General features: G+C 39.1%; 5 protein-coding genes across 18 annotated transcripts; 2 read left to right on the top strand and 3 right to left on the bottom strand.

Annotated features, from left to right (window-relative positions):
* Nucleotides 1–20993: 20993 nt before the first annotated feature.
* On the top strand, nt 20994–82264 carry TRPM5 (transient receptor potential cation channel subfamily M member 5). 2 transcript variants are annotated; one of them, XM_039350740.1, is made up of 26 exons: nt 20994–21175; nt 35371–35441; nt 36145–36295; nt 37675–37855; nt 40046–40212; nt 40397–40568; nt 41415–41479; nt 42128–42319; nt 43213–43315; nt 44629–44747; nt 46069–46416; nt 48095–48226; nt 51037–51160; nt 54536–54681; nt 57603–57715; nt 62295–62375; nt 65801–66056; nt 71168–71286; nt 72719–72851; nt 73747–73921; nt 75116–75284; nt 77084–77262; nt 78246–78378; nt 79885–79957; nt 80485–80575; nt 81886–82264. In XM_039350740.1, the coding sequence occupies exons 2-26, from the start codon at nt 35371–35373 to the stop codon at nt 81966–81968; spliced, it is 3576 nt and encodes a 1191-aa protein (XP_039206674.1). In that variant the 5' UTR covers nt 20994–21175; the 3' UTR covers nt 81969–82264. The 2 variants fall into 2 exon arrangements, with proteins under 2 accessions (XP_039206674.1, XP_039206675.1); XM_039350741.1 differs by lacking the exon at nt 79885–79957.
* A 2330-nt stretch (nt 82265–84594) lies between these two features.
* Nucleotides 84595–89819, bottom strand: TSSC4 (tumor suppressing subtransferable candidate 4). Of its 12 annotated transcripts, none has more exons than XM_039350727.1 (4): nt 89682–89819; nt 88284–88391; nt 87665–87735; nt 84595–86465 (listed from the first exon to the last, which is right to left on the bottom strand). In XM_039350727.1, the coding sequence occupies exon 4, from the start codon at nt 86373–86375 to the stop codon at nt 85338–85340; it is 1038 nt and encodes a 345-aa protein (XP_039206661.1). In that variant the 5' UTR covers nt 86376–86465; nt 87665–87735; nt 88284–88391; nt 89682–89819; the 3' UTR covers nt 84595–85337. The 12 variants fall into 12 exon arrangements, with proteins under 12 accessions (XP_039206661.1, XP_039206668.1, XP_039206662.1 ...); XM_039350734.1 differs by having other exon boundaries at nt 87665–87728; XM_039350728.1 differs by having other exon boundaries at nt 89652–89730.
* A 5801-nt stretch (nt 89820–95620) lies between these two features.
* Nucleotides 95621–172931, bottom strand: CD81 (CD81 molecule). Of its 2 annotated transcripts, XM_039350724.1 has the most exons (8): nt 172372–172740; nt 136638–136752; nt 122914–123011; nt 121416–121490; nt 114529–114639; nt 110872–110946; nt 101792–101881; nt 95621–100107 (listed from the first exon to the last, which is right to left on the bottom strand). In XM_039350724.1, the coding sequence occupies exons 1-8, from the start codon at nt 172435–172437 to the stop codon at nt 100045–100047; spliced, it is 693 nt and encodes a 230-aa protein (XP_039206658.1). In that variant the 5' UTR covers nt 172438–172740; the 3' UTR covers nt 95621–100044. The 2 variants fall into 2 exon arrangements, with proteins under 2 accessions (XP_039206658.1, XP_039206659.1); XM_039350725.1 differs by lacking the exon at nt 121416–121490 and having other exon boundaries at nt 172372–172931.
* A 22764-nt stretch (nt 172932–195695) lies between these two features.
* Nucleotides 195696–234169, bottom strand: TSPAN32 (tetraspanin 32). Its single transcript, XM_039350722.1, has 8 exons — nt 234052–234169; nt 231406–231523; nt 221175–221272; nt 212964–213038; nt 204076–204177; nt 201543–201635; nt 198965–199048; nt 195696–196307 (listed from the first exon to the last, which is right to left on the bottom strand). The coding sequence occupies exons 1-8, from the start codon at nt 234115–234117 to the stop codon at nt 196197–196199; spliced, it is 747 nt and encodes a 248-aa protein (XP_039206656.1). The 5' UTR covers nt 234118–234169; the 3' UTR covers nt 195696–196196.
* A 20751-nt stretch (nt 234170–254920) lies between these two features.
* Nucleotides 254921–257856, top strand: ASCL2 (achaete-scute family bHLH transcription factor 2). Its single transcript, XM_039350723.1, has 2 exons — nt 254921–256498; nt 257652–257856. Exon 1 carries the CDS (start codon nt 255746–255748, stop codon nt 256487–256489), a length of 744 nt encoding a protein of 247 aa, XP_039206657.1. The 5' UTR covers nt 254921–255745; the 3' UTR covers nt 256490–256498; nt 257652–257856.
* Nucleotides 257857–264465: the final 6609 nt, after the last annotated feature.

Raw genomic sequence — 264465 nt, 5'->3', positions numbered from 1 at the left:
AATGACAGATTTCTGAAAGTGGAAGGACAACATGAGGCATTTAGTTTCCATGATCCCCACTACATTTTTTGAGCATTTCCTATATCGTGTTGTTCAAACTTGACAATGTTAAAATGTGTGGATTTCAACCCTCAGACTCTTAACATTGCCAAGGTTGAAAAAGAAGCTACTACTTGAATAAGCAGCAAAACATTTCAAACCAAAAAGTAAAGAAGCCCATTTGCCGTGACTCAATTTCCAGACAGCTCAACCTAGATGACTAAGAATCTTTATCCTATACTGTTTCAGAAGATATGTCAATTTGCAAAAAGTTGTCTCTTCCCCTCAAGCCTGGCCCATCACAGATATTAGGAAAATAAATTCTTATCAAAAATGCATAGAAGTGAGCTTCCGGTACGAGGCGACGGCGGTGGCGGCTACTTTGTAGCCGTCCAGCTGGGAAGGTGTCAGAACCGCGGAGCGCAGCGTCTATCAGCTGGTCCGCGGCTCGGAATTCCCTTCCCGGGCAAAGGGAAGGGACAGAGAATGCAGGAGTAGAGGTAGAACCCCTGCACTCCCTCTGGATTTTTCTCCTAGAGGGGGTGAATGGAGCGTTCCCTCGGAGCTCCTGCTGATCTCCGCCTCCCAGCTGTTTTTGCTTCCTAGGAAGCAAAAGAAACCGCTGCTTCTATCTCCGTGCCTATAGTGTATTGGTGAGTAGTTTTTTTATTATAACAGACAGAGTGGTTTAAAGGATTTTTTTATATAGTTTAGGCTTTTAATTTCTTTTTATTTAGCTTTGATTATTTCTCCTTTGTTCTTTTTATTAGTTTGGACAAAGGAATTAAGATGGCGCTTTGAAAGTGTCGGAGTTTTTTTTCCTTGCCTTTTGTTCCATTTTTCTTTTTTCTTTTTAAGGACTGGATTTTGCTTTTGCCTTTGGTATTGAATTTCTTTTTCTGATTTCTTTTTTGGTTTTTTCTCTCTGGATTTCTAAGGATTATAGTGTTTTTGCTGTCTCTTTTAAAAGAAGGAAAAACTTTTTTTCTCTTTCCCCCTCCCTTCTTTTTTTGGGGGAAAGGGAAGTGAGAACTGGGTTATTTAAAATGGCTTCAAAGAGACAGCCGCCTTCTACAATATCCAAGGTGGTTTCTTCTCCTATAACCTCTACTGCACAACCACAAAAACAATCTAAACATGCACCACCGGCTCAGCCACCACCCTCCCCTCCTCTGCCAGGATTTTCAGCACAAGAGGCTAGAGGCATAATGGGAGATGCTGTAGCTCAACTGAGAGAGGAAATAAAGCAATTTGTTATACAGATTAAATCAGACATTAAATCTGACTTTAAAGAAGAGATAAGTGGGATAAAGGATCAAATGGAAGATAATAACAACATTTTGCGACAAGATATACTTGCAGCAGTCTCAGGCCTGTCCACGGTGGTGGTGAAGCTGGATGCAAGACTGGAGGAAGTCGAAGATAAAGTTGATTCTTTTGATGACAAAATCCAAGATGTGGAAAGGAAGGTGGAGACTTCACAAGAAGATATTTTGATGTTTCAGTACAGACAGATGGAGTATGCCTTGAGGATCAGAGGCCTTAAGGAAGATAAGAATCAAGATTTGATGGAGGTGGTCCTTACTGATTTAGCTGTGGTTCTGAATATGGATAAAGGAGAATTGCGTGGAGAAGTGGAAAAAATTTATAGACTTAACTCTTGGATTGCTAAGCAGAAGAATTTGCCTAGAGATGTGGTGATTTATTTTACAAAGAAGTCTCTGCGTAATGAGATTATACAAGCCTTTTATAATAAGAGATTCCAGATTGCTGCCCAAGATGTCATTATCTTAAAGGAAATCCCATCAAAAATTCTAAGAAGCAGGAAAGATTTTGCTTTTCTAGCTAATGAGCTTAAAGCTAGACTGATGCCATTTAGATGGGAAATCCCGATGGGTATTGTTTTGAGCCATGCGGGGACACGTTACAGATTGAATACGGTTGATAAAGCTAGAGAGTTTTATAACACGGTCCTGGGTGCAGGCTCAATTTTACCTGTTCAGAAATCTTTGAGTGGTAAAGAGGCGGAGCAGCAATCCGAGGCATTAGGTTTGGTTTCCGCTGGGATGCTGCAAGCTGAATGGCAACGCCAAACGGAGGTTAAAGAACAGAGAATGACTCGTGCAGCTTATAGACGTAAAGAGAAGGAGCAACATAAGAAAGAGGCTAAAGAAACTTCTTCTGAAAGTGCATCATCGCCGGTGGGAGGAGCAAGACCCAAGAGTTATGCAACACATGCAGCAATGGCAGATCTTGAAGGTGTCTTCTCCAGGCTGCGGACCAAGAGTGCTGGCAAAGTTTCTGACCTGGAATGTTAACGGATTGAATTCTCCTCAGAAAAGGAAAAAAATCTTTTATTATTTGAAGCAACACAACAATGATGTTATCTGCTTACAGGAAACTCATATTTTACTTAAGGATCAGAAATATTTAGTTAATGCTCATCTGGGATCTCACTTTGTATCTTCTGCTCCTGGGAAAAAGGGGGGAGTTGTTATTTATGTTAAACAAATTCTACCAGCTTGTCTGGTGGAATCAGATCCCCAGGGAAGATATGTGATGCTTGAACTTGGTTTATATGGTAAGAAAGTACTTATAGTGGGACTTTATGCACCAAATCAGCAACAGGAACAATTTTATAAGTTGTTACATCAAAAAATAACATTGCTGGACTATAAATCCGTGGTTTTAATGGGTGATTGGAATGGTGTCTTAGATATACAAAGGGATAAGAAAGGTTCTTCTCCTTTTTTTAAACAAGCAAAATTACCCAAAGCCTTTTTTGATATGAAGGAGGACTGGGAATTAAGGGACTATTGGCGGAAATGTAACCAAGAGGAGAGAGATTTCACTTTTTTTTCTGATAGACACCAATCCTTTTCAAGAATTGACTTTTTTTTATTACAACGGACTTGTACAATAGAGTAAAGAATGTAAAGATTTTTCCTAGATCATTGACGGATCATAGCCCAGTTTGGCTGGAGTTGACTCAAGAAAAAGAGGAGAGAAGATCCTGGAGAGTGAATGAAAATTTGTTTAGACAAGAGAAGAATGTTCAAAAGTTAAAGGAGTGTTTAAAGGATTATTTTGTTTTGAATATGTATAAGGGGACTTCAATCTCAATGGTATGGGATGCAGGTAAAGCATTTATGCGTGGTGTTTTGATAAAAATGAATAATTGTTATAAGCGAAAGCAGACTCAGAAACGTAAAGAAATGGAAGATGAAATTAAATCAAAAGAGAAGTCCTTGATTTTAAATCCTTCTGATGAAAGTATTAAAGAATCTTTAAAGTTATTAAGGTCACAATTTAATATGTTGTTAGCAGATCAAGCTGCAACTAACTTGTTGTTTATGAAACAAAATACATTTTGTAATGCCAATAAGCCAGGGAGGTGGTTGGCTTATCAATTAAGAAAGAAACAGAGACAGAGAATAATAGAGAAAATAAACTACAAGGGTAAAATAGTTTCTCAGAAGGAATGGATCAAGAAATCTTTTTTGGACTATTACCAAAAGTTATATAAATCTACTAATGTGCAGATTTTAGATATAAATAAATATTTAAGTGAGGTTAATTTCCCTAGATTGACAGAGGATCAGAAACATCAAATTAATGGGATAATTACTAAGGAGGAAATTGTGTCAGCAATTCAACAATTGAAATCAGGGAAAGCACCGGGTACGGATGGGTTAACAGCTGTTTATTATAAAGCTTTAATGAAGGAGATGATCCAACCATTAGGTGATCTTTTTAATGGTATTTTACAGGGTTCAGAGATCCCTCCTTCATGGCGTAGTGCCTTTATATCATTGATTCCAAAGGAAGATCAAGATCTTACTTTACCAAAGAATTATAGGCCCATATCTCTTTTAAATGTGGATTATAAGATATTTGTTAAAATTTTGGTAAATAGGTTTATGAGGGTTGTGCCTTATCTTGTGCATAAAGATCAATCTGGGTTTATAACTGGAAGGTATATGAAAAATAATGTTAGACAAATTATTAATGTATTAGAATATTTAGATAAGAACAACCAAGTCTCTGCAGGGCTGATATTTTTAGATGCCGAAAAAGCATTCGATCAATTGAATTGGCATTTTATGTTAAGAGTAATGGAAGAGATGAATTTTGGTGAAAATATATTACAAGCCCTTACGGTAATATATCAAAAACAAACGGCGCAACTTATTGTTAATGGAGGTTTGTCAGAGGTTTTTACAATAGAGAAAGGTATTAGGCAGGGGTGTCCATTATCACCACTGTTGTTTGTTTTAACATTGGAAATATTGTTGATTAAAATTCGAGAGTCGCAGGAAATTAAAGGAATAGAAGTTAACAAAAAAGAATATAAGTTAAGAGCCTTTGCGGATGACTTGGTTGTTACTTTGTCGCAACCTGTTCATTCTGCAGTAAAACTATTACAGTTGATTTATTATTATGGTTTGGTCTCGGGTTTTAAGATTAATGTTAATAAGACAAAAATTCTACCTAAAAATATGACTAGTCAGGAGAAGCAGACCTTGGCTATCTCGACGGGTTTTGAAATTGTTAATAAGGTAAAATATTTGGGGGTGATGTTATCTGTTTCTAATGCAAAATTATTTAAAAATAATTACGAAAAGTTGTGGGTTAGGGTACAGAATGATTTGAAGAATTGGGAGAAGTTGCAATTATCCCTCATGGGAAGAATTGCAGTGATAAAAATGAATATTCTACCCAAGTTTCTCTTTTTGTTTCAGATGCTACCGATTTTGAAGAATGAGATTAATTTAAGTGAATGGCAGAAAGGCCTTAATAAATTTATTTGGGCAGGGAAAAAGCCATGGGTTAAGTTTAAAATTATGCAAGACTTTCGTGAGAGGGGTGGACTCAAGGTACCGAATTTGAAATTATATTATGATGCGGTGGTTTTAACACTAATTAGTGATTGGTTAAATTTGACAAATTCTGAGATACTACATCTAGAGGGATGGGGTTTACTTTTTGGATGGCATGCCTATTTAATATTTAATAAAAAGATGGACTGGGTTTTTAAATCTCATATTTTAAGAATTTCTTTACTTAGGACTTGGAGAAAATATTATAAAAGTGATTTTAAAGTACCATTATGGGCTATACCTTGGCATGCGATAGAAGGAATAAAAAGAGGTGCTAAAATGGACATGGTGTCTTATAGACAGTTGCTTAGGTGGGAGGGACAAAACTGGCAGTTAAAATCACGGGAAGAGTTAACACAAGAAAATATTATTTACTCTTGGTTCCAATACAGGCAACTAGCAGATAGATGGAAGGTGGATTGTAAGGTGGGTTTTCTTAGAGAAGATGAAAATTTTATTAAGCAAGTGAAGGATCAAAGACAAACCCACATTAAGAGAATTTATGGGGTTTTAGTTGAATTGGATTCAGAAACGGAACTAATTAAAGATTGTATGATCAGATGGGCGCAGAATTTTGGTGAGCCAGTTCCATTGGACACCTGGGAAACTATTTGGGTTAGAAATGTCAAATTTACACAAGCACAGAATTTAAGGGAGAATTTCTATAAAATGTTTTATAGATGGCACCTTGATCCACAAAAAATGTCTTTTATGTACCCTGACCTACAACCTAAATGTTGGAGATGCGGGTGTACGGATGCTACTTATTACCATATTTGGTGGTCATGCAGAGAGATAAAAGCATTTTGGATTAAGATATGGTGGAATATCCAGAGAATTTTTAAAAGGAGGGTAAAATTTACTCCGCAATTATTTTTGTTGGGTATAGTTACTGATTGTGATACAAAGGAGGTTATATTGATGTTAAATTTGATTACAGCCGCGAGGCTGTTAGTTGGACAATATTGGAAGAAGGAATCTTTGCCTACACTGCAGGAATGGTTTTTTAAAGTGTCTAATTTGGCGGAAATGGCAAAGATTTCGGCTTTTTTAAAGCAACAAACGCAAGAGAAATTTCTTGCTGTTTGGGATAAATGGATAAAATTTAAAATGGATATTAAAAAATATTATATAGCTTTTTCTTAATTTTTATTTATATATATATATATATATATATATATATATATATATATATTAAAATATAATTTTTCTAATTGTTTTTTTAATTAAGCCTATATTCTGCTCTGGGAAGCTCGGGGGGAGGAAGGGTGGGTGCTTGGGGGAGGTTGGGGAAGGGAGGGTTTGTTGTGTAATGTTTAGTTTTTTCTTTGTATATGTTTTTTGTCTTTGTATTGTTTTGTTTTTTTTCTTTCTTTGTAAAATTTATAAAACTTTTAATAAAAAAAAAATGCATAGAAGTGCAGAGATAGGAAAGCTACCAACCAATATAGCAACACTGAAGAATGTTTGAGAAATAAAGAGATATTAAACACTATGGGATGCACCTATCCTGAAATCTCCATGTTTTGCCATCAGTATAGGCTGGTCATCATCCTAAGAATTTGGAGATTAAGAAATTGCCTTATGTTGAACGGCCCATTGAGCCTGAAGCGAAGTATTGTCAGCATTGATGGCCAGGGATTTTATAGTTCTTGAAACAGAAGATTTAAAGAAATCAAAGGCTGAACCTGGGGTCTTTTCATTATAAAGAACATTTTATTGCCGTGCTCCAGTCATTCTCATAGGTGTGTCTCTTGGTCCCAGTTCTTCCCTACAACTCCGTTTCCGCAGCTATTTTACTTACATATAGTTTGTTCTGTCTCATGAAATTATGTGGGAACGTTACGCAGGAGGACATGACTTGCCATAGATGAAAGAATGTAAACTCACACACACATATAAATCATCATGTCTTTTGACTGCACTTTATGAACACATTTATCCAAAAGTAAGACTAACCAGGTGGCAACACTTAATCCACTTTAGCCAATCTTAAAAAGCTAAGAGAGTCAGACCAGGTTAGTATTTGAACGGGGTATGGTTTTATGGTTACACTGGGTAGATGCTCCCTAAATGATAGGAATATTTAACTTAACTACAAAAAAAGAAGCCATGCAGATTTAAATCCCTCTAACTGAGCAATCCCCATTGGCATGCTTCAAAATGCTTCTAGGGACCCTAAAAGTTGAATCTGATGGTCTCCTCATTCCTATTTTTGCACCTCCACAACCCTATTTTCTTTAAACTTAAGTGAGTGTGTAAGAACCTTTCATAGATCTGTCCTCTGCAAAATTGTCTAATTCCCTTTCAAAGCTATTTTCACTACGTGTATCACCTTGTCTATGACAGTTTGCCAGAAACTCTAAAAATTCTTATAGCTGCAGATTTCTCCAGCCAGCAAGGGTTAGGTTAGGGTCAAGAAAAGATTGGGCATCCATTTATCTGGAATGGTATAAGAAGTCCTGTCTTAGGTACAGGGTTGGACTAGAAGACCTCAAAAGTCTCTTTCAGCCCCATGATTCTATGATTCTATCTTAGAGTTAATTTCTGATATACAGCATATTGTCTGTAGCAGTATTTTTCTGAACTTTTAAGGTGGGGAGTCCAGAACTGTAACAGAATTTTAAATGATTTATGGATTTGTGAGCCTGGAAACATTTTCAGTTCTACTATGATAAGTTTTAGCAAAGCATTTCTTTTTTTCATGACTATCATACACTTCACTGTGTCCTTAGTCTTATATAATGCCAAAGCACAGAGTGATTTATTTTCTTCTGTGATGTGTGCAGACACACCCAGTTGGATTTAAAATTATGTGCAAATCAGAACACTGTGACTTGTTCAGCAAATCATAGCTTAAAATCGTAGTTTTAAATGTATACATGGTTAAGAAATTTTCCCCACAAACAAATTTATTTACCAATGATTTACAAAAATCATTGGCACCAGTTTTTCATGATAATGTTCATTCAACCAGCTGAAAGAGTTCTTTAAAGTTGTCACTATCCAAAATAATTTGATGCCAGCTGTTTATTGTTTCTCTGCTCATCCCAGTCCCTTTACCATTTACAGTCATTACTCATCCTGCCATTGTAAACTAACACAATAAAGGCAAAGGAAGAGGATTGGTTTACTCTAAATGTCCCTGTGACCGGCCTTTCATCCAATACTGAAGCAGACATTATATTTCAGCTCAAACAATGCAATCCATAAACATCAAGTAAAAACGGTTTATATGTTAAAATTACTGACAGGGAATGGTGCTCTGAAAATAATGAATTTTCCAGCAGGACCAATCATTGCATCCCATGAAGCAGCTGTGAAAAATGCACCTTTGTGTAGAGGGGCAAGTCTGGGAAATTGATAGGATAGGGAATACAGAAGTTCCCAAAAATGTAAGGAGTTACATTGATTGGGTGCAGCAAGAAGGGATCTGATAAAAGTAACTTTAGTTCCATAATAAATAGAGTACCCAATTGACTCGGCTTACGACCATGATTGAACTCAACATTTCTGTTATTAAGTGAGAAGTTTGTTAAGTGAGTTTTGCCCCATTTTATGACCTTTCTTGCCACAGCTGTTAAGTGAATTACTGCAGTTGATAAATTAGCAACCCATTTGTTAAGTGAATCTGGCCTTCCCATTTGCTTTGCTTGTGACAAAGTCACAAAAAGTGATCACAGGACCTTGGGACACAGCAACGGTCATAAAAACGAACCAGTTGCCAAGCATCTGAATTTTGATCTCACGATCATGGGGAAGCTGCAAAGGTCATAACTGTGAAAAACGGTATAAGTCGCATTTTTCAACGCTGTTGTAACTTTGAATGGTCACTAAATGAACTGTTGTAAGTCGAGGACTACCTACATCTATCTGGAATGAAAAAATGTCCAAGAGTAGACTACGAGGAGCATTTTGTATCATCCTGTGTAATCCAAGGAGCTGCTGCCTTGCTTCTTTTTCTGCTCCTCCCTCCTTGATACGCTGCCTCCTCTGCCATCTGTATTCTCTCTTTCTAGCATTGAAGCTGGGGACAGCAATCTCTTTCCTAGCCAGATCTTAGGAACTTAATCCCTATCTCAGAGTCGGGAGAATTTCCATAGGTCATATCAGTCGGTAGTTGTCTTTGAAACCATGGCCTAAAATATACACAACTCATCTCTCACCTTTCCTTCTTTGTATATGGCCCGCGAGGACATAGATATCTTCTTCCCTGAGCAGGAGGCTCCCACTCCAGCTGACTCTGAGCCTTATCTCTTATAAACACCAGTTTATTATTTGGCAGCCCTGGAAATAGGCACAGGCTCATATCCCAACTCGCTTTGCTCTCCCTTGGGTCTTTCTTGTCTTTAGTAGGCGCCATTCCAGATGCAAGAATCATTTTCCTTTCCTTCTTCTTCATGCACCGAGCAAAACATAATTTTATAGCCAATCGGCTTTCTTTAAAGGTTGCCCATGGATGTATGTTGCCACCGATTTGTTTTTGTTTTCTTCCTAGTTTAGCGTATTGTCCATTTTCAATAGTTGCCTAATACATGTGGTGCACCTTTAAGGCTTCTTCTCCAGCAGATGTCCCTCACAGCATTTCACTCTGGTTTGCCATTAAATAAACTTTTTACCCTACCTGACTATAACATCATCCCTACTTCGATATCATACATTTCTTGGTCTCGTCAACATCCCGGCTGCTTTCAGCATATTTCTTCTTCTCCAGCCTGCATGTCACAACAACCAGATACTTTGAGGCAGCTATAGAAGCAGCAAGATAAGGAAGGTGTTGAGTTGCTGGAGTAATCTCTTTGTTGGGAGACTCATCCCCTGGCAACGACAGAAAGGGCTAATGTTAATGGGGGGCATAGCCAGAGTTTTTTAAAAAATGCATAGGTGATTCATTCTCTCTCTAAAACAGTGACAACTTTAGGATATGTAGATTTCAGCTCCCAGAATTCAAGTTCAACTTTAGAATTAGGGGATTCTGAGAGTTGAAGTCAATAGATCTCAAAATTGCTAAGTTTGAGAAACATGGCTTCAAACGATTACTTTTATCCACTTTTCCATCATGTGCAATAGGAAAGAGAGAGTGACTTTCCCAGATGTATGAATTAATTAATTTCAGTGTGCTTTAAAAATTAGTCTCAGGTCTCTGACATTAGATGGAGGGCAGCTAAAAACCTGATGGTTGCTAATGCCTTATCACTGGTATGCATTGATTGATAGCAGAAGATGACGTCTTGGCTTTTATGAGTAAAGCAAATGTTCTGTCTTTGTATTATACCTCTGAACCTCTTTAAAATAGGAAAAATCTTTTTTTTTCTTTTTTCTTTTAATGGTAGACTCCATATTCTCTTTCTTTCTGGCCTACTTGAAATATTAAAAGTGAATGCTGTGCAGTAATAGTTTAAGTCTGGACACAAAATTAGAGTAAGGAGTAATTTATACTTGCTGATGTTTTTGTCTAATTAAAGAGCCTAGCATCTCTCCTGGTATATAAAGCATGCAATCAGTACAGTATGGAAATATCCTTCTGATAGCTGAGTCACTGCTCTAACCAAACCATCCAGTGTACATTTTAAATTGGCCAATTCACAAGCAGGGCAGGGCAAATACTCATTTCGTAAAGCACCAGAACTATTGCTAAATATCAGTGTCAGCCATTAACCAATAAGAATATTCAAAGTCAGTTCTGTATTATCGTTTGTGCAATTCCCATTTCCATTCAGAACTTGGGCTACTGGGGAGAAAAACAAAAGATAATCTAGAGTTGATTTGGAACATCCTCATTGGTTAATGTAAGACATTTAATGAAGGCTGACTCTGATGGAGATAGAGTGAGGCAGATTTTACTGTAAATGACATGGAGTTGACACAAGGCACAAAAACAAAGAGACAGAATTCAAAAAAGTTAGGAAGGGAGAACATTTATAGCACAACTATCACTTTACTGTTCCAGAAATGAGACAATTGAAAGTGGATCTTCTCCCAAGGATTCATGGTGTTCTAGGATTTCATAAGATGACCTAGGAACCAGAACTGGTGGGAATGTAATTCACAAATGAATGTCAGGGTGCGTCTATCAAAACCAATGGCAGATGTTTTTACACCTATGTAGATACAGGCAGTGATGAAAATATTATGCTTGGTTAAGTGCCATTGAGGTCACAGCTCTAAAATAATGTAGCAATAAAAGAGGGAGATTCTCCTTGTACCCCCTAATCTAGATAGAGAAGATACTTTGCTAACAAAAGATCTGGATAGATATAAACAAGAAAGTCTCTGGTGACATCCTCGACTTCCTTTTGGGCAACTTCTCCCCACTGTGTCAGGCCTCAGCAAAGAGCATTTCCCATTCTTTAATTTGACATAAATAACTCTCCCTTCTTTCCCTTGTTTAGAGTGAGACAATGTTTTGGTGCTTGAAGGCCATATTTGGGCAGGTGGGAATTACAGTGGGTGGGCTGAGGATAGAAAGTGAGGCTGCATTCATGTGGGCAAAGCTTAGCTGTTCTGCTCTTTTCTGGTATTTGGGGGAGATTTTCTTGTTTTTAATTTTCTTGTTATTTTAAGTTAAAAGTGCACATTCTTCTCACTTCATAATGTTGGGACACTGAAATTCAGCCTGTGCAACTGGATATGGTTCTGGGGGCTGCAAAAACACAGGAGGGAGTGGGAGCCAAATACAGCCTTGGGACGAACTCGTTTAAGGTATTTAATCCAAAGGTAACTCATCAACAGCTTTTTCAGTCATAAGAAAGTTAGCTAGAACTACTGTTCTAATCTTGATTCATTCATAAAATTCCCACTGATAACGGCAAAATAGAACCTTCTCTTGGCATACCCTGATTCTTTGGCAAGGTCTAGGATTTCCCAGGACAGCACTTAGATAGGAATGCACCTGAGATCAGGAGCTTCCCCCCCCCAATGCTGGGAACCATACATTTACAAACTTAAGTTCGGCAATATCAAAGAATTTATATTGCACAACACAGAATAACTGGGTCAACAATTCCATCGCCTCTTGTTTGTCATTCAGCCTGTGGTCTATTTTAATATAATTGGACCAGATTACCTTACAGATGTTTCATTCCTTTATTGTCCTGTATATAAGAATGATTCATGACACCATCAAATGCAATGACAATGGAAGACATGCTGCCAACAATTCATGTTCTGTACCTAATCTTGCATTGCTACTTTATTGTTTATAGTCTACATTTCTGAAACCTCACCCTCACTATAAATGTTTCATTTCCTTGAATTTCTCACCCATGCTATCGATAACATTTTAGGGCAAGCTAACCCTGAGATCATTTGAAGGAATTTCCAGGTGATCGTTAGCACAAATGAATTATCCACCCAGCTGCCTGGACATCATGTTAGAATAATAACTTTGACTAATGAGAGAAGGAAGTAGCTAGGAGATGCATTCCAGAGGCGAGGAAGGGTGGGGCAAAATAAGGAGAGCAACAAGAACTCTTAAACAAGGTAAGGTGACAAAATTAAAGAAATTTGGCCAGGTATGACTTAAAATTGCTGCATGGAATTTAGAAATGCAGTGTCAAGATTTCTACAGAGAGGAGGAGAGGAGGAGAGAAAGAAGAGGGAAGTGGGGAAGGATTAGAGAGGGTGGACGCAGCCTGAGGGGAATGGCAGGCGGTACCAATGGTTAGGAATTTAATTGTATTTTGTATGAATAAATGGAAAATAAAAACCTTTTTAATTAAAAAAAAAAGATTTGTACAGGGGACCTAGTTCTGGGTAATGAATACAGAAGGATTGGAAAGTGAAGAGGAAAGAAGTCTGGTGTCATTGTCTTGTTTCTCTCTTGAACCCCTCTTAACAAGTAGTCTCCTAGCTACCAAGTTTTCTCCTGAACTGCAGCTGGATCAGCCATTAAATTTCATTATAAGTAATGGCTGTGATGAGGATATTTTCAATATGCTATTTAAAAATTTACTTGAACTTCAGAAACTGTTTTCAAGTTATCAACTGTGCTTGAAATATGCTAATACAGGAGTACAGACAACAGGGATTGCTTCAACTTCAGCAAGCTTCAACTGCTGAATTGCCACTAAATTTGACCAGTCCTAACTAAACATGCTCTGCTCTAGGTACATTCCCTTGGGAGTAAACCATTCATTGCAGTAGAATGTATGCAGTCTAACCTGGATTAGACTCTTAACGTAACAACGTGTTCCTAGTAACCTACTTTATAATTAGGGCCTAGGATTGCCAAGGAAGCAGGACAAAAGCATCCAACAGTGCTTTATCTAATCAGCTTGCTTTATTAGAAATCATTTTCAGGGCTGTTGCAGTCCGATATAGGATATTGCATAAAGAGGAAAACTAAAAGAGATCCTAACTTGGCACTAATACTCTATGCCAGTGTTTCTCAACCTTGACAATTTTAAGGCATGTGGACTTCAACTCCCAGAATTCCACAGCCAGCAATGCTGGGAGTTGAAGTCCACATGCCTTAAAATTGTCAAGGTTGAGAAACACTGCTCTATGCAGTGTGATATTGCACTGAAGAGCAGCCAGAACCAATTCCCCAAAATGGCTATTCCACTGCCAGTGCTTTTCCACTGAATATGCCTCCTTCCAATTTGACAAAAGAATGCACAGAACTACTAATAAAAACAGGTAGTCCTTGACTTACAACCACAGCTGAGCCCAAAATTTCTGTTTCCAAATAAAACATTTGTTAAGTGAGTTTTGCCTCATTTTACGACTTTTCTTGTCACAGTTGTTAAGTGAATCTGGCTTCCCCATTGACCTCCAATTGTCAGAAGGTCACAAAATGGGATCACATGACCCCAGGACACAGCAGCTGTCATAAATATGGGTCAGTTGCCAAGCGTCTGAATTTTGATCACATGACTGTGAGAATCCTGAAGTGGTCATAAGTGTGAATAACAGCCATAAGTCACTTTTTTCAGTGCTGTTGTATGGGGATTGTTGCCTAATGTATCCTAGCTAAGGATAGAGAAATACGTTGAAGCAGGGTCATATGAGAAAGACACCTAGTAGAAGACACCAAGGAGACTTGTGCACTGTCAAAATCAGGAACTTGAGAGGTGAGTGGGAAAGCAAGCAAAAACCTCAATGTAAGTTCATAAAAGAGACACAGGCTACAAGGAACCATCCAGCAGTAATCCAAACAGGCAAGAACATATGAAGCAAAGTGCATAGGATCTGGATTGTCACAATATTGCTTCAAAGACAGTCAATGCTAGATTAAGCCTCTTGGGTTAGAGTTGTTATAGAAACTCTCACGTGGGCTCTGCTTTCTTTTGGAGCACCATTTGGGCTTACTCCTAAACTGAACAACTTATTATTTAATAAATAACAATTTAAACTATTTTGCAAGGGGCTTGCCTTAGGTTGCAATCTCAAGCCTCTGAATTCTAGGAAGTCCCAGGGATGGGATAGGATCTTCCTCTTAATGGCAATGAAACCAACAAGCAAGCAGCAGGTAGATTATATCTAAAGCTTCCACATTAATATGATTTTAAAAATGAAGTCATCACTTTTTAGGCTGAGCACAATTCCCGCTGATTTACATGGATGTGTAAAGTTTTCTTGCCATGATGTTGAAATGGGAATCAAAGTCTTTCTATAAGATATTTGCTCAAATGGACCTCAATAATGAAAATAAACTTTGTTATGTACAGAGATGATACCATTTCAAATCAGCAGAATTTTAATATACTCTGACATCATTATTCAGAGGATCCATCTGACCAAAGATTAGTATGGACACTGAATCATACAGTATTTGGAGACAAATTACACATGGCAATGTGTCTGTAAGTAATCTCTATGAATATTTATATATGATATAAAATGCATCATAAAAGTGTATATTTCATTGCTGCTATTGTATATCAAAAGCACAAGGATTTTCTGAGCGCACATACATTGAAGTTCTTGCTGCATTTCACAGCAATGAATGTTTGCATCTATACATTTATTCGTAGGTAGGGAAGTCATGAGAAAAGAAATCTGTTAACATCAATAAGGACTTGGACAAAGGAAATGCCAAAATGATAATAGGAAACTAAATGAAAAATTGTGAACCTCCCAATGCAAATAGAATAGGGGCAAAAACAAACAAACCCGGGAAGGGATAAAACTACAGAAACATAGAGCAGAAGTACTTGAATATCTTCAACTAGAAATCCAAGTGGCCTTAATCTAGTAATATACACACTAGATTTTATGGATCAGACAAAATACTTCTACCAACAATATGGGAACTCCAGCAAGGAAGCGCAAGTCTGTTGCTGTAGGAAGTTTCCCTCATAATATAGCAATAAGAAGTTAAATAAAGTTAAATTGAATTCTGCTTCTGGGCAGCAGTAGCATTAGCTGTGGGATCATGGTAGGTAGCAGAAAAAGTTTCAGAAATGATCTTCAGATAATCACCCTGGAGGGAAGCCAGCTTCATTTTAAGATGGGGAGGGAAATATTTTGGTGGCAAAGGAACATTAGGAATATTTGGGAAGCTGGGAGCTGTAAATGGGTAAGGACTACGTTATACTTATGGGTGGTTTGGGATGATATCATCATCAGTGTTGTCATTGTCATCATCATCATCTCTGATATATCTATTTAATGGCTGAAGCTTCCTCTCTGCCCTAATTCTCAATGGTGGGAAAGTGTGTTATCAAGAGTTCAGCTGCCATGATCAGAAGGTGGCTTTGAGGACTGCAGAAAGGGATGCAAGGTCTGCTCTGAAAGAGTGCTAAAAGGTGACAGGCCACCTCATGGTCCAACTTCCTGCACTCTCTAATGCAAGCAGTCTGCTTGATGTGGGAAAGTTGCGTCCTCTGCTTGATATTATTTGTTTCCAGAGAAAACAGAAGAAAGAGCCGTTTGTCTAGAAAGGAAGGAGGGAGAGGTTCCACCTCCCGGGTGCAGTTGGGTAGAAATAGGATCTTTCTTTTTTAAAAAAAAACAAAAACAGGAACTATTTGCTCTCATTTCTGTCTTATAAAGCTGCAGGAAGTGGTCTTGCGTTTGCAGTTTGCCCTCTGCACAGTTTGCCAAATCCTGCACCTCTGCCGCAGCTTTGTGCTGCAACTGCTATTACGGCTGTTCTTGAGATGCAAGCATGGCAAGACTGAAGAGATGGAGCAGCAGTCTTCAGAGGGAAAAGGGACACAAGGGAGGATGAAGGGGAGGGTTAGATTTGGAGTCAGGCTCCTCAAATTCTGTGCTTCTAAATACAATATTGTCAATGTGTCCAAGAGTCCTACGAAAGAATAAACAGACTAGCAATCCACTTGGATGAAAATATTTGGTTTATAAGATTAATTATTTCCATTGTTTTCAGGTATTCATTGTTCGTATTCACAAAACAATATGAAGCCTGTAGAGAGAGAAGCTCCCACTTCTTTGCTAGCCTTACTTCAAGTGCTGACTCAGACTCAAAGACTGTGTAGTCTGGGCTGTATTATGTAGCTTGCTTCCCTTGTCCTCTGCATAATTGCAATTATGATTGCTACACTCTACGTTGAGTAAAAATGTGGTGGGTTAGCATATTTTGGGAATCCAGGTATAGTCCTAGCACTGTGGTGACGAACTAATGACACGCGTGCCACAGGTGGCACTCAGAGCCCTCTCTGTGGACACGCGTGCCCTCACCCAGTCCTAGGCCTTCAGCTGGGTATTATAAAACCTTTTCACTTTAGGTCTCCGACGTCGTGTGCAAAAAAAAAAAAAGGTTCAATCAATTTCAACTTCTCGCAGAAAAAAAAAAGATCTCGCAAAGTTGGAATTGATTGATTGAACTTTTTAGTCCCACCCAGTCTGCCGTTACCACCATAGCCATGCCCACTCAATGGGCCACGCCCACCCGGCACCCAATGACACATAAGTGGGTTTTGGGTTGCAGTTTGGGCAGTCGGTCTCTAAAAGGTTTGCCATCACTGTTCTAGCACATCATGTGAACCAACCTATTATGGCAAGTTACGATTTATTTCTTTGGGTCTAGTATGTTGGTAAATACAGAATTTGTGTTTGTTCCTCTAGATGTAGAGTCTGAACCGAGATATCATATAGCCTAACTGGCTGTCTGGCAAATTTATTCTGTACAGACTGCTATTATTACTTGCTATAATTCAAAGATCAAAACATGATCCATGTCCATCCTTTTTCTGTAGAAAAAAAGTCCAGGGTCCCACTCAGCAAAATGCAGACGTGGCCTTTCAAGGACATATCACATTTTAACAGGTAAAATGCAACCACTTCAATAACTCCTTGTCTTCCTCCCCACTGCCCAGAAGACCATTAGCCAGAGATGATGCACCACTGGATGAAAATATAGAACAGTATAATTAGTTTTGACCATTCAATTGTTAGAATTCCTAGCCAGGGAAAATATACTAGTTATAACTTCTTCCTTTTATAATCACACATGTTATTTAAGAAGAGTACCCCAAATCATTATTAAAGTGGTATGTCTTAATAGCGGATAACTTTGAATACCTGAAAAAAAGCAACACAGGTATTTAATATGGACTGAAATCCTCATACTTTTTAATAGTTTGAGGATCAGGATCAGGATGCTGAATTATAATAGCCTTCCTAATTTTGTCGTATAAACCAAGAATATCTGTTTAATATTTAGTGTTAGGCATAAAAAAGCCAATTTTGGTTAAGGCATCAAGCTAGAAATTTGGAAAGACCATGAGTACTGGCACGAAGCCAGATGGGTGACTTTGAACCAGTCACTCTGTTTCAGCCCTAGGAAAGAGAGAATGGCAAACCACTTCTAAAATCTTGCCAAGAAGACCTCAGGGAGTTATTCTGGTGGCCTCTAGGAGTCAAAACACTGAAGGCAGTGATGACACTAAAAATGAAATAAAATAAAATAAAATAAAATAAAGTTCTATAATTCACCTTTTCAAAATAACTTGCTAATCAAAGTTAGTACTCCCAAAATAGCTGTCATATAAATTACAAACTTCATGAAGCAAAGGTTAGATTTATAGGATTTAAAATCATGCCTTTAAACAATATGCTGACATTATCAAACATATATTACTTGTTCCTTTTATCGAATAAGCACGGCTATATTTAGCAAACTAGATTTCATTTTTTAAAAAGAGTTTTTTTGCCCACCAGTAAATTCTATAAAGATGTCTTTGAATGCATTCAGTGTGGTGTATCTGTACAACATTCAAATAAATGACTTGTGGATTAATAAAAATTTGCAGAACCTACCTGTGCAAATTTATCTTCCATTAGGCAAAACCACTTCGTATTATGAGATTTTATCACTACCAGAGGGCAAAATGGGGGGGAGTCAATATGGAGATGAAAAAGCTGTTATTGTCCTAATTCCAAAATATTCTGCATTTGAGAAAGAAATAACCATTTACTGTTGATTAAAACCTAATATCTTTTCTATTGATGCTTTAATATTCAAAGATAGCTTCATCGAAGAAATAGGGAGAATTCACTATCCCATTTAGGATATATTTAATTTTGTAATGTTTGAAGCTCATTAGAAAAAGAAGTTATTATGCAATGTTGAACAAGTGATGAATTTTGAACATAGTGGGCTCTTTTACACATGTTGCTAAATAACATTCTTGGGGATCCCTCTAGTGGCTAAAGTGGAAGAATAAAAATTCACTGTTTCGTAGGGCACAATCCATTGTTTTACATAAAAAGAAAACAAAATGCTTGACTCATTTATGATGTTAGCTTCAGAGAATGTTTACAAAGTTTTACCCTAACAATTTATACACAGGTTTGCTAGTTTATACATACAGTTTAGAATTAATTACTAATCAGAAACATGTGTCTTTTATATTTGTTAATTTTGGCTATTACTTAAGATGCACAGAAACTCTATATATAATAGAGGCTTTTTTTAAAAAAAAAAAACAACGCAGTATATAGAGAGATTAAGTGGTTACCCACACAGCTCTTTACTGCAGAGATGCAAGGACACAGCCAGAAATGAATTACACTGCAACGGTAGCCAAAAACAAAAAACAAAAAAACAACCCTCCCATAAAGAGGTTATATTCGTACCTTTTGCAGTTCCAAGAAGTGTATAGAATAAAATACCCTAATTTGGGAATATTCACCCTCGGCAACTTTTAAGACTGCGGACTTCATCTCCCAGAATTCCCCAGCCAGCACAGCTAGAAGTTGAAATGCACAAATCTTAAAGTTGTGACGGTTGGACACCCCTACTCTAGACGGAGTCATAAAGGAACCCACCTAAACAATGAGATGGGCAGCATCTAGATTTGACAAATAAATACTAAATATATAAGTAAACTTTTTCCCTAGGGGGGGAAATAGATTATAGAGGAAGTTTAGTATCTTATATAACAAAAAGAAAATTGATGGCTGAGAAAGTAGGAAGGTTACTGCCATTCTTGTCAGGAAAACTGCAGGGACCAGTTCAGGCAGTTGCCAAGAGTCAACACTGCCTTTGCAGGTACACATACACAATTGTTTCCAACATTTTTAAGAGCTCTGTTTTTATTTTTAAAAATCTATTTTACCTACAGACACAAAAGAACTATTTTTTCTGCAACATTCATATTTATAGGCAAAATTTAAAACATAACATGCCAAAAAACGGATCACTGTAGGTATAAAAGGATATACATCATAAACAACTGTGCTGAACTATAGTACACTTTTGTAAAGATCTTCTCTATGCTTTTCTTTAAGGCTTAGGAAATATAAGGCAATTCAAGATAAAGTGGGGTATTTGGGCTGTATATGATATCTGAATACAGTTTAAAGCTGGCTATGATTAAATTAATCCCTTCTGCTTACACAAAAACTGTATATACATATTTAGGCAGAACTTTCCCCACAAAAAAACAGCACTTTGGCAACAAATGTGAAATTTCCATTGCAAAGAACATAGGATTGCTGGCAAAGAAGGATGTCTCACGTTGTTTTTCCTTCCACAATGGCAAATTCAGTGTATATCTGTCCCCTTCTTTCACTATCCCAACCCTAGGAAGGAACACGTTTGCTCAACCACACCATGCAAAGAAGACATGAAAATGATAGTTTAGCCATCAGAAAAGAGATTTGCCTAAATGTCAGAAGCATCAACCAGTTTTTATGGATGTGGAAGCAATCGTCATATTGATGTTGTGTGGATAGTCCTTGTTTGGCAGCTGTCTTGTTTAGTGATGATCCACAATGGTAATGAAAAAGCAACTTTGCAACCAATTCTCACATTCATCATCTTCACAGATCTGTAAAGCAAAGGAAAGCTAAAATGAGATCGTAAGAACAGTTGTGATTTCACTCAGTCACCACTTCACTAAATGACCAAGTTGTCGGTCCCAACTGTGGTCACTAAATGATACTCCAAATATCCATATGACTGCAGCTAATGGCTTACATGGTGACTCCAGACTGGTTCAGAAACAGTGACAATGAAAAGGAAAAATAAGTGAAGCAGGTACAGTCGAAAGGTATATTTTTGGTATCCTCTGTGTGGACCACTCTATCTCAGAAACAAGGTAGGCAAGTTTCCTATTTCAGAAGAATAAAGAAAGGAGCAAACCCCAGAATATATCCTATATAGTAGGGAAGAGGCACGTATGTATAGGTATGATCCTGATCCACACCAGCCTGGCAGACCCATATCTGGATCCTTAAATCTCATATACTTCTGCCCTTGAGTTTCAGCTCTCTGGCTTATTTGGGCAAACAACTCTCAAGTCCCATAACCTGCCCTTTCCATCTCCTGCCACTCCTTGGAAAATCAGTCTTTTACCTTTTGTCAAATTTAAAACTACAGTTCAGAAGCAATTTTTTGAGGATTTTGAGCGCTGAACTCAAAAGCTTGGAGGGTTGCCTATGGCGTGAGAACTCAGGTTATCACTCTTCAAAGCACTAGCAATTCAACTGCTTTTGATAATTGGCAGTGAAACAGCTAATGGTAGTTCTTTGCCCCCTAAGTGTTTTTGGTTACCAGAAAGAAAGATTTGCCTATTTTTATTTTTATTTTGCATGTTCATTTATTTGTTTGTTCTCTGTACACCTTGAAACCAGCTATTTGATTAGATTCCTTTGCCACAGGGGCAGAGGCGGGCTATTTCTATCACCATCCCTGCCACAAGATCCAGAAGCAAAGCAAATTTGAGTAAAGCAAGAACAGCCCCACCCCTTCATAAGAGGAAAAGAAGAAAACAGGTATGTTTTAATTATTCTGTGCAGCTGCGGCATTGCAAATCATGGCTACTGAAAAAGATTGTTAACAGGTAAGACAATTAATATTTTTAACGATTTTTTTTCTGTCTTCAAGTTGGTGTTGACTCTAGTGCCTATTCAAGTTCCTGCAATTTTCGTGGTAAGGTTTTACAGGACCGCTTTGCCTTTGCTTCCTTCTTAGGGCTGAGAGGAAGTGATGGGTTGAAGGTCAGCCAACTGACTTTGTTCCTTAGGGCAGGAGCAGAACTTATGGCTTCTAGCTTAACCACAACACCAAACTGGCTCTCCAGTTTAAATATGCAGAAATTAATTAGTTTTTTTTTTTTTTAGCAGTAGGGAAGCCTTTTAGGGAAGGGGCAAGGACTGACTAAAGCAACATTGTCGGTCAAAACAAAAGTTCTGTTTTTTTCTATATGCATCACACCCTGAAGGCACATAGCATGTAGTGTGAGGCCATGACTCTGCCTTCATCATTACAATAATAGTAGCAAAACCTCACAGACGTACATAGCTTCTTATTCTTATATTTAAGAAATGTCTCATCATTTGAGCAATTTTAATAAATTTACCAACCTCACATTTACCCCTTTTATAACTATTCATAACATCTCTATTTTGATTCTATCTATGTGTTTGCCAAGAGCCCATAATGACTTGATAGCACATAATCAGTCAATCAATTAGTCATTCAATTGTTGCATCTTGCTATAGAAATGTATCAATACTTAATACTATTCTGTCAGTCATAACTAATAAAAGGTACTAGACTTGGAATATATCCAACCTTTTGTGATATTGCTTTTAACTATGTAGATATATAATGAAAGCAGCACTCTTCATAGACATTACATTATAAATAATCTATGACCTATGTTTCAATATTATCTGTGATGATCCGTGACCTATATTTCAATATTATCTATGATGGTGAGGGACTAATTTTATGTATGTATGTATGTATGTATTATTTATTTATTATGCCTAATACTCATCCAATGGCATTATAGAATAATGCTAAAGTTGCAACAGATACCTGACCAATCACTAAAAACATAGACCTAAACTAGTAAATGAGGTCAGTTACTTAATGTCCATCCATGTTTCTCCCCAAATGCTTTTCTAAAATAAATTTGTTAATTTTGATGTGTGGATTATTTTTCCCCGCATTGCTTTGGCTACTTAATTAATACATCTAGATTTCAGAATATTACCTCATTTGGTTTTACTGTGCTTTGAATTGAATTCCAAACAAAGATCATTTGCTTTACCTGGAACAGCTGACATCCTGTGATATACCTTTAATACCATCAAATAACAACGTCTTCCTATACCTGATCCTTGGGAAAGACTCGATAGGTGGATAAAAATGTCCAATCCAATTTGAACATCAGGCTGGCTGTGCGACAGACATAATAGCAATAGCAATAGCACTTAGACTTATATACCGCTTCACAGTGTTTTACAGCCCTCTCTAAGTATTTTTATAGAGTCAGCCTATTGCCCCCAACAATCTGAGTCCTCATTTTACCAACCTCAGAAGGATGAAAGGCTGAGTCATCCTTGAGCCGGTGAGACTCAAACTGCTGAACTGCAATAGTAATATCCAGTCCATGGCTTCACGACAGATGGTTATTCATGTCTACATTTTAAATATTCATTTTGAATGTTAACTATACTTCATTTAGCAATCTAATCTATTAACATGTTATGGACATCAGCCAACTAGAGTTTACTACAACAGTCAACTATATTAAAATTAATGAACATTTATTGAAGTGGCAACAACTAAATCTGTTCAGCATATTTCTGAAGCATTTCTATCTTACTTTTGAAGAAGGGGGCTTTGAGATTGCAATTTCCAAACCTGTTACTGTGAATCACCTTTACGACAAGTTTAACTGAAGAAAATAATAGGTCCTTGCTAACTAAAAATAGTAGCCTCTCAGGTATGGACATCAGACTTAGAAAAACCACACATTATGATTAAAAGTTATATAGGACAAGGGATAAAATGGCAGTATGTATAGTCATGTTAAACAGGCCCAGTGGCTTAGCATATTGTGTGAATATAGTCATATTGTCTCAGTTTGTTCCTCTTTTGATATTTCCTGGTATCAAGAAAAATTTTTAAAAATGCAGAAGGTTTAGACCAATGGTGCTGAAACTAATCTATCATGAGAAATACTAGATAATTAATAGGTAATTTTTTTTTGCTTGTTTGGTAACTACTAGTCAGAATCCTTAATGGGTTTACATTGTAATTTTGATGAAAATGTAATATTCAAACGTCATGCAACATTCAGAGTAATGCATTTCTACCAGATAGATAAGATATTAATGTTTTAATAAGCTACATTAAAAACTGATATTGGAACAGTGACTGGAAAATGAAGTAAGAGATAACGATAGTGAGGTACGAGATAAAGTTTAAACCAAAAGCCTTCAAATTGTTTCTAATGCCTGAAGAAAATAGTCAAAATTAAATGTTTCCAATTTTAATATTAAGGTAACATAATCTGATTACATACAAGACAGAACAACAGGCATTAGAACAATTTCTATTAAAAATCTCTTATTTTTTATTCTCCTGTCTTCTCATTCTTAATAAAAGAAATTGTGCACAATTTAGATAATTTACTTCTTTGAAATAACATCTGGAGTTGGGTTATTTTAAAAAGTGGTTCATAGTAGTTTACTTTGTCCTGGATATTTAAAGTTCATTTAATAGGAAAGTAATGCAAATGAATAGAAACCCAAATAACCTCAACAAATATGGGTCAATGTAATTGCACCATGGAATTAAAGTGCAATAACCTACTAACTGTTGCAAACTAGTCTAACAAGCTGGCATCAACTGGAAAACAGAACAACTCACACCGCCTACATGTGAGAACATGACTCAACATAAGCAGACCCAATCATGACCTCAATCAGTCTTCATGTGATCTGCTCATTATTATTTTGAAATAGGCCATTTGGCAATACCGATCATGTAAATAGTAAATATAAATAATAATAAATCCAATTTTGTTATCTCTCCTTATGTGAGATACCTTGTTGTTTTCATTTAATCTCCAGTTGGAGTTGGGGAGAGACCTAACCGTTTTATTTATTTCTTACAAATGTATTATATGTTCTTTATTCTAAATATTATAGAGGACTGTTGTGCCCTGTGTATATTTAGCTCAATAGTAGCAGTCAATACACAATGGCTGGCCTTGGTTCAGAGAGAGGATAGAGGCTTCCATTTTGAATGAGTACAAGTTCATATAGGCTGAAACTAGCCAGCTCCCTTTATTAGAGTTACAGAGAAGTTTATAGAATTACTCCTTCAATTTATTCTCGGCACAGGATATAAAACTAATCTCCAATTGAAAAAATATGGGACTTTAAATACAGCCAACCTTATTTTTTCAATACTTTTTCAAACTTTCTAACAAATATCGAAGATAGGTAAAAAATGAAATCAGCCTTAAATATTGCCCTTTTTCAGAACTCAGCCTGAACAATCCTATGTCTTGTCCATAAAGGAATTAGGTTGGCACAAATTGTTTGGTTGTAGTTGACAGAATGGGAGGTCAATGCCAGTTAGCTCCTAAATCCTAAATGAAATAAGAATTCTTCTGGCATTCCAGTGCAAGTACCAAGCCTGATCTCCACCCTCCCATCACTTCTCAAAAGCTCCATATGAAGAACAGCTATTTTCAAAATTAATGTTTAACTACATTCCTTTGCCCTTCTTTGGAAACTCTGTACTCTGAATCTTGAGAGAGGACTATTCATTCTCACTTAGAATTCTGGAAGCAGTCAGTGGGCCATCAGCAGTTTGGCTGTGCTCTCTCAGCAGTGATGGACAAGCAGAACATTTTCTGATGCTCCTGAAGTATTAAGGACAGTAAGGACCAGCCAAGCCCTCACTGGCCTTGTCCATCTGTTTCACTTGGGAAAAATGTGGGCATGATTTTTTAAAAAATATTTTGTATTTGCATGCCTAGGTGTGGAGTATAAATATCCAAATGCAAATACGTGGCCTCGTCATTTCTAAGAGCAGCAACTCAATACCGTATATAAAAGGTTGCTATTTGACTATGATTGTTTTAGCACAACAATGTGGTTAGATCTTGAACTCTGCAGCACAAAAGAAGTATGTGGCAGTGTGGGTCACCTGACTAAATGTCAAAAGAGTAAGGAAACTGAAATTAGAGAGGATGTAGAAGTTGGACAATTACAGAATACAGAACTAGAGACATTTATATAACTAAAAAATAATGTCTGTTGCCTTGTGCAATCATGCTGGGTTTAGACATTTTAACTTTCTCTTTCCCTCTTTTTATCTCCCAAGAATAAGGTTTTTTTCTATCACACTTCTCTTCAGGATTTCACTTGTATATATTTTTCCTTCTCAGACCTCTTTATTCCTGTTTTTCCGTTATTAGCCACACTCTCTGAATTTTTAAATACTTCCACATTTGGTCTTATTCAAGTTCCTTCCTTGTTCTTCTCAGCAGCATCCCATTCTCCTCTTATTGGATCTTGCAGCAGGATTTTCTTTTTGATGATTTAACATTTGCTTTATACACATAGGGCTTGTATGTTTGTAAGCACACACACCCCCATGCTATTGTGTCCCTTTCCTGTGTAATTAAATTACAGAAGACTTTGTGATAATGCCTTAGAAAAGCTAATCACAGACTGTCACCCAGAGAACATGGCCATCAAGTCAGACTCAGTTCAAGGGAAACTCAACTTTAGGTTGAGAGCCTTACTGGTAACAAGCACAAAGCTGAATTTTCTCTAGAAGAACTGTTTGTCATTGTGGATCCAGGGAGGTATTGTGGTTTGCCAAACTCTTCGCAGTCTTGGCCAGTTTCACAACAATGATGGCTTCTAAATAGCATTGCAATAAAAAGTGTTATACTCCAGGTAGTCCTTGACTTACGACCACAGTTGACCCAAAATTTCTGTTGCCAAGCAAGACAGTTGTTAAATGAGTTTTGCCCCATTTTATGAACTTTCTTGTCAAGGCTGTTAAATGAATCAGTGCAGTTGCAACAATAATACAGACAACTTGCATGTGCAAAGTTTGCCAGCTGGGTGTTTTGGCGTGCTCAGCAGCAATTCCTATTGGCTTTCGAAAGCCAATAGTGGGAGTAGCACAGCTCATGCAAAAGTTGAAAAAAAAACCCATCAAAAAAAGGTGCCGCCGTTCTGAGCGTTCTATGAGGGGAAAAAAAGCCCTGCAGATTAGTCTTCAAATATCGAAAAGGAGGACATGAAGGAGGACACTTTTTGAGGGAGGACAGAACTTACAAAAGGAGGACAGTCCTCTCTAAAGGAGGACGGTTGGTCACCTTAACACTGACTCTTTTGAATAAAACAACAACCACCTGTTCTATGGGGCCTAACTAATGGATAATAATGATAGCATGAATTTTGCCTGTAGTTCATTAACTTCTATAAAATACTTTCACTTGGGATGTTTGAAAAATGGATGTGAGAACAGGAAGAGAGAGCTAAATACAATAAACCTAGAGTACTATAGAGCTATATTTCATAAGCAAGTCTGAAGAGGAAGTATATACAAATGAAATACTCTTTTGCATAAAGAAGAAAGACTGTGTACATTGAGATGACACACCTTGTTTGGGCAGCTTCCTCTGCTTTGTTTTTAAAATGGGGGAAAATCGTTGAAATCTGAGTCCTTTTGTATAGCAGAGCTTACAGTAAAAGCTGATTATACAGCAGATAAAGATACAGATATATATTACAGATATAAATATATATTGACATTGCACTTACTGAAGTTGATTGTCATGGCTTGGTTGATTGGCATGATCAGAAGGACACAGTTAATAACTTTCACAGCTAAGGGCCCCATTCCGGAAAGTGTAGAAGACACTGCAGATCATTGTGTGTGTGTGTGTGTGTGTGTGTGTGTCATGTAGAATGAATTAAATTTTAGCTATTGTTATTCGATTGTATATAGCCCTTTATTCTTTTCTATCTATCTGAGTGTTGGAATGTAATTATGGAAAAGGGCTCAGAAATTTGTTCATCCATCAGAAAGCTAAGTCTCTGAAAACAGAAAAGAACCACATTTGGTGTGATAAGAGAAACCAACAATAACAACAACAATAAAAAAGCTCAGGTTCAAAAGTGAGATGGGTCTGTGGAGGAAAGAAATCCTGAAAAAAAAATCCCAATGCATGTCTATGGGCTCAGAGAGTTGCTGATTGTTAGAAGTCCTATCAGCCAACTTTATCTATCCCTTGCAGGAAATTTTCAGCTATTGGTTCCCCAGCTTCCTGCTTCAAATCTCCAATAGGAAAATGCCCATTCTTTGATTCAGTGATGTCCATATATGTGGAAGGAGAGTCAAAAAGGCCAAGATAGTGATGGAGTTTTACTAGAAATAATAATAATAATAATAATAATAATAATAATAATAATAATAATAATGATAATAATAATAATGAGACCAAACTGGCCTACAAGAAAGACCAAATGAAGAACAGAATAGAGGCATGGGAAGACAAAGCACTACATGGCCAATACATGAAAAAAATAGCTGGGAAAGCAGATAATAATAAAACCTGGCAATGGCTAAGAGCAGTAAAATTGAAGAAAGAGACCAAGGGACTAATTCTGGCTGCACAAGACCAAGCCTTAAGGACAAATGCATACAAAGTCAAAATTGAGAAGACAGCAACAGACAGTAAGTGCCGCCTATGCAAAGAAACTGAAGAAACAGTGGACCACGTGGTAAGCTGTTGCAAGAAGATTGCACAGACTGATTACAAGCAGCGGCATGACAAAGTAGCAACAATGGTGCATTGGAAGATCTGCCAAAAATATCATTTGCCTTTAAGCAAAAACTGGTGGGATCATAAAATAGAGAAAGTCATAGAAAATGATAAAATTAAACTGCTCTGGGACTTCAGAATTCAAACAGACAAGCACCTGCAACATAACACCCCAGACTTAACAATTGTCGATAAGAAAGACAAAAAGTCTGGATAGTGGACGTGGCAGTGCCTGGAGACAGCAGAATAGACGAGAAAGAACTGGAGAAGATAACAAAATACAAAGACCTACAAATAGAAATAGAAAGACTGTGCCAAATGCAAGCTAAGGTAGTACCAATAGTCATAGGCGCCTTGGGTGCAATCCCAAAACAACTGGAGCACCACTTGAACACCATTGGCATTGACAAATTCGATATTAGTCAATTGCAAAAGGCAGCCTTATTAGGAACTGCTTCCATCCTGCGACGATATCTGTAATACCATCAAACATCCACATCTGCCTATCCCAGGTCCTGGGTAAGGCCTCGATAGGTAGACAAAATGCCAAATCCAGTCTGAACATCTGGCTGACTGTGCGATGATCGATAATAATAATAATAATAATAATAATGTTGGAAGGGACCTTGGAGATCATCTAGTCCAACCTCCTGCTCAGGCAGGAAACCTTATACCATTTCAGACAAATGGCTGTCCAGTCTCTTCTTAAAAACTTCCAGTGTTTGAAGAATAGCTTGACTCCGTCTTCTTTGTGGCCACCCCTGAGATATTGGAAAACTGCTAGTCCTTCTCTTTATTAAACTAAACATACCCAATTCCAGCAACTGTTCCTTATATGTTTTAGCCTCCAATCCCCTAATCATCTTTGTTGCTCTTCTCTGTACTCTTTCTAGAGTCTCAACATCTTTTTTACATTGTAGTGACCAAAACTGGATGCAATATTCCAAGTGTGGCCTTACCAAGGCATTGTAAAGTGGTATTAATACTTCATGTGTTCTTGATTCTATCCCTCTGTTAATGCAGCCTAGCACTATCTTGGCTTTTTTGGCAGCTGCAGCACACTGCTGACTCATATTTAAGTGATTGTCCACTAGGACACCGAGATCCCGCTCACAGTTACTACTATTGAGCAAGGTACCACCTATACTATACCTGTACATTTGGTTTTTCTTGCCTAAATGTAGAACCTTACTTTTTTCACCATTGAATTTTGATAGTGTCCAGTGTTCAAGTTTGCCCAGATCCTCCTGTATCTTAAGCCTGTCTTCTGGAGTGTTGGCTATTCCTGCCAGCTTGGTGTCATCTGCAAATTTGATGAGTTCCCCATCTATCCCCTCATCAAATCGTTGATGAAGATGTTGAAGAGTACTGGATCTAGAACAGAGCCCTGGAACATCCCACTACCCACTTCCTTCCATTTAGATGGAGGTAAGTGTGTAGTGGCTGTGAAAGCTCAGACTTAAACTGGCTCTGAAAGCTCAGACTTAGACATCTCAGAAGATCTGTCATTATGAGTTTCCACTTCTGTGAATCTCCAACTTTCTGCACATTTGACTTGGTTACTAGTTTGCTTCTTTAACAGTTTAGCCATGACATGATTCCACATATTCAATGAAAATGAAAGCTCTTTGCATGTATTATTTCTTAAATTAGTCACACATTTTCTCTAATAACTTAAAAAAGATTAACTATATTAAAGTTTGAATTATACACATATTAAGTCAATCATTAATTCCACTCACTCACTCTCATCAAAGGTTGCTCATTCAAAGTTTTTCCGATTGTGAGAATAGAAAGGATCCTACAGTAATTTCCAGCAACCTGGCGGCCCAAAAAACTTTTCGGGTCTTATGTGCAAGTGAAATACAATACTTTTCTAGGAACTGAAATTCATAGACTTGGCCAGCAGACATTTTTCAAAATATTTGAAAGCTTTATGATTTTCAAGTGCATTTCATGAAGCATGATGGTTAGAAGTTAGTGACACTAGGTGGAAGGAAAGAGAAAAAAATGGGGCTGTCCTGTTCCTGGCTATATTTTTAGATAACAAGAAGGAGAGCTTCCAGATATTCAAATGTTATCTTACCAGGTACAGAATGGTACAGAAAAAGAAATAAGCAAATTTTGACCGTCTCCCATTTCTAGTAATAGAAATTCCAGCTTTTTTCCATCCTATCAGAAACAGAATTCTTGGCTGGTGGAAAATAGGAAAGAAAACAGTTAGGCTGTCTTGAGGCTCCTTTTCCATGACACGCTAATTTTCTCATTCTCAACCCACCACAGAGGTAATTTAATTTGTTTTTTAGGTGTGTTTAGTTTTAATGGGTATTATCCCTCTTCCCTTGCCATAGGTCTTGCCTGATGAACAGCACACAACTGCTTGTTGACCATGTAGTTGATTTTTATGGTCAGGGGCTGGGACCTGGCAAGCTCCCCTTAAGCCATTTTAGGCTGTTGTGGGCATGTTTCCTTCTCTCCAGTACATTGTTTTCTAGAGGTCAGTTTGTTTTTGGCATTGGGACAATCTGGTTCTTAACTTATTAATACTCCTGTACTAAAAGGCCATCTCTTCACACATCTACCACTCCACAGACATGTAAGCAAGTCTAAAGGCTTCCAGGGCTGCAGAGAAGTAAAAGAAGCAGGAAGATATGTCTTTCCCCACCAGATCTCCTGATACACTCTATGGCAGGGGCCTTCAAATTTGGCCCTTTTATGACTTGTGGACTTCAACTCCCAGAATTCTGCAGCCAGGCACACTGGCTGAGGAATTCTGGGAGTTGAAGTCCACAAGTCATAAAAGGGCCAAGTTTGAAGACCCCTGTTCTATGGGATAGAAGATCTGGATGATTATTCCCTCCCTTCTCTGTGACAATGACAGCTGATCCTAAGGTTGGGAGGGCTGGATAGGATATCAAGATAAGGGCAGCGAATAAACTTTCTATCGAGTCTCTGATCTCACAGTGTTGGAACCATGGGATAGGGGACCTGGCAAGAAAGTTAGTTGCTTTTGGTTAGTGGCTGTTAGTCTTAGAAGTGGCTCACAAGTTCTGTTTGACTGATGTAAGAAGCAGGGGTGACTGCCCAGCACCCATAGGGTATTGGGAGACACAAATATGGGTTCAGTGTTCTTTTTATGTATGAAAATAGTTTTAAAAGCAACTCACAGCAGAGTAACAAAAGGAAGTCAGGAGCTCTCTCACTGCACTTCACAGACTCTCCCCCTACAAGCAGTTGTTTTTAGAAGTATTTTTGAAGATACATTTAATGCCCATCTGAATATTACCTAACAATATTACCTAATGAAGTGGGATCTCTCCCACGTTACTTCACTGTTGTACTGGTGCTTGACAGTTGCTCCTTGGATTGACAGTCAGGTGTGCTGAACTCTTAGCTTTATGACTACATGGATCAGCTGTAAGCCCAGTGTTTGATCCACAGGGTGATGGGGAGGTACAATTGTAATAACTATTCTGTCCTGAGTTTAGCAGTATTCCAGAATAGCACTCGACCCTGCCCAATAATGCTAAAACTATGCTGAGTATGTTCTGGGCTTTTTTTCCTCATAGAACGCCCAGAACGGAGCTCCAGCACCTTTTTTGGATGGAACCTTGTAGGGTAGGCAAGGCGGGTTGTATGACGTGTGTGAGTTATGGAACCTTTTTTTTTTTAGAAAAAAAGTACTGAGTATGTTTGAACAAAGCATATGCAAAAAAAAAAAAAAAAAAACCTAGGGCAATTTTTGAGAGATGGCTATCCTCACCTGCATAGCCATTCATGATAAGATAAGATATAAGATATAAGATATAAGATAAGATAACCTTTATTGTCATTTTTTTTACTGTGGGCACAATGGCACACATCAAAAATGAAATTTAGTTGCTCGTTCTCAAAGTGAAACACATAGATGACAAACACCTAAACATACTATATACAACATATGTATAGACCTACACCCCTACATATACATAACAAATAAATATTAAACACTGTCCATCTTGAATATATAACGGAAGGAGGAAGCTTGAGAGTTCACAAGCTTAATGCTATATGGAATGAAACTGTGGCTGAATCTGGATGTTTTGGTTCGGATACTACGAAACCTCCTCCCTGAAGGTAACAAGGAAAACAGGTCATGAAGAGGATGTGTAGTGTCCCAGATGATCTTACGGACCCTGCTCAAGCAATGCTTCTGTGCTATGTCCTGGATGGGAGGGAGGGAACTGCCAATGATCTTTTCGGCCATTTTCACCACTCTCTGCACTGCTTTCCTGTCTGAAGCAGTGATGCTCCCAAACCAGACTGTGATGCTGTATGACAGGATGCTCTCGATCATCCATCTGTAAAAAGTGGTAACGACAGGACAAGGAAAATGTGCTTTTCTCATGTGATGCAGAAAATACAGGCGCTGCTGTGCCTGCTTCACCAGTATCTCACTGTTGAGTGACCAAGCCAGCCTATTCGTTAGCTGCACACCCAGGAATTTGCTAACGAGTAGGCTGGCTTGGTCGCTCGACAGCGAGACACTGGTGAAGCGGGCAAGCAGCACCTGTATTTTCTGCATCTCATGAGAAAAGCACATCTTCCTTCTCCTATCCTTACACTTTCTACATCAAAATTCTATCTATCTGTCTTGCCCCATCCTACCTTAAAGAGAGTTGATATTTTTCCCACTTTAGTGGAAGGGCATACAAAGCCATGAGAACCCACCAATCACTTTCTTTAACTTCTTCTGTATTAAAATTGTAAGAACAACAAAATTCACTGGCCTTGTTAACTGAGGCAAAATAGGATTTAGCAATCAAGGCAGTACAATTTATATTGGGCATCTTTTTTTTTTGCTGACTCGGGGAAAGGGGAAATAAACACAAATGCAGCCATGAGGAAAAACATTTTTTTAATATAAATTAAATAGAAAGTAATTTACTTTCCATTTATAGACTTATTATCAGTACCTTACCAGGTGCTGTTCTGTGCTGCCACCTATTATCTGCTCTTGAATACTGCAATACACCAAATGAAAAGTGAAAACAACAGTGTTAATATTGGGATTGCTCATGTGAGCTGCATCTTCTCACAAAACTGTGGGGGGTTTTTGAGTGGAAAATAGGTATTTGTAGAATATGATCTATATTGTGAACTATACTATACATATAATTTATAGAGCTATAGATTTTGCTTCAGATATAAGATGTTAAATCAACATTTAGATTCAGGTCTAGAGGACAATGGTTTTCCCTTCCCCCTAAGTCAGTGTTTCTCAACCTTGACAATTTTAAGGCACAAGTGGACTTCAACTCCCAGAATTCCACAGCCAGCATTGCTGGCTGTGGAATTCTGGGAGTTGAAGTCCACGTGCCTTAAAATTGTCAAGGTTGAGAAACACTGCCCTAAGTCAACGTGCTAACATTAACATTGCTTAGTAAATGTTAACATATTCACTTAGTGGAAAATCCTGCTTCATTTTTTTGCTTTGATTTTAGCTTGTATCTCACTGTGTTCGTTTGTGATTTGCTTTGCTTTGAATGATATGGTTATCACCAAAGCCTAGTCAGATCATGGGTGAACTATAGGGCAAGGATTATGTTATGCCTCTCAACAGCTATCAGTTTAAGAGAAAAAAACAACACAAGAACAAGGCAAAGCTTTTTCAAAGGCCTACTTATAAACTTGCCTGCCAAGAACAGTAGTGTCATTTTACTTACATCTTTCAGAAATGTTTAACAAGTTATTTGGTCATGTGTATTTATGTAATCTCTAGTTCCATAAATCAGAAACACTGTTGATTTATTTCTCCCTTGAAAGGAAAAATGTTGATACAATCTACAAAAATAAAATAAAATAAGGATCCATTAGTTTGTGTTTAAATAAAGCTTGTGATTAAAATCCATCATGATTTTGTGTCATCTATCATTTGTGCAGAATGCCAGGTTATTCCTATTTTATCTTTAAGTAAAACTCATTGCAATACCTTACTCTTACCTAAACATGTTAGAATATACCTAAAGATGAGATTATCCATCTCTCTGCCTTAAATTGCAGTTCCACCCTTCCTACTTTTCAGAGCAGTAAAAAGTTCCAGGGGGCTTACTCATTTGGAAGGCAATCATTGGAAGCTTAAGGTGTTTAGGTTATTTGACACATAAATAATTTAAAGGCATAACTTAAAAGGTCTCCAGAAGACAGTAAAATCCATTGCCTTGGTGTTGGAATTTCAGAGTCTCGATAGATGGTCACACTATTTGAATGTGTTTACAATAAATCCTCATAATAAGAATTAGTCATCTTTGGCTTCTTCTAGCCTTCTTGGTTCATTTATCTACAATTTACTTTTAAACCCACCCACCCCTATGTGGCTGGGATTTATCCATATAGTTTTGGCTTCCTTTCCTTTCTTCTGTTCAGACCTTCAGTTTTACAAAATACCATTATAATTCTTAACCATATTATAAGCACATATGGTCCAAAGAAAGAGATGTTGAGGAGTGGGAGATGAAGAGATGAAAGAATGAAAGTTAGATCAAATTAAGCTGATGCTTATGGAGCAACATTCATGCATATAGTTTAAGTGAACTGAAGAGTTGATCAAACAGCTGACATTGTGAAGGCTAAAGAAAAGCAGCCAGATCCCTCCTTCTCAGGGGATTGGATCCAAATAGTCTTTTACAAGACAGAGCTATGAAATTAATGGGACTTAAAAGAAGATACAGCAGTGTTAAAAGTACTTCATCATGATTTCAGGGCATTTACATTCGGTTTAGTATGACTGAGCCAGGATTCAATGTATTAATGTATCTGGGTTCTCATGCACATAAATAAGAACAGGATGGGAGTTTTAATTCAGCATTTTAATTGTTATAAGCCTAAATTAGTAAGCCAATGACTTTTCAGAAATTACAGAACCATCACTCATTGAGTGCCAGTGAGAATATTGAAGATATAGTTCAGTGACATTTGGAGTGCCACACATGATGTACATGATTATGTATGTATGTTTGCATGCATGCATGTCTATATGTATGTATGTATGTATGGACAAATAGATAAATTATAGACACAGAGAGAGAGATTTAGGAGTTGACAGACAGATTTAGGAATTCCCAATTACATATGCATGAGACTGTACATAGTACTTTTTCACTTTGGAAATATGTTTAACAAAAAGTGGATTAAAATTGCTATAATTAAATAATTGGAAAGTTTCTCTACTTCTTATTTTAGTATAATGAATACACATTAGATCTCCAAACCTTTTTGAGTGTGTGGGGGGGAAGCTTTGAGAACCTGCATGGAGGGGGAATTTACTGCACGGAGAGGGAACTTCTTCTGTTTCAGGTGTCCATTTCCCTGGTATCCAGATACTTTTTATAGTGTGAAATTATAATTGCCAAAATATCTTATGCTGCTACAACTTGATTTTTTTTCTTTTCCATTTTCCTTAGATGTTTGTTCTACAAAGCTTTAAAAGAAGAGAAAGTATCTCAGATGAACAGTTGGTCTTGAGGAATAAAGTGTAAGTTTTTTTGTAATGATTTGAGAGACTATATTAGAAAAAAAACACACTATAGTTCTGCACATATCAGTACATACATCTATCTTGCAATTCACTTTCAGAAACACTGCAGTAAACAAAATACAGAAAAAGACTGTAGGGGTCTGGAAGAAAGAAATTGTGTTACCATGCACATTTTAGAAGTACCCCATCCCTATTATCTTAAACTTATTTTTCCTTTTTTCTGACAATAATCACATAACAAACTAGTCAGAAATAAATTTCACACACACCCATTTTAACTTCATTTATTCTTCTTACTTTTCAATTTCCAATCTTCTGTACACTGTGGTTGTCACCAAATGGATCAATAGCTATCAAGCTCTGCTGCACATCATGGATTTGGTTAACTGAGAATTTCTCATAATGCTTGACAAGAGAAAAAGAAAGTAGACTGGGTTACTAGCCTACAACGTGTGTCACTTGTAGCATTCTCTACTTCTGATAAAGTCAATATCATTTAATTTTGCCAAATTTCAGCCAAGCTCAATAGTACGCTAAGCACACCTACACTATCCTATGCAAGCTTGGATCAATAATCTAGATTCTAGAAACTATTGTTATGTTCCTACAATTACATTCATTAAAAAAAATACCACTGTATTGAAAAAGTTCAGTTACAATTTGTTATAAAGATGAGTCATTCAACCCATTCTTTTTTCAGAGAATCAAGTCAGGACAATATTTCTACAGCACTCCAGAAGGAGAATACACAGAATAAAATGTATAGTAACAAAGAAAAAGAAAGTAGAAGGGAATTACCATGTTGTATGGGAGAAATTGACTTCTTGACTACTGGAAAGAAACAGGGAAAGGTACTATAAAACCTCTCAGCATGATCAGTATTCAGTAGAATATTATTGCTATTCTATATTGTCACTGAATCATTCTAAAAGAGACCCTTAAACAATAATTTGTGTCAATGCTCATGATTTAAGCTCATTCGGGGTGCTCTTGTTCATGGAAGAGACTGAGATCCAGTAGCAATGTCACAAAAGAAAGGGAATATCAAATCATTTTGCAGGAAATTATTTTCTTAGACGATGGACCTATGTGGATACTTATGAAAAAAACAATATGCTATTTGATGTTTACAGATACAGCAAGTGGAGTGCCTTCTTTAATCCAGTGTTTGATTCAGCATGTGTTGGATCAGCTCCTGGAATTCCCAGCCAGTGTGATCTCAGACTTTGGCCTTGCAGTTTGGGAAATCTGGGAACTCAAAAGACAACATAACTGGAAGCCATCATAGTGGTTTCCATAGAGTGTGCCTTTTTTCCCCCAAGGGGTAGATAATGCATGAAGTAGATACACAGTACTGTTGCTCCTGAGTTCTTCTTACTTAAAATAGTGGGGTTTTTTTAGTCTCGCAGTAATGATAACAAAATATAAGAAGCTAAGCCCATAACAAATGCCCATAATCCACTAGTTACAATGATACCGGTTGTCTGCATTTCCTGTGTCGGATGAGGAGAGCACATCTTTCTCCTTCTGTCCTAGCCACTTTTTACAGAGGCACGATTGAAAGCATTTTAACAAACTGCATCACTGTCTGGTTTGATGGCAGCAGTGCCTCAGATAGAAAGTCCATACAGAGAATGGTAAAGACAGCCGAGAAGATCATAGGAAATTCGCTCCCTGGTATTCAGGATGCTGCTTATAAGTGCTATGTGCTTAGAGCTCAAAGCATTGTTAGACTCCCCACATGCCCACTTTATGGTCTGTTTCTGTTGCTCCCCTCTGGGAGGAGGTTTTGAAGTATTTCTAGCAGGACTACCCAATTCTGCAATAGTTTTGTTCTCTATGCCATCCATCTGGTAAACTCGCAAGATTCGTTTTTCTTGTCATGCACATGTATACATAACCTGAACTAGACTGTTGTTTCTCTGTGTCATATAATATATGTGGGTATATGCATAATTCTGTATTTATTTATTTATTTTTGTCATATTTATGTAGTATATATTGGAGGTGGTGACCCTTTGAGAGCTGTATGCAATGAAATTTCATGTTAATGTATGCCAATTAGTGTACATTCAAAGTAACAATAAAGTTATTATTCTGTTCTGTTCTGTTCTAGTCTAGCCTAGCCTAGCCTAGTCTAATCTAGTCTAGTCTAGACAGAAACTGGTTTATGGTTTATACAATCCTATTGTTTTTCATGTGTTTTTTCATGTTATTGTCTTGATTATAGTTTCTTAAGGTTCCATGTGCCATCCATCCTGGAGTTATATTTGACCTCATGAGTAACAAGTGGAACCTTCTTGCTCCCAATCTGGTTGTCTCTTTTGTTGGAGAAGAAGAATACTTTCAGATGAAACCTTGGTTACGTGATACACTAAGGAAAGGATTGGTTAAGGCTGCCCAAAGCACAGGTTTGTTTTTTTTTCCTGAAAAAAAGAGCATTTTTTTAATGATCTTGTTCAAGAGGACTCTAAAGCAGTGGTTCATAACCTTTTTGAACAAATCGCCCCCTTGAGCAAATGAAGAAGTAGTCATTGCCCCCCTCCCCCAACATAACCTCTCAATCACAATATAGGAAATAATTCTTCAATTTATGCAGGACATATCGATGCAAATAATTTATTTCCAGTCTTTTTCCCTTATCTGAACTGTGTGAAAAATTTTGGTGCCACCCGTCATTTTATTCCCAAACTTCGTGATACATGTATTTCATTATTATCTTATTTATTCAAGACACTTAAATGTAATGACCACTGAAAACAAAATTCAATTACAAGAAAATGAAATGCCCAAAAAGAAAAACAGTAACATTTAATGATTGAATTACAAGTGAAATTTAAGACGCAAAAAGAAATATAAAAAGGGCATAAGAACAAACCGCAATGCAGGAACTAAGAATTTCAAGACGAAAACTCTGAAACTAAATTAAGATTTGAGGAAAGTATATATAGTCATGTGCACTGTAAAAAGGATTAAAAAGACACAAAGAAAATATAATATCGAACTGGAGTGCATGCTAAAAAAGTACAATACAAAGACACACACAAAATGTTTTATAGAGCACAACAAAAATTTGAAAACGAAGCCGAAAACTCAAACTGGAATGTGAAATCCAAAGCATTCCCCCCTCCATCACTGCCCATTCTGGCCAATGGCGCATCACTGTATGGGTAGAGGCTCCTGTGCAACATGCATGAAGATAAGCAATGTACGGCATATGTACGGCATTCTGTACTGAAGCTAGCTGGAGGAACATTTGAAAACACAATTCAATCCACTAATAGCGAGCAATCTGATGTTTTTGTATGACAAATATACAGTGATTCACTGTACGAAAAAGTCTCAAAAGTGTCCCCCAAACTTCTCGCTCCATCACCCCCATATCGCTCCCTTTTCATTCCTTCGCCCCCGCATCACCCCTTTTCATTCCATCGCCCCTCTGAAAAATGAAATCGCCCCCTGGGGAGCAATATCACCCAGGTTAGGAACCACTGCTCTAAAGGATCAAATCTCTGAAAGACTTTACATATTAAAATATACTGAGAACCTTCAAACTTTTCGATTCTTGTTGATTCAATTTGCTAAATTTTCTGAGAAAATTCAAACCTATTAGATTATGGCACTTAAAAAGCTTATAATTTCTTTTTAAAATAGCATGGAAGGATCCATGGAAGGGAAATGAACATGAATCCTACAACTTTTCACTCACAGCTATTTGTTCCAGGCTTGAATACACACACACACAGGGAGAGGGAGAGGGAGAGGGAGAGGGAGAGGGAGAGGGAGGGAGGGAGAGAGAGAGAGAGAGAGAGAGAGAGAGAGAGAGAGAGAGAGAGAGAGAGAGAGAGAGAGAGAGAGAGAGAGAAGAATAAAATAGAATACCTAGAAACAAGCAGCTCATTTTGAGGTTCCCAGGCTTTGCTGATCTCTACATCTTGGCCAGGTTTTAAAATTTAATTTTGATTGATTGACACATCTGTACCTCTGAGAGCATTTTCTCTCCTTACATAACCTTTTGCAGGTATAAAGCAAGGTTCAGAAAAACAATACAGTTGTTTTTCTGAACCTTGCTTTGGTTTGAATTAAACTGGTCTATCCATAGAATTTATTTATTTATTTATTTTTAAAATTTATAAGCTGCCCCACTCCCGGAGGACTCTGGGCGGCTAACAATAAAAACACATAAAACATAACAAAACAAACAGTACAAGAACAGTCATCCAGGGGTCAGATTTTATAAACCCCAGGCCTGCCGGAAAAGCCAGGTCTTAACCAGCTTACGGAAAACCAACGGGGTGGGAGCGGTCCTAATCTCCGGGGGGAGCTGGTTCCACGAGGTGGGCGCCATCACAGAGAAAGCCCTCCTCCGCGGCCCTGCCAAATGGCACTGCTTGGCTGACAGGACCTGAAGGAGGCCCAGCCTGTGGGATCTAACCGGACGAAGGGAACTATGAAGTAGTAGGCAGTCTCGCAAATGATCCCGGTTAGATGAAGCTCTGCCCTAAACTCCAGATTTAATTCCTGAACCTGGATTAGGTAATGTTACATGTTTTAGTTCTTAAGTTTATCTAATATCAAGGTTGAAAAATGAATCATTTCAGGTGCCTGGATTTTTACAAGTGCTTTGCACGTTGGAATAACAAAACACATCGGGCAAGCAGTTCAAGACCACATGTTGACAAGTACTTCATCTACAGTAAAAGTAGTTGCAATAGGAATAACTTCCCTGGAGAAAATTCAGCATAGAGATCTTCTGGATAATGTCAAGGTGCCCTTTTTTCACTGGTAAAAGTATGGATACCTAAGACCATGTAATGTTCTGGAACCTTGCTAAGTAGACTTTGATTTGATAGAAATGATTACATGCAATATACAATTTAATCATGTTAACCAGATATGGTCCAGAAGAACAATTTGCTTTTGTGTGAAAAGTGATGTCTTCTTTTTCATAGAAGGAAATTCTCATAGGCCACAAAACTGACAATAAAGTCCAAGGGCCTTTGTATCCTCTTGATAACCACCATTCCCACTTCATTTTGGTGGAAGAGAGCGAGCCAGATGGGACAACAAAGCTACGGCTCAGCTTGGAGAAATATATTTCAGAGCAGCATACCAGCTATGGAGGTAGGACAAATAAAATAAAATAAAATAAAATAAAATAATAAAGATCCTTATTTGCCTTTGGTCACCATTTGAGTATTTGACATTTTCAGGGGCTTATTATTGCTTAATGATGGACAGAGTCAGATTTACCTTACTTAGAACACAATCATAGAAATCAATAAGACCAATTCATAATGTAAATTTGGCAGCTAATACTGTACCTGTATAATTTCTTTGTTTTAAAAAAATATTCAATACCTCTGCGAGTGTGTGCTCATATAGCCTATAAGCATGTACAGTAAGTCTTCATGCTTATTTTCTCATAACAGAGAAGAGAGGCAATGAAGTAATCCACATGCAAAATGCAACTGTTTTATATGTTTGAAGAAGCTAAAATAAGGAGGAAGGGATGAGATATATCTGTTATCAGCATATAAGAAGCAAAAGCTTATATTAGACATTTCACAAAATGCCATTTCCTCTCAAAAGATGGTTTTCAAGTAGTATTAGTTTCTTAATGAATTTGGTTTTTGCTAAGCATCAGCACATTGAGCATCCTTAAGCATTGAATCTTAGTTGAGTTCATGACAGCTGATGCTTGGATCTCTCTCTCTCTCTCTCTCTCTCTCTCTCTCTCTCTCTCTCTCTCTCTCTCTCTCTCTCTCTCTCTAAGCCAAAGTCAACAGCTTAGAGTGATGTGTGATCCCTACAATTATTGTATAGATCCCTCTGCTATTTTGTAGCATGATCAAATACAGATGATATTGGGCAAAGGCCAACTAGAAGCAAATAATCAGCTTAATTAGTAAATATATATTTTGAAAGTTGTGAGAGATTTATTGCATATTTTATAATATATTAACTCAGGAACAGGTAGCATTGAAATCCCAGTTCTCTGCTTACTTGTGAATGGAAGACCTCACATTCTTGAGGTAAGACATGAACAATTTTGTTGCCATAAGAATTCTAACTATGCAAAGATTCTAGTGCTGGGCAAGAAACAGAGGCCTCTGAGAACAGGTGCTTATGTGGGTAGGACTGCTTAAAAGTGAAATAAATAATACAGTTGCGTAATTCCTGGATAAAGTCCAGTTGGAACATCACAAAAAAAGAGACCAGAACATTTTTCAGTTATTTAGTTAAATGAAATAATAGGAAGAGGAAGAAATAGGCTTGATTCAAACTCTGCTGTCTAGTAGCTGTCTAAATATGGAGGAAATATTATGTAGACTTAATATTAGTCTTGGCTAAGCATCAGCACAGGGTTCCCACGGATACCAAGTTCAAACAGGGATTATCACTGGAAGCCCTTCTTTTTCTTCTAAAATTTATTTCATTTAATGATTGGTCTGAACTTCATATATCGTTTGCCACTGACTTCACTGGGATTTTTAAAAACTTCCAGTCTAGCCTGCACCTCTGCAATTTCCTAGTCTCCCATCCAGACCAGATCAGACCCCACTATTACCTGAGTGGGCTTGATATAAGTTCCACTGAATTCAATGAGTAGGTCTGTATACAATTATGTGGTTTTCTTTTGTCTGAACATATATGACCCTATTTGTTTTTTGGTTTAATAGCGAATTTGCAGGGGGCTGGAAAATTCTGTCCCTTGTCTCATCTTGGCTGGATCTGGTGGTATAGCTGATATTTTAGCTGCACTGATGAATGAGCCACACTTAATGGGGCCACAGGACATAGAAAAACAATTAAAACAGAAGTTCCCCACAGAAAATTTCTCTCGCAATGACATTGTTCATTGGGCCAAAATGGTAAGTTTATTTCTTAATGCATCAAATGCATTTAGGAAGTGTAAAAATATTTAGGGAACACCTCCATTTCTTCTATGTCTTCTATCTATCTGTCTATCACAAATCAAGTCGCTCTCTCTCCTAAATATATGACTTTTTAAGAAAAAAAATGTGCCCAAGATATCATATCTTAGGAAATATACAGATTATAAAAGATATCAATAAAACCACCATATGAAGGTAAAATATAACAGCCTTAAAAGAACATAAGCTAAAATGCTGCCGAGTATCAACACCCTGAAAATAAGAGAAAGAATAATAGGGGTCTCTCTACGGCCTTCCCCTCTGCCATAGGGGAGGGTCTGGGGGCTATGCGACAGCCCATCCCATTGCTGTGCAGTCTCCACAGCGTCCAAAAATCCCATGAGAGTGAGGCATACTTTAGAGAATAGATATTGTCAGGTGTTTGTGAACATTGGTGTACCATATTGTGGTGCGTCACCTTTGACACACATGTCATAGGTTCAGCATCACTGGTACAGGCGTCCATCAGGCAACCTAGCCCATTATCAATTTGCTCATCTAGCTGATTGCCAATTTAAGTGCTATGCAGACTCACAGCTTGTCTCCTACCAGCATCTGAGCAACAGTTTTCTGAACTAGATTTAAAGGTAGCTCTAAGCAGAACATATTAAAAGAGTCTAATTTTGGAAGTAATTATAGTAACTTCAAAGAGCTTGACTCACTTACATGCCCTGAGTATTTCCAGACAAGGCTAGTATTTATTCTTCTTTTAAGTGGGCCTCAGAAACCATTGCTTGTTTTATTTTGCCTTTCATAACCCTTGGCATGTAATATAATCAAAGCATGAATAATCTGTAATTTTAACTGTTTAACTGCTTTTAACCCTTTAGATCCAAAGCATCATCACCCAGGAGCAGCTTCTATCTATGCATGACTTTGAACAAGAAGGTTCAGAAGAATTGGATACAGTTATTTTGAAAGCCCTGGTTAAAGGTAACATACTTCTAATCAATGCTATTTGTTTGTTAAAACACAAACAAGAATCTCACTTGCTCTATGTACAGAATTTCCTACTGGGAACATAGTCCAAATAGTGAATCATACAAGATAGAAATCCATTGATTCACCAGCCAATTCCAATTTAAACTTCAAAAATATTAAGCAACTATTTTAAAAATCATTAATTGCAAACCAAAGGCTTGCTGAGATGGGAAAGTGACATAGCCATTTTTATATTCAAAAAGAACCATGAGCATTGCCGTGATTAATTAATTCATTATGTGCCATCAAGTTTTTGCATGCTTCCATGTAGTGGTTAATTAGCTGAGTTACTATTATACCATAGGTTTTTGTTGTAGCAACATAAAAATAATGTTTGACAATGTGTGCTACAAAGTCATACTTGGAATGGGAAAAAAGCACATGCTCATGCGTGGGTCAGTGTTTTTTTTTTTAAAAAGAACAACCTTTTTTCTGTATAATCACATTTTTAATGTATAAATCATCCACATACAACAAGAAAATTGAAATTAAAAATTGCACAATTCTTTCTGTACACCTTTATATACAGGAGTCTTCAACTTACAAGAATTCACTTAGTGGCTGTTCGAAGTTACAATGGCAACTGCAAAAAGTGACTTATGACCATTTTTCAGACTTAGGACCGTTGCAGCATCCCCATGGTCATGTGATTTATATTCAGATGCTTGACAACTGACTCACATTTATGACGGTTGCAGTGTCCTGGGGTCATGTGACCATCTTTTGCCACCTTCTGACGAGCAAAATCAATGGGGAAACCAGATTCACTTAACAACCGTGTTACTAATTTAACAACTTCAGTGATTCACTTAACAAATGTGGCAAGAAAAGTCGTAGAATGGAGCAAAACTCACTTAACAAATTTCTCATTTAGTAACATAAATATTGGGCTTGGTTGTGGTCATAAGTTGAAGACTACCTGTATTAACTGATTGTTTCTCTAATTTAATTTAATTATTAATCTTTCTGAGAGAATTAAACATCTACCCAACTCTGCCCCATGAAAAGACTTTAAAGTATTTAGGCTAAACCGGCAGATCTAAGACATAACTGGCAAATAAAGGCCACCTGAAACAGTAGGGCAAACCATTTTAAAATGAATCAGATAAAAAGGTACAATATAACATAGATTTGAAGCCCATTAATTCCTTGAGAGATTGAGGCTATAAAAGTTGTGTATTCTTACCTGAGATTAAGCCACTGAATTTATGGACTCTGAGCAAAACTCTACTGTGAATTTATTCTTATTTTATGTTTTGTAACAGCTTGTAAAAGTCATAGTCAGGAAGCTCAAGAATATCTCGATGAACTCAAGCTGGCTGTGGCCTGGAATAGAGTGGACATAGCTAAAAGTGAGATATTCAATGGAGATGTGGAGTGGAAGGTAGATCCTTCTTTTTAAAATATGTCTTTCAATTCTTTGTGAAATTCCAGCAATATAGATCTATCATGTGCTTCCAAACTTTGAATTGGGAATCTATGAACTGGAGTTAATGCATAATGAGTCCACCCACATTTTAATTTATTTAGTTTTATTTATTTATTTAGTTTTATTTATATGCCGCCCAATCCCAAAGGACTCAGGGCGGCGTACAAAATTAAAACAATCATCAACAATAAAACAATAAAATAATACAATCATACCGCGAGTCCGATCATATCCCGCCCCCCCCCGGGGACATCAGCCCCAGGCCTGCCGGAACAGGAGAGTTTTAACGGCTTTCTTAAAGGCCGGCAGGGTGGGAGTAGTTCGAACCTCAGGGGGAAGTTGATTCCACCAGGTCGGAGCCACCACAGAAAAGGCCCTTCCCCGAGGGCCCGCCAGCTGACATTGTCTGGCCGATGGGACCTGAAGGAGGACAATCTATGAGACCTCACCGGTCTCTGGGAACTGTGCGGCAGTATGCGGTCCTGTAAGTAACCTGGCCCTATGCCATGAAGGGCTTTAAAGGTGATAACCAACACCTTGAATTGCGTCCAGAGACCCACAGGAAGCCAGTGCAGCTCGCGGAGGATAGGTGACATGTGGGCATACCTTGGCGCGCCCACAATCACTCTCGCGGCTGCATTCTGAACCAACTTCAGCCTCCGAACGCTCTTCAAGGGTAGCTTGAATGTCTTTGATGTCTTTGATATCCACTGGGAAATTCTCCGTGATGACTCCAGTCCATTTTGCTAGATGTGCCAGTTGATACAGCTCGGGGGATTTCACCCAGGAGGTACAGGCTGCTCCATGTAATTAATGTAACCAGATAATGATGCAAATCCTCAACTTAATCATCTATGGGTGAATGTATTTACAGTATAAATCACGTAGTGAGGTTTCTCAAGTGCAGGGTAAGACATTGCCTTGAGGACTGTGTAGTCACCTGCAATATGGAATGCTCTCTGCATGTTGCATCATTAGAACACAACTTTTGTATGCTAGTACTGTCCAGTTCATAAGCTTTTTAACTGAACCTTTTTTTTACTTGCATGATGGATTGAAAAATGACAGTTGAACAGAGAATTATTTTTTCTTACATGCTTGTACCTGTCCAAATTACAACTCAGTTCAGAGTGCATGATTTGCAGTATGAAACAACTTCTTATAGTCTTTTGGTTTCCATGAAGTGTAATATGTTGGAAAGGATGATACAATTCCTATCTGTAATATCTAGCAATATTATAATGATGGCTTTTTTTTGCATTTGTTGTTATTCTAGTCATGTGATTTAGAGGAAGTGTTGATGGATGCCCTGGTGAACGATAAACCAGAATTTGTGAAATTGTTTGTTGATAATGGGGCCAACATATATGACTTCTTAACATACAGCCGACTTCAGAGCCTGTACTGTAACATTTCCCCAAAGTCTCTCCTCTATACGCTTCTATTTAAAAAACATGAAGAAAACAGACTTACTTTGGCTGGAATGAGTGGACATCACAAGGAAGTGGTGGATGTTTGCCCTCTCTTCACTCTTCATGAAGTTTCCCGGGTACTGAAAGATTTTCTACATGATGCCTGCAGAGGTTTTTACCATGACCAAAAGCCTGGAGGAAAGAAGAAAGCTGTGAGTGTTTTAACAAAAGTTGTGATGAATGATGAACACAATGCCTTTTGAGGTCTCTTATAACTCTAAGGGTACTTGGTATAAATTAAATACTTTCAGAACCAAGAACTATGTAATGGTAGGGTGATGTATTGAAAGGAACCCCAATAAAAACGGTCCCAGTGGGACCTTGAAATCCTGTCTTCAAGGCCAGCTTCTAGTGTCAAGCTCCCTGAGAAGTAATAGTAATAATTTATTGAACTTATATGCCATCAAACTCAATTTATCTCGTACAACGTAACAGAATACAGCATTGGTTCTGAAAAGAGAAGTTGTATTCATACTGCTTCTTCTTGCTTGGAAATCCCTGTGAGGCCCATTAGCCAGAATATGTAGTAGGCTATTTAGCCATGACAAAGTCATGTTGTCCAGTTGCACCATGAGAAGGCTAGTCTATATTGCACCCCACCCAACTCAATGACTTTGGGTGAATTTGGGCAGGTATTGGAAAACTGAACTGACAAAATGTATCATAACCTAAATAGGCTTCAAAAAGTACCATGACACTTCCATCGGAAGTACAGATGAAAACGTCACCCGTGCCTTTCTGCCTAGCAGAACTCTTTTACCTTCCTGCCTTGCTGCTCATAGTCCCTTGTTATTTTTTTTTTTTCAGCTACTGCAGGGGTTTTCAAACTTGGCCCTTTTATGACTTGTGCCTGGCTGAGGAATTCTGGGAGTTGAAGTCCACAAGTCATAAAAAGGCCAAGTTTGAAGACTCCTGAGCTACTGCTTCTGAGATGAAGCTGAAAATAGTATACAGAGAACAGAATGCATCAGGAAGACTTATTTTCAGTTACAGAAAAAGATCCATTACAACACTGTTACTAGCTGGGGGGGGGCTACCAGATCTTTAATGGAAAACAATAACCTGTGAATCATCCCTCTGAATTTCAGTGCTGAAATATATTTTGGATGTGTGTGTGTGTACCTGAAATAAGAGATGGAAGAATAGTTTGTTCTCAGTTAGGCCTATGCTTGTGGAAGCTTGCTGGAATTTTAATAAAAGTAATAAATTAGTGCCTGGTGGAAACTGCTTTTGTTTTTGACAGCCCAAAATAGAATCCAATGTTCCAGAAATCTAGATCCTTCACTTAATTTCCACTTCTTTACATGATGTCCCATACAGGATGTTCCGATACCTATTCCTATTTATTTAGGATACAGCAGTTGTCTTTAATTTAATGAAACGAATGGTGTCATAATCCTGTGATGTGGTATGTGTGTGTGCTAATTTTGGTGCAGATAGAAATGCTGGGTAAGATTTGCAACTGATACCCAATTATATTAGAGAGCCATTGTAATATGTAAGAACCATCAAACATACAGATGCTTGTCTCTATAAATATAGGCATCTAGAGAGGCATCATATATGTCAAGATATCTATGCCAGTTTTACCAAAATGTTTCCCCCCCCCATCCTGTTTGGAGGAAATTATTTAACAGAAATGAGAATGGCCAAAAAATTCAGGAAAAATGGATAGCATAAGTTTATTGTATACCTGAGTTCCAATCAAGGATTGTTCAAAAACAGAGCATTTCTGTTTAGTGAAACTGTTGTGTAATTTATCTATTAGATTTACATGTTCACAGTAAGCCAGCTGTAGCATCTTAGATTATAAAATGTTGATTTATTTAGGACAAGACAAATGCAAGAAAGTTCCCAAGCTTCTTTGATATGAATCAGAAAAGTGAAAATCCTTGGAGAGATTTATTTTTATGGGCAGTGCTTCAAAATAGACACAAGATGGCGCATCTCTTCTGGGCCATGGTAAGCTTCAAGAAGCAGATAATTCAACCTTCCCTCTGTATGTAGGTTTCTGTGTGCACGTTTGACTTAAAAGGCAATTGTTGTGTTTGTTCATGAAAATATTTCGACATTTATAGTTGGGCAATAATTTTAGAGGGACCAACCAAATGAGCACAAAATAATATTACGCAGTTCTGTTTCTTACCTATAGAGTTTGAACATATTCTGCTTCATATCTTCCTTTGAAGGGCATGTAATGGCTTTGTAAACATTAGATCTAAACATTGATTTATCACTTGATTTTTTGGGATAACTCTTTATAAGACAAACTATGCAAATGAAAAAAAAGAAAGCTGTAAAATTGCAGTGTATAAAATATCATAGTTGAAAACCTTAATGTGTTTCAAATCAAAACTCACAGTTCTTTCAGATACTTTGGCTGTCTGAAGCCCTTCTCTGCGTCATCCTGCATAAAAACAATTTATAAACGCTATGTGAAGAACAGCAGGCAAACATTTGTTTCAAATACCGTGAGTGGTTTATTTTTGATAAACCCACAAACGCACTTCAGTCACTGTGCTTTACTTGAACCAATGGGAAAGAAGAAGTCAATACTACCCCAAATATAGATTAGTCACATATTTGATCAGGGACTGCCAGAGTCTAAAGGACTTAGTCATTTATTTGTATATTGTTGGTGATGTTTCTCCTGCAAGCCACTTAGATTTGTATAGATCAAAATGATATAAATGAGAGCCATTTGGTGTAGTGGTTTAGGCACCAGGACAGAAAGCAGGAGATGTGAGTTCACGTTCTGCTGTAGCCATGAAAGTCAGCTGTGTGACTTTGGGCCAGTCATTCTGTCTCAACCCAACCCAACTCACATTGGTTGTTATTGTGGGAATAAATATTAGGAAGCTTTTGGATATGTTCATTGCCTTGATTTATTTATACAAATAATAAAGGTGGGATACAATAAATAAATAAAAATAAAAAGCATTTGAAATCAATAAAAGAAGTGAATAAATCCTGGAATGATCCAGTTTAGACCAAGGAAAGATACAAAATCTTCCTCCTCCTCCTCCTCCTCCCTCCCTCCCTCTTTCTCTCTCTCTCTCTCTCTCTCTCTCTCTCTCACACACACACACACACACACACACACACACACACACAATTTTTGAGATGTTGTCTTCTCCCAAGGGCCATAGTGTAGCTGCCTGATTACTTAAATAACTAAATTAAAAACTTCACTTCTTTGTAAAAATAACCAGAGAATGCCTCTTTGCGATTTGATAACCAAGCAGGAAATATTCTGGTATTTCTGTTTCTTCATAGTTAAGGGTAAAGGTTTAAACACATTGTTTCCTTTAGTCAAAAACAAAACAAAACAAAACAAAAAAATCAGACACAGTGTACACAAAACCAAAAACAGAAGCCCTATCCTGTTAGTATTTTTCAGATTACTATTATTATTTTGCAAAGCTTGGTGGCTTCTGTCATATCTCAGCAGGAGCCAACAAGAGTTTAAATTTACAGTTTACGGCAGAAGCAGAAATCTCTGAGGCAGTCTTTGAAAAGCAACCAAAAGTTGAAGGTTTTTGTAACTTCATCTTTGAAATTGTGGTTAAAAAGAATTGGCTATGTTTTTTTTTAAAAAAAGCCCTTCTAAATAGGACTTTCAGATTGTAATGGGACAGTGCAGCAAAAAGAAACCATTAAGAACAATTTGAGAATAGTTCTTTCTGGTAGCCATTGGTTTTAAAAAACCCCCGCCATCAAAACCAGGTCAGCGGCATCCTAAACAGTCCAACCAATGCTCTGTAGGGTGATAAAAGAGAGAGAAGCTATCCTTTGACAATGGGGATTTATTTCATATAGTAAAGCATTCAAAAGCTACAAATGCTAGTAGATTATTTTAGTGTCTCTATACTTCTACCTTAATATTTTAACAGATTGTGCATGAGGCTTAAGTCATCTATATCAGATTAAATATCATTTACACCTGTTAATTGTCCATGAGAATCCTAATGGCATCTGGTTGGTCATAATGAATAGCAAAATGCCAGATTAAAATAGATCTTGGCCTGACCTAGCAGAGTTTATGTTTTTCTCACTGTTCTTTATTTGGCTGATTTAACCACTGCCTCTTGTGAACTTTTCTCCTTGGCACGAGATTTGTATAGCACGAGGGTTTAACATGGCATGGATGACTAGGCCAAAAGGCAAAAACAGTTATGATCTTTACTTGTTCTCATACAAGAAAGATGTGCCGTGAAAAAATGTCAACGCTACACTTTGCCAAACTGAAAGTTCTTTGATTATGGTCATTTCAAGCTGAAACCATCTGGGGAATTTTCATGATGGAGCCCACCTTTCCTTTTCAACCCTTGACCAAAGTTCACTCTGCTGAACATAAGCATATGCTATGTGTAAGTCTTTAAAAGGCCGGATGAGATCTAGCAAAGAGACAGTTGGGTGCAGTGGTTAAAGCATCAAGATTAGAAACTAGGAGACCATGAGTTCTAGTCCCACCTTAGCTACAAAGTCCGCTTGGTGACCTTGTCTGAGTCCTAGAAAAAAAAAAGCAATGGCAAACCATGTCTGAAATCTTGCCAAGAAAGCTGCAGGAACTTGTCCAAACATTAAGCATCAACACTAACTTGAAGGCACACCCATGCGAGACCTAGTCGATTTTGCTACACTACTCACGTGAATGCATGTATAATGTTTCCTGTTTCATAAAAGGCGGGCCATTGGAACTCCGCAGTTACACACCTGACTGAATTTGGGAAATGCAGCTTTTGAGTAGTTCTATATGTTTTCTTCTTCAGGGTCCAGAAGGAGTTGCTGCAGCTCTGGCTGCCTGTCAAATAGTACGAGAGATGTCCCGCTTGGAAACTGAGGCAGAAGTGGTGCGCAGAATGAAAGAAGCAAAGTATGAGCAGCTTGCCGTGGGTAGGTAGATGCAGTCTGTCCAGAGATTCATGCCTGCACAGGTCACAATCTGCCAGATTTCCCTTCTCACAATCAGGATTGCTATATCAGTGCTCCAGATGGTAACATTCCTTAGAACAGTGTTTCTCAACCTTGACAATTTTAAGGCATGTGGACTTCAACCTGCCTTAAAATTGTCCACATGCCTTAAAATTGTCAAGGTTGAGAAACACTGCCTTAGAACGATGCTGAAGAGTACGACACAGGAATTCCAATGAATACCTTATTCTCAAACAAGGAACCTATATATATATATAGGCAATCTAAGGTGGCAGCATTCTGTTCTGTCATGCTTCTTCAAAGCTTCTAAAGCTGCTTGTCTGTTCAATAAATTACTTTAGGATGAGGAAGATGGCAAGTCCAAAAACAATTTCCAGAAGACAATCTGGGGGGGAATTATTCCCTGTCTTCCACTCTAGCCTGCCATGATACATTCTATATCTTCATTTACTTTTATAATATTTATTGGCTAGTAAGAGTGTTGCCAAATGAAACGGCATGTTGTAGTCCCCAATCAGCTTTTCTTTTTAAAGAATACGGGTAGTCCTCAACTTATGACCACAGTTAAGCCCAGAATTTCTATCGTTAAGTGAGACATTTGTGAAGGGAATTTTGCCCTTTTTTGCCACAGTTACTAAGTGAATGACTGCAATTGTTTAAGTTAGCAACACAGTTGTTAAGTGATTCTGGCTTCCCCATTGACTTTGCTTGTCAGACAGTCACAAAATCTGATCGCCTGGCCCTGGGACACTGCGACCCCTCATAAATATGAGTCAGTTGCCAAGCAGCTGAATTTTGATCATGTGATCATGGAGCATGCTACAACAGTTGTAAGTGTGAAAAATGGTCATGAGTCACTTTTTTTTCAATGCTGTTTAACTTTGAATGGTCACTAAATGAATTGGTTTAAGTCAAGGACTTATTTATTGAAGCCACGTTTATTTATTTAACCAGAAAACATCTTTTTAAAAATGAGCTGGTGGGACATAGAATTCGGAAGAGAGTATATTGCATACCTCTAGCTCAGGAGCCTTCAAACTTGGCCCTTTTATGACTTGTGGACTTCAACTCCCAAAATTCCTCAGCCAGTGTGCATGACTGAGGAATTCTGGGAGTTGAAGTCCACAAGTCATAAAAGGGCCAAGTTGGAAAACCCCTGCTCTAGCTGAAGCTCCCTCTAGTCTCCCTCTCCCTCTGTGGTTAGAAATCCAGGAAATGAAAACAGAAGCCTCACACAAAATATGTGTTATGTTGCAAAGCTATAATAGTTCTGACCATAAGCATCCCTTCCTAAGCAAGGAGGACATCAAAATGACAACTTTCCTGCCACACACTTGATTGTGAAGCTGTATGGAATTAGAGAGTTTGTGTCATTACTTGCCTCTTCTGGTGAAACCCTCCAATGTGTTCATTTGTATTTAATGGATCCTGGCTTTAATGGGATCTTTCTACTTTCCTAAATATGAGACAAAAATGCCTCTTTCTCCTTCCTCTGGACTAGCTGTTCTCCTTTCCTCTGCAATCTTTCTGCCCCTCAATGAAAGTAAAGACACCCCCTTCTTTAAGATAAGCACCGTTTCCTCCTATTGTTCATTCCAAGTTTGGAATGCAAATATTTTGAGAACTTCCTTCTTTATAAAGTAAGAAGAATTGTGTGAAAGTAATATTTAAGAACAGACAAATCTCTCCATTACAGGGAGGATGCAGCTGAAGTTTAGATTTTATAAACCATTTATTACCCTTTTTTTACAAGTAGCTTCTACGTTTACAAGCTTGTGGGATCCAGTATGAAATGAAAAATCTTCAACACCTTTAGTTTATTTCTTTATATGAGCAAATGGTCCAAGACTTTTCTGTAGAACAGTTGAGAACCACTCACAAAAGGTTCTCAACCTTTTTAATGCCGCGACCCCCAATCGGTTGTAAGTCGAGGACTACTCAACCGGTCGTAAGTCGAGGACTACTCAACTGGTGCAGCACTGTTTGCAGAATGGGACTTTTGGTGGGCTCAGCAGGGCAGAGACAGCCTGGACAATTCCTATTGGCTTTTGAAAGCCAATAGAATTAGACTCTATTCAAGAGAGTCTATTCTATTGGCTTTCAAAAGCCAATAGAATAAAAGGGAGTAGCACAGCTAAGGAAAAGGGGAAAAAAATGGCGGACTGCATTGTTTGGCGACCCCCCGTGAAATGGTCGTTCAGCCCCAAATGGGGTCCCGACCCACAGGCTGAGAACCACTGCTGTAGAAGAATATTCATATCAGATCTTCCAGATAGTGAAAGAATTCTAGAAGTTAACGGGTTGTGGGGTTTTACCAGTTCCCAAAAGTCACCAGTCTTGACTAAAATTGTTTCCATTTCAGTCTAGATGTTGCAGTGAAACTGAGATGGGTCATCTGTGTTTTGAAAGGAATGGGGAAAATGGGCCAAAATAATTCTCCAGGATCTATGAGTGGTTTTCTTCATTTTTAACTAAGGCACCTCTTTCTGCATAGTCTATATCAGGGGTCCTCAACCTTTGAGCTGTGGACTGGTACCGGTCCACAGCCTGTTGGGAACCGGTTCACACAAGCAACAGAGGGCAAGAGAGCAAAGCTTTATCTGGCATGCGTGGGATCTAAGTTGCATGTGAAACCATCCCCTCTCCCCCAAGTATATGAAAAAATTGTCTACCGCAAAACCTGTCCCTGGTGCCCAAAAGGATGGCTGGTCTATATGAAGTGGAATTAGAGGCTGGATTAGATGACTATTAAGATCTCCTTTAATTGTGTACAGTATTTATAGCAGTAGTTCAGTTTAGTAGTTTTATTTCAAAGGGAAACATAGTAATTTATTCTGTCCAGCCACATTATCTCAATTAATGTAAAGCAAAAAAAAGTAAAACATAAATATACAGTAAATATATGATATTTATAAACCTATTTTTTTCAAACACATCATTTATATATTTACTGAATATTTATGTTTTACTTTTTCTTGCTTTACATTAATTGGGATAATAGGAGCAAATAAAACGTAATATGCTTTGATTACCCTGATTGACTTTTCATGGGTTTCCCTGTTACCTATAATTCTATAATCCAAGAACGGGTGATTTGGGGAGAAAGCCTTAAAATAATAATTAGGAACAGGAGGTTTGTAATGTCTCTTGGTATCTTAGAACCACTTATAGTAGAAATGAAAGATTGCTGTGCCAGGAGAATATATGAAAGGGCATAAATGGACTCTGTAATTTTCTCGAGATCAACATCTCTTCTTAAAACATGTGTAGCTGAATTCAAAATCATAGTCCTCATTCTGTTTTCTTGATCTTCATCTTTACTTTTTCATTTGGCAGAACTGTTCAGCGAATGCTATCATAACAGTGAAGAGCGAGCTTTTGCTTTGCTGGTGAGGAAGAATCGATATTGGGGCAAAACAACTTGTCTCCACTTGGCCACAGAAGCAGATGCCAAGTCTTTTTTTGCACATGACGGGGTCCAAGTGAGTACTCTTCAAGGTGTCCCTCTCTTGAAGGTGTTGGATAATTCACAATTCAGAAGAAAGAGAACATTGTTACACATATAACCAGATTCGGCTTATGTTTACTCATTTGTGCATATGGAGCCTTTAGAGACACAGGAATCTCACATACACACACACCCCTTGCTCTCTACCTGGATTTTTCAACTAGGTGCAGCTAGAAGGTATGAAGCATAACCCTGGTCAACAGCCAGGAAACAATTAGAAATGCAGGCAGATCACTTTCAATCGAGCACTGAGGCACGTAAAATCTGACGGAATATACAGAGACCTGATAAATTCAAATAGTTACTGGTTACAATGTACATTTTCAGTGTTTATCCTCACTAATCCACCTCCTTCTCAGTTAGGATGTCCAGATAGAGGGATAGAAGCTACCAAGTCCAGACTAAGAAACAACTGAAAGAATGAATGGGCTTCAGGACCCCCTTTATTTCTCCAAGCCCTTGCTTTGATGATTCATGTGTCTAGTACAGGGCCCCCCCAATCCCCGGTCATGGCATGCCAGCAACCGGGTCATACAAATAAGCAAAGCCCCATCTGCGGGTTGCAGGCAGCAAAACAAAACCATGCCCTCTCCGGTCCGTGGAAAAACCTCTCTCCACGTAACCGGTCCCTGGTGCTCAAAAGGTTGGAGACTTCTGGTCTAGTAGCTGTCAGACTAGTGGTGGTTCCATGTGTTCAGCACCCAACTTCCTTCGTCCATCTTCTGATGATATTCTTCCTTTGATCCTTAACAACCTGATTATTTTGTATCTACCATCCAAAGTGGTGGTAGATATTTAGGTTATGGCCACCTTCACCTTTTCTCACACTCTCTCACATCTTCCTTTGAATAGTGGAATCAAATATTAGAGGAGCCTGCAGACCATTTTTTAGGAATACTGAAATTCTGAGCTTTGGAATTATAGACATCTATTATTTACTCCATTATTATTTACATCAGAGTTCCCCAACATTTTTGGCTTTGTGGACCAGAAGGGGGGGAGAGGGGATAGTTCTGTATGATCAGTGGACACTAGTGCACTCGCTAGCCTACTGCTCATGCGAGTTGGGATGCATGCACGCTCACCCACCACTTGTGCGGCCTGGTTCTGAAAGGCTCAAGGCCTGGTAGTGGGCCACAGCCTGAGAGTTGGGTACTCTTGATTTACATTATCATTTACTCCGTCTATTACAGTATGTTTGGGAGGCAGTGAGCCCTTAACTTGGGGTGACACACTGTTTTCTTAAAACAAGAACAAAATCTTTCCACCCTATAATACCTAGGAATAAAACCAATAATTGATAACCTCGCCAGGAGAAAACATTCTCATTGGAATGTAGGAGATAATGTAATTCGGAACTGTGAAAAAAACTGTAACTGAGCTATTTTTACATCTAGTGCTTCATTCAACGACTGACTGCTTCCTCAGTTATATTAACAAGGAAGATTATCCTTTGTTAATAAGGTCCATAAATAAACAAGAGAGCATTATTGTGAGTTGTCAGCTCATCAAGAATCCTAAGATAACCTGCACAAAATTAAAACACCAGAGAAACTAAGGGAGATGTTTTTGAGGACATATGTAAGAGCCATTACTTGGATGAAGAGGCTGAAACATCCTTGAGGTCCTAGAAAGCAAGAAAATATTCAGAAGTGACTCAGGCAAACACCCCCCTTCCCCAATTTGCTAGGGTAAAAGAAGGAAGGGAAGAAAAGCACAGTCAGAATTGCAGGTTTCTATTATAGTCTATCTCAGTAAAGTATAGTTCTAGTCTTCCTGGGAAGTTGATTTTCTAATTTGGTCTAGCGGGGCTGACAAACACATATACTGAATGTTTAAATACAACATTCTGGGCATTTGACAAGTTACAAAGCTATAGTTACAAAGCAACAGAAAAGCCATTTCAAGACTCTAACAACAGCAGGAGTATTTCATTTTATTATTTTAGATATTTCATTAGAAAAAAAAAACAATTCATATGGCCACCCATTTCACAACAGTGACTTCTTTAAAAAAGAATCCTACCTAAAGATAGTCAGCAAATTGGCCAAATGTGTGTTCCTGTTCAGTAAAAATGGGCAGCCATAAGTATACAGGTCATGCTCAGTTCTACTTTTTGCCCTCCAAAATTATGTCATCCAAAATTAGCATTAAGTTGCAAGTTACATGAGTTTGATTTTTCACCTTTTAAAAAGAATAACCAATAAAACAGATACAAGAATAACTAAAAATAAGAAATATTTTTGTAAGCCACTCGGAGTCACTGAAAGTGAGTGGACAACCATATGAATTTTCTTAAATAAAATAAAATAAAAATAAGACCCTTAGAGGTTGAAAGAAGAAAGGATAGTCCTCAGTTACAAACAAAAGAAGTCTGATTCTGCTGAATAAAAAGCTTCATAGAGATAATGCAGGACTGGCTAGCTTAGGTGAAAAGTTGAAAAACACATTTACATTGAATAGCTTTAGTCTCTTGTGTTTAAGGAAAGAGCCAAGCATTATGATTTACATTAAAGTGTTCTTTTTTATTATAATTTTTACTGAGCAAAGTAAATGTAGTTATGCATCATTTGTGGAGTCCTTGATATTCACTGAGATTGGCTGCTTGCTTGCAAACATTTCATTACCCAACTAAATACAGTAGTATTATCAGTGCTCATGGATGTGGGTTTTGCTCCCTGTTTCTAAACAGTAGCTTACCCTGCCAATGTTGGTGTGGGTGTGGTTCATCCTTGGTAATTCCTTGATCAGGGTATTATCTTCTGCTTGATTGTTTGGTGTAATCCTTGCTAATCTAGGTTTTGGCTGCTGGAGATGTGTTCTGGTCTTTTCCTTAGCCTTTTAATTGTATTATTATAACATTTTTTTTTTGTATCTCTCTTCTTTAAATTTCAGGCATTTCTGACAAAAATTTGGTGGGGAGACATGTCAACATCCACCCCAATTTTGAATCTGATCTGTGGATTTGGGTGCCCTTTCCTGATTTATACTAACTTGATTTCATTCAGGTATGAACCAAAGAGTCTTTTGCATTAAGAGGAAGAAAAAAGGGAATGCACGCATACTGATTGTAATGGTATGTGGGAATGGCCTTGGGAGACAGGAGGAAGCACTACATCCTAGACCTTTCCAGGTTGGTGGACTGGTGGGGGGGACAGGGTTCTGTGTGAGTAGCAGTGGTGTGCATGCACTCGCCCACCCATTGTGTGGCCTGGTTCCAAATGGGCCACGGTCCAGTAGTGAACCATGGACTGGGGGTTGGGGACCTCTGGCCTAGACAATGGTCTAATAAATGAAGTTTGAATAGGAAGAAGGAAGGGTGGCAAAAGGATTTCAGAAGGGACCCTCCCCACTTTTCAGGACAGTAAAAATGTGGTCTTTAAGACTTGCAAGATTGTTAACATAACCTTACAATAAAGATAGAGCTGGTTGTGCTTCTTATCAGGGCTATTTCACCAGGCTAACAGTGACCTGCAAATACTGAAGTGGCAATAGAATATGCTCCTTCCGTATCCTGGAAATAAAATATTCTACTTTCTCCATTTAAAACATGTTTATAGAGACAACTTTGCTCTTTATATCAGTAATTAGAATACATTTTGAAAAGTATACTCAACCCAGATTTTTTTTAAAAAAAAAATGTTGCAGAAGAAAGTAAACTATCACTCACAATCTTTAGCCCTCTGCTTTCCCTTTAAAGATTACTTATTAAGGTCAAGGCATCAGTGAAGAAATTTAGAACTTCGAGGGAAATAATAGTTCCAAAAGATCATAAAAACTTTTTGTGCAGGTGAATAACTAATGCAAGAGTTCAGCCCTGCATATCTGATTGGCATTGGAAGGGGAATGATCAAGAGCTGGGTGGGAGATACCTAGTGAAAGACACCAGATTCAGATTACTTGGAAAAAAACTATTTCTTACCCATTTGGAAATACAGTAACTCTTTTATCTCTGAGTCATGTCCTTACCAGCAGGAATCAGGGTTATTTGATCTTTTATGATAAATAGAAATGTTTAGTGAATTTCTTCCTAGCATTCCAGAGAAGAAAGATCTTGTTTTAATCTTACATGTTGTGCTGTTGTTTTACTTTTTTTGCTAGGAAGAAAACAAATGGTCAAAGATACATGGTTGTAGTTCAGAATGATAAGGTTATTTCTCTGTGACTGAAGCATGCAATTATGTTCTTGGTGCAAGGGTAATTAAAGTTATGATCCTCTTCTGATTCCTTCTCACAGAAGGGCTACCTATCATCCAGCAAGTAGAGCTGAATCTATTGACTTGCTAAATGACAGAAGGTAGCAAATGTATGGAAGAACAAAGATAAATAGACAAGCAAGAAAATAAAAGTTTGCAAACAGAAAGAAACTTATGCCATTTAGTCCTGAATATGATTCCCTATTTACTAATATTACGGATACACATATTGCAAAAGATGTTAAGAGTATATTGCGGGGACTATTTCAAGAGAGGAGCATAATGTCTAAAATATTATTAATGTTTGATTCTGCAACAATTTGCAACAAATGAAGAGTTGCAAATGAATTATTTATTTATTTATTTATTAGTAAAATTTATATGTCGCCCAATCCCTAGGGACTCAGGGTGGCATACAAAATTAAAACAACAAGTATAACAATTAAAAATGAATACATTCACACAGCATGTCCCAATCGAATCCTGCCCCCCCCCGGGGGGACATCAACTCCAGGCCTGCCAGAACAGGAGAGTTTAAATAGCTTTCTTGAAGGCCGGCAAGGTGGGAGTAGTTTGAATCTCGGGGGGAAGTTGATTCCACCACGTCGGAGCCACCACAGAAAAGGCCCTTCCCCGAGGGCCCACCAGCCGACATTGTCTGGCCGACGGGACCTGAAGGAGGCCCAATCTGTGGGACCTCACCGGTCTCTGGGAACTATGCGGCAGTATGCGGTCCTGTAAGTAACCTGGTCCTAAGCCATGAAGGACTTTAAAGGTGACAACCAACACCTTGAATTGTGTCCAGAGACCCACAGGAAGCCAGTGCAGCTCGCGGAGGATAGGTGACACCAAGGTACACCCACAATCGCTCTTGCGGCTGCATTCTAAACCAACTGCAGCCTCCGAACGCTCTTCAAGGGTAGCCCCATGTAGAGCGCATTACAGTAGTCCAGTCTTGAGGTGACAAGGGCATGAGTAACCGTGAGTAGATCCTCCCGGTCCAAATAAGGCCGCAACTGGTGCACCAGGCGAACCTGGGCAAAGGTCCCCCTGGCCACAGCCGATAGATGTTGTTCCAAATTTAGCTGTGAGTCCAGGAGGACACCCAAGTTGCGTGCCTGCACGGAGGGAGGTAAATTCCCCCCCCCAGGACTAATGATGGACCATCAGAGTGACCCTTGGGGGGCAAGACCCAGAGCCACTCAGTCTTGTCAGGGTTGAGTCTAAGCCTGTTCATCCCCATCCAGACCCTCACATCTTCTAGGCACTGGCACATCACGTCGACTGCTTCACTGAAAGGACATGGGGTGGAGATATATAATTGGGTATCATCCGCATACTGATGATACCTCACCTCGTGTTGCCGAATGATCTCACCCAGTGGTTTCATGTAGATGTTAAAAAGAAGGGGGGACAGGACCAAGCCCTGAGGCACCCCATAATCGAGGCGCCTAGGGGTCGATCTCTGTCCACCTGTCAACACCGTCTGCGACCTGTCAGAGAGGTAGGAGGAGAACCACCACAATACGGTGCTGCCCACCCCCACCTCTCTGAGACGACGCAGAAGGATACCATGGTCGATGGTATCGAAAGCCGCTGAGAGGTCAAGAAGCACCAAGATAGAGGAATGACTTACAGTAAGTTTTGTTCAAGAACATTTGAACAAGAGAAGCAGTAGAATTGAAGGGAACAGCATTCAAACTATCACGCAGCAGAAAATGTTGCTCTTCTTTTTCTATTTGATGATATGGTACTAGCTGCTGTTGGCATTATAATTTGTCCATGCAAAGATAAGTAGGAATGGACTTGATAAGTTATCTGGGCTTCTAGCATCCAGATTATTTCACGCACTGACAGATCTGCCCAACAATTTCTGCTATAAATGTCAACTACAGTGGTTCTTCTCTTCCTGCAGGGTGCAGCTGCAATGTATTTATGCAGTTGTTGAATGTATGCCCTGTCTTCCTTATTTGTAGGAGCAATCAAGGCAGTTTACCGTCCAGAAAAATTAATGCAATGAAAAATTGAAAACAATTTGAATAAAAGAACATTTAAACAATAGTGAAAAGCCTGATGATAAAGATGCATTTTTGCCATTTTGCTGCAGTCTTGGACAGAGGAAAACCAAACACATTTCTTTGTCTATGTCTGTATGGTATGTGTGTGTGTGTGTGTCTATATTCCATAACTGCATCCCCTCTGCTTTTTAGGGTTCTACCTTTGGTTTTCTTGCTCAGTTGCCTTGTTTCCTCTTCCCCTAAATATCAAGAGCTTTTCTGTTAGGACCTCAAAGGTATTTCTGTCTTCCTTTATTTCTTTTTCTTTAAAATGGAGAGTTGCTTCCTGTGTTGCTGTAATGTCTCTTTTCTTTAGTTTGAGCTCCAGGGTGGCCACTTACTTCTTCGTTTATTATTATTTTTACTTCAAACATTACTACAAATCTGTACTGACAAATGTATAGCCGGACTTCAGAGTTCAGAGACACCACAGGACATGTGTACTCATTTCACTTTTGTTTCTAAAGGCACCCTCAGTAGAAAGCTTTTTATATGTTCTATCTGAAGTCATGTATCAGCATCCTGATTTGAACTTGTCTCAGGCAGAAGGCGTCCCTTTGTCTAGAAACCTGCTTGTCCCAAAACACCTCCCTGAATCTTGTGAAGCTCAGCTTCATTTTCTCAGGGTGTCATCTCATTCACATCTTGAGAACTTTCAACCTCTCTGGGCTAACTAACCTTGCACATAGAAAAGGTATCCTTCAACGAGGAGGCATCCATAGGGGTGCTGATGGTGGCGTCCAAATAGGCAAGATGGAAGAAGTGGTGTTATAATCCCAGCCTTGTTTCTTTGTACTGGTGTCTGTATTTTCTCCATTTTGGCCCTTTCCAATGCCAGTGCTTTAATAAAAAAAAACTGTCTTAGAGATACTTGCTTTGAGCTTCCATAACTAACAACCTAAGTTGTACTTCCTGTTCCTTTCCCCACTCCCCAAGTTCCTTGGACAAAAGTGTACCATAATTGCCAGCTTCACACGTATATTTTCCACCAGGCTATTCAGATGCAATATGATCTGTGTAGATTTATTTGAATTGCATATTAAAAAATCTCAGAAGGATGATTCTGCTAGTTTTAATTTGGATTTATCATTTATGAGGAGGTAAATTTGGTTTTAATAAAATTAAATTCTTGCTTTTTTTGCAATATTTTGTGATATAGTTACTCTTGTGTGCATTTATTTTTTAAAAAAGTATGGCTCAAAAACGTGCAAAGAGAACATCTGTTAGTCTAGCTTTTTGTATAAATCTCAAAAATGAAAAATGTATTGTCAGAATTGTGAAAAAAACAAATTTGGTTTTCGGTATCTTTAAGCATTAAATCTATTTCTTTGCAGGGAGGAGACACAGTCAGACTCATTCAAAGATCTTGGCAGCCTTGATACAGAAAGGACATTGCTATCCTACACAAAAAAGAAGTAAGGTTTACATACATGGATCTAGAAATATTTTTTTAAAAGATGCATTTATTAACTGCAATTGCTATGACCATCCAACCATGTTAAATATAAAGTGTAATCTAAAATTGATGAAGGATGTACTTTTCCTTGTAATGGAGAAGCTAAATTTTTATCTAGGGGTTTGAATCCTTCAGCTTGTTATGGTTTAACAGTTATTTTTATGAGCAGAAAAATCCATCTGCACAAATGCTGTGGAATGCAAAGAAAAATTCAGCATGTCAGCACACATCCATAAGTCATAACTATATGGTTTCTCCCTCTGCATATAATGAAAGGTTTTATGGGGTAGTAGGGCTTTCTATCATTAGGTCTTTAGAAGTTAGAACTGTATGCCTTTTTGTCTATGGAGATTCTCAATCATCCAGGTCAGGGGTATGCAACCTTGGCTCTTTTATGACTCGTGGACTTCGATTCCCAGAATTCGTGAGCCAGCATGGTTGGCTCAGGAATTCTGGGAGTTGAAGTCCACGAGTCATAAAAGAGCCAAGGTTGCCTATACCCCTGATGCAGGTCATTGTTGTCCCAAAGGTGCTTTTTCAAAAGGCAACTGGAGTTTCTTTGCTTTGCGTGAAGACGTTTCACTTCTCATCCAATAATCTTTTACAGTTCTGACTGAATGCTTTCTGGCAGAAATCTGTTTGCAGAGATCTAGAAGTTTTTTTGAAAAAAAAAATGAAGCAGTCCTATTAATGCTTTTCTCCGGTGAGAACAATAGTACAATTATGATTATAGATGTTTGACCATTGGGAATAATGATCTTTACAGCTCCAGTTCTCAGTGAACATGCAAATCCAAGAAACTCTTTCATTGCTTTATGAAATATATTTGTGGCTCCTAGGCTCCTCTGACATGAATGGGATATACAGCCAAACAAATATATAATTTAGGAAATGGGTGAGCTCAGCCCCTAGTTGGGATGCCACATACTTGTCACTTTTGGCTAAAATATGTAAAATCTTGGTATATTACTTAAAATTAAATATAAACAACAAGATCTAAAACCACTATTTTGGGAAGGTTGGATCCATTAAGTACAAAGAGATGGTTTATGATTTTTTAAAAAATATGCTGAAAAAATTCCCAAGCTTTAATAGTCACTAGAAGCTTAAATTCTGCTTCCCCCACTGTTTATTTAATGATGAATTTTAATACAATAACCACCCTATCCACCTTTGCTTCTCTCTGAGATTCCTGCAGTGAAATTATTGCTGCGGTTATTTAATATTACTTTGTTGCTATGGTAATGGTTGGGATGAACAGTCATATCAAATGCATATATAACTTCACTACAGACTTGCTCACCCGGAGCTCAAAGGAATAGCCCTTTTCACCATGGCTATATTTAATGTTTAACAAAAGTGCCAGGGGAAATTTAGAAACTATAGTAGGAGTTATTTCCACTGAGCTTCATTTGAAAGTTTTTTTTCTATACACATCCTTCTCCTTAGAAACAGCTTTTAATGTTCATTACCATTCACCATCAGTCACATTTACAGAAGAGCAATAGAAATATAAAATAACCAAAAGAGACACTGTGTCAGATGAAATCCATCAGAAGCCTCATTACAAGGTGTCTTAATGAAAGTATGTTATCATTACAATAGCTTGTCCATTGGAGATCATTCCATGAATCAGAGTATAATTTGGATCTTTTTTAAAAAAAAATATTAAATTTCAAAAACAAACATTAAAATTTAGACTAACATAAAAGGAAAAGACATAGGGAAATAAAAGAACAAGTTAAAAAGTGACAGGAAAAAAATCCATCAAACAGTTTTATAATCAAAATGGCCTTCAATTTTTTTCTAGTACAGAGATATTAAAACAGTACAGCAACCTCTTTCTAGGTTGTTTCTTTCTAAATAATAACAATATTTAAAATACCATAAAACACTAATCAACATTCTGAAAAACCAATACTGATAATATATTCCTCTCTTAATTTTAATCTAACACACAATAACTGGTCAAAAATGAATAAGTGTATATTTCAAAAATTGCATTATTACTCTAGTCGAATCAGATCTAGTCTTCAAATTTCAAAGTCAAAAGTTGATTTTTTTTCCCCCTCCTTATCTTGTAAGATAAGGGGAAAACAGTGGTCTCCAAGTCACAAGAAATTTAGTCAAATTATTGTCTCTAAGCAAGGCAGTCAATTCTGCCCTCTGAGCTAGCTCTAATAGTTTCAAAGTCCATTGATTTTTCCATTGTGGGCATTTTATTTGGATCCTCTCTTCTGAAAGCAGAAAACATTCAACCTACAGAGACTTCTACAACTCCCTTCTATAATCCTGGGTGCCCTGGCATCAGAGTTCCAATGTCAATAAAGACAAAGAGATGGGACTCTCTTTCACAGCAAGTTGACCTGGGCCTGTCAACTCAGAAGTAAGCTATTTTGCAATCAGGGAGAGTTATTCGGGAATATTTTAAATTGAGTTCCAGGGATAAAACGCTACTCCCTCCCCCTCCAAATTTTCATTAAATGAACTATTGTTAGTCTTCCTAAGTAGATGGACAGAAAACACAACCAGATGAGCTAATTCTAATTTATTGTAAGTCTACATTAACAGAATATTGCAAGTCTGAAAGTACAAATCTCCTGTAGTCTCTTTTGGTAGCCTGATAGGTTAGGAAGGATCCATTCTGAGCTTCCTTTTCTGCCCATTATGCAGCTGCAGATCCCTCCTCCCCCTTGTCTGATCATTTTCTAGGGAGCATCTTTCTTCACCTTTTTCCACCTCCCAAGGTCATCTCAAATATCATTTCAAATATCATTACATCATAATGTTTGTTATCACAAATTGGTTACACTTGCTCATGAATGATCATAAATGCAGATTAGAAATGCTGTTTAGATGTAAACTTATTTTCATTTCATTAAGGGACACTTTAGAGAGAATGTGATGCCACCACTATTCATAGATATGTAAATTTGACTTGCTGTGAGATTTGCGCTCATCAGTTCTTTTGATGCTGTTTGCTATTCCTAATAGATGGACTCTAGGAACTCATTCCTGAAACATTATGAACTTGTGTCAGTATGATCTGAATCTTAGGGGAAAAATGCTTGGGTACCTGTTGATCAAGTTTCCACTGGAATCAATGAGAGCAATCTAAGTCATATCAATGAAGTGAAGATTTCATTGGTTGACCTTATTAAAAAGATGTATTGAATATCCCCGTACTTTGATAAGGTGGGGAATAAAGCTATTTAAATATAGCAATTACAACTGAATTGGGGGGGGGGGGGACTTATCTGGATGCAGTTGCTTCATTTTAATGGAAGAATTGGGAAAAACAGAACGATCAACATCTCTCTAAAGCCAGTCTGAGCCGTTGGCAGACTCATGTTGAGAACTGCATTGTTTCTTTCACTTTTGCAGGGCTGATGCCAAGTTAGAAGCAGAACCTGCCTCTGGGAATATTGCCTATGCAACATTTATGTTTACACGCTGGAAAAAATTCTGGACTGCTCCTGTTACAGTCTTTATGGGGAATGTTGTTATGTATTTTGCTTTTCTCTTTCTATTTGCCTACGTCCTCTTAGTGGATTTTAAATCTCCACCTAAAGGTCCCGCTATCAAGGAGAACATACTCTACTTCTGGGTCTTTACACTAGTCTTGGAAGAAATCAGACAGGTTGGTAACACTGGTCTACAAGGAGAAAGCTTCGGAAATGAAAGTAACTAAATTTTACCAAAATTGGGTCACCAATAAAGGAAAATTAAGTCCTGAGTATTAATTGGCTCCAGTTTCCAAAATATAGCTTCAGGTCAAAATTGCATCAAAATAATTTATAAAACCCTAGTAAAGCCACACCTGGAATAATGCAGCCAATTTTGGTCATCGTATCACAAAAAAGATGTTGAGTGTTTGGAAAAAATTCAGAGAAGAGCAACTAAGATGATCAAAGGCCTGGAGACTAAAACATACAAAGAACAGCTGCAGGACTTGGGTTTGGCTAGTCTAAAGAAAAGAAGAAATAGAGGAGACATGGGGCTGCCACAAAGAAGAGGGGATCACGTTATTCACCAAAGCACCAGAGGGAAGGACGAGAAACAATGGTTGGAAACTGATCAAAGAGAGAAGCAATCTGGAATTAAGGAGAAACTTCCTGACAGTGAGGTCAATTAACCAGTGGAACAGCTTGCCTCCAGAAATCATGGGTCCTCCATCACTGGAGATTTTTAAGAAGAGGCTAGACAGTCACTTGTCTGAGATGGTATAGATTCCCTTCCTTGAGCAGGGGACTGGACTAGAAGACCTCCAAGGTCCCTTCCAGCTCTATTCTATTCTATTCTATTCTATTCTATTCTATTCTATTCTATTCTATTCTATTCTATTTAAAATTATGAGGGGGATGTACAATTATGCTCGATAACTTTTCTACAAAATGTGATATAGCACTGAGAATGGTGCCACACCAATTGTTATAAATTTATCTTTTTATTGATATCAATAACATAACTTTCCATTCATTTATTGGTTTTTTGTGTAACATTTTCAGGCTTTTTCACTATGCAAGAGGTTCCACTGTTGTAATCTGGAGTCCAGTAGCTCTGCCTTACTTTTAGGCAATTCCAAATCCCTGACCAGGTCATTTAGTTCACTCTGTGAAATTAGATGTGGTTCAGGAGGAGCATACAGTGGGCTAAAGTTTGGGTCTGCTGGCATAGACAGCTCTGGATCCGTTGCATCCTGCTCATCCTCTTTATCATCATCTGCCTCTAGAAAGTAGGATTCTGGTGGATCTGGAACTGGCAAATCCTCACCAAGGGATACAAGACGCAGTGCGGATGGAATGTTTGGACATTGCACGGTCCACTTCTTCTTTCTTGAGATTGCTTTTGCAACTGGGGGAACCATGCAAAAATAGCAGTCACTACTATGATTGGTGGGTTCCCTCCACACCATTGTGACTATGAAAGGCATGGACTTTTTCTTCTTCTTTAGCTAATGATGCAGATAAGTTGCACATGTAATGCAACAATAATGAGGGGACAAACTCTTGTTCTGATCCCCTATTTTGCATCCAAAATATAGCTGGTATGCCTTTTTTTTACCACTGCCGTCATACTGCACTTTTGAGATGCAAATGTAACCTCACCACAACTGTAGCAATGCAGAAGATATCTGCATTGTTTACATAGTTTTGCGGCATCTTGGCTTCTGAGTCAAAATATCATGCAACTGTCCCTTGGAAATGTTAGGCAATGATACTTTCACAAGGCACCAGATGTAGCTATATGATGCATAGATCTGACCGAGACAAATGTGTCTTGCAATAAAAGAACAATAAATTACAGTTAGGTAATAATCTTTAGTCTCAAAGGGAAGATAAATTTATACACTTCTATATGGTACCATTTTCATTGTTCTACCGAACTTTGTCGAGAAGTTACAAGGCATTATGATCATTAAACACTTCTTCACTTGTAGGCAAATATACTCGCCTGTGTATACAGGTAATCCCCAAATTATGAGTGTTCACTTAACGCTCGTTCAAAGTTACATGATCAGCGCCCCCTAGTGTTTATGAGCAAAGCCCAAAATTACGACTATTGCAGCACCACAGCAGTCGTTCACCCTTATGAGTGACCCCTGAGGCTCTGCAATATTCACCCTATTCTTCTCCCCGCTTCATACAACTGCTTGCCCCTCCCTTCCTGCCACACTGGATTTACCTTGCAAAATCTGTCTCCTCTCTGTCACGGTTTCTTTCTCTTTGAGGGAGAGGAGATTCTGCTTGGAAATGCTTTTTGCGCCGACAATGGAAGCTCCTGGGTGCCATAATATTGTGTGAGTTCAAACACAAATTCTCTGCAAAAGAGATCATGACCTCCCAGAAACTTCCATTCTCTGGGGGTGGAAAGTGTTTGCTTCGTTTGCATGCCTATGGGGCAAAACGTGGAATGGGAGTCAGCCAGGCGCAGGAACCAATGCTGTCCGTGGCCCAGGTGCGCTGCTCGCTCAAATGTGTCAGCTTTAGAGGGCAGGAACGAAGCCTTCAACTGAGTGGGGAAGCATCGCGGGGCCAGGTCCCTAGCACCCGCATCCAAGCCAGCAACAGCAGCAACCACCTGAGCAGCCATGATCCCCCTCCCCAGCCACCCACCCTGCCCAACCTAGTCCTTGCCTGACTAGCTGGCATAAATTTATGCCTGGCTAGCTGGCATAAATTCTCACCACTCTTCTCCTCTTCCTCACTCATTGAGCAGCTATGGCTTGAGTTTCTCTGCTCTATCTGAGTGAAAGGAAATGGAGGTGCAGAGCAGGATCGCTCTACATAAAGCAAGTGCATGCAGCGCACATGTATCTTCTGGAGAGCAATCCTGCTCTGCGCCTCTGGTTTATTCCTTCAGAACGGAGCGGAGAAACTCAAGCTGCTGCTGCTCAAACACTTTTTATCCAAACGCAGACCTGAGAGAGATTGGAAGGTCTGTGTGCCTGCAATGAGGCACTTCAAAAATGGAAAGGAATGCTCCATGTGACTGCTTGAAACTCCGTGTTACTCAGGTCTCCATTCAGATGAAAGGTGTTTGAGTGCCTATGGGGCTATTCAAAACGCAGGGATTCACTGCGTTTTGAAGAGCCCTACCAGAGCACAAACACTGCACAATCCACAATGCCAAATCCTAATCCCTACCCCACCCCAGGGCATCCACAATGCCAAATCCTAACCCTCACTCCACCCCAGGGCATCCACATTCCTTCACTAACCTCCTTTCCAGCTCCATTCTCCATGTGCAGGGCAACAAAAGAAGTTTGTGGGACTAAAAAAAAAAAAGATCAATCTGATCTTCCAACTTCTCTTGAAAAAAAAAAAGATCTCACAAAATTGGAAGGTCTGATTGAACTTTTTTTTTTTTTACCAGTAGTCCCACAGGCTTCTTTTGTTGCCCTGCATGCAGTGGCAGAGAACAGAGCTGGAAAGGAGGTTAGTGAAGGGATGCTTTGGGGAAGCAAGGGAGATGGGCAGAGTCCTGATGCTGGCAGGGTGAGGTGATGCTGGCAGGATGAGGCAGCGGCAGCCAGAGCAGACCCTTCCTCATTTGGAAGCACTCTATAGGTGCTGAAAGACTTTTTATCCAAACAGAAACCTGACAGAGATTGCAAACTCTGTATGCTTGGAATGGGGCACTTGGGGCGTCTTCTGCTCCATTTCTAAGCATGTGCTGGCAGCCACGCAAAGCTTCCAGTCTCTGTCAGGTCTCCGTTGGGATAAAAAATGTTTCAGCACCTATGGAGTGCTTCCAAACACAGGGATTGGCTGCATTTGGAAGCGCTCTATAGGCGCTGAAAGATTTTTTTATCCAAATAGAAACGTGTGCATTTTAACGAGCAAGGGAGTGATCTCCTGTGAGATACGAGATTCACTCCCATGAGTTATGAATGGAATGTGCAGGCTTCATTAAACTCATAACTTGAGGACTACCTGTAAATCTTTATTGTGAAATATCTTGAAGGCTTTAGCCAACCAGCAGCTCTACCACCTGTTTTCTAATTCATCTAATAAAAATATGGAAGAATTAACACATTTTATCTCGGAGGTCGATAATTTCCCAAAATTTGTAGACCAGTGTAATTTACTCTGTGCTGTCTGCTGTGTTGCTAAATTTATGAGGTCAGTCTGGAGGTTCCTAAACCAGAACATGGCAGGAAAAGCAAGGGGAAAAAAATGGTAGCATTTTGCCATGGACACTACTAGCATCCTGATTCACTCTGGAGCTTCTGTTCTGAAAGTTTTATGCAGCCAAAAGGAAATAATGAATCCTTCTAGATTATTAATGGCTTCAGGAATTAGAAATCTGCAAGTAGGTGATAAGAATAAATTATTGCATTATTTCAACTATTTCATATCCTTTCCTTTTCCTCTCCTTTGAAGAGAAACTGTATATATCTGCATTTTTTAAGCCACAGCTATGCAAAAAGCCTTGAGCTACAGTCAATATTGACTGAATTCATTAAATTTTGACACAGGAAAAACTGAATGGGATTTAGGACTGATTGCTGCAAAAACACCAGCAAGTACAATCCCATGCAAATGTTTATCTTAGTCCAGTGTTTCCCAAACTTGACAATTTTAAGGCATGTGGACTTCAACTCCCAGAATTCCACAGCCAGCAATGCTGGCTGTGGAATTCTGGGAGTTGAAGTCCACATGCCTTAAAATTGTCAAGTTTGGGAAACACTGTTTAGTCCAATGCTGAGTTTTAAATGCAGAGTTATGCCATCGCAGCTGTGGGAATCTGGTAGCTTCAGTGATGAATTGATCCTGAGTGTGTTACTACAAATATGGACTCACACGTATTTCAGTGATTCAGTGATGTCTCAAACTAGAATATGAAACTTTGTCAGAACACAAGAGCATTAAAGTGGTAGGTTCTCTCTCTCCCACAAAAGCCAAAGTTTCCTATAATCACAAAGCTTGATAAAATGCTGTACAATGTATAGTTCAGAATCAATGAATTAATTTTCTGATTCCATTGATCCCTTCTAGGGGTGCCAAGTATAGGCTGGCATTAACAACATCGCTATGTCAGGTGGGTCATCCAAACCCATAAAAATAATTTTCCAAGCAATAGGATGCTCAGGAATGAAAGACCTGTTAGTTATTCAGATGCATATAGGAAGCCTAGGAAAAAAAGTGATCCTTATTTGCAACTGTCATATATTTCATACTCAATTTTGAAATGTTAAACTATTGACGAAGAAATGAAAGGATTAACATAATAGATGTTAACTTGCAGAGTTCCTATACTGATGGAGGCATGAATCTAATAAAAAAATTCAAGCTCTATGTAGAAGATAATTGGAACAAGTGTGATATGCTGGCTATTTCCTTGTTCATCATTGGAATCACTTGCAGGTATGTGGCTTCAGGTGTTTCTCCCCCCCCCCTTGCCTTTTTTTTCAAAGGATGATATTACAGGTAGCAAGAGAAGAGATGATACAGTGCTGAGAAAAAAGTCCTAAAAGGCACTAAGTGGCCAAGCATGGGAGATAGCTACCATAAGTGAAAATTATGAAATGATTAGTAGTTTAGAATAAGAGATGTCTTGGCGGGAAAAACAAGGAATAACTATTCAGTTCTTGTAAGAATCAGAGGATACTCAAAGGCCAACACAATGCTAGACTGCATTAACAGAGGGATAGAATCAAGATCACGTGAAGTATTAATACCACTCTTCAATGCCTTGGTAAGGCCACACTTGGAATACTGCATCCAGTTTTGGTCACCATAATGTAAAAAAGATGTTGAGACTCTAGAAAGAGTACAGAGAAGAGCAACAAAGATGATTAGGGGACTGGAGGCTAAAACATATAAGGAACAGTTGCTAGAATTGGGTATGTCTAGTTTAACGAAGAGAAGGACAAGGGGGGACATGATAGCAGTATTCCAATATCTCAGGGGCTGCCATAAAGAAGAGGGAATTAAGCTATTTTCCAAAGCACCTGAAGGCAGGACAAGAAGCAACGGGTGGAAACTAATCAAGGAGAGAAGCAACCTAGAACTAAGGAGAAACTTCCTGACAGTGAGAACAATTAATCAGTGGAACAGCCTGCCTCCAGAAGCAGTAAATGCTCCAACACTGGAAGTTTTTAAGAAGAGACTGGACAGCCATTTGTCCGAAATGGTGTAGGGTTTCCTGCCTGAGCAGGGGGTTGGACTAGATGACCTCCCTTTCAACTTTACTACTATTACTATACCTTGAAAAATTCAATCAGTGCAAACCATAAACAGCAGAGCTATAATTCATCAGTAATACAGGGTAGATGACTACTGTACTTCTTGGTACAGTTGCCATAGCTCTTTTCCAGGGGCAACAAGGCTATTTGTTATTCTTTAGCTGTATTCATTTGAGTTTTTAATCCAGCCAGAGTCACTGTTATGCAAGATGGGCTGCCATATAAATGGAATAAACATATAAACAAATATCTAAATGGTGCAAAATAAGGATTTTATCATGCCTGAAAAACCAGCATTGGTTGCTAATTGCAGCCAACCAGTTTCTGGGCAACTGGTGATTTGTCCTGATCTTGGATAGGATTAGCTGAAGAGACTTCTATAAGGATTCCCCCACTTTCAGAGAGTATTCTTTGGGAATATGAAGAGACCATTATTTGCAAGCTATGGCCCATAAACCTTTGAAAACAGATATTTACACCTGTATTTGGAAAAGAATTTAGTTTGAGCTGTTTTATTCTGATACTAATAGTTATGCATTTGTGTTCTAATGGTGCCTTCTTACTTTATTTTTGCATCTTTTTCATGATAACTGCCTTCATCCTCTTATCAGAATGTTTAATTCAACCTTTCACGATGGCCGAACAGTACTAGCAATTGATTTTATGGTGTTCACTCTGAGACTGATTCATATTTTTGCCATTCATAAACAACTGGGCCCAAAGATTATCATTGTGGAAAGAATGGTAAGTACAGCCTTGCCGAGAGAAATGAAAACAAATGGGGTTGGACCTGGTTTTCAATCTAGCAGACTCAAGGGAAATTATGCTATTAATTTCACATTTCTAAGTATTATTACATTCATCCCCATATTTATTTATGTATTATTAAGACATCTACCAGACATCCTGTAGAAGATTTCCTTGCTCTCAGTGTGCCAGGCACACAGAAAGGACTCTTCCCCCCCACCCACCCATTGTCTTCCACTCTATGTTTAGAAACCTAGCAACTTTTTTTTTTCTTTTCTTTGTTGCTTCCTTTTACTTTTTTATCTCAGCTTTTAAAGCTGTATTTGAATCTTAATTAGCTAGCCTGGACACTGTTTTGAGGAGAAAGTCAGTATAATATTGAGGAAATAAAAAGAAATTCTGCTCTTAGTAAATGCTCATATTTATCTTCTAAATGCAATATATTTGAAGGAACCTCTGCTAGGTTGGAAGAACTAGAAGTTAAAAAAAAGGGGGGGAGGAGCCCTGATTATAGCAGAAGGAATTTTTCCTGCAAAAGATGCAAGAAGGTAACTTTTCTTTCCAACATTTGTGTATGTGTGTGTGTGTGTGTGTGTGTGTGTGCTCAATTTGACTAGACATATGACTCACAACTTTGCATTCTAACATATTTGTACAGCCTGCATTAAACAAAATTGTCCTTCCAATAAATCTCTAGTTCGACAGGAAAGAGGAGTTTTGGGAATACATGATGAGAAGGACAAGAAATCCATTGTGATTCTCTTTGAATGTTTCTAATCGAATAGCCACCAACTTGACTTTTCCAGATATCTTGGGTCTATAACACACCTGGAGGGCACAAGGGTGGAGGAAGAGATTTTAGTTCTCATTATTATTATTTTTTTTTTTACAGATGAAGGATGTTTTTTTCTTCCTCTTTTTCCTGAGTGTCTGGCTCATTGCATATGGTGTGGCCACAGAAGCTTTGCTTCATCCTGATGACAGTCGTGCTGAGTGGATTTTCAGGAGGGTCCTTTATCGTCCCTACCTTCAAATATTTGGACAAATTCCACTGGATAAAATAGATTGTGCGTTTCATTTACAGTACCTCAGCAATCCTACTTTTTGATTAAAGGGGTTTTGACAGATAATAATAAATCAGTCAACAGCATTCTCATTGCACTGTATCTGAAGTCATCTGTACTGTAAGGTCTATATTGTATTCACGATGAGGAATGGCATAATCCACTATGATAGACATAGAGCAATTCAAAACTTAACACTGTGTGCTGATTTGCACAGTATTATAAGTCCAACCACTGAATCATACCAACCAGCTAGAAACATTTAGTCACATGTGAGTAAAGCCATCATTTACATAGGATAGAATTGATAAAGGAACAGCATAGGACAGTGATGGCGAACCTTTTAGAGACCGAGTGCCCAAACTGCAACCCAAAACCCATTTATGTATTGTTGGGTGCTGGGTGGGCATGGCCCATTGGTTGAGCGTGGCTGTGGTGGTAACAGCAAACTGGGTGGGAATAAAAAGTTCAATCAATCAATTCCAACTTTGCAAGATCTTTTTGTTCCCGCAAAAAGTTGAAATTGATTGATTGATTGATTGAACCTTTTTTTTTTTTTGCACACAGTGGCAAAAAGGTTTTATAAAACCCATCTGAAGGCCTAGGATTGAGGTGATGGTGCGCGTGCCCACAGAGAGGGCTCTGTGTGCCACCTGTGGCACGCGTGCCATAGGTTCACCATCACGGGCATAGGACAAATATGAAAGCATTTTGGTTACCTGTGGCAAAAGCCTGTTCTAGTCCTTCACCTTGAAAATCAGTCTAAAACGTTTGGATTTAGGTTTAAGTTAGATTCAGTGATATCAATGAGGTTTATGACAGAGTCCTCCAAGTCCTTTGGCTGGGGTGTTTCTTCAGAAGTTCTGACAGAAATGGCAAAGTCCAGTTGTCCTCTTTTGCTACATCTTTTTGTTTCCCCTGTTAAATTCTGTTCTACTTGCAGGCTCTGATTCCTAGGCCTGTCCCTTATAGATGCTACAGCTGAGTGTCAGCTGCATCAATTCACCTGATTCCTTTGTAAAGTCAGTGTAGTAGCTTGTTTTAGCAAATCATTCTGAAGGCTTTAACAGTTTCAACCTTCCTTCCTTCCTTCCTTCCTTCCTTCCTTCCTTCCTTCCTTCCTTCCTTCCTTCCTTCCTTCCTTCCTTCCTTCCTTCCTTCCTTCCACTGCTCTTTTTTTAAACTTCACTACCACAGCATCCCGCATGGATTTTGGAAACTGCACATTGGGTCAGCAGAGGAACCAGACGGCGAGTGACTTCTCATGTCCCAGTGCCTACGCTAATTGGCTGGTCATAATACTCTTAGTCATTTTCCTACTGGTTACAAATGTGCTGCTTATGAATCTCTTAATTGCCATGTTCAGGCAAGTATAAAATGAGGGTCTATAAGAAAATAGAAGAAGCCTTCTGTCTAATAGCCACAGATAGAATAATATGCATGCACACTCTCTGGGATATATCTTGTATGTGTGTGTGTAATAGATGGAATCCACAAAAGGTTTTGCAAAGAAAAGCAGCAGCAAAATAAACACAGTGAGAGTATAGCTATGTGTTCTGAAATAAATCCTGTTGAGGAAGTGTAATGTGATTTACTTCTGGATAAGTGTGTGCTGGACTGACATATTACCTATTAGTCCTTGACTTACAACCACAGTCGGAACCAAGGTTTCGATTGCTAAACAAGGCAGTTGTTAGGTCAGTCATTCCCAATCTTGTGATCTTTTTTGCCATGGTCATTAAGAGAATCAGTGCAGGTTTTTAAGTGAATTGCATGGTTGTTAGGTGAATCCAGCTTCCCCCATTGACTTTGCCGGTCAGCTGATTGGGAGGGTCATAAATGGCCATCACATGACACCGGGACACTGCAACCATCGTAAAAATATGTTGGTTGCCAAGTGCCCAAATTTTGATCATGTGACTGTAGGGCTGCTGCGATGGTCATAAGTATGTCTTTTTTCAGTGCTATTGTAACTTTGAATGGTTACTAAATGAATGATTGTAAGTCAAGGACTACCCGTACAGTAATGGTCTGCTTCCTTAGCACTCATTTCATTGGAATTTGGGTATCCCAAGTTTGTCACAAAAAGAATTGCTGATAGAGTCAGGAAGGTTCTCAATCCATTGAAAATAAAGACTTACAGTAATACTGTTCAGCATATTATTAATATGTGTAAATACGTTACTTTTGCAAAAGTTTAAATGCTTAATAAAATTGTGCATGTTGTGCAATAGCTAATTCATGCAGGTAGTTAAATAAATAGCCCTATCTCTGGAAATAATCTATTTAACTTTATTTTCGATGGAGGTTAATAATAACTTTTTATAGCTTATGTGAAATTCTAGACATTTGTCTTCGTAAGACTTTTTATGAAGCATACTTGCCATCTTTGGGACCTTTCAAAATCCACTGAAAAATATTTACTATGATTTCATCCAGCTCAGAGATATATTGCAATATAGTTGGCTAACCTTTCTTCAAATAGGCAGGTATTCATGTGATCTATTATCTCTTCCTGATCTGGAAGTCCTAAATAGCTCATGTTCTTTCCAGTATTGGGTGATGTACTTTTGTCACACAGACCAAAAATAAGAAAGGAAACATAAACTTTGTCTATTTTAAATCAAGGGATATAACAACACTAAAACAAATACAGCCTAAAATATTCTGTAGTCACTTGAAAGAGCTATTCTTAGGTAGCAAATAAATGTATCAGATGTAGATATTAAATGTTTGATGGCACTTGAAATATAAAACAAGCTGATGAAACATACAGCTTGTGGAGAGTATTGGAAGAGATTTGACAGAATGGTGATACGGTTTCAGGTGTAGTCTCGTTTGTCCAATGAGTCAAGTACATCAATGCTTGAAGATTCACAGGAATATTTTACCGCTTTCAAGAATGTATTAATTGAGATCAAACTCAAGGCCTAGAACTGCCTCTCCAAACCACTGGAAACAGTTATTATGTTTCATACAAAATGAATTGTCAAATTCATTTTATCTCAGCAGAACCCAAACTTGTTTACTGTCAGTGTTAATCACACCAAGAAAAGCTGGCAGACCGCTTTCTCAATTAGAAAAACATCAAGAACTTTACACATCTGAAAACAATCTTCTTTTTAGAGAATGAGATCTGTTGATACAACCCTTCTTCCTTTTAAGTTACACTTTTCAGGTTGTTCAAGGGAATGCAGACATCTTCTGGAAATTTCAGCGATACAACTTGATTGTTGAATACCACGGTCGTCCTGCATTTGCTCCTCCTTTTATCATTATTGACCACATTAAACTATTTCTTGGATGGGCCCTTAAGAAGACTGAACACAAAAAAGAACATCTGGGTAAGCTGTGGGCAGAGTGGTAAGAACAAGCTGAGGATTATATACATACATACACACACACACATATACATACAGTACATATATTAATGTACCATCATAAACCGTATTATCACTTTATGCAATAGTAAAGTTCATTTCTATATAATTAGCTGTGGATTATTATTTTTAAAAATTGAAATGGATTGTAGGGGATGAATAACCTTCTTCACTATGGTGCCCTCCAGATGGTTTGTAATCCACACTATTTGGATCATTTTACATTGCGGAGGTCTGCATTAAAATGGTGTTAGCTGTAATTACATTAAAACAAATTAAAGTTAAAAACAAAATTGAATTAAACATTAATTTTTACTTAAAAACAAAAACTCACACTTTCTTAAATATATATCGGTAGAAACTATTACTGCTATAGCAGAGAGAACAAATTGATGAATATCTGTAAGATCCAAAGTTATAAATGAAGACTACTACGTGGTATCCATCTCCAAAAGATTTTCCAATTTTATTTACAAGTAGACTACTACATTTTAAATCAAAATAGAACATTGGTCTACATCGGGGCTTTGAGGAAGCATTCAGAATGGAAATTAAGGTTGACCACAAATCCTCCAGGGTAGAAATGAACATTTGTATGGGGAAACAGGGTGCAGGAGTGGTGTCCTGTGCATTTGTGAACTGGCTTACTGGGCTTCTTTCAAAATACAGCTATGAGTCAGCCATTGGACTTCGACTACGTGGTCCCTTTCCTATCCAAATTCTTAAAGTGTATTTTCAAGTTTAAGAGAGCTCTATGAAAACTAGGCATGCAGTATTACTGGGGTGCATTCAATATTCATTTGATTATAGGGTAATATTGAAACTCTATGGAAAACCAACAATAGTGATGATTTTGCTATATTTTGATATTAGTTTACCTCCCCCCCGCTCCCCTTTGGCCACTGTTTCCTTCTCCTCGTCCCAAGTCTAACTCTCCCTTCCTTCAGAAAGAGACATTCCAGAAGAACTGGATCAAAAATTAATAACCTGGGAGTTGCTACAGAAAGAAAATTATCTGGCAAATTTGGAAATAAAGAAAAAAGAAAGCAACGAGGAAAAACTGAAGAAAATGTCAGACAAGTAAGTAAACGTCTGCAAGTAAAATGTAGTTTGACATAATTAAAAAGCAAGCAGCACATTTACAGGTTTATAATTAGGTCAGCAGCAAACCTTTAATAATGGGTGGTTTTATTTACTTCATTTTCATTGCCTTATTCTTTTCCTGTTTTCCTTTCCCTTTTTGAAGCTGTTAACCCCATCCCCATATGAAACTTAATCCAACACTGTTGTTCTTCAATCCAAAACACTGCAAATGTATACAAACAGATCCTTCTTTAGGTGATATGGGAAATCCCAACATTCAAAAACGCACACACATTATTTGGAATACAGCCCTTGCAATGAAAATGTCAGGAATGGCATTAATAGAAGTCATTTTTTTGTGATAAGTTATTCTAAATGTAGCGATGAACAGCAGATTCTGATGTTAAAGCTGAGTTCAGACACCCAATGGTTCCTACAGGTTCACTAACTGAATTCTGACTAGGACAGGATTGCACAACTGTTACCTGCTTGTAGAATCTATGTACAGTACGTGGAATTTGAGTAGCAGGTAGCAATCACTCAAAATCCAAGCTAGAAGATATGAGTAGCTACAGTAAGGATATATAAGGAACGGTTGCTAGAATTGGGTATGTCTAGTTTAACGAAGAGAAGGACAAGGGGGGACATGATAGCAGTATTCCAATAACTCAGGGGCTGCCATAAAGAAGGGGGAATCAAGCTATTTTCCAAAGCACCTGAAGGCAGGACAAGAAGCAATGGGTGGAAACTAATCAAGGAGAGAAGCAACCTAGAACTAAGGAGAAACTTCCTGACAGTGAGAACAATTAATCAGTGGAACAACCTGCCTCCAGAAGCAGTAAATGCTCCAACACTGGAAGTTTTTAAGAAGAGACTGGACAGCCATTTGTCCGAAATGGTGTAGGGTTTCCTGCCTGAGCAGGGGGGGTGGACTAGATGACCTCCAAGATCCCTTCCAACTTTACTACTACTACTATTATTATTATTATAAGTGGATGAATTCAATCTTACTGTTCATTTCCTGGATCAGCAGCCCCCAACCTTTTGGACACCAGGAACCGGTTCTGTGGTTTTTCCGTGGACCGGAGGGGTTGTGGTTTCGTGTACTGTCTGCATCCCGCAGATGAGGCTCTGCTTGTTTGTGCGGCCTGGTTTCTGGCATGCCGCAGACTAGTGCCAGTCCACAGACTGGGAGTTGGGGACCCCTGTCCTAGATGAATAATTATTAATTCACAGAAAGTATTTGCAGTAGACACTATTCTAAATATGTCTTATATCAGGGGTCTTCAAACTTGGCCCTTTTATGACTTTGGACTTCAACTCCCAGAATTCCCCAGCCAGCGTGCCTGGCTGAGGAATGCTGGGAGTTGAAGTCCACAAGTCATAAAAGGGCCAAGTTTGAAGATCCCTATCTTAGATGGATGCTCTACTGAGTTCTTCAAAACCTCCTCTCTGACAATGTTCTTGTTCTGACTCTATTATTGTTGGTTCATTTTAAAACAGGGTGGACAGCCTTTTAAAGAATTTTAGTGGTCTAAAAAAGCAAGAGAAACAGCTTAGATCTTTGGAATCAAAAGTAAGAATTTCTTTTTATGCTTCAGTTGCACAATTTTTAATTTGTTCATACATGTTTCCAAGATCAATGTTCAGAAATCATGATAGGACTTCATGAATCAATCCTTTTTTTGTTTGGAGCATGCTTAAGTGAGGTGGATAAACAATAGTTTATGGCCTTCTCCAGAAGTTTACTTCAATAACAAGTATACCTTCAAAATATGTTACATTCAAAGGACATTTTAAATTCTAAACCCAATGAACAGTTCATAGATTCAAAGGTCTCAATAGAAGAAAAGAGCTAAGGAGAAACTATTTTATATGCAATTACCCAGAATCTACTGAATGGTCAAACCTTAGTAAATGGGTAGAAGGTTTCAAACTTCATTCTACAGTCGCGTTCTGATCCTATGATTATATCACACACACACAAAAAAACCCCACTATGCCATCAGGTTTGATTTCCCAGAATTTTGCTATAATTAGTATTATAATTGTAGTATGTCTCGAATAGTAATGGTATCCAAATAATTTGTTTTTATTATGCAGATTAGCTACTCCACAGATATGCTTTCTTCAATGGCAGACACTTTAGTGAAAAACAGTATATTTTTCAGCGGGCCAATTTCAAACTACACACGTGAGTAATGTGTTGATAAAGATTGGGTGGGGTGGGTGAGGAATCAAAACGAAGTAAAAAAAAAACCTAAAATCCATAAAAACAGCCTAATATTCAAAAATACACATCAGAATTGCTGTAGAAGAATCCATAACAGTGCTAAGTACAATATTGGCTGTGACCTCATACTGTACATTGGATTCAGTCATAATGAAGTTTGTTTGGCTTGGGCTGGGTTTTGTGTATCCAGCCATTTTAAATAATGCTTAACAAATTGTGCCAATAAACAATGCTTTATTCAATAAACTATCAGAAACAAGCTGTAGCCCTTAGGAATGTGTAAACCTTATTTTCTTAATCATTATATTATAAAGAAAGACACAATGATGTAATGATTAGGAATTTAAAATCTTGTCACTGCTCGACTGGCTAGGTAGTTCACAGCAATCCCTCTGAAATTCCAGCTTAATCTCCTATGTGGAAAATATGAGGGAAATGTTGGCCTGCTACACAGGAAAGTACCAAAACAAAAAAACCAAACAGCCCCTCTCCTTTGGAGCAGTCTTGTGGCATCTTCAAACATGCCTATTTCTTATAGCTGTTTCTCATTAAAATGAATATGCTATATATAATTATTAACCTTAAGATAGCACAATACTCCCTCAGCAGAAATAGGAGGGGCATTTGAATATCAAATATTATATTTAGGCAGGGCAAAAAAATATCCCAGACAGAATAGCATAAATTAGCCACATAGCTAGTTAATTTTAACAGGTATCAATGAGAACAAAAATCTCATACTTACCCAGTTATGACCATTAAGATAGCTTTGCCAAAGAGCTCCCAGATTTGAGGGATTAGACCTTCTTTTGGATATAGAAGATCTCATACCTCTTTAATTCTCATTTAAGCCAGGTTCAAATAAGCAAAAAAACTTGATAATATATGTTAAAAGTAAGCACAAATGGACTTCGTTGTAACAAAAAAACAAACAAAAAAAAAACCATGTACTGTAAGTCAACATAAAAATGGAAGTGTTTTCAGTCTAACTGGGCTCTGAAATGAAAGTATCTCTATGCATCTGAGGTAGTGGAATTTGGTCCATAACAACATGTCAGATTAATCTTCAAGGATTGCAGATCTATTGTTTTCCCATTCTTGAACAGTTCTACTAAAATACATAGAAAATATGCAAGAGTTCTTTTTTAAAAAAGACAAATTAGCTTTGATAAGTGACATTACACGAAGTAACTTGTTCATATCTCGCTATAGCTGCTCATTCTTTGTATAACCGATATTTTCATTTAAATTTTCATGTTTCATAAATACAGGCACTGATCAAATGGTTGTACCAGAAAATGAAGATAGGGGAGAGACCAGTCAGCTTGAAGATGTGATGTATATTGATAACTGATTAGAACAGATCACTTCTCAAGTGATACTTTGTCAATCCAATTACCTAATAGATATTTTCTTTTAATATCAGAGTACTGCTATGTCATACCTACATAAAGCCTTCCTTTTAGATTATATCCAATGGGTTTCCAGTAAATTATCTACTGAAATCTCAAAAATACCTCCTGTGTTAATTCCAATCTTCACTTTTAAAATAAAATTTATGCTATGTGTGACTCTGTAAATTCATTTAGGCCAGAATGTTTAATATTGTTTTTTATAACCAAGGAACATTTACATAAAATATCTTCTGAACTTTTCAAATTATTATCCTTCCTTGATATAGTTGTACATAGTAGTCACTGATCTGCTTGCCTTGTTTTGTACTTTTCCTCTTGAACTTAACTATATATTACTAATGTAGTTAGTTTCCAATCTCACTATTTTCCACTAATCAGTTCATGAGTTAACAGTTCTACAGCTACATTACCCTTATTTATTGTTATAGTAACTATTTTATAAGCCTTTTTTGTATAAAATAGACTGCATTAGGTATTTTAATATATAGTCCCAGTTTAGCAACTGCCTCAGACAATGACTGCAATTAAGACTGAGATAAAAACATAACTTTGTGACCAATCATCACGTTTATTATCTTTCAGGACTTTAAAGCAAAGGAAAGGTGAAGTAAGATAATAAGCATTGCTGCAGTTTCACTTTTGTTGTTGTTAGTTGCGAAGTCGTGTCCAACCCATCGTGACCCCATGGACAACGTTCCTCCAGGCCTTCCTGTCCTCTACTATCTTCTGGAGTCCATTTAAGCTCACGCCTACTACTTCAGTGACTCCATCCAGCCACCTCATTCTCTGTCATCCCTTTCTTTTATTGCCCTCAATCTTTCCCAGCATTAGGCTCTTCTCCAGTGAGTCCCTCCTTCTCATTAGGTGGCCAAAGTACTTGAGTTTCAACTTCAGGATCTGGCCTTCTAAAGAGCAGTCAGGATTGATCTCCTCTAGGACTGACCAGTTTGATCGCCTTGCAGGAGTCTTCTCCAGCACCATAGTTCAAAGGCCTTAATTCTTTTGCTCTCAGCCTTTCTTATGATCCAACTTTTAGAGCCACACATCGCAACTGGGAAAACCATGGCCTTGACTATACATACTTTTGTTGGCAGGTTGATATCTCTGCTTTTTAGTATGCTGTCTAGATTTGCCATAGCTTTCCTCCCCAGGAGCGTCTTTTAATTTCTTGGCTGCAGTCCCCATCTGTGGTGATCTTGGACCCAAGAAAATAAAATCTGTCACTACCTCCATTTCTTCTTCATCTATTTGCCAGGAATTGAGAGGACCGGAAACCATGACCTTGGTTTTATTAATGTTGAGTTTCAAGCCAACTTTTGCACTCTCCTTCACCCGCATCAAGAGGCTCTTTAGTTCCTCTTCACTTTCTGCCATTAGAGTGGTATCATCTGCATATCTTAGGTTGTTGATATTTCTCCTGGCAATCTGAATTCCAACTTTTGATTCATCTAGCCCAGTCTTTCTCATGTGCTCTGCATATAAATTAAATAGGCAGGGCAACAGAATAAGCCTTGCCGGACTCCTTTCCCAATTTTGAACCAATCAGTGGTTCCATGTCCACTTCTGTTGCTTCTTGACCCGCATATAGGTTTCTCAAGAGACAAAAAAGATGGTCTGGTACTACCATCTCTTTAAGAAGTTGCCACAATTTGTTGTGATCCACACAATCAAAGGCTTTAGCATAGTCAATGAAGCAGAAGTAGATGTTTTTCTGGAACTCCCTAGGTTTCTCCATGATCCAGCGTATGTTGGTAATTTGATCTCTAGTTCCTCTGCCTCTTAGAAATCCTGCCTGTACTTCTGGAAGTTCTCGATCCACATACTGCTGGAGTCTAGCTTGTAGGATTTTAAGCATAACTTTACTTGCATGTGAAATGAGTGCAATGGTGCAATAGTTTGAACATTCTTTGGCATTGCCTCTCTTTGGAATTGGAATGTAAACTGACCTTTTCCAATCCTGTGGCCATTGTTGAGTTTTCCAAATTTGCTGGCAAATTGAATGTAGTATTTTTACTGAATCGTCTTTTCAGATTTTGAATAGCTCAGCTGGAATACTGTCACCTCCATTAGTTTTGTTGTTACTCAGCTTTCCTAAGGCCCATTTCACTTCATGTTCTAGGATGTCTGGCTCGAGGTCAGTGACCACCCCATCGTGGTTATCAGGGATGCTAAGCTCGTTCTTGTATAATTCTTCTGTGTAATTTTGCCACCTCTCACTTAGTGACTGCTTTGTTAATGACTGAGTTACCATTTCCAATTGTGATAGGTAAATGAGCACTACCTGTAAACAATAATAAAAAAATTTCTTGTTCCAACCAATGTGTTCATTTATGACCAAATTTTGTGTGCCTGACAACATTCAAAGGGGAGAATAATGCTGGGGAGCTGTACAAGAGAACTTTAGCTGAATGAAATGGCATCTTGCTTCTTTATATGTAAAGGCAAGGAAGTGTGACAAGTAGAAAAGAGCTAATGGATAAAAAGGGGCACCATACAAGAGTAGAGAGAAAAATAGTTTTTCACACAAATGGCTGTTAACATGCAAGTACAGAATTTTGAACCTAATTAAGCAGTTTCTCCCAAGTTTTATTGACACCAAAAAATATCAAATGGATATTCAGCTACAAACCTTATTTTAAGCTCCTTTATTCTTACATAAACACAGTTAGGCCACCACAAATCCCTATATTTTAGAAGCTCTCATGTATGGAAGAAAAAAACTCTTCAGTTTTCAAGGAAGTTGTGGCAATTCAACAGTCTGAACCAATCAAGTCTAAGTATGGGTTAGTTGACTGCATTTTAATTTTAGAAAATATCTCTTCCAATTCCTTATCATTTTTCTTATGATCTTAACGTACTGTATGTTTACATTTTCTTGTCTCTAGTCAAACAACATAGTTGTTGTCATATTTCATGCTTGTATTTTCATTCGCACTGTTGAATAATACTGGTTAAATCTTCGCCTCAACTACAATAAACTGATAAATCTTGCACCTCGTCCACAGATGTTTTGTCAGTTATGAACTGGTAGAGATATCATTACAGTATATTGTCAAAAGTTTTGGTTTGAGTAGCCGAGCCTCCCTTCATAAACAGAAACTCTTGTCTATATTGTTGGACTATCGTATAAATGTCTTCTAATTTTTATTGCAAAACACAGCAGGATTTTGTTGGAAAGGACAAAGTTACTAGTATTTTTAGTCACAATAACAAGCATGTTAAGGAAAACAAACTGCCCGAATTCATGCAAATGATGAAGAAAATATTTTGAGTAAGCTATCACTGGATAAATATAAGGTTTCTAGCTTTTAGGATTCTTCTTCATCATTACTTTTGGGTCGGAAATGTTTCCTACTCCTTTTCTTGCTACCATGAAACCCTACAGTTGTCGTCACATTCTCTTCTTGTACCTCTGGAGAACCTGTGTTGGCTTTCTGAGCATCTTGTTCTTCCAATTTCAATGGCTCACAATCTTCCTTTTCTTTTTCTCTGCTTTCTGAGGGATCTAGTACATCACCTTTATTCTGGGCAGCCAAGTTATCCAGAGGTCTTCCTCTGGCCTCTTGGTTTGCATTAATAACGTTGGCCTCCAACTCTTCCTCTGTTGAAGCTCCTCTTTTTTTTCCTGATCTGTCTAAGCTTATCTTTACTGGTTTGGTAAAGAGAATTCTTCCTGCACCTGAGCTAGAAGCATCCTGGTTGAAAGATGGTGCATAATGTTCAGGATGTGTTGAACTTTGCTCCTTTCTACCCTTGTTCAAGCCACTCAAGAACTCCATTGCAATTGATCTGTTGGTATCATCACTATATTCTGCCACATTCTCCAAACTGTACTTGGTCCAGCGTTCTGGATGGGCCACATAATCAGGTACTGGTGGGGAACATTTATAAGACTGAATTGGCTCACGTTGTCTTCCAAAGCTTTCCGCAGGCATCTTGTTTGAAATGCTGGGTGGTGGCAGAGGGCGTTTAAACCTTCTATCAATGACATTGTCTTCAGCTGTCAAGGGCACTGCCTGTTTGGCTGCTCCTTCCAGACAATCAAAAATGTTCTGGCTGCGCTGTGAAAAGCTTGAACTCATGCCTTTCAAATGAAAGGGTTGAACAAATGATTTCTGGCTGCTGTGCAAAGAATCCCCACTCTTCTTTGATTCATAATCCACATCATCCGAAGGAAGCGGCTCGTCAGGGGACACAACATCAACTTCAGCACTGCCTGCAAACTCAAAATCTTCTGAATCTGAGTCACTTAGGGAAATTGTATCTGAGGGAAGGATGCCTTCATAATCTGTGGCCCCACCAGTCACTGTACCCACAAAGGGTTCGCCTGCACCTTCGTCTCCCATTCTTGATGATCACTTGTTTAGACTACCTTGATTTGGGTCTTTCTGCAGCCAGATACGTTTTTCAGCTGTTTCTCAGAGGGAGTTTAACACCTAGAACAAAAAAAGAAGAGTTACATGCAAATATGTAAGGATACATTACTGATATCTGCTTATTCATTTACCTAGGGAGATTTCAAGATAAAAAGTACCAAGATTTTAAAACAAAAAGAGAGAAAAAAATTAACAGAGGAAGTTTAATCTAATCTATTATCTCAGCCGGGATCACTTTTGATTTTATAAACAATACAGACATTGTGTAAATAGATTCTAAATAGATTCCACTATAAGATTTCTTGTAATAAGATGTGATTTCTTCTATTTATTTTTAAATAAATCTATAATCCTGTAACCTGCTACGCTATTATGATTTTACAAGAGTATACATTCTAACCTATTTCTGCTATACTTTCCAGATTGGATGCCATTAGTGCATCTCCTTTTACAAGTGCAAACATGCAGTAATCATATTTGTAGAGAAACTCTCAACTGGTCAATTTTTAATGTTTTAGATTTCAGCACAGAGAACAGAACTTTATTTTAATTAAGATTTTATTACAAATAGTAGGTAATCTTATCAGTACCAACCTACCAAGAATTTATATTAAAGATCAGCCACCTTAAATGAAAGCAAAGTTCTTGCTTATAAGAAATAAAATGTAAAATACAATTTGAGGAAATCTATTATCTACTGCAAAATACCACTCAAAATTGTGAGAATTAAAAACTTGGTAGTATTAAATAATACTTGGTAGTATTAAATAATCTATAATCTTCATTTTTGCTCTTTATTTAAGGACGGAGTTAATATTTAGCATAAACTAGTGGCTTCTTTGGTAAATTAGGTATTCCCTTTTGTGTATTTCTAATGTAACAATATATTTGCGCTAATGTGCAACTATTACCACTTAGAAGGACTGTGTACAAATCTGGAACGTAAAACAATTTCATTTTGTTTTGACAATTCTCTACAATGGCATCCAAAATGATGTTGGTGCTCTGAATTAATTACAATTCTGTAATACTTTTGTGTGTAGACAAGTATGAGGTTTATTGGCACAACTTCACCCTATTTCTGAAGTCTGAAGGCCTTTTTAGGTACTTAAGCATGTTTAGTAGCTCAACAGCATTAGTGTTCTTATTCTTTAGTGACAGATTCCCCATCATAGGAGAAAAGTATTTGACAAGAGTTGTACAACAAAGTACTTTATAGTGATGGTAAACAGGCATGGAAGAACCTACTAGCCACTCACCATCTGGAGTTTGAACCAGTATTCCATCCTCTGGGTCAGTAAAAGCCACCAAGGTTCTGAGATCCTGTACCCTGGCAGTAAGAGGTTGGACATATCAGCGCAATCAAAAAGTGTGGAGTTGCAATTTTCTATTATATCAATAGTACTTTGTCACTTTGATAAGTGTACCCTCTAGCTGTGCAATGTTATCATCTACGAATAATTATTTTAAAATTGGAAAGCAAAGATATTTATTAATCTAACTTATCTCTAGTGGAATTTTGGGGCAAACATATTATTGCACAATAGGCAGAGACAGCAAGTACTCTATCTCAATGTCGGACTTACATACCAGCTTATCTGTAGGACTATTTAAACCACCACTAATAACCAAACGTTAGTACGGTACAGTTAAATCACCAAGCATAAGAATATAATTGGATGAGATGAGAAAAGGAATCAAACCCAAGTTGTTTTTCAAGAACTAAGAAATGTAGATTAAAGAAATGTACGTTACAGATTGTGCCTGTTATAGGGTTTTTTTGTTTCTCTCTCTGATCCATTCATATCCTTCCCTCCTTCCTCCCCCCCCCCAGGTGGGCAGTAAACAATAAAATTGTTCCAGAGAGAAAAGACTCACAGGATGTTTGCAGCAATCTGATTGCAACATAATTCAGACACAATGGCTTTTCTGTGACAGAAGTCCCCATCAAAATCTTCCATAGTAGTCTTGGTCTTGCTATCTCAACTGTGGGAAAGCCAAAGAGCATATTATCTTTTCCTTCCCCATCAAGCTTATGCTACTGAAGTAAGTTAGGTTTTTTATTTTGATCCCACCTGTATTATTTTTACAAATAACTCAAGGCAGTAAACATATCCTTCCTCCTCCTAGTTTCTCCACAGTAACTCTGTGGAGGTAAATTGGCTAAGAGAGGGTGACTGGCCCAAAGTTAGCCAGCTAGCTTTCATAGCTAAGGTAGAACTAGAACTCACAGTCTCCCACATTCTAGCCTGGTACCTTAGCCACTAGACCAAACTGGCTCTGTTATTCTTTTTATCCTTATTTTAAGACAGATTTAACAAATATATTTATCTGATGGGCCTGAATCCATGATTGCAGCACGTCCACAGCTTTCGTATGATTTTGGGTAAGAGGAAGTGAAAAAACATTAATTGGGGGAAAGCATTCCTTTCTTACTAAGGAATGCATAATTCTTTAATTTTTTGGGAGGCAATATGGTTCATACATCAGTTACCCTCTGCTACAGAGATATTAACAGGCATATCTAAAAGAAGAAAGCAGGCTGGCTTGCCAGAAACCGGTATATATAACTTTCCATTTGATAATCAATACATCAATCACACTAAGAATTATTTTTTAAAAAAGCAATTTATAATGGAAAAATAGCACTTTCCCTATTTAAAAAGGAGAAAACAAAGGGAAAATATAAAATAAAGGCAAATTAAGGCTGTTATGCAATAGTTGTTATTTATGTGAGCACGGCCACATAATTAGGTTACCATACCGCTATTAGACAATTTGGACATTTCAGCGTGCAAAGCACGGTTATAGTTATTTACCTAGAGAGCAGGGATGTTTCTTCTCATATAAATTATTGCCTTTCGCTCTTGTGAAGTAACGATATAATAATTCAAAGCAGGTAATTTGCAAGAGCTTTCACTCTCGAGTCTTAAAAGCGACTTCAGAAAAAAAAAAAATCTGAATCCACCTGCTTAGGAAAATTCACTGACCCAAGAGGAAGGACGAAAATAATCTTAATATCAATTTCATGTAGCAAAATGAAGTGTCAGCCACGGGCTTAAAGAGAGATTAACCCACAACGTAGAGGGCAGGGCTATTAAAAAGGTCGCGGGCGGCTGCTTGGGAAACGCTCTCAGGGCTGCTGTTTGATCCAGCCCACAGATCCTCTTCTCGCATATCCTTCTCCCCACACCTGCCCCGCTTATCTCCCAAACCTCCGGGACCAACGGCCGCTTACGCAGCTACCTTTTCAGACGTGCGTAGAACTCTGCTCACCTGCAACGGCCTGTTTGTCCCACCTGCGCGCGCAGCTCCGCCGCTCGATTCCGGGGTCGACGCGTCGTTTCCGGCGTCGCTTTCCCGTTGTTTGATGGGATGAGAAGTTTTCTTGCTCCCCAAAGGCCTATGGAACTTACGCCGCCATCGAAGCACTTAAACGACCTATCCCAGAAGTCATTTCGCAACTAAATCAAAATTCGACAAAAAAAAGAGCTCTTCCTTCAATTCTTTTTCCAATGTCTTATAGGAATTGTAGTATTTTTTTTTTTTTAACTATCGCCCAAGCCGGAGTATCCGACAACTGTTAAGTCTCTTAATCGTGCAGAGAAAACTGTTACAGCTTTTGGGCTCTGTTCAGCCTCAACATAATGCGGTTTTGCTAAGTTTATTTTATTTCCTCTTATACTAGACTTTGCATCAGCACTGCAATATACTTGCAGAAAAGATAGTTTAGAAATGCAGCTTTGGTTACCATTTTTAAAACTATCAAACTAGCTAAACTATGAAACTAGATGTTTTCCATCAACGCAGTTTTTAATTTGTTATCTAGAAACTCTTGAAAGAATATGTTTAAAAGATACTTAATATCAATTTAGTGGAAGAAGAGGAGAAGATGAGGGAGACCCAGACGACACAGTATTGAATAATTGGAGGTTATATAAATATTTATAGAAGTATATACCGAGAAGGTTAGATAAATAGAAATATTAATGTAAGAGAAAATTAATCTTATTGTATATAATACAGATAGGGAAATTTGGAGAGGAGTTGCTCGGACATTACCTCTGAATTGTATCTGAAGAGGGATGAGAGGGAAGAAAGGAGAGGAGAGAGAAAAGAGTAAAGGAGGGGAGAAGGAAGTAGGAAGGTTGGAGGAGAAGGGGAGAAAGGAGAGGAGAGTGGTGAAGGAAAGAGGAGAGGAAGAAGAGGGAAGTAGGGAAGAGAAGAAAGGGAGAAAGAAGGTAGAGAAGAAGGAGTGTGGATACAGTGAAAAGGGAAATGGGCGAGCAACATCAAAAGTCATGTGTATGTATTTATTTCATTTTATTAAAAGTATATATGAATGTTAAAAGAATGTATGTTAACATCTGATAAATATCACGGTATATGTATGGGGGAAAGTTTGGAAAAATAAACAATTATTTTAAAAAAAATAGAAACTCTTGAATAATCTCAAAATATGTGAAGGGTACCAAGCTGGAGGCGCTCATCACTTGGCTAAAATATTTCCAAATAATACCATTAAGGCCTGCTTACCTTCACTGATGCCTAGTCCACTACGCTTATATGACAATCAGCAGTAGTAGAAGCAAAACATTAGTGGAAGTTTAGGGCAAAATAGGAGGAGGAATGAGTATTAGATATGTTGACCACTTTGAGTTATTTATAAGAATAAAGGGTGGATATAAATAAAGAAAAATAATAATAAAAGTTGACAGATTTATTGAATTTTTGCTCATTATGACAACAAACATGCTTCACTTTGTTGCAGTTACAGATGGAAGCCTGCAAGTGAGAATAATGTATGCTTCAGCATTTCCTTTGCCAGTTGTGCTGGCAATACTTGCTAATATCGTTGCTCCATCTTGATTTTGGTCTCTTTGGTGGATGCTTTTTATCAAGTGGGATCCATTCTGGAACTCCCTTGGTCCACCTGCCATCAGTTCTTCTTGGTATGTGCAACCAGCTCATTTCCATTTCAATTCTTTTACTCTCTTGATATCGTATACTTTCTTTTGTATAATTCAGCATACAACACTTAAGTAAGAGCATTTGGCGCAGAGTGCAGTAGTTCTTTGGGCCCCTAGAATGGCCCATGTTACATCCTTGCTCTGCGAGCTGCAGATTGCTGGTTTGCTTCTGGGTGCAATTCAAGGTTTTGGTAACTATCCAAAAAGCCGTTTATGGCACGGATCCAGGTTACTTGAGGAACTATCTAACCTCAGTGGGACTGGGACTGCCTCACCCGTGCCAACAAAGGGGCATTCTATGTATCCCTTCTGTCAAAAAAATTTGCCTAGCGGGGTTCAGGAGAAGAGCCTTCTCTGCCAGGGCTCCTGCCCTCTGGAATATCTTACTCCCTGAGGTGAGATTGGCTCCCCCACTTCTGACTTTTCATAAGAGCCTTAAAACCTGGTTTGGCCAGATGACTTGGGGTGCCAATGGGGGAACTTCATACTGGAGGCAGATGACTAAAAGCTAATCTCACCTCCCCCCCCCCCATCTATCCAGCTCCCTTCTTCTCTATCGTATGTTAATGATTTTATTTTGTCTACTCTGTCATTTTATATCCAACAATTTTAACTGTCTTTTTAATGTTTATTATGCTGTAAGCCGCCCAGAGTCATTTGAAATGAGTTGGGCAGTAACTAATTAACTAACTAAATTTCTATCATATATGCTACTAAAGATGCAAGGATACATGGTAGGGACAGGTGCAAGCAATAAGGAGAAAGAGACCTTAATAGCCTTTAAAGATTTAGACTCAGAGGCTCCCTATCTGGGTTGAGTCCTTAGCAAGTGTAATTGATTTAATTGATCTGAATTTCTAATTTAAAATGGGGGGATGTCCCTTCTTCCATTTTGAAATCAACTAAATGATGTGGGTACTTCTCTGTGCCATTTTGATATTGAAAAGCTAGTATCTGAAAAGGCATTTGATCTTTTGAACTGCTTCCGGGATAGTTAATCTCCTTGCCTAACTTCATTAAGCAAAGTTCCAAGTTTGGGTGTCACAATAGTTGAGACAAAGGTGTCAGCCCAATTCCATTCTCTAATTTAGCAGTTCATTTAGTAGGATGTGAAGATTAGTCACACCACACTTTGTAATCTTCATTTTGTTACTTTTGCATTTCTCTAGATTTAGTGATCTATATCAAGGAAGAGAAGGTTAAGAAATCAAGAGTAATAAGGACATTTAACTAGGAACTGACACATTAACACAGAATATTAGCTTTTAGTATTAATGGTAATGGTTACTTTAATAACCACACAAGTAATATTCAGAAAGTAACGGGAAGTCATGTCTTCCAAATGGCATTTCAATAAGAAAAGGAAAGCAAAAGCAGAGCCCCAAGTCCCCCAGGTTGAGATGGGCTGCCATAACTACCAGTTGTCTATGGAGATTCTCGGGTCATGGTTGTATCAAAGGTGCTTTTTCCAAAAGGCAATTGGACTTTCTTGGGGTTTTTTTGTTTGAAAATACTTTGTTTCTTACCCATGATTCAAAGGTTAAGCAAGAGTCAGACCTGATAGTTCATGAGTGAAAAAACCACCAGGGAATTCAGAACTATAAATGAGGTATGGAAGTCAGTCAAAGTCCTGAAAGAAGGCATTGGAATCTCAACAGGTCAAAGAACCTGTGGGTGGGAAGCATGGTTTCTGTTGTGGACGTCATCCCCACTCACCAAATTGTTCCCTTTAAAGTACAGAATAGAGGGGCCACTGAATCTAACTCTCCATCTCTATTCTTCTGCTATTACATACATAAAAAGGTTAAAGCTAGAACAACCATTTTTTGGGGAGCGGAAAAAAATGGATGGGAGTAAACCAATAGGATTATATTTTTATTATAGTGCAGAGATGCAGAGTATGTACCATAGATAATAACATTACATCTGTCATAGAGGGATCGCAAGGTATGACTCGGAAAAGGAGGCCCACCAAACATAGTCTTCCACATTCCATCACTTCAGATGAATTCCATACACCTCATCCAGCCCAACCTCTCCTTTTTATAAAAACGTGAACTCCTGCAAATTGATAGCACTTACTAGCTGTACTAAATTTTTCATTTTGATGCCGTTTGTTCACTTATAACAAAATAGTTTCAAATGTAGGCAGAAACAGGATTATTTCATGCTTACATATTCCGGAAATGTTTACTGTATATATTTTCTCCTACTTTCCTCCCCCCCCCCTTCAAGTGTTGATTTCTCACATACTTTGATAAAGACCTTTCTGCTCTACGTGTAACCTAGTCCTTTTAGGAACGAACCGATAAGCTTTGCCCCTTGCTAGGGAGATACCAATACCAACACAGGATTGACCATGCTAGGACTCAGGCTTTCCATGTCACTTCTCTTTTCCTATATTCCATGTCAACAAATATTTGCTCTTCAGGAAATATTTTGATGGCCCCGCCCTTTCTTTCTTTCTTTGAAGAATATAGACCACCAAAGCTGCTGTGTTTCACCGAAAATAAGCCCTACCCCGAAAATAAGACTTAGCTTGATTTTGGGGGTGGGCCTAATTATAAGCACTACCCCCAAAATAAGCCCTAGTTTTGGGGTGAGGTGCACACCTAAAAATCAAACTGGGGCTGGGGTGGAGCTGCCCTACGTGCCCCACACCTGCTTACCACTGAGGCCAGGCCTACCATGCCCTGACACCTGCTTTGCCGGCCCACTTCTTCTGCGGCTGCTTTCACACGTCATCCCTGGCCTCCATTTCGCTATCAGAGGCCTTCAGGAAAGGCCTCTACAGCAGAGAACCAGGGTCTGGATTGACGCACGTGGCAACCCCTGGAGGTTGGGGGGGGTGCTGTGCGGGTCAGTCCGGAGGTCCATTCTCAGCTGCAGTCTTTCCGGAAGGCCTCTGATGACAAAACAGAGGCCAGGGGTGACACGCACAAGCGACAGCAAGTGGCTGAAGTGGGCTGGCTGGTCGAGGCTTTCAGTATCACTGCTGCGAGGTGAGACGGGGGAAAAGACATCCCCCAAAATAAGATAATTCCATGAATGGGTGCAAACAACAAACTGATAAATAAATTTGGATTTAATGGACACTCCCAAGTGGATCATAAAACCAGTTTATTGTGCTTGGTAATCAGGTGATGAATAAATAAAGCTGGAGTTCTCCCACTTTAAGTGGGCCACTTGAACAGAATGAAGATTTGAGAATTATGTGTAGTGGTACCTGTATGCCAGATAGCTGTACACAAAGAGTATATAATTTTTGTTTGAATTTCTTGTTTTTGTATCTCAGGTTATTTCTGAATCTGAATAGAAAACCAATTTTAACACTCTTCCTTCATACCATCTTCATATCTTTCTGCACCTTCATATCTTATCCTTTTTGTTCTTTACCTCCTTCTGGAAATATTTAACACAACTGGGCTTTCTGACACAGGACATACTGAAATCATCTTACACAATACCAGGATGAAGCATATTTGAGTTTCAATATAATTTCAATTTTCACATATATTTTGGGGAATAGGAAGTGGACCTTTTTTAAACAGGAAAAAAGTATTTAAACAAGCAAAATGAAACTGGACTGCATCCAGAATGTGGGTTAGCACTAGGCCAAGAGTAAATCTGACAGGATACTAGTTGTTTAAATTATTTTTGTGTATCTTTTTTTAAGTTGAGAAATACTTTAACATTCAATAAACAAATAGGACAACAGTAAATAAATATGATTTGAGGGTGCAAGTTTAACCAAACAATAAGAGTAAAGTGGGAGGGGAAGTTGCAATTAGTTTGATTTTTTTAGATAGAATTGGGAATATGTGGCAAGACTGTCCTGCAAGAGAAACAAACTCCATTTGCAGGACCCTGATTCCATGCATTGCCCTTAGATTTGAAAGCTGGTTTGTTGTTACAGTAATTGGACCTAACTATAACAAAGTTCTCCGAATACCTACAGTTTGTCATACAAGGAAACCGACCACTTTGGAAAAATAGATGTTGCATTTACCCTCTAATTAAACATATTGGATTTGGCCATAAGTGGAGTTTATGGCTTTTCTAAGAAATAAGAATCAAATGGAAATGGCTAACAGCTATAGTGCCCTTCCTGTGTTTATGGCCTATATTTTGGCCTTGTTCTCTGTTCACAGGGCTGACTTTGCTATTGCTATGGAGATGTAATAATTGAAGTACTCAGGTGTTATGATGGACTGGTTGTAAAAAACAGAGTTTCCTAGCACAACACACGCTAGAGAAAATGTTTATTGAAATATCTGAAAGTAAAAAAAAAAAAGCCAAAGAAGAAAAGTTAACATAGCTTGTGACAGGTTCTCTTATATAAAACAAAACAAAGCATTCAGTTACATGTTGCCAGCAGCTCAGTTTGGCCTCCCAGTACAGTATACTGACTTTCAACAATGTGGTCCCCTCCAGAGTAATGGATTTCAATTCTTAGAATTCCCCAAACTACAGAGAGGAAAGGATTGAGAAGGTCTGCCTTCCTTAAATAAGCAGCCTTAAAAGGGCACGTTGATTTTGCACTGGCTTTTTATAAGAGATTTTTTTCTATCATAATTTCTCTTTCCCTCCCACCCTTCCTCAAGCATCTTAAAAAATTAAGACTGAGGCATATCCATATTCTAATTTTGCCAATTTATATCATATGGGACACATAACCAGGATGAAATTTCTTAGATCTAACACAAATTCTTGTGAAGATAAAACTTCAGTTTGTTGAACTTGGCTCCAATTGGCATGAAGCCTTCATTCTATCTGCCTTTCATCTCATTTTAGAAATGAACATTTCATTTCTCCGCTTTCCTGCAAACATTAGTGCTGTACTGAAAGAGAATTTTTCTATTCCTTTAATCTCAACATAGGCACTTTTATGGCTTGATTTTATGGCAGATGGTACCGCACATGGGATACTTCATTAGCCAATTTATCAGCCAGTTTTTGAATCTGGAAGGCATCTGTGTCTCTTTTGCTAACCTCTCAGCTCTTTGTAGACAGATTAAAGAAACAGATCCTGTCATTATTGAAAAAGGACTTAGGCACATTTACACAAACAGCAGTTCACACAATACGACTGATCAGAGACTGCATCATTTCAGACAACATGCATGTGCGTGCTCTGCTAGACAAAGGGGGGGGGATCTATATACAGGGGGGGAGGGAAATCCAATATACCAAGCAGAAGCTCTCTATCACTTGATTTTCAATACATGAATTGCACTTCTGTTCATTTGTCAGCTGCAGCTTGAAGTAATTAGAGTGGATAGCTTGTTTTCCAATGGGATCTTCAATTTCTCTAGACTAGATATAATCAATCTGATGTCTTCCAGATGTTTTGGACTGCGAATTCCCATCAGACCCAGTACAAAAACAAAGAATCTTGGGAGTAGAAATTCAAAACAGCTGGAAGACACTTGTTACCTATCTTTGTTGTTGACTAAGCATTACAAACTCCTTGTTTTGGAAATGTTGTGTACACTTACACTACTCAAGTCAACCTAATTGGCTCAATTTTCTCTTTTTAGAATGAGAATTAGATTCTACGAATCAGACTTCAAACTTGTGAACACTTTTACTTGTCTAGTTCTTACTGCTAATCTCCCAGGAGCAAAAGCAACATACTTGCCAATTTTTTTAAAATGAAAAGTACAAATAAAAAATCTAGCAGTCTCCAACATTACTTGATTTAGAGAAGTATACATTCAATCTATTTCATTTGCTCAAAAAGCATTTTGCTCCTAATAAAAACTTCTAAAAGAGCAGATATCTTGCTAAATATCCCCTGTCTCCATTTCAAACTATATCTGTTTTTCATCCGAATAGGTAGGTTTTGCCAAAAACTGGAGAAAAACTTCCTTCATTTTTTTTCGGCCTATTAAAATTTATATTGAGCCAGGACATCCAATCATCATCTACACTAGTGTTTCCCAATCTCAGCAACTTTAAGATGTGTAGACCTCAAGCATGCTGGCTGGGGAATTCAGGGAGTTGAAGTCTACACATCTTAAAAGTTGCTATTTAAAAAGTGTCCTTTGCTCAAAGCTAACTTTTTATCCTACTAATGAATGCCCTTGATCCATTTTGGTTGCTAGAGGACAGAGTAACTAACCTTCAAAAGAGAACTCTGGCTGCTTACATATCACCAACTGAACACTGAACAATATTCAAATACGATATAGGAAAAACAAGACAGAGACTATTTAGTTGTACATTTATACACATTTCTCATGGACACCCAATAAAAGGCTGTGAGTTACATATATCCATTCTGTACTCTGGTAATCCCAATGCACATGCACACATAATATATGTATGTAGATAAAATGTACATGCACAACTGATGCGTAGGATTTGTACATGTAGTGTAGTCTATTATACTGGACCATGTAACCCCAAAGCCTTTGAAAATTGGTAGAATCGCTTTTGCTTCTCGTGCATGCAAACTTGACATTCAGGGCAGTGTTGCTTTAAGGCTATTTCTAAGGCTAAAAGATGTCTTCCTTATTTCCTGCAAGCATAATCAGCAAGACTCTTGAGACATAGTTTCCTAAGGATGCCAGAAACAAAATGTTTTTGATTTGGGACAGATATTTAAAGAGCTCCTATGGAGGAACTGAATCTGTTTGCTGCTCTACACCAGAAAGTGAGAAGGAGAAGAGGCGGTGTTGGTGGGACTGAGAGAGAAATAAATGTCTAATCAGCAGATTAATTTTTCTGATCTGTCTTGTATACCCTGAGATTCTAATTTACACAGATTGTTATATTTGCTTCGCCTGCCTGAAAGGAAAATTAGTTTTTTAATTTACCTTAAAAAAGAGACAAAAATATAGTCAAGGGAGCAGTTAAGTTTTTTTCCTCCTGCTCTTTCAATAGGAAAAGACTGGTATTTTTAACTTTAGAATTGTCTTCCTTTTATGTAAATGTGGGTTGATTCGGCTCACATCCAGCTCATTTGTTCCAACTACTATTTTAAAGGACACTGAATCTACGGTACCGGAGCTGATGTGGTACAGCAGAAGAAACTAAGATTAAAATGATTTCTTCAAGAACAATATGAAAACATATAGCCATTCTATGGCACAGGTGACACTGCTATGAATATTCCCTGATTTGGGACCTTCCAGATGTATTGGACAACAATACCAATTGTCCCAGGTGATTTTTAAACATCTGGAGTTAACAGGACTGGGGAAAGAACAAAACAATTTCCAGTTTTGCACTAAAGATGGATTAGTGGAGAAGAATGGTCAGAAATCATAAGCAAATCAAAGAGAAGATCATTTTGTGAGCTCTCAGCTGGATAGATATGAAAGAGGTATCTGTCTGGAAACGTGATGGATGAGGCTATGAATTCTGGAAAACTGCCCAGCTTATAGTTTTCTTGTTCTATTTCTGGTGTGTGAAGATGAGAGAACATAGGGATCTGCAGGGGATGGGACAAACGATGAAATGCATGTCATGATGCAAAAACCCTGTGTTTTGGGTACTTGTGTCTGATGCCAGAACACAAGTATGAAAGGCTTAAGTTTGCACTGTGATTATGCAATTAAAAAAACATTTCTTTGTCATCACAATTTATATAGGTTGCCTATTCAAAGTTTTATTTGTGGCGTTCATGTTCCTATATATCTTAAGGGATATTATCTAGCTTTATTAAACTCTTTTCAATGACACAGAATACCGGTAGTTGCTTCTTTAAAAACTTACAAATAACATTTAATGAACAGGCTTCCAGAAATTATTTAACTGGTTTCCCTCAATAATTATTTTTGGCATTAGAATACTACACATTTATCAAGCAAACGTTAGGCAATATTTGTAGCGGAAGTAATTATGTAAGCAATGTGGGTGTTAAGATATTGAAAGAGTGTATATGCCCTTATTAGACCTACCTCTAAAAAAGAGAGTTATATCAAAATTAAGAGACCAGGTTGGGGGCTAAATCTTTCTTTCTGTAAATTAGTATCTGGTGAAGACTTGTCTGTGATTTGAATCCTTTGTCTCCAGGAAACATAATGGACATCAAGGTAATAGATTTATGCAAATTGGTTAAAAGTCTTTTTAATGAAAATGGGGTTATTATTATAAAAAATACTGACAAATGTGCATGTTTAGTAACAAAATAGCAAAACAGTTTCATTTTGCTCAGGGACTCTTGAATACTTATGCTCACACATTTAGTCCAAGAATCCAAGAGTTCTTACAATCAAGACAAAAAAGTTGGAACAGGAAGTTTTTACTTTATCTCCACCAGAGGACAAAATAAAGCAAAAAACTTTCCACGTTCCTCATAAGGATAAACCCCTTGAAGAATAAATTCTTAAACTCCATCTTGATCAAATGGGAACAATGGCTGAGAAGAGGGAGAGAAAGGCTATTTTTGATAAAGGCCGGGAACCATCCGCATGATAGCTTTTTTTAAACCCATAAACTGGTGTGTAACTAATTTTGCCACAAATATACAGAAAACTCCCCCTTCCCCCATCCCTTAAAATGAACAAGAAGACTTCCAAGTAAGAATGATATGCTCTGTAAGATAATATCTGAAAAGTTATATACATAATTTTCTTTGTTTTTGTTACAAGTATCTCCTGATCAGGCAGTGGCACTTCCGGTCTCATTGGCACCACCTCTTTGCACTCTTCTTCCTCTTCTCAATAGACTGAACTGTTCCTAATGCCACAGCACAGCACCATGCTCAGGATCATTTCAAAGATCTGCAGGCCGAGAAAAAAAAAGATGAGGGCAATGAGACTCCAGCCACGTTAGACCTGCAGGCAATCCCTCACTTTATTCTCTTTCAAGCAGCCACGGCCTAATGTATAAATAAGCTCTAGGTAGCAAAACTGAAATGGGCTTTAACACAAATGTAATTTATTGGTGACTAATAAAAATATTTAAAATCATATAAGCCAAACATTAATTCTAATCGTATCTTTATCTAATTATTTTTAAATACCAAACAATAAAAGACTAAACGTGAACTTTAAATGGGATTTTGCTAATGCTGGAAATGTTACAGAATTTCTAAATTGCCTTGCATTGCAAATACATTTCAACAGCAAACATAATAGCATTGGAAATTAAATGCTGCCACGCCTAATTTTAACTGGATCAAATCAAAACTGACAATCCTCAACTTAAGTCCATTCGTTCAGCATCCAAAGTTATGGCAGCACTGAAAGAAATTGACATATGACCAATCCTTGAAGTTCTGATCAGAAAGCATCCTCTCTGTAGTCATGCTTTTCACTGGCAACATCAATGGAGAAGTCAAGCAGGGAAGATCACGAGTTGCTCCAGGACATCACTATGGCATTCCTGAACTCATTTGGTGCCACAGCACCCCCCTGCCTTGGTTTCCCCCATAGGTTGTGCATAGGTTGTGCTGGGCTTCTCTGCCCCCCCCCAGCAGCATTCTTGTATTCCTTACCTGGGACTCTTGCTGCTTCCTACCCTCTGACCTGTGCATCTTGGGATTATGACAGGTGGGACTGCTGGGATTGTTGTTATAAAGTATGTGGTTGTGTGACGTTGCCTTTATTTATGTCACTTAGCACCAGCAATCCCAGTCTCACTTGCTGTCACAAACTCAAGACTACTGTAAAGGAAGTCACCTCTGAAAGGAAGCCAATATGGTAACAAAATCCATCATCTTCATTGAAAAGACAGAAAGGGATATTTAATGAGCCCTGATTCAAGAATGATGAGTCCCAGTTGTTTGTGGGAGTCACCTTCCCCAACTTTTGTCCCTTCCAGATGCATTCTCAGCATGAACTGTCCCGTTTGGGAAATTCTGGAGGTGATCTCCAAATACTGAAGTCCATCCAGCCTGGGGAAGGCTGAGCTAAAAGTTTCCCTTTTTTCCCCAATCTTGCTGTCTGGAGGCCCAAGAAGGTGGCTTTTGCATGGTCAGCCTGCAGCTTTCTCTGCTAGAGAAGGAACAAATTAAGGAATATTGACCAGTGGCAGGGTCTCCTTTCTCTTTGGGATAATGCACATTAGCTTCCCCAGGTACAAAAGATTCCTTGATGGGTGTAGGAAATTATCTTCCCAGCCATCATAATAGAAGAGGGGAGTAGCATGTTTGTTATTTCTCTTTAGCAAGACTGAATATTATTCAGTGAAGACAGAAATATCTCTTTTGAGTGTCTTTGCTTTCCAAGTTTATTCTTGGCAACAAGTTCATCAGTTTCTTTGCCTTCTTTCATCTTGGTAATAAACTCCCTTCCCCCATCTAAAACCACAAACTGGATGAACAAGATAATGCATGCTTGGAAGGTCAAGCTTTCTCAATTTTTTTAAACTCCCAATGTCCAGCTACACACAATTCCTGAATGTGTGGCAATGTATTTTGCTCTTTGGGAACATTCTACTGTACACAATACAGACAGTACTTACCATGATTACTGCCACTACTATGGCAGCAATGCCAATCAAGTACAGCTTTCCAGAGAACAGCTCATCAATTTTAGCATGACAAGTGCTTACCTGAAATAAAAGAGTACAGATTTATTTATTAAATTTTAAGTATTGCTGTGGGCAATTCACAATATAAAACATGCAACAATAAGAAAATACAATACAAGTAAACAAAACCAATACATTTCTGAAAAATAAAACTATATAGACAGAAACACAACTAGCAAGGAGACAGTACCCATCTTGCCCCAACATCTTGGAGAGCAACCAGGTTTTCAAAGACATCATGAATATTTTAAGAGTTACATGAATCTCAGGGATGATTTCCAGAGAGCAGGCTCTGCAATAGAGAAGACACACAACCTGGCTCGATAGAGGGCACAGTTTAATCAAAAGGAATTGGAGTGTGCCAACTCTGCTAGTTTTTGTCTGATGGGCAGAAACTATGGGAGATACACAGTTCCTCAGCTATCTTGGCTCTGATGTCATCTAGAGCTTTACACATGCATCTTGAACATGGAATCACCCCAGTATAGCTCACAAGGCAATGATAGCACATGAGCACAATGAGGTATGCCCATGACTGCCTATGCCACTGCATTCTGGATCAGTTGGAGCATGAAGAGAGTCTTCAAGGTCAGCACCATGTAGTGCACACTGCATCAATCAAACTGCAAAATGACCAGGGGATGAGTGATCATCTGAATCTCTTGATCAAGAAGGAGCATGTGGCCCTCAAGCTGAGCAAATTCTTCTTGGCCACTTATACTTTAACCAGGAGATATGAGTCCAAGGTGATCTCCAGTGATCTCCAGATTGTGCATTAATTTTGAACAGGGATACCTAATCCAAGATTGAAACTGGAAAATCCCCAGATCTCGGGTAACATTAATATCCACAGCTACTCAGTCTTGGTAGGATTAAGTAGGAACTGGTTTAGTTTCCAGATGCTGGGACAAGACTTTAACTTTATCGCTTGTCTAACCTGGAGCCAAGAGATAAGGGGCGTTGTCTTACCTGAACGCCTTTTCTCAGCAGGATGATGTAGAGTCCAAATGGATGGGTTCTATGACGGCCTTCCTGCCTGGCAGACTGGGTAAAAACTTCGGCCACACCCCTTCCTTTGGGCGTGACCCCAGTTTTGACTTAGGCGAGAAACTTTGTTGGAATTAACCTTGCAGCTCTTTATTATATCTTTATTATATCCCTGCCTAGACCTATCCTCTGGGTGGGCTTGGACTCTACATCATCCTGCTGAGAAAAGGCGTTCAGGTAAGACAACGCCCCTTCTCCAGCAGGATGACTGTAGAGTCCAAATGGATGGGACATACCAAAGCCCTCATGTCCCCCTGGGAGGGAATGTCTAGGCTACCGAACTCTGAGCAGATACGACCTGTTGAAGAACTCTTCTGCCAAAAGCCGCGTCTGCTGCTGCTAGGGAGTCTAAACGGTAATGTCGAATGAAAACCGAAGGTGAGGACCAGGTTGCGGCCCTGCAAATCTCCTCCACCGGAGCTTGCGTTAGCCACGCCGCAGATGTGGCTGCGCTCCGAGTTGAGTGGGCAGTCACCTGATTGGGTGCTGGCAAATCCTGTGAGACGTAGGCCTGCGCTATGCAGGCTCTGATCCACCTGCCTATGGTGGAAGAAGATACCTTCTTTCCCATAGTTGATGGTTGAAAGGACACAAATAATGCTTCAGTCTTTCGGAAAGCCGAGGTGCGTTTCACGTAGAAACACAGTGCTCTCCGTACGTCTAGCTTGTGCCATCTGTGTTCTAGCTTATGTTTGGGTCTTGGACAGAAATCAGGAAGCGTAAGTTCCTGAGATCTGTGAAAGGTGCTATTTACCTTCGGGATGAAGGTCGGGTCTGGTCTAAGAACGACCCTGTCTTTGAAAAAGGTACACAGATCCTTCCTTACTGACAGTGCTGCTAGTTCTGAAATTCTCCTTGCCGAAGTAATTGCCACAAGGAAAGCTACCTTCAGTGATAGGTGATGGAGTGAGCATGTTTCAAGAGGTTCGAAGGGTGCAGATGTCAAGGCTAGAAGGACCCTAGGCAGGTTCCAGGACGGGTACCTGTGTATGACTGGGGGCTTTGTGTTAGACGCCCCTTTTAAAAAGGCATTAATCGCTGGATGTTGTGCTAGGGAAGTTAAGTTGTCGCAGGAGAGTACGGTTGAGAGGGCCGATATCTGTCTGCGGATGGTATTGACTGATAGGCCCCTATTAAGACCCTCCAATAGGTAGTCTAGGATATTGGGGATAGATACTGCGGTCGGGTCTAGGTGAAGCGAAGCGCACCACCTACAGAATCCCTTCCATGTAGCGTCGTAAATCCTATTGGTGGACGCCCTTCGTGATGCCTGTATGATCGATATCACCCCTGCAGAATAAGATTGTTTAGTTAAGCTTTGCCGCTCAAATGCCAAGCGGCTAGTTGTAGCCACTGGGGATCTGGGTGTACAAGCTTGCCCTGACTGAGTTTTACCCTGTCCGGGGGAATCCTCCACGGAGGTGATATCGAAAGGTCCACGAGGTCGGCAAACCACGGGCGCCGTGGCCAGTGAGGGGCAATGCAGACCATTTCTGCGCCCTCCAGGATCATCTTGCGTATGGTTGCCGGTATTAGTGGCAGCGGTGGGAAGGCGTACAGGAGTTGCGCCGGCCACCGGCACCTGAGAGCATCCGTTCCCTCCGATCCCGGGGACGGGAATCTGGAGAAGAACCTGGGGAGTTGTGTGTTCTTGTGGTTGGCAAATAGATCTAGGTGCGGTTGTCCGAACCTCCGGGAGATCTCCTCGAAGAGAGCCGGGTCCAGACGCCATTCCGACTGGTCCACCTTGGCTCTGCTCAGGGAGTCGCCTGGGTGTTTGTTTCCCCTGAGATGTGTTCCGCTCTGATGGAACTCACATTGGCTTCTGCCCACCGAGCCAGAACCAATGCTTCTTTCATTAGTTCCACTGATCTCGTTCCTCCCTCCTTGTTTACATGTGCCTTGGCTGCTACATTGTCTGTAAGCACGAGGACGTGTCTCCTCGTTACTAGGTGTGAGAAATGACGGAGGGCCAGGTGTATGGCCCGGAGCTCTAGCCAGTTGATGCTGTGTGACAGGTCCTTTTGACCCCACTGGCCCTGTGCTATCTGGGTCCCCAGATGGGCTCCCCATCCGAACAGGCTCGCATCTGTCGTGAGCGTGACCCTGTTCGGTTCCCTGAATATGCTCCCCTTGAGTGTCATGGGGGATAGCCACCATTTTAGTGATTTCATCACCTGTGCTGGTACCAGCACACTCCTGTTGGAGGTGCTGAGGTTCCTCCTCTGGTAGGGTAGGAGGAACCACTGCAACTCCCTCGAGTGGAGCCTTGCCCATGGGATGATGCCCATGCAAGATATCATCTTTCCCAGGAGCTTCGAGAGTTGTAGCAAGGGCACTCTCCTGATCTCTTGAATTTGGTGGATTAGCTTGGATATGTTGATCAGTCGCTCCTGGGAAAGGAATACCCTGCACTGTGACGTGTCTATCACCGCGCCCAGGTGTTGCAGTCTCCTTGAGGGAATGAGGTGGCTCTTGTTTAGATTGACCGAGAATCCGTGCCCCTGTAGGGTTCGGATTGTGGTCTTGAGGTCTGTCCTTGCTTGTTCCCGAGATCTGGACTGAATCAAGATGTCGTCCAGATAAAACTGGACGCGAACCGGAATCAACCTGAGATGGGCCGCTAGTACAGCTAAGATCTTTGTGAATACCCTTGGTGCTGACGACAGTCCGAAGGGTAATGCCCTGTATTGGTAATGTCGCCCCGCGTAGGTAAATCTGAGGAATTTCCGGTAGCTGGGGTGGATGGGGATGTGTAGGTACGCCTCTGTGAGATCTATTGAGGATAGTAGATCGTCTTCCCTGACGCTGGCTAGTATGGACTTTAAGGAGTGCATCTTGAACCTCCTGTACTTTATGAAATAGTTCAGGCCCTTCAGGTCCAAGATTGCTCTCCACCCTCCTGATGTCTTTGGGATAACGAAGAGGATAGAATAAAATCCTCTTCCTTCCTCTTCCTTTGGTACCTTCTCTATTGCTTGAATTGACAGGAGGTGATCTATGGCCGAAGTTATCAGCCTTGTCTTGTGTGCTCTTCTGGAGATGGGACATCTGATGAACCGGTTTGGAGGGGGAGAACAGAAGTCTAAGGTCAGGCCATGCCTGATCGTTTCCAGGACCCAGGCGTCGGTAGTGGTCTGTTCCCAGACCTCGGTGAAATTTCCTAACCGACCCCCGATGGGTGTATCCTGTTTGGCGTCACTTGGTACGCTTAAAGGATCTGCCTCCCGCTCCTCTATATGGGCGTCTGGACTGGAACTGGCCCCTGGCTCCCGGGCTTTGGCGATCCTGGGTTCGATCCTGTCTCGGGTAGAAGGATCGTGAGCCTCTGGGCCAGTCCCAGGATTGCCCTGATCGAAAGGGCTGCCTCCATTCCCAGGGGCTTCCTGGGCGGGAGCCCTGCCTCCGGAAGTCCTGACTGCCTCTCCTGTCTAACTTCTTTGATGGATGTACTAGGATTTTTTTCTTGTCTCTGCCTTCGCTGACATGTGGATCCAGAATGGAACCAAATAGGGCCTCTCCACTGTATTTGGACGTCGAGAGACGCCATTTGGACCTCAGGTCTGTCTTCCAGTTTTTGAGCCACAGTAGCCTACGCGAGGCCACTGTGGCCGCAATGGATCTTGCCGCATACTTTGTTGCGTACAGTGAAGCGTCAGACATGAACTGAGAGGCCGCGAGGAGTTTGGCCAATGTCTGGTGTACTCTGACCTGGTCTGGAGGCACCGTGCCCTGCAGTTCCCTCAGCCACATGATGCAGGCCCTCGCGAAGAATGATGATGAGGTGGCTGCTCTGGCCGCCCAGGCTGCAGCCATGTGGGAACGCCGGAAGGAGTGTTCAAATTTCTTCTCCTCAGGTTTCAAGACCTCCGCCATGTCTCCTGGAATCGCGGAGGTAGAGAATAATGAGATCAAGGGGTTATCTACAGTGGGAACCTCTAACATGTTAGAGAAGGAGGGAGATAGGTTGAAAAGCTTTCTTTCCGCGCTGTTAGGTGCCGGTGGGCTTGCAAGTGAGGACCATTGTTCCTCCAGCGTGGTCATGAAGACCTCCGCACATGGAATGTACTTGTCCTGTGGGACCTTTTTGGCAAACAGAGGGTTGGCCTCCTTGCTAGTCGATGGCCTCTCATCCTGTACTGATGTTAGGCTGACTGTGGAAACTGCCTTAATCAGGAGTGATTTTAGGAGCGCTGGGTTAAAGAGGCCAGAGCTCGTCTCCTGCTCAGGTGCGGTTTCCTCGTCCTCCGATAGGGGCATGTCTGACATGTCAAGATCTACTGAGTCACCCTCTCCTAGTTGAGAGGAAGATTCAGAGATGTTGGTAGGGGGTGGCCTAGCTCGTCCCTTACGGGGTGTGTGAAAGGCCACTTGCCCTTTGGAGGCCATGAATTGGGAGAATGCATCCTGCATGAATGCCTGAAATCGTGCCGACCATATGTTCTCCTGCGCTTTGTCGCTGGGGTGAGGCGCTGGAGTGTGGTCGGGTGAGGGAGAAGAAGCTGGTGAGGAGGGATTGGAGGAATCTAACTGTTCAGTTTCCCCAGGAGGAGACCAAGTCTTGAGCACTTCCTCGGCAGTAGGTTCTGTGCTGGTCGCCACTGGGACAGGGGAAACCAAATTTGTCCCATTGGCATTGGATCTCTGTGCCCTGCTAATTTGTCTTTCTAAAGCCAAATGTCTCCTCAGAGCCTCTCGCTCAGCCGTTTTAGACTGTCCCTTCTGAGTAAGGTGCTTTGTTTTAGCTTTCTTCTTCCCCCCCACCTCTGATTCAGAGGATCTGCGTTTTCGCTGCTGTTGTGGGGGGGACAATTGAGGGACCTGTGTGACTGAATACGAGACATTGTCTGCCATTGTGCCAGACACCCCGAGTAGGAAATGCCTGGGATGGGGGAATGAGGTACGCAGATCAGAGGCAGATGCTTGGGACTGTGCCCTCCTCTGCCTATACAAACAATGGCCGGACAGACAGGATTCTTTGGACCGAAGATCCTGCAAGGCAGTGACTAAAGGCCACTATGGGAACAGTTAGGGAAGAATGTTCCTCCTCACCTCCTCACCTAGTCCAGACAAGGTGCAGTTCATATGTCTCTCTCTCTCCCCCAGTCTGTGGCTGTGGCAACAGACCACGATAGGAAACGGTTATTTTACTTTCCCTCTTCCTTCCTCTGTCTCAGTTTCCTTGGGTAACCTCAGATCCTTGCAAGGGAAAAAGCCCTTTGTTTGCCGGAAAATGGAGTCCGGGTGAAGGCCCCGCCCCCAAGGGGAAACGGCGGGAAGATCAAGTTCCAAAATGGTGAATGGGGAAGAAGCCACGCCTCCCAATGGAAGCCCGGGAATCCACGAGGTTCAAGAGTAATGGCGGATCCTGATTTTTGCAATCAGGAAGACTCCTCTAGTCATGAGGGGCTGCGCCTTTCCTCTGGGTATAGGGGAATTCAGCGCCGGCTTTGCTCTTGCCGCGCTGTTAATCGCGCCGCTCAGCTGATCGCAGCCGAGCGGCGACCTGGTTTGCCGCTTCCCGCGCGGCTCAGCTTTTTCGCGCCGTGGCGCTCAGCTCCCTCGGCCAGGCTGCTCAGCTGTTGGGAGGGCCCGGAGGGCTACGCGCAACCCGGTGAAAACCCCCCCCCGCGCCGAACAGCTGCTCGGCGGGCCGGAAGAAAGCGAGCGATCCGGCCCGTTCCGAGCCTCCCCGGCTAGCCCCACTCACGAGTCCGCCGATCCTGTTCTAATCGCTGCCGGGAAGTTTCTCTTGTCAAGGGAAGAAGAGGGGATTCCTTTTTTTTTTTTTTTTTTGAGTTTAAATTCGTTTGTTTCTGAGAGCTGCCTCTCGCACTTGTACCAGGCTTCGAGACTGAGTCAAAACTGGGGTCACGCCCAAAGGAAGGGGTGTGGCCGAAGTTTTTACCCAGTCTGCCAGGCAGGAAGGCCGTCATAGAACCCATCCATTTGGACTCTACAGTCATCCTGCTGGAGAAAAACGGCTATCATCAGCATATTCAGTGGTTCTCAACCTGTGGGTCGGGACCCCATTTGGGATCGAATGACCATTTCACGGGGGTCGCCAAACAACGCAGTCCGCCATTTTTCCCCCCTTTTCCTTAGCTGTGCTACTCCCTTTTATTCTATTGGCTTTTGAAAGACAATAGAATAGACTCTCTTGAATAGAGTCTAATTCTATTGGCTTTCAAAAGCCAATAGGAATTGTCCAGGCTGTCTCTGCCCTGCTGAGCCTGCAACAGTCCCATTCTGCAAACGGTGCTGCACCAGTTGAGTAGTCCTTGACTTACGATCGGTTGAGTACTCCTCGAATTACGACCAGTTGGGGGGCGCGGCATTAAAAAGGTTGAGAACCACTGAGCATATTGATATTGAACCTTGAATTGGCAGATGACCTCATTTAATGTTTTTATGCATTTCTTGGTCATCATAGCTGTTCTGAATTAACTCCATATTGAAGAGATGGGAGATAGAACTCTTCTTTTTATTCTCACCCATCCCAGAGTCACAAGAATAGGGTAGCAGTTCAAGCTGAGTACTAACAGCAATCCAGATTACAGAACAATTGGCCAAGAAAAAGAGAGAAAGAGAAATCCTAAACTCTTTTGAAAACTTGTATTATGGAAGCTTTTGTATCACCCTCCTCCTCCTAGCCTGCCTTTTTTGAATTCAAATCTAAGTGTATCCTTCTTTTGCCATGGGGCAAGCTAATTGAAAGGAATATGAAGAGACATTCCTTCCTCCCTTCTTCCCTCCCTCCCTCCCTCCTTCCCTTTCCTTCCTTCCTTCCTTCCTTCCTTCCTTCCTTCCTTCCTTCCTTCCTTCCTTCCTTCCTTCCTTCCTTCTCAACAGAACAATTCAAATCAATTACCTACTTTCGGACAAGAGGACATCTTGGAAGAAAATTAATTTTAAGCACATCATTAATAGAAGTGGAGTTTGTTTCAAAACTGTTTTAAAACAAACCTCTTAATCTAACTTGTGTATGCCTAAACTTAATCTTATAGACAACCATGAACACAGACTGTTTCTTTCCATCTTGGTATGTAAAAATTTATGAGCTTATTGTTCTCCCCCTCACCCCAATTCACTTTTGCAGCATGATAAATCACACCACCTAAAATAGCATGGAAAACTCCACATGAATGTGCTTTGCTCCATATTTGAAACAAAATTCATGAAAAAATATGCATATCTTGCACTGAATTGGAAACTCCTGAAATTTAAGTTTGAACTATTCTGCACATCCCTACTTTGTACCACTACAACTTTAACTCAGAACCTCACTGAACTCTGCCACTTTAGACTCACTTAAAATTCTAACTGTAGGAATGGAAGATGTTAAGGCAGGAGTCATCCTACAACTAGTGCTGCAAAGTAAACAAGATAACTAGAGAAATCACATAGAAGACGGCTTTTGGAATTTTTCTCAGTCCCTTTATTAGCAATAGCTACGAGAGGTGTCTGTATTTTCTTCTGTATAACCAAGTAAAATGCTGTATGTCTATACAGTATATGTGGCTTTCTGCATCTGAATGCAGATGTTCTGGCTCACATCATTTGGAAGGGGCAGGACTTAGAAAGGAAGAGTCATCATTCCAAGCAGCTCCCCAAATTCTTGCACCGTGGGATGTGCTGGGTGATTGGATCAGTTTTCAAACTCAATCTCAGTACCGTCAGCTTCACCCATCGTATAAATTTGGTCTTATTCAACTCATATGCCAGACAGCTATCCTACTGACAGGCAGCCAATTAGACAAGAATACTAAGCCCGTTTACATGATTTCTTTCCAGCATTTTGTTGCGTTGGAAAGAATAAAATGGTGTAGTGACACATTTGTTCCAATTTGCTGTATTGAAAAAAATGGATATATCTTTATCTTTTGATAGGTGTAGGAAGTTATCTTTAATACATACACACATACATACACATACACACATACACACAGAGATGATTTTCTTACTTTTGTTACTTCTCCTAGAGTGCATTCACTGGTGACCCAAGATAAAGCTAAGGAATCTCTGCCACAGCAATTTAGCTAGAAGGATGGGGATGGTGGAAGAGAGAAAGAAAAATTAATTCTAGATATTTTCTACAAATATTTCAAATTACATTTTCCCCCCAAAGATTCCAGTTTGCATCCTATGGTGCTTGATACCTGAACTCTCCTCCTATTACTCATCAGCTGCAGTGAATTTGTACAATATCATGCAAGGATAAAGGGGAGATTGTATATCGGAATCATTATAAAAGAAAGTTTTCAACCAGGAAGAAAACCAAATCACTTGATTCTCAAAATACTCAAAAGGCCAGAATCTCAAAAACAGGCAATCCTTTCAAACATGTACACTGTGGGTGCTCCCTGCAAACTTGTTTGGGTGGGGGGGTTGAATAAACATCTTTGGAACACTTGCTGCGTGTGGGGGGGGGGAGAAGGGCAGCATACCACCTAAGGACAACTCCTAGATAAGAACAGGTTGCCTATTACTAAAAATGGTAGATGGCATTGAGCTGATTAACTGCTGAAGCCATGCAATGCTTTCAGGAACCAATGAAGCCACATGTTTTTAATATACAGCCTGTTTTCAGTGGTTCCTAAAAGCACTGTGTGGCTTCAGTGGGTCATGGTTCAAGGAAGATGCAATCTGCCATTTTTAGGAATAGCCTAAGCACAAATTCTTTAGGACAGGAGTGTCAACAACCTGCCGGCCCATAGGCCAGACGCGTCACAACGAAACCATGCCCGCCCCATTGCCGGCAATGGGGAAAAAGTTCTGATACATCACACGACGTCACATGACGTCGCGAGTTTGACATGTCTGCTTTAGGAGAAGGGATGGCAGAACCTGGAGGTAGAGTGAAAAGGGGAATCTGCCTAGAATCCCTACAAGCTCACCACCCCCTCCTTGAGTGTTGTAGATTTTTATCTACCTCTAAGCAGGTGCCAACCGTTAGTTGAGAGGATTCCTGTGCATAGAGTTTTAGTGATAAATCTGTTTAATTGATCCTTCATGTGTGGTCTTTTGGGCTTGATAAGTTTGAGTTAAATACTAAGTTACAAACTGGATTAAATACTAAGTTACAAACAGGACTGCCTGTGTACATTTAGAGGGCTTATGTAAACTTCATTGTGGCTGGGAGATGTAATATATTTTGAAAATGCAGTTTGTCCTTAAATGAAACATGCAATAGGAAAAAATGCATAGATACAGAGGTAGCTATGCGGAATTAATCATACAAATTGTGTAGAATACTTTATAAATTGCTGAAAAGTATGTACAAAATCCAGTAATAACTATTCTTGTTCACTTGTTTTAAAAATTAACTTTCCATGGCAATGACCTAGAAAAAACTCCCCAAAGCCATCCAGTCCTACTGTGAATTGTTGAGCATTTTCTTCTTTGAATTTCATTGTACCACATATAAATTATACTCTTTCTTACATTTTGATTCCTTCTGGACATGTGACTCCAAGTATTGTCCATGTACGTCTCAAATCAAGTTAAATTGCCTCACCACCCTGTCATTAATAAGGAAGGCACTTTCTAAGTATGTGTCCTACCATTTTTTGATTACAACTACTGGCATTAAAAATTAGTTGTGTGTGAAGCCATCTTAAGTTCATCACACTTTATTTTAAATTACAGTAGCTGTAATTTAGGTTGTACTTTATAGCTGAATGCCATTTTGTGACTCTGTTTTTTTAAATAGCTATTTTAGTAAGTATTAATTTTTCTATTTTCTATTTTTTAAAGAAAGGGCAGGATATGTTATCACAGATGTATGTGATAGATTAGATTCTATAATAAATGTGAGGTACGTTAATCAAATAAATGACACTTTTACATACTATTGGGCTACTTTAATGGCAGCCTACCATCTTCAGTTAAATATTACTAAATCATAAATATATACATTTAAATATATAATATATAAACGTATTGTATAATACACAAATACATGTTTATTTATTTTGGATGTTTTTATTGTTTTAAAATGTTTTAGTGTCTTAATTTTAATATATTTTTGAATTGTAAGCCACCTACAGTTATTGACTAAGATAAGTGGCTATAGAAATTGAATGAATGAATGAATATAAAATTAAATTAAATATTCCTATAAAATATGTTGAACTGGCTTTGCAAATGGTAATAGCTGTAAAAAATTCTTTATGTTTCTCCCTGAAAATTATAATTGTTTCTTTCTAGAAGAATGACAAACTAATATATATGGAAACATGCTTCAAAATAAAAATTAAATTCATAACTGAAAAATAAATCTGAATTAGAAGTTAATGTGAAAATAATTTTTGAATTATAATCTTACAAACAGGTTTGTCCCACACCCAAAATTTAGGTTTTCTTTAAGATTATGATTTGATAAGTCTACTAAACTTTATAGATTAAGCAGTACTGTAATTATTATTTCTTTATCTTCATTTACAATTTGAGTTATGCTGATTTTAGTTGCTAACTATTGCATAATAGTTTACTATTGACTTGTAATACAAATATATAGTTTCAAATTGGTATAATTGTCTTTTTGTACTTTTTAAAGCTGATTTTATAATCTTTGTAAATCTTTTTTATTCTTTTCATGTTTCTTTGATTGCACTTGCAAAATCAATGAATAAATTTAAAAAGAACAAAAGAATGAATACCAGTGGGGTTTTTTTTTTTGCCTGCTATAGATCTTCTCACATTTTATGTTTAGACTGTCATTAAGCCACACATGCTAAGCCTTGCGAAGCAGGAGCGTTAAAATTTTTTTTTATTATGCATCAGTAATAACTGCATATTGGTTGAGAATAAATTAATGATTTAGTTGCATATAGAAGAATTCTATAGATTACAACCCTAATTTTATACAGTAGAAATATACAGTGTATAGCAGGGGTGTCAAACTGCCGGCCCACGGGCACGAGGAAACCACAATGAGCAAAAAGTTCCGATATGTCGCGTGATGTCATGTGACTTTGCGAGTTTGACATGTCTGGTGTATAGTCTTTATTACTGTTAACAAAACTGGAAGGGATGGTTTTTAAGAGAATCAACAGATTGACCCAGTAAGTAAAAAATGGAAAGAATCACAAATACAGAATAATGCTTAGATAAGGTAATCATGCCCCTTAAAACTAAGCCAATGATCAATAAGAATTCCATGTTAAATATGTCCTGTAGAAACATTGGTTTCCACTTGACTACACTCCTTAGAGATTTCTCCTGGGAAAACTACAAATACTGAGGCCATAAATAATGGGGGTTAGACCCTTTGTAGTAAGACCTTTTTTTATACAGAATACACAGCTGGGCCTCAATGTTAGCTTAGCAAACATTCACAGTTGTCATGGTGATGAAAAAATAACTTTGTGACCAATCCTCCTATGTACGACCTTCACAGGTCTGTAAAGCAAAGCAAAGCAAACCTAAAGGAAGATTATAACTACAGTCAGTCTCACTTGGCGCCATTTTGCTTAATGGTCCAGTTGCGGGTCTCAATTCTGACTGCTGAACAAGGACTACCTCTAATCTAAGTTACTTCAAGCAGGTATTTAACCAACTAATCTTCAGAAAACTGAAGATTAAATTTGATTCCCAACAAAGTATACTGTACAACTTACTGTTTCTTGGAAGGTTTTCACAACAGCGTTTGCCTTTTTTGCTTTGTTCTCATCCTTGTCTTTCGATTCAACCAATGCTTGATCATAAAACTGTTTGAGATCTTTGGCAATCTGCAAAAGAGAACAGGGAACAATAGATGCAATAGATGTGAGCTTTCATAGGTGCTTTTCCCCCCATTAGTTTATTCAGCTGCTTGATCTTGTTGTTTCCAATAATTGTAATAACTGGATAACCAAACAACAAAGCTCAGACACCTGAACTGAATTTGCAGATCCATAGTCACCATTTAGTTGAAGCTAGTTGACAATATGGAACTGTGTATCCACAATATAGTACAGTGAACTTATTGTGACTGTCTTCTTTCTATTCTGACTTGTTATTCTAAAACTGGGGAGGGGGGTATAACTCTGTCAATGGGGCAATATCAGAAATTTTTTTTTAACTCCGCTTCCAGTAGGAATAGCGAAGAAATACTTACTGTTAAACATCCTAACTCTTGTGTAAAACAGTCTACTAAGCTTTCAAGGATTATGGAAACTCTTAATAAGAAGCGTTTAGTAGTGATGAGAAAATCATGGTCTACCTCCTCTACTATACTGATGAGCAGGGGGACTCCATGCACAATAAAATAAGTTAGGGCAATGTTCAGTTGTACTATGTACTAGTAATATGTAAACTTTAACATAGGAAACATTACACAGTGCATGTGTCTTATGTGCTATTTCCTGGCGTCTGGATAACGTCACCAAGAGTGTTTTTTTACCAATACAGGTCAAGTCATGCATAGCTGCTGTTCTGCACCAGTGAGCAGGATAAAAATTCAAATGAAGCTCGGTTTGGACAAAACATGCCAAAGGAAGGTGGCCTGATGACTAGACTGGGCAGAGGGCAAATTGGGTCATATTTCCTTTAAAAGAAAAAAGGTAGTGTTTTTGAAATATCTTAGATTCCAATGGCTGTTGTTGTATGCAGCGGCTTCAGAGAAAGGCAACAGGTGAAGAAAAGGAAATTGTTCCTGTTATGTATGTGCTGAAGACCCTGCATGGGAATCCTTGAAGAATTTTCAATTGCTACACTATTCTGTAACATTATTTGTATTAAAAAAAAAAAACAGCCATCTGGAATGTATTATATTAGTACTGCTTTCTCTGCCTATTATCATTTCTAGACAAACTTTGGAGTGTCATTCTTCATCTTTAAACTATGAGAATGCTTTGACAAGAGATCAGTATGTAGTCCCTTTTCAAGGAGTGATTCTTTCAAGAAACAGAGAAGACTGACCAGCGCTATGAGTAAGAGTTGTTTTAGAGATTCTCCTACAACTAAGAAACTTCTTTTCACCACAAATACAACACGTAGACTTTGTTAGTCCTTTTGGACAGATCTTGAAAGCTTTTCAGGATATGATTATAGAATACAAATTATTCCCGAAGAACCACTTTAAAAAAAAAAATCTCTTAACTCTGCTATGAATTCAGTTTGAAACAAAAAAAAGCTATAGATACTATAAATATGTGTTTCCAGACTTCCACAACTTGGCGCCTTAATGTCTAGAAAGAATATTTATATACAATCTAATACATCCAGATAGCCTCAATAAAGAGTACACTAAGATGTGTAAAATGGTTTAACACTAGATCAAAACTGTATAAGAAAAGAGGATAAATAAAACATCAACAAAAAATAAAAAGGCACTATATACAGTGGGGCAAAAAAGTATTTAGTCAGCCACCATTTGTGCAAGTTCTCCCACTTAAAAAGATGAGAGAGGCCTGTAATTGTCATCATAGGTAGACCTCAACTATGAGAGACAAAATGAGAAAACAAATCCAGACAATCACATTGTCTGATCTGGAAAGAATTTATTTGCAAATTATGGTGGAAAATAAATATTTGGTCAATATCAAAAGTTCATCTCAATACTTTGTTATATATATCCTTTATTGGCAATGACAGAGGTCAAACGTTTTCTGTAAGTCTTCACAAGGTTGGCACACACTGTTGCTGGTATGTTGGCCCATTCCTCCATGCAGATCTCCTCTAGAGCAGTGATGTTTTGGGGCTGTCGCTGGGCAACACAGACTTTCAACTCACTCCAAAGGTTTTCTATGGGGTTGAGATCTGGAGACTGGCTAGGCTACTCCAGGACCTTGAAATGCTTCTTACGAAGCCACTCCTTCGTTGCCCGGCCGGTGTGTTTGGGATCATTGCCATGCTGAAAGACCCAGCCACATTTCATCTTCAATGCCCTTGCTGATGGAAGGAGGTTTGCACTCAAAAATCTCACGATACATGGCCCCATTCATTCTTTCCTGTACACGGATCAATCGTCCTGGTCCCTTTGCAGAGAAACAGCCCCAAAGCATGATGTTGCCACCCCCATGCTTCACAGTAGGTATGGTGTTCTTTGGATGCAACTCAGCATTCTCTCTCCTCCAAACACGACGAGTTGTGTTTCTACCAAAGAGTTCTACTTTGGTTTCATTTGACCATAGGACATTCTCCCAATCCTCTTCTGGATCATCCAAATGCTCTCTAGCAAACTTCAGACGGGCCCAGACACGTACTGGCTTAAGCAGGGGGGCATGTCTGGCACTGCATGATCTGAGTCCCTGGCGGCGTAGTGTGTTACTGATGGTTGCCTTTGTTACGTTGGTCCCAGCTCTCTGCAGGTCATTCACTAGGTCCCCCCGTGTGGTTCTGGGATTTTTGCTCACTGTTCTTGTGATCATGTTGACCCCACGGGGCGAGATCTTGCGTGGAGCCCCAGATCGAGGGAGATTATCAGTGGTCTTGTATGTCTTCCATTTTCTAATTATTGCTCCCACCGCTGATTTCTTCACACCAAGCTGCTTGCCTATTGCAGATTCAGTCTTCCCAGCCTGATGCAGGTCTACAATTTTGTTTCTAGTGTCCTTCGACAGCTCTTTGGTCTTCACCATAGTGGAGTTTGGAGTGTGACTGTTTGAGGTTGTGGACAAGTCTCTTTTATACTGATAACAAGTTTAAACAGGTGCCATTAATACAGGTAATGAATGGAGGACAGAGGAGCCTCTTAAAGAAGAAGTTACAGGTCTGTGAGAGCCAGAAATCTTGCTTGTTTGTAGGTGACCAAATACTTATTTTCCACCATAATTTGCAAATAAATTCTTTCCAAATCAGACAATGTGATTGTCTGGATTTGTTTTCTCATTTTGTCTCTCATAGTTGAGGTCTACCTATGATGACAATTACAGGCCTCTCTCATCTTTTTAAGTGGGAGAACTTGCACAATTGGTGGCTGACTAAATACTTTTTTGCCCCACTTGTATTTATCTGGAAGAAGATACAAACAGAAAAATCCTGCTCTCTCTTTGCATCTGTGAGATTGCTTTGATCTCCTTAATTTTATGTATCCAGGCTCAGATATACACGCAAAAGATTGAATTCCCCCTTGTGAGTTTAAAAAAGGAAGAGCAGTGGTAAATCAATCATCCTGAATGTTGCCACCTACAATTCCAAAGCAATCATTTTATCATTGTAGTTCATGGTAGTGCAATAGTGGACATAAGTAGTGGCACAGTGAGTGATTAAAGTACAGTTTGCCCTTACGACTGACTACAGAGACACTGCAACATGCCCTCTGCTATTTCCCCCTCCCCTCCCCCATCCTGCCCTGCTGGGTCTCCACAGTCACTCGGGCCTGCTTTGCTAGCTTCTGAGATTCCACTTGCTCCTCCCCATCCCAATTCCCATCACTTAGTTATTTTTCAAAGATCTCCAGAGTTCCAGAAGCATCCTCATGGCAGAAAAGCTGAACTCTTTTATTCGAATACTGGCAAAGCTATTTTCCTTAGATCGCACGTTCTTACAGCTTCACCAGCTTCTGAATAATAATAATAATAATAATAATAATAATAATAATAATAATAATAATAATAATAATAATAATAATAGTAGCGTGGAATGCTACAAGTACATCAGATGGTTGAAGAAGAAAAAATGGCTTTGGAAGAATATCTGAAGAACAATGATGAAGATGCACTGAAATTAGTATATCAGGAAGGCTTACTGACTACTGGAGAGACCAAACTGGCCTACAAGAAAGACCAAATGAAGAACAGAATAGAGGCATGGGAAGACAAAGCACTACATGGCCAATACATGAAAAAAATAGCTGGGAAAGCAGATAATAATAAAACCTGGCAATGGCTAAGAGCAGGAAAATTGAAGAAAGAGACCGAGGGACTAATTCTGGCTGCACAAGACCAAGCCTTAAGGACAAATGGATACAAAGTCAAAACTGAGAAGACAGCAAAAGACAGTAAGTGCCGCCTATGCAAAGAAGCTGAAGAAACAGTGGACCATTTGGTAAGCTGTTGCAAGAAGATTGCACAGACTGATTACAAGCAGCGGCATGACAAAGTAGCAACAATGGTGCATTGGAAGATCTGCAAAAAATATCATTTGCCTGTAAGCAAAAACTGGTGGGATCATAAAATAGAGAAAGTCATAGAAAATGATAAAATTAAACTGCTCTGGGACTTCAGAATTCAAACAGACAAGCACTTGCAACATAACACCCCAGACTTAACAATTGTCGATAAGAAAGACAAAAAAGTCTGGATAGTGGATGTGGCAGTGCCTGGAGACAGCAGAATAGAAGAGAAAGAACTGGAGAAGATAAAAATACAAAGACCTACAAATAGAATAGAAAGACTGTGGCAAAGCAAGGTAGTAGTATCAATATAGGCTAGGCTCCTTGGGTGCAATCCCAAAACAACTGGAGCACCACTTGAACACCATTGGCATTGACAAATTCGCTATTAGTCAATTGCAAAAGGCGGCCCCTATTAGGAACTGCTTCCATCCTGCGACGATATCTGTAATACCATCAAACATCCACATCTGCCTATCCCAGGTCCTGGGTAAGGACTCGATAGGTAGACAAAATGCCAAATCCAGTCTGAGCATCTGGCTGACTGTGCGATGATCCATAATAATAATAATAATAATAACAACAACAACAACATGCAGTGACATTGATAGACTTTATCTACCAAGGCAAATAGGTGGGCGTGGAATGCTACAAGTACATCAGATGGTTGAAGAAGAAAAAATGGCTTTGGAAGAATATCTGAAGAACAATGATGAAGATGCACTGAAATTAGTATATCAGGAAGGCTTACTGACTACTGGAGAGACCAAACTGGCCTACAAGAAAGACCAAATGAAGAACAGAATAGAGGCATGGGAAGACAAAGCACTACATGGCCAATACATGAAAAAAATAGCTGGGAAAGCAGATAATAATAAAACCTGGCAATGGCTAAGAGCAGGAAAATTGAAGAAAGAGACCGAGGGACTAATTCTGGCTGCACAAGACCAAGCCTTAAGGACAAATGCATACAAAGTCAAAATTGAGAAGACAGCAACAGACAGTAAGTGCCGCCTATGCAAAGAAGCTGAAGAAACAGTGGACCACTTGGTAAGCTGTTGCAAGAAGATTGCACAAACTGATTACAAGCAGCGGCATGACAAAGTAGCAACAATGGTGCATTGGAAGATCTGCAAAAAATATCATTTGCCTGTAAGCAAAAACTGGTGGGATCATAAAATAGAGAAAGTCATAGAAAATGATAAAATTAAACTGCTCTGGGACTTCAGAATTCAAACAGACAAGCACCTGCAACATAACACCCCAGACTTAACAATTGTCGATAAGAAAGACAAAAAAGTCTGGATAGTGGACGTGGCAGTGCCTGGAGACAGCAGAATAGAAGAGAAAGAACTGGAGAAGATAACAAAATACAAAGACCTACAAATAGAAATAGAAAGACTGTGGCAAAAGCAAGCAAGGGTAGTACCAATAGTCATAGGCTCCTTGGGTGCAATCCCAAAACAACTGGAGCACCACTTGAACACCATTGGCATTGACAAATTCGCTATTAGTCAATTGCAAAAGGCGGCCTTATTAGGAACTGCTTCCATCCTGCGACGATACCTGTAATACCATCAAACATCCACATCTGCCTATCCCAGGTCCTGGGTAAGGACTCGATAGGTAGACAAAATGCCAAATCCAATCTGAACATCTGGCTGACTGTGCGATGAATGATAATAATAATAAATTGGCTTTTCTGCCATGTGGGTCAGCATCTTCTGGAGCTCTTCCAAAAGTAAGTAAGCGATTGGAAGTAAGGTGGGGAGGAGCAAGTGGAATCCGGGCAACTAGCAAAGCAGGCCCAGTAGCTATGGAGATCCAGTGGAGCAGGATGGGGGGAAGCTACTATGGAGACCCTAAAGAATTGTATGAGATATCTCAGTGGGTTGGGGGTGGTCAAGGGTGGCCTGTTCCAGCACTAGGCCCCGCATGGTCTTTCCTACTCTGAGATACCTCATGTGCATTTAATGACCTGCACATTTGATTAGCGAATCAGGGAGGGATCACGTTCATTTAACGTGATCCAATTAAATGAATCCTCGGGTTACAAATATAATTGGCAGGCTCTATTACATTTGTAACTCGGGGATTACTTGTACTCCATTAAATGCAAATTATGGCAATAAGTTTTCTGCTGCAGCAGGTTGACCAGCACAAAAGTATTGAGAAGGATGATTTTTCATGGAACTGTTTATATTACACATCAGAAGAAGAAAGCAAGTAAAGAAGCAGCAGCGCAATTTTATCTTCTATAAATGTTTAGTCTGGCAGTCAATCAAACCAACCTACTACTGTAGGAGACTGGGAAGATGAAAATAAAGTGGCTCTGAACACCTGGAAAAGCTATGCCACAATAAACATTAAACATCTAGCCCTCAAGAAATTGTAAGGCTCTCAGATGCATCATAAACATGAAAGCTATGCGTAAATTCATAAAATAAATCATCATAATAAAATGTTTACCTGATCCTTATTAACAAATCCCCAGATGCCAGCAGCCACTTCGCAAGCAAATAAGATGATGAGACATGTAAAAAACTGAAAAGACATATATCAGATTAAGGAAGTCAAGATGCATTTTCAGCAAAGAGAAGGTCTTTGGTGCAACCATCTATTTTGTAGTTCCTAGGTAGAGTACAAGGACATCAATATTTCCAATTGTGTTAAAAACAATTATTTTGATGAGAGGGTTAATTTTTTTAAATATATATTGTAGGCCAAAGAAAACAAGTTAAAAGGGAGAAAATTGGATTGAAGACATGGATTGTGAAAAGGAACAGAAGAGCCTGTAGGATGAAGGTGGATATTAGGTATGTTGTGATCTAGAAGCCCCTTTACTGTAATATGTCATTAAATATGAAAATAATTATTTCCAGGCCCTGGTACATAGTGACAGAATACATGGAGACACAATAGAAAGGAGAGTCAGAGGAACCATTTACAAAACAATGTGAATGAAATGGAACAAGCTACTCTATACAGGGAAGTAACTTTCACTTTGTCAGTGAGGAATATGTTTCTGAGGACTGTATGCAACTTACTTCAAACAGCTCTATTTTAAATGATTGAAGGAGGAAAATTACTGTCACCATTTTCCTGAAATCTGTTATCTGCTAATTCTCTGGAGCTCAGCCATGTTTGTTTTCCTTTTTCAGATTGTTCTTTCCTTAGCAGATATTTGCTCTTATTTTCACATATTTGCACTGGCATATTTTAAAATAATCAGCTGAGATACAGGCAAAGACCTTTTTTCAATGCGAATGTCATCACAATGAATGAAAATAGCATATAAGCTATTCCAAACATCAGAATTATACTTCTTCTTTTTTAAAAACAAAGGAGGACAGTCATAATTATTCCTTATCATTTCTGATCTCAGTCCTTCCCCAAATTATATCTAATATGCACGCTCTGGGCTTATACCTTGAATTAATTGACCTAACAAGTTTTCCATTAACTGCAATTTCTGATCGGGTTTCAAGAGCAGTGTCCTCTTAAAGTCAAGACAGTTGCTCATAACTGTAAGCAAGTTATGAGTAATGACTGCTGAATGTAACTAATTTAGAAAGAGACAAAACTGGCACACTGTGAGATGGCACTCCTCACCACAACTGTCACAATTGTGAATCAAGTGGTAGCTAAGGATCAAAGAACACTCCAAACCTTTTCTTTCATTGGAAGTATAACCTTTTTCAAAATAATCTGAATCTCAGACAATCTCCTACTTATAATAGCATCTCTGTGTTTTCAGATTTAATTTCAGCTTATTGGATACAGGAAAATAATAAAATAAATCATAATTACTGCTACACCCTAAGACGTTCTACTATGGAACAATAAGAGTGCCTCATGATCACTAACTCTTTCGATTGTTAACTATCATAATAGTGATCATTAAACTCAATGAAAATCTCACAAGAAAAGCCTGAAAATGTAAACAAGAATACAAAGGATCTCTTACTGTTCCCAGAAGGCACTGTGATTCTTGGATAGCTCCATAACATCCTAGGAAACCCACAAACATCATCACTGCTCCAACAGCAATCAAAATATAGATTCCTGCAGGGGAAGACGAAAGAAATGCACATTCATTAACTCGGGATGAACATATCGTATCTTGTTATGTGATTAACAGGCATGGATATTCTATGAAAGTTGGATTACAGAACTAGGCAGTGGCAGGAGGGCAACAATCCACTTCATAAATATGAATCAGATTAGATGAAACAAAAGCTGAATGATTTTCTGTTTCTAAAAGTAGTGAATCAGAAGCTCACAAAGTACCTCACAAAGATGTGCACGAAGGGATTTTCCCAGCATATTCAGACCAAGAGCGCGTCTGCAGATGGAAGCCTTCTAATTATCACTTCCAATGCTGCAACTGGTCAAATCCCCTTTTAAAGGCATAAAAACTAATAGCAATAAGAGCTATACCTCAGTTAAGCATTCTGTTGGGAAGAAAGAACCCAACTGCCCAGCTCCCATATATACTGTTATCAGCTCCGTTCAGCACGGCCAGGTTAGGGATAAATAAAAATTTTGTTCCATGCAGGTAGTCCTCAGCTTATGGTCACAATAGGGATCAGGATTTCCATTGCTAAGCAAGGTGGTTGTTAAGGGAATCGTGCCTGAAGTTATGACCTTTTTGCCATGGTTGGCAAGTGAATCACTACGGTTAAGTGAATCATGTAGTTGTTAAGAAAATCTGACTTCCCCCATTGACTTTGCTTGTTGGAAACTGGCTGGGAAAATGATGATAACATGACCCCAGGATATTGCAATCATTGTAATTACATGCCGGCTGCCAAGCTCCCACATTTTGATCACATGACTGTGGGGATGCTACCTACGATAGTTGTTTGTGGGAGGACCAGTCATAATTCACTGTTTTCACTGCTACTGTAACTTTAAATGGTCACTAAACAAATGGCTGTTATGACAATGTTTCTTTTGGAGCTGTGTCAAAAGGCTAACAACCAATAATGAAATCAAAATGCATGACTGTGGGAGGAGTGATGGTGGTGGTGTTTATATTTTGACAGTACTGTTGGAATATGAAGGGAAAAAAATAATAACTTGAAAAATACTGGCAGCACTGCAGTCAGATTTATCTTATTTCCACAAAACACCAAGGAGAGATATAGAGAACTGGCTTTTTTTTAAACCGAGACACTACAAAATACTTCTTGAAACTGGTAAAAATATAGAAGGAGAATTGATATTCAGTGATGCAATGCAGCTTTGTAGCAAAAACACAGCCTAAATCCTATGCAGATGTCCTTCCATTGGAAAGTTATTAAAATAACATTTCTCAAGCAGATAATAACTACAGAGGAGAACTGAATGCTTGATAAGGACAAAGGACAGAGATAATGAGATACCGGTATTCTTGCTCAAAATCTAACCAGACTTTTACCCACTAAAAACAACATTTTAAATTTCAGTTCGGATCCCACAGACACCATGTGGGAGAGTTAGGTGGATCATGGCGCCTCCTGGCCCACAAATGCTTTTGTTGACTCCATAGTGATGCACATAAAGTGAAAGACTGGGAATTGCTGCCATGAATACAATTCAGTAGACTGGCTGGAGGCCAGAAGAGCAGCAAGAAATAATTTGCAAAGACTTCATTTTAGTGCACTGGGTTGGGAAAGATGAAGGGATTCAAAAGAAGAGGGGTGTCTTTCAAGTTCTTTGAAATAAAGGGAGAGACTTCTCTTTCAGCCAACCTCTGGTAACACAGACAGATCCTTCCTGTTACCTGAGGTTCGCTGCATCAAGCTATGGTGAAACCAAAAAGGACATTGACTATAAGTAGTCCTCCACTTATGATCATTATTGAGCCCAAAATGTCTGTTGCTAAGTGAGACTGTTGTTAAGTGAATTTTGCCCTATTTTATTACCTTCTTGCCACAGTTGTTAAGTGAATCACTGCAGTTGTTAAGTTAGTAGCACGGTTATTAAGTGAATCTGGTTTTCTCATTGACTTTGCTTGTCAAAAGGTCACAAACAGTGATCACGTGACCCAAGGACACTACAACCACTGTAAATACAAGTCAGCTGTCAATCGTCTGAATTTTGCTTATGTGACCATGGAGATGCTGTAACGGTTGTTAAGTGTGAAAAGTGATCGTAAGTCACTTTTTTCAGTGCTGTTACAACTTCAAATGGTCACTAAGTGAACTGTTGTAAGTCGAGGACCACCTGTATTTTACATTTCTGGCTCATTCGGATCCACTTGTTTGAAAGCTAACAATACTTTCAAGGAACAGAACTGGATAAAGATACAACGGTGTAGCCCTATTCTCTTTGGTTTATGACATGTGACTTGCCTGCTCATTTATTTGGTTCTATTACTGGCCTTTTAAAAAGAGCAAGTTTGCTGTAGTGATTAATAATCTCTTAGGTTGGAAACTGGGAGACCGTGAGTTCTAATCCCACCTTAGGCACAAAGGCAGCCGGGTGACCTTAGGCCAGGGGTAGGCGTGGCTGGCTCAGGAATTCTGGGAGTTGAAGTCCACGAGTCATAAAAGAGCCAAGGTTGCCTACCCCTGCCTTAGGCCAATCACTCCCTCTCAGGCCTAGGAAGAAGGAAATGGCAAATCACTTATGAAATCTTGCCAAAGAAACTGCAGGGAATTGTCACTTAAATGAGGTCCTTTGCTTTCTCTAAACGGGGCACAATGGCTCAGTGGTTAAAGACAGCCTGGATTCTAACTCCAAGCTCCATGCAATGGGGTGAGCTCCCATTACTTGCCCCAGCTCTTGTCCATCTAGCACAGTGTTTCTCAACCTTGACAATTTTAAGGCATGTGGACTTCAACTCCCAGAATTCCACAGCCAGCATTGCTGGCTGTGGAATTCTGGGAGTTGAAGTCCACATGCCTTAAAATTGTCAAGGTTGAGAAACACTGATCTAGCAGTTTGAAAGAATGCAAATATAAGTAGACTAATAGGTACCACTTCGGTGGGAAGGTAACAGCCTTCTGGCGTATACCCATGACCACAGAAATTGTCTTCGGACAACGCTGGCTCCCTTGGCCAAGGAACGGAGAGGAGCACTGTGCCTTGGAATTGGACAAAACTGACAGGGAAACCTTTACCTTTTCCTTTCTCTAAGCAAACCTGAAAAATGTTTGTTGAACCCATCTCAATCTCTCATCCCCAACAGTGAATTAATTATAAGCACAAATTCCAGGTGTTTTATGCAACATCCAACATATTTCTTTTTATTCTTGTGCAACTGAAATGGTAGAAATACAAAATACTGTACTCGTGTAAACGTAACTTTTTTGTGTGTGTAGTTTTTTTTTTACACACTGGAATTTCAAAAGCGTAAGACAACTGCGTATTACCAATAATAAAACCACAAATACCATGAAAGGAATACAGCATCACATGGGCTGAACTTCCCTTTAGCAATCCAACTTAAAACTTATCCAGCATTCCACAGGATAAATTACTAATTTATTGCTGGCTACTTACAAGTACATACTAGAAGGGTGGTGTGACAGCTCAGCAGTTAAGATGCTGGGCTTGTCGGCTGGAAAGCTGACAGCCCAGGTTCAAGACCCCAGCGTCATGTGACAGGCTGAGTTCCCATCCTTGCTCTAGCTCCTGCCAACCTAGCAGTTCAAAAGTACGCAAATCCAAGTAGATAAATAGGTATCACTTCAGTGGGAAGGGAACAGTGCTCTGTGATATTATGCTGGCTGCATGACAGTACAAATGTCTTTGGACAGCGCTGGCTCAATGGCCCTTGAAACAGAGATGAGCACCACCTCCTACAGTTGGCAACGACAAGTAGTAGTAAAATCCACAGGGACTCCTTTACCTTTACTCACAAGTAAAGAAAAACCAATGAATTGTAGAGGCTGCAACATTTCACTTATATTAAAAATCTCATGCATTAAGTTTTATTTAATCTTCATCCAACTCCTTTTCTTATATTGGGTGGGTGTGACAGGATTTACATTCCCAGAAATCTGAGGAGCTCCAGGATGAATTAAAGTTTTCACACCAGAAGGCATCACACACCAATTCTGCCAAATTTTCAGCATAGCTTGCAAATAGCAAAAATGGAGAGAAGTGGATAGGATACAACATAATGGGAAGAGAGAAAGAAGAGATTTGATCACTTAATGGCAGTCAGGAAGTAATAAAATAATTGAGAAGCTATTGGGAGTAGAGCCAGAATTTTTCTAAAATATAGACAAATAGCCTTTATTGAGTTTGTCCCTAACAGCAGAGCCAAGCAGACAACCGGAGACTAATAAAATGAGACTATTTTATGCAATTTAATTTAAAACACAAACAATAGCAAAACACCCAAGCATGCAGTGACCTTCTACACTATTTGAGCAAATCAAAAGAGAGTGCCATAGATTTTTAATAGTATTGTATTTTCTTAGCTTTCAAATATATGTTCAAGCTTGTCTTGGCATTCAATCAAATCCATCCATCCATCCATCTATCTATCATCAAGCAAATTTATATATCCACCCAACTCTCACACAGCTGACTCAGGATAGCTTACAAAATTTAAAAAATCCATCATATAATGAAAACCCATAATGACCCCTCCTGTGACAGCAACTACAGAGTCATCTCTATAGAAGAAACCAGACAGTCTTTTCTGAGGCACCAATTCCCCGAAACCTGTATTACACAATCATTTAAGACAGTCTATTTTTGAGTGAGTGTGAAGCATCTGATAAAAACGGCTGTTGATAAAAACAAGATTGCCAACATGATCGCCAACGTCCGATAACGGATATGGCACAAGAAGAAGAAGTGAAACATCTGAATTAGCTTAAACATGGTTCCCAAAACCTGATGCTCTTCAGATATATTGGACTAAAACTCCACTAGTTTTGGATCAAATGATCTAGAAAGAGGGTTATTTGGAAATCATTAAGCTGGGGAATGCTGAAACAATTGAGAACTACAGCCAAAACAATAAAATGAAAAAAAAAAAAACAGAGCAAAAACCTGTTAAGTAGGCAATAGATGCCTCGTTAGAAATCTGTGAAAGTCACAGCCTTTCTCAGACTGTCTTTTCATCTCCCTAGTCTTGTGAAAGAAAGAAAGAAAGAAAGAAAGAAAGAAAGAAAGAAAGAAAGAAAGAAAGAAAGAAAGAAAGAAAGAAAGAAAGAAAGCTATCATATGGGGACATTTGGGAGAATATTTTTCTTATTCTCATGCAATATTCTTAGGCTTTTGTTTCAGAAAGAGAGGGAATGTAAGGTTGCAAGAGAGCAAGTGTAATTTGCACCTGATTTCTTGTTAAAATTGTGGAACCTATGTGGCAAATTTGGCATACAGTTCTGACCTCCAACCATCACTAAATGGTTTATTGGTATTTAGAAACTGCATAAAGTAGCTGCCATTAAGTGTTTGTAAGATGTATGTATGTATGTATGTATGTATGTATGTATGTATGTATGTATGTATGTATGTATTTAGAAATTTATTTGCCACCCATTCCATTTCAAAGCAACTCTGGGCGCTTACAACATAAAAAAAAATAAATCTTCAAATATAAATACATAGATGTAAGCCTTGTGTTCAAATACTAAAAAAATCTTAAAAGTGTGAAAGGAATTTTTTCTGGTAACTAAAGAATACATCTTTCAAGAAATTAATCTATGTGGCAATGGGGACTGCCAGGATTGCCATCCCTAAGCATTGCGGTCATATGATGCCACATTTTATGACCACATACTATATGACCGCTTTGCTTAGCTGTGGAAATTCTGGCCCCATTTACCATTGTTAACCCAGAACTATCTGCAGCTAGAATTAAAAGTGGCATGTCTCTTTTAGTTGCTGATTTTGCTCACATTGCTATTATGTCATATCTTATCATGTGAATTAGAGGCTGGCAAAAAAGCAGTGGAAAGCCCCTAAGCTCCTAATGCTTTCTCTTTCCCAAGAATATATTTCTTAGTCATCAATGAACACATGATGCAGCTGTTGCAACACTAACCAATCCACCTATCCAGTTACCCTTACGGTTTTTGGAGATTGTCATTAAACTGAAAACAGACATCTAAAGACGTTTACATTGTGATCAAGGGTATAATCCAGAACTACTAACTTATTAGTAATTTAGCAGAATGAGTGCCAGCATTTGTTTATTTATCTAAAATATTGGTATGCTTATTTTAAAACACAACTCTGGGAGGCTCACAGTAACAATAAAAATCCTGAACTACAAAAACCACGAAACAGTGAAATCCAACCAAATACCCAGCACCTCAACTCCTGAATGCCCCAACAACCAAGCCCCAAACTTCCTCATTCTAACCCTTAATAGTATGCGAAAATGACTTCAGGAAAAAGAAGGAAGACCACAGCTTAGGCAATTGTCTGGTAAGAGGCAGTTCAGCCTGCAGATGGGGGAAAAAAACATTGGAAGCATTTCACAAGAGACCCTCCCTAGTTTTTCAGAAAAACGAAAAAAGAGAGGAAGGGAGAAATACAAGAATCTGTTTAACAGGAGCTATTCTTTTGTTCCTGGCTGTACTTTCTTGTCTGCATTACCTTGAAGAGCTAACAACTCCCAGTGTTTGGGTATAAAGCTAGGTCTTGACAGCCTTCTGAAAGTCTAAAAGGGGGGAAGGCTGCCAGATTAATGGTGGTAGGAGGGTGTTCCACAACGTAGGAGCAGCCATGGAAAAGCATTGCAATTCTCAGGCAATTCCCAATCAAAACTAGGAAATGCCTAGAGAAATGCCAGAATTCTCTTGTGGTATTGCTGTTTTCTGTGGCTTAAGCTAAGCGCTTACAAAATGTTGAGCAAGGGAGCAGAGAAAAGGCCTCTTGAGCAAAAGCAGCCAAGCGTAAACTCCCCACCCCTGACTAGAATTTCCAAACTAAATTGTGCTTCTGAAGGTTGCCTAAATAAACATGCAGATCAGCTTAGAAAAACAAAAAACAAAAAAATGCTTGTCACTTTGAATGCCAGGAATGGAAGCCCCATCCTTGGCTCTCCTTCTTAATTTGGAAAGAGTATAAAAAGAGATGGAACAACATCAACAGCTAACACTGTAACTATAGAATCTAGCGTCTGAATGGTAAATGATTATTCAGTTCACGTCAGTTCAAAGTATTTTGTTATGGGTTGCACACATTTTAAACACATATTTTACCTGCAGGACAAACATAACTGAACCTCTCCACCCCCACATACAGGATATCCAAAAATATTTTATGTACTAAGTAAACGGCTTCACTTCCTTAAATTGAGTCATACTAATAGAGTTCGGAGAATGTACCAAGTTTACACAGAGAGAGATAATTAAGCCAAAGGGTACCTCTGCATGGCAGAAGTTGTCACTCATAGATTGGCTCCACATCTCTCTGCTCCCCAGCTAACTACAGTGTGCCAGGGATTGTACCATTAGCTAATTTTGTTTTTTAACACTGAAGCTCTGGGGTCAAGATATTATATCCCATTGTTGGATTATATGCCCCTAATCAACAACAGAAGCAATTTTATAAGCTTTTGCATGGGAAGATATCCCAGTTGGATTATAAATCCGTAATTTTGATGGGTGACTGGAATGGAGTTTTGGATATAACTATAGATAAAAAGAGCTCTTCAAAATTTTTTACTCAAACTAAATTACCCAAAACTTTTTTTGATTTGAAAGAACAGTTGGAACTTATTGACATTTGGCGAGAAAGGAACACAAGAGATAGAGATTTTACCTTCTATTCGGATAGACATCAGTCATTTTCAAGGATTGACTTTTTTTTGATTACTAGTGATTTTCTTTCTAGGGTGAGAAAGGTAAAAATCTTTCCCAGGACCCTTTCAGATCATAGTCCTGTGTGGATGGAGCTATACTTGGAAGATGGGAACAGAAGGCCTTGGAGACTGAATGAGAATTTGTTTACCTGGGGAGAGTTTGTACAAAAATGTAAAGAGCATTTAAAGGAGTTTTTTGCTTTAAATATGAATAAGGGTACATCGATGCCCATGGTCTGGGACGCCAGTAAGGCGTATATGAGGGGAATTTTATTTCATTTAAATAAAGTTTCTAGGGATAAAAGGATACAAAGACGTAGAAAATAGATGAGATTAAAATAAAAGAAAAAGCGCTTGCTCTTAATCCAACTGATAATAACTTAAAGGTTTCTATAAAGATGGAGTGGGTGGGTAATGATAATATAGACATGGTAAACGCTTGGGCATTTCCCCTATGCTGCGTTCATGTGTGTGAGAGGGATGAGAGGGGAGGAAGGAGTCGGGAGGAAGTAGGATGGTTAGAGGAGAAGGGGAGGGGAAGAGAGTAGGAGGGGAGGAGAGAAAGAGAAGTGGGGGAGGATTAGAGAGGGTGGACGCAGCCTGGGGGGAATGGGCAGGCGGTACCAATGGTTAGGAATTTAATTGTATTTTGTTTGAATAAATGGAAAATAAAAACTTTTTTAATAAAAAAAAAGATATTATATCCCATTGTCAGGAACTTTTGCCTCATCCTGCCTTTAGGCTTTCCTACTCCTTCTTGGTCAGGGAGTCTGAAACTTTATTTATTTTATTAATGTATTTGTATCTCACCTTTATTATTTTTATAAAGAACTCAAAGTAGCGAACATATCCAACACACCTTCCTCCTTCTATTTTCCCCACTGCAACAATCCTGTGAGGTGGATTGGGCTGAGAAAGCGAGACTTTCCCAAGATCACCTAGATGGCTTTCATGGGAAAGGCAGGACTTTCTGGCCTGATGCCCTAGCTACCATGCTGGCTCAGGAATTCTGGGAGTTGAAGTCCACAAGTCATAAAAGAGCCAAGGTTGCCTACCCCTATACAAGATCAAATTGGTTTTCTTTTTGCCATCACATTTGCCTTTAATGTAATCTTCAATGTGCACACCTCCCATAAAAATTCAAATTCACCAAAATGAACAATAGTGAACAATGAAAACAATACAATGCAACTTTGGGAAAGGTGGATTTATTGTTAATAATGTGCCATGAAAAAGTTCTTCACACCCTCTGGACTCTGTCTGCAAGGGAGGTACACTGAGGTACTATACACCTCAGTTGGGAAATCAGGGGTGTCAAACTATTGGCCTGTAGGCTGGTTGCATCATGCGGAGGCTGCGCCCACCCCAGCCCCGGCAATGCAAAAAAAGTTATGATACGTCATGTGACACGGCGAATTTGACACCTGGATTCTAGGGGGTAAGCCACAGACTTTTCAGTCTGGCATCTGACAGCTGTTTCTAAATTGTTCAGAAGGAAAGCACCTTGCAAGTTTTGCAGCTGTTTCTTCTTTGCAAATGCTCAGACTTTTCCAAGATACAAAGCATCACATTATCAGGCACCTTATCAGGCAGATGGGCAGCTTAAAAATTTAATAAAATAAATAATAGGAGACCTAAGAGTTCTTTCATAGAGTTTCTTTGCACGTTTTGTGCACAAGACTCTTGCCTGCCATCAAAAAAGTATTACAGAGAGATAACAATTCTCATATCACACACTTATCATTGGTGAGTAGAGGATGGAAGTTTTCATTCTCCTGCTTTGCTACTCAGCTCTGCTCTCCAGTCCACCTTCTGGAGAGGACTGTTCCTCTGCTTTCTTGAAACTCTTGATCATCTTCACCAGTAGCAAGTATGTGCTGCACTGCTAAGCATGGCAATTATTAGCAGAGATGTCTAGAGTGGAGCAGAGTTATTCAGATGTGGCTGTAACTAGAGGCCATTCCTATCCATTTGGAGTGGAGCAAGAACTTCCATGGGGTTGGAAACATCTCTGGAATTTGTGGTCATTTGCTGTCTATGCGGTAGATCTGCTTTGCTTCATATTAATAAATAGCAAACATCAAAGCGAGCAAAGACATAATATCAAAATACAGTCTTGTTTAAGGACCTCTATTTTTCTTTGCTTTTATTTAATTTTGCAATGGGTTGCATTCTGCTGCTTTCTTCATAAGCTTAACTCCCACACACATCCCTCTCTTTTTATTGGTTCTGAGGTTATACCTAATACGAAAATGTTTATGGGACACATTTCTATTAAATCCTTCACAAGCCAAGGGTGAAACAATATTTTTTTTAAAAAAGGCAAAAATAACAAAAGTAAAAAGCAGTATAAAACAAAAGAAAGGGGAAACTGGATGTGAGGATATACAGATCTCAAATGAAAGATTAAATATTGGCAGTGCATCTGAATTAGAGGTTAAATTATAGTCTAAACTTCAATTCTTTGCCAGACACCAAAGAATAATAAAGATCAATTCATAACTAACTTTATTTACACACACACACACACACACACACACAATTTGCAAAGGAAATATACAACCTGACTAAGATGAAAAGTTAGACTAAAAACTCAGAACTATGAGAACACCATAATATACCTAGCTGCAAGTTAACATGGTACGGGTACAAGGGAGAAAAGCTGGAAAGAGAGTCAAGACTGAGGTTTTAATATCTCACAAGGCAGGAGGGAAACAGACACCAAGACGACGTCACAGAATTCGTATTCTGTTACAAGAACCAAATGCCACATACATTTGATCAAAAATGAGAAAATTTTCTGGACAGGGTACCTACCCCCCTGGGGTGTTCACTTATTTTCAAAATAAATGGAAAACAAATATATTTACTTTATTTATAGTAAGGCAAATTCAATTACAGTAATTTGTTTAAAGTTATTAAATAGAAAACTTATTTTGCATTTGATACATTACTCTAGGGCTGTGCCAGTCCTTTGAAGCAGTCCAGATAAGTGCCAACCATGAATACTAACACTATTTATTGTAAGGTTGCAGTAGCAGTTTTGCAAGTCTGAGAGTAGCTCTCCCCTCCCTTGCTTTTTACTTTCCCCAAAACTAGGAAGGGTTTTTTTTGAGACACTCCTTCCACCCACCCACCCCTCCTTAGACTCAGATTTTGTTTATCAGATCATTATATAGGCTGCAGTTTTTCTCCTGTCTCACAAGGACATTAATTAAGCAAAAAAGATGACAAGGCTAGCAGGAAAAAATGAAACATTAAGATGGAATGGTCTGTACTGTACTATGCAGAGTACACAAAACTAAAGGACAGGAAAGACAGAGCCTGCAAAGAAACCGAAACTCAACATTTCTTAGAATTATGGTTTATGAGGTATTTCAGCATTTTTTTCCCCCAACTGAATAGAAATTTCACAGCAGGACAGAATATTTTAAAATACTTGCAAGATGGTTGAAACAAACCATTTCAGGCACAAAACAGCTCACTTTGAAGGTGAAATGGTTCCATTCAAAACATTTCATACACTAAATTAGCTTGAATTCACTTGTCTACTATTCTGGTTTTATTGTTTATACATCATGGTTATAATTATTACCTATTCTCAACTTTTTTAATATTGTGATTTTTTTAATACATTGTTGCCTTGGAATAACTCAGTTTTGGAAAGTAATATACCAATGTATAAATAAGCATAATATTGGAATTTTCTTCCTAAACTATGCAAAGAACTTTATCCTGCTCTAGATATCTCATAGTTTCAGGTTGCAGATTGTGTTTGATCTTTGGATCCTAGCACTGTTACAAGGGAGATGCTGCTTTTTTTTTTTTTTATGTTCCTTCATTTCCTATCACTGAATGTTTGCCTCTGCCTCACTTCCAGGAGCTCTTATTTTCTTTTCACTGACAGTAACCAGGCTCTACAGCCTGGAGGCCCATCCAGAGATAGAACAAAGAGCAACCCTTCCATTTCCTATCATGGAAAGAAACATACAGCTGCTTCACTTATCTTCCCAAGGGGGAATGAAAGCTGCTGGAGAACAAGGGAGACATCTCTTCATATTTCTTCTAGCAGGCAAGGAACTCCAGTTCAGAGAAGGGAGATGAAATCATCCAGGCCAAGTGTTTACAACCAAGAGGCCTATTCTTCTAAGCTCCTTTGTGGCTACCTGTCACTTCCTACTCCTCAGGCAGTGCACCCCCACCCCAAGCCCTGTCTGACTCTAGGGCAGTGGTTCTCAACCTGTGGGTCAGGACCCCATTTGGGGTCGAACGACTATTTCATGGGGGTCACCAAACAACGCAGTCCGCCATTTTTTTCCCCTTTTCCTTAGCTGTGCTTCTCCCTTTTATTCTATTGGTTTTTGAAAGCCAATAGAATAGACTCTCTTGAATAGAGTCTAATTCTATTGGCTTTCAAAAGCCAATAGGAATTGTCCAGGCTGTCTCTGCCCTGCTGAGCCCGCCAAAAGTCCCATTCTGCAAACGGTGCTGCACCAGTTGAGTAGTCCTCGACTTACGACCGGTTGGGGGGTCGCGGCATTAAAAAGGTTGAGAACCACTGCTCTAGGGGTTGATGCTCATCTCTGTTTCTTAGCCAAGGGAGCCAGTGTTTTCCGAAAACATTTCCGTCGTTATGTGGCCAATATGACTATATGCTGAGATGCATGGGACATTGTACCACCCACACAGTAAGGCAGGAGTTCTTAGTAATAGCTCTGCTATGCTCACTTACCATTCCCCTCAGCTCTGTGGCCTACCTGTTTTGGTTATGGTGAGCGACTTGCTCATGAATGTGTCTCATTTACCGCTACCATCACATGCCAGGATCTCAGATTCAGGAGGAGATAGAACTTCCTCCTCCTACTCTTCATCCTCAGGTCCAGAAAAGTGCAGGCTGGTTACCTTAAATGTTAGCACTAACTCTTGCAATAGTACATCACTAATAAAGGAGAATATTTGTAGCTCGGGGTTGGAATGAGAGGTCATTGGTGCTCTCTGAGCTTGGTTGTTTTCCTGCAGATATTTCACTACCCAGGCTAGGTAACATCATTATTGCTAGTCGGGATTGATTGACGGTTCCCAGTATTCAGCTCTTTCTTGATCTCTCATTTTTACCGCTTTTTTCTCTTTTTGAACTCCATTGGCAAACTCCTATTAGAAAAGGAAGTACTCCATTTTGTCTCAGTTGCAATTTAGCCTCAAAATACACACATTTCCCTGGGATGTTCAGTTATGCCAGTTTCTGGGATAAAGCCTTATGTTGGAGGAGAAAACAAAACCTTCTGGCAACAAAACATTCCATCTTGCACATAACTAGGAGGAACGCCTCTCAGATTTGCAATAACGATTCTGCATGGTCATGGAGTTAAATGGTTGAGCTCTGAAAATCTACCCAGTTATGAATTATTGGTTTGCTCTTATACTTTATTTTCCTGTGGCTGATTTCGGGGTGGGGTGGGTGGTAGGGGATCAAAAAGAGACATCCAGTCTTTTACTTTTCTTATGTTAGTCTGGAATGTATTAACCCACAATGGAGATAATTGGAGATTCAGAGGGCTCCAATCCTGTTACTCTTTGACAAAACACTGGAGTTCTACCTGTTTTCCTAGTCATTTAGGCCAGGTGGTACTGCTGATGGTGAGTGGCTCAACTGTTTATCTTTGAGCATGGGTATGTGTGTATGTATATGTGTTGTATCAGATGATGGTTTATGTTTTAATCTAGTAAGCAGCCCAGAATCATTTGTGTGAAATGGGCAACAATAAAAATATCATAAACAAATAAACAGGTGTTAAGCAAGGAAGTGGGATTTTTTGGGGGGTCAGCTGCAGACACTCCATAGACGCAAAGGAAAAAAAAAATAACAATTTGGGGTTTGATTCCCTCCCACTATGCTAGAAATCCTGGTTACGTAGCTTTTTTTATCTTACCAATGTAGAATGTATTAGGAGCAGACTGGTCTTCTAGTGATGACTGCAAGATGACTGAGGTTTGTGAATCATGACGAATCCATAATCCCACACCAAGAATGATCCCTCCTGCCAGCTGAAAAGAAATTGGGGGGGGGGAGTAGAGGAAGAAAGAGGTTTACATCAGAGATGCCATCAAATAAATGGTAGACGTTTCATCATATAAACACTTCATTAAAATATGACAAATAGTATATATAGAAATCTACATTCTGAAAAAATAACCAATCATCATATGCATAAAAACAAACTTACAAAATTAAGATTAAACAAAAATCCTGACAACTGATTTTTTTTTGTTTATCTGTAAGGTTTTTGGTTATCACTTTGGTCTTTTCTCTATTTATTTTCAGTCCTGTCACTTCTCAAAATTCTTCTATCTTTTTCAGAAGCTTGGGGCTTGTCACAAGTGGCTCTTCTAATATGAAAACCAAGTCATCTGAGAATGCTTGTAGCATATATTTTTCATCTTTTATCTTCATTCCTTTAATTTCTGAGTCTTGCCTAATATTTCTATTTAATATTTCCAGTCTTAATATAAATAATAATGGCGATAATAGGCATCCTTGTCTTGTGCCTTTTTTAATGTTAAAATTTTCTGTAAAATCTCCATTTACAATTATTTTAGCTATCTTTCTATGATACATTGTTTTAATTGTATATATAAAGTTTTCTCCAAAATCTGTTTCATTTAGTTGTTGAATCATGAACTGCAGTTTATGTTATCAAAAGCCTTCTGTGCATCTAGGAATATTAGCGCCATCGGCTTCCTTGGGTGCAGTTCATAGTATTCTAAGGTGTCTAAAACACATTCATGAGCAAGTCACTCACTATAACCAAATTCAATCAGAAATCTTTTTAATCTTTCTGCTATTATTGAAGCAAAAACTTTATAATCCACATTTAACAGAGACATTGGTCTATATTTTTTTATTTGTGTCAAGTCTTAGTCTTCTTTGGGTATTAAAGTAATATATTTGCAAATCATTTTATACTTATTTATTCTTCCTGGCTTTATTATTTTTATAACTCAAGTCAGTGAGCATAATATTCCTTCCTCCTCCTATTTTCCCCACAACAACCCTGTGAGGTGAATTCAGATGAGAGAGAGTGACTGCCCAAAGTCACCCAACCACTTTTATGCTTATGGCAGGACTACAGATAGTCCTTGACCTGACTGCTCAAAGTTACACCGACACTGAAAAAAGTGACTTATGACTGTATTTCACGACTGTTGCAGCATCCCCATGATTGCCTGATCAGAACTTGAACACTTGACAACTGACTCATATTTATAACAGTTACAGTGTCACGGGGTCATGTGATCACCTTCTGCAACCTTCTGGCTAGCAAAGTCAAGAGGGAAGCAAGATTCACTTAACAACCGTGTTACTAACTTAACAACTGTAGCGAGTCACTTAACTATGGAAATAAAGGTCATAAAATGCAGCAAAATTCACTTAGCTGTCTTGCTTAGCAACAGAAAATTTGGGTTCAATTGTGGAGGTAAGTCGAGAACTATCTATGCTGCAGAACTCACAATCTCCTGGTTTCTAGCCTGGGGCCTTAACCACTAGACCAAACTGGTTCTAATATAATTATGAAGGAATCATTTGGCAACTTAAATAGAAGCCTGTGTTAGTGACGTCTTGCTTTTGTATTAGAGAACGTTAATCCAATTGCCAAGAGACATTAAAGTACCCTTCACCAATTTTAATTTACTTACGGATGACAGAGAACAACTGCACCCATATGACTTCAGAAAGGCTAAGCAAGCTTGGACCTGATCACTCCTTGAATAGGAGACTATCAAGCAATTCTAAGAAGTTGAAAAGTTGTCCTGAAAGAGGGCAATAGCAAACCATTTCCATATTCTTCATGGATGATTTTTATGCAGGCATAGGAATCAAACATAACTTAAATGTGACATTATGCTTGCTATAACAATTAATACAGAGATGCAAATAATTAAAGTGACATAGACACTGGATAGGTTTTCCAGGCCATTTGGCATAATTTTTAAAAGACTTTATTTGACAGGATTTGCCATGCCATTCAGATATCTGTGAAGCCAATTCCATCAGTAATAAGCTACCGAACAGAATAAAATTTGCAGTGCAAATAACGTTTATTTCCCCAGCTCTTATTTCTAATTAGCATTTGCCCTGTCTTCTAATTAAGTATTACAGTATATATGAATGTTGGATAGATAGGATTACATTCCACATTTATTTTCCTTTCCTGTTCACTTATACATATACATGTTTATATTGTTTTAATGCATTGATTTTATTGTGTACTTTTCTTTCAGAAGATTTTGCACAGGAAACTGCAAAATAAACAAATAATCCTTTTTAATCAATTATCTATCAATTACAAGCCACCTGATTTCACCTTAGAGTCCCAACAATTTTTGAACTAAGGTCAATGCCTATGTCTACAAGTTACACAAAGCTCTACTAACAGTATTTAACAATCAAATTAGTTTAATTATTTAGCTAATATTTAACTATTAGTACTATAGGATTCTAGAATTGAAGAAACATTCTTAATTTCTATTTTGCATTCAGCGCCTAATTCCAAATTCCAGGTCTTGAACAGGAACTGATGTTCCTTGTCTCTGGAACTCTAGTCCCAAAATTTAGACATGGGCACAATGCAGATTTTCAAGCTCAATTTTTTTCAGTATGAAGGTCAAAGCATTATTTTTGAAGAAAGTAGAGAACAGAGAAGGAATTGATTTCTGTGCCCAACAATTGTTTGTATAGAATGCTACTTTTACATAGCTTTTTATCTATCAAATATATAGATACTGTAGATATATAGGTGCGTGTGTGTATAATCTGTGTATATACTATATATATGTATGTGTGTATGTGTACATAAACATACACACACATAGAGATATGTAGATAAAATGCAAAATGCCTAGGGGTCAGTCTATTCCAGTGATGGCGAACCTTCTAGAGACCAAGTGCCCCAAAACCAGCCCCGCCCCTGCCCCACCTCCCCATGGGGCCACTCATCACCTTCACAGCCCACCAATCGTCCAGGTGGCCCAGCAGCATCATAGTGACCATGCCCTCCGCTCGTGCCCCGCAGCATCATCTGTGTGCAACGGGGCACAAGGGCAGAGTCTTGTCCCCGCTGCCCAGCTGCCATATCCTTGGCTGCACTGCTCCGCGTGACCTCGAGGGTAACCTCCAGGGGGGGCTGCTGGTGATGAGGGGGCTGCAGGGGGAGGCAGAGCGGGGGTGACGGCACATTTGCCCACAGAGGGCTCTGAGTGCCGCCTCTGGCATGCGTGCCATAGGTTCGCCACCACTGGTCTACTCAGTGGAAACATTTTTACGGCAGGTTAAAGCCTCTGGATTATGGTTGATTAAATTGCTCATTCTGCTTGATAGTGGTTATATTAATCAGATGTTCAGCTATATCAGTGGATTCTTATTTTAATATCCATTTGTTTTGGGATTAAGACTTCTCATCTTTTGGCCCACTTGAGGAGCAAATGTATATATCTGAAATTTTGACAAGTACATTAAAATAAGATTTTCATCTTCTGCTTTGAAAGCTGCTAGATATATTTATTAATAAGTCTGTACATTTTAAGCAAAATTACATGAGAAACATTCTGTGGTACAACTTAAAATACAACAATAACAGGAAAGCTATTTTATTCGAATACCTGAACTAAATAAAGGATTAATTAAAAGCTGATTTTGAATGGGTGATTTGAATTAGGAAATTATGTTTTCAATTTGACCTACTTGCAATGGTTAAGAGTGTTTGAACAGAAACCAACAATTCAATTTTATAAGATATTAAAACATGAAAGTCAGCATTTGTTATATATTTAAATGTGAAATGAAAAATTGGAAATGAATGAGCCCATTGTGATGTTGAATTATATTTCTAAACATGGCATTATCATCTCATAAAGAACTTTGGCTCTGTCAAGCTTCGAATATGGAAAAGAGGATTATTTTAGGTAATTGGAAATAAAGTTGTCCTCCAAATGTTAAGGAATGGATCCATGGCATTAATCTGTTAACCTGTTTTGGAAAAGTCTCTGTGTTTTAAAAGTGAAAAAATGATACAACATGTTGTATGGTCTTGATGTAATGATAAGTTTCACAACTGAATTAATTTATACGGTTATTTATAGTTATTATATGGCTATTTCCCCTGTTAATTACAGATAATTTTGTTAACTTTATTTTAACCACTATATTTAGTTTCTGGCTTTTTTCCCACAATATAATCACTATTTACCCTTTTCTGAGTTGGCGACGTAGATTTCTTTTTTGGTATATCAGTCTTTTAAATAGTTTTTAAAAACCTATCTAGAAATACCAGTCAGTTTACTAACAACATAAGCAGAAACAGATACATGATGAAAAATGCTTCAAAAACAGACAAAAAAGTCCCATCTAGGTATTTTTGACCTATGAAAGATCTTTTATACATACGGATTGTCAAGTAATGAATATGTATGTGTGAATTTATCTTGCTAGCTTGGCAGTTACAATAATTAGCCCCAGTTACAGGATCTGAATAAGACCATAGAAAGAATTGAAATGCAGAGAATCATAGACAAACTGGGTCATTAGACAAGAATGCAAATTAAAATGCTAACGGTTTCAGTGACAGATTTAAATAGGAAAGTATGAAAGGTGATTAAGCAGCAATGGCACTTTACTACTTTTTATTACTAACATTTCTGTGACACTCAGACAGGCATACATACAAAAAGCCCAGAAGATTAAAAACTACCCAATAATAAATAATGTATATTGTAACAGCAAGGGCCAACAAGGATAGATAATCTAAGATTTCCCCAATTTTTTCTTCCTCCAGAACTTTTACTTCCTTACAGAAAACTCACTAAGCATGAAGATTCTTTCTTCAGAGCGACTGTATGACTTTTCATAATCTGCAAAATTAGTACTGTATAATAAGAAATGAATTGATATTTTTTAAAGGCTGTTTGTAATAATTCCAATTCTCCCTAGTAAATTGCCAGCATAAAGAACATGAAAATTAAGGGTCTAAAGCACTGGAACAGAAAAATAAAAACAACACTGTAAATATGCAAAAAAATAAAAAAATCCAAGCATCAAGCAGAAATGTTAATCACTCCATTAGCAAGTTTGCAGAGAAGTGTGGCTCCTGGACACAAAATACTTATACTGAGCTAGGTAATCTGCAACATATTTTTACACACACACACACACACACACACACACAACCATTATTTCCACCCATTTGTTTGACTTGGTGTTTTAGGAAGTTTGGCCAAAGACAAAATATACCAAAATGAACTTCTAAGCTCCCCCTCCCCAAAAAAACTAACATATATTCATCACATTAATATACTACACAATAGCTGAAGTCCTCTATGCAGTATACTGAACAAATATTAAGGGTTACAAATGTACACGATTTAAAGACACTCACACATTAGTAAAACTGGAAGGCCTATAACGTTAAAATTATAATGTAAAGTCACAGTATAAGATGAAAAATGAAGCTAAAATCTACGGATTCAAAAAGAGAATTAATCAAATCAGCGAGCTTCATTTGCAGGCAGCGCATGTTTGGCTGGCAAGTATATCAAACAATCAACCAAAATATTAAAGTCTACTTGGATTTTATTTAGATCCTTCTTGGAACTAAAGAAACTATTTAGTATTGCCATAGTAATTCCTGGTTTGTATTGTAACACCAGATAAAGAAAGAAATTGCACTGCTATTCATAAACAGGAATAAGAAAATGAAAGACTCTCACAAATTCCAAAATTGTTTTTCCATTCAAAATCAAAAATTTGACAAATGGAAAACCTGTCAATGTCCATCTTTCCAAGCAAACTGTTCTAAATGCCCTTCAGAAGATTACAAGCCCTTCATGTGCTACACCAGTGATGGCAAACCTTTTAGAGACCGAGTGCCCAAACCGCAACCCAAAACCTACTTATTTATCACTAAGTGCCAGGGCCGCATCAGCATTGTGGTGCCCTCATGGGGGGCAAGGAGGCGCCTCTGAGTGCCGCCTTTGGCATGTAAAAACCGGGGGGCACAAAAACAGCCATGCCATGGGGTGCAGATACAAGGCGCTGCATCATGCAAGAATGGGGCAGGGCTAGTATCACGCAGGCACTAGCCCTGCCCCATTTGCAGCATGTGTGTGCTCGCGGTCCCGTGCACACATGCATGCATGCATGTAAAATGCTTTCCTCTCCCTTTTCTTCCAGTCCACCAATCAACAATGGTTGGTGACCTCTGCTCTATCACCTCTACTTGAGCTTGCTAATCTGTCGCTTCACCTCCTTCGTCTGGGCGGGGCTCCTGCTCCGGGCGGCAGTGGTGGCCTGATGCACCTGCTGCTAGCGGCGGTGGCACATGTGCCAACAGAGAGGGCTCTGAGTGCCACCTCTGGCACGCGTGCTATAGGTTCGCCACCACTGGGCTACACTGAGCATATCTTTGAAAGATACCTGAATTAATTACTAAGTTCCAAAACCTGAGCTAAACAGATTTTACAGATGTCAAAGTTTTTTTAAAGAAACTTTCCCTGTTCCATCTCTGGTTCTCTTTCAGAAGAAAAAGTAACTGAATTTATTATTTATATCATGAATATTTTTTTATTTGTTTTCAATTTTAGGAAAGCCACATCTATTAAAAAGATTAAATTATTAATATCAGAATCCAAACGTCCATCATATGCATTCTGTCTTACAATGCTTTTTAAAATATGTTAGTTTTTTAATGTTTGTTATTTGGCTTTTTCATCCAGAATTGAATATAACACTAAAAAAGGCTGCAGATTATATCAAAGTATTCATTGTATCATAAAGGTTTTGGACTTATGCTGATTATGTAGTATTATGATCTCCACTGTTCCATTACTTAATGTTTTTGTGCATACTGAAAAAAGAAAAGGGAAGATAAGAGCAATTTTAGCAATTAAAATACCAAAAAATAAAGGGAAAAAAACCTATCCAGTTTCTGACTTCCTCCTTTTTGTGCTTATATTAATTTAATTGTTTATATAAACATTTGAAATCTCTTAAAAACCAGAGGGTAAATGTTTGTATTTACCATGTTGCATGTTGCATGCCTTTTTAAAGTTTAGTTAGCTTCTATTGTGAATATATATATTGTTAAATTTGCCACTGTTGCATATTCTCCGTTTAAGTTCCCAAATGTTCCTCTCACTGCAAGAAGCCTGTGATAACTAAGATATTTCAGTATGAACTGTGAAAGTAAAATGGCTTTTTACAACAACAGGTGTAGAGGTGGGGGCCAGGTAGAGGTCGTGAGCAGCAAACTGCCCCTCCAAAGCCTATGTGCCTCTTCTCTCTACATTATTTCATCCCTACACATCACCATGGCAATGTGGGAAAGTATCCCAGGCTGGTACAATGACCTCACCTGCCTGATATCAGCTAGCTTACACCAACAGGATGTTACAGCCAACTACTCTCCCTGTTTTGGGCCTCTGGCTTCTATGTTCTTAAGGATTGGTAAGGAGTTTAACCAATAAAATGCTATTGCCATGTTAAACTTTTGCTGCTTGGAAAACTGTATAAAAGAATAAACGCTGCGAAGGTGGTCAGCCATATTTGCACCCTGCAATGACTGAGCACTGATTACTACAGCTGGCTGCCCGAACAGGGACGTTTGGGACCCCCTCCAGGGAAGAGCGACAACCAAGATACTTACCATCATCTGGAATAGACCCCTAAGTGCACTTTCGTCTTCTGAGACCCGTCAGTGGTAAGTATGGGTCGCAAGTTATCTCAGCACCAGCAGAAACAGGCACAGGAATTCAGATTCCTGCTACATAAATCAGGCATAACAGAGCCTGAAGCAGACGTAAGGAAGCTGGTGGATGAGGTAGGGAAACATTGCCCTTTAGAAAGATAGGGCATACTTTACATCTTGAACCGTGGGCTCCAGTACAGATATTGATGGTATTCAGTGCTTTTGGGCAGTGGAAAAATGTGGCTCAGATGCTTCAGAAGGGCAGCAATTAACTACCAGCCCCCCTTCTGATTACAACCAAGTAAAACTTCTCCCTCTTGAAGTATCTTTAATTAGATTTCCAGCTCCTTCTGAAGAGGCTAATTCTTTTGCTTCTTCCCAGACCTCATACACCCCCACAAATAAAATATTAGAGGAACTATCTTGAAGTAGAAAAAAGATAAGGGGAATGTCAGAGTAATTTAAAGACATAAATTAACTCAAAATGTACTCTTCTGCAATGTGTTTTGAACAATTGGAATGTTTTGAAACTTCATGTGGCTGTTAAGTTTAACCCTGTCAGACAATGTCTGGTGGTGCTTTGTGTTGATGTGTATTGTATTTTGTATATATGTGTGTGTGTGTGTGTATGTGTATGTATGTATGTATGTATGTATGTATGTATGAAGTTTTTCAGACAGACTGGTCTGATTGATTACACCTTGACATTTTTAACTGCTATACTGCAGTTATACTTTTTTACAATCTCTTTTGCCTTGCAGCCCCCCAACTAGGGGCGTTAAGCAGGCTCAAGTCGCAACTGCGAAACATTTACAAATCCAAATTTCTTTTTCTCCCAATTTAGTTCTTTAACTCTTTGCCAGAAAAAGAAATTTGGATAGATAGATAGATAGATAGATAGATAGATAGATAGATAGATAGATAGATAGATAGGTCGGTCTTTGGTTATTCGGGTTTTCTCCCACGTCAAATTGGAAGTGTCTTGGTGACGTTTCGACGAAGTCTCATTCATCATCTTCAGGCTGGTGTTTTCAGCTTCGTGCTTCTAGGAGCAATGAAGCATGAAGCCGAAAACACCAGCCTGAAGATGACAAATGAGACTTCGTCGAAACGTCACCAAGACACTTCCAATTTGACGTGGGAGAAAACCCGAATAACCAAAGACCTACAAATACCCGCGAAAAGCTCAGAATATACGCACGCACACACACACACACGTATGTGTGTGTGTGGCCACCCAGAACATCATGCTTGGGCTTGGAATGGTGAGAAAAATAGGAGATGATTAAAGGGCCCTATAAAACCATGTTTGGTTAGAATCACCTCATGATTTTTCTCACTTCTTGCAGGACAAGTCATACGTTTAAATGAATGTTGTTTTAACAGTATTTGTGTATATATGTTTGTCTGTGTTGTTCTGTGTTATTTCCCAGACTTGGAAGAGGGTCAAAACCCTCTCTGATAACAACATACAAAAAGGCCTTATTAAAAAATAAATGGTTTGTCTGGAATGAAAGTATGGAATGAAATATTTGTATGTGGAATTGTTTAAAATGGAAGTGAATGAATTAATTTGCTGATATTTAAGTGTGTGTGTTAGCCCTCAAACCCCACCCCCCCACTCACTTTCTCCCAGGCTGTGAAAGAAATAGGAAATTGCAGATTTTATTGTTGTAAAAGTAAATTGAAAAGTAATAGTAAGTGTTTGCATGAAAAGAGTTATATGGAAGATATGTGAGAGAATTTATGGAAAATGCATATGAAGGAGAGAAAACTATTTTTTGGTGGTGAGATTTTTTTTCCCCCTGTCTCTTTCGGCTGGCTGTGTTGCTTTAAGAGCAAGAGACAGAAAGAAGGGGGAGCTGTTCGTTTAAAAAAAAAATTTCCTCTGCTTAGAATTGCAATTTGAGAAGGGTGGAACAGAGGTGAAATTTGATACCCACTCTTGCAGTTTCGGCTTACAAATTTTTTACTTGAAAGAGGAAACAGTAATTGTTGGACAATATTTTTTGAGGGAAAAATTGTTGAGTTTAAATTGTTTAGTTAGACCTATATATCCATCAACCAAAAGAACTGACTCTGAATTGTTTTTCCCTTTAGATTTATAAATGTTTAACCTATTTATTGGAAATTTGTTTCCATCTGAATGGAATTTGATTAAATTGGATGCCCACTCTCAGGAAAAGTTTGTATTTACTGTGCCTGCAGTGAATCATTCAGAACCTAATAAATGTTATCACTGGACAGTTTTGCCACAAGGAATGCTAAACAGTCCCACATTATGTCAGCTTTATGTTGCTGCAACATTTTCACAAACGTCATCCATTAGCTTTGGTATATCATTATATGGATGATATTTTAATCGGAGCACCAAAGATACAATCTAATTGGCTTTCAGAAATACAAAATGATTTAGGATTGCAAGTTGCCCCAGAAAAAATACAGTTGCATTATCCCTATCTTTATTTAGGGCATAAAAAGTTGCAATCTTATTCTGCCCCAGCTTTTCGTTTGAGCCTACCCAAAATTATTTCATTGGTCAATTTACAACAATTATTAGGCACCCTTAATTGGGTTCGCCCATATTTTTCTTTGCCTACAAATTTGCTCAGTCCATTATTTGATTTATTGACCAAAGGACAACAACCTGGAGATCTCATTGTAGTTCCACCTGTAGCACTTGCCACAGTGGAACAAATTAATAACATCATGAGTACTCAATTTGTGGACAGAATTCCACATAAAAATTGTCAGTTAACACTTCTGATATTTTCTACTAGTAAGCTATCTACAGGAGTATTAGCTGTGATAAAAGCACAAAAATATATTGTACTGAATGACTTTACTTACCCCACACCCCATCCCAAAATGTTTTATTTTTTATCCAGGTGGTTGCTGAAATGATAACCTTAGGACACACACGAGCTTGCCGTTGAAATGGAACTGATTTAATTAATATTGTTTTTCCTATCCCACAATCTGATTTTCAATTTTATTTTTAGAATAACTTATCTCTTTAGTGGGCTTTAACTGACTATATAGGCTGTATTTCATATCATCTGCCTAAAGATCCTTGACTTGCTTGTTTAATGACTTTTTCCTTTCCTGTCCGGCCACTGCTTTCTCCTTCTCCCTTGCCACAAGCTCCTACTGTTTTTTCCGATGGAGGGAGAACGAGAAGAGCAATTGCTTACAAGGATCCTCATGATACCTGGAAAGTGTCCTACACTGCAGTGCAGTCCTCACCACAATGCTCAGAATTATCTGCTGCTATCTTGACTTTTCACACCTTTTCTCAACAGCCTTTTAACTTAATCTGACTCTCATTATGCGTGCCAACTTATTTTTACTCTTCCAGGTGCTTACATCACGCCCGCGATTGACCCCAATCTTATGACTTTGTTTTCCCCTTTACAGCAGCTGCTACAAGACTGAAAGCATTTATATTTTATTTCTCATATACGCAGTCACTCCTCCCTTCCTGGGCCTAACTTTTTTTATGTCTTCCTAATCCCCGTGGTTTTGCCTCTAATCAACTATGGCAAATGGATGTTACCCATGTTCCCTCTTTAGCTCCCTGGAAATATATTCATTTATCTATTGATACCTATTCAGGAACAATTTGGGTCACTCCTCAATGAGGAGAAACAGCTGCACATGTTATTTCTCATTTTTTTTCGGCCATTACAGCCCTGGGTAAACCCTCTTCCTTAAAAACTGATAATGGGCCAGCCTATTCTTCAGTGGCCTTTTTGCAATTTTGTACAAAATTTTGTTTTTACTCATGGTCTTCCCTATAATTCCACGGGTCAAGCCATCGTGGAACGTGCTAATCGGTCCTTTAAGGACTGCCTTCACAAACAAATAAAAAAGGACAGATATAGAGTACCCAATTTGTCATGGGTAAAACAACAGGTTAAAAAAGTATTATTTACATTACACCAATTTAATATTTCCATTCAAAATTCCACCACTTATCAGAGACACTTTCAACAGAAAACAAGCTTTCCTCCACCTCTGGTATATTATTGGACTTTACCAGACAACGCCTGGTTGGGACCAGTCCCTCTGATCACTTGGGGGCGAGGCTATGCTGCTGTGCTTGCTCCTACAAGACCTTTGTGGATTCCAGCACATTACGTTCACCCAGCCAGGGATGTCGTGGCACCAGTCTCTGGACCTGGTCCCAGAAATGGCAAGGTGACACTACAGATGGCACAGTAACCAATACGATCCTGACATGCCAGTCGGCCAGTGATGTGGGGAGATGTAAAGAATTTGAACGCCAAAGCACAGACAGTGCTGCAGCAGCAGCAAGTAGAGCAAATCCCCGAGAACCTGTGCACTGCCATTTTTGCGGTTTTAACTGCAAATTCCTTAGCCATCATTTGTTTGTGTCTGATCGTTAATATCTGCCCTTTGGCAACAGCAGCTGTCATCCCACCCAAACAATCATTCGAGCAACGAATGAAGCAAAATCTAACATCACACAGAATGATGTCTTTTGTTTATCTGAAATGTATGACATGGAAAATTTGCTTTCTACATGTTTAGTCCCTGCACCCCTTCTGCAATAATTCAAAACTTCACTGGCTTGAGCAGAATCTTATTCAATGGGAACTTTAACTAGCTGCGGGTCACTGCCTATTATCCACCCCCTGATGCTATTGCTTTGCACACCCCGGTGGTAGCTATCCCTGCAAATATAACATGTGCAAAAATAGTTAATTGTACTTCTTCAAGTAAAAAAACTCACTGTCATCGCATTGGCTCACCTGTTTTAAACTGCACAGCTTTTGAAGAGACTTCCTTTCATTTTAACCATGTTTGGCTACTGCAAGGATGTTTTTTTACATGTGGTCAAGAAACCTTTAATTATATTCCTGCTAATATTAGTGAAGCGCAGTGTTGCCTCAGCCCGCTGATTCCTGTTTTGCTTTCCAAACAACAAGTTCACTCGAACCGTTCTCCACGTGGGGTCACGCTAGACAGCACTTGTGACTCTGAGACAGCCTTACTTAATAAAGCAGAATAGGTGGCACTGACTATGTCTCTCGTGGGTGTACCAGGACTTGCTGTTTGTGCTCATCTCAACATTAATGCTATTGCATGTAATTTAGCAAAAACAATTAATGCTACTTCTTCAGCTATGTCAGCAATCAACCATGAGCTGCAAGATTTGAGAAAAGCTATTTTGCAAAATCGCACTGCTATCGATTATTTGCTTCTGCGCCAGCATTTGGGTTGTGTAAGTTTTGAGGGAATGTGTTGTTTCAATATTTCTGATAATTCATGAACCATCCAGCACCAGATTAATATTTTACACTATCTTCAATCTTCAAAAGTACTTTCTCCCCCCACAAAACATACAAGTACCTATAGGGAAGAGTGCAATTTAATTGGTATATCTCTTTTCAATGATTGCCAAGATGGTTTTAGAAGTGAATTTTTGTGCGTTAAATCAAAAGCTTGGTTTTGAGAAAAATAATGTTTTGTTGGATATAAATGTCAAAAGGATTCATTCTCCAGCAAAATGCATTGCATATATGCTCTAAGATGTGTTTTTAATCTTTAAGCGCTACAGCATGCCAAATTTCTATTGGGAAAGCTAATCAGATTCTTACATCAGATTCCCAGATGAAGCCAACACTGCATTAGGCCTCTAAGTGAGGTGTTAGGGATACTGGATCAATTTGTTTTTTCCACTTCCATCTTCTTAATCCAAAAATGGTCTTCATGTTATTTGTAATAGAGTATATAAACAGTAAATTCAAAAAGCTGCTGGGAATATAATTCATATCAATCTGTTTGTTATAATTAAGACTAAAATTCTACTCCTGCCTATGATTAGGAAGGGCCTTCTTGATCTATTACTTTTTAAACAAAACTTTTATTAAGTGTACCGTATCACTGTTAAGTCATGCTGAGAGAAGGAAGTATATGAGGTTGTAAAGACAACATGTATTTCCTCCAGCTGTGCTTTGATTTGGAATCAGACTGGTAAATTGTTTTCTTTACTATAAAGGCCTTTCTATCCTTTTGAAATTCACTTAGATTAATATTGAATCACAAAAGGGATATCCTTTAATTTTGTCTAGACTAAAAAAGCACAAAAAAGCTTCAACGGGAAACAATTGTCCACACTATATATTTGTTAGATTTATTACATTAAACCTTTCCTTCAAAAATAGGCCCGCATACTGTTCACAGGATTTAGATACACCCACAAACATATATGCCCAATAGTATTCTACATATGTTTGGGGTGGAGGGGTAGGTGCCTACAAGTCGGTCTTGATTCATGGGGTTGCCAGAATCCCTGCAGTTTTGTAAGCATCATTTTTAGTATTGTTTTGCCATTTGCCATAGTGATGACAATGACTGGCTCAAGTCCCAAAAGTCCTCCCCTAAGGCAGGACTAGAACTCACAATCTCATCATTCTAACTTGGTACATTAACCATTGTATCAAACTGCCTCTCTATTTACAGCAGTGGTTCTCAACCTGTGGGTCAGGACCCCATTTGGGGTTGAACGACCATTTCATGGGGCTCGCCAAACAACGCAGTCCGCCATTTTCCCCCTTTTCCTTAGCTGTGCTACTCCCTTTTATTCTATTGGCTTTTGAAAGCCAATAGAATAGACTCTCTTGAATAGAGTCTAATTCTGTTGGCTTTCAAAAGCCAATAGGAATTGTCCAGGCTGTCTCTGCCCTGCTGAGCCCGCCAAAAGTCCCATTCTGCAAACGGTGCTGCAAGTTGTCTGCAGCGAAGGCGAGCTGTCTGGAAGTTTCCACCCCTCCCTGCTGAGCAACTACTAAAAATGTAAGTAAAAGAGGGCCAGGGGTGGGAGGTGGGAGGCTGGCGGGCGCAGGGAGGGTTGCTGGTGCATGTGGGGCCCGGCGGGTGCCTTACCTCCCTTGGGCTGGGCCAGCTGGTGGCCCAGCAGGTGGTTGGCCTGCGCCATCTCTGCCGCTTGCCAGCTACGCCTCAGCCGGCGCAGGGGGCAGCACCATGCATGCGTGGCGCTCCTGGGCAGGGAAAGTCCTCAACTTACGACCGGTTGGGTAGTCCTCGACTTATGACCGATTGGGGTCGCGGCATTAAAAAGGTTGAGAACCACTGATTTACAGTAAGAGACCATTTATTTCTGACATTTGAGCTTGCAAAGATGCAGCCAAATTATCAGATCCCTTTAGAATCCCAGGACACATTCATTCTATCACGGGAGGTTTAATAGACTTCAATAGATATAGGCAATCCTGCTAATGTCTCTATCAAGTTCTAGCTGGAATTATATTCCTTCAATCTACTCTTCTCAATTGCTCTTGGAAAATCTACACCAGTGGTTCTCAACCTGCAGGTCGGGACCCCATTTGGGGTCAAACAACCATTTCACGGGGGTCGCCAAACAAGGCTGTCCGCCATTTTTTCCCCCTTTTCTTTGGCCACACCCCTGGCACCCGGTGATGTATAAGTGGTTGGGGGTCACCACAACATGGGGAACTGTATTATGGGGTCACGGCATTAGAAAGGTTGAGAACCACTGATCTACACGCTTGTAGAGGGCAGAGGGAGTGACCTTGAAGGACAGGAGGAAGAGCCACTACCAAGACAAAGATCACATAAAAGGAGGCTAAGCCCAGGCCAAGAAAGTATCTCAAGTAAAAGTCTCAGACAGGCCTCTCCCTAGTATTGAACTGCCTCTGCATTTCCAATGAGCATCAATTTTCTTCTCTTTTTTCTGCAGTTAAACCTTTATTTTCTCTATTTGTTCTATTTTATTTCCTCCTCCTTTGAACAATTTCTAATCTCTCTCCATCTTTTATTTTTTTATTAGTTTCTCCTGCCATGGAATACAACTTACTATTGTATGATTATTAAAAGCTATTTATTAAAATTGAAGGTCATTACAGTAATAAGTTGAATGCCATGACAGTTGCAGGCCAGCTGTGTATATAATCTTCAGTACTGGCCTGCTTCTCCATTTCCAATATGCATCCTCCTTTTTTGTTTTTGGTTAGTTGTTTGGTTTTTTTAAAGTTACATTTGTTTCTTCTACTCTGTTTTATGCATTTCCTCCACATTAGAATAGTTTCTAATCTTTCTCATCTTTTATTTGTTTAGGATAAAATCAAAAACGGCCGATACCCTTGAATCCTCCTCTACCTTCTTTAGGAGAAATCTGTCAGCCAGGCAAGTCAGGAACTTCCTGGAGAAGACGTGCTTGGTAGAATTTGTCAGGATGTCAGGATAATTAATCTGCCATCTTTGCAAATCTTTCAATAGGGCAAGAACTAGTCATGTGCTTGGTTGGAAGTTAACATAGACAATAGTATTGCTTTTTTAAAAATCTTATTTTGTTCCAGATGTTTGCAATAGGACCACCAAACTCATTCCCATGGATTTTTATATCATCTGTTACAAATCTTCTTTATTTTTACATGAGCACATTATAGCAACCAGTGTATGCTAATAATTGTACTTCTGCTTATTTATACAGTTACCCACCTCATCCCGATATTAAGAGTTGGACATAATTTTGTTTCCTGTAACAGGAACTCCATTTTTTGTGGGCTGGTGGACAAATCTGAATCTTGAGAATCATTGTTGCTGTTAACTTGCCAATTCACCATATGACTGCCGTAAAGAGAATTAGTTACAAAACTCTGATTTACCAGAAGACAAGCTGAATTTAACCCACCCCTAGATTTGCTTGGGGATCCCCATCTCACCTATTTTTCTTTCTTGTTTTATAAGAAAGTGTATCTTCTTTTGTAAGATATACACATCTTCAAGCAAAGCAACCTATACTGCAGCAATCTGTTCATGGCATCCATTTGGAATCAGTAGGTGTTGTTAGAAATTTAAAAAAAATGCTGGACCTTTGCTTTGCAGCATGCCCCCTTCCTAATTTTTAATTTTTTAGTGTCCTTCAGCAATACACTGGGGAAGTTGATCCTATTCTGAATTCTGGTGTTTGCTTTTGTTCATTTTGATGTTCTGCATTTTCTCAATTTTCATTCAATAGTTGTACTGACCTCATTATAACTGGTCTTTCAATTCCTCCTACATGGCACAAGAATCTATCGGAATTCTTACTTTTGAATTTTCATCTCCAATTTCTCTCCTATTCAAACTTTAGCCAAACTTTTCCTAGTCCTTGTGAAAAGCAGCCCATTTCACATTTGTAGTCCTTTATCTTGGTTGAGGAAACCATTCACCTGCAGTACATGTTCCCTTTTTCTTTCAAAGGCTGGAAAGACAGACGGGAAGACTGCCAGAGATTCTAAGTTTGCAAGCTTTCATTCAGAGGCATCAAAATCTGTTATGTAAATTGGGTATGTCTAGTTTAACGAAAAGGAGGACTAAGGGCGACATGATAGCAACATTCCAGTATCTTAAGAGGCTGCCACAAAGAAGAGGGGGGTCAACCCGTTATCCAAAGCACCTAAAAGCAGGACAAGAAGCAACGGATTGGAAACTAATCAAAGAGAGAAGCAACCTAGAACTAAGGAGAAATTTCCTGACTGTTAGAACAATTAATCAGCGGAACGACTTGCCTCCAGAAGTTGTGGGTGCTCCAACACTGGAGTTTTTTAAGAAGAGACTGGACAACGAATTGTCTGAAATGATATAGGGTTTCCTGCCCGAGTGGGGGTTTGGACTAGAAGACTCTAAGGACTCTTCCAACTCAATTATTTGGGAGGAATCCTTTCCTGGATCATCTCAAGAAATCCCTTGTAATTTTTTGTAAGATATACCGTAAGTGGTAACCACTGGTTGGCACAATACTTTTGTTTTTCCTCCAAACATTGCTATAAGTCTGTACCTGCCTCAAATGGATGTCTGTTGTTTTTAGTCAAGAAATGACATATATATATATATATATATATATATATATATATATATATATATATATATATATACACACACACACACACACACACACACACACACACACACACGTATATATTTAAGACCTGGTCAGCCATTGTCTGAATATAAAGTCAAGACTGAAAATGAACATTGGGCTTACATTTGACCTTCGCTGCTATATTCTTTTTATTGTAGAAAAATCCTGAATGAAATGCGAGGTGATTGAAATGAGGCACATGTCCCTATATTCAAGCAAGAGAAAAGGGAAGATTGTCAAATTACATACTAATCAGATTGATATTAGTACCTGGGAAGATTCCAGACTAAATCATGAGGAGATCAATCTGAAAGTCTCCTGAAAGCAATTACCAAAAACATTGTAGTTTTGAGAAAAAGAAAATTTTCCCAACTTATTTTAGATGTTTTGTTGGGATTTTATAGTATATAATATATCTTGACTTCAGTTAAGTATTTAAGAAAATATTTCATAAATGTTGAACAGCAAACTAGTTAAGTGTGGGTTGGATGGCATGACAATTAAATACACAGATTGCTCAAAAAATCATAATCAAGGAATATTCATCAAACTGGATGGAAGAATCCAATAACATATGGCAGGAATAAGGTGTGGAATCTTTACAATATTGTTACTATGTATTCTGATTAAGAGATACCATTATCAATTGTAGTTAATACAAAATTGGGTGGACCAGCTAATAAATACCCTAGATGAAAGAAATAAAATTTTAAATGGTATTAAATGGTTGGGAGAAATGACCTGAAAGTAACAAAATTAAATTTAGGAAAGCATAAAGATTTTAAGGGGGAAAAAATCTAATGCACTTATTGGATTATCAATACGTGGTGTGGATTAGAAGCTGCTTGCAAAACTGAACAAGAACCGCTGATGTGATGTGGTTATAAAAAAGGCAATCACAATTTTAACCTGTCTCAGCAAAACTTTTAATTTCCAAATAATGGAAAGCAATCACTTTATTCTGCAGATACCACTCTAAGCATGTGGGGCATCACACTTTTATAGGTTCAGATAAACTGAAATCAGCAAAGAATAATCAGAATGACTATGAGACAAGAAGCTAAGATCTATAAAAAAGAACTAAAAGATGTTTGTTTTTGCCTTGAGAAAAGACAATTGAAGGGGAATATGTCATCATACCATAAACGCCTGAAGAAGACCTAGAAGATCAACATCTATTCTCTATCCATTAAGAGTGCAGGATGGGGAATAGGGAATTTATTCCACAAGAAGGCAGATTCTGACTGAAAGTTAGAAAAAACTGGAAGACTATTTCAAAGGAGAAGCCATTCTCCCAGAAAAATAATGGATTCCCTTATACTGGATATATTCAAATGGAAGTTAAATAAGCATCGGTGTGGGTTTCTTTAATCTGGATTTCTTACATAGTGGGGAGTTGAATTCAATCACCTTCTAACTCAGCGACATAAAATCTTCTGATAGTACATCTTAGGAAGATATTACAACTTATACTTCAGAGTGAAATTTTATTATTTCAATCAGTTTCAAGAGTTTAAGGGCCCTCAAAAAAGAAAAGATTTTACAAGAGGAGGCAGTTTTAAAAAGCCTTAGATAACATGGTCTCTCTTCAAATATTTTAAAAGATGTTTTATTTCACCAGTGATGACAAAAGTTACTCTCAAAATAGGAAAGTACTGTATATAATCAAACATATTATATGTACTAAAATCAGATCCTCAGAGAGGGAGGGAAACTACAAGTCTGTGGGATCTTTTTTAACTAGAACATATCTGCCAAATGAAGTCAGGTATAAAGTGTATAATAATTTAAACTATACAGTCAATTCACACAAATATCTCTCCTGCTAACTTCAAGCTTTCTGTGTTTCAACTGATTTATTTGTTGTTGCATTACTGTAACACAGCAGCTCTATAACCGATGTTCCCTTGGTGACTCACAAACACTATATATCACTAAAATGGAGTAAGAAGCAACACTGAATTAATCTGGGGAAGTGTCATTTTACTGCTGCTGTTGCTAAACCAATGGAAGCTAGAAATCCTGGTAACTTTTATTACAAATCAATACTTAGATATATATTTATAGACCATAATTTACTATCTCTGTATCCCTACTCTAGGGAGACTATGGGATTTCCTTTTTGAAAACTCACTAGGCATTGATCAGAGATAATAATCCTTTGAAAATGGCCTTGGGAAACAGAGTCAAGAAATGACGTAAAGGTTTGGCCAATCCTGCAGAGAAGTCAGACAGGAAAATGAAGGAAGGAAACCAAATTCACAGTGTTCAGATGGCATAGCCTCAGGGGGGCCGTAAAAAAGGCTTTGACCTTGGAAGGAAAGCATTCCTGAATGCAGGCAAATTCCTGTGTACACAAAATCACAGACACAGCCTTTGGAATCCCTTCCTTTCTTCCTTTTCCTCCAGCCAAAGAGATACTGTTCGAGGAAGAAATAATGAAATTATTTCTGCCTTACATTCTTATGGAGTAATTGAGCAGAGGCTGGGAAGAAATTTGACTGGGAAATATTACACAAAATACCCAGCTGGAGTATACTTGGTCTAAATTGTGATGAAAGTTACTTCCCATCTGAAGAACCAACTTATAAAAAGGAGGTTTAGGACTAGGCTATTGAAAACAAAGCTGGAAACTAACACTTGGTTTTGAATGGTGAAATCCTTTTCTCTGCAATAGATCCAAATCATTCAGTATCACAAAAATGTTTCATTCTGTCAGTACCGCTAGAATACCTCATCTGGGATCCTTATCTGACAGCCACTTGCCTTTGTATTTAGAAACTGTAGTTGAAGGAGAGTGGAAAGGAGGAAAGGACAAACTCTATCCACAGCAATCTTTGCACAACTGTCTTTCCTTCAGCAGAGCCATGAACTCAGGAAACCGCTTGGAAATAGTGTGGCTACCCCACCCTTTTTCTTCCCATCTAAACTAGATGCTTAATTGAGAGCTAAGTTGATTTAACTTTTCAGAAAGAAATATCAGGATTTAGGTACAACATTAAAAGTGTATCTGGTTGGTTTGTTTATATCAATTTATATGGCTGACCATCTTACCAATGCAATTTAAATGACTAACAATATACACAAAAATGCATGTGCAATTTTAGAAAAAAATACAGCAATAAAAGACATACTTCCTGCATCCTATTAGCTAGCACTCCAAACAGATAAACTAAAGTTTTTTAAATCAATGGTTTACTATAGAAAGCTAGTTTGGAATATGATCAAACCATAACTAAATATTTTGAGGATTAGAGTTTAAATACAATCGGTTAAAGTAGAGCCAGTTTGGTGTAGTGGTTAAGATATCAGGTTAGAAACCAAAAAGACTGTGAGTTCTATCTAGTTCCCCTTTAAGTACAAAGCCAGCAGCTAGGGCGGTGATGGCGAACCTTTTAGAAACCGAGTACCCAAAAACTGCCCCGTCCCTTGGCCCACTCCCGCCCCATCCCCCTCCCCTGTTCGCTCCGCTCTGCCCCTGGCCCACCCGCCCGTGCACCCCCCGCCTCGCAGGGCCACTCGCCACCTCCACGGCCTGCCGCATATTGCCCAGTGACCCTGCAGCGCCATGGCGGCCCCACCCTTCACCCGTACCCTGCAGCATCATCTCCACGCCTCAGGGCACGAGGGTGGAGTCTTGTCCTTGTTGCCATGTGCTTGGCTGTGCTGCTCTGTGCAGACTGCGCCTGGGGGGGTGACTCTCCTCCGGGGGGGGCTGCTGGTGAGGAAGGGGCTATGGGAGGCGAGGCTGGGGTAACGGCGTGCGTGCCCACAGAGAGAGCTCTGAGTGCTGCCTCTGGCACGTGTGCCATAGGTTCGCCACCACTGAGCTAGGGCATTCCTTTTCAGCCTTAGGAAGGAGGCAATAGTAAACCACTTCCAAAATTTTTACAAGAAAATTGCAATACTGACTGGAAGGCACCCAAAAAATTAAAAAAAATCCAGAGTAGAAAAATGATTGAGTAGAATTTTTTATCATTGATTTTAAAAGGCTCAACAGCTTGATTTGGATCTAGAGTACCTCACTATAAATCTTAACTATTTCTGCCTGATAATGCAGAGATTTATATTTATATTTATCACATGGAAGAGTTTTTTTTGTTTTACTCTAATTGTAAGTATCTGTTTTTCAGTGATTTTTTTTTGTTTTAACTGTCCTAAACTCCCAGAATCATAGGAACAGAACCAAAAATAATCTAAAAATAAATACTTTCCAATTTTTCTAAGCAGCACCATAGCCACATTACTCACCAGAAAGATTTGAACAATGTAGATACGTAGAATGATTTTAAAACACAAGAACTGTAGTATCATAGCAATAAAGCAAAAACAAAAACTTTCCTTGCAATAACACAAAAATATTACTTCTTGCGGTAACAAGCAAAACCTAGCCACTGTAGATATTGTTGTGCCTGGTGAATGTCACATCTATAATTTCAATTTACATTGGACTGGCTTTGGACATGAGTTATTACATTCTTGTTACTGGAATGTAAGCTACTACATTCAATGTTTTATATTTGTCTACTAGAAAGTAACACTGGATCACACAGGTTAACTGATTCATAATAATTATGTTATTTGCCCTCCAGATGTTCCTCAGCATGCTGGGTTGAAAATTCTGTATGTTTTAGACCAGCAATTCTGGAGCACACTGGGTTGTAGAAGGCAATGTTAAGCTCAGCAGTTTATAACTACTATACCAAGATGCTATCAAAATTCAAATTCTAATTAAGAGTTTTCCCACAGGAAAGTGTTTCAGTATACAAGTATAATCTGGCCTTCAGAAACGCAAATAAGGGAAAGATTTTTCAAACACAAAATAAGATTTGTTCTTTCCACATTCTAGACATAGAACAAGGGTCTCAAAAAGGCTGATCCCATCTACTAACTAGAAGATATCAGTGTTGCTAAAAAATACAGCATTGTGACCTCTGCTTGGTACTTCCAGATGCCTCCTCCACAGTTCATTTTAGCAAGAGAAGAAATGTAGCTCATTTTTTAACTACTTTTGGGGGAGAAAAAAGGAATAGATACGAGCATTAAATGGAGGAGAAAAGACAATAATAGATAATATGAGTTGTTTATAACTTAGCAAATGAAGAAACTAAAAGAAAAGAATGGCACTTTGGATCCCTACAGCATTTCTGATAGATGACCGACCACTCAGCTCTGTTGGAAAAACTCCAGTAAGGCAAAACTCACCACTTCATTTGGCAACCTGTTACACAGGCTCAGCTAATACATTCAGGAAGTTCCTTCTAGACCAGAGGTGTCAAACTGCCAGCCTACGGGCCGGTTGCATCATGTGGAAGCCATGCCCACCCCAGCTCCAGCAATGCGAAAAGTCACGATATGTCATGACACGTCACGCGATGTGGCGAGTTTGATACACGAGTTCCAGCCAGATATTTCTTTTTGGTAGTATCAACGCACAGGTTTTCGTCCTCTAAGGCAGTAAGACCACTTTTTCTTCTGTGTGATAAACCATCATTATCACCTTTCATTCGTCTCTTCTGTAAGTTAACATGCTCAGATATTTTTCTTATTCCTCATAGGGCTTGGTTTTCAGATCCTTCATTATCAATGGATTTGTTCCAATTTGTTACTATCATTTCTGAATTTTGTTGTAGAGAACTGGATATGGTATTCCAATTGAAATCTGACCAGGCAATAGGGTAATTGCCTCCCATGACCTAGACTCTTTACTCCCATTAAATAAAACTCTTTTCAGGAGTTATTATATATGGAATCATCATTTTCATCAATTATTCAACGACTGTGAGTCTAATTGTAGATTAATCATAACATACAGAAAATAGTAGTATCGTGAATATAAATTTCATTAAACCTTATGGGGCTTGCAAAGAAATAAGTTATAACATGAATGTAAGAAACTATGCTGAGTACATTATGAATGTGTGGATACTGTTATTTACAGAGTAAAGAAAGTGCGTACAGGGTAGGAGGGAAGTAACAGTTCCCGTTACTGGTGCCTCTGAGGAGAACGGAATATTTATCTATGAACAGATCAGTTGCTAACTCCAATACTGGCAAAGAACAGCATGCAATACAATCCAAAAATAGATGTGAATTTTAATCCTTTCAAATGGGCGACTCCCTGGACTAAAAAAAAAAATCCCTTAATTTAAACCAGAAATCATCATTAAAGCAGCAAAGCAAACCAGGAGAAGCAATAGTGATAAACACACATTCAGTGGAAATCATTCTATTGAAATAATTTGACCTTGCACATTAAAGCAGTTAGGCTCACGGCCAAAACTGCAAATTGTCCTGGCCGCTTCCAACATTTCCCTGGGACATCTGTGACAGATTTCTACAGGGAAAAACTTTATCGAATATACAGAGGCAAGCTTGTCCTTTGGAAGAAAGCAATTCATTCACCAGAAATCCAGAAACACATGTTGTTACTTTTGCTTATTAATTAATATAAAAATATAAACTATTTTTTTTTAAAAAATGATATGGTTACTTATTTGCAATCAAACTGTAGGTGACTTGAAAACACAACTGCTTAATCTGTCTGGCACATTCATTTTAAAGCATTTGTACTGAAATTTGTACAGCAAACAATTTTTGTCTTATTACCCAAAACTAATTTCTGTCTATGAAGTCAACAAGGATCAAGATCAACTTGAAGACACTTATATTAACCCAGCAAGTGACCACACCTAGCTAATGCTGGCTAATCTCAAAGAGCTAAGCAAGATCAGACAGGTTATCATTTTGATGACAGACATCAAAAATCTCAGGACTATAAATTAGATTGGGAAGTTGAAAGAGTAGACATTGGTAAATACCATGTCTGTATTGCTGTCAAAAACATTTATTAATCATTTATATAGCCGCCCGTCTCCCACAAAAAAATCTCTGAGACATGTGCACATTGTTCCTATGAGTCAAACTTGACTCAGTAAATATTAATATTTGATTTTATTAAGCTGCCTTAAGATCAGACTATTTTCTTCATCTAGCCCTATATTGTGATTTTGATAGGCAAAAGTTCTTAAGGAAGGTCTTGGACAGAGGTCTCTCACAGATATTCTGTAAGTCAACATATGACTTACTGTTGAGCTAGTCACTAAAGTCATTTTATGTTTTACAACCATATATGAAATATTCAGTGACAAAATATATTATGGAGTATAAACTCTCACTCGGGTTGTTATGAATTACTATAAGCTGAACTTGAAATGAACCTTGAAAACAAGCTGGGTTACAAGCTGCGTTAACTCAAATTGTCTGAAGAGAGGACCTGTATTATTCTTGGATAAAGCATCTAAGATAAGCAAATCCATGAATTATTCTTAAAAGAAATAAAAATCTACAATTGTCAGAGAAGAATGTTATGTTTGGAAATTAGGAAACATTAATGTGTATCCCTCAAACACTGTCATAATACGTACTGCCAGTACACTGTCAGCATAACCAAATATAATCAAACTAGATTTCAAACTGTAGTTTTGAGATGTATTTGGCTGTGAGAGTTTGTTTTTTTTAAACAGATTTGCAATAGCCAAACAAAGCCAGTAGTTCCAGACAGAAACGAACAACTTCCCCCCCACCAAGATTCCTATATATAGATTCTATAATTATTGTGGCTCAATAAATATATTTCTCTCTGCTTATTCCTACAGACCAGTCAAATGGAGAAAACCTAGCAGCCCCAAAACATCATAATATGCATCTGCACAGAGCTCTAAGAGAGTTCATTCTTCACACATGGTGACAAGATACCATCATTTTATACGTTGTATTAAGTCTTTGCTTGTTTAAACACCCAGGATTACTAAAGCCAAATTTTTATATAAAAATAAACATAATGGGTTATTATTTTTATATGCATCCTAGCTTACTAGGAAAGAGCATCATGCTTTTCCTATTCGCTCCTCCTTTCGTGCAAACAGTACTCCTTGTCTTTAACATGTCTTCTAATCTTTCAAATTTCAGACTTAGTTTGGAGCCACAAATTAGGAGCCCAAGTTTAGAATCCTCATAAATTATGACCTCCTGGTTTTATTTTCTCACACGATGGAAAGGAATCAGTTTCACAGAATAGTCCAATGAATAAAGACAGCCAGGACAAGTTTAAAAAGTTTGCTTTATCATTGCAATCATTCTGTGATGCAGAGTAACATGTGGGCCTTATCAGACTCATAGACATTATACGATTAGATTCTTCTGCCTTCTCCCCTTCCATTTTAAGAATTAATCATCAAGTACTAATAAATATAGAATTCTGACTAAACAACTTATACTATAGTATTTATTGCAAACAAAGAAATCATTCTTTGCGATAGGTCTAAGGAAAGACTTTGTGCTGTGATTAAAATAGTTTTCTCATCAACAAGGACACATGAGCTTTTATTTCTGTGGCTTTAAATGTTTAAATTAGGATAGTGCTATGCTTTTCAATGGCAGGGGTAGACATTCAAGAGCACTCCCTCAACATCAAAGTACTAGAATTCTCGAGAGAGTAAAATATAAATGTATCTATAACCACCATCAAGAAGATGTCAACTCACTTTTTCAGAATCCATCTTTTTTTCTTTTCTATATCTTTTTCACTTTATTACTACTTTTTCTTTAATTCAAATTTTGAAACTGTTTTTAATTTTGTTGAAAACCATCAATAAAAATTATTTTTAAAAAAGTACTAGAATTCTTAGTGCCCACAAAATTTCTAGAAGGATCTATCCGATGCTCCGTCAATCCCACACTGGTGGTTTAACTTCTAAATCAGCTTTTTACTGAATGGCCAAAACTTTTGTCCTACAAAAGATAATATTGAAACCTTCCTGAATCCTTGTGTGCAAAACAAAGCTATAAGAGTCAGCTAAATAAAGTAGATTAGAACTTGCAAAATTTAGTAACGTATAGTCCATCTAACTATATTGTAGATAAGTAATTAACACAACGTAGTAATAGAATATCTTGTTTTAATATCTTCTGTTTTAAAATTGACAACTAGAAAGATCATGAATGAGGATTCTAATAACACATCTTGCCAATAGCTAATCAGAATGTGTATAATCTCACTGAAATAAAAATGCCAACATACATGGCTCAAATCTCTTGTTTTATGTCTATATGTTCACAACCACAGCAGAAAACAGAAAATATATGTGTGAAGTTTCGGAGTGGAAGATTCAACAGAAATGCATTAACAGTTACTACTTGTAATTATATAACCCAGTTTGCAGTGTTAAGTACACTCTTGACCTGGAAGGCTGCCCTAGTTTGAATTAGAGACAAAGATGTATGAGGAATATTTTAGTTATCTAACAGATAAAGTTCTTTGGATTCCTTTGGAACTGAACTCTGATTAGGCAAGTCCTGCTGAGAAGGCTGAGTCTGTTATAAGGGGAAGAGACTGAGCTGAAGCTGAAGCTCTAATTTAGGGAGGTAGGGTGCCCCAAAGATTGACACTCTTGCCTCTTTTGTTTAGCATTTACATGAGGCCACTAGATAAGTCATCCATTGGTTTTGGATCAAATGTCACCAGTTGAGCTTCTTGACTGATGCAGTTCATCTTGTCCGATACTCAAGGTCTGTAAAGGTCTGGATGGAGAGTGAGAGTCAAGCTCATTTTTACAAGACAAAGAGGATATTTGGGTCACCCAAGGCAAGAAATTTTCCTTTTTGTATCCAGGATGGAGTAGCACAACCTATTCAGCACTGGGATGCAATCTACAGTAGGAATTTTCCTAGACTCATAGCTTCTGGTTAAAAAATGGCCATGATAGCCTTTGCACAGATCCATCTGTGGATTGGAAAGTCCTTCAGATACTCATGCCCTAGTTACTCCATGTGTGTAATGTGATCTAGTGATCTAGTAAAGACCACTCAGAAGTTGCAGTGGGATGGCCAAGTTACACTGTTGCTTCAGAACACGTGTCAGTTGGCTTCTGGGCAAATTTAAATAGCAATAGCACTTAGACTTAGATTCTGCTTCACAGTGCTTTACAGCCCCTTATAAGTGGTTTACAGTCGGCATATTCCCCCCAAAAAAATCTGGGTGCTCATTTTACTGACTTAGGAAGGATAGAACCTTGAGCGAATCAGGCCTGAACTCCTGGCAGTGGGCAGAGTCAGCCTGCAATACTGCATTTTCAGCACTGTGCCACCATGGCTCTTAAAGATGCAGGTTGCCACTTGTAAAGCTCTTCATGGCATAGAATCTGGCTATCTGAGGACTTGTCTGTTTTTAAGTAGTTATTATATTATTTCCCTCAACAACCGAAGTGGTAAAAGAAGACTATATGAATGGAGAGAATTGACATGGTCCAGGTCCAAATAATGTCACATTATGGGAATCTGGAAGAGGGCTTTTCTGTCACTGTACCTGCTGTCTGGATAGAATCTCCTCTATATACATTTATATGGCCTAGATCCTGACATGATACTATTTAAAAGGCTTTAAAAACCTAAATGGCCCCTCCCAAAGAGTCAAATGATATACACAAATGATATGGAACGCTCTTTGTTGTTCAGCAATTTTTTGTGAACAAAAGTAAAATTTGCTCAGACATAAGAATATGATTTGCCTTCATATTCCCTTGAAATCATGATATTTATAAAACTTGGGCTTAGATCAGATGTCATGCCGAAACCGCACCCACCCCATTGCCGACAATGGGGAAAAAGTCATGATACGTTGCGTGATGTCACATGACATCACGAGTTTGATATGCCTGGCTTAGATAGTTACGTATCTAAAATGAAAAAAAAAAAAAACTTAGCAGCATCTATTCCTCAATATATTGGTAAAAACAGATCCCTATGCCTCATATAGGTTATTAAGTGAACAATTTTCAAAATAAGGATGAATAATAGAAAATCTTGGGGTACCAGAATGTGCACAACTTGATGTTCACAAATAATTGAATATAGAGTTAATAGTGTTTAAAGAACTTCCTATCACTGGAAAGGAGGGGAAATGCAGTCATCCTTCCTTCTATTATCTGCAAGAAATCAGAGAACAAATGGGAAATCTGCTGGGTCACTAAACCTTCAACATTTGTTTTAAAATTCTATCTATTGTACTTTTCATTTTTAACTGTTTCTATTATTTATAAGCTGTAAGAGGATTTTTATCCTGAAAGTAGGGAGGAGAAAATAGAGAAAGACAATGCAGCCACATTTGGAGCAACATCCAAGTTAATATTCCAAGTTTCAAAGGAGACTAATAAAATATAAAGCAATCCAACAAGAATAAGATCAATTGGGATACTTATCTTGGAGGGAAAAATGGCTATAACAGCTTTAAGTTATTAACAGCATTAGTTTTTCACTCCAAGTTAACAATTGTAATAGGAAAACAGATTTACACTAAATAGGAAACCACAGCTGAGTAAATATTGACTAAAGAGCAGCTGAGCACTTAGAGCAAACCATCAAGTAAGGTCACATCTGTCTGATTCTTCAATAAATACTTTGACCGCTGTTTGTCAGGTATACTTTAGAAATGCAACATTGTGTTTACTAGTAAAAGATGCACAACTGGGAAACGCTTCCTGTAGCCTGATAGACCCATAGTTATTAAAAAAAAAAGTAGGGGGAATTGGAACTGCAGGAATTCTGTTCATATTTCTTCAAACACTGTCTAAAGTACAAGTATACTGGCCTTCAGGAACACAAGTGTGAGGTAACCCTCAATAACATTTCATTTACTGGAGATCAAAGGACAAATGCAGTTGCATCGATTCAACTATGGAAACAAGTGTAATAGTGGCAGTGTTAGCAGTATAGAGATTTTTTTTAAAGAATATAATCTGCCTGTAATTCTTCATTATATTATAAATGCCACATCATGAAGTAGGTTATGAATGAGATGAAAAAATCTCCAATGGAACTTTCAATACCTTTCCTTCTATAGCACCTCCAATGTTCATGAGATTTAAGAGACAGTTCCAGAGTTCTCAAAAACAAAGCGGAAGTGACATAACAGTAAGAGATGACACCTCAATTCAGACGTTGCTCCAACCATGGTTTGGGAATTAGGAATGTATCATGAGCCTATACATGCTTCTCCTCCTTATCCTCATCAATTGTCTCCTTCATTCAGGAGTCCTTATGTAAACCCATAAGCTGCTAAACAAATTTATTTACAAGCCAGTTTTACAAACTCTCTTCAGCTGTCTTGAGATTGGCACTAACAGTTTATCCAGTCTGGACTTCACAGTAAACTGCTGTTAATACAATCCAGAAATAGAGGGAAAGCAGGAGCAGCATGTATGACCACATCAAGACATTTTGCTTACCCAAAGCTAAGTAAAAGAATGAGATAGGTGGCTAGATAAATGTGATAAACAAAATAAATAAAAGCAGCTCCTCTTAATTTCATACTCAGGTGTTGGCCATACGTATAGTTGGTGTTTATTTCAGGTGTTGGCCATACGTATAGTTGGTGTTTGCTGATGGGAAAGTTTTCAACTCACCTGAAAATAATAGATTAGTTGCAATAATAGAGGTGGGACATCCAATTCTCTGTAACATTTTATCTTTGTTCTCAGGTCACTATGGGACATGATGGGACAACTGACTTATTCTGCTCAAAAAGTGTTCAAGTCTTAACTCTTGGTTTTTACAACTACAAGAACCACATGCATTTAAACAGTGTTGCATCCTTCCCAAATATATACTCTCTTGATTAATTGCAGGTTGCTCAATTTGGAAAGAACTGGAAAGATCAGTTTGAATAGACTGTAGACTTATAAATGGACAGAGCTATTTTAAATATTTTTTAAGAAGAATCTGCTGGCTTATTTACACTAGACCTTAATACAAGATTAAATTGAAAAATAGGACTTTTTGTATGATTGTGCAATCAACATTCATAATGTTTTTTCTTTTTCCATAGCCTCCAAACAAGCTTCTTACTGACTTCACAAAGCAGTCAATTTGTTGTTCTTCAGCTTCAGTGCCAGTACAGGTAATCCTCGATTTATAATCACACTTCAGCTCAAAATTATGTTGTGAAACATTTGTTAAGTGAGTTTTGCCCCAATTTATGACCTTTCTTGCCCACTGTTAAGTGAATCACTGCAGTTGTTAATTTAGTAACATGGTTGTTAAGTGAATCTAGTTTCCCCACTGACTTTGCTTGTCAGAAGATTGCAAAAGGGGATGACATGGTCCTGGGACGCTGCAACCATCATAAATATGAACCAGTTGCCTAGTGTCTGAATTTTGATCACGTGATTACAGGGATGCTGGATTGTTGTAAGTGTGCAAAATGGTTGTAAGTCCCTTTTTTCAGCACCACTGTTAACTTCAAATAGTCATTAAATGAGCTGTTGTAAGTCAAGGATTACCTGTACACAGATAAGTCAATGAACACTGAGAAAGGAATATAAAGAGCAGATTTGTCTTATGATGATTGGGTTGGAAAACACTTCTAAGGGATTCTTCTGACTCCCTTACATTTTTGTTTGCCTGGTAGCCATAGAGTATCTGGGGACATGTTCAAATAAGAATCATGATTAAGTTCTTAATCATGACTAACATGATTTGCAACAAAGGTTAACTTCTATGTCCTCAATATTTCATTTGTGCCCAGTATTCACTTTTCAGTTGCTGGTAATAATAAAAATTCTTGATTTTGTGATTCCTCCAACTGTGAATTTAGCGAATTGCACACCCAGTACAGTTCCTGCTGCTGTTTGCTAAGACAGTTCTGTTATAGGAAGAATAGATGTTTATCTAGATGTAAATCCCAACTGGCATAAAAGCACCAAGGAATGGGCTTGATTGAAATGTTATTAGCAAAGCCATTTGCAGTTGGAAATATAATTTCTCCCTGCTTCTCTTTTTTGGCAAGTGGTTGTTTATAAGAATTTGCTAACTCATTGTGCCTAATACCAATTACAGACACTCTGAATTTGCATTTATGGACTTTATTTATGCAGACTTAATGGAAATGAGAAAAAGGAGACGCATGTGTTAATATTAATGGGATCATTTTCCTAATTGTTTATTCTGGAGAAATGCAAAAATTATCACTATTACTGTATTGTTTTTCCCATGTGCTGCTTCATCACATTCAAGCTAATTTTAAGCTTCTCCCCCCCCCTCATTTTTCAAAACAGATTTTTCTTCCCATCTAAAAAGCTCCTCCTTTCCATTTGACTCTATATGATTTTGCTGTTGGTACCTTCCGGAAACCTCATTCTTGTCTGAGAAGACAAAAATACATTCCAGAAAAAGGCAAAGGAAAACCATTTCCGAACTGTGGCCAAGAAGCTGAATTTGAGGGGTCTTTAATGACATCATCATTTTTCCTAAGGAATTTGAAGAAACTAAATCGTTTTTATAAATGAGGCAGGAAACATTATGCCATTTTGTACCCAACACAAGAAATCCTCATAAATATATCTTAATTAGATCTTCTCTGAATGCAATGTTTCCTGACACCTGTGTGCAAGTTAATATGAACGTTCATACATTGAATGAATTTGGAAGTATTTAGAAGTGGGCTAATAGAGGCTGAGAGAAATGGCAATAACAACAAAAAGGGTAGTTACACTGTAGAAAAATTCTCTTTATTATTAAGCAATTGGTCACAAGGAAATGTGGAACTGAGTGGACAAACTAGTAATGAAAGTTTAAGAAATCATTACAAGAAGTTGAAAAAAAATGCCTGGTAACACAACAGTAGAAAAATCTGAACTGATTAGCTGCACAATAAATCTTACATACCTTAGTCTTCTTTTAAAATTTCAGCCTTTTCAGATTTTACCATTATAAATACTATGTCAACATACACCACCTAAAGATTCTAGATAAGGAGAAAGCAGGGAGAGATGCTGATGTTATTTTTCCCTTCCCCTATTTTGGGAGGAAGAATGGAATGATTTGAGATTACAGCAATTTTATCCATTTTGCTTTAGTCAATTCAACTAATACATTCAGAGATTCATTCCCTAGTTTTCAACATAGTGCAAATTTCTTCTCCTTATGCATATTTATTCATAATTCTCTCTCCATCTGTTCAATATCAATCGTAATAATAACTATAACTTCATTTGCAACTATTCCTTTTTTTCCCCTATCCTTCAATTCTTTTCTGGTACCGGATCAGAATCCTTTTTAAGTCCAGACTCTTATTAATTCCCAGAATATCAAATTCAAATTGAATTTTGACAGTCTAGAGCTCTGAAACAGGGGTGTTAAACTGTTGAACCCACAGGCCGGATGTGTCACGCCAAAACTGCGCCTACCCCTTTGCCAGCAATGGGAAAAAAGTTGTGATACGTCATGACACGTCACGTGACGTCGCAAGTTTGACACCCGTGCTCTAAAACAGTATTTCCCAAACTTGACAATTTTAAGGCATGAGGACTTCAACTCCCAGAATTCCACGCCAGCAACGCTCTAAAACATTGTCACACAGTTTCCACAAGTGAAGCTAAAGGGTAATTAATAAACTGCAGCTGGTGCATACATAAAGACTAATCTGAGAGCTTTCTCCAGCCTCTCCTTCTATCTTTAGATCTAAGATTCTAGGAACAGATTAAGTATATCAAGAGTGCATGGATGTATTCTTGCCAGTTTTTAGGTAACTATTTAGGTAACTAATCATAAAAAATTGTTTAAGAATGAGATTCCAAGATTACTTCAGTTTTTTCAAGCATATTAAATGTGATATATATGTACTCTGTCATCAAGTTGTTGACCTTATAAACCACACAGATATTTTCCATGGTGAACTGTCCCTCCTTGGTCTTTCAAGTCTTCCAATGATGGTGAATGTGTGTGTATGTATATTTAAGTTTATTTATACACACAAAAACAGATAACATTTTGAGAAATAATCTTGATTGAGCCAGCTGTTTAGAAATTGCTTATAAAGAATTCCCAGAGACCCCAAACCTGATGTCTGCAAATTGCCCAGTTCTTTTCACAGAATCCTGGGAATTCTATGAATCCCATTAATTAAAAAAAAAACTGATTGGGGAAAGTTGATCTACCGCATTCAAGTGTTTATATCTTGTGTTAAATTAAAGCACCGGGTGTTTAATTTGGGAAACAGGGCTTTGTGTGAAACCAGCCACTGTGATTCATAAACTACACCTTTATTTTATAAGGCTACCTATCTCACAACAGTGACTCTGGTTGGTGTAGGACACACAAACACAAACCACAACACATAAACTTGTTTTACTTATTCAAAAAATGATAATCACACTGACACTAATATATGAACTCATTTGTAATCTACCTCCTCTTCTTAATCCCTTTCTCTTTCCATAGTTTAAAGAAGAGCACAGGGCACAGATTTAAGAAGCATCACAAAGTGACGCAGCTTGGAAACAGGGTAAGTCTAGAATGAATAGGATAATAGAAAACAAACACAAATTGTCTTATTTAAGACTGTATATATGGGTTTCCAAATATGTCTAGAAGAATTCCTATAAGTTTTAGCACTGTATACATATTTTCTCAGACTTTCAACAGTATTTATAGAGAAAATTCAAGAAACAGACATATCTTGCTCTTTTAAACCCTTACTTATCTGAGATGATGGCATGTAAAACATTTCTGTACAGCTTCTTGTGGAAATGGTTTAACTGGGACAAATAGTTTCAGATGAGCATTTAGCATATACAAATATCTTAGCTCTCTTCCTCAACAAGTACTCAATATTGCTTGTATTTGAAAGCAATTAGATTTATAGACATTTTCACACAACATTCCTACAAATTTTTATTTTTATCTAAGAACAAGCCTCAAAATCTGAAGGTAAAAACTTAATTTCCTACCAATATGAATTTTAAGTAATCTGTGAAGGCCTGAATTTGTTTTCTACCTGAAACTTGGAGAAACTCAAGACCTTCTGAGACTTGGGGTGTGGTTGGTGCAACAACCAAGGAGGAAAAATGAGATCATGAAAGGCAGTCTCAAAAAATGCTGTAAGTCATCCATTTTAGACCAACATTCACATGAATATATTTCTTCTGTTATAAACATGAACACTCTTCTTCCCAATCACTTCAGTTCTCAGGCTGTCTATTACTTAATGAATTATGGAAATTATTGTGTGTGTGTGTGTGTGTGTGTGTGTGTGTGTATACACATACACAATAATTTCCATAATTCATTAAGTAATAGACAGAAAGAAGCAAACTGCTAGATTTTTTTCCTCCAACATGTTACTTTTACAAATAAATAAATGAAAATCCCTTAGACATACCCTCTTAGCTAGTGTTCCAAAACCACCACCCAAAAATCTACGGGACACAAGCTATCTTTAAAAAAAAAAAGCTGTTTAACAAACAGGAAACTGTTGCTTTCCACTAGATTTATAGAGTGTAGTTGGCGTGACCTGCAAGGGATAAGAGGTCTCTTGGAGATCCAAATCTGCTTCAGGCAACAAAGCTCTTACAACAGTCTCTTATTACCAATCTGCATTCAGGTGGGAGTTAGCAAAAAGATTAACTTGAAAGTTGGCTAAGTAGAAGTTTCAAGACGCTACAAGTACACGGTGCACGAAACGTCACATGGCATCAAAGCCAAATGAGCCTTCTCTACTTTGTATGAAAAGGAAAGAGGTAAGAAACAAACAACCGGTTTCTAAACCGGTTTTTTTTTTTTTTTTTTTTGCGAGCCGGTGTCTGTTTGGCTCTCGATTTTCCACTTTTCCACCCCATACCCAGATTCCTTTCGGGCAAACCCGGGTCGTGAGCTCTGCTGCCTCTTTCCACGCGACATCCCTTTCGGTCGATGCAGCAGCGCTTTGCAGGAGAACGCGCCCTGCTGCCCGGATGAGGCTGCCATCCCTCCACCCCACGCCGGGGAGAAATCGGGCGAAAAGGCTCGCCCGGCTGGGCAGCAGGAGACGCCAGGCAGGGCTCCTCTGGGAGCCCGTTTCTTTGTTTTGGTGGGAAAAGAAGGCGAGGAGAAAACCAGCCACACGACATTAATCACGGAGAGATTCATCCCCGCCTCCAACCCGGGACGGAGCAAACGAAGGCCCTGGAAGACGCCACTCACCCAGAAGACAAAATTGAAGACAAACAGCAGGTATTTGATGCACTTGGTACAGCCTTCCACTCCCATTGCTGCGGCGAGGATTTGGCCTCGGGTTTGGAAAGGAGGAGCCGCGCGTCTTGTCGCTGCGAGGTCGGAGAGATTTTTTCCCTTTCAGGCACACAGACAACCAAGCCGCCCCCTCTCTTTTCCCGTTATTTCCCCTCCCTTGCTTGGGTTGCAGACACCCTCCCTCTGTCCCTGGCCCCCGGCCAACTTGCTCCTCCCACCGGCTGGAAAAACGGCGAAGGGAAAAAAATCACACCGCCTCCTAGAGGCTGTGGCTCCGGGGGCCGCCGCCTCAACTCTGGGGGCTGAGGCTTGGGGATGGAGGGCGGGAAGCTTTCAGTAAGGGGAAAGAAACCGAGCCGTGGGCTTTGGATGAAATCAAACCGCAGAGCTGGTTTATATTGAAATGGAACCACAATTTATAACCAAGGAAAGAGTTCCCTTCTCTCCAAAAGGAAAGAAACGGACTTGCTACCTGCTTGTCGTTTTTTTTATTTTAAAAATAATCCACCTTTTTAATTAATAAGCGATCTGCTGCCCGGCGTCCTAATGGCAGTATCAATGACGAAAAGATTCCTAGAGGGGTCAACCAATCAAAAGGATTGATCGCTGATGCAATAAAATAATCTGTGATTGCTTGCACTCTTGTTATTTCACACATAAAGCATCCTCTTCCAGATCGGAAAACAGGTCGGAAAACAGAACTCAAGATTCAAACAACAAGTTTGTTCAGAAATGCACCAAATATTTTCAGAGCGGGGCCTTTTCTATGGAGTAAAAAGCAGGGAAGGTCTTTTTATCTTGTTTTTCTTCCTCATTTGATTTCCCTTCCAGTAGGATTACCCTTATACCTACCCTATATCTGTAGTGTAGGGGAGAATTAAAGAGCTCAAATCAAACATGTTGAACGGGGTTATTCAGGGGGATTCAGCCGGATCGCACCACTTCTGCAGAACCGGTAGCTAATTTTTTGTTGCTCAGGCCCAGAATGGGCTTCCGGAAGCGGCATCCACACACAGAACTGGTTACTCACATATTTGAATCCCGTCACTGGGCATGTTACATTGATGTCTGCTGTAAAATTAAAACGGCCCCTGCGGTTGGACCATGATTGAACAGAGTGAAGATAGGCAAGAATAAGGCATCTTTCGGTCATTTTTTCCCCAAGTGTTTCTGAGATATTTCTCAATCTTGAAGTGATCTGAGCAAGCAGTTGCTTAATTTCAAATTATGCTGTAAGCAGCATAAACATAGGACCTGTGATGGCTTATGCTGAATTCAGACTAGTTTGTGGGCTTGGCTTGAAAGATAGCCAAAATTTATGTCAAAATAGCTATTAGTGTTTTACCCCCTTGTTCCTACTACAGTATGCAAACAGCAACTTCCTCTTCTGTGCAGACTCTTGGGCTATTTATTATGACTCTCTAGCTATGTAGTGGAGGTGGTTTATAAGAGGTCCTGGTCTAAACGTACCTGTTTCTGAAATCTTTAAAAAGTCAAATGAGCAATCTGGGACTCATAAACACAGTCTGTCCTGAGCCCTTTCTTTGTGAGTCTACAATTGACTGTTGCTGCAGTTGCTGCCATTTTAAGATGGGAGCTGCTGAAAAATACTGTATAAACCCTAAATAAACTCTAAAATAGACTGTTTATTCACCCATTTAGTACGTTTGCAGGTGCGCGCACAAATATGCATTAAATGTGAGCTCCAGACATCACTTTTGAAAAATTCTGAAATATCTTTGCCAGGAATGGAGAATAGAGACAGAAGTATTGTCTTTATTAAAGAACAGAGGAAATGGAGAAAAGAATGGGTTATGTGATTATTTTGTAAACTTCTTGATGTGGGTGAAGCTCAGTACTTCCAAATTCATGCCTCTGACCTTGCATAATTTAAAGCAGACCTCTAAGTTAATGGGAAATGAACTGGGCTATTTCCAAAGCCCAGGATCTGGCTGTGCAATTGGTCAGGCTATTTGCAGAGCACTGTTGTTTTTGTTATTATTCTAGTTGCCTTCTGAAGGAAAAGCACAGATTGGCTAATGGTGTTCCTTACCTGTTTTTTGCAGTTTGAAATGAACACATAAGAAAATGGTTCCAGGCTGGCTCCAAACCATCTGGAAATTCAATGGTTTGGAAGTGTCTAATCTTAAACAAAAAGTAAAAATAGGTTCCTTTGCCTTTTAATTTTTGGATCTGGATTACCTTGTAATTTCTTTGCCTCTAATATTTGTCCAATGCAGCTGTCCCCAAACTAGGTATTCTCCAGGTATGCAGATTTTAATTCCCAGAATTTGTCAGCCAGCAAGATCATTACTAATTTTGGAAATTCAGTGCTATATATTCAAAGGCTGGAGAAAGGCTAAGGCAAGAATAAGGTTCATGTAGCTCTCCAGAGGCTTTTGGGCTCCAGTTCACATCAGTTCTAAGTGGTTCTGCTAGATTAGAGCTTCTGAAACTCAACAATAGCTAGACTAGAGGAATACTGATTCAATACATCTGGCTTGAATCATTTGGAATGGTATGAAATACTTTTTACTTACCAGATTTTTAGAAGGGAAAAAAAGTAATTCTAGAGATTTTAAATTTCCTTCTATCCAAATATTACAGGTACATTCCTTTATCTGAGTGGAGCATTGTTAGGCTCCTCTACATTTTTTTCTTCCTGAGTTAATTACATGTGTAAATCTCTCCAGTGGGATGTCTGAAGATTATGACACAGGTTGGCTTTATGATGCCACTACTACATACAAGAATGAAGTTGTGAGACCAATGTAAATTATTATTTTCACAAAAATAATATGAAAAAATGAAACCACATTTTGATATTTTTGTCAATGATCAATAAGCCATGGCTTTTCAGTATAAAACATCAGGGTTGTAGGGGGAGAGGAGCTTCAACAAAAGGCTTGGATATGTAGAAAATCCTTGCAACTTTCTAAAGGAGCTCATACAAAGTCAGTCTCTTGTTGCAGGAAGCTACAAGTAAGGAATTCATGATGAAGTGAAACAAAAACCTAGGGAACAACAAAACAAGACTTGCTTATTTGACTTGGCAGATGACTACCTAAGGAAAAATTTTCCACTCAGAATTATAGTGGAGTTTTACACAGGCCGGTTGGGAAAAGGCTGAACCAACACATTCACTGAAAAGTAGGAGCATTATAGAGTTAATAGAATGTTGTCATTTGTTAATTATAGCTGGCAGTTCTCTTTAGAGTGGAAAAAAATATTCATGTCTGATTGAGAAACATTTCTAAAGTGCATTGTCTAGTCTTTTGGGACAATTTACTTCCTTTTTGTGAAGTAAAAGCAGGCACAGAAGTTATATTTATGTGTCATAAATAGTTCTGAATTTCTGAGAATTTAACCAATTTTCTATATCTATTCTTTTAGATGAATACACTCAATATTTATTCTTTGAGCTTATCCTTTCAAAATCAAGCACTGCTGTGCAAGTTCTGAGGTTTTGCTTGATAAAAAAATACAGGAAACCAGAAGTTGCCTTTAAGCTTTACGTTTTTATTCAGCTGAACAAAGATGGGCTCCTCTAAAAGAGAAAAGCCTGGAATGACAATAAATACTTGTATTTATTCTTTCTGATTACATAAGCAATCCATCCAGCAAAGCTGACACACATAAGATAAAGATTTCACCCAGTAAGTCTGGCATACTGTAGATAAGAAAGAAGGGAGAAAGCAGAAGTAGCTACAAATGTTACCTTTTGGGTGTTTCCCTAAACACATCATACATTCCCGGGTGGGTTAGAACATTGAGTGTTTTCCTTGCTGTCCTTTCATGACCCTGCATCCATGACTCTGCAAGTGCCCAAAGACAGCAGGGCCATCTGCACATATTCACAATTGATACTTCCTATTCTGTCTCCTAATTCTGGGTCAACATAATCCCCCTTTTCATATTTTGAGCAGTGAGCATAAGTATGATCATCAAACTGGAGAGACACAAGATAAGCTTCTGCATTATGTGGGCCACATTGTTGAGGACAGGCAGAGGTGAGTAGGGGCAAGTAGTGAAAGATATAACAGAAAAAGATAACAAGGATCACCACAAAGTGAAGACCAATAAATAGTTCCCTAAACTATCCCCATCCCGGGAGACAGCCGGTAAGGAACAAGAATTTATTACTGAAGGCTCCCCATACAGCATCAGTGAAAATCTCCAGATCCTCAGGGCGATTCTTGATTCCTCCTTACATGAGATGGATGGTGTGATTAACTTGAGAGTCAGTGAAAAAAATCTGAGTGGACCAAAGCACACACCGCTCCTTTGCTCCTAGTACCATATTTAGTGTTTGGCGATTCTGTAACATTACTTTCCTTATTTCTCCCTATTCCTTATTGAATTGTGTAAATGCCTGTATCGTGTGGTTAAACATTTCCTCTGCCCAGTCACCTAATTCTATAAAAGATTTACAATTCAAACCAACCCCCGTAGCTGGGATTACTGTTCATGCAATGGCATTTCCTAGGCCAGTGCTAGCAAACCTTTTAAAGACCGAGGGCCCAAAAACTGGCCCTGCCTCGCTCCACCCCCTGCCCTGCCTGTGCTCCACCCCACCCTGCCTTCCCGCAGGGCCACTCACCGCCTCCTGGGCCCGCCGCAGATCGCCCAGCAGTGCCATGGCAGCCACACCCTCTTCCCGAACCCTGCAGCATCAACTGTGCACGATGGGGTATGAGGGCAGAGTCTTGTCTACACTGCCTGGCTACCATGTCCTTGACTGCACTGCTCCGTATGGGCCACGCTCGGGGGCGACTCTTCTCCAGGAGGGCTGCTGGTGAGGGGGTTATGGAGGGAGGCAATGCTGGGGCAATGGCACGTGTGCCCACAGAGAGGGCTCCGAGTACCACCTCTGGCACCCGTGCCATAAGTTCGCCACCACTATCCTAGGCCATGAGATACAGAACGATGTTCAATATGTTCTTTATGCTCAAGGTGATCCTTGTCTTGTCGATTGTGGATGCAGCAGTTCCAGTCACTATGTCAGATGATACAAATTGAGGGAAAGATCATTTCTACAGTACACGTACCTGACCAGTAAGCTGGCAAAGAATTGTAAGCAAACAGATCACAAAGGAGCCACCAGTCCGGGTGGTTAGCCAGATAAATGCCTTGTTTGCCTTCTAACCCTTCAGGTATAGAAGCTCGAACACCAGACATATAAGCTATAAGTCCCATTGCTGCAAACAGGCTACAAACAGCAGAGGGGTCCTTTTTGTAGTCAAGACCAAAGGTCTGATGACATTTATGCCATCCATCCCACATGCTAGTACTCACCTTCCATGTGACTATGCAAAGTGCAAAAATTCCTAACTTATCTGGAAGAAGAATTAAAATTACTAAGGCAAGCTGCTGCAGGATGCTGTATAGTTGAGCAATCTGCAGCTTTCCTGCCCCCAAACCCAGGGAGTGTCCAGCCCCTTGTGACAATGATCATGCTGAACATAGAGGCTCCTAGAGGTGTAGCTTCCATAACCAATCCATGGGTACCAGTTGGGGGTATGTGGGTGGAAATCCAACAGTCCATTACATTCAAGAGTTTAACCCAAGCCGGTGCATTTTGCATAGGTGTTGGAACCCTAAATTCCTAAAGAGGAGCTGGGAATTGGGAACTGCTCTGCCCCTCCATGATACTAGGAAAGATGGGGAAGGATGTCTGTTGCTCCTTAGGCTTTTCAGGCACAAACCTAGGTCCAGTATCAGTGTTTTGGGGAGCACCTGGCTGAAATCCTAGAGCTAACTTTTCAGGTTGGAATACTCGAGAAGGGGCATTTGGGTTTTCCGGTCCAGTATTCAGACTCACCCAAGAAGAAGAAACCGTTCTTGCCGAGATATGGGGGGGCACCAGTTATGGCAAAGCAACAGAAGAGTTCATGCGTGGAGAGTGTGTCAGATTGTACAATCTGACCCATCCTAGTCCACAGCAGCTGTCCCCATAGTCATGTCACATACCTTGACCATGACCAGAACCTAACCTTGAACCTGACCACCCTTCCCATAATCCCCCTGGGAAGCGCAGAGCCAGCTCCACAAAAGAAAGAAGAAAGAGAAACCCAGAGTATGAAGAGGAAAATAAAATAGAGCAATGAAAATGAACAATTCAAACAAAGTACAAGATGGAAACCAGGGTAGAGAGGAGCAACATAAGTAAACAGGAAGCTGGTGAGAGAAAATAGCCAGAGAAGAAGCCCTGAAGGCACAAGGATTGCAGCAACCAAAATGCCCAGGTATCCAGGTCAACGTAGTCTGTGAAACAAATGCTCCTCAGCACCAGGGGCTACAGTCCAAGCAACTCAGTGGTCCTCAGCATTGGGTGGTGGGGAAGAAGAGCGAAGGCGGGCATGATGAATCTCAGTACGAAGCCCAGTAATCTTGACCACTGTGTGAGAAATGAGAACAACGAAGGAGCCTCTTCAGCATTTAGCCAAAGGGCCAGAATCAGACCAGGACGTGACAAGCATCCAATCACCAGAAAGGAAAGGATGGAGTGGATGATCCAATCCTGGATAATGGAGGGCCTAAATAGCTTGAGAAATGGAAGAAACATCATAAGCAAGAGAGTGCATATATTCCCTGAGGGCCTGGTTCCCCCCCCCCAAAAAAAACCAAAACAAAACAAAAAAATCAGGGAGGGAAGTAGATAAGGAAAAATTAAGAAAGGACTGACCATACATGATCTCAAAGGAGGACAGGCCTTTTCCATGTGTGCTGAAAACTGGGGCCTGTAGGCCAAATGAAACTGCCAAACAATATCCAAGGCCTGAGACACTTGCTGGGTAATGTCAGAAATGAAGTGGAGCCATCGTCAGAGCCAAAAACTTGGTATGGCAAGGAAAAAAGCAGAATAATTTCCTTCAGGAGGGCCTCAACCACCTCACATGCCTTGTTAGTACGACAGGGAAAGGCCTCATTCTATCCACAGAAAGCACCCACAAAAACTTGCAAGTACCTAAAACCCCGTGTCCATGGCAACTCAGTAAAATCAACCTCCCCAAAACTAGCAGGATCCTGGCCAGCCCCAAGCCTCCCCAAGGGGAACTTCATAATTTCCACAGGATCATTATATTGACAAATCACACATTGCTTGATCATTGTGAGGGCCTTGTTATAGATCCTAGGACAAATATAGTCCTTTATAAGAAACCCAGCCATGGCCTTGTAACCCCAATGAATGCTGGCATGCAATTTTCGTAAGAGGCCCCATAATTCATGTTTTGGGAGAAGTCCTTCTCCAGTCTACATCCGTGATAAACAGCACCCAGTCTATAAGCTCTGTGCTCATCCTGTGAAATATATGTTGGACCAGCACAGGCAAATGTGAGGGTACAAGCGCACCTATATACCAAGGAGACAGGGGACCTGAAGCGGTAGACTTTGCGGTGCGGTTGGTCAAGGCATTTCCTCTTCCATGTTAGTATCAACCCTAACATGAGCCCTCACATGCATGACAGCCACCTTATGCGGGAGCAAAACAGCCTTAAAATGTCCTGTCCATATTTAATAGGAGCAGTGAGCAAACCACACTCTGTCCACAATGTCCCATGTGCATGTATAACACAACCCCCCCCCCAAATTTACTGTCTTTAAATATATTAACCATACCGTCTGACTTTTCCAAGGCCCTCGTCAAGACAATGAGTTCAGCTTTCTGAGCTGAAGTACCTGCAGGGAGAGCTGTTGCTTCTACTACCTGATCCAATGTGACCATGGCATAGCCAGCTAGCCTTTCTCCCTGTCTCATAAAACTGCTGCCGTCTGTATACAGGTCCCTGTCCGCATCCTCTAGTGGCTGGTCAGTTAAATCCGGCTGGCCTGTAAACACTACAGTAATAGTTTACACATAGTCATGATCACCATCCTGTTCCAGTTGGGGAAAAAGGTTGCTGGATTGAACCTGCCACTGCACTTGATATGAACTTGTGGGTTGTCAAAGGGAGCAATCAGATACTGCTCCAGAAGGGTGAAGAGGAAGAATCCATAAGGGCAGGGAGACAAAGGCCCCCCCCCCACCTCCCCCCTTATATCTGGACCATGATTGTAGAACAGCACCCTATAGGACAGTTAGAAAGGGAACATAAAAAGACATTCCCAGTGGCCAAATGTCATGCATATACAACACTGATCCTGTCTTAGGGCAAAAACCTGCAGTGGGAGATCTGAGGGAGGGGGTGCCTGGAATCTGGCTGACATTGTCCCATTTCTCTCTTGAGGGGGCCCTACCACTCCTCGCCATCCTTTTCTGCAAGTCCCACTTCTTCCCCCTTCCACCAGGGGCACCTGTTGCAGAGCGTAAGCCAGCAAGACAATAGTTTGTTTTTCATCCTTTTTAGCACCCCTGGTTATCACTTCTGGTCATCTCATGTAGGTTTTATAAGCTCCTTCCAACAATTTTTCTATCGTCAGCTGAAGTCCCCTCCATCTTCTGTAATTCGCACTTAACATCTGGGGCGCTGAAGGAAGTCACTGGGACTTTAAGCTGGCAACTGATGAACATCATAAATTTTGCCCAAATTTTTCTGTTTAGGAAGGGCAATCTGCAATGCAGTGACAATAATATCTTAGAAACCTTTCAAGTTGCAGGACAAAGGGGCTTCCTTTCTTTTTAGCAGCATTTTCTACCAGACACCTTTCCTCTGTTGTTAAAAAGACACCCAGCATGACTTGGAGGTCTGCCGTTAGTGGTATAAGTTCGAATAATGGACAGAACCAATTCAGAATGTTTGTGTGAGGTTTCAGTGTAAGAACTCAATCGGTCCTCCCATGCATAAAGGTTAGATGTGGAGAAGGGGGTATAAACCAGAACCTTATGAGTGTCCCCCCTTCCAGTGGCTACCTGCCCTGTGAGGGAGTAGATCCCCTTATAGGGTGGTGGAGCACAAGCTAAAGCAGGAAAAAGTGGTGCTGCGGAAGGTCACCACAACCCACAGTCTTTAAGCACCTGCTTATTCTTGTGTAAGGTCCAAAAACGTGCATATTAAGCTTGATGATCATGATCCATGCCTCTTTAAGCATAGTCTCCCATGGTTTCAAAAACTCCCAAATCTATGGATCCCCCTGTGGGCCGAACAGTGAGTATGTCGTGGTGGCAGAGTTTCAGTTAAGAGTTTCAATTTCATATCCCGATGGGTTTTAAGCTTACTAAAGTTCTTTATGACACACTCAAGGGGGCTGAGGGCACATTCATTTATTCATTCTAACAGGTCTTCCTGGGGTTGAGTCCATGTGTTCAAGTCACTCACACCACTTGCACAGCCTGTTGGGCCACAAGAGATCCACTGACCTTTGGCTAAAATCAGTATCATGCCTAGGCCTGGTCAACAGCAGGAAATATATATAAGGAGCAACCACAAACCTCACAACCCTTTGGAGCACGAGAGTACAAGGTTAGCCCCCCTTGCTTTTTAAATATCCCCAGACATGGGGGGGGGTCTAGGTGCAGCTAAAGTAAATCCTTCCGCCCAGCTCTGGTCAACAGTGGGAAATGATTTAACGAAACAAGCACACTTCTACACATACACACACACACACTCCCCTAGGCAAGCCTGTGCAACAAAACAATGTGTATCTTTGTATCTTACCTTATCTTCAGCCTTCCTGAGTATGCAGGAACCAAGTAAAAGGCAACCAAAAAGAAGAAAAAAACTGGTTCCTATTAAAAACCACAGTGAAGAGTCAAGAAGAGGGGCACCTCCAGGAAATCCTGGAGCGCGCTTGGTGCCTTTTCCTTTCCTGAGCCTCCCTAGGACCAAGCACCTCTCCTGCCTGGCTTGCCAAAAATGCTGTGCAGGTTCTGAGGTTTTGCTTGATAAAAAAATACAGGAAACCAGAAGTTGCCATTAAGCTTTATGTTTTTATTCAGCTGAACAAAGACGGACTCCTCTAAAAGAGAGAAGTCCTGAATGACAAGAAATATTTATATTTATTCTTTCTGATTACATAAGCAATCCACCCAGAAAAGCTGACACACATAAGATAAAGATTTTACCCAGTAAGTCTGGCACACTATTGATAAGAAGGGAGAAAGCAGAAGTAGCTAAAAATGTTCCCTTTTGGGTGTTTCCCTAAAGACATTGTACGTTCCTGGGTGGGTTAGGACCTTGGGTGTTTTCCTTGCTGTCCTTTCATGACCCTGCATCCATGACTCTGCAAGTGCCCAAAGACAGCAGGGCCATCTGCACATATTCACAATTGATACTTCCTATGCTGTCTCCTAATTCCGTGTCAACAGCAGTTTAAAATCTTATTGTTTAAATAGAATAGTCTTACGTTTTCTCTCAAAATCTTTGCAGTATAAAAAGTCTTAATTTTGGCAGGGACATGTTCTATGACAAATAGGAGAAATATTGTTCTAGAATTTACTGTTTCTGTTTCCTTAATTTTTTTTAACCAATTTAGGAATATTTCCCATGTGTATAATATGGGTTTTGTCAGATTTAAAGATTTATAGTTAGGAAGGATGAACCAGATACTTGTTTTTTATTTATTTATATTATTAAATTTATAGGTCATCTGAATCTAATATGACATGTTTTATGTAGGAGTGATGGAGAACAAGGGGGATGATTATATTAGAAGACTCCTTTAGGAAGACTAATTACTGTCACAATAAACATGGGGAACTTTCCAACAAGATGAGAAGAGTACCTGTGTATACCAGCAAAAAAGCAAGGGATGCAAGTTGGAAAAGAGCACACAAAAGTTAAATAAGTTTCATATGGCTTTCTGAATATTTGAATTTAATGTAATGTGCTTGCCATTCTTGTGGATTAACAAAATATGGGCTAAGAAAAGGAACCTCCTTGAATGACTTCATTTATCCTATATTTGTGCTGTACATTAGCAATTAATAAGATAAATTTCTTTGTTCTTATACCTCTTGGTCATTTGATCTGTTGGCAGCATTCAGTAACATTGACCAATGTATCCTGCTGGACTGCCTATAAGGTTTGGGAGTGAGGAGCACTGTTTTATGGTGAGTCTCTCCCTTCTTTTGTGGGTTGTTCCAATTAAAGGTAATAAGGAAAGAGCCATGAAGGACCTGCTTCAATAATGGATGCCAGGGCTTGGCTCTCTTTTGTCTGTATGAAGCTATTGGGAAAGGCTACCTGTCAATCTGAGGGGAGTTATCAATATGCTGATAATACTGTTATGGATTGTCACCCTGAGACAGGACAGAAATGTTGTTGAAGCTTTTGCCTTTTGCTACTGCTTGGAGGCTGGGAGGGACTAAATTGGACAAAACTCCTGAACTGAATCCCAGAAAGATGGACTTACTGAATGCACCACGTGCAGCTCTTCCTGGTCTGTGAGGCCATGGTGACAGTGATTAATGCTCTCATCTTCATGTACTTTAGACTACAGCAATGTGATCTGTGTAGACTATTTTTGAAGATGACTTAGACTTTGCAGTTGGAACAAAATGTGAAAGCCATGTTGCAAGATACTACTAATTTTGCAATCGCAGCCTTTTGCCAATAGGCCTTAAGTCCAATTCAAAATATTTGGTTTCACTTTAACCTATAAATTCCTTTATGGTTTGGCTGTGTGGCATCTTAGGGATCACCTCCCACAAATAGATGCTGCTTGTCCAGAAGCAGGAGACGACACTCAGGAACCTGACTTAATATTTATAATAATCCTACCAATGATAATAACATATGATTTTTGCTTGCAAATAGGACCACAAAATAGACAAAGTAATAGAAAATGAAGAAGCTAAAGTGTTTTGGGACTTTAGAATTCAAACAGACAAGCACCTGACATGATACCCAAATTTAATAACTACCAATAATCAAAACAAAAAAGTCTTGATAGTGGACATTGCAATAACTGGAGTAAGCAGATAGAAGAGGAAGAACTGAAAATAATACAAATATCTGCAGATAAAAGTAGAATTATGTGGCAAAGATAGTATCAATAGTAATAGATGACTGGGATGCAATCCTGAAACATTTAGAGCACCACTTGAACACCATTGGTATTAAATGTCTTGGCATGAAAAAATCACCTTTCTTTAAAAGCCTGCAGAATCAGTTTAGATCTGGACAAGAATTGTCTCTGGAAAGAGTTGGTATCTGGAGATTATATAATTTAGCAGTTGGGTAATATTTCCCCAAAGCCTGCATTTAGCCTCAGAATCCCTTTTGGCAGTTAACATGTGAAAGCTGAAATTTAAAACTAGGCTAGACTTAACATAATCATTATTACAAGCATCTGCATATTACATCTTCCAAAATAAATCAGAACAGTTGCAATTACCTTTAAAAGCAAGAAAAAATAGTCTATCCTTTTAAAAAAATTAAGTGTAGTTTTATCTCTACAAACACTCCCTAGCCCATACCTGGGGGAAAAAAAATCCAACATCTCAGCTTTGCTAAAGGCTCCAAATATTTTGCATAATTACCCAGTTACTGTGGTTCTTCTCATTCCAACATTTGTTATACTTCTCAGTTTAAATAACTCTTGCAAGAAAAAAATCAACCTAGCTCCTCTATGGATCTGATGAAGCAAATTGCCATTCATGAAAGTGTATGTGTTAACTGGAAAAGGTGCCACCAGGCTTTTTCTGCTGTTTTTAAGGTGACCAACCGTCCTCCTTTTGGGAGGACAGTCCTCCTTTTGTGAGTTCTATCCTCCCTCAAAGTGTCCTCCTAAATGTCCTCTTTTTCTATATTTGAAGACTAATCTGCAGGGCTTTTTTTCCCTCATAGAATGCTCAGAAGGTGTTTCGGGACCTTTTTTTGATGTTTTTTTTCAACTTTTGCATGAGCTGTGCTACTCCCCCTATTGGTTTTTGAAAGCCAATAGGAATTGCTGCTGAGCGCGCCAAAACACCCGGGCGGCAAACTTTGCATGTGCAAGTTGCAGGAACTTTGCACCCCTCACTGCTACCCAACTACACCGTCTCCTACTTAGTTCTGAAGATAGCTGGAGGAGACTGGAGCGATAAGTTTTTCTTGATCTTCCCTGTTCGGTTCTACACCGGGATGCACAGGGTAGGCGGTGGTGCTGGGGGGCAGCTGGGGGGGGTGGCTGCAGGGCCGGAGTTGGTGCGGCTGGTGCTTTGAGAGCCGTGGGGCCGGCTCTACGGGGATGTGCAGGGTGGGCAGTAGTGCTGGGGGGCGGCAGCTGCAGAGCCGGGGCAGCTGGTGCTTTGCCTTTGCGAGCCGTGGGACCAGCTCTACAGGGATGCACAGGATGAGCGGTGGTGCTGGGGGGCGGCTGCAGGGCTGGAGCCAGCTCGGCTGGTGCTTTGCAAGCCGCGGGGCTGGCTTTCCATGGAAGGGCAGCGGTGCTGGCGGGGTGGCTGTGGGTGGGGGCACGGCGGGCAGTTGACCTTCCATGGGCCGCGCCAGCTGGTGGTCTACGCAGTGCTGACCTGCGCTGCTACCACCTCGCCCTGCGCACCTATGTGGCTGTTTTGGAGCGCCTGGCTCACAACACCTGCTTCCGCCGCCCACCCCCACGCAGTCCAGCCGTGTAGAGTGGGCGCCGTGGCTCCCATGTTACTTTTGCATCTACTTTTTTCAATCCATTTTCTTTCTGTCATTAATTTTCCAAGAATAAGAAATGTAAATTGTAAGCTCTTCATAGCACAGTTCTATATCATTGTTAAAATACACTGGGCAGTTATGGACATATTCCTTCATAAATAGATTGAATTGTAACACTTTCCCCCTCACTTAAGTCTCTTCTCTTGTGTGTATACTTTGAACATAGACAGGCCATTTTTTATCAGCAGTTGTAAAGAAATAGAAACAAAATGTTTAACTTGTGTATGAATAACAATTTCTTTGCAATTCATCATCTTGTCAGTAACATGATTCCATCAATTAAACACATATATGTTGAAGGCAGCATATGCACTTGTATTAGACATCTATTATCTCCCACTGCTAGTCCTTCCAAAATGAACTCAATATATGTCATACTATATATGCAAAAGTTGTCTCCTCCTCTATTAAAGTGCAACACATTATTTCCCAAGTAGACAAAAAAAATAATAATATTACATCTTTACTATACTCACCTGCAGTATATAAACATGGGGGAGCTATCTCACAATTTTTCACCCCTATGGCAGCCTACTATACTGTCTTCATGATTAATTTGATAAAACAGAACTTAGTGTTCTAAGTTCATCATGAACTAAGTCTGATGAAAATAACTATTTTGGCGGGGATGAATTAATAGCGTGTATTTTGGGTTATGATATGATCACTTGAACCAATGTGATCATATCTTTAAAATGGTATGTACAAGTTATCAATAATGTGGTTGCTAATATAGGTAGGTCCGGCTTATGAGCTGTTTGTATTTAAGGAGATGCTCACAACAAATTCTAGTTTATTTGGTGAATGCTTGAAAGATGCATCACTTCATCTAAGCCAAAAACATGAAAAAAACTAAAGGCAATTATGAATTAAACTTGGCTCAAATCTTTAAGATGCAACATTAGTAAGAATGTCCCAAGAGTGAAATTACAAACCATCTGCAATAAATTCAATGTTCTTATTCTGGCAGGAACATTGGACAAAACTTTGGAATTTACTATCATTTGCCTTAAATACAATAATAAGTAATAATAACTACAATTTATTTGTATTTTAGTCGTTTTACTGTTCATGTGGCTACTTTAAAACAATTTTGTGAAGAAGCGAATGTTCAATACAAAAAACTTTTAGGATATTCAAAAGTTAGATGGCTTGCTCTAAACACCTGCTATAGAGCGTGTTCTACAATTATTTGAGCTTCTCCATTCATATTTTTTAAGTTTAGACAAATGTCCTAAAATCCTGGAATCGTTTTTCAATAATGAAATATCTGAGATATTAATGTATTTTGTACATAATCAAGCATCTAATTTTCACAAAACGATTCAAAAGATTGAAGGTGAACACATTTCAGCTACAGAAGTTAGTCTTATTTTGAATGACTTTATCCTTCAATACAAAACTCGATTTGAAGAAAAATGTCTTCCTTTAGTTATAAAAAGAAAATTGTCAGACTTAGAGGAATCAGATCTGGGCATAACGGAAAAGTTTATCAAAGAAGTGCAGAATTTTTACCAAACGTGTTTTCAATATATTGAAGAATGGTCTGAAACAAACATCACAGGAAATAACAGTTTTCAGTGGTGTTTTTTGACTTCATCGCAAGTATATTGGACAGATATTGAATCCTGTATTGAGTTTTTATCTAAAGAAATGACAGACATTAAAATAGACGACAATTGTCTCTTTGAAGAAATTAGAAAACTGAATGTATATTTAAATTCTGAAAAATTAATACAATGGGAAAATGAACAGGTTGAAATTGATAAAAGATGGGTGGAAATATTCAGCCATTTAAAAATGAACATATTCCATGTGAAAATTTATTCTTGTTCAATTTATGTTGTGCTGCCCTGGAACTAATGCAGCAGTTGAAAGGGTTTTTTCAATTGCTAATGATTTTTGGACAAGTGAGAAATCGAGATTGAATGTTGATACTCTAGCTCAGTGGTTCTCAACCTGTGGGTCGGGACCCCATTTGGGGTCGAACGGCCATTTCACGGGAGTCGCCAAACAATGCAGTCTGCCATTTTCCCCCCTTTTCCTTAGCTGTGCTACTCCCTTTTATTCTATTGGCTTTTGAAAGCCAATAGAATAGACTCTCTTGAATAGAGTCTAATTCTATTGGCTTTCCAAAGCCAATAGGAATTGTCCAGGCTGTTTCTGCCCTGCTGAGCCCGCCAAAAGTCCCATTCTGCAAATGGTGCTGCACCAGTTGAGTAGTCCTCGACTTACGACCGGTTGAGTAGTCTCAACTTACGACCGGTTGGGGGTCGCGGCATTAAAAAGGTTGAGAACCACTGCTCTAGCTGCAGCACTTGCCGTAAAATTCAATATGAAGGATATTTCTTGTTCAGATATTTCCAATATATTGTTAGAAGATGATACATTGACAAAAAATATTCATTCAATGGAAAAATATTCATTTAAATAATTAATAGGCATGTAAGCATAATTACAATATAAAATGTTATTGTTACAAATGTTTTTATTATGCATTTATCATATTATAGTGTATTCTGTATTATTGTTGCAATAAATCCAATGTTTCTTTTATTTACGATATTTTTTCTTCAATTTATTCGTGTCCTCCTTTTCGTTGTAAAAAAGTTGGTCACCTTAGCTGTTTTGCTACCATAGACTAACATGGGTCTTCTCCAACCATTAGCTTTTGTGTAATTCTAAGAAATTCAGGTCTATTTTCAAGAACAGAAGAAGCAAATGCTAGATGGAGCTACTAGTCCAGTCTTGTTTTTTCATGTTCCTGATGTAAGCCTGGAGTGTAATCAAACAGTTTGACATGTGAAGAAGGATCAATTCTTTGGCCCTAGAACTGCACAATGAAGCCCTAGATTACAAATTAACTCAATTTATTATGATCAAAGGTTGGGGGGGTGGGAGGCCCAAGCATTTGTCCTGAGATTACTTAGGGCACAATTCTTAGGCCTCTCTGTTGCATGCCAATGCTGACAGAGATATTTTGGATTTCTCCTCTGGATTCTCATCTTGGAAAGAAGAATTTGGAACCTGATCCTCTTTACCCTATTCCCCATGGCCTCCACTGCTGGCTGTTTCTATGTCTGAGGGGGAAAAAAAAGACAGATTCCAGATTTGTTCCTAGCTTTGCAAATAGTTTCCAGGCCTGAGTTTGGCTGTAGTTCTTGAAACACTGCTTCAGTACAGTATAATAGAAGATTTCTGGCTGGATAACTCAGGCTTCATTTTAAAGCATTCCATTAACATAGGAGAAATTCAGACCAAGGAAATGTTTTATATTTCTCCCAGATGAAGGCAGACACTGTTTATGTTAAATGGTTCTAGTGCTCCTCCTGTCAAATCTGTTCTAAACAAACAAGAGAAGTGAAGACAAGCACAGTTTGAGTTCAACTCCTGGTGATTGCACGAATATATCCATACAGTATTCTTGACCACAATCCAGAAATGATTTAGCATTGCCATCTTCTGAGATTTATGGTTTTTTTTTTTACTTCTCAGTATAGTTTACAATTCTGGGAAGGCCCCCTCCACATATTAACCAGACCCAATACTGCTTAACTCTCAAACCCAGACCAAGTTAGCCACAGGCCACCAGTTACTGAGACCAAATAACAAACAAACAGCCTGTTGCAGCAATGAGCTAAATATACTTCAGAATCTGAATAGGACTCTGATTGACCATAACATATGGAACTGGTTGCTGTTGTTACTTATTTTTGTTTTTCGGTTAGGAAAGTATTTTAAAAGAATTCATTGTTTGGCTCCAAACGTTTATCTTGATTGCACAAAGCATCTTCTTCCTGCATTGGAAAATGAGGACAAGATATCTAAAGTAAATGGATTGCATTAGCGTAGAGTCGCTGGGAAGCCAGTTTGGCATTCAGATGGGATGAATTTTTATTTCACTCTATCCTGCTCTGTATAAATGAAAACACCAGAACCAAACCTTGAGATGCCATTCACATAATTAACAATAGAACAGTGATGGCGAACCTTTTAGAGACCGAGTGCCCAAAGTGCAACCCAAAACCCACTTATTTGTTGCCAGGTGCCAGATGGGCGTGGCCCACTGGGTGGGTGTGGCTGTGGTGGTCATGGCAGACTGGGTGGGTGTTGTCACCTCGATGTTGCTCATGGGGAGGAATGCCTGTGGAGCCGGGCAGGGTTGGGGGAAATCCAGGGGGTCTCTGGCAGGTGGGGCGGTGGGCAGGAGGCTCATCCTGTGGGGTAAGGGGAGGCAAGGTGAGGCAGGGTGGGGGTGCCATTGTCACAGGGCAAGGTGAGGCAGGGGCCGGGGTGGCTGCTGCCTGACACTATCGGCCCCTGCACACAGAATCCAGTGAGCGAATGGGGGCCAACAGTATCCGTCAGCAGCCACAGCCTGCCGGACCCTCAACCGGCACACTCTGGGGCTCCACAGCCTGCCACCAGCAGGTCAGAGAAGCTGCCTCTGAGCTGACCGGCTGGCCGACAGCTGAGGAGGTGATGCAGTGGGTCGTGCCTGGGAAAAGGAGAGCATGCAAGGCCAGGAGGGATGGGATGAGGGGGAGGAAAACCAGCTGTGCTGGGATGCATCTGGCCACGTGGGACCTCAGTGAGTTAGCGAGCAGCTGGTTGAAGAGGGACGGTTGTCATCTCCGGGGCATGGCATACGTGCCCAGAGAGGGCTCTGAGTGCCGCCTCTTGCACGTGTGCCATAGGTTCGCCACCACTACAATAGAATGTTCTTTTGAAAATATATAACAAATGTGGAAGGCCTTACTGAGATCAGAAGATTAATTTGGTTGGCTTTAATCCTTTGCTCCCCTCACCCCAATATTGGTTAGAGCTCTGATGTTTGCTACTGACAAAGGAAGAAGAGCTTCCTTCCATAACAAGTGAGGGGTCCTTGGTGGTCTCTGAACTTTGTTGTTTTCTTGCAGATGTTTCATTATCCAATAAAACAAAGCATTGGCTAATGAAACATCTGCAAGAAAATAGCCAAGCTCAGAGAGCACCAAGGGCCCCCCATTTCAATCCTGAGCTACAAATATTCTCCTTTATTTTGATACCAACAAATGCCATTTCTCTCCTCCTGTCTCTTTTCCTGTATCCTGATCTGCACTGGATTCTACATACTTATCTCTCTTTTAAAAATACAGTGAGCAATTGCATGAATGACATGAATATGCAACTTGAACAAAATAGCCAATAAAAAACTATGCCAACCATTTCTGGCTCAGAATAGGCTAATATAAGCATAGGCAGTTAGACAGCCTAGTGTTCATGAGGATGAGTTTGTGTCAAAGTAAAAATATGTGGAACACTGTTTTTATTTTGATCTTACTTAAAAAGTAACTCTAGTTGTTTAATGAACAAAAATATGATTTCTGCTTGAATGCAACTGTTAGATTTTCATTCCAGAGATAGAGATTGTTGATTCTTTTATACAGAGTAGCAGAAAGGACATACACATAGCTTTTTTGCCTAATTTAGTTTTGAATTAGTAATGTAACTCACATCACTCACATTCAGCTGCAGATCAAACTGCTCACTTGTTTACATTTGCTGTTTAATATCTTTTGATATATCATGAATATATGTATGAAGAGTGTCACTTGACATTAGTATCTATTCACTTTCCTTACAAGATCATCCCCACAGATCATGTCTATCATTTCAGCAGGTCCTCATCAATACCATATCATTTGTTTTGCTTTGCAGTCTGTCAAGCAACATGACAAAAATGAAGATTAGGTTGCTGCACAGGATATTGTGTACAGCTTTATTGGCTGGAGTGTCCAATCTCTGTTGTTGAAACTGTTCTTCCCTTTCAAAGTTTCTCTATTGAATGCCAGCAAAAGTGCTTGTTTAATTTTAAGTTGCTCTTTAGCTTATTCTGCTTTAGAAATTCATTAATTAATTAGTTAGAACTTCAATACAAGCACATATGAGAAAAGTGAAACTTATCTCTATAAAAATCTTTATATCGATTTATGGATTTACCTATAGATGGGTTATGGGAAAAAGAGATATTTGCTTGTACGTTTATAAGGGGTGAAGAGTTATCAAATTTGTTTTTACTTGTTTTGAAGTTTGGAAGTCACTTTTTTCATTTTTCTTCTCTTTTTCTTTGACATATTTTTCTTTCTTTGCACTTAATTTTTTCATTCTATTTCTTTTTTTCTGAGTTTAGTCTGTACTGGCTTTTAGTATTAAATTCCTTAAAAACAAATTAATCAAAATATTTAATGAAAATTATGAAAAGTTCTACTATTTTTATTTATTTAGCATGACCAAAGCTGTTTCGGTACTAAATTCCAGCCTGAAACTTGACTGAAAGTGGTTTTGATAATCCATATCTTTCAGAGTTCTCATCAGCTGCAGACCAAACTTCTCAGCAACCTACACCAGAAAAGGTTGGAATAGTTGGTAGTTATCAAAGGCCATTGGGTCCAGAGATGGCCTCTTTTGGGAGCACCACTGCCTCTTTCAAGGCTGAAGGCACCATCCAACCATCAAGGAAGCTGATGCTGTAGCATAGACTCAACCACAGGTCACCTTCTTGGCTTCTTTTATGACTCAGAAGGGATTCAGATCCAGTAATAGGTGGCTGAACTGACAGCATGGAGAATTATGTCCATTTCCTCAGGAGTCAGTGGCTCAAACACATCCCGGATCATACCAGACCATGTCCCAGGCAACTCAGCCTACCCTGCCCAGTCAGAGTCCAAGGTGGAAGAAATCTGAATGACTTTATTTGCCAGACAGCCTGAATAATTCTCACAATGGCCCAGCATATTTGGGGGGGGGGGCTCGCCTTATCTGATAGGGACTGGTTCACCCTAAATAGGAGTGCTGGCGAGCTATCAGGGGATGCAATAAGGGTAGAAAAACATTGGCATTTTGCTGCCTTACTACCATGAGTTAATCACTAATATGAGAGCCAGTTTGGTGTAGTTTCTATGCCTAACCTGAGCCTAAGGCATAATGCTAGAAACTGGGAGATCCTGAGTTCTAATCCTGTCTTAGGTAGAAAGCCAGTCACTTTGTCTCAAGAAGAAGGCAATGGCAAGGCACTTTTGAAAAACCTTCACAAGAAAACTTCAGGGACATGGACGTGGACAAGAAGTGGACGTGGTTGGATGGAAAAAAAAAGCACACACTCTAATACAGACTCTTACCAGTGTCCAGTCAGACTGATATAATCGAAGAGATCAATAAATGATTAGTGTCAGAAATAAATAAGACAGATTAATCAAGGAATGTGAATGTAGTTAAAAATGAAAAAGATTAAATCCTTGTCTCAATTGCCATGGTGACCCAAGGACTACTGTTGCCCTCTGCTAATATATAGGTAGGAAGACTGCACACAAAAACTATAGGATATTTCATTTTTTAAAGTGTGGCTGTGAAGTGTGACAGAGTTGTTGGTAGAATTTTGACTGAAATAGTATGAGAAGTGACAATGAGCAACATATGAGGAATGGAGTATCAAGCAGAAGGTTTTCAAAGCAGAGTTTTGCTTTCCAGCAGATAAACTGAGCAATATATAAATTATTGGTTTAGAGAAGCCATTTAATAAAGTGAATAGACTTGAATTATATAATATTTTCCCAAGAGAATGGAATTGAAGTGTGGTTGATGAATGCTTCCATTCTGTAGTGCTTGAATAACAAAATTTTAATTTTAATTATTAGAGATGGTTCAATATAAGTCAAGGATTGTGTGTTCTCCTTGACGATTTAATGTATTTATGGATATATTTATGTGGATTGTTTATGGTAGCAACAGAGTGTTTGTGGGGATGTGAATGTAGATGTACTATAGCATGCAGTTGATACTGTGTTCTTAGCTGAGAACTCAAATAATTTCCAGTGAAAATTCAATAAATTATATAATGCAATGTGGAATATGAATCTGAAAATTAACACATCAAAGACCAATAGGTAAATTTGGCAGAGAAAAGGGAATGACAAATGAAGAAAAGTAAAGCAAACAGATGAATTTATGTATCTTAGTAGGATTTTTAGCTGATTATAGAAACATTTTAAAAAGCCATATGTAGATTAAATACCATAAGTTTTATGCAGGAGTTCTCCATTTTTGTAATAGCAAGATATCCCAAAAAAATAAATGAGCTTGCATGCTCACAAATTGTAGATAAAAATGAATGACATCATTTGGGTTAAGGATTTCAGGAAACCATCACACTATTTCCTCTAAGACACAGGTGTCAAAGTCGCCGCGTCACGTTACGTGTTGTGATGTATTGCAACTTTTTTTGCATTGCCGGAGCTGGGGTGCCATGACCTGCGCATGATGCAACCGATCCACGAGCCAGCAATTTGACATCCCTGGTCTAAGATGCAGAACTTTCATTATGCTTTCTTGATTTAGCTCAACATTACCATTTGATTAGTCATTAATTTTACTAACACCTTCCTCTGAAATCTATAGGGTATAGATATACTACTACATGCTACATGAGACATCACTATTATCAATAATAGCTCTGGCAAATGGCTAGAACCAATATTTTAACTATCTCTCAAAACTCATGCTGGGCTTTGTTATGTAAGCTTGATATGTGTTTGCACTGGCAAGGCCCAGTACATTTTAACGAGGGGTCCTTGGTGATCTCTGACCTTGGTTGTTTTCTCGCAGATGTTTCATTACCCAAACTAGGTAACATCATTAATGCTAATGATTAGCATTGATGATGTTACCTAGTTGAGCACCAAGGTTCCCTCATTTCAACCTTGAGCTACAAGGAGCTATTCTCCTTTATTGGTACATTTTGATAATGTTCTCAGTTTGCCTAGGCAAGTCTGAATGGGGGGGAGTCATAGCATTAAAAATGCTATGACTCCCCCCCCCAATCCTTTAAAACTGAAGGACTCCTGGTATAATACTGTGTGTGGTTTTTACTAGAATGAGATGCTTGTAGGAATCTCCAAACTTTTGGGTACATTATTAGAAAACAGTTGGCTGGTCATGATTCGGAAGCCTTGAGGTTTGGTTTCCTCTTTCTTGTTCTGCTTGGACTTTTTTTTCAGTATGTATTCATATGTTGACTTTTTGTAAGCATCTGTATCATGAACTGATAGGGCTGAGCACTATTTTGGATTCAATGGGGAAAAGGTATTTTTGCAGCACATGCGAGAACTTCATGGCCCCTGTTGGGTCCCTTAAAGCAACTATGTCTTTCCAGGATTGCATGGGTGCCTTCTAGGGCTGCAGCATAATGCTGGAAAAGGTGAAGCAGTTGCTGATAGACGCTCTACAAGTGCCTATGCATCACCAAAGTACCTTCTTTTCTGTGAATCTAAAGTGCCGTGTGCACTACCCTATCAACTGATCATTTACAAATGACAAGTCTAATATTTTTCATGCCGCCTATTAAAGAAAACCTGATATACAGTATATCCTCAGGGCTAACAGATTTTCACTTCCTATAGAAAGTTAAGAATTTAGGTTACTGTACTGAAATTGCTCAATCAATACTTGTCTTAGAAGAAAACACTGCGATTGTTTTTCATTACCTTCACTAGACACAGAGCAAAGTTGAATGCATGGGAAGTCACACTCAATTCCATAAATTTCTTTAATGTTCCAGCTTAAATAATTATTAACTTTAGATGATTGGAATGAAATCCAATGATGAGGAAACAAGAGAAAACTCAATTTCTGTCATAGTAGCAAGACTGATTAGAAAGATACTGTAGGTTATCTCCAGAGAACTTTAGTTTATTTAAATCAAGAAAGTATACAAAAATGTCAGTAGGGTTTAAATTCAGGTACTGCAATAGAATTGGCTATGCTGAAAATTGATGGACAAAAATAATAATAAAAGCAGAACATTTTCTCTCATTCTTTTAGCACAATTTTAAAAGATGCTTGCTAGTTAATGAGTTTAGAGTTGTTCTGTTTTGACTTGCTATTTTGGGGCTCCCAAATGATGGCTTTCAGTTGCCGAGCATGTTTGTGGTTGAACAATTCTTGCTGCTGGGTTTGTGTCATGCCTTTGTGTTTACAGTCAATACCTTGCGCTCCTGAGGTCCTGGCTGAGCAAAGTAGCCTATCAACAAATAGTGCAGGCTTCTTACTTGCCTGTTTGCTCAACTATATTTGGAACAGGTCATTTGTGGGGAGAAAACATGACAAGGAGAGTAAGCATCACACATTGTCCACTCACATCTATGGAAAGTCCTGGTCTTTTTGTGCAGGTCAGAAGCCAGTTTCAGATAGCTTTGCCAGGACATATTTGCCCTTCCGATCCAAATTGTTCTTACAACGGATAGAGTACCAAAGGAACGAAGTTAATATCATCCCATAAATCTAAACAGAATAAATAAAAAGGAAACAAACATTTGAACATATATAGGTTAAATAGTACATTTCTGCACTGTTCTTCCAAGCTATGAGAACAGCAGCAACAAAATACAATTAAAACAAAACCAATCTTTTGAACTAGGGAGTACTTTTTTAGACCAAGGTCCATATTTTCTCATGGATGGATGTCAAAGCCACAAGTGGGTGTCACCAAGCCACATCCACACACATCATCTATTCATGCATCCTTCTCCATGCGTGCACAGTGCATTTTATCTCCTCTCCTTCCTCAGTATATAAAAATGCTCAATCCATTCTGTAAGCCCAAACAGAATGGATTGAGCTCGAATGACTGAGAAAACAAAAGTCTTTCAAAAAAATAAACTAAAAGATAATTTTTACTTTTTCCAGGACAAGTCTCCGTAGTCCTGGAATGCATGGCCAAAAAAATCTTCTAAGCAATTGGTAAACCAACTACTGCTATTCAAACCAGCTTTCAGTTGCCCGAGAGAATAACACCTGTTGACTAGATCTCAGCTGGAGAGGCTATTTCAATGGGAAGAGGTAGTCCTTTTAAATAGAAAAAATGCTGATCAATACATTGACATTGCATACCATTTGCAGAAAGCCTAGTTACACCCTCGGTAATTCCATGAAAGATGGAAAGATTAATGCAAGGAAGGAGGCAAATGTTCTTTCCAAAGGAAAGGATCAATACTTTATGTTCTTAAAACATAATTAGGAAATGCTATAATCTTTCATCTTAATTCTTATACTACTATCCCTTCTTTCTCCTCAAAGCAATTTCCCAGAAATCCATTTCTTTTATACCCTAATGCAGCTACCAGCAATTAAAGAAACCAATAATAAAATGCAATAAAAATCTGAACGAGAAGGGAGCAACAAAACAGGATAAAGCAAATGCAGATGATGCAATTATGTGTGAATATGCACTTTCTGTCATTATATTAATCCTAAATCAGCTGCAAAATAGAATATGTAACACAAAGACTTTGATCCAATCATCATGATTTGGGGGGGAAAAACAAGGCACTAATTACAGTGGAGTTTATCTTAAGAAACTGGGGAACAGCTTTACCTGATCTCAGTGATAAAATCCAAGTAGATTAAAACAAAATATTGTTCATTAATTCATTTCTAATTATATAATTACATGGCCTGAGCTTATCTTGACATTCAGGCTGGGAAAGAAATATCTATATCAGACTTAGAAAGAAATTATATCCCAATATATTAGGGGAGAGATATGTTGTATGCATACAGTATTGATACGTAACATTTGCAGTCCAATCTTATGCAAATCTAACTCAAATCCCGCTGAATTTACTGAAGTTTAATTTTGCATACAGGTGCATGGAGTAGCATTTCTTCTCAGCTGATTAATCCATTAGAAGAAGGTCTTGATCATTTAATATGCCATATTTATTTACTGGGGAACCTAATGCTGTTTTTACTTCACTAACTTAAAGAAGAAACTATTAGCAAACACCATTAGAGAGCAGGTGTTTGCAGGTCCAGAAAAGAATGAAAGTTTTAAAATGTTGATTCATACTTGTGTATATACAAACAAGTAAATATTATTTTATAAAAGAAGTTTTTTTTACCTCTATGCAAATATATGCAGGTCTGATTATCAAAATCTGTATTTATAAATGCAGTGGAATAATAAAAGGACCATTACAAAACAGTTATATTGCACTGTGAAAAAAATTAAAATCATCTAATATCATGGATGAATGATATTTTTATTAGAGCCAATTACCATAAGGTAATACTATGGAGTTCTAATTGGTGAGTTCACATAGCACATTATGGCATAAACCTTGGCCAAACGTCTAGACTAAATTCAGTGCCAAGCCAAAATTAAATAAATCGCATATTGATTTAAAATGATGATGTTGATCTAACTTTGAAGCTTCTGAAAAATCGAAGAGCACCATTATGGAAACACTTCTTTTGCTACATCTAGGACAGGGATAAGGGATAGTTAATCTAGAAGTACCTGAAGGTAGGCTGTATTTACTGGTATAATTTATTCAGAATAATAGAGCTAGAATTTCTTCTTTTCAGAAAGACTATAATAGCTGATAACCATGACAACCAAAATTATTTCTGCTTATTTTTTGGTTGGGATAAGCAAATCCTGCCATAGTGTGGGAATAACGCTAGGAAGAAGAAGAAGACTTTCTGGTTGGAATAAGAATGAAGAGCAAAGACTAGTCAAAGAACAGCCACATTCCAGCACCAAAAATTGTGTTGGATTGGACTATCCCAAGAGCAATTCAGAGCAGATTGAGTCATTTATGGGGCTCTGGATCTGATCCTCAAAGAGGATTTTAATATATAGATTTGTGTGCCACCCATCTTATTCAGAGTTAACTCTGGGCGCTTAGATGGCCATAGAGAATAAGTCTAAGTTCCAAACAAATAATTTAGCTCTCCCAGTTCTTTTGGTTTAACCAAAACTTATTTCTTACTCAGCAAAATGCAACTTTTGCAGAACTTTAGTTTCATCTTCTTGCTCAATTTGCATTTCTGCCTCAATAGGAGGCATAAACACACACACACACACACACACACACACACACACACACGGAGGAAGGGAGGGAGGGAGGGAGGGAAGGAGAAACACATAGAGTTACCATGAAGAAAATTGTGATGGTCATCAGTACAGAGACAATGTCCATATGTTTTTTCAGGAAGTATTTGATTTCTTGGAGACAATCCTGCAATGTGAAAAAAATAGGTTTAATATCCACTCACATGAGAATAAGCTCTATTGATACACATTGGAATTTACAATTCTATCAGCCTTCATGGTTGGGTTCAGCTCTATGTATTTCATATTTATATTCTTAGTCACATTTCTTGTTAATTAGGATTCAGGTTATTTTTTCCCCTAAGTTTTATTGCTACCGTATTTTCCGGCGTATAAGACGACTGGGCGTATAAGACGACCCCTGACTTTTGAGAAGATTTTCATGGTTTAGAAAGTCATCTTATACGCCGGAAAATACGGTACTTTGTAGAGTGGAAAGAAAGAGGTTTTGTCTGGATAGTGAGGTGGTTTGAAGGGAGGCTTTCCACTCCATTTCATGCACTATGATGCTCATTCCAATTCTGATCTATGCTTGAAATTAATTAAGATAGAATATAGATTTTATTGTAAGCTTTACATTTAGCAGGATGTGTTGCTTGTCTGCTACAAATTGGAAATTATTTTCTTAAGTGGAGTGCCACTTAAAATTAAATTGAAAGATTTGGGAAATGAAGTTAATAAAAGCAATTGCCAGGCCCAGAGACTTGGCTATCAAATAAAATAAATTAAAAAAATAAATAGGGAGCAGCAGAAATAACAGACCCTGACCGAAAACAGTTTCATTTATTTTTTGAAAACAAACAAGAAACCTTTAGAAGGTGCTATCACTGAGGTCTGTAACGTTCATATTATTATATCTGTATTGTTAGCTACACTTGCATTTTAAATTCCACAATTTAGAATATAAGTGATCTTCAGAATAAAAATGAAGTTTCACCTAATTTAGGTGAAAGATGCTGTGCAGTCATAAGTATTTCTGCATGACCTCAAATGCCTTCCTATACTAGAAAGGCCTGTAAGATAATGGAGAATTAATCATGATGTCACCTTATTATATTTTGGACTTTCTGTCCCTGTTCCATGCAAAGAAGCTCACAACAAAATGAAGCCAGGTTGTATAGTTTGCTATGCTGAACACCTTAAAAGGAGGAGGGAAAAACAGGGAGTGCAATGTAATTTTGCAATGGCTAATCATTAACGATGATACTCTATCTTATTCCGGCTTACAGGATAATACTATTAGTCTTATTATTAAATGTATTTGCTGCCCGTATCATGGTTTGAGGTGACTCTGAGAGGCTCAGACACAACATAACCTGGAGCTAAGAGTATACATCTTTTTTTCATGAACAAATCAGCATGGTTCATCTTTGGGCTACAATTATCCACAAACAGAAAGCAGATATAACAAGAATGGTAGCACGTCCAGATCCAGCAACAGGAGAAACCAACCCCAAAAAATAATAAAAAATGCAGGCATCTAGTTTCAGTGAGTGAAACTTCTAGCACATTCTTCCCACAAATCTTCTCTCAGAAGAGAAGAACAAATAAACGTTCTTCCAAAAAGCTTTTTCAGTACAATCTCTTTGGCTCAATCACTGAGTTTTATAGAGGATCCAGATGCCCTCATAATTCATTTGTAATGGCCCTGGGTTTTCTCACTGCTGCATCTTTTTAATTAACTGCCAAAAGAGCAGATCACTTACTTTGGACTGCAGAGTCATTTTGTGTTTTGCAAAGCAAGTCCTTTCTTCTCTCTCGGGGCTTCTCTAAGCTCACAAAACAGGAAGAGATTCTACAGAGTACAATGTCCTTATTCTCTGACTAAATATGTGTAAGATCTGAAAGTAAGACTGCAAATTACTGGAATTTGATTGAATTTTATTCATTTTTAAAATAAAATGTCAGTATGGACACTGGAATAGAGAAAACCCTACTTTTGTTTTAATGAAGACAAAACTGACATACACTTTGTTCATTTCAGCTGTTCCTTTCCAGTAGGATTAATAAAGCTATGAAGGTTTGTTTCTTAAATTCCCAGAAGTCTTCTCAAAAGATAGTAAAACAAGTTCAGCCTCTAGTGATGATAATACATAATCAACTGGCCTATCATTGTTCCATGAAAGCAATAATTTTAAAATCCTGCACTCTAGGGCTGCAAGATGGTTTTTGCACACCCAAGCTTATTTATATGCTTCAAAAGTGGCAAGAATGCCATTTTTTCTATAGTGTTGTTCATAGGTCTACTATATTTTTGGGGAACTGTACTTCACTTTCAAAGAAAGCTCAATGCCACGATGAGAGTGACAATCTTTACCCCTGTATCCTAACCTCATGAGAACTGCTCAGAAGACCTGCTTGATAGGCAGAACATGAGATAAAGATTGGGGGATGGGGGGTGGGATTCTGATGTTACTCCCATACTGAAGGGCAGGGGTGTCAAATTGCCGGCCCACGGGTCAGATGCATCATGGCAAAATCGCGCCCACCCCATTGCCAGCAATGGAAAAGTTGTTATGACACGTCACATGATGTTGCGAGTTTGATACCCCTACTGTAGGGAAAGGATCCCTGGGTGCCTGAAGAGAAAGGAATGGCCTCACAGTCCAGTGTTCTATTACCTCTTCTTCTGTTTCCAGAATTCCTGATGTACACATTTCATCTTCTATGTTGCTTCTTTCTCCAAAGGGCGACTTCTTCCCACAACAAAGAAACTAAAATAGAACATTAATCATATTGTTTTTTTATTTAGACATAGGACTAGATTGGAGTTATCACAAGCTTTTGGGAAGGAATTTGCCCACTTTTGCTTTTGTTTCTTTTTTTTATTATTCTTTTACTCAAAACTGGCTATTCTGGTTTGCTCCTCCTTGAGGTTGGTATGGTCTTGGTCCCAAGTTGGTCACTCATGAGATTATTTATTTATTTAATTTGAATGATTGCTCACTTGTCATATGATTCTGGACATCAAATTAAACACCTCAAATTCACACAGTATTAATAAAAACACACTGAACCCAGGGCAACTCATATATCCACACATGTAAACTTCTCAAATGGACTCATTTTATTTCTGGCTCAGTGCCAAAGAAGAAAACCTGATGAAAGGCCAGCAAATTAGGCTATCTGTACCTGAGATATATGTTGTTCCATAGAGTTGGTACTATAATAGAGAAGGCTTGTTTTCTGGGTCCCATCAGATGACATTGTTTAATCGAAGAGACCTGCAGCCCCTCACCCACCTTGTCATATCTTGTGCCATGAAAGGCTTTGAAGGTGAAATCAGTACAATGGTTGATGTGGAAATGTAAATATCTAAATAGACATCTTAGGCTGATATTTGGCCTTAGCATGTTATGCAAATCTTGTTAGTTGCATGACAGAAGTACATAGAAAGTTTTACAAAAGCTTTCCTTCATTTCCCCACAAAAAGGCAACAAGCTTTATCTCCACACACACCACACACCACACAGAGGCCTGGTAAGACTTCTGATCTCTCTTTGGCATAGAAACATAGATTAACTCTATTTGGGTCATTATGATTATTTAATGTAAGCTTTTAATTTTTAATTTATTCAATTCAATAAAGCTTCTTTCACTTTTCACTCAGGAGGAGAACAAGATTTATCTTATTTTTAGTTTAGAGCTGCATTTCTTAGCCCTTACATTCTTTAGTAGGACTCTTGAGTAGACAAATGTGATAGTTTTCTATGATTGCATTTCCTTAATTAGCCCAGTGCTCTGATAATTGCTTCTAGATTGTTGCCAGATTTCAGTGATTAAAGGCACCAGAGAAGGGCCATCATAAAACTATATTTTCTGGTTCCTGGCAAGCTTGGAAACAAACTCCATTTATATTTTGTAAATTCCTTAGCTATAAAAAAAAATTAGTTGTCACTGTTTTAGCAATGTGTTGCCAAAGTTCATAACATAATCTTGGATTTGCAGTTATTTCTCAACCCAACAATAACCATATGATTGTAAACATAAAATACAGCTATGAATTTTGACTTCTAAAAAAAAGTGAGTTTTGTATAGAAGGGAGGCAAGAATTGTTAAGTATAAAGAAGCAGAAATTTCTTATAGCTCTTGTTAGATATTTTAAAAAAAATCTGACAAGAAAATATTTCATTTAGTCATCTTTTGTAGAAGACTTGTATATGACTCTCATTCTCCCACAAATATTTTCTTTATCTTGCGGTATTTTTCATATATTCAGAATAGTGCTATTTTTCATGCCTCATTCATTAGCTATCCTCTCATTCAGGGTTACTACACTGAGTTGCAGATGTCATTCAGTTACAGCATGTTACATCTTTCTTCCACTTTGTTTTGTTAGTTAGCCTCTATTGTGGATAGGGTAAACTTTTCCCCCTCATTTAGAAATATGCTGCACATGTAATAGTATGGGAAAAAATAGGAATTAGTGATTGAAAAATAATTCTTTTCGCAAGGCTCAAAGAGGTGAAAGCAACTCCAAACGAAGCACCAGAGAAGGGCCAACATAAATTTGAATTAATTGCGTAGGAGACAAAATATAGCTATCTCTTCAATTCAGTGGAATTATTGATATTTCTATACTAATTATTGTTCCAATTACTAATCTATTTTCCCCACAAAAGTGTTACAAAAAGTGAAATAGAGATTTGCCTGTGCCAGAATCCTTCTTTTGGTGCCAAGAATGGTATTGTATCCTACCAAGCTTCTGGACTATTATTTTCTTTTTAAACATGACACTATATTTTATATTTACTTGAATGGATCCCCCCCTTTTCCCATTCTCTGAAATAAAGGGAAATAACTCCAAGGAATTAATGTTTTTAAGTCTCTTCAAGTCTCTTACAGAAAGCAATTCAACTTTCTCCACTTAAATCAGTGGCAGAAATGCACTTATCTTGCATTGGATCACTTCCAAAACATGATTAGTTTCATATTATTCGAATTGTGAAAGAAATTCTGTTGAAATAAAATATTTGATAGGCATTGGATGGTTTGTTGAAAATGCCTCAACCAGAAGTCTCCTTCACTGAACTGCCACTGATAAGTTACCCATTGGCTATCTCATCTGGCAGTTATGGGATGAAAGAGAAAGAGTAAAAAGTTTGAACTAAGCTGGGGCAAAGCTAACCTATTCCAAAACCAGTAGCAACGTACCATCTTGTGAATGGAATATAGATCCTGTCTTCTGGTGCTGGAAATGTTGTTTCTCACATCTTCATATACAACATCATATACATCGATCATGGCGTTTTCCACCTGCAAAGATGATATTACCATCACAATTTGTAGATGTCAATAAGTTGGTAGAAGAAAATCTTTTCTGGTTAGAAAAGATGCTGGGGAAACATGTAGATTTTAAACCTGAACTTTATTTATTAGGCATAATGCCAGAAAAGCTTGATAAACAAAGTATACAGTATATTTGATTCTGCACGTGACAACAGCAGCAAGACTAATATTTGCACAACATTGGAAAAATGAAGAAACACCATCGGAGGAAGAAATGATTAAAAAAATACTAGACTGTGCAGAAATGGACAGACTTACTTTGAGATTGAAAGAAAAAGAAGAAACAGAATATTTTCAAACTTGAGACTTATTTTACCAATGGTTGGAGAACTAGGGATTAGGAATTTAATTTGTATTAGTGAATTATGAATTCAGAACACGTTTGTTGAATAAGCACTGTTGAGTTGTATTAAAAAAATCAATAAAAACTTAAATAAAAAAAATTGGTAGAAGAAAATGTGTTTGGTATGCATTTGCATGTTTTTGTGCATGGGATAAACTATACTTAAATCCAAGGGAAATTCACACAGCTCTACTCTGAGCTTTGCAGCACCTTCCTTTCTTCATCTCCCATAAGTTGCTACCTGCCCCTGCTCCCCTTGAATTTAAGAGCAACAAATCCAACCCTACCCTTGATCTTTTTAGGTCTGTCTTCCTCTTGGCCACGAAATGTTGTTGCTGTTGGTCTTGCCTTTTTTCTATTCTCCCCATTTTGAAATACTTTTCAACTTTCTCCATTAAGAAATACCCATTTCAGACTCAATATAAATTTGAAAGTGCTCATTCTGGGCTTGAAACAGTTTGTGCACTAGATGTTTTCATGGCCTTACTTGCTTCCCAGTGTAGCTTATTATTCAGTTTCAGGGAACTCATACCTTCTTTGTTTTCCAGACTTAATATGGGATTCGGTAGACAATTACAAAACTAGCACATTCTGATTGCTTAATTTTTTTGAGGGGGTGTTATTTATGTTCATCCACACAGTGCTTATTTTCAAGATTATTGTCTTTTCGGCAACTAACAAATATAGCATATGTACATTTTGCTAAAATAGCCTGGAATACTGGAAGTTTGGAATATTTTATTAGCTTGATGTTAGTTGGGTTGGCTGGTTGGTTGAAAATTATTCAATAAAAAGTGCATTAAAACCGAGGAAAGGTCCAATAAAGGACTAATGAAAAGGCCATTAAAATAAATGTAACTTTATTGACTTCAATGAGATTTTAAAATCTTTGTTTTAAAACAAAATGATTTTGCGGAGATGTGCATGATATCACTCCAAAAAAGAGTTTAAAAATACAGGGGAGGCTACTATTTTACTGTAACAAACCAATAGCAACAAGCCAATTCTTTTTCTTGTACAGAACTGAGCAATTAAAATGTATGGATAAAACATTTTGTTAGATTCTATCCCCTAGTTTATCAGTTCATGTGTCTACTCTATCTGCTCTAGTTGGGATGAGCAGATAGCCTTAGGGAGGATCAGTCCCACAGATAATCTGGTCCTGTGCCATGTAGGACTTTAAAGTTGATAAACCTTGAATCATACCTGAAAGAAACTGGGAACCATTGCAGCTTATGCAATAGGGTGTAATAAAGGAGAACCTAGGAATGTCCAACATGATACATTCTGGACCAGTGTAACTTTGAGTGGTTTCAAAGGCAGCCTCAATCAGAGTGCATTTCAGTATTCCAAATAGCTTCCCAGTCCAGGAAAGGGCATAATTGGGATGAATTAAGGAGTCCTTTGCAGATCTGCCAATTTATATAATTTGGCCTTCCGAAAGGGCCTGAAGACTTGGCTCTGCCAATTGTCCTGGGGTCTCAATGGGGGCACATCATTCCGCAGGTGATTAATGGATTAGATGAGACCCTCCCTCCCTCCCAAGTGCATCTTGTTCCTGTCCTTCCCAATTCTGAATTAATGTAATATTATTTAATGGTTTCTAATGATTGTAAGCTGCCTAGAGTTATTCCAGGCAACATGGGCAGTATACAAGTTGAATAAATAAATAGATATTCTTGAAAGCTAATTTACAGTAAACACCTGTTGGTGGACTTTCAGGGTTTTTTGAAAAACAAAGTAAATCCTGTTAGCCTAAAATTATTCTGCTGTTTTAGCAGAATATAATTTTAAGACTACTGTCTTCTGAATTATACTTTGTGTGACATAAAGGAAGTACTTAATTTCTAAACTAATCCAATGAGAAGTACACAAATCAAAGTCTACCTTGATTACAAGGATGGGTTGTGAAAGACACAAAGCTCTCTTTTAACTTTGATTGTTTCCAACTACATGTGCAATTTTGGTATATTATTTTTTTATTTTTTAATAATATTTTATTAATTATCTAATTTTACATTTAGGTATTTAAAAAGCAATGTGGTGGCTGGGTTAATCAATAGTTCAATAACATACAAAAGTCTTTAGTACAAATCTCAAGTTACAACATCAAATATTTCCTCTTTTTCCCTTAATATTACTATCTCGTATTTAAGCTAATACAGTTCTCATGATATCAACTAAGTAAAAACATCATTATTACATTTATCAATAAATTTTTAGCTTATACATATCTTAATTACTTTTACATTCAATCTTTATAGACAATCAATATCCTGTTAATGATTTTTCCCAATTTTTAGTTTCCCATTAATATTCAAATTTAACATTTGATATTTATAATTTCCAGGCTTTAGGTAATCAAAGTTTCCCTTATCTCAATTCATAACAGAATCTAATATTCAAAAAACACATCTTATCTATTTGAGTATACTCTTGTTCTATTTCCTAAAAGTTATCTATTTTGCACCATATTAAATCATCTAATTAATACAGTATCCCCTTTAATAAATCAAAACCATTATATATGTTGTCTGGGTTAATCAATAAATCGAACATATTCATATTTTTTTCTTTTGGGTTTAATTTTTAAATATTAAACAAATAGAATCCTTATTTTCAACTAATTTCCAAGTATTTTAAATTTAATGACCAAAATTCTCCTTATCTCAACTTCTTCCTTTAACCCTCTAATTAGTAATATGAAATCCCCTCTAATAAATCAAAACCCCAATTTTCTTCAGCCTTATTCTGGCTTTCTTCCTTTGCCAACTAGCCTTCCATATCAATGCTTTTAAATCATCAAATAGATCTCGCTCTATTATTATATATATTATTTGAAATAAGAGAAACCATTTAGTTGCCATTTTTGTGGAAGGGCTAGCCCATTTGTATTCATTAGATTGTCTCCCTATTATTTCAATTCCCCATGATTGTCCTGATATGTTTGCCTTCCATTCAATCTGTTCTTCTTTCTCCTCAAATTTCTTCTGATTTATATAGATAGTCTTTTCCATTTTTAGTGGAAAGGATCTTTTCCTGGTCTTCATCCATATTCTCTTAATAATGTGTTAAGTTGAGGACTTTAAAATCAGACATTAAAAATAATTTTGTAGCTAGGTAAGGGACATCTATTTCACGTGTTTATAGATAGTCTTTATAGTAAAAATTGTTTGTCAAGTAAGATTTTACAGTCCAAAGTATTATATCATCTCATATAACAACCAATGTTCTTCAGATAAAGAAATAGGAAAGCAATTCCCCACATATAAGTCAGTAGAGGGTTTACATTCATAGTTCAAGCAGGCCAGTTATACCACCTAGTTATATGACAATTTCCCCACTTTTCATAGATGATTTATGAATTAAAAATTCATAATTAATTTAAAATACATTTTTCACTTTAGGGACATTTTCCTGGATCAACTCTCAGTAGAATGCCTCTCGATTTTATGAAAACATGCATGCGATTTCTTGGAAAGTGAAATTTTGGTTCCACTAAAGTAAATAACTATTTTTCAGAAAATTTATTTGGCAGAATTTTTTTTTTAAAAAAATAGTACATAAAATTATTCTCTCACATATGCTGTACATATACAGTACATGTATTATTTCCTTATTATTTTCTGCAGTTCTATTAAATGTATAGCCAAGGATGTAGACAGAGTAATTTAAAAAGCTTCATCTATTGTTATCATTACAGAATTATTCCCTTGTTACTGATTTTCATTCCATGGACCAAAAGTGTGGTCTTATATTTTGAATTCAGTAGGGAACCATGATGATATCCCTTCCTTAGCAAAGGAACGCAGATTAAGAACATAGGAAATTAGTTCACATTGAATCAGACCATTCCTTTCTCTAGCACTGCACTACCAGCACTGACTAGCAGTGATACTCCAATCTTTCAGCAGAGGTTTATCCAGCTCTAGTTGACAAAGTCAAAGACTGCACCTTAGTTCTTCTGCATGAAATGCAAGACCAGTGTTTTTCAACTTAACATATGTGGATTTCAACTGCCAGAACTCAGCGACCAGCTTAAAGTTGTTTAGATTGAGAAACATTGTGCTAGAGTAGACCACAGAGGTATATAATTAGAGCTTATTTTATCAGGGCTGATTAAGTTAATATAATGTTTGTAACTTTTGTTTTTGGTTAAGTGGGGTGTTAATTTGTTTTGTTAATAACATTTTTGTTATCACCAGTAAACTCCGTTTGAGAATGAGAGATGGCTACATAATGTAATTTTACCACTCTATTCTGTTCTACAATCTACTTAAATCAAGACATTGCAACTTCTGTTGCTCAAGGACCAGTGGTAAACCTTGCACTGTGCATAAAGGAAAGGGCAATATTCCACAAGCTAGCATCTATTTTCTCCCAAACAATTAATATTTTTTTTAAAAAAATCAGTTTTAAAGCCTTTCTGATTTTGAAGACTGGATATAGGGGGAAGCAAGGGATGCAACACTTTTTGTATCTCTTATGTAGGTAATGAAAAGAGGCACTTTTATATTAAGAATACATATGATTAGATCCTTAACTAAGAGTTCCAAAAGGACACTCCACATTAATGTCTGTGAAAGACGATTATTAGAATGGCAGATTGTCTGTTTCCTTGGCTTTAAAACAGCAATGCCATGTGTTTTCAAAATACAGCAACACCATGTGTTTTCAGTCTGAACTGTCATTGGAATTAAATTCAATTGTTTCCCAGGGTAAGTGTTCCAGAAGTCTTATAAGAAATGAGCAATGGCAGACAATCCTCCAAAGCACATTATATTAAGGCAGATGTCTCCAACCTGGTGCCAGTCAGATCCAGCAAACTAAAATCCTATTCTGGGGGCCTTTCGACAAAATTAACTGGGTGGGTTTATGCTCTCTAATTATAATACTGCAGGCCAAGGCAGCTCACAAAATATTCTTTTATTATCATTATTATGCTGATGTGTGAAAATAACAACCTCTGAAGAATCTCGTGCCACATGGCTCACTTCCCCAAGCAAAGTAATCTAAACTAACTGCAGGCTCTCCCATATATATCCCTATCATACCCATAATTCCTAGTTTGGGTAGTAGGGAAAGCTGTGTTTCTTTGCCAGACATGGCTGGCTGGGGAATTCTGGGAGTTGAAGACCACACAACTTCAAGTGGCCAAAGTTGAGAAACACTGGTCCAGAGGATTGGATGCTGGAGTGAAACGTCCTAACTGAGATATTCTTTTGTTTGCAGCTATAGCGAGGCTTTCCTCAAGAATTGTTGAATTTGTATGCAGCTATCCCTTTAATAATTTTTTCAGTTGTTAAGTGGTTAGCTCAGTTTGTTTACTGGATCATTTAATAATTTGCATATGGGGACAGCACAGCAAATCATTTTGTCAAGACCATCCTTCAGAGGTGATTCTAATCATCGTGTGAAGCCTTGATAATTCAGTTCATGGTTTGCATTGCTCTGATGACTTTTTATGGCATGTTCAATAACGGGAAACAGATTTCTGAGCATGCTTTTAACCATCTTTCATTTCCAGTAGCTCACTGTAATAACTATAAGCCCTTGGAAAAAGCAATATAGCAGCCTTGCTTATTTTTTAAAAGTTGGGGTGGGGAGAGCGTATTTCATTGGAAACAGCTTTGAAAGAGTGCTTAACTCAAAGCATCACCAAAATGAAATCCCTCTTCAGAACTTTGCATAGTGCTATAAAGACAGGAGAGTCTTCCTATGCCACTGGAACACTCCAAGGACTTTTTATGTGTGTGTGGCTTTGTATCCCTAGTTATTTGACTCCATATCCTGGTCTGAGCAGTTCTTGGCGCTCTCTAAGCTTGGTTGTTTTCTTGCAGATGTTTCATTTCCCAAACTAAGTAACATCATCAGTGTTGGTAAGTGTGGGATTTGCTCTCAGTTTATATTCCAGTGGTTTTCCCTATTAAGTGTTGGTGGGGATGGTCTTTTAGAGGTTATTTGATGGGAGATTTACTTGACTTGTCCTTGGTTGGGGTATTGTTTACTTGATTGTTAGTCTGATGTTAATCTTGGAGTTAATGATGATGACAACGATGTTACCTAGTTTCAGTAATGAAACATCTGCAAGAAAACAACCGAGCTCTGAGAACACCAAAGACCCCTCATTTCAACTCTGAGCTACAAATATATTCATTTTTGCTAAACTTGGTGCTTGTTGGCTTTTCTCATCCCAACAAATTCAGTATTTTGGAACTTAAATGGAAGCATCATAGATAGATGACATTTGGGTCCATCATGGAAGCAGAATGTTGGTAAGACCACCTACCTAAGCCCTGGATAATTTTAAATTATGAAATTTACCTCCTTTGTTAATACTGATTCTGAATCATGGTCTTTTTAAGATTTTGATAATCTGGGAGGTAGAACGTTCATCTGAACACATTCCCACTTTCTTCTTATTACATCCCAAATAAATGTACCTTTTTCCCATGGAGTTCAACAACCAAATAATGCAAACAACTCCATCTTAATGAAGTAATTCTTGGGATTATATTTTGAAGTAATATTTTAATATATTGCTGGGAATATAAAACAAAGTGTCAAGGATTGCATAACTCTATGTATTTGTTGGTAAACAATATATTACCAACTTGGAAGCAACTGTGTGTTTAAACAGAAATGGTATGCATTTACACACATCCAAACTCCCAGTTTATGATATGCCAAAACAAATTCTACTCAGGGGTGGTCAATAGCTTCTGCATGTTTCCAATGCTGTTGCTTGTCAGAGGATGAGTCAATGAGCTACCTGCTTAGGTTAAAACTGCACTTCCAAACGTAATCTAAACTACCACTGAACTCAGTAACCCAACATACACAAGATAGTTATTTATGTATGAATATGATTAGAAATCTGTAAAGGAGGATAGGTGAAGAAAAGACAGATGCAACCATCTTTTACACAGTCAATATTTTGTGCAAAGGACTGACAGAGAAGCCTAGATAAAAGAATATGTGGGTTTGAACCATTCCCACAAATACCACAGTACATTATCAGGGGTAATATAGAAGTAGTCCTCGATTTATAACAGTTCATTTAATGACCCTTCAAAGTTACAATGGCATTGAAAAAAAGGGACTTATGATCATTTTTCACACTTATGACCACTGCAGCATCCCCACGGTCACATGATCAACATTCAGACACTTGGCAATTGGTTCATATTTATGATGGTTGCAGGATCCCAGGGTCATGTGATCACCTTTTGCGACCTTCTGACAAACAAAGTATCAACAGCCAGCTCAAGAATCCAAATAAAACTCCAGTTTCATTCTGCTTCCAAAAAGTTTACTGTTTATTGGATACAATGCTTGGTTATGTCGAAATAAAACTAACTCTGAGGTTCCAACATTAGTTCATAGACTTACACAATAATTTTCCCAGCCAAATCCCCAACATCTTATGTAATCCACATCAACAAATTCACTTCGTTATGGGAACCGTCTGCTTCAATTCCATACCTGTTCCAGTGTCCTTGAGAAGGCTTCACGCTCCCACAGTCTTCAGCTGACTCGAAGTTTCATTTCTCCTTCTTACCCACTTGAAAGTAACACCTCCCCCCCTTAATCTAAAGGCAAGTTGAAACACAGAGGCACGTAGCTGCCAAAGTTTTATCCTTGACAAGTCAATGAGGGAGCATGATTCATTTAATAACTGTGTTACTAACTTAACAACTGCAGTGATTCACTTAGCAAATGTGCCAAGAAATGTCAGAAAATTGGGCAAAATCACTTAAAAATGTCTCAGCAACAAAAATTTGAGGCTCAATCATGGTCATAAGTCAAGGACTACTTGTACTTTGTCTCCTTTCTGACTTTGCTCCAAATCTTTCCAATTCTAAAACTTTTTCCATGTAGAAATACTTCCTCAAAAGTATGGTTTTTCACTCCCTAAATCTTAGAAATCTTAGAAACATTTTTGAGCTATTCTGAGAATATCCTTATTACTCTTGGTCTCACAATTCAGAGAACCTCCTTCCAAGTCAGGAGCAGCATAAAAACTGGAGGAGAACTGTGGTATAACTGTCCTCTCTCTTCATTCCTATCATTTATATTCTGCCTTTCTACATAACAATCCTACTGAAGCCATGCACAATCCAGAAAATGAGCTTTACAATTATCCTATAAGCCCCAGTGAGATATTCCTATGGGATAATACCATGCAACAGATTTCAGAAGCATATTGTATTTGAGAATTATCGAGTTTGCAGATTCTGCTGTAGAGACTTGGAAACAAGCAAAAAGTGCTTGAAGACACTTGAGAGGTTTGAAAGGTTTTATGGCTCTAAGTTTACATGAATAAGAATGTTGTAATTAGTATATCTGAAAGTGCAGAACTATTTTGGCAGTTTATTTAACTATTTGCCTTTTCAGATTGTTCACTTACCACAATACTGTTGGTAACTGTCCAATATGTGGCCACTCCTGAAGCACAGAAAACCGCAGCAAAACAGAAAAAGCACTACAATAAAAAAGACATCAAAATAATACCTTAGTAAGCGCTGTCATTGCTACTTCAAGTACTGTATACTTTTAGTTTTTATATATATATATTTAACATACAAACTTGAAGAAATAGGAAGGTTGTTCTTCACAGCCATAACAGAACAAAAATCTACTTACTGATAAAAGACAGTATTTCTTCTATTTCCTTCAATTAATTTCAGACCTAGCATACTTAACTGATTTAAATTGAAAGACACTGAGACGTAATTTTTCCTCTAAAAGCAAATGGATTTTTCTACCTGGCTGTGAGAGAGTGGGTGTATATACTTGCTCTCTCCTATTAATATCAATATATAGTTGATATAAATTCCAACATATATGAAACAACTGTTTGTTTCTTTTGGCTTGAGGTTTCCCTTGTTCTTTTGTTAGGTTGTGTTGAAAGAGAGTGATTAGCTCAATCACCCAGGAAACTTCCAGGGCTAGAGAGGAACTTGAATCTGGATCTTCCTTGGTGTCAGTCTAACAGTCAAAACTTTACACTGGCCTTCAGTTTTTTTCTTTTCTCTATTTTTTTGTACATTAAAGCAAACAGAAATCTGACAACATAAAAGGAATGTAAGCAACATATGATTAGAAGGACATACATCACTTTTTAAATATGTTTTTTTCTTAGATGTTCATGTATTTGAACAAAAATGGCAAAAGTAACAATAAAAGTGATACTGAGAGCAAGTTTTAATCAGCTAATGCTTTCAGTGAAATAAAGTGCAGTGGTTATAGCTTTTGGCCCTACAAAAAATTTCCAACCATATTTTTCCTAGGTCAGGGGTAGGCAACCTTGGCTCTTTTATGACTCGTGGACTTCAACTCCCAGAATTCCTGAAATTCTGGGAGTTGAAGTCCACAGTCATAAAAGAGCCAAGATTGCCTACCCCTGTCCTAGGTGCTTTCCTATATTTCTTCCTCAGAACAATCTTCATTTTTTTATTTCAGTGTTTTTGTGCAAGATTCCATTTCAGCAAGTTAGTCATGATTTTCTGAATAAAAGAAAACAGTCACTTTAGTTTCTCAAGATGTACTTGGTCTGTTATAATAGATTGGTAAAATAAAAGTAAATAAAATTGTGGAAACGATTGAAAGAAAAGCAGCGCAGTTTACTGAATAAATATGAAATTATTATCTCTATGTAGGAAACCCAACAGAGCAACATCCCGCTGACTGCCAAGCTCTTAAAACTGCTTTTCAGAACGAGAGGCTTGGCCAGCTTGCTCAGACCAGATTTTGTTTATACAAAGTCCATGCATGCAAAAAAGGACGTGCTTTTTTTTAAATGTCTGATTTACGTATCCATGACAACCAGCTGACATCATGAATTGTGAGATCACAGAGATGAAGCAATCGACTATTCAACTGAATTACTGTGCATTACATTGCCAAAATCCGATTCAAAATCCCCTTTTTCAGCAATATCCTTGTTAAACCAGTATAAGCATTACAAAAAAAAAAATGGAACTTTTGCAATCTCTAGTTAGAATAGAACAAACAGAACAGAGTAGAAGCTGGAATGGACCTTGGAGGTTTTCTAGTCCAGCCCCCTGCTCAAGCAGGAGAACCTATACTATACCATCTCAGACAAGTGACTGTCTAGTCTCTTCTTAAAAGTGATACGAGTGCCCACGATTTCTGAAGGCAAGCTGTTCCACTGGTTAATTGTCCTCACTGATAGGAACTTTCTTCTCAATTCCAGGTTGCTTCTCTCTTTGATCAGTTTCCAACAAATGTTTCTTGTCTCGCCCTCTGGCCCTTTGGAGAATAGTTTGACACCCTCTTCTTTGTGACAGCCCCTCAAATACTGGATTACTGCTATCATGTCGCCCCTGCTTCTTCTTTTCTTTAGACTAGCCAAACCCAAGTCCTGCAGCCGTTCTTCATATGTTTTAATCTCCACACCTTTTTCTAAGGTCTCAACATCTTTTTTGTAGTATGGTGATGTCGTGGAAAAACCCAATGAAAAAGACAAGAGACAGCAACACAGAACAAATGATTCTTACTTTAAGATTCAGAGGTTTATTTTGCTAATAATTTGGAACATAGCAAACATAATAACGTAACATCACTTACATTAAAAACTCATTGCAACGAGGTCCAATGACATAGCAGTTCTAAAAAGGACAGCTATAAGCCAATGGCAAAACAATCAGGTCCAGTCCCAACTCTTTATACCCTTTCCCGTGCTAAGACTGTAAATCAGGGGAAGGCAACCTTGGCTCTTTTATAACTCATGGACTTCAACTCCATAGCTGACTCAGGAATTCTGGGAGTTGAAGTCCATGAGTCATAAAAGAGCCGAGGTTGCCTACCCCTGCTGTAGACCGATGGTCAGCAATCTTATACTTCCTGCTGACCCTCTGCTGATCTTTTCTGACTTCCTGCTGACCCTCTGTTGAACATAACTTACTACACACTCATGTACATTGGAACCCACATCTACTTTCAGTTCCCCATTTCTTACTGTTCCAGTCCTTATGTTCTAAATATATTTGAAACAAGGAAGTTTAGCAAAACCGTATTAAGCAAAATACAACTGCATACTGAAAATTAAGCATAGAACAGACTTTGGTTCAATACTTTTTCCATGAGGCCTGATTTAGTTCACCTGGGCCTAAACCTTGCATAAAAGAACAATGGCCAATATTTTCATTTTCCACAGTGACCAAAATTGGTTGCAGTATTCCCGGTGTGGTTTTACTAGGCTTTTATAAAGTGGTACCAATACTTCATGTGATCTTGATGTTATGCCTCTGTTTATACAACCCAGGGTTGTATTAGCTTTTTTGGCTGCTGCTGCACACTGCTGGTTCAGAGTCAAGTGACTATGAGCCATAGTCAAGGGACCCCAAGGTCCCTCTCACAGTTGCTGTTTCTGAGCCAGGTCTCACCTAATCTGTACTTATACCTTTGATTTTTCCTGCCTGAATGTAAAACTTTGCTTTTGTCCACATTAAAACTCATTTTGTTGAATAGGGCCCATTGTTCAAGTTTGTCAAGATCTTTTTGGATCCTGAGCTTGTCTTCTGGGGTGTTGGCTATTTCTGCCAGTTTAGAGTCATCTGCAAATTTGATGAGTCCCCCTTCTATTCCTTCATATAAATCATTAATGAAGAATATTGAAGAGTACTGGGCCTAAGACAGAGCCTTGTGATACCCCACTCCTTACTTCTCTCCAGGTGGATGCAGTACCATTGAGGACGACTCGCTGAGTATGGTTTGTCAGCTAGCTACAGATCCATCTGATGGTGTTGTTGTCTGTCCCACCTTTTTCTAGCTTATTAAGCAGTAGCTGGCTACTTTGTTTGCTTCTAGTTGTTCACAGATCTGTTTTTTTATTATCTTTTCTAGGATCTTCCCAGGTATTGATATTAGACTGATTGGTTTTAGTTTTCTGGGTCTGTTTTTCCCCCCTTTCTTGAAGATGGGAACCACATCAGCCCTTTTCCAATCCTCAGGTACTTCCCCGGTGCTCCAGGATTTTTGAAAAGTATGGTGCAATGGTTCTGAGATAACATTTGCCAGCTCCTTCAGAACTCTGGGATGTAATCTGTCGGGTCCCGGTGATTTATATTCATCAAGATTAGATAGGTGTTCTTTTACCCTTTTCTTGCTTATTTTAATTTTTGTTTCTAGTTTGTCTTTTACAGTTGTTTTTTTGGTATAGTGGGCTATAATTTCTTTTTGTGTGAAGACTGATGCAAAGAAGGAGTTAAGCAGCTCTGCTTTCTCCCTACTGCCTGTTACTTCCTTGCCATCTTCTTTCTTTAGTGGACCTACAGTTTCCTTAACTTTTTTCTTGTTATTAATATGTTGAAAGAAACTTTTTTTATTGTCCTTCATTTCTGTTGCAAGTCTTCATTCATTCTGAGCCTTTGCTTTCCTGACTTCATCTTTGCATGTTCCTGCTGTCTCTTATTTAAGCTATAAAATCAGGTGGTGATTTGGAAATCTGACTTGGAGGGTTTTTTGAATGAATACTTATTACAGCCTTGAGCTAATCTACCTGTCTGGTATATTCATCCTGGGTGGACATATTGCAGGTACCCCCCCTTTAAGAGATTTGAGGCTGTGTGAGAAATGAGCCTTTTTTTCCCCCAATAACCTTTGGACAACCCCCCACCAAAAATCCAGAAAACACCTTTTCTCCTGACCTTCAGGAAGGCTTTGAAAATAGGAATGCATAGAGGTGTTGATTTCTGGTCATCGGATGCCTATTTACATTAATTTTATTACTGATGTGTAAATCTATGGGGTTTGATTAGTTATGCAGGATCCAATCTGGGCTAGTCACCAGGACCACAGATTTGGTCCTCTGAACTTCCAGACTCGTGCTGGAGCCCATCTTCAGGGAACTCCTCCCTCACCAGAATGTGGTAAGAGAGAAATTCCCTGAGGATGGGCTCCATCATGAGCCTGAAAGCTCGGAGGACCAAACCTCTGATCCTGCTGAAGAGGGGGTTAAACTATTCTCCAAAGCACCAGAGGGCAGGACAAGAAACAATGGCTGGAAACTGACCAAAGAGAGAAGCAACCTGGAATTAAGGAGAAAGTTCCTATCAGTGAGGACAATTAACCAGTGGAACAGTTTGCCCTCAGAAATCGTGGGTGCTTCATCCCTGGAGGTTTTTAAGAAGACTAGACAGTAACTTGTCTGAGATGATATAGGAGACGTTCTCCTGCTTGAGCAGGGGGCTGGACTAGAAGACCTCCAAGGTCCCTTCCAGCTCTATTCTATTCTATTCTATTCTATTCTATTCTATTCTATTCTATTGGTTGATTAATTATGTTGACTTATTTCAATTGTTATGGTTTGTTTTGATTTTTATTGTGGATTGCCATGAGCCTTTTGGAAGTATACTGACATAAAGTTAGTAAGTAAATACATCAATCCATCAGCACTGGAGGTGCTTTGTTAATCTTAAATGTACACACGGTTTGCTTAACACAATCCTCAAACCACCCTGATGCATGTCTAACTCATTAGAGTTCATGAGCTGTGTCCTCCCACTTCCCAACTCTGCCAGTATTTTGTTTGGAAGGATGTTGTATGTCATTGCACAAAAGTGTTTTATCACTTCTATTTATTTATTAAACACCTTTATATAGCCACTCACTCAATTTTCTCGCACTCACTTTCAATTGGACTGAGCCAAATTGAGTCATTTTCGAAACTCGGAAATGAGTTTCCAAACCAAATACTATGGTTTATGCTGATCACTACTCTGGGCCTTCTCATATATTGACATAAAACCATTGCTGTTGCCAGGATAGCTATCAGTTCCAAGTATATGCACATTAATTTCACCAGAATTATATAAAGTATGAAATTCAGTATGTGCCTATTTTTCAGGTGATTATTTTTCTTTGCAACATAAAGCAAACACTTTCAGTTAAACCAAGATGTTTACCTTTTCTTTTGCAAGAAGCTTTTACTAGTCATAATTACCAGTCCTCACGTTGGTTACAAAATCCACTAATTAATCCCTTGACAGGAAAAATAAGTCCCAAGTTTGATTCTACCCATTACTGCAGCTCATTAGGATAGTATGTTGTTGTTTACTTTTTCATAATAACTGGAATATAAGTAACATTGGTATATACATATACATATACAAAATTCACTTTCTTGAAATAAATTAGCCCACAGATTCCTGTGTAGAGCTGCCGTATAAAAAGTGACAGTAAGACAAGTTGTCATTTCCTACTTTGTGAGGCTTAACATGTACATTTATTTGCAACTCAGTCTTTATTACATGAGCTTTAATGTTTCTTTCTGAATTACGTAGGTGGCCATTTTTCAAAAACAGATACACAACAACTATAATATAGAGTCCAATATCTAAGATGGCTTGCAGAAAAATAAATACCAATGCACGATAAGAATGCTTCAACCCAACCAGAATTTGTTGCTATTGCTGTGGAAGGATTTAATAGTTATAAGTAAAGAATCACAGAATTGTAAAAGGCCATTTTGGTCATCAAGCCAAACCATCTGCTCAATTCACATTAAAGCATTTCCTAAAAATTATTGTTTAGCTGTCACTTGAATGTGTAATAGAAATTCAACCAGTTTCCCCTGAAATGAAAAATCAGGCTCCCCAGTTCTTAAGACTAGGCAGACTGTAACAGAGAGGGCACAGGAGTTACAATCCAAAAGAGGCATTAGAAGCAAAAGATGGGAGAAATCTCTTCTATTTTTTTTTTAAATTAGAAATTATTATTATTTAAAGGGCAAATTAAACACATTGCAAATCCATGTAAATCAATCACTTCCCAAATGATTAGAACTGACAGCTTTCACAGAGCAGCTGTTATTCTCATGTCCTTTCAAATCCAACACAATCTTCTCCAGTCTGGCAGCCTCCTGATAAGTCCCCAGCACCCTGAGCTAGGCTTGCGCAGAATAGTTTAATAGTACTAATAGTCTTAAGCAGTGCTAATTAGCTAGTTACTGGCCAGAGGCCACCCATAAATCCAAGATCATAATAGCGAATTCTGATTCTTTGACTTCGTAACAAAGCAAGGGAATATCTTGTTTGCCCATGCTAAACATATTCACAATAGATGCATTTTAGAATGAAGCTGTAAGGAGGAGCTGGAGGTGTTTGACTAAATGCTCAGGATTCCAGCATGAATTGAGAAAGGAAGTTTGCCAATGTGTTTCCTCTAGATTTAGGAAATGGCTAACTCCTAACAACCTGAGCATGAATGTGTCAGTACCTTCTGCTTGGTGCAATGCAGGCAAGCATATATCAGCTTGCAAAATCGTACAGAATAAAGTAATCATGCTTGGGATTACATTTGGGCTTTCATTGTGCTTATGGCATCCTGGACAAAATGTGCCAAATTGGATGTGGCAGGATTATGGCATGGACTAGTAATTCATATTCTCTCTCTTTCTCTCTCTCTCTCTCCCTCCCTCCTTTTCGCACCCACACAAATCTCAAAATAAAACAAAAATAAATAATCAACAGCAGCATGGATTCCTTCTTCATTACATACCTCTCTATATATGAGCAAATCCAATGCAGTATATGGGGAAAAATTTCCTCCCTCAATATAGATCATCTATTCAAAAAGATTAGTTCACCCTGTGATTTGGTGTGGCCCAGAGCCATATATCAATGTCATGGCAAGTCTAGACAATATGCCAAGTAGCAACAGAGAATGAGATGTTTGGGAGGACAGAGATACTGAAAATTCTTGAGATGTACTAAACCTTCTCAGGCCTGTTGCACATGCTTGTGTGAATTATTCATATAGCACTGAAATTATAGGGCAAAGATTCAAATTTATGTGCTTTCCAAAAAGGGTATCCATGTGCCAGTACCATGGCCTAACTGATTCTAAAGCTGGTATCAGGTTAGCATTGTGTGAGAAAGTATAACAAGCATTTCCCGTGTTATCTAATGTCACTGATAACAGATCTATCAGACACATTGCTTGTGATAATGTTATACTTATAAAGGGCATGGTTAGTTTAGAGTATAATGAAAAATAATAATAATATGTATGTGGACCCGATTAGGGAAACAGAAGAACTTGCTTCAGAAAATCCAGGCAAATGTTTAAAACAATTCTGAAACAGAATTGGAGACTATTCATTTAACCTGAAGAACCATCTTTACATTCAGCCAAGTCTCAGAAATTTAATTTATCATCTCAAGTTTATCACATACTGGAAAGCATTATTGTAAGCAAAGCATAAGCTAATAGCAAGGAAGCCATTTTTTAATACCCAGTATGTAAATTTCTAATAACATATGAAGTTGGATAAGATTTTGTTTTAGGTAATTTACATTTGGAACACTGAGAGAAAAAACCTTTCCCACTTTAATTCCATTATGTCTTTCAGTTACATGACATTGATTTTAACATATATTTTCATGTGTATTATTTTCTATGCAATATAGATTGTACAAGATATCAAATACAGGCACTTTCCAACATATCATGATATCTATAATAATTTCCAAACAGTATCCCAAGATGGAGTCACTTGAAAGTCATTCCCACTTTAAATACAGGTATATTTCAAAACAAGTTTGTAGAAAAATCTAACTGATATTTATATTATTCAACAACAGAGCCTACTTACAGCTGCCATAGCACCTTCCAGTTCTTTGATTGTGGCAACAATGCTCATCAGAGCAGCCATAGCCAGAATGATGCTCAGACACATCCCGACGTAGGAAACTGGAATGAAGGTAATACAGAAAAAGATATACAAAACTCTGAATCTTAAGGTCCTTTCTGATAACTATCCTGCAGCATCAGAGTAAGTAAAGTAAAATTATATGGACATGTCCATGTTTTTCTTGGCAAAAATATTGTTAGAATCCTCTGACTGGGACTTGGTAACAGATCACCGATCTCTTGACATTTAATGGCTTAGCTTGTCTCCTTACTGGACTTGATAAAAGACTCTTAGGAATGGATTGGCTAGATTAGAATCTTTATGAAGCCATATCCAAGAGGTGATTGGCTGTCGCTACTGAGAGGATGTAAGTGACTTTCATAATCTTGGGGATGATTATTCTTTTATTCTTCTTCCTTTCTGAGTTAATGGATTTGTAAGTGGCATTTAGTAGTCTTGACACTGAGTGATTATATTATGTCTTTGTAGCAGTTACCCATTTCAGATGCCCTCAATCTCCATCTTGTTCTACTGCTTTGTTAGAGAAAGGGGTGTAGATAAGGAGCATGGAAAGGAAGAAGGGGGGATTTGCAGCGCCCAGGCTAATACGGAGATTGAGGGCATCGGAAACGGGGGGAGGGAGGAAGCAGATGCCGTACGGGATAACAACTATAAGAACGGTGATTGTATGGATGAAGAAGGTGGGAGAATGAAAGGAAGGAGATGGTGTGAGAGGCTGGAGATGTGCCCCCATAGAACAAGGGGTAACAACTGGGGGGTAGATGAGGAGCACGGAAAAAAGGGGATAGAGAATGCATCGCAACAGGGCAACTGAGACAAGGGAGGACGGAGTGTGAGAAGAGGAATGAGTTAAGGGATACGGAGAGCTTGAACAACCAAAAGGGGGGGAGGGAGTCCACCTAGCCCAGAGTCGCACGAAGAGAGAATGAGCGGCAACACAAACGTAGGCAGGGGAGGCAAGAAAAGAGTGGTCACTGATACAAAGGCTATAATTAGAGCGCAGCTTAACCAATTAGGACCAGTGACAAGGTCTAGGAGCTGGGTGCAGATGGCATTTTATCTATAAAAGAACTCTCCCATGGACTGGCATTTAACCCTGACGATGTCGGAAGCTTCCGACGAAAGCTTGGTGATTGGTAATGGTATTAAACTTTTTTAGTTTATTATACTCCTGGTGTTCATATTTTATTATGCGTGTGGATTTGTGTGCAGCACACCAGGCTCTGAAAATATGGAATGCTGGTAGCCGCATTAACCGGGAGAGGGGACTTAATTCAAAGACTTACTATCCAGAAGACATCGCTCGACCCCCCTCCTCATATAATCACATTAATGCAGCCCCCACTGATGGCCCCCCCTTCTTGGAACAACTACAGACCAGTCCTGGCAGACAACTGCGGACGGATTCGCCACGATCCGTAGAGAACGGAACAGCATGGAGATGGAATGGAAATGGATGGGGATTCGAGAAACTGGAAGAAAAACGGAATACAACCAGGTCCGGTAGAGATGAGGAGAACGACGATGAACCCCCCCATGAGGAGGCTACCAGACACAGCATGACAACTCGATCGCAATCCAGCAGGAGAATGCACCCCCCTTCGACACCCCCAGCGCAAAGTTATGGGATGAAACAGCGACTACAATTAAAGGGGAAGAGCACCGTATGGAGTGGGAATGGAGAACCAAGGACGGACGGTAACGTTGCCCACCGGCAACGGATGGAACAACGAGCCACTGACAATAGGACAACGACAAAAAACATCTTGACGGTGCGCAAGACAGAGCGTGTGGGAACGAACAGCGGACCGTACAGGGGAACCCAGGGGAAGAAGGAGGGGAGGAGGAACAATATGGGCGGGGGTTATGAATCTAGGGCACAATTCCGGGAGACGGATAAACAAGACCAAAATAGCCGTGAGGCTTGTAAGGATACTGAAAGTGATAATTGCCCACCCCCACTCGTAGAGGGAAGTCGTGTGTGGGATGGTGGTGGGGAGGAGGCTATGAGCAAGGAAGGCAAAAAGATCTGGACTCCCAACTCTGAAACAACTTATGACAGAATGCAGACTAGTAATGTGGGATGTAGGCTGGAGACCCAACCCGATCAGCTGGGGCCTATGACACGCTCCAGGAGCCGGAAGCAGACACTAAACAGCTGTATATAAGACTCTCCCCCGGCACTTACCTTTTAACCCTGACGATGTCAATTGTGTTTGACGAAAGCTCGGTGGATTAAAATTCTATTTTTATAGATACTCTCTTGGTGATCATTACTATTTGACTAACATATATATATATATATATATATATATATATATATATATATATATATATATATATGTAGGTCTTTGGTTGTTCGGGTTTTCTCCCGCGTAAAATTGGAAGTGTCTTGGCGACGTTTCGACGAAGTCCCATTCGTCATCTTCAGGCTGGTGCTTTCAGCTTCGTGCTTCGAGCAGCAATGTGTGGTCTTAGCTGTTTCTTCCTTTTAACTGCCAGTGGGGGTATGAACTGATTGGGTGGGAGCTTGGCTGTGTTCTGATTGGGTGGAGGTGTGACTGTGTTAGATGGTGATCACCAACATCCTCTGCACCAGCAAGCCATCCAAAAGCAACTTACCCAAAGAGGAACAGACAGCACTACGTAACCTGAAAGAAGACACCAGCATAATAATCCTACCAGCAGACAAGGGCAACGCCACGGTGGTTATGAACACATCTGACTACCAAACCAAATTAACCAACCTACTCCAAGACTCCACATACAAACCCCTAAATACAGATCCCACCACCTACCTGGAAAAAACCACCAGATCCAAAATAAAAGCCTCCCCCATTAGCGAAGAGATCCAGCAAAGAATCATTCCCAGAGATAAATCATCCAGATGCCCAAACTCTATGGTCTCCCCAAGATACACAAAGAAGGAACCCCACTCAGACCTATAATCAGCTCCATAGGCTCACCTCTACAAAACCTAGCCAAATTTCTCGCCAAACAACTACAGCCCTATGCAGAATCCATCACCTCACACGTAAAAAACTCATTCCAGTTTATAGAGATCATAAAGAAACAAAACTTACAGCCCAGCGACCTACTAGTGAGCTTCGATGTCATATCCCTCTTCACCCAAGTGCCTATCAAAGAAGCCTTGACAGCTATTCAAAACAAATATAACCCCCCCAAACACATCTTAGATCTGACCAACCACTGCCTATCCAACACATACTTCATCTATAATGGACAAAAATACAAACAAACAGAAGGAGCACCCATGGGATCACCCCTCTCACCTGTCATTGCCAACCTCTACATGGAACACTTTGAAACCCAAGCTCTAGAAAAATCGGATCACAAACCCAAACTCTGGCTCAGATATGCAGACGACACCTTCATAATCTGGCCACGTGGGAAAGAAAAACTGGACAACTTCCTCACACACCTCAACAGCCTACATCCCAAAATACAGTTCACCATGGAAACAGAAGCTAACAACCAACTTCCCTTCCTGGATGTCTTAGTCTACAAGAAATCCAATGGCTCCCTAGGACACACCATCTACCAGAAGAAAACACACACAAACCGCTATCTGCACGCTCTCTCACACCACCACCCAGCACAGATCAACTCTGTAGCCAAGACACTCATCTCCAGAACAAAACGCTTAGCTGACGAACAACACCTAAAACCCGAACTACACACTCTCACCAATGTACTAACATCCAATGGATTCCATAGAAATAAGATTACAAACCTAATCCAAAAAGAAACCCCCACTAAAATCCAAGACAAAGAACAAGAAAACGGCAAAGCCCTCCTCCCATACATAAAAGGCACCACAGACAGAATCAGTAAGATCCTCCATAAACACAACATCAAAACAGCATTCTGCACAAACAGAAAAATATCCACCATCCTTAGAAACCCCAAAGATAAAATTGAATTAGAAAATCAAGGAGTATACGAAATCCCATGCACCACTTGTCCCACCACATACATCGGACAAACCAACAGAAGAATAAGTGCACGCATTGAAGAACATAAGAACTCAGTCAAAAAAGAGGAACCAACATCTTCCCTGGTCCAACACCTTAAAGCCACAGGACATGAAATTGACTTTAAAAATACCAGAACCATTGCCAAAAGTGAACATTTTAATAACAGAATAATCAGAGAAGCCATCGAGATAGAAAAACGCCCACACAGCATGAACAAGCGAGATGATACCTCCCGCCTACCAGCCATTTGGAAACCCGCCCTTATTGACAAACGACTCCCTAATACAAAAAATGATACCAGACCCACACTCACAAAAACCACACAGGATGTCACCACCACACATCCACGCAAAAAGCAAACCCAAAGCCACACCGATGATGAGGCACGACCACAAACCAGAAGCCAGACCAGAGCTGCATCATTAGCCACTTTAAAGCCCTCCAATCCATACACGAAGCAAACTGACACCCTCCATGAAAATGAGGCACGACCACAAACGCGAAGCCAAAAAATAGCAAGGCAGCCCAAAATCTTAAACCCCTCTGCAACTCAGACTAACCTGAGCACAACCAAACATAACACTCCCCCAGCCAATCAGAGCACAACCAACCCCCCAGCCAATCAGAGCACAGCCAACCCCCCAGCCAATCAGAGCACAGCCACGCCCCTAACCAATCAGAACACACCTCCACCCAATCAGAACACAGCCAAGCTCCCACCCAATCAGTTCATACCCCCACTGGCAGTTAAAAGGAAGAAACAGCTAAGACCACACATTGCTGCTCGAAGCATGAAGCTGAAAACACCAGCCTGAAGATGACGAATGGGACTTCGTCGAAACGTCGCCAAGACACTTCCAATTTTACGCGGGAGAAAACCCGAACAACCAAAGACCTACATATATATATATGTATATATGTATATATGTATATATGTATATATGTATATATGTATATATGTATATATGTGTATGTATGTATGTATATATGTGTACACACACATATATGATTAGAAATAAAAACAAAAATGCGACTCTTGGGAGTATTCATATTGTCAAAATAATGATCACCAAGAGAATATCTATCCAAAAATAGAATTTAATCCACCAAGCTTTCGTCAAATACATTTGACATCGTCAGAGTTAAAAGGCAAACACCGGGAGAAGTCCTATATACAGTTGTTTAATGCCTGTTTCTGGCTCCTGGAGCATGTCATCGGCCCCAGCTGATCGAATTGCGTCCCAAGCACACCCCCCACATCAGCATCTATCCTCTTTCCATTGCTAATTTGCATTCTGTCATACGTTACTCCGTTAGCTGTTTCCAGGTTGGTCAGGTTGGGGATCAGAATCTTTTCTCCTCCCCTGCTCATAATTCCCCCACCATCCCACACACGGCTTCCCTTAGGGAGCGGGGGTGGGCAATTATTTAAATTGCTTCCAATATCCCTACAAGCCCCAAGACCACTTTGATCTTGTTTATCTATCCCTCGGGGTTGTAACACAGGCTCATAGTTGCAGCCCATGCTATTCCTCCTCCCATCCTCCTTCCCGTGAGTCCTCCTGAATGATCTACTGTTCGTTTTCACGCTCTCTCCCTCGCGCATGCTCAGGATGTTTTCTGCCATCGTCCCATTGTCAGCGCCTTGTTGTTCCGTCCGTTGTCGGTAAGCACCATTCCCACTCATCCCCAATTCTCCATTCTCACACCGTACGGGGCTCTTCCCCTTTAATTGCAGTCGCTGTTTCACTGCGCAGCTTTGTGTTGAGAATGTCAGAGGGGGGTGCCTTCCTCTGCTCGACCGTGACCGGATTATCATAATGTGCCTGGTAGTGTCCTCAGGGGGGGATTCATCCTTGTTCTCATCGTCCTTGTTAGACTTTATTATATTCCATTTTCCCTCCGGTTCCTCAAACCCCACTCCATCTCCACTCCATCCCAAAAAGAGTCTGCTCCCGGCGGGTCGTGACAAACCTAGCCGCGGTTGTCCGCTGAAGTTAGTCTGTTGTCGGTTAGCTGGTAATCGCATGTCCGGGAGGGAGGAGCTGTCAATTGAGGCTCCATTGATGTAATTACGCAGGGAGGGAGGCCGGGCGGTATTTTTTGATTACAAGTTTTTTGATTGGGTCCCCTCCACACGTTAGTACGGTTGCTGGCACTCCACATTTTCAGAGCTTGATGCGCTGCGCACAAGTCCACGTGCCGATTGATGGACTCAGTTCCTGAAAACCATGCCTCTTTCAGTAGGCGATCTCCTTTTGTCGTGTCGTTGGCCAAGATATGGGCATTCTCAAAATCAAAGCAATGATCGTATTCTGCTACATGGGCCCAAATCTGCGAATGTTGTTCGCCTCGTCTAATAGCCAACCTATGCTCATGTAAACGAGTCTTAAGTCTTTTTGAGGTCTCACCTACATAAGTACTCTGGCACCCCGTACAGTTGATCTTATAAACTATAGCTGATCTCTCGGCGGTGGGGAGCTGGTCCTTGGGGTGCATCACTTTAGCTCGTAGGGTCTGAGTAGGTTTGTGGGCTACCTGTGTATTGTGGGGTGCCAGAAGCCTGGCTGTGGCTTCTGACACATTACTAATGTATGGTAGAGACACCCGTATGGTTCGTGTCAGGGGTTCCTCTCCTTGCCGTCCGTTTCGGGGGTCTGATACCATACTGTGTCGCTTAATAAACCTTAGGGGGTACCCATTCATCCAGCATATGCGGAATAGATGTTTCCTTTCTTCTGCCTTAGACTCCATGGTGCTGCAGTGCGATTGCACCCGTTTAAACAGGGTCTTAATGCAGCTGGCTTTATGGGAGGCCGGATGATTGCTATGGTAGTGGAGGATTCGATCCGTATGAGTGGGCTTCCGATAGACCTTGGTATTCAAAGTTCCATCTAAGGAACGTTGGACCAATACGTCCAAAAAGGCTATCGAGCCCTGGATCTCCTCCTCCACCGTAAATTTAATGTCCGGATATATTGAGTTTAACACTCCCATAAAGTCAACTAGATGACACCGTTTGACGACAGCAAAGGTGTCGTCAACATACTGTGCCCAAAACTTGGGCTGTTGACAGGTCATGGCCTCGCATTCTAATTGTTGGAGAACCGCTTCTGCCACCACGCTGGATATTGGGGAGCCCATAGGTGTGCCCTTTACTTGCTCATATATAGTGCCTTGAAAGGAGAAATAAGTTGTAAGACAGCTGTATATATACATATGTATACGTATATATATATACGTATATATGCCCTATATACAAATACCCGCGAAAACCTCAGAAAACAAATATCGAACCTCTACGGGGAGGAAATCCACCATCTGACCAGGACCTATGAAAAATTTGAAGTCCAAAGAGCTTCCATTTTATGTGACCTTGCATTCCTACGTAACTGCCGAGATCAAAATCTAATCCCCACATGTTTCCAACTGAAATTCCACTCCAACTCTGCAGCCACCAAACGGATCCTGAAAAGAACAGAATTGGCCCTAATCAGAAATGAACTTCACACAAAAAGATTCCTCCTAGACCGAATTAACAAAGATCTCCTCACACTCCACCTCAAACTCAGCAACAAGATCCACCCCGCACTTTGGGACAAATCCAAACAACTCGCCGTCTGGAGAGCCGAAACACAGACCACCCTCAAGACAGATACACACACCAACAAACTCCGAAGACTACAAGAACGCCAGAAACAAACCCCTCCTCCCTCACAGCCACACATGAAACAAACAGTGCATAACATCTCAGATAGGATCCTCACCAAAGCCGAAACCAATGTCCTTTCCAAAGGATTCAACTTTGCAGTCGCTCCCAAACACATCCCCACTGAAACCATTATATGTGGAGTTGAAACCAGCCTGACCAAAATCAACCCCGATGACGCTAACAAAATCAGACTCAAAATCACCAACATCCTCTGCACCAGCAAGCCACCCAAAAGCAACTTACCCAAAGAGGAACAGACAGCACTACGTAACCTGAAAGAAGACACCAGCATAATAATCCTACCAGCAGACAAGGGCAACGCCACGGTGGTTATGAACACATCTGACTACCAAACCAAATTAACCAACCTACTCCAAGACTCCACATACAAACCCCTAAATACAGATCCCACCACCTACCTGGAAAAAACCACCAGAACCAAGATAAAAGCCTCCCCCATTAGCGAAGAGATCCAGCAAAGAATCATTCCCAGAGAGAAATCATCCAGATGCCCTAAACTCTATGGTCTCCCCAAGATACACAAAGAAGGAACCCCACTCAGACCTATAGTCAGCTCCATAGGCTCACCTCTACAAAACCTAGCCAAATTTCTCGCCAAACAACTACAGCCCTATGCAGAATCCATCACCTCACACGTAAAAAACTCATTCCAGTTTATAGAGATCATAAAGAAACAAAACTTACAGCCCAGCGACCTACTAGTGAGCTTCGATGTCATATCCCTCTTCACCCAAGTGCCTATCAAAGAAGCCTTGACAGCTATTCAAAACAAATATAACCCCCCCAAACACATCTTAGATCTGACCAACCACTGCCTATCCAACACATACTTCATCTATAATGGACAAAAATACAAACAAACAGAAGGAGCACCCATGGGATCACCCCTCTCACCTGTCATTGCCAACCTCTACATGGAACACTTTGAAACCCAAGCTCTAGAAAAATCGGATCACAAACCCAAACTCTGGCTCAGATACGTAGACGACACCTTCATAATCTGGCCACATGGGAAAGAAAAACTGGACAACTTCCTCACACACCTCAACAGCCTACACCCCAAAATACAGTTCACCATGGAAACAGAAGCTAACAACCAACTTCCCTTCCTGGATGTCTTAGTCTACAAGAAATCCAATGGCTCCCTAGGACACACCATCTACCAGAAGAAAACACACACAAACCGCTATCTGCACGCTCTCTCACACCACCACCCAGCACAGATCAACTCTGTAGCCAAGACACTCATCTCCAGAACAAAACGCTTAGCTGACGAACAACACCTAAAACCCGAACTACACACTCTCACCAATGTACTAACATCCAATGGATTCCATAGAAATAAGATTACAAACCTAATCCAAAAAGAAACCCCCACTAAAATCCAAGACAAAGAACAAGAAAACGGCAAAGCCCTCCTCCCATACATAAAAGGCACCACAGACAGAATCAGTAAGATCCTTCATAAACACAACATCAAAACAGCATTCTGCACAAACAGAAAAATATCCACCATCCTTAGAAACCCCAAAGATAAAATTGAATTAGAAAATCAAGGAGTATACGAAATCCCATGCACCACTTGTCCCACCACATACATCGGACAAACCAACAGAAGAATAAGTGCACGCATTGAAGAACATAAGAACTCAGTCAAAAAAGAGGAACCAACATCTTCCCTGGTCCAACACCTTAAAGCCACAGGACATGAAATTGACTTTAAAAATACCAGAACCATTGCCAAAAGTGAACATTTTAATAACAGAATAATCAGAGAAGCCATCGAGATAGAAAAACGCCCACACAGCATGAACAAGCGAGATGATACCTCCCGCCTACCAGCCATTTGGAAACCTGCCCTTATTGACAAACGACTCCCTAACCCCAAAATCTTAAACCCCTCTGCAACTCAGACTAACCTGAGCACAACCAAACAGAACACTCCCCCAGCCAATCAGAGCACAGCCAAGCCCCTAACCATTCAGAACACACCTCCACCCAATCAGAACACAGCCAAGCTCCCATCCAATCAGTTCATACCCTCACTGGCAGTTAAAAGGAAGAAACAGCTAAAACCACACATTGCTGCTCAAAGCAAGAAGCTAAAAACACCAGCCTGAAGATGACGAATGTGACTTCGTCGAAACGTTGCCAAGACACTTCCAATTTTACGCGGGAGAAAACCCGAACAACCAAAGACCTATATACAAATACCCGCGAAAACCTCAGAAAACAAATATATATATTTAATATATATATATTAAAAATACAAGTAAAAATTTGATATATGGAATGTAAAACATAGAAATTTAGATCATGATCAATCTTTAAAATAAACAAATACCAAACAGAACAAATTCTTATCTCATCAGCAAAACAAATTACTTTTAATTTTGTACTCCAGTATGAGAGACTGAATCTTGAATTTCCCAACACTTACCAATAGTGTGGAAATTTCTGTAATAGGAGTTTGTCCCCGAAGAGGCAGAATTTATGACAGTGAAGTGTTTCCCCCTGAGGGTGATACTGGCCAGTATGCCAACTGATACCCCAAGCAGCTAAGAAGAGAAAAGAAACATGTTTACAAAGTTGGATAAGGGCTAGAACAACCCAAGCTCAAGTCAATATTCAGCCATACAAACACTTTACCATATCATATTTAATTAAATCGTTAAAAACATGGATAGAACTGGTTGGATTTTATTAGTTATATAGGCTGACAGGAAGAAGGAAGTTAGACTAAGTTGGGGTCAGTATATCAAAGGTACAGAACTCCAGATAACCATTACAGAGCAGCAAAGAGATGCAGAAAGTTCTTTGCTGCCATCTAGTGGTCATTTTCATGTTTGTAGTACTCAAGAATCCTAGAGAATTTTAGCAAATCTTCCCCTATTGATACCAGTCAACAAAACAGTAAATATAAAGAGTGCCACTTTGGCATTGGCTCATTAATTATTAAGCAACATACAGCCTCCTTAATTATAGCTAATTCAGAATATGAGTTTGGCTACTTGCCTCTTTCTTACAATGGAACTCAGCAAAAAAAAAAAAAAAAAGATCTTCACTGTGGATTCACAAGTATTTCCCTACTCCCACTTTCCATTTAAAGGATAATAAGGATAAGCAAAGTTTATCTCTGTCCCTAATAAAGCAGTAGAACAAAATGGAGGAAAATCAACACACAATTCGGAAAGGTAACACGGTCCTTTGCCCCAGCTCAATAAACTACAGGTGGTCTTCAGTTAACAATGGCAATTGGGTTCAGATCTGCCATTGCTAACCCACATGGTCATAAAGCACAGCCTCACACTTAGCATTGTGACATTCCTGATTGCAGTGGTTATGCAAATCATGGCAGGTTGTTAAACAGGACCTCACTTGATCACCATTTGTGACCTCCTGTGGCTTCTCCATTAACTGTCAGAAACCAACAAAAAAAAAGTTGTAAATGGCACTCACGATTGTAGGATGCTGCAATGTCATAATTGCAAGCTGGGCGCCAAGTACTTGGATCATGAACATGTGACATAGGGACACTGTAACAGCCAAACTCTTGAGGACCAGTCATATCACTTGTTCAGCATCATCACAAGTTTGAAGGGTCACTGAATAAATGATTGTTAACACAGGCTACCTGTAACACATTGGTACCTGAACTGAACTAATAAGTGTGATTTGATCCAGGTGCTTAGATTCTGCTACTACTTTTTGATTCCAATAAAAGATATAATTCAGTTTAGCTTGCAGGAGTGCTGCTTCGGTTTCTGAAATATTCTGATGAGAAGGGAATAAACAGCATATGTTTACTTTTATTTCATGGGGCATTTAGGATTGTAGACTGGGAGAAACTTGCCTTGGGGAATATTTTTAATGGGGCTGTAAAGAACTTCCCAGTCTGTTTCCAGAACTGAATCCAGAAGTTTCCAAGTTTTTTGCATTTCACAGTATGGGATGGAATATCTAGAAAAGCAAAATTATCACAAGGGGATAAAGTCTTTAGAGAAAGAAGTTACTAGACTAATAATTTCAAGGGGCAAATTTTCAGGACAAAAAGTTAGTCCCCAAACTAAGTATTTCAGTTCTGGCATGTAGATGCCCTGGGAAACAAACCACTAGGCTTTCTCCACCTTTTATTCTCATTTTCTAAGAATGCTTGTGGGCTTCATGCACAACATGCTAGCATCCTATGTTGCTTTTTCAAAACAAGCATTAATTTCCTTAAAAGGAAATGCATCGGCGAGCTGAACAGAGGGTTGGAAATGATGTCCATAGGTATAGCGGGCTCCAAACTGGGGATCTGATGAAGTCTGTCAAATGCATTACATGCCTACAGACCAGGGCTGCAACTTAGCTTGAACTCATGAGCTTAATCTAACCAGGACTGGAAGGAGTAGAAGTGCTTAGAATGTTGTCAATTACTCCATTCCTCCTGGTCACATGATCAAGAGGGAACATACAAACAACAGCTGCAACACAAGTGGAGGGCCAAAGATACATGCACTACTCACATGCATACCTCTAGATTAGGAAGAAAGAGCACACACTCATACACAAATTCCACAGGTTACTTCTTTACATAGAATAGATATCTCCTTTGGCCACTGATGAAAAAGGGCTGGGAAGGAATTTCAGAAGCCACCATTTGCTTCCCATTGAAGTTATTCTAAAAGTCATCAAAAGCTGCATCTCCCAAGATTTATATTACTGAGCAAAATTGTTTTAAAAATTGGTGCTACATCACTTTCTATTTTTAAAACCCTTTAAATTCATGATTCTCACACACAATAATATTACTTTCTGAGTGAAGAAGAGCGTTTTTGTCTGCCTCTGCACAAAGTCAAGATCTTTCTAACTTTCAAGACTACATTTCTAATACAACTGACAAAGACAGAAACCGCAAGCAACTACAATGCTGTGCAGTCCTGATAAGACCCTCAGCATGGTAGAGACTTTTAGTTTAAGTTCAGACTTCCTAAACTACTAAAAGTTCAGCACCATTATCTTTTGTAATGAAATTACCCCCTCATTAAAATTTCAACGATCAACCTGGCACAACCTACGTCTGCCAAGTTTCCCGTTTTATTACCATAATAAAGAGGCTGGTCACCAGCAGTTGGCATTTCACAGCTCGGACCCAGGATCTCTTTCCCATGCCTTCCACTTCTTATCACTGACTACTAGAGAAGTTGCTAAAGGGACTGCCAGAAAAAGTTGCATCATTGCATCTTGGGAAATATAGTCATAATGACAAACTGTATTTGTGGTTTTGTGTGTGTTTGTGTGTGTGTTTGGTTTTGGTACACTTTCATGTGACTGTTTTATTTTGATAGCCTAGCTAGAACAAAAGTTCTCAGTGGCACCCCCACCCCCAATTACTGTGCGCATATCATTCATTTCACCATAGAAATGACTGTGCTACCTAGAAGCAAACTAGATAGACAACACTGGATCATTCTCTGAAATGACCAAAATGGATCGTTCTTTGAAAGGAAGGTGGTGCAGTCTGAAATGACTAAAATGGATCATTCTTTGAAAGGAAAGTGGTGCAGTCTGAAATGACCAAAATGAATATTAAATTTTAAACTGACTGTATTTCTTTTACCCAATGCTGGACAGTCCCATGTTCATTTAAGAAGAGCATCTATCATAGAGAGAAAAATAATTGTAGTTACAAACAAACTTCAATAAGTCAATATTTTCTTACTTAAACAAAGGAAAAGAACGACCATGGTTGGGCAAAAACAAACAAACAAACAAAAAAAACCAGTGGGAGCAGGAGCAACTTCTGACTTTCTGCCAGCTTTGCCTTTATCAGAAGTCAGAAATCACAGTCATGTGACCACAGAGAAACTGGTCTGAACACAGTGGAAATTTTAATTCCACAGGAGTAATGGATCTCAGATTTTTTTTTTATGCATACATTAAATTAATAGATTTGGGGTATCTTGATTCAAAACTTGTTGCAGTATATTGCACCACTTGGGCTGATTTGAGGGTACAAACAGATATACAAATGCAATGATACTTTTAATAGTATATAGCTAGCTGTTCTTATCAATGTATAAGTGCTCTAAATAACAGTAATTTGGACAATTAATTGGCATGTACTCCTCTAAGCATATTTTAAAAGGCTTTTTGGCCTGTTTTTATATAAAGAAGAGAGTATAACATTCATATTACTGCCTATATCAAGCTGTCTCTATCTAATTCTCTAATATAGTAGCAACTATCTACAATTATTAATGGAGCTGAATGTTTAGTGATTACTGATACTCCACAATGTGCGACTTTTTTAAACCAGAGGCTTGCAGTTTCTGTTTGTGGTTATAACTGTTATTCAGATTAGTCATTTTAACCAGGCTGTGGATGTTTTAAATAGTTTTCTCCATCACATATCATGTAAATTTTCAAGAGTTAGTCTGTGGTGGAGTGTGACTGCAATAAAAGAATAAATTAATGAATAAATGTTTGTCATTTGAAATGCATTTAGAAAAGTCCATGAGACATTTGCAGCTTTAATCCAAAGACAAAAATAGATACACTAATTTGCCCAGAAAATATTATTTTAATATGATTGACGCCTGTATTTGTAGCTATATTTTAGTATACATGTGAATACTAGAATATTACATCTTATTTGCATCTTCTCTTTTTATACAATTATTATCAGTGATAGAGTGAACAATTGTGACAGTGTAACACTTATAAAGAACATTTTCGGCTATAAATTTGGGACACATAATAAAGCATGCTAAAACATGATATAAATTGGAACAATCCAGAATACTTAATTCACATGACTATGGGATGGACATCTATAATCTGTCCAATTATTCAAGCCAAAGTGTTACAAATAGGCATGTCATAATCAATGGGCTTGCTAAAAGTGCTTTACTGGGAAGAAGAGGAAAGGTTGGAAACAACTATTGAAGGGTATGAACTCACTTCAAAATGGCCTAAGCACAATAATAAATCAAGATGTGGATGTATTTGTATGCATTTTTATACTTCTTATTGTGTGTTGAAGGTTAATAAGTAACCCTAAAATATGTGAGCATAAAATATGAGCATGTTTCAGAATAAAATAAAAATTATTTATGAGATTTAGATGCTACCCATTTACATAACATACTGGGCAGCCTATATGTTAAAAAAAACAACCTAAAACAAAAATAATGTACATCTGGAAAAAGCAGATCTTCAACCATGTAAAATTCTACAGGTGGTGATATCCAACTTAGTCCTGGAGGAGCTTCTAATTGACACAAAAACATGATTGGCAGCCAGAGCACATGGCTGTCTAACTCCACAACCAGAAATGATTCCAATTGGTGCAAATAAAATAATTGGAAGCCAGAGCACATGGCTGCCTAATACCACAACCAGAAAGAGTCTAGGTGTGTGTGTGTGTGTGTGTGTGTGTGTGAGAGAGAGAGAGAGAGAGAGAGAGAGAGAGAGAGAGAGGTTCCCTTTCCTTTTTGTAAGTTTGCTTCCTCCATCTGCAATGCTCTACGTTCCCCACACCTTTGCTTCCCTCCTGCCTTACTCTTGCTTGCTTTCTCACAACACACATGCAAACCCTCCCTGCTTTCTCCCCTTACTCTTTCCTTCCAGCAGCACCTGAATGGAGTTGGAGGAAGTTTAAAAAAAGAGATGGAGAGAAAGGGGGGGGGCTCTCTTGTGTTCTTTCCATTTTGGGATGACCTCACCCCTCCTTTCGCCCAACCTGAGGCAGGATCAGATTTCTCATTTCTTGACCACCAGGCAAAAATACTCATTTTTTGTCATCTATCGCATCTCCCCAACTGCTGAAATTTTGGGGTTGTGAATACCTTAGAGTCTTTGCATGTGTTTCTGGGTGTGTATTATGTATGTGTGTGTAAATCACCAGGCCAGCTGTTGAGAGATCTGGTTTGGAGGGATGTGTGTTAGAATTAGGGTCTAACCCACAGGTTGGCAACCTGCGGCTCTTTGAGCCTTCCCCTGTGGCTCCCAGCCTCCTCTGCCATTTGCAGAGAGAGACAGAGACAGAGAGAGGCACTTGCGCTTCCCTGCTTCTCTCTCTGTCTCTGTGTTTGTGTAAAAGAGAGTGGACTCACCGTGTTCTTCGACAAGCTGAAAAGCTTTTGGGGTGGGGCTCCTCCCTTTGCTTCATCTCTGCAGAAAGTAGGAAACAAGAAGCAGGAGAAAGCTAGCTAGCCCAGCTATGCTGACTCAGGAATTCTGGGAGTTGAAGTCCATGAGTCATAAAAGACCCTACCCCTGAGCTTGTTGGAGAAGCCAGCTTGCCAAGTGAGCAGAAGATCTGAGAGGGGGGGGAGAGAAAGAAAGAGAGAGAGAGAGAGAGAGAGGGAAGGAGGGAGGAAAGAGAGAGAGAGAAAGAAAGAAAGTGGGAGAAGAGGACTGGCAGACCAAGGGCAGAAAGAGAGAGAGGGAGGGAGAAAGAGACAGAGAGAGAGACCCTTTTGACATCTAAAATGAAGATAACACTGCATATATCCTTTTTTACCCTTATGATATATATATCATATATAAAGGTAAAAAAGGATATATGCAGTGTTATCTTCATTTTAGATATCAAAAGGGTTTTGCGGTTCCCAGTGTTTTGTTTTCAGTGGGAAACGAGTCCAAATGGCTCTTTGAGTGTTTTGGGTTGCCTACCCCTGGTCTAACCCTTCAATCAAAACTAGCCAGGTTTTTTTACTCCCTCTCTTGTCTCCTGGTGATTGAAAGATTCTCCCTTTAAAGATCTGCCGTTTGAAGGAACTGAGAATCATCAGCAATTGTTTCAGCATTGTTGTTTCTCATTAATATCTGGAAGTAAATATTGGCTTTGCAGTATTTTGTAGCCGTGGGGAAGCCACATCAGCTTGTTATTAACTTTGTCATTATGCTAGCTGGGGGGGGGGGCCGCCTCCTGAAAGGCTGGGAAGGGAAAGGTCCTGTCCCTGACTCTTTTCTCCTCTCCTTGCCTGCACTTCAAAGCAATGCCCCCCCCCCCCCCCGCATGCCACCTGAGGCCGCCCATCCCTCAACGTGTGGATTGGCTTCCAGGATGCCTGTTTAAATGTCCCACACAGCCAAATGGTCCTGGAGAATGCCCCCCCCCCAGGCATGCGAGCAGGAGACAGTGAGCACGTGGGAGCCAACAGTGTCTGGCAGTGTCTTCCTCCCCTTACTATATCCTTTAGTAAGGTTGTCTTCATTTGAGATGTAGCTATTTAATTCACTGGGCAAACAATGTGAGCTCTCTGAAAGCATATCCTCCTCCTCCGTAGATAAACTGCAAAAACACAGTACAGTCCCCAGATCATTTTCACAAGTGTCTGTACACTCTTCATTACTTGAAATGTATCTCGCTAATGATGGATCAGGGTCAGTCATATCCCAAAACAGAGACTGTAAAATATAAAAACAACTTATTACTGTGGTATCACCATCAGCATCTTTTTACTGCTTAACATATAATATATATATATATATATTATATTTACTGGCTAGTCTTCAAGGCAGCCCCACATACAACATATTGTAGTAGTTCACCTGTGAGGTCACGAGAGGCTGTAAGAAGAACCTCTCAATGTTGAAATGCGCGTAACCTTGAAATGTGCAAAAGCCTTCTTGGCCATGGTGGTCACCAATACATGAAGGAATCCCTCCTTGCCCCATGATTGACCCATTCTTTTCCTTAATCCTGGGAGAGAGATTGCTTAAACAAGCTATCTCTTTCCAAATGATCTTTTTCCATGGTGTGCTGCTTGCTTAACAAGCATAAACCACAAACTAACAAGCTCCCTGCTCTGACCTTAATAAGTTAATTGGTTACTGGTTTCACCTCGAAGCAGTTTTCTCCCCACACGCTGCTGCCTGTTACTGTACTAACAAGCTCGCTGCTTGACCCTAATAAGTTAATTGATTACTGCTTTCATCTGTGGTGTGGCTTGTGCCTTGCCACAATTGGTTAGCCAAGGGAATCAGCCTGCACTCTTGTGTTCCTGCCAACTGTGTTCCTTCCAACATTCAGAATCTTAACTGATGATACGGTGTCCTTCTGAGAAAATCAAAGCAGAATCCGGATGGATGCATGACTCCCACTTTAGCTATATTAATGGTCTTAAAGAATTATGATCAGTATTGGTGCAGTGCCCTGATCTGAAAACTGACTAAATCAAGTCCAAATAACAGATCCAGATAATCCATTCTTCTGGTTTATTTAGAGCTGTAGCCGACCACCTCTTCAACAACCTTCCCTAAAAAAGGAAAGTTACACCCTGAGGGGAAAAAAATGTCCAAAATTGTTGGGTCTAGTGATGGCTTGTTAAGGAAGGATGTATACCTCCTCATTATGCCTGATAGAAACATCTTCTTCAAAGAAGCCAACACCACTGTGTGGACTCAACCACATGTCCTTTCCCGAGCCAGGAAGGATACTGAGGATCATTTCTGCAGTCTGAAGGACCTTGTCCAAGTTATCAAGGATCACAGCCTCACTGCCCTGTCTACTATCCAGAATTTTTTGTCTTTCTCATCAACAATTGTTAAGTCTGGAGTGGCAGGGGTTTATCTGTTTGAATTCAAAAGTCCCAGAGCATTTCAGCTTTGTTTTCTACTACTGTGTCTGTTTTATGGTCCCCCCAATTCTTGCTTGCAAGCAAATGATATTTCTTGCAGATATTCCAAATGCATCATTGCTGCTACTTTGTCATGCCTGAATTACAATAAGCCTGATTAGGTTTCCTTCTTATGTCAACTGAACCTACAAAAGAACATTAAAGCAAATGAGACAGAAATTAAAATGAAAATTGGTGGGAGAAACATTAACAGTGTTAACAACATTAACGTTAACAATGATATGATGATAAGAGCCGTAGTGGCACAGTGGTTAGAATGCAGTACTCCAGGCTAACTCAGCCTTCCATCCTTCCGAGGTCAGTAAAATGGACCCAGATTGTTGGGGACAATATGCTGACTCCGTAAACGGCTTAGAGAGTAAAGCACTGACAATCGGTATATAAGTCTAAATGCTATTGCTATTTTGCAGAGAGAGAGATATGATGGCTGGCTGGATGGATAGATAGATAAATAGATAGAGTTCCTCTAAGTTAATAGCAATAAGCAATCCCAATCCAATGCAAATAACTGTAAAAGAGACTGAAATAATAATGAAGTTATATCTATTTGGGCATAAAAATTGACAGTGTTGAGGGCTATAACAATGAGATAGAGTTATTAAAAGAAATGAGGGAGGGAGGGAGGGAGGGAGGGAGGGAGGGAGGGAGGGAGGGAGGGAGGAAGGAAGGAAGGTAGGTGGGTGCACTGCATGGTACAAACTGAAAACTGACTGAATCATTAAAGGCCCCAAATATGAAAAACTGGTTACACAATTTTCACCACTGCATTCTCTACCTTTGACAATTATATATGATTGTAAATCTTAAAAACTCAAATCCTGGTATGAAATGAATTTGACCCCTTCTCACCAAGATATCAATTACAAAATGTTTATCCCTTAACCTCTTAGATTTTATTAGTGATCCAGCCCAGTATTAATACTAATATTAAATTTTATTAAATTACTGTTACTGAGTGAATATAAATTGATTAATCTCCGTTTTTCCTTTCAGTAACCAAATAAAACAAACTTCAGAATATTTCCACTAGAGGTCCTCAGAGATTTAAAAGAAGCAAATAAATTTTTAAAATAGTCTCAGAAGGTTTTTGATACTTAGTTCATCTCTGTATAAAATAGTAAATTGTGAAACAAGTCTTGTTTGTGGTACATGACCCTTTGCTTCTTAACTATTAATGTATGTATAAAAAGAATTGCCATAGCATTATGCTGCAGGATTTTAGAAGTCCCAAAATATTCTGATAGAGATGGACAACCCCTCTATATTGTATCTAGACCAGAGGTCCCCAACCCCTGGTCTGTGGACCGGCACCAAGCCGCAACATACTAGCAACCGGCCCACACAAACAAGCCCCATCTGTGGAATGCAGGCAGTACGCACAACCACACCCTCTCTGATCTGTGGAAAAACCTTTCTCCATGGCACCAGTCCCTGGTGCCCAAAAGGTTGGGGACCTTTAATCTAGACCAGGGCTAGGCAACCTCAGCTCTTTTATGACTCATGGACTTCAACTCTCAGAATTCATTCCTGAGTCAGCTGATTCAGGAATTCTGGGAGTTGAAGTCCATGAGTCATAAAAGAGCCGAGGTTGCCTAGCCCTGGTCTAGACCATGTAATACTCCCATATTCACTGTTCTATCCTATGATATGTGAATATTTTGAAAATATTATCAAGAAATTGTGTTTTGTTTTAAATATTTTCTCCCAATATAAATATTTTCTTTTAGCTATAGCTTCTGTGTTGCCATCCAGATGGAGAGAAAGAAAAAGTGAATGAATGAATGAATGAATGAAAAAAAGAAGCTGATGCTTTAAGAAACTTTTTTTTTTTAAAAAAAATGGGGCATTGTATTTTCTTTTATTATTCTTTTTCCTTTAGGATTCTGATGGATGGATGTAGAAAATAAGATGATGACTCACTGGAGAGAGTGAAGCAGAAATTTGCTTTTTTAAACAGTTATTTTTAACTTTCAAACATGCCATATTTTGTTTCTTCCACATACACCTCCCTCCCCCATCATTTCTGCCAACAAATTTCAGCAGCATAATCTTGATGATTCTACAGGTCAAAAGAATGGGTCATTCTGTATATCGATGGGTCATACGTTGCCTGTTTGTTTTAAATCCAAACCAAGAACCATCCTTTGTTTTGAGGAAATGCCAATCAACTCAGACTCCTGAAGTATTATGAAACCTGCTTAAAAGATCTCTAAATTAAGAGTCTCCATTTGTGACTGCTATTAGAAAAAATGAAGGATAATTTCCAGCATTCTCTTGGTCTCTGCTCACAAGCATATTATGAACCTACACCTAAAGACATGTCCAGTATCAAGCTGGGTGGGGAACTGGTGTAGTATCTTGGAGTAAGTAATCTTCTTAAGACAATAAAGAAGGCACAGCTGCAGAACTTTAGAGAACAAACCTTGGGGGCATGAAATGGGAGGTTTCTTGGGGTGAGAAGATCAAGTATTATCATAACCTACAAGAGACCTTGCCTTCTGGCTGCGTTCCCTCATCCTTTTCTTTTGTGTTATAAGGAAGGGGAGCCAAAACCTTACAACCAGATAGGCTGTTGCCTAAAGAAGTTCAATAGGGATTTTTCCTCCTACCAAACTGTATTACATGGCCAGTATATTAAACAAAAAACAAAAAACAAAAAAAACTAGCAAGCAAAGCAGATAACAATAGGATTTGGCAACAGTTAAGAGCAGGAAAGGTAAAGAAAGACAGAGGGGCTAATTTTGGCTGCACAAGACCAAGAGCAACACTCTAGACTTAACAACTTTGATAAGAAAACAAAAAAGTCTGGGTAGTGGGCATTGTAGTACCTGGACATAGCAGAATAGAAGAGAAAGACCTGGAGAAAGTAATAAAAGACCTGCAAACAGAAATAGAACAACTATGGCAAAAGTAAGCAAAGATTATACTACCACTAATACGTAGGCAACTTGGGTGCAAACCCAAAACAACTGGAGCACCACCCAAATGTCATCAGCATTGATAAAATCATCACCAGTCAATTGCAAAAGGCAGCTTTACTTGGAAAGGCTTACATCCTGAAATACCTTTAATATTACTAAAGAACAACATTTTGCCTATCCCAGATCTTTGGGAAGGATTCAACAAGTGGGAAAAAAGGCCAAAATCCAATCTAAAACATCTGGCTGACCGTACATGTATCCATAATTTGTGTTGTATTTTATCTAATTTTTATTTCATCTTGTCTATGAAAATAGAATATATAAGCTGTTCAAAACCAATATTAATTGGAACAGAATATAAGCACAGAAAATAAGTACACAAATAAATAAATACATAACTTCTGTACTGATAGCACTAAAGTACATCTCAGGTACATCTGTTCCTCCTCTACTTTCCTGAAGCCTCTTTGTAAAAGCCCAGTTTTTATTTGCTTTATAAATATGTTTGAAAGCCCAGTCTTCCACAAAGTGGGTCCTTGTGTAGAAAATCCTCCCTCTCGTCGCTATTCTTCAAAATGAGGGCTAGGGGGATTCAGAGCATATATTCTGTATAAGAACACTGAATATATACCTAAAATCAAGCCTAGAATCCAATCAGCAGCCAATATAACTCCTTCAATATGTGTCATATATCTGAGCACACAATCTCACCTTCTACTGACATTTCTGAATGGTCTTCAAGGCCAGTCCTATGTAGTATACAATACAGTAGTCCAAATGTCAGATAATAAGGGTTTGTGACCATTGCCAGCATCTCTTTTTCCAACAATGGCCATAACTGATATGTCAATTATAACTGGAAACCTGTTTTTTTGAGTAGGAGCTGAGACTGCAGAAGAATTCGCAAATTGTATACCAGTTCATTCTTGGCCAAGGGTGTGGGAAGCACTAAACCATCAAGAGCTAAAACTGATATTGTCCCAGAGTCAGCTGACATCTGAACTAGCAGCCATTTTGTCTCCAAGATGTTTCTTCAGGAATACTTGCTAGCTAATATTTTATTGCCTCAAACCATCTAGCAAAAATCCTATATCCTTACAACAGTCTAAGCAATGTGAGATGATTTCAAATTTAAAAGAAAAAAAAAGAGAAAAAAATCTGGAAAGTTATACCAAGCATCTTTAACATATTTAATCAAAGTTCTCTTCTTTATTGTTCTGTCAAAAATGAAAGGAGGCTAATGTCCTCTTATCCCTCCTCAGAAATTAATTTGGCCCCCACTGTTCTGGCTTTCAGAAAACTCCTGAAAACTGAGATGGTCTGGAAGACCTATGATGAGTTGTATGATATCCAGTTTGATTGTGGATGTTATGTTTTGGTTTTAAGAATTTTAGAATGTTACATATTTTTGTTCTTACTTTTTTATTTTTGCTTATAATTTCTGTGAACTGCTAAGATTCTTGCTACTATAGCAAGATTAAATACCTAATTATTGACAAACGAATTGTGTGTATTCCATTTTAAAATGTTTTTAGAAATTAGCTGATTACATGCCATCAACTCACTTTTGATTCCTAGTGACTGTAGATAGATAGATTTTTCCATGGTGACTTGTCCCTAAGTTGGTCTTTCAGAAAAGGTTTTTATAGAAAAGGCTATTTATAATACTTAGTTTTAAACTAGGTCATCTGAGGTAGGGATCAATCCCAAATCTTCTTTATCAAAATAGGATTCATGCTTTTCATTGTATCTAGAAAACAAGATCACTTTCTATACGTAAAGATGTAGGCTTTTCTGAAGAAAAAAAAAAAAAAACCCTCCACGTCTCTTAATTCTTCCCTGCCAGAAAATGTTCTATTTCTTGTTATCAAAGTTACACCTGTTATGATACTCTCCTTTGTATTAAAGTCTTGGCCTTTAATTTTTGAAGGAAACCATAGGTGAGTAAAGATTTTCTTCTCGAGAAGATGTCCTCTTCAATTTGAGGGCGAATTACATTTCTTGTGGCAACATTACTAAGGGCTTGAACCTTTGGGGAATTCTTCTGGAATTGAGATGAAACAAAAAGAAAAATAATTTCACGCCAGACATTCATTGTAGACAGCCAAGGAAGTCAAGGGTTGAAAAAACTCCTCTTTTCCTGCAGAAACCAGTCTCAGAACATTACAGGGGGGTGTTCCTCTGGCTCCTGGCATTGAGTCTTTCACCTACTGGCTATAATATGGTTATATACGCTTTAGAGTTTGCCTGCTAAAAGGAATAAAAGTGATTCACTATAAATCATCAAGTTCCTTTTTCCTTAGCAGAACACACACTAACTAAATTAATTAGCCTAAGCTCCCCTTCACAATCACAATTACTTGAGAACAAAAAGCCCCTACAACTCAAGTCTGCATTCTCTGGTGCCTCACAAGGATGCATTGTGAAAGCTGATTAACATGCATTAGCAGCTTCGCACAATCAAAGCTAAAATAAACTTTTAAACCCCGGCCCATCTCCTCTGCAAGAAGAGGAGAAGCGGAAGGGACTATGGAGGGAGGGAGGGAGGGAGAAGGAGACTCTTAGAGGTTGCCAGGATTAACATTCATGATGGGACTCCTCAGTGAATGGAAACAAAGTTTGACTGTGGCTTGCTTAAAAGAGAGCAAACTAAGAGAGGTGTCCCCTCAGCACACAGACATATCTTCCACAAAGCAGTGAGGGAGGCTAAGAGGTGAGGTAGTATAAAGGTTTTCAGAATGTATCCAGACAGTTTCAAAATGGTTTAAAGGGAGTGAATAGCAGGCCAAGGAGAATGGCTTGAAAAATCTTTTGAAAATGTTGCCCACAAAGTCTTCAGTCCCCCCCCCCTTCTTCTAATTTTTAAAATTCTTAACAGGTATTTATCTGATAGGGAAAAAATAGATGCTAAATAAAATCCAAGCAATTAAACTTAAGAAATAATAACATACATTATCGGCATTGCAAAAGTAGAATTGCTGAAGGAATAATGGATTTGAGGTGGAAACATAAGATATAAATTTAAATTCATTTTTAAAAAATGAATGCTTCTTTACCTCTGCGTGATGTATGTTTGACATATAAATCCAATGACTCACTCAGTCCATATTGGGATTTATAATGTCCTTATTATTCCACAGCATGCTGATAATAAATTTAAAATTTTTAAATTTTTAATTAAAACAATTCATTTCTCTTTCAAAATAAGGAGTGCAGTAGTAACCAAAACCTCAATCCCTCTCCCAAATTTCCGTTTGGTACTCAACATAAACCAAGACAGAATTATTAGCATTAATTTCTAATTAAGGCTAGTGAATAATTAAAAAGAGAGCTTAGAAAGCAAAGAAAATTTAGAGACATTTTTAATGGAAATGTAATGGAATCTTTTTTTAAAAAAAAATAATATGCTGAATTCACTTTTTATTTTTATTTATATAACATTTATTATCAATATTCAGTAGATTTGGGTTCAAATATTAACTCTGTTAGCTTATTTCACACGATATTTTGAAGACTGCTGTCCTGAACAACTTAGACAAAAACTGGCATTTAGAAATGAATGAATGAATGAATTTCAAGCACAGGCATTTTAGAAGGATTTCCATACCAGTGGACTAGATCAGGGCTGTGAAAATGTGGCTAGCCGCTAGAGAGAAGCAGAGAGAGGGAAGGAAGAGAGAGAATGAGAAAGAGAGAGAGAGAGAAAGAGAGAACCTTTCACTCTGCACTGTCTAATGATTTTATGGATATATGAACTCCCAAACTAATACCCCTATTCTACAGATATGTTTTTTGCACACTGTTACATTCTGTACTTTACAAAATTTAATGCTTATAATCCAATATAATCATGAGTCTAAACTTGATACGTAGAATCGTATCAAAGAAGAAGAATTGAAATGTATACTAGGATATAGGATTCCTCTGTAAGAAACTGTAGGAGTGGGATGTATGGCCGCCATTTCTTGCCAAATGCCAGTCACATTTTCTTCTGTGACATTTGTACAGGAATAAAAACATATTTAATTGCTTATAAATTCAGGTGGGGACTATGACTTTCTAATCTGCTTCTGCTCTATTTCTCTTTCTTCCTCCAGAACCGACCAGTGAGAATACAGTAGGCAGAAATTTAGTAGCAGCAATTTTTTTGTCATTGGTTAAAGATGAATTTGGTGAATTTCAGTCTATCGTGTAACTATGGATTGTGCCATCCATTGAGTCTGTATCCATAAAGGAAGGTCAGAACAATGTTGTTGTCAATGCAAACAAACAATGACTATTTATTTATATCAGTGGTTCTCAACTTTCCTAATGCCGCGACTCTTTAATACAGTTCCTCATGTTGTGGTGACTCCCAACCCCCCATCCAGCTGGCCGGGGAGGGGGGTAGGAAGGCCGCTCTGCCGGCTCCGCCCAGCCTGATTGGAGAAGTGCCATTCCTCTCCCTCTTTCTCTCTTTCTCTTTCCTCTCTCTCTTCTCTTTCCTTTCTTTCTCTCTCTCTTTCCTCCCTCTTTTTCTTTCCTCTTTTCCTGTTTCTCTTTCCTGTTTCTCTTTCCTATCTCTCTCTTCTCTTTCTCGTTCCTCTCTTCTCTCTCCCTTTCCTCTCTTTCCTCTTTTTCTCTTTTCTCTCCCCGTTTCTCTTTCTCTTTTTCTCTTTCTTTCTCTGTCTTTCTCCTCCCTTTCACTTTCTCTCATTCCTCTCTCTTTTCCTCTGTTTCTCTCTTTCCCCTCTCTCCTTCTCTTTCTTACGGCAGCATCGTCGGGGGTCTCCGCCGCCCCCGGCCCAGCCTCCGCCGCATCCTCAACCGAATGGGCGGGGAGGGGGAGCAGGACGGGAGGCAGCGGCTCCAGCAGCCACTGCTACATCATTGGGGGTCGCCACCCCCCCCAGCCCGGCCGCCGCCCAGCTGGGACTCTGCGCTGCCCGGCCTCGCCCTCTGCCCATCCAATGGAGCCGAGGTGGGAGCTGGAGCCGCACGGCCCACCAGCCCCTCCACCAGCCCGGCTGCTCCTCCCAGGCACCCCTCTTCCTCCCAGTGCCCACCCGAGCCGCCTTCGGGGCAGCAGGAGGAAGAAAAGGAGAAGGGCAAGAAAACCCCTGCCGCCACCCCAGCTGGGACTCCGCGCTGCCCGGCCTTGCCCTCCGCTTATCCGATGGAGTCGCAGTGGGGGCTGGTGCCACGCGACCCCTGCCAGCTCCTCTGCCAGCCCGGCCGCTCCCCCCCAGGCACCCCTTTTGCCCGGTGCCCGCCCAAGCCACCTTGGGGGCAACAGGAGGAAGAAGGGGAGGATGAAGAGGATGGCAAGGAAGCTGCCGCCAGCACTGGGCCCCAGGAGGTGGCTCTCCTCTCCTACCTTTGCTGAATCTCCTTCTTCCTTCCCGGCAGCCTGGACTCCGGCGTGTCTTCCTGGCCAGCAGGTCCAATGGTCAGGCTGGCTGGGGATCGCAGGGGCTGCTCCTCCTTGCGGGAGGGCTGGCCTACTCAGCGGAGCCTCCAGCGGGCTGCTCCCAGCAGGGATCCCAGGGCTTCCCCGAGTGGCGTTTCTCCCAGGGGGTTGGGCACCTGGGCGCAGGGCCTATCAGGAGCCCTGCAGGAGGTAAGTCTGCCTGGGAGAGAGAAGGGAAGCGAAAGTGCCTCTCTGTCTCTCTCTCTGCAAATGGTGGAGGAGGCCATGCGGAGTGGTGTCGGAAGACCATCGGAAATATGTGTTTTCCAATGGTCTTAGGCGACCCCTGTGAAAGGGTCTTTTGACCCCAAAAGGGTCGTGACCCACAGGTTGAGAACCGCTGATTTATATATTTTATTAGTTCTTAGAACTCTATTATTTCTCATGTCCTAGCAGTAAAAATAAATGAGTTTCAAGTGAAATAAACCCTTGTTCTGTTGAGGGTGGTATTCTCCAAGGTGCAGTCTACTTGGGGATTGGGCACCAATGGTGGAGTAAGGCTGAAACAAGTAATGGTTGAACCCAGCCAACATCCTAAACTATCTTTCAATACATCCCCCCATTTCTACTCTTTTATTTTCTCTTATTTTTTTCCCTCTCCTTCTTGGCTCCTCCCTCCTTCCCTCCCTTTATAGAGCTGGCTGTATAGCTGGCTGTATAGAACTTGAACACTGGATTGTAAAAAAAAAAAAAAAAAAAGAGGAAAAGCTGCATGTAAGATTTATAATTCTTTGGTTGGAAGTTGAAGAACTCAGAAAGAATCCAGAAATTCTCTGTTTTTTCCAGAGAAAGAAGAGAATGAGGAAAGGTATAGGACAGCAGACATATTTTGTATCTGGAAAAAAAATGGTACAATATTCAGAATTCACCTCAAAAATTGTAGGGAGGGGAAAAATGAAAGGGAAAATACTGTACATGCCTTTCTAATTTCAGAGGACAGATCATTGTGGCCATTGAATCAGAATGCTTTGACCTCTTTGTAGTCCTCAACTTTTGACCATAATTGGGACCTGAATTTCTGCCGCTAAGTGAGGAAGTCATTAAGTGAGTCATGCCTGATTTAACTATTTTTGCTGTGGTTGTTAAGCGAATCCCCATGGTCAGGAGGTGACTCTGGCTTTCCTTATTTACTTGGACTGCTGAAAGCCAGCTGCAATAGTTGCCAATGGCAATCGTAAGATCCCTTGCCACTGTAACCATTGTAAATACATGCTGGTTACCAAATGCCTAAATTCTGATTCTGTGACCATCGGATGCTGCAATGTTCACAAATACAAGGACTGGCATAATCACTTTTTCAGCACCATTGTAACTCTGAACAGTTGCTAAACAAATCATTGAAGACTACCTTGTCACTAGGGGAAGACATGACAGCAGTGCTCCAAAATAAGGGGTTGCCGTAAGGAAGAGGGAGTCTACCTGTTCGCCAAAGCACCTGAAGGCAGGACAAAGAAGCAATGGATGGAAATTAATCAAGGAGAGAATGGACCTAGAACGAAGGAAAAACTTTCTGACAGTTAGAACCATTAATCGGTGGAACGATTTACCTCCAGAAGTTGGGTGAAGGTTTTTAAGAAAGGTTTGGACAGCCATTTGTCTGAAATGGTATAGGATTCCTGCCTGAGCAGGGGGTTGGACTAGAACAGTGGTTCTTAACCTGGGCGATATCGCCCCCCAGGGGGCGATTTCATTTTCAGGGGGGCGATGGAACAAAAAGGGGCGACATGGGGGCGAAGGAACAAAATGGGGGCGATGGAGCGAGAAGTTTTGGGGACACTTTTGATACTTTTTCATACACTGAATCACTATATATCTGTTGTACAAAAACATCAGATCGCTTGCTATTAGTGGATTGAATTGTTTTCAAATGTTCCTCCAGCTAGCTTCAGTACAGAATGCCAGACATATGTGAATACGCATCGCTTATCTTCATGCAAGTTGCGCATCAGCCTCTACCCTTTTTATATTTCTTTTTGCGTCTTAAATTTCACTTGTAATTCAATCATTAAATGTTACTGTTTTTCTTTTCGGGCATTTCACTTTCTTGCAATTGAATTTTGTTTTCAGTGGTCATTACATTTAAGTATCTTGAATAAATAAGATAATAATGAAATACATGTATCACGAAGTTTGGGAATAAAGTGACGGGTGGCATCAAAATTTTTCACACAATTGAGATATGGAAAAAAGACTGGAAATAAATTATTTGCATCGATATGTCCTGATGACAATTTTAAAGAAAACAAAACAAGTGTTTGCATAAATTGAAGAATTATTTCCTATGTTGTGATTGAGAGGTTATGTTGGGGGAGGAGGGGGGGCGATGACATCTTCCTCATTGGCTCAACGGGGCCATTCGTTCAAAAAGGTTAAGAACCACTGGACTAGAAGACCTCCAAGGTCCCTTCCAACTCTGTTTATTCTTTAGCAAAAGTTCATGTATAAAGTTACACAGTGCTATTAGAAATAAGTGATAGGCTTATCTGTTTTTAAACATCACATTATAAATAAACAAAACTTCAAGTCCACAAATCTTTCCTTTCTTTCTGTAGGCAGCACTTCTATAATGTCTTCAGTTTATATAGATATTTTCCATTAATGATAACTATGGGCAATGTTGCACTGGTACTCTGGTTGTTACTCTAGTTATCAATTTGCATCTGGATCGAAATACTTTTTATCACCAATATAGCCTTACATGACTCAGCGGCCAGGTACTTACAGGGCACAAATCATTTCTCTTGGCAAGAATGTTCTGAATGTGAGAGGATGCTGACGGTCTCCTGCCCATGGGAGTTAAGTGATCAGGACCCAAAGATATTCATCTGGGGCTGCCCCAATACTCTGGAACAGTGTTTCCCAAACTTGACAATTTTAAGGCATGTGGACTTCAACTCCCAGAATTCCACAGCCAGCATTGCTAGCTGTGGAATTCTGGGAGTTGAAGTCCACATGCCTTAAAATTGTCAAGTTTGGGAAACACTGCTCTGGAACAACCTGTCTCTTACAATAACTTGTATGAGGTTTCTTTGACCTTTTAGTTTTACTTATTTTGTTAGGTGCTCATGATCACAGAACTGCTTTTAATTTGATTTTTAAAATGGGCTATTGTTTTTAATTTTTAAAAATTGTATTCCTGTAAACCACCCTCAAGTCGGGTGAAGTAGGTGGCATGCAAACTTTTATTTAGATTAATGCCTGTCTATAAAGGCCACGATGCTCCCCCATAACCTGCAACTGCTTCCTTGGCTTCTCCAACATCAATTACACCCCAGAGGAAGAGGATAGGGGAGCTCCTTCTGTGGAACTTTCCAGATCAAGAAGTGGAAGCAGCCACAGAGAACGCAGAGGGATTTAAAGGCCCGGAATATGGAAACAACTCCAGTACCCTCATTCATCCTGCAGGAATAAATTCAAAAATATCAGCTAAGAATCCTTAAAAAACAACATGGTAAAACCATTTAAGGATGACATATGTCCCTATGCGGGTGAAGGGGAAATCAGGTGATTGGAAAATTGAGTTTGGCATAGTATCAGTTCCAATCCAGATTAAACAAGCAAAGCCATAGACAAAACTGTGGAGGTATTTTTCCCCCCTTCTTCCTTTAGCCTGATCTCAAACATTTATTTAAACTCTACAACGCAAAGCAGTCTATTTTGGCAACAAATGGTATTTAAACATTCTTTTGATTATTCCTTTAAAACTGTAACTAAGCCCTAAGTTGATGAAAGAGCTGAATATGCAATTAAATATATGTTGCACGGAGGGTTTGTTATTGTATAAACAAATCTAGACTGTGCAGTAAGTAACACTGAGAATTTACAATGTTTGCAAAGAACAAGGAGACAAGGTTCTACTATGTTTTCTCTTACAAAGAGAAAATGAACCTAGGAGAACAGGCGACTCCTCTTTCTCATGCCTCTTTTTCGTTTAAAACAGGAGAGACGGGGGTGGGGGTAGGGGCGGGATACACTTGAGATGGATATTGATGCAGCCAAACACTATTTTTAACACAGGTAATCCTTGACTTAAAACCACACTTGACTCCAAAATTTATGTTAAAGTGATACAGCTGTTAAATGAATTTTTGCCCCATTTTTACGACCTTTCTTGCCACAATTGTTAAGAAAATCACTGCAGTTGTTAAGTTAGTAACATGGTTGTTAAGTGAATCTGGCTCCCCCATTGACTTTGCTTGTCAGATGGTCACAAAAAGTGACCCCATGACCCCAGGACACTGCAACTGTTACAAATGTGAATCAGTTGCCAAGTGTCTGAACTGTGATCATTTGACCAGGGAAATGCTGCAATGGTCGTAAATATGAAAAATGGTCATAAGACACTTTTTTCAGTGCTGTTATAACTTTGAACATCAATTAAATGAACTGTTGTAAGATAAAGACTAACTGCACAAACAATTCTGTTAAATAGAACAGGGGTCCCCAACCTTTCTGGGTTGGCGGCCCAAGGTGAGCATACACATGTGCAAATGGGGCCATGCATGTACGAACGGGGCCGTGATTGTACGCGCAACACAAGCAGGGCCACGAACGCCCATGCGATGCTTGGGAGATGCTAGCCCCCGCACAATGCCACAATGCTAGCGCTTGCAGTGGGATGGTGCGCTTGCAGTGACCATAGCGTGAATGAGGGTGTGGTCGTGGCAACAGTTGCACCCGCCCAACACTTACGGTATTGCTAGCACCTGGGCGATGCCACCCTAGAATGAGTGGGGGTATGCTCATGGCAACGCTAGCACCCAACCAATGCTCACGGCATTGCAAGTGCCCGCATGACGCCGCAATCCTGGCGCAAATGGGTGGGAGTGCGCACCAGCATGTGCACTGGCCAATCACTCAAGCAGCCCAGTGGCCAACAGCCCACGGCCCAGTAATGGGCCGCAGACCACAGGTTGGTGACCCGATATAGAAAATATATGTCACAATTCCTTCTCTCTTTCTCTGTCTCTGTCTCCCAAACTTCCTTTGACAAACCAATTCTCAAGAAAGCAAGGGACAACATATTTTTGAGTTACAAATGGATCCAGTCACAAAAGTATGATTTCTTGAATACAGTATTAAATGTAAGGGCAATCTGAGAAGCCATGCCTAGTTTGTTTCAATGCCAGAGTCCAAGCATATCAACTGCATTATTTATTTAATTATATACTCAATTTATATCCACCTTCCTGTTCGAAAGAGGACTCGTGCTAATAGGAGTTGGCAATGTAATAAAAATGAACAAGGCAATATGAAAACCTTTAGAAGGGAAGGCCTTTAGATAGGAAGGCCTATCAAATATATTGGTCCCAAGTGATAGTTAGCTTATAAAGGTCACACTGATCTTTAACCTCTATCTACTTCACACTTTCTGTATTCTTATTCTGATTATTTTGTAATGAGCTGCTGGCCTACCTAACCCTTTAAGGGACCTGAATTGCTGAACCTGCACTTGTTTCCCCCCTTCATTACCTAAGTGGATCAATGCAATGCTTGCCTTTTTTAAAAAAAAGTTTAAAACTTTAAAAATCAAAAACAGTTCTATAAAGTTTTTTGTACATGTTTTTTAATGATTTCTGTTTCTAAAAGTGTGAAATTGACAAGATTTCTGCCAATTTCCCCTTCCAGACCAAGTGGGTAGAATTTTTTTTTTTTTTTTTTTTAAAAAGTTTCATTGGTAGAGGCAAAACTAGACCTCCCTCCCTTCCTTCTTGTAAAACTGACAGGACTTCTACCTCTTTCTCTCTCTAAGCCAGGGGTAGGCAACCTTGGCTCTTTTATGACCCGTGGACTTCAACTCCCAGAATTCCTGAGCCAGCCATGTTGAAGTCCACAGGTCATAAAAGAGCCAAAGTTACCTACCCCTGCTCTAACCAAATGACTGGAGAATGCTCAAATAATTCTTTTTCTTTTCTTATGGATCTATGCTAGATGAAAAGAGGGAATCATCAATAAAAATAATAGAAAATGTCAACGGAAACTCCATCTCCTCAACTTGCTCACTGAGAGGAAAGTGACTGGTTCTTTTCTTTGCACAAATGGCACATGAAAGAGAAAAAAGAGCATTCATCAACCGGAGACCTTGATTAGAACACCTCAGACCAGAAGCTGGGGTTGAACTGGAGGAAAGGGCAGAGACTTAGAAAGGGGCTTCTTAAAATTACTTCACTTTCAGGTAATTTACATACAGGGGTGAAGATGCTAAAGGCTACAGTGGCCTTGTATCTCAGCGGCAGACCTTTTTTCCTGCATGCATATGTTCCTGCCCAATTCCTATAAGGCCAAGGAAAGAATCTCAGGTTGCAAATCTGCAGTCCTGGCAGATCAGCTGACAGATGGAAATGGTCTGATTGAGAACATACCTGCGTGCTGTCAATATTACGGTGCAGACATGGATTTGGTAGCAGGCGCAAAATAATTCTGATGTCTCCAGCTAATTTCTTCCCTTCTTGTTTGCTTGAGTTGATTTTACTTCCTAATAACACCCTTAACTTTCTCGGAGTGTGTATAGTACACCCCCCCCAAAAAAATATGAAGCCTTTTCTTTATGAATATGTATTTTCAAGTTCAGTCATTTAAAGTGAATTTGGGCAAATCTTGAGTCAGGTCTATGCAGACATGAAGAGGACTGAAGTGCTAAAACTCAGGATCCTAACCTGCCTCTCTCCACTCCCAAGAATTTATCTATCAAAGATGCTTTAATTTATATTCCCATACTGAGCAGGAGGTTGGCTTTGATGGACTAAATTCTCCTTCCAAGGCTGAGGGTTTATAAGCGTGTAGTTCTCTCAAATGTCCATACAGTTTTTGTGCATTCAGTTGAACATGTCAAATTGTATCTGCCAGCCTTCCAGCTGCAATAAAGAGTCCCCTCCCCACCTCCCCATACATCCAGAGTTCTCCAGCCACTGCACAGAGTATATATGAAGGGATCCTGCGTAATCTTACCTCTTGCCCACTTGAATAATGGCATCTACTTCACATGCATTGCGAGCCCTGGGTTTTCTGTCACTCAAAGTGGGCAATGGGGTTGTCTTTTCAAATTAAGGCAGCTCTCCAGATCCGCGGGCAGGATCATTCTATGAGTCTCTTTTGAAAACGCAACCCGAAGAACCTAATTTAGGAGTATAAGGGAAGACTATTTTAAAGTTCTTGTGGCAAAAAGCCACGATTAGTACAAAGTAGAGGTTGCTTCCTTCCCAGCACACAACTTTTCAGGTGCTAGTATGCCGGAAAGAAGCACGCCCAGACCCCGACCAGATTGCATTGGGATGCAAATGAGGTGGAGCGCGTGCTCCTCGCAAGGAAGAGAGATTGTTTATGGAACCTCAGCCAGAGCCACGCGCCGGGCGCACGAAGTTGCCAAGCGAGCTTCCCATTGGGTGGGAGGCGGCTCGGGAGCCAAGCGGGCGGCGGGGATTGTGTGTGTGTGGCGCACGGCGCGTCGCGTGCTGCTCCCGGGGGCCCGCGAGCGGCGGCAGCAGCAGCGCGTGTTGATAAGGGGCCGAGCAGCGAGGACCTCGCAGCAGAGGCGTCTTGACAGAGCGCAAGGAGCAAGAGCGCAAGAAAGGGGAAAGGAATCGCCGTTGCTCCCAACCGCAGCTAGGAGTTGTTGCCCGGGTTGCGCACCCAACTTTGACATCTTTAAGAAGCCGAGTGCCCATTTTTCAATCTTTTTTTTCTTTTTTGTCTTTTACGGCAACTGATTTTCTGCAACAACTTTGGGCTTTTAACAAACTGCACCTACACGAAGACCAATACCGGGGTAAATGCCCCACGATGAACAGCGGGGTTCTAGGAACAACCATGCAACCAACAGCCCACGCGGTTTGCAAAAGTTACTCGCTGCACAGTTGCAATAGCAGCGGCGGCTCTTTGGGGATCAAAGTGCAAGCAGGACAGAGCGCGAGCTCCTCTTCGTCCGGGGTGCCCCAACCATGGGGGGCTGCCACGGGCTGTCCCGGCCAGGTTCAGCCTTCCAACTCGGCAACGCGCTGCAGAGGCTCCAAGCGGCGCTCGAACTCGCCGGAGCTGCTACGCTGCAAGAGACGCTTAGCATTCCCGGGCTTGACAGCGCAGCAAGGCGGCGGCGCGGCGGCTGTGGCTCGGCGCAATGAGCGGGAGCGGAACCGCGTCAAGCTGGTCAACCTGGGCTTCCAGACCTTGCGCCAGCACGTGCCCAACGGCGCCGCCGCCAAGAAGATGAGCAAAGTAGAGACTCTCCGCTCCGCCGTGGAATACATCCGAGCTTTGCAACAGTTGTTGGACGAGCACGACGCCGTCAGCGCCGCCTTCCAGGACGGTCTCCTGCCAGCCGGCCCTGACGCTGCCTCCGCTGCTTGCGTTGGCAGCAGCAGCAGCGTGTATTCCTCCGCCTCCCCCTCTTTTGACGGCCGCGAGGGCAGTTCTGTGCCGGGTTCCCCGCACTCGGCTTATTCGTCGGACGAGAGTGGCTACGAAGGGGCGCTCAGCCCGGAGGAACAGGAGCTGCTCGATTTCACTGGTTGGTTCGGGAGCTGCTGAGCTGGAACGGTAAGGCGCCGGCCAGCTGATTTCTAATGAAACGCGCCAGGATTGCGCTTTTTTGAACTTCCCAGAATCTTCCTCCAGTATTACATTTTTTAATATATTTCATTGCAAAAATCTGGAGGCGGGGGATTCCATACATTTTGGTTGATTTTTTTTTTTTTTTTAAGATAGCCAAGGTAATTTAAGCCTCCTTTAGGCTGGGCTTCGTTTCGGATGGCGTTGCGTGCTTGTCTGGCTCACCTCCAGGCAGATGCAATTGAAAGGGAGCGTCGCTGATGAACGCTGGGTGAGAATTCTGCTCGGCGAACATTTAGCCTAGCATCCAGCCAGTCCCAGACAAGAGTGCTAAAATGTCTCTTGAAGGCTGCAAATACTTGGCTTTCCCGCAAGGCTTTCTCGTCCCAACTTTGCAAAACGAAAATCCTTTCGAATGCAAAAGTTACTGGGCCAGTGAGCTTGAGAGAACAGGAGAACTAATGACTTGTTACGTTGAGTGTTCTTTTCTTTCTGATGATTGAAGGGGGGGGGGAGGTCACCATGTGTAAGTGGCTTTAACGTTGTCCCTAAGTGATGGCAGGCATTTAGTTCTTGCTATCTCAAGTAAAATATTGTACCATGTGAAATAGAATATTCATGCTGAATTTCTAGTTGCAAAGTTTTTGTCCACCTTTGCTTCCAGGTAAGGTATTATTTCAACTGGAGATAAGAATCTGTACTTCATATTTACAAACCAACCCTTATAATGAAGGTAGACTAAGGGATTAAGCAATCAACTAGGCAAGGCCCAGGAGTTTCATTTGAATGTTGTTCACTTCGTTGCAGCTTACGCAAAAGGAAACTTTCATCAAAATGCTGCTATTGTTTCCCCTTTCAACAATCTAGTCTGCCCTTCTGAAAGAAAGCAGAAGGATGGTAGATTTATAGACCTGCTTTCCCTACAGAAATAGGGTTGGAAGTTGAAACAACATATGGACAGAACACTATTTGGAATGTGTAGGCATGGGGGACAATGCATTTCTTTAGCAGAGTTTGGTAGTTGAGCACAATGCCCCGATTAGTCTGGCTTTGGGATCAGGGAGAAAGTCTTGGGCTGCTGTTATGGATCTTTTCTGTCAGTCACCTGCTCCTAATGGCTTTTTCTGTTTTCTTTTTGTAGCAATACTGAAAGCAACACTGTGTAGAGAACCTCAGTACCTCATTGTCCCAGGCTCCGATGCAGCAGAAGAGCACCAGGAACCTCTGATTTAACATGCACCTACTCTCTTCAAGCCTCATTGCAAAGGAAGTTGGATCTTTCTAACCACATTCTCTCTGTGTTTGTTTATGAAACAAAAGACTGGTAGTTTTGATTCTTTTTTTTTAAAAAAAGTGCAATTATGTAAATACATTCTAGGGGCCATGGTTTATCTGCTGTCGTACAGCAGTTTATGGTACCTCTGACTCTTGAACAACCAATGAAAGGCTTCTTCTCTGAATCTAGTGGCAGCTGGAGATCTGTTGGGTTTCCAACTTAATGTCTGTCAATAAGGGTAGGGGTGAAATAAAAGCTTGATGCTTCCTTTTTCTGAATGGGAAAGGGACTATTTGAACTTCAGAATTAGACTTTATGTGTGTAACTTGAGCTGCCTATGGGAACAAATATGAAGACTTACTTTTCTGCAAGTCTCTTTAATGCAAGAGGAAAGACTTATAGAAAATTGCTTATTAACTCTATCAGATAGAAAGTTTGAGAACTTACCCAATCTAGACAAAAATTTCTTAACATTTTGTACTAAGGAAGCATAGAGCTGTTTATCTTAAATGTGGTGTTGAGGATTTTGTTTGCTTGTTTATTTCGGGTCTGGTGTGAAGGTTCATTTATCTAAAAAACCGGAAAAAACTGAAGTTTTATTTTTAATGTATTGAAGGTATTTTTGTATGCACTTGCTAGATTTATTGACTTGCTTATATGCAGTTTTTAAAGAGTATCCTATTTTATGTAAATCAACTTTATAAATAAAATCTATTTATAATAGGCTGTGTTTCCACAAATGTCAATTTCTGTTTTCAGGGTTTGTGCTAAGGCCATAGAGAAATACTTTCTACATTTCAGTTAATATAATTGCGGAATAGGTAACTAGACTGTTTATATTGTTATGTATTTTCAGTGCCTACAAGGCAAACTATTACCTCACACACAAAAGGGACAAAGTAAAACTACTGAAAATGATAGCTTTTTCATAATCTAGGATTTAAATATCTATCCTTACGTAATCAGTGGAATGGATCCTTTCATTTATTAATATATTATTTAAACTAATAATGATATTGCACTAAATCATAATTTTCTTAGTTTTGGTTTAAGGTTACTGTGGATCAGGCCTTCGCAATTTGTGAATCATGATTTATGGCTTAGCATGTGTGAACCAGGTCATTATGCATTGCCTTGAAAACTTGACTAAAGCAAACTAGGACTTGGTATCTAATGTAATCTCGTCCATTGAGTTATCAAAAGGAATCTAAGAATAGATACATAAAAAATTGTTGGCTGGCTGATTTGGGCCAGACACACACTCAGCCTAACTCACCTTAGGATTTTTGTGTGGGAAAATGGGAGGAGTACTAAGCATGTTCACCCCTTTGAGTTATTTATAGAAATATTAAAGAGGTTTTAAAAAATTAAATAATAAAGCCAAAGCCAAAATAACTTGGTTTACTTCCTGTGAGCAACATTTGGTACAACATAATCTAGATTGTAACTGAAAGAGATAATCTTTCTTCATTTGATTTAAACCACCAGGAACAGCCAAAGTAATAGCTGAGGTACTGGATGGCAATAAAGTGAAGACTGCTGGGATCATGTTGTGGTACATGCTATTTTGCTGTTGTGATTTGCTCAGGTTAAGTTCTATTAAAATTGGTTAACCACGGATGTCAGAATTTGCTTCATTCTTAACAAGAGAAAAAACAAAAAAGGACTGATGAATATATTTTCCATGTGTATCCTTAAGTTATTGGTTATTTAGAACCATTTCAAAGATATGCCTGAATTCCCAGTGTGACAAGTATCTTCTTTTGGGCTCCTTTTTGAGTATTTAAAAATTCCTTTTCAGTTTGTAAAAATTATCTTAAAGAAAGAAAATAAACCCCTAACAATTTTAACATAATTTATTTTTTGGAAATACAGATGTACCCCCAGAGTAGGAGGAAACTTTAATAGCACCATTGTGATAAAGCTGCTGTCTATGCTTTGTGACCTTGTAATGTATGAAAGGGGTGGAATTTGTATCATGATAGTATGGTGCTAACTTAATTGTTTTGGTGAAAGTCTTTGATTCTACAAATGCTTCTGTTGGGAAACAAAAATTTGAGTCGTGTGCAGAATAAGGAAATAGCACAAATTTTTGCTTTTTCAAAAAAAAAAAAATACCAGAATTCCCCTTTCTAGCCACCAACTTTTTACTAATTTAAATTATTTGTAAATTAGAATAGTTGTGGAAATGTCCCATAGGCTTAAGGATACTCAGTAAGATATAAGTGATTCTTCCTAAATAGCAGGGTTTCACTAATTTAAAAACAAATTGTACAAGGCCACAAAAATAATACAGTGATATATTATGATGTGAGGAGTACGGAATGGTTTTTTAAAAAATTAATATACTTTATGTTGAATATGTGTACAGGTACTCCTTGACTTACAATGACAATTGAGCTCAAAATTTCTGTTTGTAAGTGAAACATTTGTTAAGTGCGTTTGCTCCCATTTTACAGTCTTTCTTACCACATTTAAGTGAATTACAGTAATTGTTAAATTAGTCAAACTATTTTTAAGTGAATCTGGCTTCCCCATTGACTTTGCTTGTCAGAATGTCGCAAAAGAGGATCACATGATCCTGGGACCATCATAAATAATGAGCCAATTGCCAAGCATCTTAATTTTGATCTCATGACCATGGGGATGCTACAACGGTTGTAAGTGTGAAAATTGGCCATAAGTCACTTTTTCCAGTGCCATTATGACTGAAGGTCACTAAACAAACTGTTGTAAATCTAGAATTACCTGTATAGTTCAAATTGTCACACTGGGTGGTTCGATTTTGTTAATGTATAATATGTGTGAATCCAACCTACATGTCTGGAGTCTTGAAAGAAAACTTTTATTTGATTCACTGGTTCATCTGTCCAAGAAACTTTAAAAAAAATACTTGTGAAATATCTTTACTGTAAAACAGAAAGCAGACATTGATCAGTTTTGCTGATAGGAACAGATAAGATAACCTTCATTGTCATTTTTTTGCTGTGGGCACAACGTCACACATCAAAAATGAAATTTAGTTGCCTGATCTCAAAGTGAAACATACATGATGCACACCTAAACATACTACGAACAACATATGTATAGACCCACATCCCTGCATATACATATCAAATAAATATTAAATACTGTCCATCTTGAATATATAACGGAAGGAGGAAGCTTGAGAGTTCACAAGGTTAATGCTATATGGAATGAAACTATGGCTGAATCTGGATGTTCTGCTACCGATACCATGAAGCTTCCTCCCAGAAGGTAACAAGGAAGACAGGTTGTGAGGAGGATGTGTAGTGTCCCAGATGATCTTATGGACCCTGCTCAAGCAACGCTTCTGTGCTATGTCCTGGATGGCAGGGAGGGAACTGCCAATGATCTTTTCGGCCATTCTCACCACTCTCTGCACCACCTTCCTGTCTGAAGCAGTGATGCTTCCAAACCAGACTGATGCTGTATGACAGGATGCTTTCAATCATCCCCCTGTAGAAAGTGGTCAGGACAGGAGAAGGAAAAAGCTGCATTCATTATTTCTTGGGTCAAGTATACAATAAAAAGGAAGAATATCTGCAAGGGAGAAAGAGACAACGGGGATTCTCTCTCAATCTACACAGCGGAATGCAACAAAAATTCATTTTAATGTATGCCGATTAGAGTGTATTTAAATGACAACAAAGTTATTATTCTAGTGCTGGAAGTTTTGGAAATCAAAACCAACCTTTTCTCCATATTAACAAGCATCAGGCCTGTGACATGGGATTTATCTAAGAATGTATGGATTAATGGTCTGCCTCTTTTCTTCAAATCGCTGTTATTTTTCTGTGTGATGTTGTACCACATAGAATTCATAGATTAGTTTCACTCGTGCTAAGTTGTGGTTTAACTGATTTAAAATTAAACTTCAGTAGACAATTTTGTTAAATAAATTGGATTCACATGAAACATGACACTATCAGTCACAATTTACTGACCAAAGCTCAATCAATCAGACAAATTATTGTATATTCAATGGAAAGTGTGAACCCGGTCATTATAGAGAGTGGACAATGTCCAGACTTGAAGGATAGAAGAGGAGACAGAAAGCTTTGAGCTGTGCCACTAAAATTACTAATACCCTGCTCAGGAAGTTGTTTTACAACACAGCCTTTGCTAAAAGCAAATTCATTAATACTGCTGTTACTTTTACTGACTTTTATTATAACTGACAGGGAGAAAAAAAATTGCAGATAAAATGCCTTTAGCCAACAAGAAAGGGGATTATAGGATGAAGGAAAGTTTGTATGTATTGTCATTTTCTCGAGCCTCCCTGTCCTTTGGGGGAAAAGTAGAGGCGTAGTTCTTTTTTTTAATTCCATGTTGTTGTTTACCCATTGTTGTCGATGAAGACCTTGACACCATGTGCTTTTTAAAATCACGTTAAGACTAGATATGGTGTATCCAAAGATGACTGATCAGGCCAATTTGGGCATAAAATGTTCTCGCTCATGTTAGACATCTGTAGGCACTGCAGTTGTTGTGCTAGTGGCTCAACATAAGCAGCTCAAGCATATGTTGTGTTTTAGCAGTGTGCCTTGCCTTGTAAGTTTGACAACCCTTGTAGATGAAGCCATGACAGCCCTTGTAGATGAAGCCACAGCCCTTGTAGATGAAGCCATGACAGGGCAGTTTTGTGCCAGAATTGTCTCTATACAGGGAGCCCTGTACTGAGTCTTTGAAATATTTCTTCTGCTCTTCATGAGAGTGACTTCCAGCAGAGTTCCCCCCCCCCCAAAAGAGATGCTTGGATATGCATTCTAGGAAAAAAAAATCAGTGTTCTGGTACTTTGTCTTGTCATCTGATGACAAAGCCAAGTTATGTGGAAGAATTCAGAATAGAGAAGAACAGTAAGTACAAGAGCTTGTAGGCGTTCAGTTTTGTTACTGAGTTGATTCCCTGATGTTCCCGCACAGTGCAGGGCAACCTACTGGTTGTCTTTGCCATTCTGCAGTTAACTTCCACAACAATAGTTACACGTTCAGGAGAGGGCACTGCCAAGGTAATTACATTGGTCCATTGGCTGTAGTTTCTGCTCTTTGTGATTTTGGGTTCTGTGTACAGTGCAAGAAGAGCAAGCTGGTACATGACTTCAGCCTTTTGGAAGTTATAGTAAGACCAAAGTTGTCACAAGCTGTGGAGAATTTATCCATACTGATTTGCATCTCTGACTCTGAGCGAGCATTCAAGCCACAGTCATTAGCAAAGAGGCAGTCTCAGAACAGTTTCCTTCTTTTCCTTGAAGTCTCCTCAAGTTGAAAAGTTTCTCATGCACTACTTACATGAGGCTGATTGCAGCATCACTATCAGGAAGGCATTATTCAATATGAAGTAAACATCATGCTGAACAATGTGGGTGCAAGCAGACAACCCTGTCCAATACCATTAATGAGTTCAAATTCCTTAGAGGATTCCCTATCATCCAGCACCCTGGCTTTCATGCCATCATAGAACTATCATACCATCTGAATAAATGACAGCTGAACTTCAATATGATCCTCCACAAGTCTTGTAACAGTGTCAAAGACTTTGAGAGATCAAAAAAAGGTGTAAAGTTCACAATTCTCTCCTAATATTTCTGAAAGTGTACAGCAAAAAAAAAATTCATGTCAGTAGTCCCGTTATCTTTATGGAAGCCACTGTGTGATTCTGGTAGGAGGCCCATCCCTAGATGAGTGACCAGATGATTTAGCAAGACTTTTGCAAAGGTCTTTTTTCTGCAAAGAAGAGCAGCAAGATTGTCACATACTCATTAATTGGCTTTCCTTTGGTAGAAGTGCATGCATCTTTAAGTTCCTGAGGAATGGATCCTTGCTTCCAGAAATACTGGAGCAATTTGGTCAGTTTCTCTATAAGTAGAGGATCACTACTTTTGTAGTTCTCAAGTATGGCATCGGCCCTGGAGCTTTGCCACTGAATAGCGGCAGACCTTCAGAGCAGATGCCACACCTGCAGAGATCTACAAAGTCAGTAGTCTGTAACTTCAGCTACTACAAGCTATTACCAAGGCTGTTGATGTTGACCTGTGGAATCTGTCTATTACCTCATCATTAATAGATGGTTGAGGATCTATTAGTTTAGTCCATTTTTGTAGAATCTCAGACTTCTCCGTAATGAGAGTTGTAACATTTGTAATCAGGAGAGGGGGAACTCCGGAAAACTAAGATCCAAGACCAAAGATAGTGTTAAGGGGATTTTCAGAACCATTTTAAGTCATTACTGCCTGCATATCCCTGTATTTTGTCTGCCTTGGCACTCAGCCAGACATCTTGTATTTTACAGTGTTTATTCTGGACTGTCCTGTGAGCACTGGTAAAGGCATTTTTCTTGGCAGCTGATGAAAAGTTGTTCTGATGGGCATGATGAAGTGGTGCTTCTCAACAAGTGGAACCACCATCTCCTCACTGTTGTCATTGAACCAGTCATGCTGTTTATGGGTAGAAGGCCTTAGCAGTGCAGATGAAGAGAAAGTATTCCTGAAGTGTGTCCAGTGTGCCTCAGCATTCCAACAAGGTATAGGTCACCAAGTTTGGTTTCAAAGTCTTCAGCCAGTGCTGAAGTTATACTAGGGTTGTTCAGTCTGGCCACATTGATTCTTTCCATAGCCTTGCTTCATTGTAGTTGTCTCTTAGATGTAATGCAGAGCTT

The sequence above is a fragment of the Crotalus tigris genome, unplaced genomic scaffold, assembly GCF_016545835.1.
Source record: "Crotalus tigris isolate CLP2741 ecotype Arizona unplaced genomic scaffold, ASM1654583v1 scf7180000018354.2857554, whole genome shotgun sequence".
Taxonomy (NCBI): Eukaryota; Metazoa; Chordata; class Lepidosauria; order Squamata; family Viperidae; genus Crotalus; species Crotalus tigris.
The sequence above is the reverse complement of the archived record's forward strand: the minus strand, read 5'-3'. Positions and strand labels throughout refer to the sequence as shown.

Coding starts and splice junctions, on each gene's coding strand:
- TRPM5 (XM_039350740.1), top strand. CDS start 35,371: ATGTTTGTTCTACAAAGCTTTAAAAGAAGAGAAAGTATCTCAGATGAA. Junction 51,161..54,535: donor GTATGAGCAGCTTGCCGTGG/GTAGGTAGATGC, acceptor TTCATTTGGCAG/AACTGTTCAGCGAATGCTAT. Junction 57,716..62,294: donor ACTAACTTGATTTCATTCAG/GTATGAACCAAA, acceptor ATTTCTTTGCAG/GGAGGAGACACAGTCAGACT.
- ASCL2 (XM_039350723.1), top strand. CDS start 255,746: ATGAACAGCGGGGTTCTAGGAACAACCATGCAACCAACAGCCCACGCG.
- TSSC4 (XM_039350727.1), bottom strand. CDS start 86,375: ATGGGAGACGAAGGTGCAGGCGAACCCTTTGTGGGTACAGTGACTGGT.
- CD81 (XM_039350724.1), bottom strand. CDS start 172,437: ATGGGAGTGGAAGGCTGTACCAAGTGCATCAAATACCTGCTGTTTGTC. Junction 136,753..172,371: donor TCTTCAATTTTGTCTTCTGG/GTGAGTGGCGTC, acceptor ATTTCTTTTCAG/CTGGCAGGAGGGATCATTCT. Junction 121,491..122,913: donor CACAGTGCCTTCTGGGAACA/GTAAGAGATCCT, acceptor ATGTCTTTTCAG/TTTTTTACATGTCTCATCAT.
- TSPAN32 (XM_039350722.1), bottom strand. CDS start 234,117: ATGGGAAAGAGATCCTGGGTCCGAGCTGTGAAATGCCAACTGCTGGTG. Junction 213,039..221,174: donor TGGAAGGTGCTATGGCAGCT/GTAAGTAGGCTC, acceptor TTTTTATTGTAG/TGCTTTTTCTGTTTTGCTGC. Junction 201,636..204,075: donor TATATTCCATTCACAAGATG/GTACGTTGCTAC, acceptor GTTCTATTTTAG/TTTCTTTGTTGTGGGAAGAA.